Genomic DNA, 288,358 nt, shown 5'->3' with positions numbered 1-288,358 from the left:
CTGTCTCGCCCTTCCCTCTCTCGCCCTGCCTTCTCTCGCCCTCCACTCTCTCTCCCTCCCCTGTCTCGGCCTCCCCTCTCTCGCCCACCCCCTCTCTCCCTCATCTCTCTCTCCATCCCCACTCTCATCCTGCCTTCTTTCACCTTCCCTACTCTCTCGACCCCACTATCCCTCTCTCTATCTCGCATTCCCCCTCTCCCTCGGCCTCCCCATCTCTCTTTCTTCCATCTCTCTCACCCTCCCCTCTCTCTTCACCTCCCCACTCTCTCACCCGCCAATCTCTCCCACCCTCGCGTCTCTCGCCACACCCTCTCTCACCCTCATCTCTTTCACACTCCCCTCACTCGGACTCATCTCTTTCGCCCGCCCCTCTCTCGCCCTCCTCTCTTTCGCCCTCCCGTCTCCCATGCTGTCCTCTCCCTCCCCTCTCTCTTGCCCTCCTCTCTCTCCCTCCCCTCTATTGCCTTCTCCTGTCACTCGCCCTCCCGCTCTCTCTCGCCCTGCCCTCCCCCTCGCCCTGCCCTCTTTCTCTTCTCCTTCCCCTCTCTCATTGAGGCTCCTCTCTCTTGCCCTCCCCTCCCTCGCAACCTCCCCCTCTATCAATCCCCTCTCTGTTGCCCTCCCTAGACTCTCTCCCTCCCCACTCTCACTCTCCCCTCTCTTGCTCTCCCCTCTCTCCCTCCCCTGTCTCTCTCCCTCCCCCTCTGTCGCACTCCCGTCTCTCGCCCTCCCCTCTCATTCTCCCACTACTCTGTCTCATCCTCCCCTCTCTCGCGCTCCCCTCTCGCTCGCCCTCCCATCTCTCGCTCTCCCCTCGCTCACACTCTCACCTCTCCCTCAGCCTCCCCCTCTCTCTCACTCAGCCCCACTTGCCCCCTTCTCCCTCGCCCTCCAACTCTCTCGCCCTCACCACTCTCTCACACTCCCCTCTCCCGCGCTCCACTCTTACCCATCCTCCCCTCTCTCGCTCTCCCCTCTCTATTGTCTTCCCCCCTCTCTCGGCCTTCTCATCTCTCTCTCTTCCCTCCCTCTAGCCCTCCCCTCTCTCTTCACCTCCCCACTTTCTCGCCCGCAACTCTCTCATTCTCCCCTCTCTCGCACTCCCCTCTCGCGCACCCTCCCTTCTCTCGCCCTACCCATTCTCGCCCTCATCTCTTTCACCCTCCCCTATCGCCCTCATCTCTTTCTCCCTCCCGTCTCTCACCCTCCCCTGTCTTGCGCTCCCCTCTCCCTCCCCCTCTCTCTTGCCCTCCTCTCTCTCTCCCTCCGCTCACTTTCACCCTCCCCTCTCTCGCCCTCCCCTCTCTCTCGCCCTCTCCTCTCTCTTGGCCTCCACCGCTCTCTCTCGCCCTACCCTCTCCTCCCTCCCCTCTCTCACAACATCCCCTTTCTATCGACCACGCTCTCGCCCTCCTCTGTGTATCTCCCTCTCCCCTCTTTCGCGCTCCCCACTCTCCCACCCTCCCCTCTGCGCCTTCCGCTCTCTCACTCTTCCCTCATTCTCACCCTCCCCTCTCTGCCTCCCTACCTACTCTGTCACACTCCCCTCTCTCGCCCATCCCCTCCCCATCTCTTTCGCCCTCCCCACTCTCGACCACCAATCTCTCGCCCTCCATTTCTCCCCTCATTATTTTTGCCCTCCCCTCTTTCACCCTCCCCTCTCTCACCCTCCCCTCTCTCTCGCGTTTCCCTCACTCGCCCTACCCTCTCTTGCCCTCTCCTCTCACGCCGTCCTCTCTCTCTCTCGCCCTCCCCTCTCTCTCACCCTTCCCTCACTCTCGCTCTCCCCCCTCTCTCGCCCTTCCCTCTCTCTCACCTTCCCCTCTCTCACCTTTCCCCTCTCTCACCCTTCCCTCTCTCTCCTCTCCCCCTCTCTCGCCCTTCCCTTTCTCTCTCCTTCCCCTCTCTCTCCCTCCCCTCTCCCTCCCTTCCCACTGTCGCCCCATCCCCATCTCTTTCGTGCTCCTCCTCTCGCCCTCCAATCTCTCGACATTCCCTTTCTCCCCTCATCGTTTTTGCCCTCCCCTTTCTCGCCCACCCCTCTCTCGCTCTCCCCTCTCTTGCCCACACCTCTCTCTCCCGCCCCTCTCTCGCCCACCCACTTTATCCCTCACCTCTCCCCTCATCTCTCTCACCCTCCCCTCTCTCTTCCCACTCCTCTCTCGCCCTCGCCTCTCTCTCGCCCTCCCCTCTCTCTCGGCCTCCACCATCTCTCTCACTCAGCGCCCTCTCTCTCACGCTCACCTCTCTGCCCTCCCCCTCTCTCCCTCCCCTCTCTCTGCCATTCCTCTCTCTCCCTCTTCTCTCACTCCTTTCCGTCTATCGCCCTCCCCTCTCTCCCGCCATCGCCTCTCTCTCGCCCTCCCGCCTCTCTTTCGCTCCCCTCTCTCCCTCCCCTCTCTCTCCCTCCCCACTCTCTCGCCCTTCCTTTTCTCTCACTCTCCCCTCTCTTGCCTTCGCCTCTCTCTCGAACTCCCCTCTCTTTCGCCTTCCCTTCTCTCACCCTCCCCTCTCTCCTGCTCATCTCTTTTGCCCTCCCGTCTCTCACCCTCCCGTCTCTCTCCCTCCCCCTCTCGTCTACCGCCTCTCACCCACTCCCTCTCTACCTCATCTCTTTCACCCGCTCGTCGCTCGCCCTCCCCTCTCTCGTGGTCCCCTGACTCCCCCTCATCGCTTTCACCCTCTACTCTCTGGCCCTCCCCTCTCTCGCCCTCCCCTCACTCGCCCTCCCCCTCTTGTCCATCCCTCTCTCCCCTCCCCTCTCTTGCCCGCCCCTCACTCCCCATCATCTCTTTTGCCCTCCCCTCTCTCGCCCTCACCTCTTTCGGCCTCCCCTCTCTTGCTCTCGCCTCATTCGCCCACATCTCTCTCGCCTTCCCCTCTCATGCCTTCCCATCTCTCGCCCTCCCGTCTCTCGCCCCTACTCTCTCTCGCTCTCCCCACTCTCTCGCGCTCGCCTCTGTCCCTCCACTCTCTCGCCCTCACCACTGTTCTCGCTCTCCCCGTCTCTCCCTCCTCTCTCTCTCAGTCCTCTCTCTCAGCATATACTTCTCTCTCTCGTGCACGCCCCCTCTTCTCTCTATCTCACTCCTTTTCTCCCTCCCTCCCTCTCGCTCTGTCTCTCTCCTTCTCTTTTTTTTCTCACCCTCTCTTAACCCCTCCCACTCGGTCTCGCTCTAAATCATCTCTCTCCCTCCACCCATCTCTCGACCCCCCCACCCCTCACACACCCCTCTCTCCTTAGTTCCCTTCCTCTCCCTCACCATCTCTCTCTCTCGGTCTCTCTTCCCTCTCTCTCTCACCTCCCTCTCTCTCGACCTTCTCTCTCTTCCCTCCTCTATCTCTCTCTTCCCATCTCGCTTTCTCTTGCCCCCATCTCTCATCCCCGCCTCTCTGTCGCCCCCTCACTCGCTCGCCCCCTCATTCTCTGTCTGTGCCTCTCTCTTTTTATGTCTCTCTCTCTCTGCTCCCCGATCTCCCTTGTCCCTTTGTCTCTCTCCTCGTCCCTCTCTCTCTGTGTCTTTCTCTCTCTTGCCCCCTCGTCCCTCTCTTAGTGTCAGTCTTTCTGTCGCCCACACTCTCTCTCGCCCCTCGCTCTCATTATCTCCTCCCATGTCTTTCTGTCTCTCTCTCTCACCCCCTCACCGTATCTCTCTCTTCCCCTCACTCCCCTCTCTCTCCCCTCTCCTTCACTCTCTCTCCACCTTCTCTCACTCTCAATCCCCCTCCCTCGGTGTCTCTTTCTCCCCACCTCCCTCTGCTTCTCATTGACTGAATCTCTGTCCCTCCTGTCCCTCCCTCGCTCCTTCTCTGACACGTTCTGTCTCCCTGATCCTTTCCTTTCCCTCTGACCCAGAGTCTGTGGCTGGGTTTGGTGGTGAGGCTGTGTGTGAGGGGTGGGGGTGAGATGTTGGAGGAGAGAAGCGGGGAAAATAGGGTAGAGACGGAATTGCGGGAGGGAAACAGAGACGACATGAGAGAGAGGGGGGGAGGGAGAGAGGGAAGAATAGTGGCAGGTGAAGTAACCGGACTGGGGGTCTGTGAGAGAGAGGAGGATAAAGGAGAGTGTTGAAAGAGAAAGTGTGCTGAAAGAGAGAGAGGGAGAGAATTGATGCGAAAGAGTAGGGGAGAGGAAATGGGAAGCCAGGTTAGAGTGGGGGGTACAGAGGGAGTTAAACCCAGCTCCTCTTCCCTGAGGACCAGGACTTGGGGCTGAGTCTGTCTCTCTCTAGCTCAGCTTCTCCAACACAAAGACACACAACAACATCGGTCACTCTGCAACTCGGCACGCTTTAATCAACATTTTTATTGTTTACAAATGGAAGTGATGGATACAGTCAGTGGGATGATGCCTTTTCACACTGGCTCCTGAGTTGTGAGAAACATTGAAATGTTTCCCTGTAACCCCCCTGTGGGATAAGGATGGACAAACCAGCGGTCCCCTCAGACTGTTACCATAGCGACAGGCTGCTCCATCGCTGAAACACTGAACTGAAATGAGAACATTCAGAATGGACTGATTAATGAGGGAATTTGATGGATGAATGGATTTGGGTGAAGGGATATTTCAGCATATTGTTCAGGTGCTGCCTGAACTTAGTCTGGGTCACGGCATAAATCGCGGTGTTTGTGCAGCAACTGAGGAGCTGCAGCATGAAGCCCAATTCCTGCACAAAGGGATCGAGATACACAGACTGATACCCAATATCATCCATCCGGTACCATACAGAATACACCATTACCATTGACCATAAAAGGATGAAATTGGCCGAGATAACAAACAGTAAAATGATGGATTTTTTTCGGTTCCTCATTTCAGTGTCAGACTGAGCGTCCCCATTGGTGTGAGCGCGGAGTCTCCTGCGGGCTCTGCTGGTCACTAAAATGTGTCTGACAGTGAGAACATTGAGCAGCAGAATCAGGAGAAATGGGACACACGGGGTTAGAATGTGGTGGAGGAACTCGATTGTGACCCAGACTTTGGACCATCGAACAGCGTCTGTTACATAACAAAACCAGGGGGTGTTTAGCAGCCGATACCGAGCCATGAGCATAAAATACCAGAAAATGTTCTTTAAACAGCTCAGCACAGTCACTGCTCCCAGAACCACAGCCGCCGTTTTCTCACTGCAATATTTACTTTTCAGCTTCTGGCAACAAATGGCCACAAACCGATCAAAGGTGAAAGTGACGGTGAACCAGACAGAGCAGTCAGCGGCTGCATAAAGCAGGACGGCGTGGATATTACACACGGGGACAGAGTACAGGAAAAGAAACTGTTCCCGAAAAACAATGGGAATGTGTCTCAGGATCAGGTCGAGGATAATGACCAGGAGATCCGCCGCTGCCATGGCCCCCAGGTAACGTCTGACACATGGAGACAATCCACAATCTTTATAAAGCAGGACGTAGATGGTCACTACGTTAACTGTGAGGAAGGAAAACAAACCCATTATCCATCAGCCTGGAGGTAAAGAGACCCGTTTGATTGGGGACCCATTGAGATTTTCAAATGTGTCCCTGTATTCAGGGATTTATTAAAATAATTGGAGCAGGAATAACAAATGGGAATGTCTGAAATATTGACAAACCACCAGAAACCCTCCCTCGGCAAACACACAGAGACATATCCATAAGGACAGATGGTTTCTGGAACATTCCCACACACTCGATCACTCGGGAGCAGACACAAGTCACTCCTTCCCAGTTCTTAATACGGAGTGTGGAAACATTGCTGTCCTGAAGGATTCTCTCCCCGTTTCCTGAAGGAAAACAGAGTTTCGGAATTTCTGTATTTTGGTCTAAATTGTGGTCGATCCTGTGACGTGGAGAAATGTAAACGCAGGGAAAACGTATTCACTGCTTTAACTGCCTGAGAGTCCTTCGGAACAGTGTCACCTTCTCCCCGGAACGGGATCTCTTCCCTCGGGATCTTATTGTTTGTTCAATTCACTGACGTCCGGCCGTTCACAAATAATGTCAGGGACAGAACGTTCCGGGGAATGTCAGTTTTCGAATGTCGGGAAAAGAACGTTCTGGGGAATGACAGGTGTAGAATGTTGGGGCCAGAACGTTCCGGGGAGCTCCTTTACCTGTCCAAAACCTTCCACCCCTATCCACTCTACCAACATTATGTACTGTGCAAAGGCTACATTTCTGTCCAGCACGGGGAGCTGTGCAGACCACAGCAGGACACTAATGTGTGAACCTGAAACAAATATCTCTCCAGCATGGGGAGCTGCACAGACCACATCATTTAATTATCTATAAACCTCACCCAGATCGTCTGACCAGCACAGCGAACTGTGCAGTGATCACTGGTGAATTAATCTGTAAACCAGGAACATTTACCCTCTCAGCATGTAGATCTGTGTACACCACCCTAATGCATTGATCTGTAAACCAGGAGCAGTTATCCTCCCAGCTTGTCGGACGGTGTACACCACCCCAGTGCATTGCTGAGTAACTCTGTGTTAGATCACTGCCCAGCGTGGGGAAGCTCGCAGTCCATGCTGGAAGTGACAGGATGTAGAGTTCCCACCCATTTTCAGCTCCATGACTCCATTGTGCAATGACAAGAGGTTGTTGTGGGTGTGAACATCACTGCCAAAGAGAGATTGCGGGAGAATCAGTTGAAGTATCACTACATGGGAAGGGTTTGGGTTATAGTCAGAGAGGGGGAGACTAAGAGACAATGTCATGGAAGGATGTGTTCCCAGGTTGCAGAGTGCAGAAATGTAGACACTTCGATAGCATCCTGTAACATGAGCCTGCCTTTCCAGGAAAAATGGGAAAAAGTGGATTGTCTGTATGAAACTGAGCTAGTTTCCTGGTGCTACCTTATCGAGTGCACCTCATTAACTACCCCCCTTCCACCCCATGGTGTCCCTCTCATTCAATGCCAGCCTGATTCTCCCACCCACCATGGCTGGGGGTACTCACCATCGCTCGTACGTCCTTGGATATTCCATGATCCCTGACCCTGGGGCCATCGTTAAAAGGCCAATGGGCGCACGGTTGAACTTTTTCAGTAAGGAGCTGCCCTGCACAGGTTACCACGAGCATGGCAGATAAGGGGCAATTACATCATGGTTTCTCGACCGGGGCACGGAGTTCCTGCTGGATGGGCGAGTACAGAGGGAGATAATTCCCTTCCCCGAGGGGGCCACACCACCAGACCCTCAGAGCATGGTCTGAGCTCACCACCTGGATCAGTGCAGTATCTGCGGTCTGAAGAAATGTCCAGCAATACAGGACAAGCATCAAAAGCCATCCCCGCTCTGTCAGGATATCGGTCACCGTATTCGCTCTGCTCCCTCACACTCACTGTATACTTGTTAGAGCACGTACCCCGGAATAAGGCGCATGCTCCATCCCTCTCAGTATTGCGTGCAGCACCTTCCCCCTCTCTCTCTCTCTTTATCTCTCTCTCTGTCACCCCGTGCACTTTACCCCCCACATAAATTCGACTGCATGGATACAACACTGTCGACAGACTCCCTCTGAAAACCTCACCATTTTCCATTTTCCCCACCTACACCAGCACTAACAGCAGGGCCACCCATCTCCACCATCCCTCCCTTCCTTTCTCCTATTCCAGGAGACACAGCCTGGAAATTGGACAGCAAGGGCCAAGCCGGGTGGTGGAGTGCCCGATATCCGTTCCCCCCCCCGCCCTTCCCCTGCCATGTGGGGAGGATCCTGGTCGGAGCCAGAGAGGACAGGGACACCTCGTGTGGAGATTCTGAAGCATCCACGCCCCACCATCCGAGTAAGGAGTAATGTTCAGTGAAGGGCAATTCTCACTTTAAACCCACTGGCAGTTCCATTTCCCCGGCACAACTCAGAAGCCGCGGCCCTGATGTGATCACCCTTTTCCGTTGAGCTGGTACAAATGGAATCCCCACAGTCGCGGTGGGCAGGAGAATGGGCCCGCAACACATCATCACCACCACCACCCAGGAAGGGAGCACGGAGGCTCCCTCCTACACCTCGTCCTGTAAACAGCTCAGATGCTTAAACTAATCTGTGATAGTTTCAGCGCACTCCCTTGTCCTGACATCTTCAATAATCTGTGCTCATATACACCCAGCGCCCTCTCCACCTGCACCCCCTGTATAACGGTACATCCTGTTTTATATTGTCGATCATTGTCTTTCCTACCAAAGTGCATCACCCTCACACAGCTCTGCATTGATCCACATTCGCCTTACACCTGAACACGACACCAACGTGTGATTGCCCTGTTAGAGTTCCATACTGTTCTCCATAGACTTTACAAGTCTTCCAAGTTTGGTGCCTTCTACAAACATTGAGATTGTCATAGCATCACCGTCGCCATACAACAACTGATATCCTGCCCCACACTCAGGAGTGTGAGGTAGTGAAATACTGATATATTCTCACGGATGAAGTTGAATAATGACACGCTGTCAATGGAACAACAAAAATCCTGACACACACCAGACGGAGAGAATGAAATATTGACAAACCACAGAGCAAAAGAAATATGGATATTCATCAGGGTATAATGTGATGAATTTGAAAGCGTGTACTGTACTGTATCTTTAAGAGAGGGTGAATCCTGTTCTGATCTGAGAGCTAACAAGCACCTGTGATATGAGAGGTTGGCAGACCCAGACAAAATATATTGCTATAGACTGGAGTCGGGTAATAAGTGGTTAAGAGAAAGGGGATCTCAGAGTTGTGAATAGTTAATGTAAAATGTTCACTTTCAGAGTTAAAAAATAAATTGATGTTTTTATTTGAACAGTGGAATTTGGGAGTTCTCTGCCAATCATATTTTAACAGTTTACAAGGCGAATTGAGCATTTCTTTATGTTTAGTTTAAATTCGCTGATGAGCTTCACACAGTGTCCTAACAATTGCTGTGTATCTAACTGTGTGTCTCTGTCTGGGACAGTGCTCGCAGTCTCTGTGGTGCTTAACCTGATGCAATACCACCCTCCACTGGCCTCCGTATGCCACTGCAAGGCGTTGGCAGAGGGTGATAACCAACAGAGATGCAGACAGTGATGGGGAGGGAGAGGACAGCTGCTCACAGTACCATCCAAATGAATGTCTTACCCATGTACTGATCTAAATGCATTTTAAACATTGTAACTGTCCCCACTCTCACCACTTCCTCAGTAAGTTCATTTCACACACAAGCCAGCTTCTTTCTCAAATAATTACCTCTCATGACTTTTGTAAATCTTTTTCCTTGCACCTTAAAATATCCCTCAGTTTTGAATCCCATCTCGAGGAAAAAGACATCAGCACTTCAGCTTCTCTGTTGCCCTTATGATTATATAAACCTCTGGAAAGTTGCCCCTTAATGTCATCATCTCCATTGAAAAATGTCCCAGCCTATCCAGCCTCTCCTTATAGCTCACTCCCTCCAATCCCAGCAACATCCAGGTTAATCTGTGCTCAACCCTCTCCAGCTTGATAATATTAATGTCAATAATATTGAAGTGAAGAGTCAAGGAATTTTCTAAGGGTAGGGGTGACCAAAACTAGAGGACATAGATTTAAGGTGAGAGGATGAACATTTAAAAGTGACCTAAGGGGCAGCTTTTTCACACAGAGGGTTGTGTGCCTATGGAATGAGCGGGCAGGGTGACCAGACTGGACATAGTGTTGCAGAAGAGGTCTCACCAGTGTCCTGTACAACCTCAACATGACGTCCCAATTCCGATACTAAAAGGTCTGACCAGTGAAGACAAGTGTTTTAAACATCTCCTGAACCACACTATCTATATGAGATGCAAATTTTAAAGAATTACACCTGGCAGCCTAGGTCTCTGTTCTACAACACTGCCAAAGGCCCTTGTACAGGTCTTGCTCTTGTTTGATTTACCAAATCCAATACCTCACATTTATCCAAACTGAACTCCATCTGGCACCCCTCAGCCCAGTGTGTGATATTACTGCTACCTCACCTTCCCCCTTCAATTTTAAAATACCCTCTCCCTCTGCAGGAGGCCTGCACACTCCAGCTTTTATTTTCAGAATGACCCGGAGCTTAGTTTGCCTTGTGTGGTTAGAGGGAAGAGGGACAGGTTGCAGACACAGTTAGGTGTGGAGGAGAGGCTGGACAGTAATCATTTAATGGTTTTTGGAAGAGGACAGTCACACATGAGAGTTGGCGAATACTGATCCGTGTTTTGGGGCCAGAAATTATTGTCTTTCTCCGTCTCTGGTATTCAGTAATAAATATCTATTTGAGACACTTCATTGTGTACAGTGACTCTGCAGGATTTCTTTACCTAATATTGAAGACGATAGATAACAGAATTTAAAGACGTTCATAGTTAATTTCCATGTCACAGCACGTGCACTCAATATCCTGCACTTGAGACAAATATTTTGCATCTGTTTAACAATACAAAGGTTTTTGTAATTCAGTAATGGTAACCTGATTATAATAAATCTAACCGAGCTGAAAATGGGCACTGAAAAATGACCCAAAATCTGGGTATGGTAGTGCAGTGAGTAATGTCCCTACCTCTGAGCCAGAGCTCTGGATTTGATTCCTGAACATGTGTAATAGTGTTCCAAGCTTTGGACTAGAAGTTCTGAATTCAAGTCCTGCCTGTTGCAGAGGTATGTCACGGCATGTTGTAACAGGCTGATGAGCAAACACACAGGAGAATAATGTTACAGCTTTATGGGTATTGACCAGTGATGCTAGTATCCCTACCTCCAAGCACAAAGGCTGATGTGTAAATCCCACAGAAGTGTCTCATGATACATTTGAGCAAACTGATTAAAATTGATTTACAAATGTGATTTGATGGAGAAGGTAGAGGCGTCAGTATTGCATTTGCGAATTTAGGCCCCGAATGACTGAAAGTGCAGCCATTCGTGTTGATTGGAGTAACATTCCGTAGCAGTAGGTGTTTATAAAATCAGAATGATCATGGATAGGGTGAGTAGTCAGGGGTTTTCCCCACGTCAGGGGCGCCCACATCTAGAGGGCATTGGTTGAAATTGAGAGGGGAAAGGTTTTGATGAGGTCGAATGAGCATCTTTTCATGTAGAGGGTGGTGTGCGTATGGAATGAGCTGCCAGAGGAAGTGGTGGAGGCTGGTAAAACTATGATATGTAAAGCTCACCTGGATGCTGACAGATCTGTCGAGCTTTTCCAGCAATTTCTGTAACACAAGTATTCTGAATAGATTAAACATTTTATTGTTTTAATGACGCAGGGACATATAAACATATCTTCAAATCGACCAAGACCATTTTCTGCTAAATTATGGCTCTGTGTATGACAGCAGCAATGATGCACCTACATTGAATAGGGAATGTGATGGAGACATAGTTTGGACAATGCACAAGGAGACCTCACATGATACAGACAGGGAGACGATGACATTACTGTGTGATTCAACTCAGAGTGGGAAAAAATGTCATCTGCCAGAGAAGGAACGGCCTATTTCACTCTCTCTCCTTCATTATTCCTCATCACAGCAATATGTGCGACCTGAAAAGAACCTCTGCAGTCATTGTTACCATTTTTATAGAATGCCCGCAGTGTGGAAACAGACAGTTCAGCCCAAAATGTCCATACCAACCTTCCAAAGCCCGCTCCCTTACATTTAACCCGACCGATGCACCTAACCTAGAAACCTCTTACCAGCACAGCTTTGGACTGTGGGAGGAAACTGGAGCAACTATTAGAAGTGGAGACTGTGCAAACTCCACACAAATAGTCACCCGAGTCTGGAATCGAACCCAAGTCACTGGTGCTCTGAGGCAGCAGTGTGAACCACTGAGCCACTGTGCTACCCTTTGGGTGATCCTTGACCAGAATTCTTTTGAATCTCCTCCCTGCCTAATGCAAATGGAATTCAGCCAAATCCAACTGTTGCCGGATGAAATCCCATTGCTAGCAGCTTGTGTGAGTGGAATATATTCAGAAGCCAAATCTCCCAATTTTTCCTTATTTCACGAGTTACACTAATATCTGGACAAAGTTCTTTCAACTTGAAATTGCAGAGATTTTGTACATTGATTTTATGTGTGTGCGCGGACGCGCCAGTGTTTTTAGAAAGGTAAATATTGATTAGATTCCCCACCGTGTGGAAACAGGCCCATCAGCCCAACAAGTCTACACTGACCCTCCGAAGAGCAACACACCCAGACCCATTCCGCTACATTTCCCCCTTCACATAACACTGTGGACAATTTAGCATGGCCAATTCACCTAACCTGTACATTTTTGGAGGACCCGGAGGAAACCCACGCAAACACGAGAAGAATGTGCAAACTTCACACAGACAGTTGCCTGAGGTGGGAATTGACCACCTGAGCTGTGAGTCAGTAGTGCTAACCACTGTGCCACCGTGCCGCCCATTATGTATTATATATTTGCAATACCCAAACGAATTGGCATTCATCTTTCCATCATAGTTTGAGTAACATTGCTCTGGATCACAAACGTGTTGTTTAGCAGATTAAAGAAACTAACCTGACTTGTTCCTAAAACTGACCCTGACCCAGTCTGAGAACGATATCATCGGCCATATCACCGACCTGGTTACATTTAACATTTGTTGTGAGCAGTGGAGGAGTGGGACTCGAAAAGGAAGCAGTGACCCAAAAAGCCGGAGAACTATACACAGATGAGCCTGATGTCAGTGGTGGGTAAATTGGAGCGGATGATTACGGACAGGATTTACATACATTTGGGAAGGCAAGGGCTGATCCGCGTAGACAACGTGGCTTTCTGCATGGGAAATCATGTCTCATTATTTTGATTGAGTTTTATGAAGAAGTGACAAAGAAGATTGATGACTGCAGTTTGGTAGACATTGTCCACATGGACCTCAGTAAGGTCCATTGTCCACATGGACCACACATCATTCCAATTGGTAAGGTTTGGTCACATGGGATACAGAGGAAGGTAGTCACAATTGGCTTGAAGGAAGTGGGGTAATTTTCAGACTGGAGGCATGTGAGCAGCAGTGTGCTGTAAGAATCAGTACTGAGTTCACTGCATTTCATCATTTATATCAAGGCTTTGGATATGTATATCGGAGGCATTGTTAGTAAGTTTACAGATGATGGTGGAATTGTGGAAAATCTCAGAATACAACGAAACCACAATGAGAGAAGGAGAGACAGTTGAAGTTTAATTGAGATAAATACTAGGTTTTGTATTTTGCGAAGGCAAATCAGGGCGGAAATTATACGTTTAATGGTAAGCTCCTGGGGAGTGTTGTGGATCAAAGGGACCGAGGGCTGCAGCTACATTGTTCCGTGAAAGTGGAGTCGCAGGTGGAAAGAGTGGTGCAGAACACATTTGATACATTTGCCTTAATCAGTCGGAGCATTGAGCAAAGGAGTTGTGGTGGCATGTTGCATCTGTACAGGATGTTGGTGAGGCCACTTTAAGAATACTGCGTACAACTCGGTTTTCTGCTGAAATGACTTACAAGGATGTTCCAGGACTGGAGGTTTGAGCTTTAGGGAGAGGTTGATTAGTTTGTGGTGCTTTCTCCTGGAGTGTAAGAGGTTGAGGGGTGACATTATAGAGATTTATAAAACCATCCGCGGCATGGATACCCTGAACAGCCACGTTCTGCTCCCTCGAATAGGGGAGTCCAGACAAGACAACACAAGTTGAAGGGGAGAGGGCGAATGATTTAGAAGGGACCGAAGGAAAATGTTTCACACAGAGACTGGTGTGTGTACAAAAGGTGCTGTCAGAGGAAGTGGTGAAGGCGCATTTAAAAAGTATCTGAAAGAGGAGGTATATTGGCCAAATAATAGCAAATGGAAATTTCAGTCATCTAGCTCCACGATCACTCTTGAGAAGAGAAATCCTGACATTCAAGATCACCTGTTTGAAGAAAACTCTTGCTGCTCATCTATCATGGCCTATTGATGTGAACAAAAGAGGCTGACACAAGGGTTCAGGTAAAAATGACTGGAAATGATATCAAGGCAGTGGTTAACTTCTGTTGACATCAAGGAAATGAACAAAATTGGACTTAATGGGAATCAGAGTAAAATCTCCAGTGTTTGGAGATAAACATGGCTCAAAGGGAGATGTTCATTATCTCCGTCCGAAGCCAACTCTATGGGAGATCCTCAGGGTAGCTTCCTCTTCATAAACATCTTCAGCTACTTCATCAATGTCTCCCCACCCACCATAAGATCAGAAGTGGGGATGGTCACTGACGATTCCACAATGTTCAGAATATTTTGTCCCAGTCAGCTCCTGAACCAGCCTGTGTCCATGTGCAACAAGACCCAGACTCAGTTGAGGCTTGTGATGTTGTAGTGCATGTAACAACACTTCCTGACACTGCACATTGCCACAGGCACTCGGGCGGCACATTGGCACAGTGGTCAGCACTGCTGCCTCACAGTGCCAGAGACCCGGGTTCAATTCTCCGCCTCAGGCGACTGACTGTGTGGAGTTTGCACATTCTCCCCGTGTCTACGTGGGTTTCCTCCGGGTGCATTGGCCATGAATTGTCCATGCTAAAGAGGTGAATTGGCCATGCTAAATTGTCCGTAGTGTTAGGTTAAGGGGTAAATGTAGGGGGATGTGTCTGGGTGGGTTGCTCTTCGGAGGGTCGGTGTGGACTTGATGGGCCGAAGGGCCTGTTTCCACACTGTAAGCAAACTAATCCAAAAATGAGTTCATTCAGCACCTTATAGGAATATGAGGAAGCCATTCAGCGCATTGATACGACTGGAGAAGAACAGGGACAGCCCATTCACTGCCTCCAGCTCAGGAAAAGAAGGAATCTTGTGTGATGGACCACACCAAAGCCCCTCAAAAATATTTGAAGGCGGTAGCGTAGATTCCAATGTTCTAGGAGAAAGTGAGGACTGGAGATCAGAGCTGAAACTGTGTTGGTCGAAATGCGCAGCAGGTCAGGCAGCATCCAAGGAACAGGAGAATCGGCGTTTTGGGATTGAGCCCGACGTTTCGGGCATGAGAAACGACGATTCTCCTGCTCCTTGGATGCTGCCTGACCTGCTGCGCTTTTCTACCAACACATTTTCAGCTAGATTCTAATGTTTTCTTATTTTTAAGGAAATGTAAACTGTCTGTTCGAGATGCAATGTGACTGGTCAAACTACTCGGTGTGAAGAAAAACACCATTTATTTAAACACGGAAAATGAAATGAAACCAAAGAAAGAGGAATCTAGAATAATGTAATTCAGTTGGACAAGTTAACAGAATAATAGATCTAGGAACTATTACTAATGAACTGTTCCAATAAGTGGAAAATCCCTTAAACACAGCCCCTGTCAAAAAGGATTATTCAGACTAAGATTGTCACAATCATTTCTCCAATCCAGGAATTAAAAACAGCATCAAGAGAAAATTCAGAGAGATTAGCAGCCAGGAGATAGTCACTGAAGCTTCCAACCCTGTGGAGACCGCAATAATTTTTGATGTTACTGAGAAAGCAAAACCAGAGATCCTTATTTGTGACAGCTGGCCACACCCATTCAGACTGCATTAAAATAAACACAAGGCCTCCTTAGCTGTCTACTCAAGTGCTCTTAACTAGCCAGCTTGGTAACGATCATTCGATCTCTTTCTGAAAAGAAACCAGAACTAAATAACCTCTTAAAGCTGCAGCATCATCACACTTGTTAGAACATCGAGCTATCAAACAGGAACCAGGGGTAACCCAGTCAGGTCCTTGGCCTGTCCAATCGGGCGAGGGAGAAGCTATTCAATCCCTTGAGTCACTTTCACAGGAACAAGAGGAAGCCGTTCAGCCCCTTGAGTCACTTGCAAGGAACAGTAGGAGGCCATTACTCCTCAACACACTTACACAGGGACAGAATAAGGGAATTGATGTTGATTCCTGATTAATGGTTTATGCCCAAAACGTCGATTCCTCTTCTTCTCGAATGCTGCCTGACCTGCTGTGTTTTTCTAGCAAACCACCCTCTACTCTGATCTCCAGCATGGGCAGTCCTCACTGTCTGCTAATTGATGCTCTAACATGATGAACAAGTTGAGCAGAGGCTGCACAGACAGACTGTTTCACGTTGTTCCTCGTAGCTCCGTTGCTCGTGATACACACGTGGGTCTTTCATGAGGTTTTCTAGTGTTGAGGATTATGGCCGCTGTTTAGGATTGTGAACAACATGGCGTTCAGTTCGGGTTCACACACGGATTGCACAATAACTGGGCAGAATTAATGAAGGCATTTTAAGTATTAGGTAAGCCACGTTAGTCTGATGAATGGACTCTGTATGTTCAAATAATGCTGATCTTGTTCATGTTGATCTTGTCTAGTGCAGTGCAATCTGTATGCCTTACTATGTCCAAATCTATTTCCACCCTATAATCTGGCCGTGCTCACTATGATCTGCCTCCACTGCTCATGAATAAAGATTTTTCCCTATACTAAGGGACACATGATAGTAAATCAAACCATTCAATTTTGGGTAAAGTATGGCATTTCTCACCCTATCAATGTCTTTTTTGGAAATAAGTGATCGCTGTTACTCCTCATGTTTCAGCATCACCATTTCTTCTTCTCTCACAGCTCTATAGATTAAACACTCAGCTTCTTCACTCTGTCCTCATGTTACCATCGCCCGTGACCGTAGTAAGGAGAGCATTCCTTACACAGGTGATCAAATCTGTAGAGAATGCCCCAAATATTCTCTCAGCATGGCTCAACAACAGCAGGAAGATGGCATTACTTATATACTCGAATCATCTTTCAATGAAGGACAGCATTCCATTGTCTGCACCGATTACTTACACAGGGTTTGATTTGGAGCAGAAAGCATAGACTTGTGAGTGGGCGATCATTCTTCTCAAATTTGTTAGTGTTCTTTCATGAAGTGACCAGGAGCTTTGACGATGATTCAGTGGTAGACGTCGTCTCCATGGATTTCAGTAAGGCCTTTGATAAGGTTCCACAAGGCAGGCTGCTCTGGAAGGTTACATCACGTAGAATGCTGGGGGAGCTGGCCAATTGGAAACACATTTGGCGTGATGGTAGGAAGCAGAGGGTTATTTGGAAGGATTCTTGTCAGACCAGAGGCTGTGTCCATTGCTGTTTGTTATCCATGATTTGGTTGAGAATGTACAAGGCATGATTAGGAAGTTTGCAGATGACACGAAAATAAGTGGTATCTTGATCAGTGAGGAAGTTTAACAGAAATTGCAGTAGGACCTTAATCAGGTCAGGAAGTGGGCCAAAAAATGGCAAATGGAATTTAATATAGAAGTGTGAGGTCTTGCATTTTAGAAACTCAAATCAAGGTAGGATTTTCATGGTGAATGGGAGGGCCTGAAGGGGTGTAGTGGGCAGAACAAACCTTGGCATTCAGGTGCACGGTTCTCTGAGAGTAGAGTCACAGCTGGACAGGGCAGTGAAGAAGGCTTTTGGCACACTGACGTTTATCAGGCAGGACACTGAGTACAGAAGTTGGGAATTTATGTTGCAATCACACCGGACATTGATAAGGCCGCACTTGGAATATTGTGTTCAGTTTTTGTCACGATGTTTTAGGGATAATGTTATGAAATTAGAAAGCGTGCAGAAGAAATTTACAAGGACGTTGCCAGGACCCAATGGTCTTAGTTATAGGGAGAGCTTAGAAAAGCACGGACCTTTTCTTTAGAGTGTAGGAGACTGAGGAGACCTTATAGAGCTGTAAACGATCACGAGGGGTGTGGATAGGGTTAATGCTCTCAGTCTTTTTCCAAGGTGTCGAGAATCAAGGATTAGAGCGGAACAGTTTCAGGTTAGAGGGGAAGGAATAAAAGGGAACCTGAGGTGCCACTTCTTTACACAGAGGATAGTATGTGGATGAGCTGCCAGCAGATTTCGTTGAAGGTGGTGCATTAACAACATTTCAAAAGCATTTGGGTAAATATGTGGATCGGAAAGAACTAGAAGGATACAGACCAACTGCAGGGAAATGCAGTTAATTATTAATTAAAACCAAACGCCCAGAAAAGCTCGCCTCAACTTGTAATCTGTTAAAATGTGAGTGACATAAATCTCCTACATTCCACTATTTGAACAAAAAATTAACAAGTTAGTATCTTATCTTTAATAGTGAATACTAAACAACAACTATTCACAAATACAAACCCCTATTTTCTTAACTACATACTATCTGAAACTCACTCTGTAAAAATATTAAACATTACAATCTCAAGACCACACAATCAATATCTTCCCCGCTGAGTACACTCTTCCAGCTGCTGATCTCCCTGGGTCATGTATATTTTGTCCTGCAAGTAGGTTTTACGCGAACATGTATCTTTGATAGAGAGTGTTTGAGATGGCCAGTTAGCACTCCTGCTCTACAGCAATTACTCTGCTGTTGGATGGCAGTGGCTCTCCCTCTAGTTTTCAAAATTCTGGGTTTATATACTTCCCATAATACAATAATTCTTATAATTTGATTGCTTTCCAGGTGTCCAAACAATAATATTCAAATCCCGTTGGCTTCTGGTATCGTGAGCGTTATTTAACCTCTTTGGTTATGTTTGAATTGCTGTCAAAACAGCAACCATAGCTCAGGTATCCATTTCCCAGCTACTTGTGGCATGTGGAACAGCCTGACACCTTTAGCTGGCATCCGTGGCTGTACTTGCTATTCAGCAAAATCCGCGCTGTCTTAAAGTGACCAGATATGCTTTCGGCTTCATAACACCGCCCCCCTTCAGAAAATAGAATGAACCAGTAGAATGAAAAGATGGTTTCATTCCTTTCCCTCTAATTCTTAACCCCATCATTACGTAATACAAATGTATTAATCTCAGTTATACCATTCACATTAATTCTACATACATACATAACACTGGAATAAGTCAAATCTTATCTACATTATTTCCTTTAAATCCTCGACAACACATCTGCTCTCTGTTACCACAGCATGTAAATTTTGTACGTTTGAAGTTGGTAACATAAGACTTCAAGGAAATAGTCTCATATTATTTAAATATTCCAAAAAATGCGAGAGGATTGTTGTTGTTGAACACAACCGTCTCTGACAGTGTGTTTGTCAGAAAACATTAAAATGTTGTCAGGCCAGTACCAAACTCAATCATTCCTTTTCAATAATGGAGATTTTATTTGATTTTTTTTCTGGTGGATGTTGAGTTTTTTCGACAAGTAGCTAATTGGCCATTCAATTCCATTATCATCTTTCTGCATCAATACATCTTGGACCACTATATCACGAGCATCAAAGACAATTTTCAAAGGGATTCAAAATATGTGGTGTGGCAAAAACTGGTGTGGTGATGAATCCTGCTTTAAAATTCTCAAATGCCTGCTGGCATTGTTCTGTCCACCACAATTCTGTGTTCTTCTTTAGTGCATCCATCAGTGGTGCCAATACGGTATAGAAGTTTGCAACAGACTTCTGGTAGAAACCACTCAGTTTCAAAAACCGAAGCACCTCTTTCTTCGAGGATGGTCGTGGAAATTCCTCAAAGCCCTTCATCTTTGTGTTCCATGGGATCAACCTTCCATGTCCAATGTAATGTCCCAAGAAAGTCACCTCTGCCTTCGCGAATTCTCTTCTTTAAGTTTATTAACACGTTTGCTTCTTGTAATCGTTCAACATGCTCTGGCAACTGTAACGTGAGCTTTCAATCACTTGCTAAAGATCACTACATCATACAAATAAACTACACAATTTGTACATCTGGCCGCAACTTTGTTCCTGTGTTTTAAATGTTGCTGGTGCATTATTCATTCACATGACATACTCAATAATGTTTTTTTTGTCATATCCGATATCTTTACCAGATAGTTTAACTGACTCAATTTATTTTTAATTTGAAAGGGGCCACTATGCCTGGCTTTGAAGGGATTACCTGCGAAGCCCACAGCGAATAAAGAAAGCTACCAACTCCTCACCTCCCTTTTTACCTTAACACCCTATAACGGAATTGAGTCTGGAAATCTGATAGACACATCCATTATGGTCAGCAAATATTGGTTTCCATTTTTATTTTCGAAAGGGGAGCTACACAATTAATCATAACCCATGTGAAAGGTTCTTCAAATGCAGTAATTGCCAACAAAGGTGTTGATTTTATTATTGCCGGTGACGTACCGGCAATATGACATGTATGACATGTACATCAATAATGAACCACGTCCTTGTGCATTCCAGGCGACTAGAAATGCTTCTGTACCTTAACTTGAGTCTTCCGTCCACCTCGGTGATCTCCTGCAATTAATTCATGTATTACCCATAACACTGTATGCTACCATTAACATGATCTGGTGAACTTCGGCCTATTTCCCTTCTGCACTAACCTGTTGAGGTGTCCATTTTAAATTTAGGATTCTATATTTAAGTTAATAACGTTCGACAGTATATTCGGATTCATTTTCTGAGTGTGTGTATATGTGTTTGATCATTATATCTGTTGTAAATCCATTATCCTTTTAGGACTAAACCCCTCTGCCTGATCCTCTGCCTGTTCAGGTTTTTCCTGCACCGTTACATCAAACAGAGTGTCTGTTAACTGAGCATCAACTCTTTTGTCTTTTTCTTTCGTTTTACTTTCCTGCTGTAACTTATTACAGTTGAAGTCTGTTAGTACACATTCTGGAAAATATCCTAGGTATTTTTCTTTTAACTCCCCAGTTCCCTAGTTTTCCTTTGACTTCTCTACCACAAGTGGTGTCTCTCCCCCTTGGATCCTGTTAAATCCTTCCCAAGAACAAACTGTATTCCTGGAACAGACACTCTGTCACTCACTTTCACTGTTACTTCCCCAAACTTGATTTGGCACTCCAACCTCATGTTACACAAGGGAATGTTTAATTGCTGTCCCCATTCCACAAATTATCACTCTCTTGAGTAACATGTCAGAAAGAGTGAAAATACTTCCATCTCTTACTATTAGAAGCTGAGAGAAAATGAGGACTGCAGATGCTGGAGATCAGAGTAGAAAAGTGTGGGGATAGAAAAGCACATCACGTCAGGCAGCTTCCGAGGAGCAGGAGAATCGACATTTCAGGCACGAGTCCTTCATCAGGAAAGTGGGTTGTAAGGGACGGGGGAAGGGTTTGAGAAATATACAGGACGGTGGGGGTGGAGCTGGGTGGTAGGTAGATAGGTAGGCAATACGTGGATGCAGGTGGGGGGTGATGGTAATTGGCCGGAGAGGAGGGTGATAGGACAGCTGGAACCCTCAAACTATACAACATCAACATCAAATTCACCAATTTCCAAATCTATGTTGAACTTAGCACCTCTTGCAGTGTCTTAATTGTCCATATTCATTCCCACTTATCCACTCCACCCTCCCCTCCGACATATCACTATCACTCCCACCTACAATTTTCTATCGTCCTCCCTGTGAACTTCCCCCCAGCCCAACTCCTACCCTCCTATTTATCTTGCAGCCCCCTTGGCTTCCAGTCACATTCCTGACGATGGGTTTATGCCTGATATGTCGATTGTCCTGCTTTTCAGATGCTGCCTGATTTGTTATGTTTTTCCAGTGCCCCAATTTTCAACTTTTACAGGCTGAGCAGATTCCGCACCCCACAAAATTATAACTTCTTGCCCTACTCCCCCTGTTCTTATCCACAGAGGCAAATGTTTTGTACAGATCAGGCACTGACTCCCCAACCAGCCCCTCCGTCGGCTGTACACTCTCCTGCAGCTCCTCGGCTATAGTTGGGGTCTCCTTTACCAGTTTCACTAATGCCACTGGCTTAAGCTATTTTACCACATCTTCTAAAGTGTCCTCCTTCAATGCCCAGCACTGTGTGTCCGAACTCACTGCAATGAAAGCACCTTTTCCCAGTGCCCTTCTTAAACCATTGGCATTGTAATTACCTGAGGCCTTTCACCACCATTCAACCCTTTTGGTCTTCTTTTTTCACCTGTGGCAACCTATTGCCAGTGTGCTCTACCGTTTCTTTTGTAGTGTAGGATCTCCCCCTCTCTCAATTTCTATCCCTTACAGGATGAAAATACTCCCAAAAGCTAAATTTCATCTCATGTACTAATGCACGTTTACCTGCCATTTCTGCCGCTCTTCTCAGTTCTTGAACTTTCTGTTCATTCACATGAATTCTTATCATCTCTGGAAGGCAGTCTTTAAACTCCTCCAGCAGAATAATCTCCCTTCGAGCCTCACAGGTCTTATCCAGTTTTAACGCTAGCTCCAATTCTCAAAATGACTGTGTTTAATTCTTTCAAACGCAACATATGTCTGACCTGGTTCCATCTCTATATTTCTAAACCTCTGCCTACATGCTTCTAGTACCAATGCACAACCACACAAAATAGCCAGTTTAATATCTGCATAATTTCTTGACCCCTCATCTGATAGCGCTGCACATACTTCACTAGCTGTGTCAACCAGCTAAGTCTGGAGGAGCATTACCCATAAGTTCACTGGATGCACCAAATGCAGAGCCATTTTTTTTTTCAAATTAACTTAAAACAGATTTTGGCATTTTTCTCACCGAAATATGGCAATGTCTTAACATAGCTGAATACACCACTATGTTCTGCCTTAATCTCTATCATATTAATTTAACTTTCTTTTCTAATTCCCAAATTCTGAATTTCGAATTCACTCTTTTTCCTTTCTTTCCCTTTCTCTTTGTTCTCTCTCTGTTTCCATCCGTTTTTTCACCTTCTAACTCCAGTTGCCATATTTACAATTTCAGTTTTTTTCTAAATCTACTGCACTTGTCTGTTTCTCTGATGCTCCAAAGTGCTTGACCAAGTTCATTACAATTTCAGCTTTCCTTTTGTCCCTGGATAAATCTAATTCCAAACTATTTGCTAATTCTAAAAATATTCCTTATTCTATCTTTCTGAACTTCCATGGCAAATTTGGGAACCTCTTCAGTAACGTTAAAATCCATTTCCCTCATTTTTAATTTAACCAACCACAAGTTAACAAAATTAAACGAATTTTCCCATAGTTTTATTTGAAGATCAATGTCACTAATTGCCGTGTGTTGAAATTTGCTGGGACCTTTCGAACCCCAAATCTGTCTAAATCTGTCCAAATTCCATACGGCAATGCTGCAGACTGTTATGACATCAATGTAGAATCCCTCTGTTTATTAAAACCACACACCCAGAAAAGCTCACCTCACTTCGTAATCTGTTAAAACGTGGGTGACAGAGAAATCCTAAATTCCACTAATAAATGGAAAATGACAATTTATATGTATGCAAGTAAGCTCGCTGAAGCCCTGGTGGTATGTCCCGCCTCGCTATTTATAGCTCTAGTTTTCTTAAAGTGAGTGATGTCATTTAAGGTTTTTCTAACAAGAGAATGTAGATAGGATCTAAATTGATGTGGTTATTGAAAGACTTCAGGTTAGAATGCTATTCCTTTAAGTAGGTTCATGCGTGTCTTATCATGTGTGTGTTTTGCCCCAGTCAAAGTGGTGCCCTTTGAAAAATAACGCATATGATGTATAAAATTTATAAAAGATGAAAACATTATTTGCTGCTCCTCTAAAGTGATATGTTCTCTTCTCTCAGAGTTTCCTCCTTTTCTGTAATTCTCTACTCTAATCTATCATTCTTATCAGGATGTGTGTTATAAATTCTTGCTTCTGATATCCCAACTTATTTCAGTTAATCCCCTTTTTACCAGGAATTATATATATTGGCCTGCTGGGCTCTTTCCAAAGCTAGTGCCCGTCAGATTATTTGAGATAAATATTCTGGCATTAGACCCAGCATTCGAACATATTACTCTGTTTTACATGCACTGTACAAAGGACCGCAGCACACAGGAATTGGCAAAAACATTGAGGGGTGTGCATCTACTTCTTTCAACAAACTAGTTTACTCATTTCTCACATTTCCCCATCTACATCCTGTCAATGATTCTCCCTTTGTATCTAGTTAAGAAAATTACCAAGTATTCTTTGCGTCCCTACTCTCAAAACTCCTTCTTTCGGTTTATATCTATTGGTCTCGTCTCGATGTAATATTATTATAATTGAGCAATGTAACTACAAAGACATGTCGGAGGAGCTGGCCAGAGTTAGTAGGAAGGGGAGCCGAGCAGAAAAGACCATGGAGCAACAATGGCAGGAGTTTCTGTCGATAATTCGGAAGATAATAAAATTCATCCCAGAGGAGATGAAACATATTCATGGGAGGACAAGGCAGCCATGAGTGATAAGGCATCAAACCAAAAGAGGAAACATACAATGTGGTGAGATGATTGGGAATCCAGAGAGTTCATTGGCTCTGAAACTACATAAGACTGGCATCACTGAAAGAACAAAGCTCTTAATCATGGTCTGGGAGAAAAAGAGAGGCAATGACATTCACATTAAACAAAGAAGATGGTATTGCTCAATGCAAAAAAAACATGCAGATGAATTAAACGATTGAATCCATATCAGTTAATTGGTTTTGCAGAATGTATCAGATTGGAAGCATGACCCGGGAGAGACCCTCAGCAGAATGAGAGTATGAAAATGGAAGTATTTCCACATCAGAAACCAGAGTAGGTCACTGAGTACAGGACTTATGGGTGAACGGGTCTCGATGTGATCGAAGGGACAGACAGCAGAATTGCATTTCAGATATTGCAGCTCAAAACTGCGTTTTTATTTCGTGCTGTAGGCCACAGCAGCAGGAGAAGCAGAATAGCAGTCAACCACAATCTGTAACATTTTGACTAGGATAATCTCCTCAGTCTGCCATTACCATCAATACGATCTATGACTCAGTGACGTGTGTGGGTGAACATGTCAGGGTCAGAACCACGTGAACCTAACCCTGAGTCAAACACATTAAAGCAACTACACTTGACCAACATATGTGATCGAAGCTCCGCAGTCCTGTCACATTCAGTTATAAATGGTGATGGACGATTAAACTAATAACTGGAGGAAAGAGATCTACAAATATCCCCATCCTAAATAATCGAGCATCCCTGTACATCAGTGTAAAAAAAACAGAATGTGGTATCTGCACCATCCTCAGCCAGAAGTGTGGAGTTGGTGATCCACCTCACCCTCGCCATGATGCCCACAGAATCAGTTTGCCAGTCTTCAACTAATTCGATTCACTGCACATGACATGAAGAAACAGCTGAACATAGTAGATACGACAAAGGCAATGGGCCCTGACACCATTGCTGCAATAGGAATGAAGATTTGTGCTGCATAATAAGAAGTGTCCCTGTGGAAGCCATTTCATACCAGCTCCAACTCTGACATCTCTGGCAATGTGGATAATTACTAAACTATGTTCAATCCCCTAAGAGGAAAATAATTACAAACTGACCATTTATCACACCTTCAGTCTCATCACGACAGTCAATTTGGAGGGATGTATTTTTGACAGAGCTGTCATGCACAGAAATAACCTGCTCAGTGTGGTTTCCGATAGATCCCCATGTGGAGACAGTGCTCTTGTGGAAATGTCACTGGATTACTAATCCAGACAAGGCTCATACTCTGGAATTTTTAAAAAAATTGACAAAATATTAAGATGCAAAATCTGGTGTCAGCAATAGTGACATTGATGCTAATGACGATTGTACACAGCAATTTCTTTCCCCAATGTACTTTCAGGAAGTGAATCTCCCGTGCTTTCCTGGTCTGGCCTAAACCTGACTGCAGACACACAGAGATGTGATAAAACTTTTCAATGGTCTCTGAATCAGCCAAACAAACAATTCCGATGTCTAAAAAGATAAACCCAGACAGAACACACGACAACTGCCTCGATATCGGAAAAAGGGAACGGGAAACACAGTCCTGCAGAACCCTCCTTCCTGATATCTGAGAGGTTGTGACCGCATTTACAGACCTTTCCCACAGACTGCACAGAAACACCGGGAAAGGAGTAGGTTATGCAACGCATTGAGCCTTCCCCATCCTAGTTCATGATCAAACATCTCCTCAATGCATTTATCCCACACAATGAATATATCCCTTAATGTGATTAACTTTGGGAAGATATAAAATAGGAAGTGCAGTAGTCTTTTTGGTCCATCGAGTTTGCTACCCAATTCAAAATAATAATGGCTGGCCGTTTATTTCCACACCGTATTCCTGCTGGCTCCCATCCCTTTACTGTCTCAAAATCCTTATTTATATTCAGTGTTTTGGCTTCCAGCTTCGAGGGCATTCCCCAGGTTCACCAGTCGTTGAGTGCAGACATTTATTGTGATCTCAATGCAGAATGGCCTGTCTGTATCTAATACTGTGTTCCCTTGATTTAGACACCACAGCCGGGGGAATTACCATCCCTGCTTCCAATGTGTCTCACCCTGTCAGAGTTTTATATATCTCACTGAGATCTCCACCCATTTTCCTAAAGCCCATGGAATACAGGCCCAGTCGCCCCAACCTCTGCTCCCACAACAAACCTGTCATCCTAGAGGTCGGTCTGGTCATCTTTCGCTGCTGTCCTTCAACGTCAGGTTTGCCCTTTATTAGGTACAGAGACCAAAACTGCACACAATATTGCACAATGTTCGAGATGGGGACTCACCAAGGCCCTGTACAGATGCAGTATGACACCCTTACTCCTGGATTCAAATCACCCTGAAATGAAGGTCAGCACATTATTGATCTTCCTAACTGCTTTCTGTTCCTGCAATATTGCTTTCAGTGACTGGTCTACAGGGAGATCCAGATCCTTTCCAATGATACAGCTCCTCACCTGGTGGGTCCATGTACACTGGGCAGTGTGCCAGTGTCATTCCCAGTATTGATTTCTGGGTTCAGAACTCACTGCACTGCAGGGTCCTCGATGGGCTGCTCAGAAGAAAACAACAATAAGGAGCATATGTCTCTTTGTAGATCAACATGTTTCAAAGAATCCATTTCCAAACTATAGGCTTCCAGTCTATTGTTCCCACCAAAGGGAAACACCTTCACCTCTACCCACATTGCTCTCCATCTGCAGCGTATTTGCCCATTCACTCCACTTGTCTTAGTCACCTTGAAGTTTTTCTGCAACCTCCTCACCCACTCACAGTCCAACATCCTTTAGTTCTGTCAGCGGGCTGGGATATATTGTATTTGATTCACGCAACCAAATGTTTAATGGGTATTGTGAACATCTGGGGCCCGAGCACCGATCCCTATGATACCTAAGCAATATTCGTCTGTTAATTGTTTTAAAAATAATATTTATTTCGTGAATCTGGGTGAGACTGGCTGGGCCAGCATTTATTGCCTGTCCCTGGTTGCACTTGAGAAAGTGGTGGTGAGCTGTCTTGTTGAACCGCTGCAGTCCACTGTGGATTCACTGATGGTAACTCTATTGATTGCCAAGGGGCAGTGGTTAGATTGTATTTTAGTGGTGATGGCAAGGGTCTGGTATTTGTGTGGCCTGAATATTACTTGCCACTTGCCAGCCTGGACACTGTCCTGATCTTGTCGTATTTGAACATGGACTGCTTCAGTATCTGAGGTGTCACAAGTTTTGCTGAACATTGTGCAATCATTGGCGAACATCCTACGTCTGATCTTAAAATGGAGGGAAGGTCATTGACGAAGCAGCCCTGAAGATGTTTGGGCCGAGGCTACTGCCCGAGGGACTCCAACAGACTTGTCCTGGAGCTGGGCTGACTGAACTTTATTCACGATGACGATCTTCCCACGTGTCAGGTACGATTCTAACCAGCGGGGAGTTTGCCCCTGATACCCATTGTTTCCAGTTTTGCTAAGGTGCCTTGATGCCACACTTGGTCAAAGGCAGCCTTGTTTTGACGGGCTGTCACTCTCACCCCACCTCTAGAATTCAGCTCGTTTGTGCATGTTTGGACCAAGGTAGGACAAAAAAAGAGTTGTTTTCTCTGGTTTGCTGCCCGTGCAACGTGCTAGTAAGGTGAGGAAGAGGGAGAGAAAGGAGTTGAACACGTGGCTACAGGGATGCTGCAGGAGGGAGGCTTTGGAATTTTGGATAATTGGAGCTCTTTCTGGGGTAGGTGGGACCTCTACAAGCAGGATGGTCTTCATCTATACTGGGTGGGAAATTCGCTAAAGCTATTAAGGTGGATTTAAACTAATACAGCAGGGGAATGGGAACCAAAATTGTAGGACAGATACAGTAGAGGAAGAGAGTAGGGAGTTACAAAATCATTTACCCGACATTGGCAAGCGTGAACCTGGTTTGAAGTGTGCATACTTCTATGCAAGGAGCATCTGTAATAAAGCTGGTGAACCGGCAGCGTGGGTTGGTACCTGGCACTTCGATGTTGTGTTCTTACGGAGACATGGACAGAGTAGCGAATGAATCGCTGTTGCAGGTTCTGGGATTCAGATGTTTCAGTAAGAACAGAGAAGATGTCAAAAAAGGGAGAGGTGTGGCATTGTTGATCAGGGACAATATTCCATTTGTAGAAAGGATGTTTGGGGACTCGTTAACTGAGGTAGTATGGGCTGAGGTTAGAATCAGGAAAGAAGAGAAGTCACCATGCTGGGAGTTTTCTATATGTCTCCGAATAGTCCCAGAGATGTAGAGAAAAGGATAGCAAAGATGATGCTCGATAGGAGTGAGAGAGGCAGGTAGTTGTCAGTGGGGTCTTCCACTATCCAAATATTGACTGGGAGCACGACAGTATGAGTACTATAGATGGGTCAGTTTTTGTCCAGTGTGAGCAGGAGGGCTTCCTGACACAGTATGTAGACAGGCCTACAAGGGGCGAAGCCACTATACATTTAGTCCTGGGTAACGAGCCTGGCCTGGTGTTAGATTTGGAAGTGGTGAGCACTTTGGAGACAGCGATCACAATTCTGTCCGGTTTACTTTAGTGATGGAAAGGGATAGGTGTACTCCACCGAGCAAGAGTTACAGCTGGGGGAAGGGAAAATACGATGCAATTAGGAAAGATTTGGGAAGCGTAGAATGGGGAAGGAAACTGCAGGGGGTGTGCACATTAAAAATATAGAGCTTATTCAAGGAAATTCTCCAGTGTATCCTATATAGGTATGTTCCTATCAGGCAAGGAGTAAGATATAGAACGTGTGAGCCGCTTTTCACTAAGGAAGTGGGATCCCTGGTCAAGAAGAAGAAGAAGGCTTATGTTAGGACAAAATGTGAAACTCAGTTAGGGGGCTTGAGGGTTACAAGGAAGTCAGGAAAGTCCTAAAAAGAGAGCTCTGAAGAGCCAGGAGGAGACATGAGACGTTGTTGGCGGAGTTGGTCAGGGTTAACCCTAAGGCTTTCCATAGGTATGTCAGGAATAAAAAATGACGAGAGTTAAATTAGGGCCAATCAAGGATAATAGTGGGAAGTTTGTGTAGAGTCAGAGGAGATACGTGAAGCACTAACTAAATAATTTTCCACAGTGTTCGCTATGGAAAATGAAAATGTTGGCGTGGGTGATACAAAGATACTTGCATCTAGACTAGAAGAGATTGAGGTTCACAAGGAAGAGGTACTTGAAATACTGCAGAGTGTGAAAGTAGACAAGTCCCCTGGGCCGGATGGGATCTATCCTAGGTTCCTCTGGGAAGCAAGGGAAGTGATTGCTGAGCCTTTGGCATTGATCTTCAAATCATCATTGCCTACAGGAATAGTGCCTGAGGACTGGAAAATAGCAAATGTGGTTCACTTGTTCAAAAAGGTTAGTAGAGACAACCCTGGTAATTGCAGACCAGTGAGTCTGACTTCAGTTGTTGGTAAAGTGTTGGAAAAGGTAATAAGAGATAGGATTTATAACCATCTAAAAAAAGAATAATCTGATCAGGGACAGTCAGCACGATTTTGTGAAGGGTAGGTCGTGCCTAACGAAACTTATTAAGTTTTTTGACAAAGTACCAAATAGGTAGATGAGAGTAAACTTGTTGATTTGGTGTATATGGATTTCAGCAAGACGTTCAATAAGGTTCCCCACAGTAGGTTAGTATACAATATGCAGAGAAATGGGATTGTGGGAGACATAGCAGTTTGGATCAGTAATTGGCTTGCTGAAAGAAAACAGATGGTTGAAGTTGATGGAACATGTTCATCTTGGTGTCCAGGTATTAGTGGCATACCGCAAGGGTCAGTGTTGCTTCCATTGCTGTTCGTCATTTTTATAAGTGACATGGATGAGGGCTTAGAAGGGTGGGTTAGTAAATTTGCGGACGATACGAAGGTCGGTGGAGTTGTGGATAGTGACGAAGGATGCAGTAGCTTGCAGAGAGACATAGATAGGATGCAGAGCTAAGCTGAGAGGTAGAAAATGGAGTTCAATGTAGACAAGTGTGAGGTGATACACTTTGGACAGAGTAATCGGAATGCAAAATACTGGGCTAATGGCAAGATTCTTGGGAGTGCAGATGAGCAGAGAGATCTCGGTGTCCATGTACACAGATCCCATCAAGTTGCCACCCAGATTGACAGGGTTGTTAAGAATGCATACAATGTTTTGGCTTTTATTAATAGAGGGATTGAGATTCGGAATCAGGAGGTTATGCTGGAGCCATACAAAGTTCTAGTACGGCCACACCTGGAGTATTGTGTACAGTTCTGGTCACCACATTTATAAGAAGGATGTGGAAGCTTTGGAAAGGGTGCAGAAGAGATTTACTAGGATGTTGCCTGGTATAGAAGGAATGTCTTACGAGGAAAGGCTGAGGGCCTTGAGGTTGTTCTCGTTAGAGAGAAGAAGGTGCGATGTGACTTAAAAGAGACATACAAGATAATCAGAGGGTTAGATAGGGTGGACAGGGAGAGCATTTTTCCAAGTATGGGGACTGCAAACACGCGGGCATAGAACTTTAAAGTGAGGGGAGATAGGTATAAGACAGATATCAGAGGTATTTTCTTTACTCAGAGTGCAGTAAGGGTACGGAATGCTTTGCCTGAAATGGTAGTAGATTCGCCAAGTTTAAGTGCATTTAAGTCGTCATTGGACAGGCATATTGACGTACATGGAATAGTGTAGGTGGGATGGGCTTCAGATTAATATGACAGAGCGGCACAACATCGAGGGCCGAAGGGCCTGACTGCGCTATAATGTTCTGTGTTCTACATGTTCTATGTAATGAAATCAGGAGCTGAGTCACCCTGGTGGAGCCTAAGGTGAGTGTCATTGACCAGGTTATTGCTGAGCAGGTGCTGCTTGAAAGCACTGACACCTTCCATCACTTTACTGTTGGTTGGTAATTGGCCGGATTGGATTTGGTCTGTTTTTTATGTATAGGAGATACTTGGGTAATTTTGCACGTAATCGGGTAAATGTTGTTGTAACGAGATTTGAACAGCTTAGTTAGGGCAGTGACAAGTTCTGCAGCACATGTTTTCAGTACTATTGCCAGAATGTTGTCAGGGTACGTACCCTCTGGGGTATCCATTGTCTCCAACTGAATATTACTATTGCGTGGAGTGAATCAAATTGTCTGATGAGTGGTAACTGAATTGCTGAGGACGACTGGAGGAGGCTGAGGTGGATCATCCACTCAGCACTTCTGCCTGAAGAGTATTGCGAATGCATTAACGTTATCTTTTGCACTGAGGTGCTGGGCACTTCCATCATTAAGGATGGGGATACTTGCGAAATCGCCTCCTCCAATGACTTTTTAATTGTCCATAACTATTCTCAACTAGAAGTGGAAGGACTGCAGAGCTTAGATCTGATCCTTTGCTTGTGAGATCACTTAGCTCTGTCTATGACTTACTGCTTATGCTGTTTGGTGCACATGCAGTCCTGTTTGGTGGCTTCATCAGTCTGACACGTCATTTTCAGGTATGCCCGGTTCTGCTTCTGCCCTCCTGCACACTCCATTGAACTAAGGTTGATCCATTGCCTTTATGGTAATTGTTGTGATGGGGATATGCCAGACCATGAGGTTGTGCTGGAGTACAGTTCTGCTGCAATTGATGACTCACAAAACGCTATGGAAACCCAGATTTGAGCTGCTAGATCTGTTCGAGGTCTGACCCATTTACCACGGTGATAGTGCCACCCAAAATTATGTAGGTTATTCTCAATGTGCAGGTGTGACTTTGTCTCCACAAGGACTATGCGGTGGTCACTCTGACCCAATACTGTCATGGACGGACACTTCTGCAACTGGCAGATTAGTGAGGCTGTGGTCAAATATGTCTTTTCCCTCTTGTTGGGTCCTTCACCACCTACCGCAGACCGAGTCGAGATGTTATATCATTTAGGACCCAACCAGCACAATCAGTAATTCAGCTGCCGAACCACTCTTTTTGTGGACATTGAAATCCCCCACCAAGAGTATATTTTGTGCCATTGCCACCCTCAGTGCTTCCTCCAAGTGTTGGTCAGCTTGGAGGAGTACTGACTTATCAGTTGAGAGAGGCTGCTACATGGTAATCGCAAGGAGGCTTCCTTTCCCATGTGTAAACTAACGCCATGAGACTTTATGGGATACAGAGACATTGTTGAGGACTCTCAGAGCAATTCCCTTCCAACTGTATCCCACTGTGCCACCATTTCTGCTGTGTTTGTCCTGCAGGTGAGACAGGAGATATCCAGGGACGGTGATGGGGTGTCTGGGATATAGTCATACTCACAGAATCATACCTTACAGACAATATCAGGCTGTTGCTTCACGAGTCTTTTTATTTCTATTCACTGTTTCCTGCCAGGTCTCCCATTCTAGAAGCATGTCTATGCATTCCCTCCAATCCAGTGGATTTGATGTTGCAAACTAGGCTTGGAGATTTACCAAAATCTTTCTGAAAATCCACGTTTTTTACATCCATTGCTTCTCTCTCACTTGTCTCCCAGTCCATTTCTGAAACATAATTCCCATTTCAAACATCTATGTTAGTGTTGTCTATGACCATTACTTTCGGACCCAATAATTTCTCCCAAACCATTTACTTACTCTGTTCTATTTTCCACATAATATTTCGTTTTCAGCACCAGACTTGGTTTTCCTGGTATTGTCAGAAAGTTCTGTGAAGACAGAGCTAAAGTAGTGGATTCATAGGTTTGAAATTTCCCTGTTTCCCATTCTCCATTCTCTGGTTTCAAACTGGAAGGAACCTGCACTGTTCTTTTTTTTCAAATTTCTCATATTCACATAATTTGACAAGCTATAACAGTTCTCTCTTATAGCTTTTGTGAACATTATGTTCAGAAACCCATCAGTTCCTGTCACAAGCTGCTCAATAATTGACCTTCCACACCATACACTCACAGGAGCATAGTCTCTGTGCCAACAGAAATACAGCATTGTCTATATTAGATCCCCTTTCCAACACCAGGCCCATAGCCTGGAATGTTATGACACTTCCAAGTGTTCGTCCAAGTACTTTTATCGGTGAAGAGGTTACCCGTGATAACTCCGCTCTCAGGAGGTACATTCCAGACTCCAACACCCTCTGGGTGAAATCAAAGTACAATTTTACTCCTCTCTGAACCTCACACCTTTCACTTTAAAAGTGTACTCCCTTGTTCTTGACCCACTGACTAAAAGGAATAGCTTCTGTTGATCCACCCTGTCCATGCTCCTCGTTATCTTATCGTTCTGAATCACATCCCCCTCGGCACCTCCGTCCAAAGTAAATAACTCGGGATTATCCAGCCTCTCCTCACAGTTGATATGCTCCATCCCAGGGAACATCCTGGTGAATCTCCTCTGCAACCCCTCCAGTACAATCACATCCTTCCTGTAATGTGGCTCCCAGAACTACATACAGTACTCCATCATGGACTAAAAAAAGCTATGTATAGCACTTATAATCTACTCCCTTATTAATAAACGCTACACCCAAGGTTCAATTCCTAAATTTTCCATTACCCTGTTCAGTTACAGTCAGAGATGTGTGGAGAAACACCCTTTGAGCTTCTAGAGCACTGCCAATCATTGTGTACACTCCATGTCTGATTCCTCCTTCCAAAGTACATCACCTCATATTTATCAGGATCACATTCCATCTGCCATTGATCTGCCCATGTCATCATTCCACTTGCATCTTCCTGTAAAATCAGACCTTCCTCCTCACTGCCATCCACCCGGCCAATCTTTGTTTCAAACACAAACATACTTATCACAACTCCCACACCTCCACCCACCCCCCCCCCAGATTCACATCTATTCCATTTATGAATGCTACATATAATAAGGGTTACAGCACTGATCCCTGTGGTACACCAGGGGACACTGATCTCCAGTCACACAAACAGCCTTCTCCGAACACCCTCTGTCTCCTGACACTAAGACAATTTTCGGTGTAACTTGTCAAGTTTTCCTTGATATTGTGAGATTTTATTATTTTTTTTCACTTTCCCATGTGAAATTTTGTCAAAGGCCTTGCTGCAAAACTAAATAAGCAACCTCTTCAAACTAATTCAATCACATCAATTAGATGTGACTTCTGTTTGATAAAGTCATGATGATTGTTCCTGATCAAGCCTTGCCATTCTGATTGGCGTTCAATTTTCTTCTTCCCTATTTTCTCCAGTAGTTTCCTGAATAGTGATCTAATACTCGCTCGTCTGTAGTTACCTGTCTATCTCTACCACCCTTACTGTGAAGTGGAATCATATTAGCTGTTCTCCAGTCCTCTGGTACCTCCCCTTTGGTCAGAGTCTAATTAAAATTTCGAGTCAGGGTCTTTCCTCTCTTGACTCCAACAGTATCCAGACCTGCGGATTGGTCCAATTTTATATCAGACCATGCCTCAAAGCCCTGCTCGTATTTTACATCGATCTCTTCAAGAGCTTTCCACTCCATCTTCTCGAATTCTGTACCTGCATCCTCCTTCTCCCAAGTAAAACAGCTGTCTTGGTCTCCTGTAACAAATTATTAATGTTTTCCGGGTTGACACACTGATTGCTCCTTTGGTTTTGAATTGGCACTAACTGTTTGTTGATTATTCTGTTCTACTTGTACGTGTAGAATATCGTGGGATTCGCCCTAATCTCCCCTGCTTGCGCCTTCTCCATGTCCCTCTGTTATTCTCTCTCCTCTATGTTTCTAAGTTTCTCAGGTTCACTACAATCGCCTTTCATCTTTTGAAACTCGAGATCACAGGCTGAATTTCCCCATCAGACAATCTTGCCAATTTAGGGATTAATCTGGAGAATACCTTTTGCAGTTCCTCTGTAGTCAGTATATTCGATCTTAAATTGGGACTCCAAACGGTACACAATACTCTAAATTTAGTCTCAGCAACACTCTATGCAGCTGGCGCACGACACCTTCTATATTCCAATTGCATTCACATGAATGGAAACCTATTTTTAGTTTCCAATTTGCATGTGTTCTTCCCAACTACATTCATTTTAACTTTTCTTATAATATTAGTATGAGAGTTCTTGAAAACGATCCTCCTGAATATCCAATTATACGTTATCCATTAGCTCCTCAATTCCTACAAGAATCATCTTCAAACCATTCCAAAAAAATGTTTGCTACTTATGGTTTTCGTTTCATCGATGCATTATCACACTCTCCAGTTTTGTCATTATCTTCTATATATCCAGTGACACGTTCTTGGTAATCGAGCCCAAAAGACACCCGACCTCGGATTACAAGTTACTGGTCTGTAGTTTACCACTTTCCATCGCCATCCTTTCTTAAACTGTTGGATATTATTTATAACCTTTGCCTAATCCAGATTGGCTAAATATCTTTCGGCAATGTATTGGAAAATAACATGTAAATCTGAGATGCAATCAATATGTCTATTGCTGCTTCCTCTGAAATTCTTGTATGAAGTACATCTAGTCTGTCAGATTTATAAATACTCAATCCAGCTTTCTTTTAAAAGATGACCTCAACATTGATAAAAATGATATCAGATTTTACTTACATAAGTTCCATGGTCATTTGGTATTTCTGGGAGAATTTCTGGATATTCTGCCTTGATGATAGACACTAAGAAACTGTTTATTTCCCCTGTGATTTCTCTGTTCTCTGCAATAAATTACTCTGTCTGCACACCCACTGTTCCACTTTTGACCTTGTTTTTACTTTTGTTTCATACAGTGATGTACTTTTTTTTAGCAGTCTTTATGTTTTTCTTTTGTTTGCATGCTTTTTCTCTTTTTGATTTTCTTTCTCAGTTTCTTGGTCATCACTTGCTGGGTCCTACATTTCTCTGAATCCTCTGGCTTACTACAACACTTAGCATTTTTCTAAGCTGCTTCCTTTGATCTAATAGATAGTTGAAGGTGAGGCTGAAACGGTTAAGTCGGAAAGGAGGGTGGACCAGATAGATGGGAAGGAAGATGAACACAGAGCAATGTTCAAAAGGGGGAAGGTGCTGAGTTGGAAGATTGGACTCGGATAAGGTGGAGTTACGGGAAATGGGGAAACTGGTGAAATCTACATTAATCCCCTGTGGTTGTAGGGTCCCAAGGTTGAAGGGGAGCCTTTCTTCATCCATGCTTCGGGTGGATAGGGTTTGGCGATGGTAGGGGCCCAGGACTCTCATGTCCTTGGCAGAGTGGAAAGGGGAGTTAAAGTGTTCAGCCACAAGGCGGTGGATTTGGTCAATGTGGCCGTCCCAGATATGTTCTCTGAAATTATCCACCTGCCTCGCCAATGTAGAGAAGACCACACTGTATTTAATGGATGCAGTAGATGAGGCGTTCTGTCTCCCTTCATCACCTATCACTTGCAACCCCACCTTCATCTACCTATCGCATTCCTAGCTACCTCCCTCCCTTCTCATTTATCTCTCAGTTCCCTTGACCCATAAGCCTAATTTCTGATGAAGGGTTTATGCCCGTAACGTCAAGTCTCTTGCTCCTAGTATGCTGCCTGACTGTGCTTTTCCAGCACCACACTCTTCGAACTCTGATGTCCAGCATCTGTAGTCCCCAATTTCTCCCACACCTTCAGGGCTTGCATGATTCAGACTATAACGGTTACTTCAAATAAAAAAAAACTAGCGTGTACTCAAACAGCATAAAAGAAAACCAATGCATTGTGGTAACTGTTCCCAAAAAGTCCTTTATAGCAAAGTTTTCAATTAATTCTTCTGATCATCCAACACCAATTCCTAAATAACCTGACAAAATGTTAATGCAAGCCATCTCACACATGCTATTAAAATTCAATTTTACCCAGCATTAGCATTCAGTTGGGTTAACACAGCTTTGATATAATTTAAACAGTACATTAATACTGCAGTTGCCATAAACGTATATATTTCATTTTCCTGTTTTATAACTTAGCCAATATTTGTATTGCAGCTTTAACTTTGATATATAACTCCCATCAATGTTTCCTTCTTACTGTTTTTACGCTCCTCCTAACAAGATTCTGTAGAATCTGAGTGACGTGGGCTTTGGGGAGATTAATCGTAGAGATCATCTCACCACATCTTTTATGATCTTCTTAAGCATCATTGTGACATTTTCTCCAGACCTCCCGTTATGGTAGCGGAGTAGAGAAAGACAATGGTCTTTCAACAATGCTCTGTATTTCCCGCAGAAAGTTGAGACTGCTCTAACCTGGGTGGGAATCTTACAGCAGGCTGGTAAAGTGTTGTTGCTGCTGCACAGGATATTAGTGAGATCACATCTGGAGTAGTGTGCGCAGATTTAGTCTCTTCAATGAAGAAAGAATGTTTTTATATTGGAAGCAGCTCAGAAATGTTCCCCTCAACTGATGCCTGCAATGAAGCTGCTAGATTATAACGAAAGTATGATCAGGTTGATGCTATAGCCATTGGAGTTTACAAAAATGAAAGAAGATCATCCTGCTGTTGTACAAAATGGAAGGAGTCAACAACTGAAGCGAATTACACAGATAATGGAGGAATCCATTCCGTTCTCCAGCCTGTTACGCAAGAACAAAAGAAGGATATTCAGGCCTTTTACCGTGTTATCCCAAAATAGGGCGAGGCTGTTCAGCCCCTGGAGCGTGATGTATATTTACAGGGGGAGGCCAATCAGCCCCTCGAATCGATAACACTGGAACCAGAGAAGGCCATGCGCCACCAGTATCCTGCTACACAGCAACAGGATCAGTCCATTCAACCACCTCAAGTCTGAAATTGAAAGCGGTCATACAGTGACTCGAGATTTGTTACACTGGGATAACAGGAGTCTAGTCAGACCCACCGAGCCTGTTGCAAGGGAATTGGATAAGGATAAAAACTATCTGAGACTTTTTTCATGAGAACGGAGGAGGCAATTCAGACACATGGCTGTTGTATGGGAACAAGAGAAGACCAATCGCTCCCTTGGTCCCAACTCTGGGATACATGAGGAGACCGTTCAGTATCTTCACCTATTATGGCGGAATATGAGAAGACCCATCAGTTCTCTAAATGTTACACGGCAACAGGAAGATTCCATCATCCCCCACCCCTCTAATGCATCAATAGGAGAAGGTCATTCTGGCCTTGGAGACGACAACATGAGAACACCAGAAAGACGTCATCCCATCGATTTTGTACAACAGCAGGATGATGCGTCCATTCATCCACACATGACTCTTACACAGCAATTAGAGCAGACCTCTTAAAAACGTGTGCCCAATAAACAGGAATTCAAAGAAAACGTGAAGGTTTTCAAAAAGGGAGAACTTATAATAACTGAATACATTAGGGAGCAAAATGTAACAATAAACTATTGTAATTTAAGGCAAATTATGAGAATCCATTTTTGAGGACATTTGCAAAGTTAAACCACAATCCATCAGACTCAACACGGTTTTACAATGGATAAGGCATGATTGAAGTGTTTGCTTGAGTTGCTTAAAGATGTTACAAACAAGGTAGATAGTGGGAATCCTAGAGATGGAATATATCTGGTCTTCTGAAGAATTCAGATATGTTGCTTCTCTGAAGAGTGAGTGGTAAGATCAGACAGCATGGGTTAAGGAGCAATTTAGTAGCATGGATGGAAGATTGGTTAACCAACAAAATGCAGTCAGATGGAATACATGTGTGATTTTCTTTTGGAAAATGAAATTTGTGGTTGCCATAGCTTTCAGTTGTCATGCCTCAATGATTTGTGATCGATATTATTACTCAGTTGACGGGATAGAAAATACTACTGCTGCATTTTCAGATGACGCTAACATTGGTGGGAACTTACTTCGGACTGGTGATGCAAGTGATTTTAAAACTATATGGATAGGTTGGGTGTATGGGCAAACATTTTGCAATGAAAATTAAAGTGGATAAATGTGGGGTTATTCAAATTCCCCTGCGTAATAGAAAGGCAAACTATTATCTAAATGGAGAGAAACGTCACAGTGCTGAGGTGCAGAGGGCTATGGGCGCCTGCCTGCATATCACAGAAAACTTGTATGTGGGTACTTCAAGTAATGAGAAATGCAAGCATAAGTTCAGTGTTTATTTGTAAAAGGATAGAGTAGAAAGGTAGGGAGTGTTGCTATAGCTATGCAAGGCATTAGTGAAACTGCAACTGGAGTACAGTTTGGGTGTCCTGTGGATTGAGGTATTTGAATTGGAGGCAATTCAGAAGAGCTTCATTAGATTGAAGTCTGTAAAATGCGAAACGTAATTGCAAGTGTAGATGTGGAGTGGATATTTTTTCATGAGCCGCAATCTCCAACAAGCGACTAGAGTTTTAAGATGGAGAGATGGCAGGAATGTGGAACAGAGGCCACGATGACATCATCCATGATTGTATTCAATGGCGGAGCACGTTCGAGGGGTTGGATTCCTGACTGATTCTTCTCGTTCATATTCAGCTTTTCGACTGTATTACACAGTAAGGGGGGAGGACTATGTATCAAACAGGAATCAGGCACGCTGGATAAATCAGTCTTAAACAGTTTGACAGTATGTCACCAGTGGAGTCACACAGTGACCAGTGCGGGGATCTCAACTATTTACAATCTATATCAATGATCTGGAGGATGGAACATATATACAGATGCTGAGTTTGGTCATGTTGCTGTGATAATCAAGAGATTAAATTATCAAGAGAGGGTGGACGGTCTACAGTTAGATACAGAGAGGTAAAGGCAATGGAAAATAATTTGGCTGGTGCAATATAACATGATATAACCTTTAATTTCTTTAATAGGAATAATGGAAGCAGTATGTTACTGAAATGGAGACGGATGACAGGACTTAATAAGACTGTGTACTGGGGGGTGCACTCAGACCCGTTCAGACATGGGAGGTTTTGTCCATTCCTGGTCGTCTGCTCCCAGACACTCGAAGTGACCCCATTGCGCTCCGTACACATGGAATGTTTTGTAGTGTTTAGTTGGTGATGGGGATGCTGTTTTCAAACATGTATCAAGGGGACGGCCTTTATCCAAGATACATTCATTCGTTTCTACATGGAGACCCGATGACGATGGGAATGGCTGCGTGCTTGTGAACGAAGAGGCTGTGGCAGCTGTCAGGACAGGGGTATTCACCAATATGATGTACTGTGATGGGCACGCTGTAACATTAATATGGAGAGAGCTCCTTCAAATCTTCTACCTCTCCCCATTGACATGGGTACTCTGCAGATGCCATGTACACCAACGGAAATCCCACTATGCTGGATAGACCCGGCAGCTCCCTGCTGAGGGAGAAACAATGTATTTACGTCATCCACCATATATATCCTCCGTCACTGAATGGTTACATTGATGGCAACATACTGAGAGATGATGGATATGTCATCCAGTCCTGTTTGGGAAGTTCCAGAAAATAGAATCTGAATGAAACTATGGCCCATACAGCCATGGGAAGCACCGTCCTTTCCCTGGTGTGAAGCTGCAGGACGTGTTAAAGGAGGTGACGCCACTCTGTGACCAGCTCCTTGTTCACTCAGTGTCCCTTCACACTCTGCTCCTGGGTTAAGTGTAGCTTGCGAAGCTGTTCTTGGAAAACCCGGGGTGGATCCAGCAGATACCTTTCCCCACACACACTAACTTCGTGGTTTCAGAGCTTCCCCTCTCTGCAGCCTCTGCTCCATTTGTTGTTCATGTTACAGGCCCAGATGTTGTAACTACAGTCTCCATGCTCCATCCAGAGTTGGGTCGCCAAATCCTCAGGTCTCCTTGAATGCCTGAGGCAGCTCACAAAGCAACCTCCAGCAAACCATCCCCAGCTCCTCCACTAGCATTTAAGTAGCAGGAGTCAGTCAGAAGCCCCTCGGCAACAAATGTTGTGGACATACCAGTTCCCACAAAATACTTTAAGAAGGCCGCTTAGACCCAAACCTTTCGTTATTTTAAAAATAGATGTGAACTGTGCGTTCCAGGTATGTTGTGACTGGTCAAACCCGTCGACAGTGAGCAAAATATAATCTATTCAAATACTTTAGTTAAAATACATTCAAAGAAAAGAACATTTCGGGATGGATTTTATGTTGGAACACTTACACAACTAATAGATATCGTACCTTCTTGGTATTCACTGCCTAGCACCAAGATAAATTCAAATACAAATCCTTACATGCAGTTTTCTGATCCAGGAAAAATCATCATCACCAGAGATCTCAGAGAGAAAAGCAGCTGGGGATCATTTATTGACACTTCCAACCATTCTGGGACCCAGAGCAGCTTCTGAATGCTGCAGCTAAAAACAAAATGAGAAAACCTGGTCTGGGAGAGCTGGTCACTGCCCTTTAAATGTTATCACCGTTTTAATAAAACCTAAAGGCTTTCTCAATTATTTAGTTAAACTGCTTTCAGACAGCAGTTCTGCACCTCTGTTTTTAAAACCCCTCTTCAGTGATAGTATATTCACAACTCCACCTTCAATAAAATGATGCATCAATGTACAAAAATGAATCCATTTTAGACCTCCCAAGCATCCTCTATTAGTAGATTGCAATGCATATGTATTACAAATGCTCACAACTAGATTCGATTTCAATCAGTTAACTCCTGCCACAGAATGCATTTGTCTTTCTTCATCCAAGTCTCACAACGTGTCAAAACGTAGGTTTTCTCGCCCTGTCACGTTTATAATTTCAAATTGAATGACAGAATTAATAAGCTCAATCGAAACAGACTGGTATTTTTCTCCCTACATTTCTCCATAAACTTTAAGGGGTCACGATCAGTGATAAAGATTTGTCTCACGTATGTTATTTGCAATTTAAAAGCTGAAATGTTGTAACGCCAACACCAAGCCCAAGGCCTCCTTCCCCATTGTGGAATAAATCTGTTGATGTTTCCACCGAACATTCCAACCACGCGTTACATAACGGAGTACTTCTCATCTCTCCAATACTCCCTCTGAATGACATGTCTCCTCATGTCTCAGCATAAGAGAATTACATCCTTCTGTACCACTTAATGCTGTATCCTCTTTATCTGCTATTCCTAGCCTATGCCAGTAGACCTTATTTTCACAGATATATGTTTAAAGAAGATCTCGCACATTCTTCTCAATTCCTCACAGAAACCTAACTTTGATTTCTGAACCAAATCATCAGCAGCAGCCATTTCAGCTTCTAATCTTGGCATTTTATCTCTCTGTTTTTCCACACCGAGTTCACAGGACTGCAGGAGGTAACTTGTTGAACTTCTCCAAAATAAGAATCGCCTTAAGTGTGTGAAATATTTGCTCTGTTTTTAATACCCTTTCCCACCTTTCAAAATCACTTTGTTTGTATCTTTCAAACTCAATGCTTTTCTAGATTTACAAAACACTATCTGTTGGCTTCTGGTACAACCTCATATACACTTCAAATGGCTTTCTTCACAGCCTCATACTCCCCAAATACCTCCTCCGATAAGGGATGCAAATACCTATCAGCTTTGTTTGGATCAACGAAATCCGCATATTCTCTGGACACTGCATTTGTTTAGCCACTTTCTCAAATAAAACTAAAAAGAATCCCCCATCCTTCTCATCAAAATTAGATAATGCCTGGATTTATTTAAACAGATCCCCAGCAGGCCTTTGCCTACTATAAGGTTGCTCATCCTCACTATCCTCCTTACCCAGCCTACAGTCTACCTACATCTCCGCCTTATATGTCAACTTTCCTCTCTAATTACTTACTTTTGAAGTTGAACTTCTCTGCTTTTCTTTTGTCTTTTTCTCTCTTTCTTCGTCAATTCCTTTTCTTTTATTTCTACTTTTCATCATAATTCAAACTGTTTCAATTCCTTCCCATGTCCAAGGTGCGTCACTTGAAATTGAATTCTTGACATTGCTAAAGAGTCTCATGGCGGTTTCACCAAATATAATTGCTGAGTTATAGCTGTAATTATCTCTCATTTTCTCACAGACACACGCAATCCCACTCCAGCCTGTCTGCCAATTCCTAAAGCTTTGCCTTCATTTCGTTTCGTGAAAACCCCAACTCCATTTCTTCCACACCCAGAGAACACTTCGTGACTGAAAGAATCTTTGTAAACAAAACACTGTTTAAACTAACCGAATTCAACATCGGGAACAAATGACGTTAACAACTACCATATGCGATCTTCGAACCCAATAGCCTCCTGGTGCCTATTCTCCAGTGTCTGCATGAGCTTATTCTGGATGCTCTGGTTTCCTCCCAAAATCCAAAGATGTGCATGGCAGGGTAATTGGTCATGCTAAATTGTTCATAGATTTCGGGGATGCTTGGGAATGGTGCCTTAGTCGGGGTAAATGTGTAATAGTAGGGGAGAGGAATGGGTCTGGGTAGGTTAATTCTTGCAGGGTCGATGTGGACTTGTTGGGTCGAATGGCCTGTTTGCACAATGTAGGGATTGTAATTCTAAACCAAATTTGGTATTATCGAATTAGAACCAGGCAAGAATCCCCAGTTTGTTATAGATTAACGAGACTGCCTCAAAGTATATTAAGAAGATAGTCTGGATACCAACCTTTTCTTATTTTAAAGGTAGATGTGAGTTGGGTGTTCCTGATGTGATGCTACTAATCAATCCACTCAGTATTAAGCAAAACACAATATATTTAAACACTCGAATGAAAATCCATACAAAATTAATTAGAATAAATTAACTATTGGAAACCTTAACCAAATAATGGTTCTACAGATGAACTGGTCCAATATGCTAACAGCCCTTAAACACACCCCTCAGCAAAAAGGAACATTCAGACATACATTCTTGCGTACAGCTCTCCAATCCAGGGGGAAAGAGCATCAAGTGAGGTTTCAGAAAGAATAGCATCTAGTGATAATTTTCAAACATCTGGGACCCCAAGCACCTGGTAACTGTTACATCTACAAGGAAAAAAAAAGCTAAAAAGACTGATGTGTGCCAACTGGCCATTGTTACTATCATTCATTAAAACCCTAAAAGCCTCGTATGTTCTTTACTTGAACCGTTTTTAGTAGGCAGTTTGGCCTATAAGACCTCTTAATTTAAAAATGAGAAAATAAACTTTTGTTTCAAAGATGACGGCATTGTCAGGTAATTTAGATGTCTGGTCCTTTACTCAATGGGCTTCCTCGTGTTACTGATCGCAAGGTCACCTGAGGGACAAAAACAGGTATAGACCAAGTTACAAGGATGCGTCTCATAACTTCTGAAACACCACTATCCATGGACCATCACATGAGACACACCGGGAAGTGAATATCAGCCTGGCACACACCATTTCATTGATTCTGAGCTACACAATGTCAGCACTCGATACACTCAGGAACCAAAACCCAAGGCCAGAGAAAGATATAGACGGACAGAGAGATTCACATTAAAGACAGAAACAGACAGTTAATTAACTGAGAAGATGTTGTGGAAATATGGGGAATCAGACAGGGCAGTGGGACTAACTGGAGAAGTGAGACCTTCGAGAGTAACCATACAAGAATGAGAACATTGAATAAATGCCCTGTCAAATCAGCTGGAATGGTTTGTTACATCAAATTCTCAATCTGCTTCAAAGACCAACCACAAACAACATAAACTGGGACAAGTTGACAGCCCAGCATGGAGAGCTGTGCAGAGCATGCTTGTGTGTTGCTCAGTAAACTGCACTATCTGCCCAGCATGAAGAGTATTGCAAACTTTACTATCATATACTAACATCAGATTACTGTCTACAATGGGAAGGTTTGGTCTGTGTGTGTGCGTGTGTGTGAGTTCATCAGAGACTGAGTGTGTGTGTGTGTGTGTGTGCGCGATTCGAATGGTTGAATGTGAAACTCATTGTTTGAGAAGGAACGCGGATGGATGAAATTATTTTAAATACAAACAACTGGCAGGCTTTTTGTTAATCAACAGAGAGAGAACGAGAGAAGTTTCATGGACAGATGAGGGAAAGTGTTTGAGAATGTTAAAATAAAGGCATTGCCAGACACAATAGCGATATACATCCGCGTGCATATGAATGACAGATGGATGGGAGTTTGGTGTGAGTTCGAGTCAGGTTTGCTTCGGCAGGTTGAAGCCGGGAGTGTCAGCAGCAGATTATTAACTTCATTAAGACGGTACTTCAGAGCTCAAGGTTCAAACAGCAGATGGAATAAACCAGTGAGATATATTTTGGAGTGGTGAGTATTTCAAGTTAGAAATAGTAAGGGAATGGTATCAAGAATGAGCTCATAGTCAAAGGGATCTCCCACAGTTGTGACATGTCTTCTTCAGCATTAGATATTGGCCAGGGATTGGATGTAAGGGAATGGAATTTGGAACCAGAACAGTAGCCAGTGACCACTATGCTCTTAATATTTAAATAATAAAGGCAATGAAACAATGCATTGTGGTTCTCTGCTGAAACTGAGTAGGTCAACATAGAGACCCATGACTAACACTGCCAGAGCAGAGAGGGAGACAGTAATTGAACACATTCATTGGTGAAATTTGTCGTAGTCTGTAGAGTGAATACCTGGATTCCGAGTTTCAACAGGAGCAATAATAGTGGCAAGAAGTGTAGACTATATGAAAGAACAGTCATACAGTCATAACTGGTTTATAGAAAACAAAATCTGGACAGTGACACTCACCAGGAACACCAACGATAGCCAGGGATAATAAAAGTATTGAATAATGAGAAGAGCGTAATAGGTTTGCGTTGATAATGACAACCAATCAAATGCAGAAAGATACCAAACATAATCGGATAAGCTCCTGTCTATTGTTGAAACATTCCAGTCTAATGTTCTCAGATTCTGATCCATTGTTAGAACATTCCGGTCTAATGTTCTGAGATTATGATTTCCCCACTCCCCACCGCCCCCCCCACCCCCCGGATCTGCTGATCCCTGTCAGTGCTGTCGGAGATGCCCCCACTCATGTTATGGGTTCACGCATTGAAAGGAGCCAATTTATCATGCAACGATGGAAACCCTCCACTGGGATAATTAGAATCCATGGAGATTGACATTAATCGCAATGACTGAACTAATAGGCTCAGTGAACCAGTTCCATACATCACTTTTCATTTACTGGTTTTGGATGGAATGGATGAGGGTTGCTGAGGGATGGACCATAAATCTTTCAATCATTTTAATCTTTTTTTTCCCTTGTATATGAGAGTATTAACAGAACACTGCAGGGGTCTATATATGTTCCACTCTGTTTATGAAAGGGCGCAGTTATAAAATAACAGATCGGTTGCATAAAAAAGTCGGGTGGGAAAGTTTCAAGATAGCTGAACACAAAGTACGATACTTATTGACCAGTGTGAGGCTACTCCTGGTTTAATGCCCTGTTGTCAAATCCTTTCATAACCTTGAGACAGAGCATTGAGACTGCTGCTCAGGAACAGGCCGAAGCAATTCTGTCCCTCTGGGCCTCTTAACGGAGGGATAAGAGAAAGCCATTCAGCCCAAATTAGCCTGTTGCTACTGGAAAAGGTGGAAAGCTGGAATATTGACACATTTTGCCAACAGAATCATTCACAACAAAGAGATGTGTTGCTGCAGCTGTATGAAGTGTTCCTGAGAGGGCTACTGGAGTAAATAGTGTTGCTTGTGTTTCTGTAACTGAGAAGGGATGGACTTTCGCTAGATACAGTGTACCGGCTGCTCGTAGTCTCTGGGTTGCTGTGTCAATTGATGTCTCGGGTCTGTTACACAGGGACAGGAGGAGGCCATGAAGACTCTCGAATGTGTTACAGAGGAACAGGAGGAGACCATTAAACTTTGTGTCTATTTCAGAGGGACAGGAGGAGGCCATTCGACCCCTCGAATCTATTACAGAGAGATAGGAGGAGGTCATTCAGCCTCTTCAGTCTCTTACAGAGGGACAGGAGGAGCCTATTCAGCCACTCGAGCCTGTTACAGAGGGGCAGGAAGTGTTTATTTAACTTCCAAATCTGTTATGCATAACTATTTGTTATTAACTAGTCGTGGAATAGTAAAGATCTGATGTAAAGATTAATGTTCTAACTTTGAATACGGCCAATTTTGAAAATGTTGGCCAGTCCTGTGAAAGGCTGAGTTGGATACCCTATTCACTGATGAAGGGAATGGTTGGAAAATTCAAGACCATCAAAACTTGGTTTCAGTGTCCAGAGCCAACATATTCCTATTAGTGAGGTCGGCAAGGCTGGTGGGTGCAGGGAGTGCTGAATGGCAAGATATATTAATGCTCTGGTCAAGGTAAGGAAGGAGTCATATGTCAGGGAAACAGCTGAAACCAAGTGAATCCCGAGAGGAGTAAAAGGGCAGTAAGTGCATAGTCACCGGGAAGTCGGGCCAGAAAAATGTGGACATGAGATGGCTTTAGAAATAGGGTTAACGAGGCATTGAAGCAATTCCTCATATCCCTTAATGGCAAAAGATTAACGAGGGAGAGAATCGAGCACGTTAAAGATCAGTAAGGCTACCTACGTGTGGAACCACAGGAGATGGGAGGGATATAAAACAAGTATTTCTCCTCAGTATTTAATGTAGAGGAGGTTACAAGAGCGAGAGAATGAAGAAATATATAGTCATATATTGAAAAGTATCTATATTACAAGGAGATGTTGGACATTTAAAAACATATCAAGGTGAACAAATCCCTGGGACCTGATCAGTTGTATCCCAGAAGTTTGTGGGAATCTAGGAAAGTGATTGCTGATAGATTTGTATCATTGGTGTCCACATGTGATGTGTCAAAAGACTGAAGGGCTGCTACATTGTGTCATTATTTATGAAAGTAAGGAGAAAAGCAGGTAACTATAGTTCGGTGAGCATGACGTCAATGGTGACTAAATTGTTGGGGGGATTTTGAGGGAAAGGGTGTATATGCATTTGGAAAGACAAGGACTGAAGACGGCTTTGTACATTGGAGATCACGTCTCACTGACTCGGTGGAATGTTTTGAGGAAGTGATGAAGATGATTGATGAAGGCAGATCAGTGGATGTTTTCTTTATGGAATACAGTAAGAAAACAAAAATGTTCTACAAGGTAGACTGGTTAACAAGGTCAGACTGCCTGGGATCCACTGTGAGCTCGGCATTTAGATCCAAAATTTTCTTGAGTATTGGAGATAGGGCGTGACAATGGACATTTTTCACTGAACTTGGAGACCTGTGACCAGTGACGTGTCGCAAAGATCAATAGTGGGTCCGCTGCCCTTTCTTATTTATACAAATCATTTGCACTTGAGAATATGAAGTACAGTCAGTACGTTTTTTGATAAGTCGAAATTTGGTTGTGTATTCGACAGTGAAGAATGATATCTCAGAATGTAATGGGACATTGATTAGGTGAGCCGAGGAGTGGCAGATGGAGTTTATTTTAGATAAATGTGAGCTGTTTGAATTTTGGCAAGAAAAATCAAGGCAAAACATAGAGGTAGGATCATGCCGAAAGTTGCCAATCAAGGAGAACTCCATAGAAATTATAGAATCCCTATAGTGAGGAAACAGGCTATTCGGCCCATCGAGGCCACACTGACCCTCTAAACCGTATCCCACTAGATAAACCCCTATCATATCCCTCTGTTCCTGCTTTTCCCATGGCTAATCCAGCTCGCCTCCACATCCCGGGGTACTATGCGAAACATAGCATGGCCAATCTACCCTTACATCTTTATACTGTAGGAGGAAAACATAGCGCCCGGAGGAAACTCGCACAGACACGGGGAGAATGTACGAACTCCACACAGCCAGTCATTCAAGGATGGAATTAAATCCAGATCGCTGCCCTGTGAGGCACCTTGTGGTAGAGGTTCTCAATTCCTTGAAAGTGCCGTCACAGGTCGGCAGAGTAGTGAAGAAGGCACTTGGTGTTCTTCCCTTTATTGGTGCGTGATTTGTGTCTAAGCATTTGCATGAAATGTTGCACCTGTACTGGACATTGGTTTGGCCAGTTTTGTAATACTGCCTTTAATTCTGTTATCCCTGTTGTCGGAAAGATGTTGTCAAACTTGAAAGGGTGCGGAAGAGATTCAAAAGAATGCTGCAGTTATTGGAGAGTTAGTGTTACAGGGAGCGTTTGAATAGGTAGGGACTATGTTCAAGTATTGAGACGGAGGGGGGGGGACCTTAAAGAGGTTTATAAAATCATGAGGGTCATAGGTAAGGTAAACAGCCGAAGTCTTTTCCCAGGATAGACGAGTCCAAAATTAGAAGACAAAGGTTTAAGGTGAGAGGAGAAAGATTTAAAAGGGTACATGTGTGACAACATTTTCACAAAGAGACTGCTGTGTGTATGGATTGAACAGCCAAAAGATTTAGTGGAGGCAGGTATTTAAAAGGCAATTGGATGGATACATGCATGGGAAGTGTTTAGAGGGAGACAGGCCAACTGCTGGCAAGGGCGACGAGATTAAGTTAGGATACTTGGTCGGTATTGATGACCAGGCCGAAGGATCTTTTTCCATGCTGTACATATCTGAGACTCCATTGACGCTTGACTGTTTAACATGGGAACAGGAGGAGGCTATTCAGTTTCTGAATTCTGCCTGTCAGTTTATTTGCTCAATTACTGACAGTCAAATGCACAAATAAATCATTCAGATTTTCACAGTTTTACAGAAAAAGAAGAAAGGTTTTTAGTCAGGAAAAGCCGTAAAGAATGTGCAGAGGCCTTTCAGGTCCTCAACTCCATTCCACAGGAGCAGAAGGTTAGACAGAACTATTGCAGCCTGTTACTCCAGAGCAGGAGGAGGACATCTATTTTCTCAAATGTTCAATTAGGAGGCAGTCACTCAGCTGCTGAAGACTGGGACACAGGAGCAGGAGGCAATCGCTCAACTGCTCGAGACTGGGACACAGGAACAGGAGGCAATCGCTCAACTGCTCGAGACTGGGACACAGGAACAGGAGGGAGTCATTCAACTGCTCGAGAGCGGGACACAGGAACAGGAGGCAGTCATTCAACTGTAGGAAATTGAGGCGGTTTTATGGAAGTGTATATTTTATCAAATCATGAGAGGTGTGCATAGGGATGAATACTTCAATTTTTTTTGCAAGCTGAGGGAATCGAAGACGAGCGGACATCTGTTAATGTTTGGAGAGGAAAATAATAAAAACGAACCTGAGGGTCAACTTTTTTATACAGTGTGTGGTACGCATATGGACTGAGTTTCCAGTGGAAGTGGTTGAAGCGAGTACAATAACAACATTGAAAAGGCATTTGGACAAATACACAGATAGGAAAGGATTACATGGATATAGAGCAACAGCAGGGAAATGGCAGGTTGGAAGAAAAGGGGCAATTACACCATGGTTTGTTGATGGAGCACGGTGGGCATATTGGATGGGCTAGTGCAGAGGGGGAATATTCCCATCCCACAGGGAACCACACCACCAGACCCACCGATCATGGTCTGAGTTCACCGCCCAGCTCAGTGCAGTATGTGAGTTCTGAAGAAATGTCCAGCAATACAGGACAAGCATCAATAACCTTCCCAGCTCTGTCAGGATAAGTATCACTGTATTTTCTCTGCTCCCTCACACTCACTGTCTATCTGTGATAGCATCTACCCCCGAACAAGGCTCAAGGTCCTCCACTCTCACTAATGCATGCAACACCTTCTCTCTCTCTCTCTCTCTCTCTCTATCTATCTATCTATCTATCGATCGATCGATCTCTCGCCTTTGCAATACCTCCCACACAGTGAAAGAATATTCTGGAGAATGCCGATTATGGAATGTTCCAGATAATGTTATAAAGAATTCCCAGTTTCAGGAAAATGGCAGTGTCCCAGTGTGTAACACATAAGAGGAAGGAGTCGAGAAATACTTTTTTCAAACCACACACTATTCAAACCATGTGAGGCCATTCAGCCCTTCAAACTTGCTATAGCATTTAATAAGGTTCTTGCTAACCTGATGGTTTCCTCAGCTCCTTGTTACGGGAACTTTCAGTCATTCAATCCCCTGGGTTCCTGTCACTGACCGGACAGCACTCAGGCATTTTTACACCGGTTTTTTCAAGTGCCTGTTTGAGGGCATTTCCCATGGGGATGGACACGTCTGACAATATATTCCATTATCTTTATACTTTCATTCAAAGGTCAGCATGCTTTACACAGACCAAACAAAAATATACACTTATTTTATGGTTATAGATATCCAATCACACTTGTTAATTCTGGTAATTTCACTTGACTCACCTTAATGATATTAAACCAAAAACAACTTCTAAAGATGTCTTGTTAGAAAATACAATTTCGTTTTTGCCCTCAGGCGTTATCTTGACCGTTATCTGAATTGTACCATTCTCCTTGTTATGAAAGTTTCTCTTACCCTTTGTCTGTGACTGTTTCTGTCTGTAACTTACACAGTCTCCCACTCAGTTGGCCTGACGGCAGGTTTGTGATGTAGAGGGAGGCCAAAAGCGCAGGTTCAGATCCCCACGCTGACACAGGTTACCATGAAGGTGACGCTCTCTCAACCTCACCCCATCACCCGAGATGTGGTGATCCTCAGGATAAACCAAAATGAGTGCTCTGTCTAATGAGAGTTCTTTGGGGCTGTATTCTATCAATGTTAGCATTTTTAATTTTGAAAAATATTTTATTGAAAAAGAATTTTTTAATATTATGATAAACCAATAACTAAACAACTCAAATCGCTGAAAAAAACATCCAATTCCATGTACATACAAAACAAGTTAAAACACTACACAGACAGAAGAAAAACAAATCTAAACAATAAATAATGAATAAATAATACAGCTCAGCATAACAAAACGATAGCTCTCGTTCATCAAGAGCATTAACTAATGCATATCTTTTTGTTCATAGTTCTTCGTCCCTGGATATTAGATTCATTAGACAATATCGTCATGGCTATATAAAAGCCCTTCTTAGAGTCGTAAATAAGCCTGTATCGTGGTAATCCAAAAAGGGCTGCCATGTCTTATATAAATCTCTGTTTTTTGGTGCACCATACTGGTGAGAAAGTCCAAAGGGATATTCTCCATCAAAGCTTATGATGACCTAACAGACCCGGGGGAGGGGGGGGGGGGGGTGGGGTTCAGACATCCAACACAACAGAATATATTTCCTCAAACGGAAAGTACGGAAAGTAAGAATGTAATTTTGTTTCCCATGTTTATCTGTGGAAACTACCCTGGGCAGGCCCAGGAAAACAGAAACCAATTCTATCACCAATTCAGTCCACAATACCTACTCTATCACACCTAACACCATGCTCCAATATAGATGAAGCCTGCAGCGCGGCCACAGGCAATTTCTAAGAGTGCCTGCAGTTATTCTGCATTTAGGACATGCAGAAGATAATCCCACGTTACATTTTGAGAGACAACTTGGGGTCAGATAGACCCTACAGAGAATTTTAAACTGCATAGAATGGGTCCTATTACAGACCAACATACTTCGAGCATTTTCACAAATATCCTCCCATGTCTCCGAGGTGTTCTGAACCCCTAGCTCTCTCTCGCAGGCATCACAAAGGTGTACAGTCTCGTCTGAAGGGACACTCTCCAACTAATGGTAAAGGGTACTGAAGGAGAGTGTATTCGAAGCAAGAGGCAGCCTCTTCCCTCTATCGGATCTGTAAGAGCCTGTTAAAAGTGTGTGTGTGTGTGTTTTTTAATCAAATATCTGATCTGGAAAAAATACAGAAGAGGTTTCTACTACGTAGTCCTTGCAAGGTTTTTGATCAAATGATATTATTGTTTCTCCAACAAATAACACGTGGTGGTTCAGTGGTTAGCACTGCTGCCTCACAGCAACAAGACCTCCCCTAGGCATGGCCTCCAACTTTGTAAAATTCAGCTTAAAGCACGAAAAGGCGACAAGCAAATTAATGCATTGCATCACGTGAGCTACCGAAATTGCGGGATTTGACAAAAACATAAGACCATTTGCATACAACATAATTTTCTGTGACTTCTATCCCACGTCCGGGGCAGGTATGTTGGGTAATATTCCCAACTGTGCAGGATGCCACTGAATCTAAGACTGTTGCAGGGTTGGGGAAGCGATCAACCCTCGTGTGCCATTTCTGCGGGTTAAAGAAGAAAATAAAATCCCTACTTGTGAGGTAGATCTGCCTCCAGACATCCACCAGCTCTAGTTCTGCACACAAATCCACTAATTGTTTACATAATAACGAGGGTATTGGGGGACCTTTGGACATTCTGTCAACTGTGGGCCATAAGACTCTCATAAACTCCTTCTACTATAATATGCCATGATGCAAGGTAAATAATTTGGGAAATTCATCTACCAGGAGTTTAACAGGATGGCAATAAACATTCAAAATACTGTATTAATTCCCATAGTTCAAGGCTTTGAGGATTAGGATCCTTCCATAGGTGCTTAATATTATCTAATAATTTAAATGGAAGATTCTTCCCATCCATTATGATATTCCCCACTCTTAGTATTAAAATATGAGAAATAAACCCGATCAAACCCGCCCTGCTGTAATGTCAAATGTTTCTTGTCATCAAAGTGCATCTCCTGCAATTAGACAACATCCACCCTCTCTTTTTTAAGACGAGAAATTATATTTTCCCTCTTGACTGGCAGATGGTTCCCCTTAATGTTCCAGATACACCATTTAAGCACATCATTATCCATAACACACTGCAGCAACATTTGGACTCGAGAGAATTTCATATCGAATTACACATCGCTGAGCATTAATGACAAAAGACACATCGAGCCTTAAATCTGTACAAACTAAAACTACTGCAACTAACAAGTTCTCAAAACTTTCCAAAGCTAAAAACATCAAAAAGAACGAAGCAAAATCCAAAGTGCCAATGACAATTGATAGGGTTTTCACCCCGACTTTTAACCCCCACCCCCCCCCACCCCCGCCCAATGAGGACGCTTACATATCCCAAAACTATCTTCTGCCCGCTTCTAAAATGGCATCCAGGGCAATTAATAAAAATTAATAGGTGGACAAATAGTCATCACAACCACATTTGTACCTCATTCCAGCTTGAGCCACACCCCAGACACAAGCAAAGAAAGAGAAAAAGAGTAATAATAGTATGAAAATGTTAAAAGTGAGTACTCTACCCATCCCCGACTATAATTTAACACTAGTTAATACCAGAAAAAATCCAACAAAATTTCTCTAAGAGAGAAAAATGCTTATCTCAACATCCAGCTTGCTTTGAAAATGTCCACAAAGTTTTTGCTTTCTCTGGAGAGTCAGATGATTTCATTGATCCATTCAAAGCAAGACGAATGTTGGGTACCTTAAGGAATACTGAATCTTGAGTTCCTTTACTTTCTCTTGACATCATCACAATATTTTCTTTTCTGAATCACCGTCGCTGAAAAGTCCCGAAAAAGACATAATCCTGGAGCTCTCGTGAATTAAAGCCATTGGAATACACACTGAACTTCCATCAGTCTTTGTTTATCCACATAACTATGTAACCGCACAAGGACAGGGTGAAGACGTTGGTCTGAGTCTGATCTCTGCGCTGTAACCCGATGAACTGTCTCACTCTTCACCCATGCCTCTTCAGCTTTGAAGTGAAGGAATTGCGAATTTCTCCAAAGAAAACTCACTGGCTGACCACCTGGCGTCTAGTCCAGCAGACCGACGATGTGAGCATTCTTCATCCTGCCCCTGTTCACGAGCTGGTAATCTTGTTCAGTTAAGGTACGTACCAGTATTTCAAGGGCGACGCTTCTCCAGAGAAGAATCGATCATAGTCTCTGTCACTGCAGTTCGGCGCTTTACATTGTCTGTTCTGTTTCCAAGGCTGTCTAGTTGCTGCTCATGTGTTTGGAGCAAGGGTGAGAGCGGCTCTAGCCTCCTGCTGAACTTTTGTTCGATCATGGCTTCAATCATTTCACATAACTTGGTGAACTCATTGACCAAGGCTTGGTGAGTAACTGGATTTCTCGAACGAGGAGAGTAGGTTGCAGCGGCGGCCTCAGGCATGCTCCATGCTTCTGACAGGTGCACCACTTGTTGGGACTTACTCGATCCTTTCCCGTATTTTCACATTTCCACTTGACAAACCTGGATTAGTAAAGATTCTATCGCTCTTTTTAGTCTTGGATTTTAGGTAACAGGCTGGGATGGGGTGGGTTAGAGAAGCACTTTGCCTGTGCTGTGATGCAGACCCCAGGAAAACAGACCTCCCAGATTTCCGCCAACATTTCCGCACATTCCTGCCAATTCCTAACAATCCTCAACTCCGTTGTTATTTATGAAAATTTTGTCAGTGCCTCAAAACTATTCAATATCTCTGCCTCTAGTGATCTGTGGGGAATAGAGTTACAAAGACCGACAACACCGTGAAAACAAAAATAAAACACAAGCTCTGAGTGTGAGATTAATGTTTCTTTGTCTCCTTATCTGAGGAAGGATATAATTACATTGGAAGCAGTTCAGAAATGTTTCATTTCACAGATTCCAGGAATGAGAGTGTTATATTCTGAAGGCTTTAACAGGTTACTCGTGGAATGAGAGGTCATCTTATTGAAAAATGCAAGACGTAGAGGAGAGTGGATCAGATAGATACCCACTGGGTATAGTCCAAATTTATTGTCATTTTTATAGAACATCTTCAGTGTGGAAGCAGGATATCCCATCCATTAAGTCCACACTGACCCTCCGAACAGCATCCCCCTGGACCTGCCTCCCTCTTCCCTAACCATGTAACCCTGCATTCCCATGACTAACCCACCTAACCTACACATCCCTGGGCACTACGGGCAATTTAGCATGGCCAATCTACCCTACGTTGCTTTTGTTTGGACTGTGGGAGGAAATTGGAGCATTGTGAGGAAACCCACACAGATATCTGCATAGAAAATGCTCAAACTCCACACAGAGTGTCGACCGAGTTTGGAATTGAACCCAGGTCCTTGGTGATGGGTGGTAGCAGTGCATGCATATCCATTAGTTCTATTAGTTAATTGTGGCTGACTAAAGAAATCTGCCTGACTTGTTCCTGTCACTGAACCTGACCCAGTCTGAGACCTTTATGATCGGCCACATCACCAACCTGGTTACATTTAAAATTTGTTGGGAGCAGTTGTGGAGTGGGACTAGAAAAAGAAACAGTGACACCCTCTAATCTCAATCAGAGCAGGAATTAGGAGAATTTCACCAACTGGGATTTCATTCAAGCAGGAATTCTCTTTCCCAGAAGTTTGGAATGGCTGAATATTTATATTATATTGAGCTTGGCTTCATCTGATTTCACACAGAGAGGTGAATCATGGATAATGGTGCATGGAGAGAAAAGTGTAGCTGGAACCCAAATGAGATGAGCCACAACATTATTTACTGTTGGACTAGTGTCAAAGGGCCGAATGGCCCACTCTTGTTCCTCATCCCTGTCTTGTGATGTTCTATTCATCCCTTCAGACCTATACACAAGGGCAGATCGAGGCCAATCCGATGGTTAGATGTAGTTTCGGTAATATACTTGGAAAATCCAGGCATTGTCAGGAACCGACCCCTACACCCAATCCCTCTTTCCATGCTTCCTATCTCTGTTACTTCTGCTCCAGATGTGGGTCATGTTACAGACCCAGAATCGCTGGGAATATAGACACAAAACCCACCCAGGTTTAACTCAAACAACTCCTCTGCTCTCCCTGAATGCAACATTGTGCAACACAACTTCCAGGAAAATACCCAGTTACTTTCAAAAAGCATAACGTGTGAAATGAATACATAGGAACAAGAGTAGGCCAATCGGCTCCTCATTTAATAAGGACATGGCTGATCTAGTCCAGGTCTCAACTCCACTTTTTTGCCGTCTCCTACATACCTCCACACCTCTCTGTGTTAGGGATTACCAGACATTTACTATATTCTGAGAGAAGACCGCGCTTTGCATCTCAGATTGATATCCATATTCCTTATTCGGTACCGATATCCTTGAGTGCGACACTCTGCCCAGGAATGAAAACAACTTCGCAATATCTACCTTCTCAAGCCCGCACTCTACCTTGTATATTTCAGCAATATCACTCTTCATTCATTTTACCCCCAATGAATAATCACCTCACCATTATAGCGATTCTCAATAACTGAAGCCTGCGCTCTATCTTGTATTTTTCAGCAATATCACTCTTCATTCATTTAACCCCCAATGAATAATCACCTCACCATTATAGAGAATCTCAATAACTCAACCTTTTCATCCCAGGAAGCCACCTAATGTTCCAACCTAGTTCCTGGCTGCATCAGCATGCTGACGTTATGTTTCATACACAGGAAGACTCTAATCGCTTTGTACAGTTCATTTTCTGTAAGTCCTCTCCATCAAATAACAGCCTGCCTTTTGATTCTCAGTGTCATCCACAAACTCGGGTGTGTATTTCAATGAGCTCCCTCCTTCAGGCTGTCAGTATAGATAGTAAATAACTGATGCCATCGACCTGATATGTATGGTACTCCAGCAGATACACGTTTATCATAAAGAACCATGAATCCTGTTTCTCCGATTTCTATGTCAACCAATCATCATCCCATGTTAATACATTATCCGTCATTCTTCGAGCTGCTGGCTTGAGTAAGATCTTTTATTTTGTAATACCCTGTGGAATATCTCTGGAATGCCTCTTGTCTACCAGATCCCCTCTATCAAGTCCGCTTGGTACATTTTCAGGCATCTCCAGAAATACTTTGCATGATCTTACAGGCCAAAATATAATTTCCCTTTCACAAAATCACACTGACTCTGCGGGAAGCTTTCCTCAATGTCATGCTGGCCAGGTTTTCCAAACTAAACTATCCCTGTCTTCTTTCATTTGGTCCATATGCCTCTTAGTGTTTCCCATTCATATGTTTGTTCAAATGAGCTTTAAATGTTGCAGTTGAACATGGATCTGCCACTCTTCCTCTGGCAGCTCATTCCATACCCACACCATCCTCTGTGTAAAAACATTGCCCCTTCGTCCCTTTTCAATCTTCCCCCTTTCACCTTAAACCTTTCACTTCTCTGGTTGAACTCTCCCGACCTGTGGAAAAACCCTTGGATATTCACCCGATCCATACCTCTCATAACTTCATAAACTTCTATAATGTCGCCGATAACCTTCTCCTCTCCATCTGATACTAACTTCAATAACAAGCATTTAAAGACAAGTGCTGCAAATTTGAAACTGTATTAAACATGACATTAAAACAATACACAGCCCATCCTTCATACTGTTGTTTGTCTTTCCCCATATTACAATACTGAGGCAGCATGAAACGCTTATGAGTGCCAATAAGAAGTCACGCACCTGAATTTATTTGTCTAAAGGGGGTGATGATCTCGACAATGAAAACATGTCTATGGCCAGATCTATATAATACCATATATCCCACAATCCCCCTCCTGGCCACCCTGTGGCCTTGTGTGCTTGTGTCTACCTTATCTTGCTCTCAATTTCCCCCAGTCACATCTTAATTTCAACCCGTTTTACATTATCTTCTTTTATCTTTTGCCACACCCTCGTTTCCCTGTCACCCATTCCCCATCTCTGGCAAGGGATTAAAAGCATATTTTCCAAACATTTTCAGTTCTGTAGAAGTGTCACACTAGACTTGAAACACAAATTCTGTTTCTCTCTCTCTGCAGATGCTGATAGACCTGCTGAGTTTCTCCAGAAATGAATAGGGGCACGGAACAAATTGTCAATTAAGCAAATAACGATCTATACTGGAAATAAAAATACCAAAAATTGCTGGAGAAACTGAGAGCTTTGTAGAAGGTTCACTGGACCTGAAAGTTTATATCTGCATTCAGTCCAGAAAATGCTGCAACATCTTCAGCAATTTCTGTTTTTGAACAATTTCCAACGGCTTATGTCAAAGATGCTCAAACATCCTGTTCAACATGGAGCGCCATACACTGGGAATTGAACGATAACGTATGGTGACAAGTTCCTTGACTCTCAAACTGCATAAGGCTGGCATCTCTGACATGGCAGAGCTCTGAATCATGGTCAGGGAGAAAAACAAAAGGAAACACATTCACTTCAAATACAGAATATGTCATTACTGAAAAGAAAAGATTCAGATTAGTGCCTTTAATTGATTGAGTTAAAGTAACAAATTGGAGGCGTGACACCAAGGAAAGACTTGCAGCAGAATGAGAATATGAAAATGGAAGTATTTCTGCATCAGAAACCAGAGAAGGTCACTGAGTACAGGGCTGATGGGTGAATCGGTCTCGGTGTGAACTGGGGGACAGTCAGTGGAATTGAATTGTAGATATTGCAGCTTAAACTGGGTTATCATCTGATGCTGTCGATCACAGCAGCAGCAGAAGCAGAACTGTATTCAATGACAATCTGTCACCTTTCCCTCAGGATAATCCCTCAAGCAGATCTATGGTTCAGTGACGCGTGTTAGTGAAGATGCCAGGGTCAATACCATGTGTATCTTTACCTGATGACAACCCATTAAAGTTACTGCACTTGACTGGTTACATTCGAAACAGCAGAACTAACATCTGGTACAGCGGCATAAATGATCCCATGACTAACAAATCAGATCTAAGCTCTGTCATCCTGCCAAATCCAAGCATAAATGTCGATGGACCATGAAACAACTTACTGCAGGAGAGGACTCCACAATTATGCCCATCCTAAATAATGGAACAGTCCTGTACATCAGTGTAAAAGTGAAGTATGTGGTGTCTGCACTATCCTGAACCAGACATGCTGAGTGGATGATCCAAGTCACCCTATCATGATGCCCACAGATTCACAGATGAAAGTCTTTAACATATTAGTTTCTCTGCAGGTGACATGAAGAAACAGCTGAACACAGTAGATACGACATGGCCCTGACACCATTCCTGCAGCCGGGCTGAATACTTGTGTTGTACAACAAGCCGTGTAACTGGGGAAGCTGTTTCAGTCCAGCTCCAACTCTCACATCTCCCTGGCAATGTGGAAAATTTCTCGGCTATGTCCGGTTCCCTAACAGCGGAATAAATACAATCTGACCAATTACCACCCCATCATTCCTATCACGACAGTCAAATTGGTGGGAATTCTTTTTTTAACAGAGTTGTCAAGCAGCACATAAATAACCAGCTCAGTGTGGTTCCCGATAGGTCCCCATGTGGAGATGGTGCTGTTGTGGAATGGAGATTGGATTACTAATACAGACCAGACTAATGCTTGGGCAGCTGGTGGAATAATAAAAACAATTATTAACAGATCAAGATCTAAAATTTGGTATCAGTAACAGTGATCTTGTGTCCAATGTTGATTGTAAACATCGATCTCCTTCCCCAATGTACTTTCAGGAAGTGAAGCTCCTTTGGTTTCCTGGTCTATCCTAAAAGTGACTCCAGACACAAAGACATGTGATACACTCTTCAATGGTCCCTGAAACGGCCAAGAAAGGCATTCAGTTGCATCAACTACTCCAAGCTCTTAAAGGGTATACCGGGAGAGAACACCTGGCCCCAACCTTGGTGTTGGAAAAGGGAACGGAAAAATAGTCCTGTTGACCCTGCAAAGACCTCCTTCCTAACTTCTGACGGTTTGTGACAACATTTACAGAGCTTTCCTACAGCCTGCACAGGAACATCGGGAAATGAGTACAGCAAACAACATATTGAGCGTTCCCTGTGCTAGTAGGTGGCCAAACATCTCCTTCATGCAGTTTTACCCATACAATATTCGTATGCCTTAATATGTTTAAACATTGTGAAATATAATTGAGAACTGCTGTAGTCCCTTCAGCCCATCAATTTTGCTCCTCCATTCAATATACAGGCAGTTCTCAGATAATGCGTGTTGATTAAATACAATTTGCCTGTAGTGTGAGTCTTGAACCGTTTTCTATAAAGTGAACTCCTGTTCACTGTGGTGCAATTCCATGCCTGGAACCAGCTGAACAGCAAAATCCAGGAATGCAATCCGCTGTGGAAGCCTTGAAACTGAGCCTGAAACGGGAAATTGTAGTCTTCATTTTGAAAGAAATTTATTTCAAACTGTGGGGAGAATCTTGAGGAGAATTGGAATTTCCCCATCGGCATCACGTGGTCTGTCAGCCCCATGCGCTTTCTGGTGAAGAGTGTGGTGAAAGGTTTACTGCTGTGGTTAGGCACTGGAGTGCTAAAGTGTTCCATTTAGATGACAGTTTCATTAAAATATGTGATTTAAAGATGTATTTTAAACTGTGCTAGTGCTTGTGTCAGACTAAATTTAATTTTTGATTTGACTGATACTTTTGGGGGATCATCCCTTACCTTCTTTTCCCCATAGACCTCATTATTGATATTGCGTGTTTTTCTACAACACGATGATGCACAGGAACACAGCTCCTGAGTTATTGGAGAACAACCTGGACTGATAGCTGATCTATCCTCACACGATCCTCCTGCTCTCTCCCTATCACTATAGTTTCCCGAAATCCTTATTTATATTCAGCGTCTTGGTTTCCACAGCCTGATCTTGGAAAGAGTACCCTTGGTTCGCCAGTCTCTGAGTGCAGACATTTATTCTCATCTCAATGCAAAGTGGCCTGTCTGTACCTAATACTGTGGCCCCTTATTTTAGACATCAAAGCCAGGGAATTACCATCCCAGCTTCCAATCTTTCTCGCCCTGTCAGACTTTTGTATATTTCACTGTGATCAACACTCATTTTCCTAAACGGCATGAAATACAAGCCCAGTCGCCTCAAGCTCTGCTCCAACAACAAGCCTGTCATCCAGAGATCAGTCTGGTCATCCTTCACTGCACTCCCTCAATGTCCGGTTTGTCCTTTATTGGGTAAGAAGACCAAAACTGCACACAATACTGTACAATGTTCGAGATGGGGTCTTACAAAGGCCCTGTACAGCTGCAGTAAGATACTCTTACTCCTGTACTCAATAGCCTTGAAATGAAAGTGAATACACCATTTATCTGCCTACCTGCTTACTGGTCCTGCAATATTGCATTCAGTGACTCGTGTGCAAGGAGAACTAAATTCCTTCCAATGTTACAGCTTCCCACTTGCTGGCTCTATATACACTGGTCAGCGTGCCAATGCCATTCCCAGTATTGACTTCTGGCTTCAGAACTCACTGCCTTACATGGGCTCAGAGGGCTGCACAGAAATAAACAAAAATGCAGCTTATGTTCCTTTATAGAGCAACATTTTTCAAACACTCCCTTTTCAAATGAGAGGCTACTATTCTGTTTTTCACATCAAAGTACACAACATCTCATCTCTCCCATTGCTCTCCACCTGCCCCGTATTTTCCCAGTAATTCCATTTGTCTCAGTCACCTTGGAGCTTTTTTGCATCTTTCTCACCCACTCGCAAGCTGACATCGTTTAGTGCTGTCAGCAGACTTGGGAAGATTGCATTTGAGCCCCTCATCCAAATATATGATGTGTATTGGGATTAGCTGGGGCCCAAGCCACGATCCTTGCTATATCCTCATAGCCTTCCATTTAAAAAAATATATTATTTTATTCCTACTCAGTGTTTCCTGCCAGCTCTCCCATTCTAAAACCGTGACCATATATTAGCCCCAGTCCCCCAGGATTCGAATTCACGCAATAGGCTAGGGGCTTTATCAAAACTCTTTCTGAGATGACACTCATATTGCATAGACAGCTTCTCCATACGTTTGCTAAAAATCACTTTCTCAAATATGATTCCCATTTCATGAATCTCTGTTGACTTTGTCTATGTCCATTAATTTCAGTCCAATACTTTCTCTAAACTGTTTAGTTGCTAAATTCATTATATTCACTTTTTCTCACCAGACTAAACTTCCCTAGCATTGCTGGGAAGTTTTCTTTTTGTTTTCCTTTCTTCTGTGAAGGATCATTAAAGTATTTGCTCCATAGTTCTGTATTTCCCTGACTTCAATTATCTGGTATCAGACTTTAAGGATGCTGCACCTTTTTTTCTTTATTTTGCCGTTAACATATTTTCACAAAATATTACAAGTTATCTCTTATAAGCTATGTTAAGATATTCTTCAGAACCCTATCAATTTCCATATTAAGCTACTCAATGATTGACCTTCAATAGCCATACAATCACAGACGCAAAGACTCTGTACTATCAGAAATACAGCACGGTCTACATTAGTCCCACTTTCCGACACAGGACGCATAGCTGCGAATCTGATGGCATTTCAAATGCACAACCCTGCATTTTCGAATGGTTTTGAGGTTGCCATGACAACCCTCTCAAGAAGTGCATTCCAAACCCCAACGCCCTATGCGTGAAAATGAATCCTCAAATCCTCACTAAATCGCAAAACCTTTCCTAAAAAAGTGTGGCCTTTTGACTAAAAGGAACAGCTGTTGTCTATCTACCCTGTCCACGTCCCTCATAATCTTATCCTTCTGTTTCACGTGCCCCTCAGCCTTCTCTGTTCCAAACTAAACAACCCGAGCTTATCCAGCTTCTCTCCATAGCTAATATGCTCCATCCCAGGGAACATCCTGTTGAGTCTCCTTTGCACCCCGTCCAGTGCAATCACATCCTTCCTGTAATGAGGTTCTCAGACCGACACACAGTATTCCATCTTGCCCTCACCAAAGTTACGCACAGCTCTTATAATCTATGTTTCGATGAATAAAGGCTATGTTTACAGTGCCCTCTGCTTTCTCAAATTGTGTATTAACTTATCCAGTACATTGAGGGATATGTGGATAAGCACCCTCTGAGCTTCCTAGTGTGCTACCATTCATTGAGTACTACTCTGTCTGGTTCCTTCTTCCAAAGTGCATCACCTCATATTTATCAGGGTTACATTTCATCTGCCATTGTTCTGACAATCTGACCATTCCATCTATATCTTCCTGTAACACAAGGCCTTCCTCCTCCCTGACAACCACCCGGCCAATCTCTGTATTAAACAGAAACTTACTTATCACACCCCGACCCCACCCCTCGTCCATATTCACAGCTGCATCATTTATGAATACCACAAATAATAAAGTTAAAAATCATGCAACATCAGCTTATAGTCTAACAGATTCATTCAGAGGCACTAGCTTTGGAAGCGCTGATTCTTCATAAGGTGGTTGTGCGCTTTGATGAAGAAGCAGCATTTCAAAAGCTAGTGCCGCCAAATAAACCTGTTGGACTATAACCTGGTGCTATGCGATTTTTACCTGTGTCAGCTCCAGTCCAACACTGGCACCTCGGAATCACAAATAATAAGGGACACAGCACTGATCCCCGTGGTGCATCATTGGACACTGGTCTCCAGTCACACAAACAGCCTTCTACCACCCCCTTTGGCTCCTACCACTAAAGTTGATTTGGGTGCAACTTGGCAAGTCACTAATGCGTCCTACCTGTTCCCTGTTTATTCTGTTCCACTGGACACACTTGTAGGTTACCTGGGGATTCTCCTTAATCTTGGCATGCCAGCAGGTTTCCATGCCCCTGTGTTAGGCAGTCCCCTCCAAGTGAAGAATTTCGTCCTTATTGCAGTCTTAAATGGTCTATCCCTTATTCTGCCAATATTCGCCCTGAATGTGGATTAGACAGCCAGAGAATCATCTTGTTATTTTCCAACTTGTCGTATGTTTTGTGAATTTTCTAAATATCACTGTGACTCACCTCTCATTCTTTGAAACTCATGAGAACACAGGCCAAGTTTCCTCATCAGGCAACCTCACCCTCTGAGGGATTAATCTGGAGAATGTCCATTGCTCTTCCTCTGTGGTCAATATATTCTTTCTCAGATTTGGTCACCAAAACTGCACTCAGTATTCCAGGTACAGTACTCACCAACATGCTGTTAAACTGCTTCAACATGTCTTTACATCTATATTCTGACTCCTTTAAAGGAAGTCAATCTAAACTGTATCTTACCACTTGCATATATTCCTCCAAATACCCTTCACATTCATTGCATTTGCGAACTCACCATGTGAGTTCCTATTGAAAGCCTTGTGATAATCTAAAATATACCAATTCTACTGGTACCCCAACTTCAATCAATTCCAAAGTTTGTCAAGTGTGATTTCCCTTTCAGAAATGCCTATTGATTCTCTCCAGTGTTGCTGTTAATGTCTAAGTATCCAATATCACATCCTATATGATAGATCCCAACAGTTTCCCGACAAATCTCAAGTTAATTTGTCTGCAGTTCTCCACACTATCTCTTCTTGCCTTTGTAGATGTTTGGATCCCTACTATTCATCTATTGTGCTTAGATCACTTTTACTAATGTACATTTATCTACAACGGCTTCCAGACTCTGCAGAATGCACAGGAAAATAGAACACAGTCATCGACAGTGCAATTAATACTTCTATTAGTGATTTATTTCTGATGATTTTGGTATGAAGTACATCTGGTTTGTCAAGCGCAACAATGCTCAATTCAGCTGCATGTTCAATACTGCCTTGTTCCTGATATAAATTGACTTTATGTCTTCAGTTCCACAAGTCCTATATGATCACTTCGTATTTCTGGTGATTTTTTGGATCTTCCTCCATTAAGACAGATGCAAAGTAACTGGTTATTGGCTTGGCCAATAACCCTGTTATCCGCAATAAATTCGTTTCTCCCAATTGCAAATTTCCACATTTGTCTATTTTTTCCCCTTTGAAATACAAATCATAGATTTATGCAGTCTTTGTGTTCCTATTTGTTCGCATGCATGTTTGCAGTTTGATTTCCTTAACAACTTCATGACCCTCCTTTCCTGGATCATAAATTTCTGAGAATTCTCAGGATTCCATAATGTCTGAACTTCTTCTGAAGTCACTTCCTGTGGTCAATATACTCTTTAATTTGTTATGTTAATTATCGTTAAGTCACTTTCTAACTCTTTGGTGTTTTTAACTGAAATAAATCGATATAAATTTCGGACTTTGCAGTATTTCTATAAATCTCATGGTCCTGACTAGATATATTCAGGAACAATTCAGGAGGACAGAGAAGAAATAGCGGGAGCCCTGGTTGATACTTTTGTATCATGGGTAGCCATCGGGTGAGGTCCCGGAGGACTGGAGCGTAGTGAATGCTGTACCCTTATTCAAGAAGGGCTATTAAGAAAAACCTGAGAACCATAGACTAGTAAACTTAAAAAATGCAGCAGATAAGTTACTTGAGAAGATTCTGAGAGAGAAGATATACATGCATTTGGAAAAGCAGGGTGTGATTATGAGCAGCCAGCACGGCTTTATGCATGGGGGATCATGGCTCAAACAATTATTAGCATGCTTTGATGAAGTGACCAGTAACTTTGACAAGGGCATGGTGGTATATGTAGTCTATATGGATATTAATATGGCCTTCAGTAAGGTCCACATGGTACGCTGCTCTGGTAGTTTACATCACATGGAATTGAGGAGGAGCTGGTAAATCAGTTCCAAAATTTGCTTGATGGTAGGAAACAAATGATAATAGTGGAAGGATGCTCATCGGACTGGAGGCCTGTGACGAGTGGAATGCCTCAAGCGTCGATTCTGGGATCATTACTATTTGTTTTATGCATGTATATAATATATAGATACATATTACACATATCTATGATTTAGATGAGAATGTGCAGGCATGATTTGTAAGTTTCAAGGTGACACTAAAATAGGATGTATCGTGGACAGTGAGCAAGCTTTTCAGAAATTTCAGAAATTACAGCAGTGCCTTCATCAAGCGCAGAAGTGGGCCGAGAAGTGTCAAATGGAGTTTAATACAGGTAAGTGTAAGTTCTTGCATTTTAGAAAGTCAAATCGAGGTAGGAGTTTCATGGTGAATGGCAGGGCCTTAAGGAGTGTAGTGGAACAAAGCGACCTTGGCATTCAGGTGCACGTTTCTCTGAAAGTGGTGTCACAGGTAGATAGGGCAGTAAAAAAGGCGTTTGGCACACTGGCCTTCATCAGTCAGAGCAATGAGTGTTGAAGTTAGGGAGTTATGTCGCAGTTATACAGGATGCTGGTTGAGGCCACACTGGTAGAGTTATGCTCAGTTTTGTTCACTTTGCTATAGGAAGGATGTTATTAAATTGGAAAAGGATGTTGCCAAGGTCTGAATGATCTGAGTAATAGGGAGAGATTGGACAAGCTAGGACTTTTTATTTTAGAGACTGAGGGGGATCTGATAGTAGTGCACAAGGTCATGGGAGGCAAGGATAGAGTGAATGAATTATTTTTTTTCCCAGGATTGGACAATCACGGACTAGATGACATCAATTTAAGGTCAGAGGGGAAAGAGTAAAATGGAACCTGGGGGACAATTTATTTTACACACAAGATGGTATGCTTATAGAATGAGCTGCCAACAGATGTGGTTGAGGCGGGTACATTCACAAAATTTAAAATGCATTTGGACAAATACATGGATAGGAAAAGATTAGAAGGATATGGGGCAAGGGCTGGGAAATAGAGTTAGTGTGAATGGGCATTTTGTTCAGAATGTACCAGTTTGGGCCGAAGGGCCTGTCTCCGTTCTGTATAACACTATGACGCTCACAATCATTGCTTCTCCCACCGAATGTGATATTGTACTACCCCAATTCACTGGAGTGAACTTGACCCTCTACCCTCTGGGCTTCCATGATGTTTGACCAGAATGTTCACACATTCCACATTGAATACAGACACCTTGTAAAATGCAACATTTTCATGTCACTATTCCTCAAAAGCAGCTTCAGAGCAAGGTAATTAATTAGTCCTCCTGACCACACAACACCACATCTGGAATAAGCTGCTCTCTAGTTTGGTTCACAACATACTCTTCAACCTACCTGATAGACACTTATGGATTCTTTTTGACACAACACTAGCAGTCACTTATTTAACGCAGTTTCGATGTAACTTGATCATCCTGTATTACTACAGCATCCACAATTATTTGTTACTCATTCACCAGATGAGGGTGTCGCTGGATAACCAGCATCTATTGCCTATGCCAGAGGGCAGTTCAGCGTCAACAGCGTTGATGTAGTCATATGCAGGGCAGACTTGGTAAGGACAGCAGTTTTCTTCCCTGAAGGACATCAGTGAACCAGATACGTTTTTCCAACAATCAACAATGGATTCCTGTTCATTATAAACCTTGATTCCAGATACTTATTGAATTCAAATTCCACCATCTGCCATGGCAGGATGTGAATCCAGGTCTCCAAAACATTACCTGGGTCTCTGAGTTAAGAGCCCAACGATAATATCACTACGTCATTGCTTCCCCTTGCATATACTTGCACACCTAATTTTGAGAACAAATGATGCAAAATATTTGCACGACAGTTTTGGTTTCGATATATAACACACCAATGTTTGCTTCTCCTTGGCTTGTAAGATCAACTATACTGTGGAATGATACTCTGATACTGTGGAATTGAGGTGTTATTAGTAATAGACTTGGACAAGATGGTCGGGGGGGCTCACCTCAATGCTGAGATGATCTGAAGAATTGGTCAGCAATACAGGACAAGCATCACTATTCCTCCCTCACCCGCATTTTGCCAGGATAAGTGTCACTGTATTTTATCTGCTCCCTCACACTCATTGTATATCTGTTATAGCACCTACCCCCAAACAAGGCTTACACTCTATCTCCACATAAGTCTCAAGCACGACCACTCTCACAATTGAATTCAGCACCTTCCCTCCCCCACTTTTTCTGTCACTGACGCAATAGCCCCGCACACTAATAACACTGCATGGATACAGCACTGTGGTCAGACTCACGCCAGACACCTCACCCTTCCCCCTTCACCTATGCCAGCATTAATAGCAGGGACACCCACTCCCACCCTCACTCCGTCCCTCCTCTTCTCCCATTCCAATCGAAACAGGCTGGAGTAGGACGTAAAGGGCCAAGCCGGGTTTTGCAGTGCCTGATATACATTTCCTCACACCCCCTACCCTGACATGTGGGGAGGATCCTGGAAAGATCTGGAGAGGACCATGAGATCTTATGTGAAGATTCTGAAACATCCATGTCTCACCAACCCAGTAAGGAGCAGTGTTCACTGAAGAGCAATTCTCAATTTAAACCCACTGTCAGTCCCAATCTTATCTCACTCACAATAGAACAAATACCCCATTGCACAGAGATGCAGGCATTGAATTACACAGAAGTATTGGTAAATATCCCAAAATACTAGCATGCACAATGCATACAAAGGGATAGAAATGCACACACGTAGAAGCACACAAAGACATATGCAGTGACACATAAATAGACACAAACACAGATAGAAACACACAGACTGACAGACGTAGACATACAAATACACAGATAACAAGCACATGGACACAAGCACATATACCTATGACAAGGACATAGACACTAGTGTCATTAAGACATTTTTTTTTTATTTAGAAGGAGATAAAGGTTTCTAGGGAGAAGGTAGGAGAATAATGTTGGGGTACATATAAGAAGGTATTAAACGTCATATCTGTCTTGATGGGCCGAATGGCCTAATTCTGCTCCTTTTTTTAATGGCCATGTTGTGTTATGCCATCACGTATTCTCTTTCTGAAACAGCAGCAGAGGCTGGGTTTGATATATATTTGTTTGGAAAGAGTCAGTGGTATTGAAGGACCCAGTTGGAGGGCGGAATGGGTTATGTCAATTCCTAGTTATTGTATCCTTATATCTAAAAAGGGGCAGTGCTTTGACGTGAGGTTAACACAGTTTAAAATAACGGGTCCCACAATGAAATAAGGATGTCCCTTTTCCTTTAGTTTTGTGCTCTCTGTGTTGTCCTCATCCTCAGGGAGCAGTGAAGACTCAGTTATTGAAGGTATTCAGGGCTGAGCTCGATTGATCTTTACTGGACAGGAGCGTCAATGTTTATTGGGAACAGCCAAGAGACAGATGATCAGATACACTCGGAGCAGCCATGAACATTCTGAATGGTGCAGCCGAATGGCCAACTTCTGACCCGACCCCATGTGTTGTTCCCACAATCCACTCCTTGAGGCTGTTACAGTGATATACTCCTGCCCCTACCCCATGTGTTGTTCCCTCAATCCACCCTCGAGGATGTTACAGAGATATATTGCTGTCCCTACCCCATGTGTTGTTCTTTCAATCCACCCATCGATGCTGTTATACAGTTATACTGCTCACCCTACTCCATGTGTTTTTCCGTCAATCCACCCTCCCGGTAGTTACGCAGATATACTGTTGCCCCTACCCAATGTGTTGTTCTCTCAATCCATGCCTCAATGCGATTAGAGGGTAGAGGACCATCCCATTCAGCAGGACTGGATCGTTACAATGAGACGGGTGGAGACAATTCTGCCCCTCGAAGGAGCTACACAGGAACATAGAATGAAGTAATTCAGCTCGTTGAGTACACAATACAGCCAAGGAGGAGGCCATTCAGCCTGCCTAAACTGCTGCACAGGAATAGGGATGCTGTCGCTCAAAGGAAATAAACAGTGGAGAATAATTCATATTATTACAAAAGTGAAACTAGTTTTGCCTCAGAGATTACTGTGGGGTCAGAAATGATCAATAATCCATGTCAAATATCTGGATGAAGGGTCTGAATAGATCAAAACTTAGTTGCCTTGTAAATAAAGATGATCATTCAATATTTCTTTAAATGGAGGTAGTGAATCTGCAGTGTGATACAGACTGGGAAATTTATTGAGCAAACCTTCAGCAGAAATAATATAACGTGAGTTGTCTATTGTGGTAGGGAGGATAAAACAGCAGCAAACAATTTAAATGGAGAGAGATCTCAGAACTCTGTGATACAGATGTGTTTCATATTCCTGGCACATGAATCATATGATGTCTGTCTGCAGATGCAGCAAGTGATTTGGAAGGTAAGTGGAATGATGCTGTTTGTGGCAACGGGTATTAGGTTTAATCAGGAATGTTTTATTGCATCTATACGGACATTGCTGAGACCACATCAGATACACTGGGTGCAGTTTTGATCCTCTAAATTCAAAAAAAGATATAACTCCGTTCGAAGATTTTCAAATATGATTCCTTTTACTCATTCCTGAAATGAAGACCTTTTCTTATTGGAGTTGTCAGTTTAGGTCTTAGATGAGAAATCTTATTGAACCACAATTTTCAGAAAAGTGTATCAGCTGGATACATATTTTATCTTGTTAAGGAGACTAAAGTGAGAGAATAATTTTTATGTTTGAGATGTATTGATATTAACACAAACATTATGAAGATATCAACCCTTTTTAAAAAAAAATTACGCAGATACATGTCATCAAATTATAAAGCGGGCACTTTTTGTTTTTGCTCATGTGCACAACAACAGCAATGAGGCACCTGCGTATACTTCATTATCATCCATTCCAGAAAGTGGTCATGGAGATCGCACATGGTCCAGTTTGGTGTTCAGTTGACATTATTGTATTTTTCCACACAGAGAGGGAGAAAAATATTACTTGCTTCAGAAGCAGCAGCCAATAGGTCTCTCTCTCTCTTACTTTGTTTTGTCTGAAAACAAGGCGTGAGTGCAGAAAATCCCTGAGTATTTTTTACCACTAATGGAGGATTCCCGGAGTGGGGCCATTCGGCGCAGCCATTTCCGCGCATGCGATTTGGCGTAGCCTGTTTGGCGCAGCCCATTTTGCCGCAGACCCATTTAGGCGCAGAACCATTTCAGTGCAGCTCATATTTATTCCTTTTCAGGCTTAGTTAAAAGCATTAATGCAAGTACTAAAAATAATAATAAGGTTTATTCTCTTCAGTAAAAATGTTAAAAAGAAAAAATAAAAGAAATAAGTTAATTTTAAAAAATCTAAAATATAACGTTTTTTCAAAATTATGGACAATCCCTCATGAATACTGAACATCATTTCACTCATTAAATCTTCTTACTGGTGTTTGTATTCTAGCGTCTGCTTTTTAAATTTCAACATGCACTGCTACGAGATGCTCATAGTAAATGTCCCTTCCTCTCTGAACTTTTCGTAAACAGTCAATAAATTTCCAAATAACTGGATGTTCCACTCCAAGTTCGCATTCATCTCCTGTGGGCAGATTCTGCATGATTATTTGTTCTGCCCTCATTGTTTAAAGTTCTTTCATATAAATTCCACATTCCAACTGGGAAAAGCGGTGGACGACGACCATTTCCTCTGTGTAATCTTCTACCCAAATAGTTATCCTCGAACCAGTCCAGCATCGGATGCAGTTCATCTGGAAGCGCATCAGACAAATGTTCAATAGCTTCATGAATGTTTTCAATCAGAATAAATGAAATTCCAATTATCATTTAGCTCTGAAAGAAAACTATGAGTCAATGTTATACTTACACAAGTGTCGTCTTAACATTTTTACTAAAGGGAATAAACATTATTATTATTTTTATTGCATTGATTAATGCTTTTATCGAAGCCTGAAAAGGAATAAATATGAGCTGCACTGAAATAGTTCTGCGCCTAAATGGGTCTGCAGCAAAATGGGCTGCACCAAACAGACCGCACCAAACAGAATGAAGTATTCAGTAAATTACACAGCACAGGAGGACGCCATATAAACATCCCACGCAGTTATGCAGAAGCAGGGGCGCCCTGGGTAACAGTCAGGAAATACAGAGTGTAGATCGTTACTCATTTTGTGTTTAGAAAGCTGTAATGAGTGTAATTCTTCAGGGATCTGTGTGAGCTCATCAACAAAATACAATCTATACGAATGAACCGAATGAAGCGGATAGAGCTCAGTTTGTCATGCACCAGGATAGTCATTCAATAAGATGCTAAATGGAGACAGAGCGTCTCCAATGGGATACAGACAGGAGGAGGGAAGAGCATCTGCAATGGGATGTAGAAAGGGGGAGGGCAGAGAATCTGCAATGGGATACAGACAAGGGGGTAGGGCAGAGCATCTGCAATATGAGACAGGCAGGGGGAGGGCAGAGGGCCTGCAATAGGAGACAGGCAGGGGGAGGGCAGAGGGTCTGCAATGAGACACCGATTGGGAGAGGACAGATGTCTGCAATGGGATACAGATGGAGGAGGACAGGGCGTCCACAATGGGATATCGACGGGGAAGGACAGAGTGTCTGCAATGGATACAGATGGGGGAGGGCAAAGCATCTGCAATGGGATACAGGCAGGGGAGGCATAGCGTCTGGAATGGGGTACAGACAAGGGAGGGCAGAGCGTCTGCAATGGGATGCAGACGGTGGAGGGCAGACCGTGGGGAGTTGTTCTACAATGGGATGCAGACAGGGGAAGGGCCGAGCGTCAGCAATGGGAGACAGACTGGGGGAGGGATGCACGTCTGAAATGGGTTACAGACAGGGGGAGGGAACAGCGTCTGAAATGGGATACTCATGGGTGAGGGCACAGCATCTGTTATGGGATGCAGGCGGGGAGGCGGAGCATCTGTAATGTGATACAGATGGTGGAGGGCAGTGCTTCTGCAACGAGATCCAGACAGGGGAGCCAGAGCGTCTGCAATGTGATACAGACGGGGGAGAGCACTGTTTCTGCAATGGGATAAGACGGGGGGTGGTGGGGGGGGGGCAGAGTGTCTGCAATAGGATACAGACAGGGGAGGGGACAGCGTCTACAATGAGATACAGGCAGCAGGAGAGCAGAGCGTCTGCAATGGGCTAAAGAGAGGGGCTGGGCAGAGAGTCTGCAATGGGATACAGACAAGGGAAGGGCAGAGCGCTGCAATTGGGTACAGACTGAGGGAGGGATGCACGTCTGCAATTGGATACAGACAGTGGAAGGACTCTCTGCAGTGGGATACAGGTGAGGGGGACAGAGCATCTGCAATGGGCGACAGACGGGGAGGACAGATTATCTGCAATGGGATACACACGGGGGAGGGCAGAGCGACTGCAATGGTATTCAGACAGGGGGAGTGCAGAGCGTCTGCAATGGGATAGGGAGAGGAGGAGAGAAGAGAGAGCGTCTGCAATGGGATAGGGACAGGAGGAGGGCAGAGCGTCTGCAATGGGATAAAGACAAGGGGAGGGCCGAGCGTCTGCAATGGGATAAAGACAAGGGGAGGGCAGAGCGTCTGCAATGGGGTACAGACAGGGAGAGGGCAAAGCGTCTGCAATGGGATAAAGACAGGGGAGGGGAGAGCATCTACAATGGGATACAGACGACTGAGGGCAGTGCGTCTGTAATGGGATACGGACGGGGAAGGGCCGAGTGTCTGTAATGGGATACAGACAGCCGAGGCAGACCGAGGGCAGTGCGTCGATAATGGGATACAGACAGGGGAAGGGCAGGGCGTCTGCAACGGGATACAGATGGGTGAGGGCAGAGCGTCTGCTATTGGATACAGACAGAGAGGCAGATCTTCCGCAATGGGATACAGATGAGGAGGACAGTACTTCTGCAGTGGAATACAGACAGGGGAGGCAGAGCGTCTGCAATGGGATACTGACAGGGGTAGGGCAGTGCTTCAGCAATGGATACAGACAGGGGAAGGCAAAGCTTCTGCAATGGGATACAGACAGGGGAAGGCAAGGCGTCTGCAATGGGATACAGACAGGGGGAGGGCAGAGCGTCTGCAAGGGGATACAGACAGGGTTAGGGCAGTGCTTCAGCAATGGGATACAGACAGGGGAAGGCAAAGCGTCTGCAATGGGATACAGACAGGGGAAGGGCAGGGCGTCTGCAATGGGATACTGATGGTTGAGGGCAGAGCGTCTGCTATTGGATACAGACGGAGAGGCAGAACATCGGCAATTGGATACAGACGGGGAGGGCAGAACGTCTGCAATGGGACACAGACTGGGGGAGAGCACAGCAACAAGCAATGGCATAGAGACAGAGGATGGCTGTGAGCAAAGCTTCAGCAGAAAAAATGTAGTACAATATATATATGATGGAAATTTTCGGTTTTGGGGAAAAGACAAAAGAGCCGAAATTTATTTGAATGCAGGGAGAATGCAGAACTCAGTGGTACAGAGGGATGTGTGTGTCTTCGTACATGAATCACATCAAATTACTCTGAAGATGTTGCAAGTGATTTGGAAGTTAAATGTAGTGATTCTGTTTCGTGCAAGGGGTGTTGGGTATGATCTTAGCGATGTTTTCTGCATCAGTACAGGGCATTGCTGAGATTACATCCGTTGTTTTATGTGCAATTATAACCGTCTAAACTGAAAAAAAAACAAAATTGCTTTCGAAACGTTTTAAAGTTGTTTCTCTTTATTCTCTCTTGGGATGAAGCCATTACGTTATAAAGAATTAACAGTTCAGCCTGAGAATGCGGGATGTTTTATTGACCATATAAGGTCCTGAGAAGGGAGAAGTTGGTGAATAGCGGATGGATATTTCTTATTGTGTGGGAGAATAAAACTGGGGAAATATTTTAAGAATACGTCAGGTTCAAAGGAAAGGTCATTGGACAGAAAACTTGAATTATGAATTCTCTTCCTACATGCTGACAGACAGACCTAGCTTTTCCAGAAATTACTGTACATGTTTAAGAATATTCATTTTAACACAGATATTGTGAAGACATGAAACGCTTATTTTTACATTATGTAAGCACATATTAACACATCTTTAAAACAAGTATGACCATTTGTTTTTAATGAATTGATTCTGCAATAACACACTGACCTGGAGTCGAGAATGTGATGGAGTCATATAGTTCAGACAATGTTCAAGAAGAGCTCACAAAGTCCAGTGTGGGACTGATAACGTTACTGATTTAACTTACAGACTGAAAATGTAGCCGCTCTGTGCAGGAACATTCTATTGCTCCCTTTCTGTTTCCCTGTCGCTCATCACAGCAATGTGTGGGAATAAAAAAAAACAGTCGTCTTTCCCACAAATGGGGCATTCCTGATGAGGATTCATTGGAATCTCCCCATTGCCTGAAGCAAAACAATTCAGCCAAATTCAACTGTTTCATGAAGAAATCTAATTGTCAGAAGGTTGTGCAAGAATAATAAGCAGAATAACTACAGAAATAATTATCCGACCAGAGAGTGAGGGGAACAGACAGGCTGCAAATGGGAATCCTGAATGGTGTGTAGCCTCCCACATGTCAGGGTCCAGGATGTCTCAGAACAGCTGCAGAACGTTCTCACCGAGGGTTGTGGGGTGGGGGAGGGCAAAAGCAGCCAGAGGTCATTGTGCCCATTGGTACAAAGGACAGCGTGACACAGGTAGAAACACTGATGACATCCTGCGGAGTGATTGTGCAGAGTTAGGAAAAAGGATAAAAGACAGGACCATGGCAGTGGTAATATCCAGTTTGCTTCCAGTCCTCCGTGCTCGTGAGGGTAAGAACAGGAGGATATGGTAGATGAAGGGGTGGCTAAAGAATTGGTGCGGGGGGGGCAGAGATTTTGGAATTACTTGGATCTTTTGTGGGGCAAGGTGAAGTGTTCAGGAAGGATGGGTTGTACCTGAATTGGAAGGGGACTAATATCCTGACAGGCAGGTTTACAACTGCTGCAAGGGAGGGTTTCAACTAGATTGGCTGGGGTTCGGGAGGGGTGGGTTCCTCAGCAGCAGGGAGGAAAGTACGAGGCTGGAAGGAGATAAAGTAATCAGAAACAGTAAAGTGAAGACACAGGTCAGGCCAGACAACGACAGGGAGCACGGAATGCCTGCTGGATTAAATTGTACCGCTTTCAATGCAAGGTGGCTGAAAGGTACGGCCGATGAACTCAAGGAATGGATCGGTACGTGGGACTGAGATATTATAGCCATTACATATACCTGGCTAAGGGAGGAACAGCACTGGCAGCTGAACGTACCAGGATACAGGCGCTTTATGCGGGACAGAGATGGTGGAAAGAGGAGACGGGGAGTTTCATTTTTTGATGAAGGCGAGAATCACAGCAGTAATTAGAGATAAAATAATTGATGGATCATCCTGTGAGGATTTGCCTGGGGAGCTAAGAAATAAGAAGTGAATGGTGATATTATTTGGATTGTACTATAGGCCGCCAAATAGTAAACGAGGAATTAGGGGAAAACAAATATGTAGACAGACTGGGGAGACTTGCAGGCCCAATAGTAGGAGATTTTAATTTTCCTAGCATCGACTGGGAATGACATAGAATTAAGGACTGAGATGGGGTCTAACTATTAAGTGTGTTCAGAATAGCTTCCTCACGCAGTAAGTAGAGAGTGCAACTCGGGAAGGTACAAAACTTGACCTGCTCTAAGATCGAGAGCAGGACAGGTGACTGAGGTGACAGTGGGGGAGCACTCTGGGACCAGTGACCATAGTTCTATTAATTTTTATATAGTTATGGAGAAGGACAAAACTCCACATGTTCAAGTTCAAAGTTGGGGCAAGGCGAATTTTGATGGAATTAGACAGGAGCTTGTAGGGGTTGCTTGGAGGAGTTTGTTTGTAGGCGAAGGGACCACCTGCAAGTGGGAGGCCTTTAAAAGTGAAATGTCTACAGTTCAAGGTCTATATGTTACTGTGAGGGTAAAAGGCAAGGTTAGTAGTAAGAGGGAACCTCAGATGTCAGGAGATATTGAGGCTTTGACCGGCAAAAAGGAGGCCTGGCTCAGGTCCAGTCAGCTGGGTTCGAGGGAATACCTGGAGGTGTACAGGGGATACAGTCGTTTACTGAAGAAGGAAATCAGGAGGGTGAAAAGCGGGCACAAGATAGCAATGGCTGAGAAGATTAGGGTGAATCCAAATAGGTTCTTTAAGTATATTAAAGTAAAAAGAATAACCAAATGAGAATATGACTCGTCAATTTCCAAAGTGGACATGCATGTCTAGAACCGTAGGAGATTTGTTAGATTCTCAATGAATATTTCTCCTCTGCCTTTACCGTGGAGAAATACATGAATACTTGGGAGATTAACAAAGCTCGTAGTGTTATCTTGGGGTTAGTCAATATTACAGGAGAAGACATGTTGGATGCATTAGAATGTATGAAGGTGGATAAATCTCCTGGTCCGAAACAGATGCATCTAAGAACACTGCAAGAGGCTACAGAAGGAACTACAGGGTCTTCGTTGATATTTTTGCATCATCGTTACCTAAAGTTTAGGTTCCAGAATATTGGAGATTAGCAAATGTTGTGCCAATATGTAAGAAGGGAGGCAAAGAAAAATCTGTGATCTATAGACCAGGAAAGCTAACATCTGTGGTAGGTAGGTTACTTGAGAAGACTCTGAGGGATGAGATATACATGCATTTGGAAAGATAAGGTTTGTTTAGAAATAGTTTTTTTGACAGATTCCCTACAGTATGGAAACTGGCCATTTGGCCCAACAAGACCACAACGACATTCCAAACAGTACCCCACCCAGTCCCATTCCCCCACCCTATATTTGGCCCTGACGAATGCACATAACACTGTGGGTAACTTAGCATTGTCAATTCACCTGACCTATACATCTTTGGATTGTGGAAGGAAAATGGAGCACCCAGAGGAAACACACACAGTGAGAATGTGCAAACTCCACACAGAGAGTCACCCGAAGCTGGAAACAAACCCGGATCCATGGCACTGTGAGGCAGCAGTCCTATCCACTGAATGACCATACCACCCTTGCTTTGTTCAACAAAGCTCAATGACACAAGTACAAAATCTATTTTGTCCTTCACGTTCTAATAAAACATACCATGGATAATTTGTTCTCCACTGAAAATGTCGTCTTATTCTTATTATGATTTATTATTTTGTCATTGTTAATTATAATATTTATTATTAATAGTCGTTTTACGACTGGAAAGATTGCATGGCTTTGTGAGTGGGAGATCATGCCTCTCAAATTTGTTGGAGTTCATTGATGAAGTGACCAGGAATGTTGATGAGGGTAGGGCGGTAGACGTAGTCTTTATGGTTTTCAGTAAGGCCTTTGACAAGGTTACCATTGATAGGCTGGTTTGGAAGGTTAGAATCGCATGGAATCCAGAGGGAGCTGGCAAATTGGATACACAATTGGCTTCATGGTAGTAATCAGAGGGTAATAGTGGAAGGATGCTTTCGGACTGGACGCCTGTGTCACATGAAGTGCCTCAGGGGTCGCTGCTGGGCCCATTGCTGTTTGTTGCCTCTATTAATGACATTCTTGCGAATGTGCAAGGCATGATTAGGAAACTTGAGGACGACACTAAAACAGGATGTATCGTGGACAGTGAGGAAGTATATCAGAAATTGCAGCAGGACCTTGATCAAACTGGAGAAGTGGGCCGAGGAATATTTTGGCAAAGTTAGATCAAGGTCGGACTTACATGGTGATTGGTAGGACCCTAAGGAGTGTCGTTGAGCAGAGGGACCATGGAGTTTAGGTCCACCGCTCTCTGAAAGTGGGGTCATAGTTAGACATGGCAGTGAAGAAGGCTTTTGCCACACGAGCATTCATCGGTCAGGACATGGAGGAGAGCAGTTGGGAAGTTATATTTCAGTTTTACAGGATGTTGGTGAGGCTGCACAAAAAGTGCTCTGTTCAGTTTTAGTCACATTGCAATCGGAAGGATGTTTTTAATTTGGAATGTGTGCAGACGGAATTTGCAAAAATGTTGCCAGGACTCAACAGTATGAATTATAGGGAGAGATTGGACAAGCGAGGACTTTTTTTCTTTAGAGAATAGGAGACTGAGAGGGATCTAACAGAAGTTTACATGGAGAGGGTGAATGGGTCCAGCCATTTTTTTCCTAGAGTTGGGGAATCGAGGAGGAGAGGGCATCAGTTTAAGGTGAGAGGGGAAAGAATAAAAGGGAAACTGATGGAAACTGTTTTACACAGAGAGTGGTACACCAAGGGGATGAGCTGCCAACGGAAGTGGTTGAAGCATTTATATTAACGATATGTTAACGGGCATTTGCGCAAGTACATGGACAGGAAAGGACGAGCCTGCTATGGATCAAGTGCTGGGAAATGAGGTTAGTGCAGTTGGATATTTGGGTCAGCATGGACGAGTTTGGGCCAAGGGGCCTCTCTGCCTCTCTCCATGTTGCAGGACTTGACGACTCTACAAATAGAGCATTATTTGGGTCAAACTCACATTTTTCCTTTCAGACATGAGTTTGAATCATATTTTTACAATGATCTTTCAAATTAACTTTGCAGATATTTTGCTTTTCAGTTTGTTGTTGTGCGTGTGTGTGTGTGTGTTTCTCAGTATTTTTCAAAGGGAAATATCAATGTACATATTTGCAATATCTTCTCGTCATTCCTCTTTCCATCATAGTTTAAGCAACTTTGTTTTGGTCACAGACGTGTTTTTTTTAGCAGATTAAAGAAATCTGCCTGACTTGTTCCTAACACTGACCCTGACCCTGAGAACGATATCATTGGCCATATCTCCAAACTAGTTTTATTATTTTTTGTGGCCAGTGGAGGAGTGGGACTAGAAAAGGGAGCAGCAAGCCAAAAAAAAAGGGAACTATCGACTTAAACGTCAGTGTCGAGGAGGGGATTCGTTGGAGGGGATTCTGAGGGATAGGATTTACACCTATTTAGAAAGATAACGACTGATTAGGGATCGTCAGTATGGATTTTGTGTGATGGAAATCATGTCCAATTCATGTGATTGAGTATTATGCAGAGGTGTCAAAGAATATTGAAGAAGACACTATGTTGTACGTTGTTTACACAGACTTCAGCAAGGCATTTAATAAGGTTCCCCATCGGAGACAGATAACTAAATTAAGTTATATGTAATCTAGGAAAAGCTAACAAATTGGATACAAAATTGAATTGAAGGCATTGGATTGTTTTCCAGACTGATGACCTGTGGCCAGCGGTGTGTTGAAAGAATCAGTGCTGAGCTCACTGCTTTTCATCACGGATATAAACAACTTTGATGTGATTATCGGCGGCATGGTTATTAAGTTTACGGATACCATCACCAAACTGGAGCAGTGGCCAGTGAAGAAGATTATCTCAGAATATAACGGGATCCTTGACCATCAACGAGCCAACGACTGGCAGGTGGAGTTTAATTATATATTTGTGAGGTTTTGCCCTGGGGAATGTTGCAACTGATAGCCAACACACCATACGCCTTCTTAACAACCCGATCAACTTGGGTAGCAACTTTGAGGGATTTGTGGACACGGATCCCAAGATCCCTGCTCCTCCACACTGCCAAGAATCCTGCCTTTGACCATGTATTCAGCATTCACATTCGAGCTTGCAAGGTGAATCACTTCAGTGTGAACTCCATCTGCCACTTCTCAGCCCAGCTCTGCATCCTATTAATGTCCCGTTGCAACCTACAATAGCCCTCCAAATTCTGTACCACTCCAACCACCTTTGTGTCATCGGCAGACTGATTAGCCCACTCTTCAACTCTCATATCCAAGTCATTTATAAAAGTAACAAAGAGCAAAGGTCCGAGGACTTATCCCTGCGGGTCACCACTGGTCCCTTTCGGTGATCTAGCTCCCTTAACTCTCTGTGTAAGAGAATTCCTGACATTCACTACCCATCTGATTGAAGAAAATGTTCTCTGCTTCTGCACCATGACTTACTGATAGGAACAAAAGAGGGAACACAGGGGCTCAGATAAAAGAAACTAGCCCTGAACTCAAGCCAGTATTTGACTGAGGATGACATCTTGGAACCTGAACAAAATCATACTTTCTGAGAATTAATTGTGACCTCTGCACTGTTTGGAGTCATTCACGGCACAAGGGAAGCTGATTATCATTGCTGGGCATCAATCATCTCAGCGGTGGGACACATCTGCAGGAGATCGTCAGTGTAGCTTCCTCAAGCCAGGCATCTCCAGTTTGTCATCATAGAATCTCTACAGTGTGGAAAGAGGCTACTCAGCACATTGAGTCCAAACTGAGCAGATTAGGTTCCCTACGGTGTGAAAACAGGCCCTTCGGCCAACCAGTCCACATCGACCCTCCGAAGAATAACCCACCCAGACATATTTCTCTCTGACTGATGCACCGAACATAATGTACACTTTAGCATGGCCAATTCACCTGACCTCTGCACATCACTCATGGCAACCATAAACCATCAGGATTCCTTTTCTTATTTTATTGATAACCTTTGGTAAAGAAACATAACATATTTGGCCTGTTTGATCTGAGTGACACCTCAGATCCACAACAATGTGGTTGGCTCCATATTGCCTTGACAAATGGTCGCGTGGTCAAGGGCAGTTAGGATGAACAACAAACGCATAACTTGCCAGTGATGCTGGCATCCCGCGACAAAACAACATTAAAGGTGAAATAACCAAGGAAATGTGGATGCTGGTGATCTGAAATAAAATTCTTCACTGCCTGAAAGAATGTGAGAGAATCTCAGCAGGTATGGCAGTCTGTCAGAAGAAACACAATTAACCTTTCGAGTTCAGTGGGCCTATCAAAACTGAATGTAACTGAGAAATAATATTATTGTATCAGGGATGGTTGGAAGCGTGAGCAGGAAGAAACATGAGCACACTCATGCAGACAAGTGGGGAATGTGGAAACTTCACACAGACCGTTGTCCAAGGCTGGAATTTAACCTGGGACCATGGAGCTGGGGTGGGGTGGGGCGGGGGGGGGGCTTGGCGTGGCGGGGCAGGGGTGAAGGGGGAGGGCATTCACTGAAGTTTACAAATTTTCAGAACAACTTGTCCCTCTTCAGCTCTTGAAACAGTTTGTGACCATGTGCAACAAGACGTGGACAACATTGAAGATCGTGCTGTTAAAGTCTGGGTAACGTTTATGTAACAGCACTGTACATTTACACAGAAAAAGGGGTTCGTTTAGCACGTCAGTCTGGTTTCACAATAATGTGGGGAAGCCATTCATCCCATCAAAACTACTGAGCAAGAAGAGGGATAGACCATTCAGTCCTCCTGCCTATTGCATAGGAAAACTCTCTCCCACACGTGACGTACATGGGATCAGAAAGAGACATTTCACACCCGGAATCGATTACAAAGGAACAGGAAGATATTAATCAGCTTGCCAAACCACTAACATAGTACAAGGAAGGTGTAAGAAATGCTCCAACATCCCAAACAAATGGAGCAGGGGCTGCACAGACAGACTTCTCCAAATTGATACACATGGCTTCATTACTCATGGTACATATGTGTTACTTTAACATGGTTTTCTGGAAGTCGGAATGAAGCTAACTTTTTCTAGCCATTCTCCAAATTATTTTCCATCTCCAAGAAGGCAGACCCATGGTCTCCGTGGAGGTCAGAAGCCATTGGGGAATAACGAACTGTTTCAGAATGAAGGTATTTTGTCTGCTGACAGGATTGTGTACAAAGTGACATTCAATGCAGTGTCACACAGTAACTGTGCATTAAAGTGTTCAGAGCTGATTCAGAGCCTGTACCTCTCTGTCAATCGACATGGGGGCTCTTCAGATGCACATAAACTGTCGTGAATCAAACATCCAATGAAAAGTATGAAATGTTCACCCTATTAAGCTGTTTGGGACATAATGAGTTTCTGTCCATACCCATCAAGCTTTAACTTCTTATTCTCTCACAGCGCTACAGATTAAACATAGTTACTGCACTCTCTCCTCATGGTAACATCATGCAAGTGTTTAGTCTGGTCAAACTACGTTGCACTCTCTCAGTGACAAAGGGATCATTACTTATAAAACAGACCAAATCTTTACACAATGCACCAAATACTCTCTTAACAAAACACGATCAGTGGGAAAGATATCCTAACTTTGTTACTTCAATCATTTTGCATGAACAGACACATATCATTTACTTCCTGCCGCTGTATGAATTGTGTCAGTGACTTATGACCAAGGACATCCAGGTCCTTTTCAACAAAAGCACACGCCAACCTCTCTACCATTTAATAAATATAAATGTACATGATGATATTTGTTGTTCACATCTGAATCATTTTTATATCTTGTGAACAGCTGTTGCCCAAACACTGATCCTGCTGCCAACCATAAAGCCTTCAGTCCAGATTAAAACCAGTATTCTTCTCGTATCTCCATTACCCAATTTTTAATCCATGTGGTATATATTCCACCCCTTCCTACCCATGGACTCTAACATTCCACGTTCACCTGTATTCAAACATGTGAAACGTCTTCTAAAAATACAAATACTCCACTCCCATTGGTTCTCAACTGTCGATGTCACAACGGACAATGTCCACAAACAGGTTTATCAAAGGTCATTTCCCTTTCCTGAATTTCGGTCGAATGTACCAAATAATATCATTATTCCCCAAGTTTCTAGTTGTCACGTTCCTTCTCAAAGGTTCCAATATTTTTTCTCACAGCTGACTTCAAGCTATTTAGTTTTCTGTTTTCCCTCTCTATCCTATTTTAAATGTTTAAGTTTACAAGAGTTGGATTCCAGTCTGCAGCATCCTTTCCAGAATCTAACTAGTTTTGAAGAATAAACAGTAATTATTTCATTAGCTCTGTTCTCATCTCAATCACTCTGGGATGTCGCTCATCCGATGCAGCAACTTATGAAACTTCAACCCAATTAGATTTTCAATAACATACTCTTCATTAATTCTGATCTCCTGCAGTTTCCCATTTTTTCCAGTCCCCAATATTTCTGGAAGTTAGTTTCTGTACCTTCCTCTGTGGAGAGGGAACCAATGCATTTCTCTCAGCAGGCAGATGGCTTCAGTCAGCTCGTGAATACATTGGAGGACTGCACTCCAAAGATGGTGGATATATTACCCACTGCTGCCTGCAAAGTTTCACAATCAATCCTGTTTAATTCATCGTGAGTGTCAGCACAGTCCTGTCCCTGGCATGAGACTACAGGTTATAATGAAGGAGGGGATACAGCTCAGTGACAACCTCAATGGGTGCACCTGAGACAAATGTTCCTGGAAATTCCAGAGAGTATAGTACAGTGCCCTGCTCCTCCCTGTTTACACAGCTTCCCTTCTTTGTATTCGCAGCTCCATTTGTTTACCATGGACCCGGACACACTGTAAATGCAGTATTCAGAGTGGGGTCCCCAGATCCTCGGGGTTGCCTGAATGAACCCAGTAGCTGACATCATAATCCTGAGAACACCATCCACAGAGCCTCCACTGACTTTCTAGATGACAGCAGCAAGTCAATTCCCCACACCCACAGTGCATCCATTCAGTGTTGAAAATGCATCGGTCTCCTCAGTTTCGCTTCGTGGCTGAGAAAGCTCTTACATCTCCAGGCAGTCTCATAGTAACAATTCCTCTCTCCAAAAAAGCAGTTGACAATGGAACATTACGTTTCTCTATATCTCAGGGACTATATGTATTGCTGATGGGGTTGATCACCACACTCAGAGACGAGAGATAGAGGAACATTACTCATGGTAAGCAGGGAAATCCCGTAATAAATATGATATTCAGGAATATGTGAAAATCGGAATTGTTAGAATAACTTCCCATTCTGTTTTCCTTCCAGTCCATCTACAGCAATCATTTTGCTTGCTTTTCCTTTCTCTCTCTCTCTCTCTCTCTCTTTCTCTCGCTCTTGCTGGACGTCATCCACTCAACACAAAAGTCCCGCTAACCCTTCCAACCATCCCTGGTATAATAATATTATTTCTCAGTTGCAATCAGTTTTGATAGGTTCACTGAACTCGAAACACGATTTGTGTTTCTTCTAACAGACTGGCATACCTGCTGAGATTCTCCAACATTCTTTCAGACGGTGGAGAATTTTATTTCAGATCGCCAGCATCCGCATTTCCTTGGTTATTTCACCTTTAATGTTGTTGTTTCGCGGGATGCCAGCATCACTGGCAAGGGCAGCATTTGTTGTCCATCCTAACTGCCCTTGACCACGCGGCCATTTCTCATTTCAATACGGAGTCATTCAGATTGTTGTGGGTCTGAGGTGACACTTAGTTCAGACAGGGCAAAAATGTTAGGTTTCTTTATCAAAGGTTATCAATAAAATAAGAAAAGAAATCCTGATGGTTTATGGTTGCCATGAGTGAAATTAGGTTTCATTCCAATTTTTGTCATTGGAATTTAAATTTAGTCTTCGACTGTGGTAAGATTTCAGGCAATGCTTTTAGAGTCATAACCCGTGCCTCCGAGTTACACAGCCAGTGACAATATTACTCTGTTTAAGAGTGTCTGTTGTGAAGTAACTGTAGAGATAAGAACAAGTTTGTGGTCAAACTATTTGTAACTGGAAGAGATGTCAGAAGAGAATTGGAGCTATAAAATCTGAAATTAACGAAGGGGTAGGTGATGGCGAAGTCAGCAACATAACTCAGGCAGAGCTGGAGATTGGGGATATTATGAAGATGGGTGTTGGCAGGTTTGATCACAGAGAGAATATGGAGACATAAAACAGATCACGGTAAAAAGGGACTCAAGGTTCCCAAGAGTCTTGTTCCTTCTCAGATGTTTATGAGTAAGTAGTTTGGAAATGCCTAACAAGGAAGTAGCGTTTGTGACTAAAAGTTTATGTATTTGTTAAACATAATCAACCAGAATAGCAATAACTTTCAGCTTCATTTATAGAATCGACACAGATAGACTTACCAGGAACACCAACAATAGCGAGGATGGGATAGTACCCAGCTTGAATAATCATTAGTACGGCTCGTATCCGCAACGCTAACCATAGCCAATCCTGAGAAAGCCAAGAAAGACCCCAGGATAAAATCCTGTCCATTATTGGAACATTCCAGTCTAATGCTCTCAGATTCTTATCCATTGTTGGAACATTCCAGTCTAATGTTCTCAAATTCAAATCCATTGGTGGAACATTCAAATGTTCTCAGGTTCTGATTTCTCTCTCTTTCTCTGTAGCTGCTGATCCCAATCTTGTTGAGTTTGACTATGCCCCAAATACTATGGCATAACAAGTTGAACGAAGTCCCTAATTATAGAAGAGGGAAATCCTCCAGTGACCCTGTTATGTCCAAGGAGATTGATATTAATCACAGTCACTGAACAAACAGCTGAAGTTAACCCATTTCACGGCAACTCTGATATATCACAATAATACTTGGTGAGAGTGGGATTTTGACATCGCAGATTATTGGTCTAATGGCATATCTCCAGTTGTAAACATAGAGGTGAGGGAGCCAGATAATTCTTTCTCTTCACAAGCTCAATGATTCTGCTGTATTTTGGCAGTGTAGGAATTGCTGCGCTCCCGAGGCCATCTGTGTCTGATCACCAGGCCTTCTGCATCTTTTCGTTTTATTTATTTATGTTTAACGTTGAATTTTGTCTGTCCAGCATTTAACGCTGAGGTGGGTTTATCCATTTTTGAGAGACACCTACAGAGCCATAGACGATGTCGGTATAGTCCATTCCTTGTGTTCCTGCAGCCGCAGCCTGATCCTGTGGAGTGATGGTCAAAGTCTCACAGAACCAGGATTCTTAGTTTTACCTTTCGCCAGTTATTGCTGGGGTCTCAGCAGGGTTGGAAGGCAGGAAATCTTTCCCGGGTGCTTCACACTCTCTCTGTGATTTCTCTCGGAACTGCTTTTTGATGTTCTTTCCTCCTGGATTGGAGAATTGCATGTGAGACAATCTGTTTCCTGCATTTGTCTTTTGACATTTGTGTGCTTATTGGACGATACTATATTGGAGCAGTTACTGTATAGCTGTTAAATAAATTATTATTCTGCTAAGTTTTCCAACAGAATTAAGTTGTTGCAAGTTCCTCTTCCTTTTGTTGTCTTTTGTTGACACTGTTCGAATAAATTATGTTTTGCTTAATGTCGAATATTTTGACCAAGTAAATTCTATCTCAAACACAGCACCTCACATTTACTAGCGGAATGGGGCGAGATGGAGTAGTGATAATCATGTCAGGAATTATATCGGATAATCAATCCATCTCTCAGATCCAGCCCGGACATGTATGAGCCCAGATGAGATACCTGCTAAGCATGAAGCACTGCGTAGACCAGGCTAGTGTACAGCTCAGCAATCCGTCCAGGATCGAACACTGTTTAGAGTTCACCAGTTCACCACTTACCTGTCCAACAGTGCACTGATCTATAAATTTGGACGAGATGATCTGATCAGCACAGGGCGCTGTGCATAACACACAAAGGCATTGTTCTATACACAAGGACAGGATATCTGTGCAGTATGGGGAGCTGTGCAGTGAATAGCAGTGGATTTACCCATTAATCTGGAGCAGTTACCTTCCCAGTATACACAGCTGTGTACACCAATCACTGCATTGCTGAGAAACACTGTGTTAGATCACTGTTCAGCGTGGGAAAACTTGCAGCTCATGCTAGACGTGACAGGATGTGCAGATCCCCTCCATTTACAGCTCCATATCTACATTGTGGCATGACAGAGGAGTGCTGTGGGTGTGAAACTCACTGCCAGAGAGAGATGGCGGGGGAATCAGTTTAAATACCAACAAATGGCAGGAGCTTGGCTAAAAGCGAGGGGGAGATTGAGAGAGACTTTCACAGAAGGATCTGATGGTAGGTTTAGAAATTGTGAAATGAAAACATTTCGATAGCATCTTGCAACATAGGCCACTGTTTCCAGGAATGATGGGTGAGCAGGATATTGGTGTAATTTAAGATGATGGATAGTATTGGAAAATCATTTGTCCTGCTGGTTTGTAACTGGGAGTAGGATCAGCAGAGTCTTCGATTCATTGGGCTGAATCGAACAATAATTTGTCTCAGTGCCATTTTCATTTAGTGTGACAGAAGGAATGTCTGCACGAGGCAGAGCTAGTTTCCGAGGGTTATCTTATCGAACTCACCTCATTAACTATCCACCCCATGTTGCCCCTCTCATTCAATGTCAGCCCAATTCTCCCACCCATCATGGCTGGAGATACACACCATCTCCCGGATGCCCCTGGATATTCAGTGATCCCTGGCACTGCTGCCATCATTAAAAGGCCAAAGGGCACACGGTTGAGCTTTCTCAGTTTGGAGCTGCCCTGCATAGTTTACCCGAGCATAGCAGATAAGGGGCAATTAAACCACAGCTTGTCGACAGGGGCATGGAGGTCCAGGTGAATGGTCTAGTACAGGGGAGGACCATTCTCTTCCCAGAGGGAGCCGAACCACGAGATCCACCAATCATGGTTTGAGGACACCACCCAGTACAGTGCAGTACCTGCGGTCTGGAGAAAAGTCCAACAATACAGGAAAAACATCGATAACCTTCCCCGCTCTGTCAGGATAAGGGTTACCATATTCTCTCTACTCTCTCACACTCAATGTATATCTGTCAGCGCCTTCCCCAGAATAAGGCTCCATCACTCTCACCACTGCAAAGCTGGACCTTCTCTCTCTCTCTCACCTGCGCAATATCCCCACATGGTTATAAAATGTTCTTATGAGTGCTGTTTCTAGAATTCTCTGGATGATGTCGTTTGTACAATGTTCCAGATAATTTTCAAAATAATTCAACATTTGCAAAATGTTCATCCCCTAGTATATAACGCATCAGAGGAAGAAGCAGAGTTTTCCTTTTTTAAAAAATCACTCAGGATGAATGAGGCCATTATGCCACTCACATATGCTCCACTATTCAGGCAAAGGGAGCACCTAAATGCTTGAATTCTCATTCTCTTCTTGAAGACAGGTGCCACATTGGAGTTTTGCCAGTTTCACTGGAACACTCCTGAGGGTGATGGAAAATTTCACACAGTGCCACAAGTCACTCTGTAACCACTTCTATTAGAACAAGCTATGAATTGCTGATGAGCTGTTTACCCTTGGTCTTTTATGTTTGAGAAAAGCCTTGTTCGCTTTGTTAGAGACAGTGCAAAACTTTCATCTGACTACAATTTTGTTTATAATATTGAAACTCTTTTCGTGCCTTCCCCGGTGAGGAACGATGTAAAATACTGTTTTGAATTCTCTGCCTGTTCCCTGAAACCAAATCCCCAGTCACTTCCTCCAGGTGTCTCGGATATTCTTTCCTGCCTTTATTCCAAGGGCCGCACACGCATAATGAACGTTTTTTATTCGATATGGGAAAACTCTTGCGGTTACATTCTTTTCATATTTCTTGTCAGTTTTGGAATGATTTTCTTTGTATTTTGTTTTATACAATTTGCTTCTGGTTCCAAAAGTAAACGTTCCAAATTTGGCGACGCTAGAGCTCATCAATCTGAATTCTTTAGTTTGTGATTTATTAGTATCGTTCACATCCTTTCTGCATCATGGGTGGTTCATCTTCACATCATCATATCACCTTATTTTGACCAGAGTCAATAATTACTGAGCGTTATTAAGCAGTACCTGCGTAGACGTACCCACCCCACCCCCCACATACACATCTGCTGACCTTCACCTCTGTCTATTCACACTCCATATTTGACCAGGTATATGACATAAATCTGCATTTGAAATGCCTGACTCTTTTGAATCATTCTGTGGGAACCTCCATATATGGGCTTCCGGAAGACCTCTCATATGGTACCACGGAGGAGGCTGCAGAGTAAGATAAGGACAGATGGAGTCAGAGGCCAGGTACTTGCTTGGATAAAAGGCTGGCTGTCTGGCAGGATGCAGAGTGAGGATAAAATTGTCCCTCTCAGTACGACAGCCAGTGACTAGCAGTTTTCGACAAGAGTCAATGTTGGGACCACAACATTTCACTTTAGAGGTTATTGATCTGAGTGGCGGGGCAGAAGGCATTCTGGCGACGTTTGCAGATGAAGCAAAGATAGGTGGAGGGGCATGTAGTATTGAGGAGGCAGGGAGCCTACAGAAAGATTTCGGCAGTTTAGGAGAATGGGGAAAGGAGTAGCAGATGGGATACAATGTGGGAGAGTGTGAGATCATGCACTTTGGTATGAAGAATACAGGCATGGACTATTTACTAAATGGGAAAAAAATCAGAAATCTGAGTAACAACGTGACTTGGGATTCTAAGCGCAGGAATCGCCTTAGAAAAACTTACAGGTTGAGTCATTAGTTTCGAAGGCATGTTGTCATTCATCTTGAGAGGAGTAGGATATAATGGTGGGGATTATGAGGCTTTCGAAGGCTCTGGTAAGACCACATTTCCAGTATTTTGTTCCTCATACCTCTGGAAGGATGCATTACCCTGGGTGTGTGTCAAGAGAAGGTTCACCAGAAATGAAAAACTTAACACATGAGGAACGTTGTAGAACTCTGAGTTTATACTCGAAGAAGATTAGAAGGATGAGGGGGGATCCAATTGAAACTTACAGAATACTGAATGACCTGGATACAGACAAAATTGGGAGGACATTTGCACTGGCAGGAGGACACAGGCTTAGACGAAAGGGAAAACCCATTAGAACGGAGATAAGACGAAATATCTTTAGCGAGAGAGTGGTGAAATTGTGGAATTCCTTACCACAGAAGGTTGTGGAAACCAGATCATTTGGCACCAACGATATAGCCAGGAAAGGGACTGAGGATCTGAAAAGTTACTACAGAGAGTTAGTTTGGAAGCTGAAGACCAAGACGAGTAGAGTAGTGATCTCAGGTTTGCTACCAGTGCCACGAGCTAGTGAGATGAGGAACAGTCAGTGAATGCAGCCTTACACGTGGCTGCGAGGCTGGAGCAGGAGGGAAGGCTTCAGATTCCGAGACCATGGGATATCTTCTGAGTAAGGTGGGACCTGCACATGTAGGACGTGTTGCACCTGAACTGGATGGGCCCAAATGTCCTGATTGGGAGGTTTGCTTGTGTGATTCTGGCGGGTTCAAACTAGTTTAGCAGGGGGTAGGAATCAGACCACATGTCTGAGAGGGGGTTAGTTGCACATCAGACAGTGACAGGGTATATTGAATCTATCAGGAAGGTTTTGCACGCGATAAAGCAAAGGGATCAGTTAAAGTGCAACTGCTTTAATGCAAGGAATGTCCAAAATAAGAGTGATGAACTTAGAGCATGGATCAGTACTTGGGGCTACGATGTCGTGACCATAACAGAGAGATAGGTTTCACAGGGGCAGGGATGGTTGCTTGATATTCCAACGTTTAGAACATTTAAAAATGTTTCGGGGCGGCACGGTGGCACATTGGTTAGAACCGCTGCCTCACAGTGCCAGAGACGAGGGTTCAATTACCACCTCAGGGAACTGTCTGTGTGGAATTGGCAAATTTTCCCGTGGGTTTCCTCCGGGTGCTCCGGTTTCCTCCCATAATCCAAAAATGTGTAGATGAGGTGAATTGTGTTAGATTAAGGGGTAAATGAAGGGGAATGGCTCTGGGTGTGTTGCACTATGGGGGGTTGGAGTGGACTTGTTGGGCCGAAGGGCTTGTTTCCACACTGTAAGTAATCTAATCTAATCTAAAAAAGAACAGGGTAGGTGGAAAATGAGGAGGGGGTGTAGCATTGCTAATCAGAGAGTGCGTCACAGCTACAGAAACGAAGGTTGTTGAGGAAGGATTGTCTGCTGAGTCAGTATGGGTCCAAGTTAGGAACAGCAAGAGAAGATTCACCGCATTTAGGGCTTTTCTACAGACCACCTGATAGCAGTAGAGAGATTGAAGAGCTCATAGGCGGGCAGATTCTGGAAAAATACAATAGTAACAGGGCTGTTGTTATGGGTGATTTCAACTTTCCCAATAGCGACTGGAACCTCCAAAGTGCAGATGGTGTGGATGAAGTCGTTTTTGTCACATGTGTTCAGGAGGGTTTCCTTGCTCAAAGGGTAGATAGACCGATGAGGGGAGAGGCCACTTTGGATTTGGTGCTCGGCAACGAGCCAGGACAGGTGTCAGAACTCACTGTGGGAGAGCACTTTGATGAAAGTGATCACAAATGCCTCACATAGCATAGCCTGGGAGAATGAAAGGAGCAGTTTCCAAAGGGAAGATATTTCATTGGGGAAAAGGAAATTATGATGCTATCAGACAGGAGTTGGGAAGTACAGACTGGGAGCAATTGTCCCACAGAAAGGGCACAGCAGACATGTGGAGACTGGTTAAGGAGCAGTTGTTGCGAGTGATATACAAATTTATTCCTCTGAGACAGGTAAGAAGGGGTAAGATTAAGGAACCTTGGATGATGCGAACAGAGGAACATCTCGTCAAAAGGAATGAAGCAGGCTGCTTACATAAGGTGGAGGAAGCAAGGATCGCGCACAGCGTTAGAGTTTTTCAGGCTTGCTAGAAAGACCCCAGAAATGGACTGAGGCGAGCCATGGTGGGAACGAAAAAGGCTTGGCAAGAAGGAGTCGCATTGGAGGATTGGAAGCAGTTGAATGTTGTTCCTCATTTCAAGAAAGGTAATTGGGATATCCCTGGCAATTAGAGGGCAGTCAGTCTTACGTCTGTGGTCAGCAAAGTTTGGAAATCCAAAGGCATTTTCTTCATACGTGAGGAACAAGGGAATAACCAGGGAGAAGATAGGGCCAATCAGGGATAGCGTAGGGAACTTATGCGTGGAGTCTGAGTAGATAGGGGAAGCTCTAAATGAGTTTTTTGCTTCGATTTGCAACAAGGAAAGGGAACTTGTTGTAAATAAAAATTTAGAGGAGCTGGGCCAGATCAGTCTTGACCAGATCAAGATTGATGAAGTTGATGTGCTAGCAATTCTGGAAAACATTCAGATGGATAAGTCCCCAGGGCCAGAGCAGATTTATCCGAGACTACTCCGGGAAGCAAGAAAGGAGGTCGCGAAGCCACTGGCGAGGATATTTGCCTCCTCACTCTCCACGGGAGTCGTACCGGAGGATTGGAAGGAGGGGAATGTTGTTCCTTATTTCAAGAAGGGTAATATGGAAATCCCTGGCAATTAGAGACCAGTCAGTCTTATGTCTGTGGTCAGCAAAGTTTGGAAAAATTCTGAGGGATAGGATTTATGACTATTTGGCAAAGCATTGTGTGATTAAAAACAGTCAGTATGGCTTTGTGAGGGGCAGGTCATGCCTCAAAAATCTTATTGAGTTCTTTAAGGAGGTGTCAAGTCCGGTCGACAATGATTGAGCAGTGGATGTGGTGCATGCGGACTTCAGCGAGGCATTTGATAGGGTCCCCCATGCAAGGCTAATTCATAAAGTCAGGAAGTATGGGATAGCGGGAGATTTGGCTATCTGGATTCAGAATTGGCTGGCTGGCAGTTGTTGTAGATGGAAAGTATTCTGCTTGGATGCCTGTGTTGAGTGGGATCCCACAGGGCAGTTTTCTTGGGCCTCTGTTCTTTGTAGGTTTTATAAATGACTTGGATGTTGAGGTTGTGGGGTGGATTAATAAATTTGCTGATGACACAACGGTTGGAGGTGTCATCAATAGTATAGAGGGCTTCAATAAGCTGCAGCGCGACACAGAGAGAATGCAGAGCTGGGCTGAGAAATGGCAGATGGAGTTCAACCTGGATAAATGCGAAGTGATGCATTTTGGAAGATCAAATTCGACTCCAGCATATAGCATTAAATACAGGATTCTTGGCAGTCTGGAGGAATAGAGGGATTTGGGTGTGCAAGTCCATAGATTCCTCAAATTTGCCACCCAAGTGGATAGTGTGTCAAGAAAGCATATGCTGTTTTGGCTCTCATTAACAGGGGGACCGAGTTTAAGAGCCGTGAAGTTTTATAGGAAAGTTACAGAGGATTTGGAGAGTGTACAAAGAAGTTTTACCAGGATGCTGCCTGGACTGGAGGGCTTGCTTTATGAAGAACGGTTGAACAAGCTTGAACATTTCTCTTTGGAGACAAGGAGTAGAGAGGAGAGCTGATCAAGATCTACAAAATAATGAGAGGAACGGATAGAATCAATACCCACAGACTTTTCCCAGGGCAGGATTGACTAGTAAGAGAAGTCACAGTTTCATGGTATTAGGAGGAATGTCTAAGGGAGACGTCAGAGGTAGGTTCTTTACGCAGAGAGTTGTGAATGCATGGAATGCGTTGCCAGCTCTGGTGGTGGAAGCAGAGTCATTGGGGACATTTAAGCGACTGCTGAACATGCACATGGATAGCAGTGAGTTGAGGGATGTGTAGGTTAAGCTATTATATTTTACATTAGGATTAATTCTCGGCACAACATCGTGGGCCAAAGGGCCTGTTCTGTGCTGTACTTTTCTATGTTCAATGTTCTATTTAGTTTCGTTAAAACAGAGCCAGATAAGTTCTTGATTGACAAGGGAATCAAAGGTTACTGAGAGGAAGCAGGGAAATGGGGTAGAAAATCTATCAGTCCTGATCGAATGGTAGAGCATACTTGATGGTCCGAATGGCTTCACTTCTGCTCGTATATGCTTGTGGCCTTATATTATTTCGGTCCTGGATGGCACGGTGGCTCAGTGGTTTGCACTGCTGCCTCATAGCATCAGAAAACTGGGTTCGATTTCCGCTGGATGCACGAGTTTCCTGCCACAGTTCAAAGTTGTGCAGATTAGATGAACTGGCCATGCTGAATTACCGATCGTGTTCAGGGATGTTGAGGTTAGGTGCAATAGTCAAAGGTCTATGTATAGTATTAGGGTACAGAATGGGATTGGTTCACATACTCTTTGCAGGGTCAGTATAGACCCGTTTGGCTGAAGGGTCTATTTCCACACCGTAGGGATTCGAAGAAGTCTGCTGCAATGTTCAAATGAAGCACAACCCAAGCTCGGTTAACACCTCACTTTACACTTTGATACATTACAGTCTGTAGGAGTTATTATTCAATTCCATAAATTCACAGCATGAACCCATTCTGGCTGTTCTCCATTTTCCGTACCGTCTTCCTCCTGGGATCCCTAAGATCGTGTCTTGTTTATGTTGCATTCAACAGAGAAAATCAATTTGTAATATTTGCACATTAATTTACACCCATTAGAAATCTGTGTTTCTTTCACCACAATTTAAGGCCCATTTGTCTTTCACACTGGGCCTCCAAACACTCTTTCCCACCTTTGTCAAGATAACAAAACGATCACTTTCCAATCATTTACACTTCTGAAGAAGATTTACTCTGGACTTGAAACATTAACATTGTTTCTCTGTCTCTGCAGATGTTGCCAGACCCACTGAGTTCCTTCAAAAATGAAAAGTTACAGAACACATTTTCCGTATAGCAAAGTTCATTGGATACAGGAAATCTGAAACAAAAACAAAAATTGTTAGACTTACTGGGTACTTTGACGAACAGTCACAGAACCCGAAAGATTAACTCTCCTTTCACTCCACAAATGCTGACAGAGTCTTCAGCAATTTCTATTTTTAAACAAGTTTCAAACATGTGTGTCAAAGCTGCTCACATGCCCTGTCCAACACAGAGCGCCATACACCGGGAAGGGAATGAGAACGCAAGGTATACAAATTCGTTTGTTCTGAAACTCCATAAGGCTGTCATCACCGACACAACAGAGCTCTTAATCATGGTCATGGAAAGAAACAGAGGGAAACACATTCGCTTTAAACAGAAGATGGCATTACTGGAGGGAGAAAGATTCAGATGAAAGCAATAAATGCTTTTGAGGAATGTGACAAATTGGAGGCAAGGCATCATGAAGATACCCTAACAGAATGAGAATTAAATAAAAGGAAGCGTTCCCACATCAGAAACGGGGATAGGGCACTGTGTACAGGGGAGAAGGGTGACCGGGTCCCCATGTGAATGAGGACAGGCAGCAGAATTGTATTGCAGATATTGAAGCTCAAACCGGACAATCATTTGATGCTGCACATGATAGCAGTTGCAGTAGCAGCAGCAGCAATAGAATTATATTCAACCACAATATAATCTCTCAGTCTACCATTACCATGAAGCCGATCTCCGGTTCAGTGATGAGTGTGGGTGAACATGCCACTGTCAGAACCATCTGTCTCTAAACCTGATGACAATCCATTCAAGCTATCGCACTTACTGCTTATATTAATAAACAGCAGAACTGACATCTGCTAGAGAGGGCGCCAAAACCCCAAGACTGTGACCATTTCTTTTAAAACCAGCTATGAATTACTGCTGGCCTGTCTACTCTTACTCTTATCTGTTAGAAAAATCCTTGTTCCTTTTGTTGATATGGTTCAAGAAATTCCCTCCTATTACCATTTGGTTTACATCATTGAAATACTCACTGTGCCTTCCCCTGTGAGGAAAGATGTAAAACATGAGTGTATATTATCTGTCTGCTCCCTGTAGCCACTCTTCAGTCAAACCCTCCAATTATCCTCAATATACTTTCCTGACTTAATTTCTACCTAAGGTCACACACTCATCTTGAACATTTTTTCGATGCTCGGAAAAGCTCTTGCTGCTTGTTTTTGTATTTCTTGCCAATTTACTACATCATGTCTTTTCTCCCCTTTTCCTCGCTTTCTCGATACATACAGTCATATAGCACACAAACAGACCCTTTGGTCCAACGTGTCCACGCTGGCCAGGTTTTCCAAATTAAGCTAATCCCATCTGAATGTATTTGTCCATATGTCTCTACACTTTTCCCATTCATATGTTTGTCCTAATGAGTTTAAAATGTTGTCGCTGTACTTGCATCTCAAACTCTTCCTCTGACAGCTCATTCCATATACACACATCACCCTCTGTGTGAAAATATTGACCCTTCGTCAATATTTTCAAATCTTCCTTCATTCGCCTTCAACCTATGTCTTCAATGGTTGAACACCCCACCCCCCCACCCCCACCCCCGCCCATCCCGTGGAAAAGACCTTGGCTATTCACTCAATCCATACATCTCATGGTTTAATAAACTTACACAATATCATCCTTCAACCTACTACACACTCTCTGACACGAACTTTACGATCAAGCATTTAAACATAAGCACTGCAGATTTGAAACAGTATTCAAATGACTGATAAATAACACTCAGCCCAAGCTTCATACTGTGATTTGTTTTTATTCATGTTACAATACAAAGGCTGCAGGAATCTCCTCCGAGTACCAATAAGAGGTCAAACACCTGAATTGCTTTGTCCAAATGGGGTGATGATCTCTACAGTGAAAGCGCATCACTGGCCTGAACCACATAAGAAGGTGAATTCTTGTACCACACTGTCAGCCTTTAGCAGAGTGAGATGAAGGCTGAGTATACTTGTTGAAATTTAGATCACAGTGTGAATTCAGTGCAAAAGGGGAGAGGTGTTTTCAATAAGGTTTACTCCAAGAAGGAAACTTTCCAGAATGAGATGTGAGTGGAAGGTGTAAACCAGCATGAATGGAGAGGCCGAGTCACACTGAGACCAGAGGCCAATTGGCAGCACAAAATGCAGCTTGATTTTACTGCAGAATAGGTAGGCTTGATCAAAGAGTTTCATGTGAAGTGGGTAGCGACCGTAATGTGAGAGAATGTACTCTGTAATTGGAGAGGGTGAAACTGGAATCAGGAAGGGAGACGAACAGGGAAGAGGATGGAACAGCAATAGCAGGGTTTTCTGGGGTGTGGGGTAAATCAGGAAGCACAGCTGAAATTCTTGCCTAACATCTACTTATGGTCTCTGAAATAAACATTATAAATCTGGCCCTCCACTAATGCTCATCAATCGTATCCTTGAGAGATTTTGTCAACCATGGGTGGTTCACCTTCTTATCGAGTTCTTCTTTTTGAACAGAAACAATAATTACTGAGCGCTTTAGGATATCTGTTGAATTTCAGTTCAAGTATACTCACTGACCTTCCTCTTCAGACCAGATGTGATGCAGAAATCCACAATTTAGATGCCTGGTTCTTTTCAATCATTCAGTTGGAACTTCTGCATGTGGTTGAACACAAGATCAGCGGAGGATGACTCCATTCTCCAAGTTTCTCCATCTCTGTTTTTTCTGCTTGATGATGCCACATTCCTGTGAGCTGCGTCTAAAGTGACCTTCGTTTCCTTCAAACCAGAAATCCCATAACTCTGGTGGACAGGGCATTCAGCTGTGACTGTCCCATATCCCGCGGTGTTGCCCTCAATCCGTCCCCCCATCCCAGAACAATGATAGTTTCCTCCTTATCCACACTTCCTCCTGCACTAGAATCCACATTCACATAATCATCTTACGCCATTTTCAACCATCTCCAGCAGGACAGCACCATCAAATACATCTTTCCCTCCCACCTACTGTCAGTATTTCACAGGGACCGTTCCCTCTGTGTCACCCTCCATCACCCCAAATACTTCCCCACTTCCCCATGGCACCATCCCATGCAATTGCAGAAGCTGCAACACTTGTCCATTAACCTCTTCCCTCCTCACTGTACAAGGCCCCAAACGTATCTTCCAGGTGAAGCAACATTTCACTTGTAAACATTCAATCTAGTCTCCTGTCATTGTTACTCACAATGCAGTCTCTCTATATTGGCGAGACCAAACAGAGATTGCTTTGAGGAACACTCCCACTCTGTCTGTAGAAATAACCCTGACCTTCTAATTGCTTCCTATTTCAATAACCTATCTTGGTCTAATGCTAACATTTCGACCCTGGGCTGCTGCAATGTTCTAAGGAAGCAAAAACCAAGCTCGAGTAACAACTCACTTTACATTTTCCTACGTTACAGCCTGGAGGGGTTAATGTACAAATTCATAACTTCACAGCCTGACCCAATTATTACTGTTCTCCAGTTTCTGTACATTCTCCCTCACTATAACGTTGTGTGGTTGTATCTTCTTTATCGTTCACTCAATACAGAAAACCCCTTTTCCCCATTCTAATCTTAATTTAAAGCTATTTCACATGATCGCCTCGTTCAACACTATTAAAAGCATGTTTATCTTTTGCCACATCCTCTTTTACCTGTCAACACGCTCCCCACATCTGTCAAGGGATTATAAAGCTCATTTTCCAATCCTTTTTAGTTCTGAAGAAGGGTCATACTGGACTTGAAATGCTAACTCTGTTTCTCTGTCTCTGCAGATGATACCAGACCTGTTAAGTTTCTCTAGAAATGAATAGGCTCAGAACAAGTTTTCAATTAAACGAACAACTATGGATACTGGAAATGAATGTGCAAAAAATTGCTGGAGAAAATGGGAGCTTTGAGGAAGGGTCACTGGCCCTGAAAGATTAACTCTTCTTGCACTCCACAAGATGCTGCCAGACCTGCTGAGTTTCGTCAGCAATTTCTGTTTTTGAACAAGTTCCATGGACGTGTGTTAAAGCTGCTCAAACGCCCTGTCTAACACGCGATGCCATGCATTGCGAAGTGACCGATAATGCAAGGTGCACAGATTCCTTGAGCTGAAACTGCCCAAGACTGGCATCACTGACACTGCAGAGCTCTTAATAATGTTCATGGAGCGAAACAGAGGGGAACACATTCACATCAAACACAGAAGATGGCATTGGGGGAATGGAAAATATTCAGATGCATATGTTAATGGGTTTCAGTAAAGTAACAAATTGAAAGCGTGACACCAGGCAGAGACCCTGAGCAGAATGAGATAGAAAACGGGAAGTGCTACCACATCAGAAGTATTACCATTCCTGAAGAAGGGCTCATGCCCGAAACGGCGATTCTCCTGCTCCTTGGAAGTTGCCTGACCTGTTGCGCTTTTCCAGCAACACATTTTCAGCTCTGATAGCCAGCATCTGCAGTCCTCAATTTCTTCTCCTTACCACATCAGAGACCAGGTGAAGACACTGAGTACAGGGCTGATGAGTGACTGGACCTTGGTGTGAACTGGTGGATATTCAGTCGAATTGAACTGAACATATTGGAGCTCAAAGTAGGCATTCGTGTGGTGCGGTAGAATCACAGCTGCAGCAGAATTGTATTCGACTACAATCTGGAACATTTTCGCCAGGATAATCCCTCAGCCTACCATTACCATCAAGCTGGTTCAGCGACGAGTGTGGGTGAACATGATAGGGTCGGAACCATGTGTACCTAAACCTGATGACAACCCATTAAAGCTACCGCACTTGACTGGTTACGTACGAAACAGCAGAACCATCATCTGATACAGAGGGCAAAATGATGCCAAGACGAACTGGTCAGATCAAAGTTCTGTAGTGCTGCCACATCCAGACATAAATGTCGATGGACTATTAAACAACTCACTGGAGGAGAGGACTCCATAAATACCGCCATCCTAAATAACGGGACAGCCATGTTCATCAGTGTAAAATACATGGTTGTATTATCTGCACTGTCCTCATCCAGAAGTGTAGAGTTAATGATCCACCTCACCCTCGACATGCTGCCCGCAAAATCACAGATGCCAGTTTTTAACCAATCTGAATCACTGTATGTGACATGAAGAAACAGCTGAAAATAGTAGATACATCAAAGGCAATGCACCTTGACACCATTCCTGCAATAGGACTGAAGACTTGTGCTGCACAACAAGACATATCCCTGGGGAGGCTGTTTCATTCCAACTCCAACTCTGACATCTCCCTAGCAATGTGGATAATTACTCAATTATGTCCAATCCCATAACAAGGGAATAACTACAGTCTGACCATTTACCACACCCTGAGTCCCATTGCGATAGTCACACTGATGGGAGTTCTTTTTGAGAGAGCTGTCAAGCAACACAGAAATAATGAGGTCAGTGTAGTTTCAGTTAGGTCCCCATGTGGAGATGGTGCTATTGTGGAAATATCACTGGTTTACTAATCCAGACCAGTCTAATGCTCTGGCAGCTTGTGGAATTTGTAATTAATAAAATATCGAGATGTAAATCCTGGAGTCAATAATAGTGACCTTGAAGCCAATGTTAACTGTAAACACCAATTTCCTTCCTTAATGTATTTTCAGGAAGTGTATCTCCCCTGCTTTCCTGGTCTGGCCGAAATCTGACTCCAGACACACAGACATGTGATAGACTCTTCAATGGTCTCCGAAACAGCCAAGCAAGACACTCTATTGTATCAAACTGCTCTGAGGTCTTAAAGAATAAAACCATACAGATCACCCGGCATGAGCCTCAGTGTTGGATCGCGAAACACTATCCTATTGACCCTGCAGAGATCTCCTTCTTAACATCTGAGAGCTAGTGGCAACATTTACAGAGCTTTCCCACAGACTGCACAGAAACTTAGGGACAGGAGTAGGTCATTCAACATACTGATTATCCTCCATTCTAACTCATGGTGAAAATCTCCTCAATTCAGTCTTCCCCACACAGTGTTCATATCCTTTAGTATGTTAAAACATCGGAACATGTAAAATAGGAACTACTGTATTCGCTTTGGTCCATCACTTTTGATCCTCCATTTAATACACAGGCAGTTATCCAGGAAAGGTGTGTTTATGAAGCGCAATTTCGCTGCAAAACAATTAGTGAATAGTGCCCCTTTCTTTATAAAGCGAGCTCCCGTTCACTGTTATGGGAAACCATCTCTGGCCCCAGCTGAACAGCAAATCCCAGCCTCAGGATGCCTCTGTTTACCAAATGCACCCTCAGTGTATTCAGCTAAAGCAGGAATGTAATCCCCTCTGCAAGCCTTGAGACTGAGCTTGAGTGTGGAATTGTTAGTCTACATTTAGAAGGAAATTAATTTCAAACCGGGAGGGGAATATCTTGGAGAGAACTGGAATTCCGCATCGACATCACGTGGTCAGTCAGCTCGCGCGCTTTCTGGTGAAGATCTTGGTGAAAGGTACAGTGCTCTAGTCAGTGGCTGTAGTGTTAAAGTGTGACATTTACTGCACTAACTTATTACAATATACGGTTTAAGGATGTAGGTAGCCTGTGCTATTCTTTGCAGGCACAGGGAGAATGTGCAAACGCCACATAAACAGTAACTCGAGACTGAAATTAAACCCAGATCTCTCGTGCTTGGAGGCAGCAGTGCTAACCACTGAGCTACCTACTGTGGGCAACGCAACTTGCCTGCACAATATCACACTCGAAATGTGGCAGAAAAGCAGGGAGATTCCGTAAGTCACCAAACTTGTCATTGAGCAACAGGAGGAGGACATTGAGATCTTGAGCGGCTTGGTCAGGAACAGGCGCTGGGCATGCAAGCCATCGAATTTATAGTTTAGGAACATCAGCAGGACATTCAGCCCATCGTGTATGTAAAGCAGGAACAGAGTGAGTCTAATCAGCCACCCAAGCCCCTCACACAGCAATTGGAGCGGATTTTTTTCAGCCTCATGCCTATTTCACAGAAATTGAAACGGATTGTCGAGGTTATGGAAAGGGAAGAACTTAGGATAACCAACTTCACTCGGGAATGGAAAGGGATGAGCAAACGATTGGGACGGAAGACAAAGTGTTCAAATCTGTTATTAAGGAATTAACAACAGGAGACTTTGAAAGTCAAACCACAATACATCAAAGTCGACATGATTTTATTGAGGATAAATCATGTTTGAATGATTTTCCTAATGTTTTTTAATTAATAAGTGTGACAAAAAATTTGAATAACGGGGATCCGGAAGATGTATTATATCTGGACTTCAAAAAGGCAATGCATAACATGCTTGACAAAAAATTAATATGCAAGACAAGGGCACACGGGGTTAGGACAATTTATTTGCGTGGAGAGAAAATTGGCTTATCAATAAAAAAAATGATATGGAGGTGCTGGCTTTGGACTGGTATTGAGTAAGGTCAATAATCGCATGGCACCAGGTTTTGGTCTGTGGGTTTATTTGAAAACACAAGCTTTCATTGTCCTGCTCCTTCGTCAAGTGCTAGAGAGAAAAGACCTTAGGCACAAAATGTATAAGGAAAAGATGAAAGGATTGTACAACACATGCACATGAATTGAACACATCTAAGATGGCAGCTAAAGCTTTAATCAGTTAGAATGGCGATGCAGGTTTTGATTGATGAATATACAAATCCAAGAGTTCCTTTCAAGTCCTGCCTGGAGATACCTTCAGGTATTATCGATGTAAAGGAGGTGACCCCTCCAGTCAGACAACGTATTTTCGGCATGCGATCTTGTTTGGAGTCTTTATATGTCTTCACCTGGAATCAGTTTGGGTGTACTTCCAAAGCAGGAGTTTATAATTATATCGCATTGACTGACTGTCTACAAATTGTATATTTTTTTGAGAAAATAGAATGCATCTGGAAATACAAAGCGGCAAATGAAAATGCATCTTCCCACAAGTTTGAGATGTCTCTGTTTATATTTATTCAACGCTGAGTTAGTTAAATATGGGACAGAGAAGTGATTCTTGGATAATGACACACAGAGAGGAAAGTGGAGCTGAGACCACAACCTGATCAGCCACAATCATAGTCCCTGGTAGAGAAGGCTCAAAGTGTCTAATGACCCACTTCTGCTCCTCAGTCCCATGTTTCTGTGTTCCATCAAACCTGCTAGACAGGAGCAATTACTCCTATCACAGAAACAGAGGAGACCATTCAGCCCCTCAAAACTATCAAACCCAGTCTGTGCTGGTTTGGATAGTGTAATTGGAAAATCCAGGCTGGGGTATGAAAGAGGCTCCTCATCACTCCTACCTGAGCTTCCCCTTTCTGCAAAGTGTGCTTCATTTGTTGGTCAAGTTGTAGACCCATTTTCACTGTGAATACAGCCCCAATTCCTCACCCAGTGATGGTCCAGACAGTCTGGTAACATTCAGTCACAGAGCTTTCAGGAAAATAACAGCTTCTACTTTATAATAATAGAATGTGAGAACGCCACAAACTGGAATATGTCATTCATCCTCACGCCACCCACCCCCTACCCCCCCCACCCCCCCACCCCACCCCCCGCAAGGAGGTCTTCACCGACAATAAGATCATAAGGTCTGATATCCCCTTTCATGTCCAATTCTTCACAGCCGTAAACTCTGACTGGTTCAAAAGCAATCTCTGCCCCCACACTGTGACCTATTGATATGAGCAAAAGACGTGAACACTAGCGCTCAGGGAAGAGTGACTGGCCCTGTCATCAAGGCATCATTTAACTAACGGCGGTCTCAAGGAGACTGAGCAGGATTGCACTTAATGGGAATGAGTTGTAAACTTCCCTGGTTAGCGTGATTTAAAGCATAAAGCACAATGAGTTTGGTTTGTGGACAAAACTCCGTGCAGTCCTGGGTATATCTGCAAAAGATCCTCAAGGTAGCTTCATCATCACAAACATCATCATAAATGTCTTGCCCACACCATAAGATTAGAAATGGGTGTGTTCACTGAACATCTCACAATATTCAGGAACAATGCCCCCTTTCAGCTCCTGAACTCGTCTGTGTCTATGTGCAACAAGACCTGGACATCATTCAGGCTTGTTCTTTTGGAAGTATCGGTAAAATTCATGTAACAGTGCTGCTGGACACGGCACATTTCCACAGTTAAAGGGAGGAGATTATTCAGCGCCTCACGCTAGCTTCACAGGAATATGAGGAAGTCATTCAGCTCAATGAAATTATTGCAGAAGTGTAGAGATAGCCCATTTCATGCCTCCAACCAATTACACAGGAATTGAAGGGGTCACGTGCAATGGACGACATCAGAGCTTCTCAAAAGTATTTGAAGGCGTATTAATAATTAAGTGTTCTGATACAGTAATATCCCATAAACATGTACTTGGCAAAAAGGAAAGATCAGACACAGATTCTCAGATGCAGTTCTCAAATCGAGGAGGGAAAACAAATCAAGTGACATCTACCAGAGGGGCAGCCGGGAAGGAAAGCAGTGAGTATATAAATCAGGAAGGCGGCTAAACCCGAGATTCTACACCTGTAAGTACCTCCGACCCACCCTCCTCCTCTAACCTCTTTAACTACACTGTTTTTTTTAAGGTAAAGATTTTCTATTTCTTTACCAGTGACTGGTTAAAACTTTACTTTTTTTGTGTGTATATATATATATATATATATATATATATAAATTATTTTTTAGGGAAAGACTATAGCAGAGAGGTATCAGAAAGTATTCTAACTCAAACTTGTACAAAGTAACTAAGTAATTAATTAACTGAGCAGAGATGGCTGGGCGGGTGATGTGCTGTAGCTGTATGATCTGGGAGCTGGCTGATCCCATTGTGAATGGCAGTGACCACATCTGCAGGAAGTGTTGGTTGCTGGAAGAACTCCGGATCAGAGTTGATGATCTTGAATCTGAGCTTCAAACATTGCAGAACGTCCGGGAGGAGGAGAGTTACCTGGACGCTTTGTTTCAGGAGGCAGTCACACCTGGGAGATTAAGCAATTCACATTCAGCTAGTGATCAGGCTCATCAGAGTGTGACTGCAAGTGAGGCAGGTAGGGGGAACCTGAGTTCAGGAGTGGAGGAGCCTCAGCCCTTGACCTTATCCAACAGGTACGAGATTCGTGCTCCCTGTTCGGATGAGGAAAAGGGCTCTGGACAGGATGAGCCAACTGACCAAGGCACCATGTTGCAGAAGGCCATTCAAGAGGGGGGAGTTAATAGACAAGTAGTGGTTATAGGGGATTCTATAATTAGGGGGACAGATGGTATCCCTTGCAAGCCGGATCGGGAGTCTCGCATGGTGTATTGCCTGCCCGGTGCCAGGGTGCGGGACATCTCTGACCGGCTTGAAAGGGTATTGGAGCGGGAGGGGGAGGATCCAGTTGTTGTGGTCCACGTTGGTACTAACGACATAGACAAAACTAGGGTGGAGGACCTGTTTGGGGATTACGAAGCACTCGGCAGGAAATTGAAGCACAAATCCTCAAGGGTCATAATCTCCGGATTACTGTCCGAACCACGTGCCAATTGGCATAGTAGCAAGTAAACACATGGCTAAGGGATTGGTGTGTGAAAGAGAGTTTCCACTTCATGGGGCATTGGCATCAGTTTTGGAACAGGGGGGATCTGTACCGTTGGGACGGTCTCCACCTGAACCGATCAGGTACCAATGTTCTAGCGAAGAGGATAAACAGGGTGGTCAGTAGGACTTTAAACGTCTGACTTGGGGGGAAGGGAAAGTGAAAGCGACAGGGAGTATGGCGTTAAATGGAAAGATAAGCAGCAGGATAGCATGTGTCCAGGCGGATTTAAAATTGAGGCAGACTGGGAATGCAGAAAAAAGCAAGGGTAACTTGGGACATCATATGACTTCCAATATCTCTAATGATAAGAAAGTTCGCATTAAGGCACTTTACCTGAATGCTCGTAGCATTCATAACAAAGCAGATCAACTAATGGCACAGATCGTAGTGAGTGATTATGATGTGGTAAGCAGCGCAGAGAGTTGGTTACAGGGGGGTCAGGACTGGCAGTTAAACCTCCAAGGATTTTCAACTTATCGAAAAGACAGGGAGGTGGGCAGAGGGGGTGGTGTTGCCTTGTTAGTTAAGAACAAAATTAAATCTATGGCACTGAATTACTTAGCGTCAGATGAATTGGAGTCTGTGTGGGTGGAACTGAGGAACCACAAAGGCATAAAGAAAAATAATTGGAGTTGTATACAGATGTCCTAACAGTGGTCCGGACGAGGGAAGCAACATGTACTGGGAAATAGCGAAGGCATGTCAGAAAGTCAAGGTCACAGTGATCATGGGAGATTTCAACATGCAGTTGGACTGGTTAAATAATGTTGTCAGTGGATCCAAAGAAAGGGAATTCATGGAATGCTTACAGGATGGCTTTTTAGAACAGCTTGTCATGGAGCCCACAAGGGAGCAGGCTATTCTGGACCAAGTGCTTTGCAATGAACCAGACTTTATAAAAGATCTCAAAATAAGGGAACCCTTAGGAAGCAGCGATCATAATATGGTAGAGTTCTTTCTGGAGTTTGAAAGAGAGAAGGCAAAATCGGATGTAATTTTGTTACAGTTAAATAAAGGTAATTATGAGGGCATGAGAGAGGAACTGACAAAAATAGACTGGAAGCAGAGGCTCGTGGGGAAGACAGTAGAGCAAAAATGGCTGGGGTTTGTGGGTATAATTGAGGACACTGTACAGAGTTCATCCCCAAGAAAAGAAAGATTATCCAGGGAGGGAATAGACAGCCATGGCTGACAAAGGAAGTCAGGAAATGTCTTAAAGAAAAAGAGAGATCCTATAAAGTGGCCAAGAGCAGTGGAAAATCAGAAGATTGGGAAGGCTACAAAAACAAACAGAGGATAACAAAGAGAGTAATAAGAAAGGAGAGAATCAAATATCAAGTTAGGCTTGCCATTAATATTAGAAATGATCGTAAAAGTTTCTTTCAATACATATAAAACAAAGGACAGGCAAAAGTAGACATTGGGCCACTTCAAACTGATGCTGGGAGCCTAGTGATGGGAGGTAAGGAAATAGCAGGAGAACTTAACAAGTACTTTGCGTCAGGTTTCACAGTGGAAGACATGAGTAATATCCCAACAATTAAAGGAAGTCAGGGGGCTGAGTTGAGTATGTTTGCCATTACAAAAGAGATAGTGCTAGAAAAGCTAAAATGTCTTAAAATTGATAAATCTCCGGGCCCCGATGGGATACATCCTAGCGTTCTGAGGGAGGTGGCTGAGGAAATAGCGGAGGCATTGGTTGAGATCTTTCAAGAGTCACTGGAGTCAGGGAAAATCCGGGATGATTGGAAGATCGCTGTTGTAACCCCATTGGTCAAGAAAGGATCAAGACAAAAGATGGAAAATTATAAGCCAATAAGCCTAACCTCGTTTGTTGGTAAAATTCTAGAATCCATCATTAAGGATGCGGTTTCTAAATTCTTAGAAGAGCAGAGTCTGATTAGAAAAAGTCAACATGGATTTAATATGGTGAGGTCAAGCATGACAAACCTGTTGGTATTCTTTGAAGAGGTGGCAAGTAGGTTAGGCCAGGGAAACCCAGTGGATGTGGTCTATCTAGACTTCCAAAAGGCCTTTGATAAGGTGCCACACGGGAGGCTGCTGAGCAAGGTGAGGACCCATGGTGTTCGAGGTGAGCTACTGGGATGGATTGAGGATTGGCTGTCTGACAGAACGCAGAGAGTTGGGATAAAAGGTTCTTTTTCAGAATGGCAGCCGGTGACGAGTGGTGCCCGCAGGGTTCAGTGTTGGGGCCACAGCTGTTTGCATTATATATTAATTATCTGGATGAAGGGACTAGGGGCATTCTAGCGAAGTTTGCAGATGATACGAAGTTAGGTGGACAGGCAGGTAGTACTGAGGAAGTGGGGAGGCTGCAGAAGGATCTAGACAGTTTTGGAGAGTGGTCCAGGAAATGGCTGATGGAATTCAACGTGAACGAATGCGAGGTCTTGCACTTTGGCAGAAAGAATAAAAACACAGAGTACTTTCTAAACGGTGAGAAAATTCGTAAAGCCAAAGTACAAAGAGATCTGGGAGTGCTAGTCGAGGATTCTCTAAAGGTCAAAATGTAGGTTGAGTCCGTGATTAAGAAAGCGAATGCAATGTTGTCACTTATCTCCAGAGGGTTGGAAAATAAAAGCACTGTTGTGCTACTGAGACTTTATAAAGCTCTTGTTAGGCCCCATTTGCAGTACTGTGTCCAGTTTTGATCCCCACACCTCAGGAAGGACATACTGGCACTGGAACGTGTCCAGCGGAGATTCACATGGATGATCCCTGGAATGGCAGGTCTAACATATGAGGAAAAGCTGAGGATTCTGGGATTGTGTTCATTGGAATTTAGAAGATTAAGGAGAGACTAAATAGAGACGTACAAGATAATACATGGCTTGGAAAGGGTGTACGCTAGGAAATTGTTTCCGTTATTTGAGGAGACTAGGACCCGTGGACACAGCCTTAGAATTAGAGGGGGTAAATTCAGATCAGAAATGCGGAGACATTTCTTCAGCCAGAGAGAGGTGGGCCTGTAGAATTCATTGCCGCAGAGTGCAGTGGAGGCTGGGACGCTTAATGTCTTCAAGGCAGAGATTGATAGATTCTTGTTGACTCGAGGAATTAAGGGCTACGGGGAGAATGCAAGTAAGTGGAGTTGAAATGCCCATATGCCATGATTGAATGGTGGAGTGGACTCGATTGGCCGAATGGCCTTACTTCCACTCCTCTGTCTTGTGTTTTCAGGTGAAAATTTAGAGAGAGTTGCAACCAGCAGACTTCCACTGAAGCTTCCAACTCTGTGGAGACTCCAATAGCTTATGATGTTACTGAGAAACCAAAACACTTCCTGTAATGTTGCTGCCAGAACTGCACACAGTATTCTATCTATGTCGTAACCAATGGCATGTTTAACTCACATTATGTCGCCTCGATGAATAACCACTATGCCTCCAGTCCCGTGTCATTTCTTAACGGGCTATTTCACTGTCCAATCACATTCACGGATGTGTGGATAAACACCCTCTGACGTCCCTAGTGCTCTGTTATTCATTGAATTCTCCCCTGTCTGGTTCCTTCTTACAAAGGGCATCACCTCATATTTATCAGGGGTCCATTCCATCTGCCACTGATCTGACCACTCCACCTGTATCTTCCTGAAACATAAGGCCTTATTCCTCACTGCCAATCACCTGGCCAAACTTTGCGTCAAACGCAATTACTTATTACTCTCAGCCCCCACTCCCACCACCTCCACATTCACATTTACATCATTTATGAATACCACAAATAATTTGATGCACTGCACTGCTCGCTGTGGTACACCACCAGACACTAGTCTATCTCTACCACCTTTCCAATATCTTGGGAACACATATCTGTTCTCCAATCCTCTACCACCTCCCTTGTGTGGTCAGATTCGAGTGAAATATTTAGGTCAGGACATTTCCTCTCGTCTCCAACAACATCCCGATGCAACTCATCTGGACTGTACATCATCCAAAACCATCAATCCCAACTTGCATCTTATATCAAACAGTTCGAGAGCTTCCCAGACCATCTTCTTGAATTATGTACCTGCATCTTCCTTCTCCCAATTAAAACAGAAGTGAAGCTCTCATGTCACAGTCTATCAATGTTCCCCAGTTTCGCATACTGATTATCCATTTGCTTTCGAAATGGGTCCTATTTTTTCCCCTGATTATTCTGTTCAGCTTGATGTTTTTGTAGAACATCTTGGGTTCCCACTAACTTTGCCTGCTGCACTTCTCCATGCCCCTGTATTAGTCAGTCTCCTGTGGGTGAATTTTCTACGTTTCTCTGAGATCACCTCTCATTCTTTGAAACAGCACAGAACACAAATTTAATCTCATCCACGCTGCATGCAATCTGTGCAGATTGCCTTTACTTCGATAATCCAATGTCCGTTAACTGAAGGCCAACTTCACTTTTACCTTTCCATTTGCAAAAGTCACCCCTGAACTACGTTGGTGCAATTTTATTTACTATTCACTTTCTGAACTCTGAAACATCCACCTGAATATCTAAATATATCATCCAATATTTTCCATTGTCTCCCCTTCAAGAAACATCTTCAAACCATTTCAAGAAAAGTTTGTTAACAGTGACTGTTCGTGTGAGATCCAAGATGGCGGTGATCCAGTCGGTCTGCCCTGCTGAGCTCTGCACCAGAACCCAGACAAAATGATGAATTCACCATCTCTTTCTTCCCTATTGTGGTAAAATCGTTCATTTTTGATCCCCAGTATTCCTCTATGCCATTTTAAGTGAGTAAGGAAAATGACTAAGGGAAAATGACAACGAGGATCACAATGAGCAGGGCACTGAAACAATGGATCCGCCCGCGGCTGTGATTTCGGCCTCTGTGAACGCCCCAAGGAAATTATTTGTGGAACAGATCCGGGTCTCGGAGTGCACGAGCCTGTGAGGGAAGATTGAATCAGCAATAGAGGAGACCAGAACCATGGTGGAAATGATCTCAACCAAGCTACAGAAGCATGACCAGGAGATCCAGCGTCTCAGGCCACACATCGAGGAGGCAGAAGAGGGGACCGCGGCTTTGGAAACCATGGCAGAATCATCAGCTGGTCCGGTTCAAGCCCGGGAATGTTAGTGACAGGCCTGCGATGACCTCGAAAATTGGAGCCGTCAGAAGAACATCAGCTTGGTTGGGCTGCAGGAAAGGGGAACAAGAAAGCCAGCTCATCAGCTTCTTGGAACAATGGCTCACACAATTTTTGAAGCAGAAAGTCAAGGCAGACTGGGTGCGGGTCAAGCGGGCCCACCGTGTTACAGTATGCAGGCCCAGATCGGACCAGCATCCCTGCCTGGTCCGAGTGCAACTCCAGCACGATAGAGCAAAACAGGTGCTGGAAGCTTCTTGTGTGCTGCGGAAGGATGCATAGGTTCTGATCTACAAAGGATCACGAATTTCCTTTTATTTTCCAAAAGCTTTCTACCGCTGTGATCCGCAAGAGGCAAGCCTTTATAAAGCAAAACGGGGGCTGAGGGACATGAACATTCTGGACTTGGTAAGATATCCAGCAATATTCAATAGACATGGTGGGTCTGTGTTTAATTTTGACTCACGAGAAAACGCAAAGGACTTCCGGTACACATTAAAATAGATTGTTGGTTCAAATAATATGGAAAAATGTGTTCCCTTAGCTTTCTCTGGGGTTTGCCTCGTTTAACTCGTTTTGGGTTGTTTTTAGTATGTGGAGGTCCCATTTTTCCTTTTACCTTTTACTCTCTCCTCCTTTCTTCTTCCCCTCCCATATCCTTTGTTTTTTTCTATCATTTGCTTTTCGTTTCTCTCTATTAGTACGGAATGGGAACGGGGCTTCGGGGATTGGGGTGGTTACATTTTATTCATCAGGACTGCGTCGGGTCAAAGTATGGATGGGAAAGGTTTGAATGCCCACTTTTAATTTTCTTGTTGTAAGCCTCATGTAACGTTTTCTTAACTTTGTTTTGTATGGGTTGGTAGTGGCTTCAGCTAGTTGGAGCCATGGGGGATTAGTGGGTTGTATGAGCGTCCCCTGTGGGCAAGGGGGAAAGTCCCTGCTTATTTGTGTTCTATGTTGGTTCATGGTATAAGTAGCCGTTAGAAGTTTTGATTTGGTTGTTTTTGTCGTTATATTTTCAAGTTTATACGAACTGTTTACAGCTTTCACTCGGCACACTATAAATGGGTTTCTTCTCCCAGTGGGTCATGGGCAGCTTCGGATGGTTACGGCTAACCGCACATTTAAATGGTGCACCTGGAATGTTAAAGGGAGCCAACCCCTGATTAAGAGAAAAAAATATACGTTCAAGCCATAAAAAGGAGATGGTTCATGTGGCCTTGCTGCAAAAAACACATCTGACTGATCTGGACCATTTAAAGTTACAGCAGGGAAGGTTCAGCCGGGTGTTTTTTCATCCTTTATTTCAACAAGTTGAGGAGTAGCTACACTCATTCATAAGAAACTTCCACTTCAGTTGTTTGTACAAATTAAGAATGAATGTATGTGGTCTCTGATACTTAAAGTTTTAATACATGGAGAGGATTATGGGACCTTGATTAATATTGCCCCCAGCACACCCCCTCAAATTTCAAATAGATCCGCTCTTCTGGTTGATGATCCTTGGGGCACGTCGTACAATTAAGGGGAGACTTTAACTGACGTATGAACCCCGAGGTGGAGAGGATGTCGAGGGGTCTCGCGGGGATTTCCTCGCCACCCAGGCAGCTGGTGAACTTGAACAGGTAGCTGGGTGGGTGGATGTGTGAGATGTCTTCACCCTGAAGATGGGACTTCACCTTTTTTTCGAACCCACAGAAGTGCTATACTGGGATTGAAATGTTGTTTGCCCCATTGGTCTTTTTAAATTCGGTGCTGTCCTATAGAATTGGGAACATAGCCATTTCTGATCATATGGCAATGTACATGGAGGTCAAGGATAGTGGTGATGGGACAGGCTCACGGCACTGGCACGTGGATCCTTTCCTCCTGAAGGATAGCAAATACATTGAGTATTTTTGGGGGAATGTAATTTTATTTGGAACATTAACTTGTGTACGACCAGTAATCCGACAGTGGTCTGGGAGACTGCCAAAGTCTATACAAGGGATGTGATAATTTCTTACTCGGCCACTCAGTAGCGGTAGAAGGGGGAGCAGCAGTGTAAGCTTCAGGTTCGGCTGAAGAGAGCTCAGCCACCATATCTTGTCAGACCGTCTATAATTTAATTGCAGCAGAGTCCAGCCCTCTGGACTGCTCTGAATGTTGCACTCGCCCAGACAGCAAACTGAGAGATTTCCTTTGCGAAACAGAAGTTATTCGATCATGTTGATAACCAGGTAGATATTAGGCGCACTTGGCCAGAAAGAAGATTGCTGCTATTAACACCCGCGAGCCCAAAAAGATTAATGCAGCGTTCAGGATGTTCTACGCTGGGTTGTTCCAGTCACCGGGCTGGGCGGGCTGATTGGCGGCGATGGAGGCCTTTATGAAGTTCTTGGACCTCCCAGGTGTAAGTTCAGAGCAGGCATCTCTTTAGAATGCCCTTCTGACAATCCGAGAGAAACAGGAGACAGTGAGGCAGCTCCAGAGTGGTAAAGCCTACGACCCAGATGGATTTTCGGAGTGAGATTTGAAGGAGTTCATAGACATGCTGGCTGGGCCAATGTTGGATATGCACAATTATTTGTACAATCAGGACTGCCTCCCATCCTCTCTGAGAGAAGAAAATATTTATCTTATTCTCAAGAGAGGGAAAGTCCCAGTGGATTGCACTTTGTATATGCTTATATCATTATTAAACGTGAACTTTAAAATTTTGTCGAAAATGATGGCTCTGAAGGTCCATTGTGAAAGAGGACCATTTTTATCAGCGGACGTATGTCCTCTGATAATATTAGAAGAGTGCTAAATATGGTTCCAGTGTGCCAGCAAGGTTCGATTCCAGTCTCTGTAGTCTCCCTGGATGCAGAGAAAGCATTTGACTGGATGGAGTAGATGTGGAAATGTTATGTCCTTGAATGGTTTGGTCTTGGAGGGGTCTTTGCCAGGTGGGTGGCAGTGTTATATAGTGAACCGAAAGCAGCGGATTTCACGAATGGCATAAATTCTAACAATTTTAGTTTTGACAGTGGCAAAGTTGCCCCCTTTCACTGTTACCATTTACATTAATGATTGAGCCGTTGGCAGAAGCGATCCGGAGGGACACCAATATCACTGCCATGGAGGTAGGATCAGGAAGGCATAAGATCACCCTTTAAGCAAATGCCGTTCCTCTCTTTCTAACTAACCTAATGATATCTGTGTCCTGTTTAATACGAATGATTAATTTATTTGGAACTTGCTCAGGGTATAATATCAATTTTATGAAATCGGAGGCCATCCCTGTTGGGGGTCTTGTGAGAGTACCCGAACTTAGGGGTGGAATCTGATTCACTTCCAGATCGTCACAAAAAGGTTTCTTGCATTTAGGCATTTTCATCAACCAAGCCTTCGATCAGTTATATAAAGCTAACTTCGTGCAGTTGCTAGAGAAGATAAGACAGGATCTTCCAATATCCTGTTTAGGTTAGCTCTGGTTAAAATGAATGTCCTTCCTTGTTTATGAGCTCTGATTGAAATGCATTTCCTTCTTTGTTTATGATACCCCATGCCAATGCTCCGTTTGACGCTGCCCACGAAGGCGCTACGGAGGCTTAACAGTTGGCTTTGATCTTTCATCTGGCGTCACAGATGGCCTCCTTTTAAGCTGGACAAATTACAGCTTGCACAGTGAATGGGGGCGTGTCGATTAAGAAATACCAACTAAGTTCATTGCTATCCGATGTGGCTGATTGGGCTTGTCAGGACCCATGGGCAATTTGGCTGGACATCGAGGCCTTCCAGGCAAAATATTCCCTCGTTAATCTGTCGTTCATGGACAAGATGAGGACTGTTATGGAGAATTGCAGAAACTGATTGGCTTGAACACAGTGAAAGCATGGAGAATGATGTGACAAGTTGAGGGCAATTTACAAAACAAAAACTTCAGCTTTCACTCTCATTGGAGAATTGGTATGACTCAAGCCGGGATTGATGGATTCTGGCTTTAGGCTCTGGGAGTCCAAAGGAGTTTCCAGTTTGGGAGAATGTTTTGACTGGGAGGTCATGATGGATTTTGAGCAGCTGAGCCAGGAATATGAGGTATCTGGGAGTGACATGTTTTGTTAATTTCAGCTTCAGGACTTTATACTGAAAAAAACTACATTAATGGTTAGTCTCTGTAAGTCAGATATAGAGACGAGAGTGCTTCAGAGTACGGGCACTCTCTCGGTCAGTGCTTTCTGTCATTTATTAGGAGGTAGTGTCTCTAAGGATATTGACCCTGTTACACCCTGGAACAGGAAGAGGCTATTCAGCCCCTGGAGCCTGATATGCCGTTGCAGGGGAGGCCAGTCAGCTCCTCGAATCGATAACACTGGGCAGAGAGTAGGCCATTCAGTACCAGAGCCCTGTTATGCAGCAATTGGATCAGTCATTTTAGCCTCCTCACATCTGTAACATAGTAACTGGAAGAGGCCACACATTGATTGGAGATTGTGGCACTTGGATACTAGGAGGACATTCAGTCCGATCGAGCCTGTTGCACAGGAGTTGGAGAAGAATGCAAACTATAAGATTAGATTCCTTACAGTGTGGAAACAGGCCCTTCGGCCCAACAAGTCCACACCGACCCGCCAGCCCCCCATACCCCTAACCTAACACTACAGGCAATTTAGCATGGCCAATTCACCTGACCTGCACATCTTTGGACTGTGGGAGGAAACCGGAGCACCCGGAGGAAACCCACGCAGACACGGGGAGAATGCGCACACTCCACACAGTCAGTCGCCTGAGGCGGGAATTGAACCTGGGTTTCTGGCGCTGTGAGGCAGCAGTGCTAACCACTGTGCCACCGTGCCGCCCTCAAGATGTCTTATGGGAAAGGAGGAAAAAGTTTACCTCACGTGTCTGGTGTATGGGAACAGAAGAAGGCCAATCATTCCCTCAGTTTTATATCAGGGATGAAGGAGGAGACCGTTCAATATCTCCAGAATGTGATGCAGGAGTATGAGTAGGGTATTTCAGCCCCTCAAACTGTTACACGGCAACAGGAAGATTGCATAAGCCCTCACGATTCTTACGCATCAACAGGAGGAGGACAGGCAGACCATTTGAGATGGTGATGTGGAACACCAGAAAGACATCAGCCCATCGATGTTGTGCAGAAGGAAGAGAATGAGTCCATTCAGCGACTCCGACCTCTTACAGAGCAATCAGAGCAGGTCATTTCACGCCATGTGCCAGTTATCCAGGATTGGAGCAAACAAAGAGATTATAGAGCGGTAAGAATTTAGAAATATCACGTTCGCGATGGAATATAGAGTAGTGCAAAATCTGTTGAAATTTAAGAAATATTGGTAAAGTCGATTATTCAGGAATTAATGACAAGAAATTTGAAAAGTCAAACCACAATCGATCAGAATCAACATAATTTTACAAAGATGAATTGTGTTTCAATTATTTGCTTGAGGTTTTTCAAGATGTGATAAGTAATCTGGATAATGGGGATCCTAGAGATGAAATATTTGGATTTCTGGAAGGCATTGAATAGCTGTGCACAAATCATAAATCTGCAGAATAAAATCGCTTATGAATAAAAGTAATTTTTCAGCTTGGATACAGGCTTCGTGAAGCAATAAAATGCAGTGAGATGGAAAAAAATGTGGGTCACTTTCTGTTTGGCAAAATTCAACATTTAGAAAACCATATGTCTTGGTCCCCAGGCCCCAGCTATTTACAATCTATAAGGTAAAATCAATAACTGCAGATGCTGGAAACCAAATTCTGGATTAGTGGTGCTGGAAGAGCACAGCAGTTCAGGCAGCATCCAACGAGCAGCGAAATCCATTTAATCTATAATTTTACGTAGTTGAGAGGATAGAACACAATATAACCCAATTATCAGATGGCACTAACTCAGGTGAGTAATTGCAATGAAGATGCAAGAAATTAGAAAATGTATATGGATAGGTTGGGCCAATATTTGACAGAAGAAACTGAACAACGAAAAGTATGAGTGTATCCGTTTGTATCAGTGTAACAGAAAGGCAAATTATTATGCAAATGGAGAGATTCTTCAGAATGATTCGGTTCAGAGGGATCTGGCTGGCCTCGTCCATAATGCAGAACACTCAGATGTAGGTACAGCAGATAATGAGAAAGGCAAGTGCAACTTTGGCATTTATTTCTAAAACAATGGATTATAAAGGGAGGGAGGTGTGAGATTGACTGTACTGTGTGCAGTTTTAGTGTGCTGACTGCAGGAGGGATACATTTGCCATGGAGGCAGTTCAGAAGCAGAATACTAGATTGATTCCAGAGATGAGGAGATTCTCATCTGAAGAGAGATTGAGCAGTTCAGGCCAACACTGTCTGGAGGTTAGAAAAAATGAGAGGAGATGTCAGAGGTCTGGACGATGTTAAAGAAGATTGGCAATGTAGATGTAAAGTGGATATTTCCTCATGTGGGACAATCTCGAATGATCCTAAAACCGTCGTTTTAGGATGAGGTGGGGGAGAATTAAAAGCAGGGGGAGGACAACCTACTTCTCTCACAGGGTTGGGAATCTGTGTAATTCACTGCCCCAGAGTGCAGTAGGTGCTGGGATATTGCGTAACAGAAGCAATATGGAAAGCGGACAGGAACGTGGAATTGAGTCCGCAATGACATCAGTTTTCTTTGTATTTAATGTCGGAACAGGCCTGAGGGGCTGGATTGCCGACTGATGCTCCTCGTTCTTATTCAGCCCTTCGAATGTGTTACACGTAATTGGGGGAGGACCGGTTATCAGACGGGAACTCGGCACTCCGGATAAATCAGTCTTAATCAGTTTGACAGAACGTCACCAGTGGAGTCACACAGTGACCAGTGCAGGGTCCACAGCTCTTTACAATCTGTATCAATGATTATGAGGAGTGGGACAAATGTACTGTAACTAAATTTGCCATTTAAACTAAGATAAACAGGAAACTAAATTAGCAACGGAAGGGGGAGAGTCTGTAATTGAATATGGACAGTGAAAGCCAATGGATGAAAGTTTAGCAAATGGGATTTAAGGTAATATATAGTCTGTCATTTTCTTTAGGAAGAATGGCAGGTGGTATGTTACTGAAACGGAGAAAGACTCCAGGACTTAGTGATACAGTGTGTACTTGAGGGTTCATTCTGACCCTATCAGACACGGGAAGTGTTGCTCCATCTCCCTGATGTTCCCAGGGACCCCATTGCTCTCAATCGCCATATATATCCTCCGACTTCAAATGGTGATGTTGACGTCGACATATTGGGAGATGATCGAGCTGTCACCCACTCCTGCCTGGAACATTCCGAATCAGAGAAGCTGAATGAAACAGTGACCCTAACAGCCACTGGCAGCACCGTCCTCCACCTGGTGTGAATCTGCAGGTCGTATTGAAGGAGGTGACACCGCTCTGTGACCAGCTCCTTGTTCAATCAGGGTCCACTCACACTTTGCTCCTGTGTTAAATGTAACTTGGGAAGCTGTTCCTGGATAACCCGGTGTGGATACAGGAGATCCCTTTCCCCACACACACTCACTCCGTGGTTTCAGATCTTCCACTCTGTGCAGCCTCTGCTCCATTTGTTGTTCATCTTACCGACACAGATGTTGAAACGACAGTCCCTCTGCTCCATGCAGAGTTGGGTCACCAAATCCTCAGGTCTCTCTGAATGTCTGAGCCAGGTCACAGCACAACCTCGAGCAAACCATCCCCAGCACTTCCACTCACTTTTCAATAACAGGAGTCAGTTAGCAGCCCTTCAGCCAGAGGTTAGATGCCTGGTCCTCAATAATTATACTCCAGGATTTTCCTCGTGTTACTGACCACACAAGCAACTGAGAAGAACAAGCACAGGTGTTCAGTGGGCACACACAGACCAAGGTTCAAAGGCGAGGCTAAAGCTGCTGGAACCCCTGTCCATCATAGAGCACCACATGGGGCATACGTGGAAGTGAACAACAGCCCAGCACACACACACCCCTGCCCATGGAGCACCACATGGGACACACCTCGAAGTGAACAGCAGCCAATCACATATACCCCTGGCCATGGGGTACCACGTGGGACACACGGAAAGTGAACAACAGCCCAGCACACACACACACACCTGTCCATGGAGCACCACATGGGACACAACAGGAGGTGAACATCAGCCCAATACATACACACATCCCTGTCCATGCAGTACCACATGGGGCACACCGGGAAGTGAGCAACAGCCCAGCACACACACCCCCGTCCATTGGGCACCACATGGGACATACCGGGAAGTGAGCAACAGTCAAACATACGCACGACTGTCCATGAAAAACCACATGGGGCACACTAGGAAGTCTGCAAAAGCCCAGCACACACACACACACACACACCTTTCCATGGAGCACCACGTGGGACACACTGGGAAGTGAGCAACAGACAAATACACACACACACCAGTCCATGGAATACCACATGGGGCACACCGGGCAGTGATCAGCAGACAAAGACATAAAGTCCTGCCAATGGAGCAGTACATCGGACATACCGGGAAGTGAACAGCAGCCAATCACATATACCCCTGGCCATGGGGTACCACGTGGGACACACGGAAAGTGAACAACAGCCCAGCACACACACACACACCTGTCCATGGAGCACCACATGGGACACAACAGGAGGTGAACATCAGCCCAATACATACACACATCCCTGTCCATGCAGTACCACATGGGGCACACCGGGAAGTGAGCAACAGCCCAGCACACACACCCCCGTCCATTGGGCACCACATGGGACATACCGGGAAGTGAGCAACAGTCAAACATACGCACGACTGTCCATGAAAAACCACATGGGGCACACTAGGAAGTCTGCAAAAGCCCAGCACACACACACACACACACACCTTTCCATGGAGCACCACGTGGGACACACTGGGAAGTGAGCAACAGACAAATACACACACACACCAGTCCATGGAATACCACATGGGGCACACCGGGCAGTGATCAGCAGACAAAGACATAGAGTCCTGCCAATGGAGCAGTACATCGGACATACCGGGAAGTGAACAACAGACAAACACATACACCCCTGTCCATGGAATACCACATGGGACACACCAGGAAGTGAGCAACTGACAAACACATACACTGCTGTCCATGGAATACCACATGGGACATATTGGGAAGTGAACAACAGCAGAGCACACACGCACTGCTGTCCATGGAGCACCACATGGGGCACACTGGGAAGTGAACAGCAGCAGAGCACACACACACTCCTGTCCATGGAGCACCACATGGGACACACCACGAAGTGAACAGCCTGGCACGCACCATTTTATTGTTTCTGAACTTCACAATGCCAGCTCTCAATACACGAGTGAGCCAAATGTGACCCACAGCTGGGATGTACAGTATAGCACGAGCTATACATTTTTCACATTGTTTCTGAGCTTCATGATGATTTCCCCAGTATTCCAGGAATATAAGCACCAACGGCCAGGTTAAGGTACAGAAGGACGGATAGTCATGTTATAATTGGATGATTACTTGATTGACAAGTTCAGTAAACGTGGCTCTTCTCAGTAAAATGGGATTAACTAGATGAGTAGTACTTTCGAAGATCAAATGACAAAAATATGAATATAAAGTAAATGTGCTGACAAATCACTTAATATCCACATTACACAATCAGACACCATAATCCAGATGATTTATCTGTGCAGCATGTAGCAGTTTCAGACCAGGCAAGTGTACTGCTCAGTGCAACCCAGCAATCTGTGCAGACCACACCAGTCCATAACTACCCTTCCAGCACTGGGAGCTATGCAGTGAACAGCAGTGAATTGCTGTGAAAACCAGGAGCAGTTACCCTCCCAGACTGTAGATCTCTGTAAACCATCCCAGTGCATTGATGTTTAAAGCTGGAGCAGTTACTCTCCCAGCATGAAGAGCAGTGTATGACACTCCAGGGCATAGATCAGTAAACCAGGAGTAGTTACCCTCCCAGCATGTAGAGCAGTGTACACCACCTCAGTGCATTGATCTGTAAACATGGAACAGTTGCCCTCCCAGCATGTAGGGCTGTGTAGATTGCCCCAGTGCATTGTTCAGTAACATTGCATTATATCACTGCCCAGCGTGGTGAAACTTGCAGTCCATGCTGGAAATGACAGGACGTGCACCACCCATCTATTTACAGCTCCATATCTCCATTGTGTTGATGGATGCAGAATAATCTCAACAGGAAGGAGGAAGATGACTTTAGGTTAAGTAGGCAAGGATCCGACAGGGCCCGAGAGGGTTACAAGGTAGTCGGGAAGGATGTGAAGAATAATCTCAGGAGAGCGAGAAGCGGGCATGAAAAAGACTTGGTGAGTAAGATTAAGGCAAATCTTAAGACGTTCTACACTTATGTGAGGAACAAGATGATGGCCTGAGTGAGGGTAGGGCTCATCAGGATAGTGGAGGGAACTTGCACCAGGAGTCGGAGGAGGTAGGGAATGTTCTTAATGAATGCCTTGCTTCAGTATTCAGTACTGAGAGAGACATTCACGTTTTTGTGTCCACCGTGAAAAAGGCTGATACGCGAGAACAGGAGGATGTGCCTAAAACTATGAGAAACACAAGGATAGATAAATCTTCTTGGCTAGATGAGATATAACCTAGGATACCACAGGACGTGAGAGAAGAGGTTGCTGTGTGTTTTGCGAAGATCTTTGTGTCTTCACTGTCCACTGGACAGTGGACAAATGTTATTCCCTTGTTCAGGAAAGGGAATAGGGATAATCTTGGGAATTAGAGGTCAGTCAGTCTAACGCCAGTAATGGGCAAAGTATTGGTGAGGATTTGAGAGTCATTATTTATGATTACTTGGACAACCATAGTTTGATTAGAGGCAGTCAGCATGCCTTTGTGAGGAGTAGGTTTGCCTTATAAGTCTTATTGATTTTTTTGAGGATGTGAAAAAGACACATTGATTAAGATAGAGCAGTGGACTTGGTGTATTTGTATTTTTGAAAATCATTTGATAAAATTCCCAATGGTAGATTCATTCAGAAAATAAGGAGGCGTGGGATACAGGGAAATCTGGCTATCTGGATATAGAATTGGATGGTCCATAAAAGACAGAGGGTAGTAGTAGATAGAAAGTACTCAGGCTGGAACTCGGTGACCAGGGGTGTTCTGCAGGGTACGGTTCTGGGAACTCTGCTCTTTGTGATTTTTATAAGATAGTTGACTTGGGAATTGGGAGGGTGGGTTAGTAAGCTTGCCGATGACACGGAGGTTGGTGGAGTTGTGGATAGTGTGGAAGGTTGTTGTACGTTGCAACGAGACGTTGATAGAACAGAGCTGATGAGTGGAAGATCGAGTTAAATCTGAAAAAGTATGAAGTCATTCACTTTGGAAGGTAAACTTTGCATGCAGAGAACAGGGTTAAAGGCAGGATTCTTGGCAGTGTTAAGGAACAGAGGGTTCTTGGGTTGCTTGTCCATAGATCCACAAAGTTGCCACCCAGGTTGATGTGCTTGTTGAGAAGGCGCAAGGTGTGTTGGCTTTCACAAGCCGGGGAACTGGGTTTCAGAGCTGTGAGGTTGTGCTGCAGCTCTATGATGTTGAGTGCTCTTCTGCATTGAGAGCTTGCAAGCACCTGTCATATGACTAGCTAGTCCTGTCAGAGTGTACTGGAAAATTGAAAATATGTAACGTTTGGCTGTGAAACAGATACCTTGAGTTTTGGTTGTTCTTTTGACAACTTTTCATATTCAAGTAATCTGTTTAAATTATGCTTCAGGATAATAAACCCAATAAATATTGAATTTACTGTTTTGTCAACATTGAACCAATGAGATGATTTGATTTTGAGGGGATAAAGAGGTAAGCATTATGTAAGTTAGACCAAGAGTAAACTGCCATCGACAGAGACTGCCATGTAAAACACTCTCTGTTAAAGTTGGGTTTTTTTTGCATGAAACCTCCTTGCAGTAAAATACAGAAGACGACCCAGTGAGATCAATAGCTGAAGGAAGGAGGACATTGGAGATGAAAGCCGGTTCCTGGTTTTGAAATTAAATTGATGTAATTTTAATTTAGTTTTTTGTTAAAATGGGAACAGTATATTTTTATAGAGGTGGGGACAGATAACAAACCGTTCAGAAAAAGGGAGCTGAGGCACTGGAAAATGACGCTGGAGAGAGAGTAGTGTGGAAAAAATAATAGATGAGAAACTGAACAATTATTTCACGTCAGATTTCACGGCGGATGAAATGAATAATATCCCAAATATTCAAGAGAGTGAGGAGGCAGAACGGACTGGGAGAAATTGCTCAAAAACTAAATGGATAAATAAACGAGGTGGAGGCAATAATAGTGATCTTTTAATTCTAAAATCAGGGAGGATCCCAGAAGATGAGAAAAATGCGAACGTGACACCCTGTTCTTTTAGTAGATATTTTTATTGAAAACAGAAGATTTTTGAAATATTTTGCAAAATTTCAAAATAGTACAAACTAGTGTATTCTGCTTTAGAATATAATAACAACCGCAATACAGAATTTGTAAAAAAAATCTATTAATCCATTCTACAAATTATCAAAACATGGAACAGGATATCCTGCATTATTAACAATAGACGAAAAGAGAAAAGAAAATAAACAAATAAATAAATACCTACATACATATTCAAAATAAATTTACATTAAGTCATACTAGAACCCGTAGTTATATGGGATTCCTCCTCCCACGAGCCCCCTAACCAGCCAGAATCATCCCCACAGCTGAGCAAAGGCCCTGAACAATGTGGCTGATATATCTGTGTCAATGTAGTTCAAAAAGGGCTGCTATGTTGTATAAAATAATTACGTTTTTGGTGCATCATATTCATAAGGAAATCAAGGGGGATATATTTCATGACTATCCTGTGCCAATTTGAAGCTCCTGTGGGCCCTTCTGATATCCAATTCGATAAAATATCTTTCCTCGAAAAAAAGGAAAGGATAGTGAATAATTTCCTCCCGTGTATTTCCCAAAAAGGGTGAATTTGGGGAGCCCAAAAGTAGAGACACTGGGTCCAACACAATTTCCATAACCAAAATCTTTGCCAAGGCATTCGCTACGCTGTCCCACTACCTGCAGATCTTATGGCAGGTCCACAGACAATGCGTGAGATTACCAACTACTATTTTGAGTATAGGACACATTGGAGATGCTCCTTCCTTGAACTTTGCAAGTCACTCAGGTGCCATCTGAGCCCTATGAAGTATCTTCAATTGGATAGACTGAGTTCTGTAACAGATAGAGATCTTCCTGGCGTTTTCCCAGATGCCCTCCCACACGTCTAAGGAAATTTACATCCCCAATTCTTGACTCTAGGTTTTGTATCACCATTCCATGCCCTTCGATACCTTATTAAATAGTTAGTGGTAGAGAGTACTGACCACGGGCGGACCGATCGGCCAAAGCACTCTCCTTTGCCTATCCGATTTATAAGGAATAATTATCAGTACGGTATTCTTTTGTTAAAAGTCTCTTATTTGAAAATATTCAAAAAGATCTTTGCTATGCAGCCCAAACTTCTGACGCAGCTGTTTGAAGGACATCATGACCTCCCCATCGAAAAGATCTCCCAAACAGGAGATACCCTTGCACGCCCAGGTTCTGAATACAGCATCACTCAGCCCTGGCTGGAATCCCAACGTTCCCACTATAGGAGTATAAAGGAGGTTTTTATGTAGTTTACCCTCATCCTGTCCCATTATCCTCCAGGCTTTGATTGTATTTAATACAACATAATGTTTACAGTGATCTGTAATAACTCTCATGTTGTCCATAAATAGGGATATTTTGCTAGCGAGGCTTCAATATGTAACCAGATTGATTGTGGTTCATAAGAGACCCAATCAGCTACGAAGGATAATAGAGAGTTCAATTGGTACCTCCTAAAATCCGGAAAAACCAACCCATCCCTTACGTGTGGAAGTTGTACCTTTTCTAATTTAATAAGGGGCCTTCTATGAATCCACGTAAACCAGCCAAGCGATCTGTAAAGCTTCTCGGCAGCATCAAGGGGAGCATTCTCATAGCGTATAACAGGCGAGGTAGGATATTCATGTTGAACAAAGCTATACAACCTAGCCAGGATATCGGGGGATCTTCCCAGCTTTGAAAGTCTTTTCATATTTTCTCAAATAAATGTGTATAATTGGCTTTATATAGCTGACCGAATTGCGGAGTATTAAAAATACCAAAGTAAAGAAAAGCTCCCAGTGACCACCGAAAGGGGAAACGGGATCCATCCGTAAAATTGGATATACTGGCAAGAGCTCCCAGCAATATGGCCTCCGATTTCATTAAATTGATTTTATAACCTGAGAACGTTCCAAATAATTTGACCACTTGAATTAAGCAGGGCACAGTTTTCAATGGATCATTTAACAAAAGGAGGACACCATCTGCATAGAGAGTAATTTTGTCCTTACCTGATTTAATCTTCGGAACCATTGCATTAGGATCGGCTCATATAGCTTCCGCCAACAGCTCAATCACTAGCGTAAATAATAATGGTGAGAGGGGGCATTCCTGTCGACAACCTCTCCCAACTCTAACGCTATCCGAATATAAACCGCTGCTTTGGGATCATTATATAATACTGTACCCCATTTAGTAAAGACCTCTCCAACACCAAACCATTCCAGTGCTTAAAAGGGATGTGGCTATTCTACCCAATCAAATGCCTTCTCTCCCTTTAGCGAGACAAATAACCCCCGTATCGCTCTCTGCTGGCGGGCTTGTACCATATTTAAGACTCTTCTAACGTTATTAGTTGATCTGCGACCCTTTATAAACTCCGTCTGGTGCCCTTTTACAACGAATGGTAAAACCCTCTACAGTCTTAATGCCAACATTTTTGTGAGAACTCTAAAATCCACATTCAACAAGGATATGGGTCTGTATGAAGAGCAGTGATCTTGGGCCTTTCCCTTCTTAAGAATGAGAGAAATATTTGCCATTTTGAGTGCGAGCAGCAGCGGAGATAAGACGAAGCCGGAACTCTGAAGCTAAGGTAAGACAGTTTTTTTAAAAATCACATGTCGGTAGCGGACAGCGGTGTTTTCCCTTTCACAGAAGGAGCGGGAGCAGCGGGGGAAGTGACAAGGACCAGAGGGGCAGCCGGGAAAGAACCAAGGATTATTATTTTCCTGGCAAGGAACCAAGGTATTAGTTAAAGTGTGTTTGCTTTAACGCAAGGAGTATCAGGAATAAAAGTGACCATCTTAGAGAATGGATCAGTACTTGGTGCGATGATGTTGTGGCCATAACAGAGACATGAGTCTCTCAGGAGCAGGAATGGTTGCTGGATATTCCAGGGTTTAGAGCAGTTAAAAAGTATAGGGAGGGGGGAAAAGAGGAGGGGGTGTAGCACGACTAGTCAGAGAGGGTATCACAGCTACAGAAGCTTACATTCTCAAGGAACATCTGCCTAACTAGTCAATATGGGTGGAAATTAGGAACAACAAGGGAGCAGTCACCTCTTTAGGGGTTTACTACAGGCCCCCAATAGCAGCAGGGAGATGGAAGAAAGCATTGATCGGCAGATTTTGGAAAAGTGTGGACGTAGTCGGTTTGTTGTCATTGGTGACTTTAAATTTCCTAATAATGTTTGGAACCGCCTTCGAGCAGAAGATTTGAATGGAGCTGTTTTTGTAAGGTGTATTCAGGAGGGTTTCCTAACTCAGTACGTTGACAGGGCGACGAGGGGAGAGGCCATTCTAGACTTGGTGTTCGGCAATGAGCCGGGGCAGATATCAGATCTTGTGGTGGGAGAGCATTTTGGTGATAGTGACCACAACTGCCTCACATTCTACATAGCTATGGAGAAGGAGAGGATTAGGCAAAATGGGAGGATAACTAAGTGGGGAAGAGGAAACTATGATGCGATTAGACATGAGTTAGGAAGCAAGGACTGGAGCAATTGTTCTATGGTGAAGGCACTATAGACATGTGGAGACTGTTTAAGGACAGTTGTTGTAAGTGATGAATAAATATGTCCCTCTGAGACAGGCAAAAGTGGTAAGATAAAGGAACCTTGGATGACGAGAGCGGTGGAGCTTCTCGTCAAAAGGAAAAAGGTAGCTCACATAAGGTGGAGGAAGCTCGGGTAAAGTTCAGCTCTACAGGAATACTGGCAGGCATGGAAGGAGCTTAAAAATGGTCCGAGGAGAGCCAGGATGGGGCACGAGAAAGGCTTGGCAGAACGGATTATGGACAACACAAAGGCATTTTACACTTATGTGAGGAATAAGAGAACGATCAAAGAAAGAGTAGGCCCAATCAGGGATGGCATAGGGAATTTGTGTGTGGAGTCTGAGGAGATAGGGGAAGCCCTCAATGAGTTTTCTGCTTTTGTCTTTTCCAAAGAAACGAACTTTGGAGTGAATGAAAACTTTGAAGAGCAGGTAGGCATGCTGAAATGGATAGAGATAGACGAAGCTGATGTGCTGAAAATTTTGTCAAACATTAAGATTGACAAGTCGCCAGGCCTGGACCAGATTTGTCCTCAGCTGCTTTGGGAAACGAAAAATGCAATTGTTTCGCCACTTGCGAAGATCTTTTCATCCTCGCTCTCGACTGGAGTCGTACCTGAGGACTGGAGAGAGGCAAATGTAATTCCTCTATTCAAGTAAGGAAATATTGAAATCCCTGGCAATTACAGACCAGTGATTCTCACGTCTGTCGTCTGCAAGGTGTTAGAAAGGATTCTGAGGGATAGGACTTATGACCATCTAGAAGAGCATGGCTTTATTATATGCAGTCAACACGGCTTTGTGAGGGGCAGGTCATGCGTCAAACACTTATCCAGTTCTTTGAGGATGTGACTAGAAAAGTTGATGAGGGTCGAGCTGCGGATGTGGTGTATATGGGCTTGAGCAAGGCATTTGATAAGGTTCCCAATGGTAGGCTCATTCAGAAGGTCAGGAGGAATGGGATTCAGGGGACGTAGTTGTTTGGATACAGAATGGGCTTTCCAACATAAGACAGCGAGTGTTATAGAAGGAATATACTCTGTCTGGATGTCTGTGGTGAGGGGTTTTCCACAGGGCTCTGTCCTTGGGCCTCTATTGTTTGTAATTTTTATTCATGATTTGCATGAGGGGATTGAAGGTTGGGTCAGCAAGTTTGCAGACGACACAAAGGTTGGCGGTGTCGTTGACAGTATGAAGGGGTGTTGTCGGCTGCATCGGGACTTTGACAGGGTGCAGAGATGGGCTGAGAGTTGGCAGGTGGAGTTCAACCTGGATAAATGTGAGGTGATGATTTTGGAAGGTCGAATTTAAACCTGAGTACAGGATTAAGGTAGGATTCTTGGTAGTGTGGAGGAACAGAGGGATCTCGGGGTGCTGGTACATAGATCCGTTAAAATGGCCACCCAAGTGGACAGGGTTTTTCAGAAAGCATATGGTGTTTTGGCTTCCATTAACAGGGGTATTGAGTTTAAGAGACGTGAGATCTTGTTGCAGCTCTATAAAACGTTGGTTAGACCGCACTTGGAACACTGCGTCCAGTTCTGGTCGCCATATTATAGGAAAGATGTGGATGCTTTTCAGCGGGTTCAGAGGAGGTTTACCAGGATGCTGCCTGGACTGGAGGGCTTATCTTATGAGGAGAGGTTGACTGAGCTCGGGCTTCTTTCATTGGAGAAAAGGAGGAGAAGAGGGGACCTAATTGAGGTAAACAAGGTAATGAGAGGCTTAGATAGAGTCGATAGCCAGACACTATTTCCCAGGGCAGAAATGACTAATACGAGGGGTCATAGTTTTATGCTGGTTGGAGGAAAGTATAGACGGGATGTCAGAGGCGGGTTCTTACACAGAGAGTTGTGAGAACATGGAATGCGTTGCCAGCAGCAGTTGTGGAGGCAGGGTCATTGGGTACATTGAAGAGACTCCTCGACATACATATGGTCAGAGACATTTGAGGGTGCATACATGAGGAACAGTGGTCGGCACAACATCGTGGGCTGAAGGGCCTGTTCTGTGCTGTACTGTTCTAGGTTCTATGTTCTAGAAGGCGAGAGGCAGTCCTGAATATGTGAATCATTACATAAATTTAAAAGTGGCCCGGCCAATTCCCCAATCAATTCTTTTTTGAACTCAGCCTTGAATCAATCGAGTCCGGGCGCTTTGCCACTCTGGAGCTGCCTTACCGCCTCCTGTCGTTCCTGGGTTGTCAGGGGGCATTCAAGAACAACACCTGCTCCAAGGTTAGGCCTGGGAGGGCCAGAGCATTTTTTTTTAAAAAGACTCTATCTTCCTCGTTCTATCCTCACAGCTCTTTGACCTATACAATTAAAAACAAAATTTTCTAAAGGCTGCATTGCTCATTTCACGATCACAAGTCAGGGTACCAGTACTCTTTCTAATAGACATAATGGCTTGGGAGCCTCTTTCTTTCTGGTAAGGTATGCTAGATACCTGCCAGGCTTGTCACCGTATTCAAATAATCTCTGTTTCGTAAATAATATCTCCCTCTTTGCTTTTTGAGTAAGTGTAGTATTCAATGTTACCCTAAGGCTGTGATCCCCTGTAGTTTAGTAATGGAGGGTCTATCAACACGCTTTGTCTCACCCGCCTTCAGGCGAGCCTCGAGCAGACGCTGTTGTTGTACCTTTTGTCTTTTCAGGGTGGCAGAATATGAGATAACCAAACCTCTCACATCGGCCTTACCAGTCTCCCACATCAACGAAGCTTTACTGGCCGTGTTTGAGTTGATATCCCAGAAGGTTTTAAATTCCTGCCAGAAATATTTTATGAATTTACTATCCATCAGTTGGAAAGTGCCCATACGCCCATCTTGGGAACCTATATCATCATCACTAGTCTTAACCTCCATATATACTGCGGCATGGTCGGAAATAGTTATATTACCTACTTTGCAAAACAACATTGAGTTCAAAAGGGACGAGGGAACAGACACATATTGATTCTGGTATGGCACTTGTGTGGGTTAGAATTAAAAGAAAAGTCTCTACCCTGAGGGCGAAGACACGTCCACACACCCACCAGCGCTAACTCCCCACTCAGATCCGCCAACTGCCTAGATCTCATAGATATGCCCACAGATCTCTTAGGTATTCTGTCCACCCCTGGGTCGATGATTCAATTAAAATCTCCCCCTATAGCTGTGTGGCGCACCCCACGAGCTTGGAGATCACTTCCATTACAAATTTAAATGGTGCACCGGCGGACAATCGAGATTCAAAATCCCATATTCCTCCCCATATATTAGGGCTTTAATGAATATATATCATCCAGATTCATCTTTTAGCTAGCTTAGCATTTGGAAGGGAAGATTCTTCCCAGTAAGACTGGCAACTCTCCTACTTTTTGAGCTGAAATATGAAAAGAACACCTGGCCAAATCCACCCTGTTGCAGCTTCGAATGCTCATCAGTTAGATGTGTCTCCTCTAGAAGGGTGACATCCAGCCTTACTTTTTTTAAGACTTGATAATATCTTTTTCCTTTTCATTGGTGAGTGGCTCCCCTTGACAATCCAGATGCACCACCTAAACCAATGATTAGCCATGATAGTCCAAGCAAGCCCGAGAGCCCCCAGGATGGAGATCCCCGCCCAAAAGACATTGAATAAAATCCAAAAATGATTCACACATAAAACTCTCTTTAAAACAGCTGAATCAAAACAACTAAGAACTATTCCTAAAAACAAATAACATAAAACATATTTAAAAGGAGACTTTCTCCCTTGTTCACAGGGGGCACGACTACCTTCCAATAATCCCTCCATAACATCACCCAGCCAGAGGCATGCCCTCGGCCCAGGCATTACAAAGTAGAATAAATAAATTCCAACATCTATTAAGACAGAAGTTAAAGGTGGGCGACCCCCCACACCAATGCCTCGATACACTTCGCAAAACAACACAAGATGAAAATATATATAATTACAAAATTACAATCCCAGCAAGTAAAAAGCAACCAAATTTAAAAAAAAAACACTCAGAAATGTCCCCCAATAATCAAATAGTACGAGCTATAGATAAGAGTCCATAGAAATGATAAAGAACTAGCACTCCCCCTCCCTCACCACCACGGAAAGATAGAGAAGAGTAAAAAGGAAGAAAGGAGGAGGAATAAAATCCTGTCTGCATTCTTCAGCATGTCGATGAGCACAGAGACTTTGGTCAAGGTTCGGTTCTACTTCCCAGCATACTTTAATTATTGTTCATTTTTGTAACAAGTTACTACTGTCCATCGTAAGATTATTATTTCAGGTGGCCCGTCTGGTAAGAAAGGCAAATGCAGTGATGACATTTCTTTTGAGATGACTTCAATATTACAGCAGGAATGGATTTTCGCGGCTCTATAAGACTCTGGTCAGACCACATTTGGTGTATTGTGTACCTTTTGGGCCCCGTAACCCAGGGAAAACGTACCATCCCTGAGCGTGTTCAGAGGAACTTTATAAGAATGGTCCCAGGAATGAAAAGCTCAACATATGAAGTCTCTGTTTCTATACTCGCTGCAGTTTATAAGGACGAAGGGGGATCTAATAGAACCATACAGAATACTGGTTGCCTGGTCAGAGTAGATGATTCCACTGTTAGGACAGAAAGGACTCAAGGACATAGCCTGAGAGTCAAGAGAATATCTTTAGAATGGAGATAAGGAGAAACGTCTTCAGCCTGAGCGTTGTGAATCTATGGGAGAATGGCAGTTTCCTTCTCTAAATGACATCAGTGAACCAGGTGAGGTTTTCATGGCAATCGATTCATAACCACCTTCCGCACCTTAATTCCAGATTTGAATTCAAGCTCCGCCACTTGCTGTGGCAGGATTTGCACCCAAGATCACTCGAAATTTATCTGGTTTTATTACATAAGAATTCAGTGATATTACCACAAGGCCACTGACTTGCCCAATCCTCCACAGTGTGACTAACGTGTGCAATAAGATATGCACTGTCATTTGCCTTCATGTTATCCCTGACTTCCTTATCAAGATATGGATGATTTTTCTCCCTTATGCAATTCATCTTTAGTCTTTAGTATCTCCATGCGTATTGCCAATTTCTTCAGGTGTCCTGCCTTTGACTGTTTTTTTTTTTCTTCCCCAGTCCACCACAGCCAACCCGTTCCTTAGGCGAGTATAATTATCATTGACAAACACTAAAAATCTCATCTATGACTCAGTCTTCACTCTTTCAATCTGAATGTGAAACTCCAGGAAGTTGTGGTTACTCCTTCCAAGACAAAGCTCATCCACCAATCCTTCCTTGTTACAGTGTGGAAACAGGTCCTTCGGCCCAACAAGTCCACACCAACCCTCCGAAGAGTAATCCACCCATTCCCCTCTGAGTAATGTACCTAACTCTATGGGCAATTTAGCATGGTCAATTCACCTGACCTGCACATCTTTGGACTGTGAGAGGAAGCCCACTCAGAGAGGGGGAGCATGTGCAAACTACATGCGGACAGTGTCCCGAGGCTGGAATCGAACCTGGGACCCTCGCGCTGTGCTAACTACTGAGCCACCATGCCGTGCCATTCTCTGGTTTGTTCTATGATGTCCTGCTCTCAGAAATAATCTCTCAGATACTCTATGAATCTTTATTCAAGGATGTCAATGTCAAGTTGATTAATTGAGCCAATTTGCATGTTCAAACCAACCATAGTTACTGTTCTGCGCTTGTTACAATCCCTCACTCCTTACTACCTCAGAAGTACTTTGGGGGTCAGTGGCTGAAAATTCCTCTTCCCAAGAGGTTCCTTCTCTTGCTTTTTATTTGCACTGAGACGGTAAGATATACAAGCCCCCAAGTCTGGATGGGATCAACCATAGGTTACTGATGGACGTGATTGTGGAAATAACTGGGGCTTTAACAAATATCTTTGCAGGATGATTGAACATGGGTGAGGTCCCGGAGGATTGGAGAATTGCTAACATTGTCCCCTTGTTTAAGAAGGGTAGCGGGATAATCCAGGTACTTGTAGATCCGCCAGCCTGACATCAGTGGTAGTGAAGCTGCTGGAGAAGATACTGAGGGACTTGAGTAAGGCGTTTTATTAGGTTCCCCATGTTCGGCTGATGAAGAAGGTGAAGTCGCATTGGGTCCAGAGTGTTCTATCTAGATGGATAGTGAACTGGCTGGCCAACAGGAGACAGAGAGGAGGAGTGGAAGGGGTTGTCTCAAATTGGAGACCTATGACCAGTGGGGTGCAACAGCGATCTGTGCTTCGACCACTGTAGTTTGTGATATATATCAATGATTTGGAAGAAGATATCGGTTGCCTGATTAGCAAGTTTGCAGATGACACCAAGATAGTTGGAGTAGCAGATAGTGAAGGGGACGGTCAGAAAATACAGCAGTGTATAGATAGATTGGAGAGATGGGCACAGAAATGGCAGGTGGAGTTCAATCTGTGCAAATGCTCGCATGCATTTTGACAGACCCAGTTCAAGAGTGAACTATACAGTAAACAGAAAACTCCTGGGGAAAATTGACGTACAACGAGATCTGGGTGCTCAGGTCCATTGTTTCCTGAAGATGCCAATACAGGTCAGTAAAGTGGTCATAGTGGCATATGGCATGCTTTCCTTCATTGGATCAGGTGTTGAGTACATGCGTTTGCAGGTCATTTTACTGTTGCATAGGACTTTGGTTTGGCCCCATTTGGAATACTGCATGTAGGTCTGGTCACCACATTACCAAAAGAATGTGGATGCTTTGAATGGGGAACAGAGTAGGTTCACGAGGATGCTGCCTGGAATGGAGGGTGCTGGTTATGAAGAAAGATTGAGTAGATTAGGACTATTTTCATTACAACGACGAAGGTTGAGATCTAAAAAATCAAGACAGATATAAACAGGTGGATAGCAAGAAGATTTTTCCCCAGATTTTTGAACTCAATTACAACGGGTCATGAGTTCACAGTTAGAGGGGAAAGGTTTAGGGCAGATATATTTGGTAAATTCTTTACACATAGGGCGGGGGCAGCCTGGAAAGTGTGGCCAGCAGAGTTGGTAGGGGCAGGAACGATAGCGTTATCTAAGATGTATTTAGACAGAAACATGAATGGGCAGGAAGCAAAGGGATACAGACCCTGAGAAAATAGGTGGCAGGTTTAGAAAATAGGAGAATCTGGATCAGCACAGGCTAGGAGGGCCGAAGGGTCTGTTCCTGAGTTGGAATGTTATTTGTTCTTTATCATTCATTCTAAAAACATCAAGTTTTCAACTTATTGTATGCTACAATTTAATAATATAAACGATTTATTTATTTAATAGTGCATGTCAAATTATTGTCATTTCTAAATTACAGTCACAGGGTCAAAAAGATGTACAGCATGGAAACTGACCCTTCGGTCGAACTTGTCTACGCCGACCAGATATCCCAACCCAATCTATTTCCACCTGCCAGCACTCAGCCCATATCCCTCTAAACACTTTCTATTCACATACCCATCCAGACGCCATCTAAATGTTGTAAATGTACTTACCACCAACACCACTTCCTCTGGCAGCTCATTACACACATGTACAACCCTCTGTGTGAAAAGCTTGCCCCTTACAACTCTTTTACATTTTTTCTCATCCCAACCGAAACCTATGCCCTCTAGCTCTGGACTTCCCCACCCCAGAGGAAGGACTTTGTCTATTTACCCTATCCACGCCCGTCATCATTTTATAAACCTCTATAAGGTCACCCTCAGTCTGCAACATTCCAGGGAAAACAGCCCCAGACTTTTCAACCTCCAGCAATAGCTCAAACCCTCCAACCTTGTCAATATGCATGTAAATCTTTTCTGAACTCTTTCAAGTTTCACCTGATCTATCAGGTCCACGGGACTTTTCCATCTTTATGCATTTCAAGACATCCAGTACTTCTTCCTCTGTAATATGGACATTTTTCAAGATGTCACCACCTATTTCTCCGTATATCTACATCTTTCATGTCCTTCTCCCGAGTAAACACTGATACAAGATACAAAATAGTTTCTCTCCCATCTCCTGTGGCTTGACACAAAGTCACCTTGCTGATATTTGGGAGCTCTATTCTCTCCCTATTTATCCTTTTGTTCTCAATGTATTTGTAATATTCTTTTGGATTCTCATTAACTCTATTTTACAAAGCTAACACATGTCCCCTTTTTGCCTTCCTGATTTCCCTCTTTAATATACTCCTCCTGCATTGGTTATGGAGAGAGATAGGTGCGCACAACAAGGAAGTTTTTACAATTGGGGGAAGGGAAATTACGATGCTGTAAGACAGGATTTGAGGAGCATACGTTGGGAGCATAGGCTGTCAGGGAAGGATGTGGTGGAAATGTGGAACTTTTTCAAGGAGCAGATACGACGTGTCCTTGATATATATGTACCGATCAGGCAGGAAAGAAATGGTCGTGTGAGGGAGCCTTGGTTGACGAGGGAGGTTGAATGTCTAGTAAAGAGGAAGAAGGAGGCTTACATAAGGTTGAGGAAACAAGGTTCAGACAGAGCAGTGGAGGGATACAGGATAGCCAGAAGGGACCTGAAGAAAGGGATTAGGAGAGCTAAGAGAGGGCATGAAAAATCCCTGGCAGATAGGATCAAGGATAACCCCAAGGCATTCTATGCGTATGTGAGAAACCTGAGAATGACGAGAACGAGGGTAGGTCCGATCAAGGACAGTGGTGGGAGACTGCGTATTGAGTCGGAAGAGATAGGAGAGGTCTTGAACAAGTACTTCTCTTCAGTATGTACGAACGAGACGGACTGTATTGTTGAAGTGGAGAGTGTGAAACGGACTGATAAGCCAGAAGTGATACCTGTGAGGAAGGAAGATGTGTTGGACATTTTGAACAACTTGAGGATAGACAAGTCCCCCGGGCCTGACGGGATATATCCTAGGATTATGTGGGAAGCAAGAGAGGAAATTGCAGTACCGTTGGCAATGATCTTCTCGTCTTCACTGGCAACTGGGGTGGTACCAGGGGACTGGAGAGTAGCGAATGTTGTGCCCCTGTTCAAAAAAGGGAATAGGGATAACCCCGGGAATTACAGGCCATTTAGTCTTACTTCTGTGGTAGGCAAAGTAATGGAAAGGGTACTGAGGGATAGGATTTACGAGTATCTGGAAAGACACTGCTTGATAAGGGACAGCCAGCACGGATTTGTGAAGGGTAGGTCTTGCCTTACAAGTCTTATTGAATTCTTCGAGGAGGTGACCAAGCATGTGGATGAGGGTAGAGCAGTGGATGTAGTGTACATGGATTTTAGTAAGGCATTTGATAAGGTTCCCCATGGTAGGCTTATGCGGAAAGTCAGGAGGCATGGGATAGAGGGAAATTTGGCCAATTGGATAGAAAACTGGCTAACCGGTCGAAGTCAGAGAGTGGTGGTAGATGGTAAATATTCAGCATGGAGTCCAGTTACAAGTGGAGTTCCGCAGGGATCAGTTCTGGGTCCTCTGCTGTTTGTAATTTTTATTAATGACTTAGATGAGGGAGTCGAAGGGTGGGTCAGTAAATTTGCAGATGATACAAAGATAGGTGGAGTTGTGGACAGTGAGGAGGGCTGTTGTCGGCTGCAGAGGGACTTAGATATGATGCAGAGCTGGGCTGAGGAGTGGCAGATGGAGTTCAACCCTGCCAAGTGTGAGGTTGTCCATTTTGGAAGAACAAATAAGAATGCGGAATACAGGGTTAATGGTAGGGTTCTTGGTCAGGTGAAGGAACAGAGGGATCTTGGGGTCTATGAACATAGATCTTTGAAGGTTGCCACTCAGGTGGATAGAGTTTGTAAGAAGGCCTATGGAGTATTATCGTTCATTAGCAGAGGGATTGGATTCAAGAGTCGTTAGGTGATGTTGCAGCTGTACAGGACTTTGGTTAGGCCACATTTGGAGTACTGTGTGCAGTTCTGGTCGCCTCACTTTAGGAAAGATGTGGAAGCTTTGGAGAGGGTGCAGAGAAGATTTACCAGGATGTTGCCTGGAATGGAGAGTAGGTCGTATGAGGATAGGTTGAGAGTTCTCGGCCTTTTCTCGTTGGAACGGCGAAGGATGAGGGGTGACTTGATAGAGGTTTATAAGATGATCAGAGGAATAGGTAGAGTAGACAGTCAGAAAATTTTTCCGCGGGTACAACAGAGTGTTACAAGGGGACATAAATTTAAGGTGAAGGGTGGAAGGTATAGGGGAGATGTCAGGGGTGGGTTCTTTACCCAGAGAGTGGTGGGGGCATGGAATGCCCCTCCCGTGGGAGTGGTAGAGTCAGATTCATTGGCGACCTTTAAGCGGCATTTGGATAGGTACATGGGTGGGTGCTTAATCTAGGATAGAAGTTCGGCACAACATCGTGGGCCGGAGGGCCTGTTCTGTGCTGTATTGTTCTATGTTCTATGTTCTATTTATACTCTTCTAAAGATTCATTCGATCTATGCTGCCTGTAACTGTCATATACTTCCTTCATATTCATAACTACACCCTCAATCTCTTTAGACATTCAAAACTCTCTGTACCTTCCAGCCTTTCCTTTCAACCTAACAAGAATATATTGTCTTTGGACTCTGGCTATCTAATTTCTGAAGGCTTCCCATTTTCTAGCCATCCGCCTACCTGCGAACATTTGCTGCCACCAGTTTTTGAAAGATCTTGCGGAATACCGTCAAAATTGACGTTTATCCAATTCAGAACTTCAACTTTTAGATCTGGTATATCCTTTTTCCATTATTAATTTAAAACTAACAGAATTGTTGGCAAATAGCTGTAGATCACACATTTAAGGTGAGAAATTAAATTGATTGGTTATAATTAAATGTGTAAGAGTTATAATTCTATTTGACTGTAAAATCATTTGCTGACTCTTGAATATTCAATCAGTCAGAGGTCAACCATTTTGCAATTGATAGAGCGACAATGGATGCATTTGAATACTGAGATTCAATGGGTAATTGCGATCACCAAAATAGTCAGACAGCATATTCTTCTTCAGTACAAAACAAAATATAATTCTTTACTTTTGTATCATAAAAGGTTATTCGGTTTTTATATTTTAATTCCATCAAATAGAATTAATTTAATTATTTTCAGAGATGATGCAGTTATTGTTCAGTTGAATAATTGTAGCTCATATTATTATTATTGGCCAATGCACAAACAAGGCAAACTCCTGATCATTGGTCTGGTCAGTCAACCCATCACTTTGCATCATGACCGACATTAAAAGTGGATTTCAAAGGGTGAATTCGGTACAGTGCTACTAGACCTCACAGCTGCCTGTGGCACTGAGTGAGACATTTGCCTGCTCCTGAATATGTCTAGAGAGTTTCCAACTTGGTCAGGGCGATCATTCAACACATTCCCTAACAGAGAATCACTTGCGATCCGCCTTGAGCAGGAGGAAAAAAGCCAACAGGCTATCATTACTCCCAGTGTAGGTATCAATGCTGTCTAAATTAGATACCAACGATTGACCAGGAATCAGGTCTAACAAATTCATCTTCAGTCAGAGCCTGGCCCATGGAGCAGATGTATGGACACGGAGTGTCAGAATCACACCGCACAAAATTACTTATGGTGATGACATCTGGCATGTCCCCCAGACTCCATGCATCTGCCCCCTGGACGAGACACTGGATGAAAACGTTCACAATTGACAGTCCATTGCAGCATCTTGTGTCTCACAGTAAACCCTCTGAAACTATATCCAATAAATGTACCTTCATATTAACCAGTATCAAAATAAAATTGTACTTGTTTGTGGATGGTCAGATACTAATTGATAGGACACCCAACAGAATGCTTCTGAAGAAACCAGGAGCAAACAGCAAGCCAATAATCATTATAATAACGGAACTTGATGGATTTTGTCTGGTCTAAGTAACCACGCATATTGTGCTGGCACATAGGTGAATGGAACAATGCACATCAAAACTTGAAGTTTTGGTCTAACGCCCGAACCCAGCTTCCTGACCTCAAAGACATCACACCCTCGCACACCTCACTCCCTCACACGCCTCACTCCCTCAAATAATCACCAACTGATGAGAATCCACAAACTGAGTGAATCTAGGAACACAGAACAGTACAGCACAGTAAGAGCCCTTCAGCCCTTAATGTTTTGCCGGCCTTTATCCTACACTTAGATCAGGCTAACCTACATGACTTTCAATGCATTAACTTTCATGTGCCTATCCAAGAGTCACCTTAATATCCCTAATATCTCTGACTCTCCTACCATCACTGGCGGTGAATTTCACCCACACACCACTCTCTGAATAAAGAAACTATCTCTGACATCTCTTCTACACCTTCCTCCAATCACCTTAAAGTTATTCCCCTTGTTGCTGGCCAATTCTGCACTGGGAAAAGGCTCTGGCTATCCACTCTATGTCTCTCAACATCTTGTACGCCTCTGTCAAGTCACCTGTCATCTTTCTTCGCTCCAGTGAGAAAAGCCCTAGCTCTCCCAACAATTCTTCCTAAGACATGTCCTCCAGTCCTGGCAGCAACCTGGTAGATCTGCTCTGCACACTCACTGAGACTGAGACTGAGACTTCCACATGTGAGTCCGAGCAGCAGCGGAGGTAAGACAAACCCGAAAGATTGCAGCTAAGGAAACGATGATGCGGTTAGACATGAGTTAGGAAGCACGGACTGGGAGCAATTGTTCCATGGTAAAGGCACTATAAACATGCGGAGACTGTTTAAGGAACACTAGTTGCAATGATGAATAAATATGTTCCTCTGAGACAGGCAAGAAGGAGTAAGATAAATGAACCTTGTATGACGAGAGCGGTGGAGCTTCTCGTCAAAAGGAAAAAGGTAGCTTACGTAAGGTGGAGGAAGCTAGGGTCAAGCTCAGCTCTCGATGATTACAGGCAGGCGAGGAAGGAGCTTAAAAATGGTCTGAGGAGAGCCAGGATGGGGCACGGGAAAGGCTTGGCAGAACGGATTAGGGAGAACAAAAAGGCATTTTACACTTATGCGTGGGGAAGAAGAGAATTTTCAAAGAAAGAGTAGGGCTGATCAGGGATAGCATGGGGAACATGTGTGTGGAGTCTGAGGAGGTAGGGGGAGCCCTCAATGAGTTTTTTGCTTCTGTCGTTTCGAAAGAAACAAGCTTTGTACTGAATGAAACCTTTGAAGAACAGGTGTGAATGCTGTAATGGATAGAGATTGAGAAAGCTGATGTGCTGAAGGTTTTATCAAACATTAAGATTGACAAGTCGCCTGGCCAGACCAGATTTGCCCTCGGCTGTTTTGTGAAGTGAGAAATGTGATTGTTTCACCAATTGCGAAGATCTTACCATCCTCGCTCTCCACTGGAGTCATACCTGAGGACTGGAGAGAGGCAAATGTACTTCCTCTCTTCAAGAAAGGAAATAGGGAAATCGCTGGCAATTACAGACCAGTCGTATCACAGCTGTCGTCTCCAAGGTGTTAGAAAGGATTCTGTGGGATAGGATTTATGACCACCTGGAAGAGCATGGATTGATTAAATATAGTCAGCACGGTTTTGTGAGGAGCAGTCATGCCTTAAAAATCTTATCGAGTTCTTTGAGGATGTGACGAGAAATGTTGATGAGGGTCGAGATGTGAATGTGGTATATATAGACTTCAGCAAGGCATTTGATAAGGTTCCCCATGGTAGCCTCATTCAGAAGGTCAGGAGGAATGGGATACAGGGGAACTTAGTTGTCTGGATACAGAATTGGCTGGCCAACAGAAGACAACGAGTGGTAGTAGAAGGAAAATTTTCTGCCTGGAAGTCAGTGGTGAGTGGTGTTCCACAGGGCTCTTTCCTTGGGCCTCTACTGTTTGTAATTTTTATTAATGAATGTATGAGAGGATTGAAGAATGTGTCAACAAGTTTGCAGACGATACAAAGATTGGAGGTGTCGTTTAACATATAGAGGGCTGTTGTAAGATGCAGCGGGACATTGACTGGATGCAAAGATGGGCTGAGAGTTGGCATATGGAGTTCAACCTGGATAAATGTGAGGTGATGCATTTTGGAAAGTCGAATATGAAACCTGACTACAGGATTAAGGATAGCATTCTTGGCAGTGTGGAGCAACAGAGAGATCTTGGTGTGCAGGTACATAGATCCCTTAAAATGGCCACCCAAGTGGACCGGGTTGTTATGATAGCACATGGTGCTTTGGCTTTCATGAACAGGGAGATTGAGTTTAAGAGTCGTGAGATCTTGTTGCAGCTCTATAAAACTTTGGTTAGACTGCACTTGGAATACTGCGTCCAGTTATGGTCGTCCTATTATAGGAAAGATGTGGATGCTTTGGAGAGGGTTCAGAGGAGATTTACCTCCAGCCTGGACTGGAGGACCTATCTTGTAAAGAGAAGTTGACGGAGCTCGGACTTTTTTCATTGGTGAAAAGGAGGAGGAGAGGGGACCTAATTGAGGTATACAAGAAAATGGGAGGCAAAGATAGAATCGATAGCCAGAGACTATTTCCCAGGGCAGAAATGGCTAACACGAGGAGTCATAGTTTTAAGCTGGTTGGAGGAAAGTATAGAGGGGATGTCAGAGGCGGGTTCTTTACACAGAGAGTTGTGAGAACATGGAATGCGTTGCCAGCAGCAGTTGTGGAAGCAAGTTTATTGGGGACATTTAAGAGACTGCTGGACATGCATATGGTCACAGAAATTTGAGGGTGCACACATGAGGATCAGTGGTCGGCACAACATCGTGGGATGAAGGGCCTGTTCTGTGCTGTCCTGTTCTATGTTCTGTGAAGCAGCCAGAATTTAACACAATATTCCAAGTGTGGATGGACCACAGCTTTATAGAGTTAAGCATTAACCTCACGGCTCTGAAACACAATACCCCTGTTAATGAAAGCCAACACACTCTATACCTTCTTAACAACCCTGCAAACATGGGTGGCAACTTTGTGGGATCCATGGACATGGAGCCAATATCCCTCTCTCACTCCACACTGCCAAGAATTCGATCTTTAATCCTGCATTGTGTATGCAAATACAACCTTCTAAAATAAATCGCTTCACAATTTTTAAGGTCGAACTGTATCTGCCACTTATCAACCCAGCTCTGCATCCTGCCAATGTCCTCTTGTAACCTATACCAACTCTACATACTATCTACAACTCCCCCACCCTCATGTCATCAGCAAGCGTATTAAGCCACCAACCCACTACCTCATGAAAGTCATCTATAAAATACACAAAGCGCACAGGTCCCAGAGCCAATCCCTATGGACACCCCTGTCAACTGACCTCGAGGCTGAATACTTTCCATCTGCTATGACTCTCTGTCTTCTATGGTCCTGCCAAATCCATATCCAGACAGTCAGATTTCCCTGTGTCCCATGCCTCCTTACCTTCTGAATGCGCTTATAATGGGGAACCTTATCAAACGCCTTGCTAACATTCTTGTTCACCACATCGAACTGGTCGACCATCATCAACGGGTTTTTTCACATCTTCAAAGAACTCAATAAGGTTTCTGAGTGATGACCTGCTGCTGACAAAGCCATGCTGAATACCTCTAATGAAACTATTGTTTTCTAAGTAATTGTAAATCTTGCCTCTCAGAATCATCTCTAATAATTTGCCCACGACCGATATAAGACTGACAGTTCTGTCATTCCCGTGGTTATCCTTATTCCCTTTCCTGAACAGGGGAATAACATTTGCCATCTATCAATCATCTGGCAATACTCCACTGGACAATGAGGACGCAATGGTTATCGCCAAAGGCACACCAATCTCTCCCATCACTTCCTGGAATAACCTCGGGTATACCCCATCTGACCCAGGTTATTTACCTATCCTTATGTTTGTACTTCGATCAGTCTGCACCTCCCTTCAACTTTTCTATTCCATGTCCAACCAACTGATTCACCGCTTTCCATTTCAATGCTATATACAGTGCTGCCTGCCTGAGTAAGTACGGTTCCCAACGTACTGTGAATCACAGAATGAAAAAAGAAGGAATGCATCAACGCCTTCCTGATGAAGGGCTGATGCCCAAAACATCAACACTCCTCGAACGCCGCCTGACCTGCTGTGCTTTTCCAGCTCCACACTTTTGACTCTGATCTCTATCAACTGCAGTCCTCACTTTCTCCATTACTGAGGGCAGTCCCCTCTGCACACTGAGCGGGGAATTAACCATCAAAATCTCATTGTATGTGGAGCTTACTGCTCAGTTCTGGAAAGTTGCATTTAATGAATACGTTTTTTTAAAAAAAAAAGTAATTACAGTTCCACATTCAGTGCCAGAGTTACAATTTTGGTTCATGGTTTGAGCCGCCTTATAAGAAATAGTGAATCACTGAAGAACTCCAAAGTACAGACTATTCCACGTGTTATGTTCCAGCTTACGTCAATGCTGGGAATATTATCAGACAGACTGATGTGGTGAAGGAATGAAATAACATGTGGAAGTGTGACATTTTGCCATCACAGAGACGTGTTTGAGGGAGGTCCGGGCCAACAACTCATTATTCTGCTACACTGTAAAATATGGGCAGGACAGGAGAGGGTGTTGAAGAGGAGCTGCTGTTGTATAATTAATTAAGGAGTCAGTTACAGCAGTAAGGAGGGACATTATCTTGGAAGAGTCTTCAAATGAGGGCTTATCGGCCAAGGTTAGGATCACAAACTTGACAGAACACACTGCTGGGGATATATGATAGAGCCTCAGAAAGATGAAAACACAGGAGCAGATATATAACCAATTCACTGAGGTGTCTAAGAATGAAAGGCTGAATATGTTAGAGATAGGGAAGCAAGGCTGGAGATGTTATCGAGATAGGAAAGCAAGGCTGGAGATGGCCGAGAGATAGCATAGCCTGTGCATGCTCGAACAGGTTAGTGAGATATTTTTAAATTCAATCACAGGATATAAGGAGAAGTGTAGCAGCTGGAAGGTATAGAGATAGGGAGGAATGTAGGGGCTAGCAGAATTTTCAGTCATAGATGGGTCTGGAGTATGAGATAAAAATTGTGGAGAGACGGAGGGTCACTGAGACACAGATGGAATTAGCGGCTGGAGAAGATGACAAAGAAAGATACAGATATTCACGTAGATAGTTTAAAAATTGAATTGAGCAATGTCTTAATAGAGAAAATATTCTAGAAATATTTGGTATTGAGGGGGCACTGGGAGGAACTGAAGGAGTGAGACCTTGGGTTGTCCAATCACAAGAGAAATAGAGTCAGTGTCATACAGCACAGGACAGTCCCTTCGGTTGACAGCGACATAAATAAAAAGCCCTGCAAACCCTGGAAACCACTCCTTCCTAACGTCTGGGGGCAAGGGCTAGATTTGGGAGAGGTGTCCTATAGACTGCTCAAGCAACAATGTGACATAACAAAACCAGACGGTGTCAGATCAAACACTGACACGGAAGCCTCCTGCTGACTCCCCTCCCTCAGCCTCACGGGATCAGATCAAACACTGACACAGAAACCTCCTGCTGATTCCCCTCCTTCAGCCTCACGGTGTCAGATCAAGCACTGATGCAGAAACTCTTGCTGTCTCCCCTCCCTCAGCCTCACTGTGTTAGATCAAACACTGACACGGAAACCTCCTGCTGACTCCCCTCCCTCAGCCTCACGGTGTCAGATCAAACACTGACATGGAAATCTCCTGCAGACTCCCTTCTCTCAGCTGATGGATCAGTGTCCTTCCACAATAAACAACACTTGGAGGACGCACTGAGAGTGTGACCGAGCTGGAGAATGTATACTGGGTGGACCATTTGAAACCTCAGCAAGAAGGGATCAGCAACAGCATTGCTGATCGAGATGGTCGGGTCCAAAAGGACATAGCTGAGAGACTGAGTCTGCACCGGGGCAGGGGGGAGCGACTGACAGGGAGAAACATACTTGACCTCATCTTCACCAACCTTCTGGCTGCAGACACATTGATGACCATATTGGGAATGGTTATTATCACACACAGTATTCCTGGAGACAAGTCCCACATTTATGTGTGTGTGTGTGTGTATACACCAACACATCTATGCACACGCGCGGGAGATATTATCCCCCTGCTAAACGGGACAGATTTCGAAGAGGTCTAGAACTCAGAAGCGGTCAGTGTGAGGCGATTCGAGTCATTACCAACAGCAGCAGAATTGTACTCCAGAACAATTTTCACTCTCACTGCCTGGCATATGCTCCACGTTAACCAGGGGATAAACCCTTGTTCAGTGGAGCATACAGGAGGGCTGGCCAAGAGCAGCACCAGCTACACCTCACAATGAGGTGACGTTACCCTGCAGGACCACTTACTCATCAAATAGCATAAACAGCCAGTGACAGACAGATCTAACCAACAAATCAGACCTAATCTCTGCAATCCTGTCACATGCAATCAGTGTGAATTGTGTGGTCAATCAAACAATTCACTGGAGGAGAAGCATCCACAAATATCACCTTCCTCAGTGATGGAAGGGACCAGCACAACAACAGAAAACATTCACAAACAATGTTCAGACAGAAGTGCCGATGGGATTATCTACTTTAGTCTCCTCAAGATAGCAGTTGTCAGCTAATTCGATTCATTTTTGTTTGGTATCTCCAAGTGGCTGGAGGGATGGGATGATGCAAAAGCGGTGGGCCCTGAGAACATTCCATTCAATGTGTTCCTGCAGGGATAATGCACTGGGACCTACATGACAATGTGCTAAACTATCCGGGCGGGTCCTGTACACACACAGACAAAACATCAGACAATCAATGACTGCCCATTGCTCTAATCCCTGTCACTAATAAAGGGTTGGAAGATGCCACCGACAGTGTGATCAAACAGCACTGCCTCAGCACCAACCTGTTCACTGAAGCTCAGTTTGGGCCCCTGCCAGGGCCACTCATCCCTTGGGCTCATTGAAGCCTTGGCTTAACGATGTACAACAAGAAAATACACAGGTGAGGCAACAGTGACTGCACTTTTAACATTATTATAACTGCATTTTACCAAGTGTCGTATCCAGGATCAACGGCAAAACTGGAGTAAATAGGAATCGTCTGCAATGGCTGAGATTATGCTTGGCACAAACGACGGTGGTTGGAGTTGGTGGAGAGCAGCCATCTCAGCTCAAGGACAGCTCTGCAGCAGTTCTCCAGGGGAGGGGTTTCTAGGTAAGCCTGTCAATCAGAAGTGGAAAGGTAATGCACTATTCCCCTATAGGATGACAGGGTTGCTCTCTCGATGGCCAGAGACGACTGGTAGTAGTTCAACTGATGCCTCAAGTAAGGGAGAGGTTGGGTAGGACTGACCTTTAGTCACCCCAGTAATTGAACACACACTGTTGCATTAATATCTATCTGTCCAACTGATTAAGCTAACCAAGTCCTCACTCAGCTCCTTGTGGTAGATACTGTAATATTATCCCATTCAGATATGTTGTGTGGAGTAGGTGGAACTGGAAGAGACAGGGACAATATCAGTGAGCTGTAAGTGAGCTGTAAGAGTATTCTCTGCCCTAGGCCCAATCATAAATGACCATCCCGACAGTGAATCTTCACAAGTGGGGATGTTTGCCATTGATATTTGCCAATGTTCAATGCCATTCATGATTTACTCAGATACTGAAGCAGTCCTTGTCTAACTGCAACAACACCTGGAAAAATGCAGGTGTGAAATTAATAGTGACAATAACATTTCCATTACACATATGCCAGCCAACGATTACCTCTAACAATAGAAAATTGAACTGTATGCACTAACTTTCAATGCCAACACCATCAATGAACACCAAACTAGCAATATCCTGGGGATTACCGTTAACCTGAACTGGACTGACCATGTGATTTCACTACCCATTCCCTGTGAAGGGCTTATGCTAAAACATGGACTCTCCTGTACCTCAGATGTGGCCTGACCTGTTATGCTTTACGTATGTAAATTAATTGGCCATACGAATATGTCAGGGGCTAGATATCATGCAGAAATAACTCACTTCATGACCACCGAAAGCCGTACCCCATCGATAAGACACATGTTGAATATGTGTGCGATGTAATACCCCCCGCATTTCCTTGGGTGAGTGCAGCTTCACCCCTCATCCACTGACAGTCAGTAGTAACAATTCCTGCCATCTACACGTGCTCTGCAGAAATTTACCAAGATTCCTTACAACGTACCTCTGATCCCGCGACCATCAAGAAGGATAAGGGAAGCAGATACCTGCGACCCCCACCATGTTCGCGTTCTGTTCCAAGCCATCCACAATCCTGATTGGTAAGTATTCTGCTGTTCCTTCAGTGTTACTGTTTCAAGGTCCCTCCCGAATGTTATTGTAAGTCTAACTACAACATATGGACTCCAATGGTTCAGTGCGGCAGCTCACCACCACCTTCTCAAGGGCAACAAGGGATGGACAATAAATATTTACCCAATCATATTCTATGAATAAATAAAAATGAAAAATATTGTCCAAACATGCCCAATGCTAGACACTATGCTTTGGGTTTTGTGAGCGCAGGCTGGTTGGCTTCAGTGCTTAACTTGCTTGTTGTGAATAGCTTAAGGGTTAATCTGTGATTCTCTCAGAGGCATGGCCTACATACCGACCATTACACAGACTATGATATTCACACACAACATTATCTGTGCTCTGAGATAGATATAAACAATTCACAATGTATTCATATCTGACTAACATGTTTAAACACAGTGATATTGTTAACACAAAAATTATTACGGTTGAATATTACCATTGACAAAGTGAACACTGCCGATGCTGAAGATCAGAGTAAAAATAGTGGTTCTGAAAAAAGCACAGTCATTCAGGAAGCATCTGAGTAGCAGGAGAGTCGACTATGAGTTCACAACATTAATACAAAGGAAAATAATTGCAAATTTTAAAGTTCTTGCACTTAATAATAATGTGGTCTTGGATGTGGGAATGAGAGTCATCATTTCAATGTTCATTACTGTGAGTTTGGCACTGTTTTTATCATATTGCTGTTATAAACGTGAACGGAAGAAATGGGTGAATTTTGTGTTTCTTCGACAATCTAAATGTTGGTATTATGAAAGGATGTCGGATCTTAAGTAAAGAGACTTTGCTGTTAAAGGTTAGAACAATGTGGCAAACATGTAAACAGAAGTTTCCAGCTCAAATCATAAACAAGGACGTTGGGCTGGGATCATACTGGCCATTAATGGAGCTGCACAATTCTGTTTGGACACTGACATTCTGGAGCTAACCTACACTGGATATTGCTTATGAGGGATTCAACGTAAGATGCCATGTGCTGCAGGAGTCCATCACCTTTATAGCACCTTCATTCACGATCGGGTCCAAGGTGCAGAATTACAGAGTTTAGGCACACACCAGAAGAAATATACTTGCAAGACATGGTTGTTTACAGGTCGTTGTTAGAAATATTGAACTGCGTCTGGAGCAGCGCCATGTGCTAGTCCATTGACCAGTCTGCCCCACACACACCTCCCTGTTGTTCAGGTATGTCTGTAACCAATCGATTGTGAGGGATTCTATGAGTAACTGTCTATCTCCAGTTTGGAAGCGCTCTGGACAGATTTTGGAAATGGCCAGTGTTTTGGAGGTCATGGTGAGGGCCAGTAACAATGTGTCTGAATTCAGGCTTTTCCTCAAAGTCATTTCCAGCAACTTTGCTGCCTGCAAGATGCTGTGTTCACTGATCTGAACATCAATTGGCTGTTTACTACAGTCACTGAATTGTGCAATAGTTAGGTGTGCGCTCTGGTATTTCAATTATTGTTCACTTCAATTGTTTTCAACTGAAAAACATTGATGTTTGATTGATTTTAAAATATGTAAGAAATAAAGTGATATTAACTCTTCATTATACAAAATATAAAATTGCCTTGTTGCATCTTTCCCAGAGACTAATCAAGCAACAATCAGATATTGTCTGGAAAGCAAGATTATGTGAACAGGACGATGTCCCAGGATACATCCGCACTCTCTCTGGTCGATTATGTCCCACTGAAAGGACACAGCCATGCAGAAGAGGGCAGGTCCTTGGTATATCGTCAGTATAGAGCAGCATGGTGGCTCAGTGGTTAGCACTGCTGCCTCACAGCACCAGGGATCCAGGTTCGATTCCAGTCTTGGGCAACTGCCTGTGTGGAGTTTAAACATTCTCCACGTGTCTGCGTGGGTTTCATCCCACAGTCCAAATATGTGCAGCTTAGATGAATTGGGCCATGGTGGTGGGTTGCTTTTGGAGGGTTAGTGTGGACTGGTTGGACCGAAATGTTTACCCCCACATTGTAGGGAATCTATTCTAATCATAGTGCTCAGCATTGATGCTGGATCCTGTGACTGCTAGACTGCTCTACAGCAGGTTTTGAGGGAATCCTATAATCGACCACATCGTAACCTTTCTGCCTGCTGTAGATACACCCGTCCATTTCATATGTATCGGAAAGAATGGTCACTGCATAGTCCTTATAGGGAGCAAGGGCTAGCTTCACATTTTCCAGACCCTCCACACAATGATATGTACTAAATGGTACAGACTTTAAACAGGTTAAGCAACGAATGACGATGCATCCATGAGGTACAATGGCCCATTGGCGGCGGCAGCAGCAACATATTCTGTAAAACTCATACTGTCTGCAACTTCCTGGACCGTCATACCTCCCACTATACAGTAAACATCACGGCTCAACATGCCTCCCACTGTACAGTAACCAACACGACCCGACATACCTCCCACTGTACAGTAACCAACACGACCCGACATACCTCCCACTGTACAGTAACCATCACACCCCGACATACCTCCCACTGTACAGTAACCAACTCGACCCGACATACCTCCCACTGTACAGTAACCATCACACCCCGACATATCTCCCACTGTACAGTAACCATCACACCCCGACATACCTCCCACTGTACAGTAACTATCACAGCCCGACATACCTCCCACTGTCGAGTAACCATCACACCCCGACATACCTCCCACTGTACAGTAACCATCACGGCCCGACATACCTCCCACTGTACAGTAACAATCACGGCCCGACATACCTCCCACTGTAGAGTAACCATCATACCCCGACATATCTCCCACTGTAGAGTAACCATCACGGCCCGATATACCTCCCTCTATACAGTAACAATCACGGCCCGACATACCTCCCACTGTAGAGTAACCATCACGGCCCGACATACCTCCCACTGTACAGTAACCATCACGGCCCGACATACCTCCCACTGTAGAGTAACCATCACACCCCGACATACCTCCCACTGTACAGTAACCATCACACCCCGACATATCTCCCACTGTACAGTAACCATCACACCCCGACATATCTCCCACTGTACAGTAACCATCACGGCCCGACATACCTCCCACTGTACAGTAACCATCACACCCCGACATATCTCCCACTGTACAGTAACCATCACACCCCGACATATCTCCCACTGTACAGTAACCATCACGGCCCGACATACCTCCCACTGTACAGTGATCGTCACGGCCTGACATACCTCCCTCTGTACAGTAACCGTCAAGGCCCAATGTACCTCCCAGTCTAAGGGTGCCCTCAAAAGCGGCATGGTGGCTCAGTGTTTAGCACTACTCCCTCACAGCGCCAAGGTCCACGGTTTATTTCTGGCCTTGGGTAACTAACTGTGTGGAGTGTGCACATTTCCCCCGTGTCTGCATGGGTTTCCTACCACAGTCCAAAGATGTACAGGTCAGGTGAATTGGCCACATTAAATTGCTAAGTGTTTTTGTCAAAGGGAAATTAGTGTGTGTGGGTTACTCTCCGGAGGGTTGATGTGGACTGGTTTGGCCGAAGGACCTGTTTCCACACTGTAAGGAATCTAACCTATTCTGTAAGTTTCAAGTCAGGAATATGATGGAATAATCACTTGTCTGAATGAGTGCAGCTCCAACAGTACTCTAGTATGAACTTACTAGGAACCGGCAACACAGTTGTGTGGGGAAGATCATGTCTCACATACAGGACTGAATATTTTGTGGAAGTGACAAAATTGATTGATGAGGGCATGGGGCTGGATATTGACCGTTTGGATGTTAGCAAGGCCTTTGATATGGTTCCTTATGGCAGGCTCATACAGAAATTGAAGTGAAATGCCATTAGCGGTCAGTTAGTGAGATGGACAGAGAACTGCTTGGTCTGAGAAGACAGATTAGTGATGGAACAGTGTTTTTTGTGAGTGGAGATCGATAAATAGATTGGCGCAGGTGCAGATTGTGAGGATGATTGCCAGAGAATACAGCAGCATATAGGTCAAATGCAGACTTGGATAGAGAAAACACAGATGCTACATTATCTGGTCAGTTGTTACGTGATGCATTTTAGAAGGGCTAATGCAGGAGAGAAGTATAAAATGGATGGAACAACTACTGATTGCATCAACATCCGAAGGGATGTTGATGTACAGATGCACGGTTCCCTGAAAGTGGCAACACGGGTGGATAGGGTGATCAAGAAGACTGATGGCAAACTTGCAGACAGGCATCGGAGCATGTAGTATGAAAATTAGCAGGTCATATTGCATCTGTAGAGAAACTTATTTCGAGGTACATTAAGAATATTGTGTACAGTACTGGTTGCCACAGGATGTTGAAGTGTTGGAGAGGGTATGGAAAAGTTTTACCAGCATGTTGTCTGGTTAGCAGCGTATTAGCCAGAAAGAGTAATTGAACACACATGGTTTGTGTGCACCTGGGCATATTGGCTACGGGGATACCTGATAGATATTTACAAAAAAATCAGAGGCATAGATAGAAGGACAGTTAGAAGCTTCCCACCGTCACCCCCGCCCCCCCCCCCCCCCAAGAGTAGGAATTTCAATTACTCAGAACCGTCGGTTTTAGGTAAAAGGGATAAAGTTCAGGAGATGTGATACGTAAGGTTTTTTTTGCTGTTCCAGACAGAATGTGAAAGTGCCTGGAATGCACTGATAGAGGGGAAGAAGCCAATATAGCAAGGTTAAAGAGGGATTTTGCCGCAAGTATGAGTAAGTCGGGAATAGAATGACATAGAAGGTATCGGAGCAAAAACTTTTGTGGTAACTTTAGAAAGGCATCATGTGTCAGTGCGGGATTGCTGGGCTGAAGGGCCTGTTCCTTTACTGGACTGCTCTTTAAGTCAAGATTTGAGCGCGGGAGAGGCGAGATGCTCACTGAATGATTCCTGATGATCAACAGCCACATTATTGTGGATCCACCACTCACCAACTTGCAGCTTCATATCCTCCCCCACTGTGTGGAAACTCAATATGGAGAATTTGACATGAAAGTCAGACCTGGTACCTGGTGACTCCATCTCGTTGCTCACTCCTGCAGACTTCTATCCTGGACACCAACGACTCGGGGACACTGCACAGACAGAAGCTGCATGTACACACCAACCAATGATGGCATCTGATACATGCCAGCCTCACCATGCCATCCCATCACATCTCCGATCCACTAACAGTACGCTTCAGTACTTCAATGCTACAGCTCAGAGTGCACTGACAACGCTCATTGCAATGCTGCTGCAAGGACACTGTGCTCAGGGACACACACCCAGCTCAGGTACTGTACCTCTTGGCTGCTCACTTCATTGTTTGTACACACTCACGTTGAACTGACTTGAATGCTCACAGGATTTTTGTCTTGCCTTACCCTGCCTTTAGCAGCGTTTCCCCTCAGCTAGAGCTACCAGTCTCACACGTCAGCTGTGTTGTCTTGGTGTTTAGCAGGGACACAAAAGCAGGGAGCTGGGTATCATTGTCCACAGTCAGTCACGTGCCCAGCACAGTGAGTCAGGGAGAGTCTCAGATCCCAGTCCGGGAACTTGGACACGGTCAGTCAGCCTCTCGTGGTTGTTAGGGTCAGGATCCTTCCCCCGTGAGGGGGTGAGGAGATGAGTGTTATGCTGCCCCATATCTCTCTTCGCTCTTTGTGCCCTAGTGTGGGATGGTTCCTTCTGGAATGTGAGAATTACCAAGAAGGTTTAGGGAAATGGAAGTGGTTGGTACAGCTGTTAGTGCTGGGACAGCTAGGGGAAAGGTGTCACTGAGTGAGTGAGTGGGCAGCACAGATTTCGCTGCTCGTTGGATTCTGCCTGACCAGCTGTGCTCTTCCAGCACCACTAATCCAGTATTTGGTTTCCAGCATCTGCAGTTATTGTTTTTACCAGCACAGACACCAGGGAGAGTTGGGCAGAGGGGCAGAGAAGAGATTAGAGAGACTGAGAGAACGTGCTGCATTCAGTGAGAGTGGGAGAACATGAGCCTTGGTGGGAGGTGGATGCAGTAACGTTGAGAGTGAGAGTGTAGTCACAAAGTGCAGATGGTGGCACTTACGCTGGTGGAGGGGAGAAAGTCACTGACCTCCTTCCTATACTGCTAGATATTCACCCAGAAGGCTGGCACATCACTGACCGAAGGGTTCAACCTCGGACCAAGCTGGAAGGGTCTGATGTCATAGCTTCCCTTGCCATCCCTGGAGAAATATAATGTCCTTCTCATGCACCATGTCATACACCAGGACCAGCGGCTTGGCCACAAAGTGGGGCCCCAGTTTTACCCCCTCTGCTATGTCCAGGCCAGTTTCGGCTTCACAATCCAACAGTAAAATGACTTTTTAAAGATGGCTCCTGGAAACAGGGAGGCTGGTGGGTATAAGGAAGATTGGGGATGGTATCATGAGAAAATGCAATTCAACTTTTGGAGAGAAACACTCCATGACACCCGATTAAAATGAGACTTGACCAATTCATAAGATGGGTGAGGCCTCTGCCTGTCTGAATCAAAATAGGGATGAAATATTGGGAGCAACAAACTTGGAGCGGAGATTATACAGGAGTTTCAATTTCTTAAAAAGGGGTAACACAATGCTCCAGACTGTTAAAAGGAGCCGGGGAAAATCCCCTGCCTTATTGTTACCTATATTGTCCAATGCTCACTGGATGCAGGGATGGTGCCGGAGGCCTGGAGAATGGCTAACACCGCAGCTTTGTTTAATGTGGAGCAAGGTACTGACAGAATAGGTCGAGGCTGGAATTCTGAGACAGTGGATAAACGGTCACTGAGGAAGTCCCAGGGACTCCAGGAGAGTCAGTCTGGATTTGTTCAAGGAAGATCGTGTGTAATTAATCTCACTGTGTCGGTTTGAGGCAGTAACCTGCAACTGCATGTGACTTACTTGGATTTGACAAGAGATCCCATGGCAGACTCTTTAAAAACAGAAACTATGGGGTCCAGGTGAATGAAGCAAACACCCCAGAGAAGTGCAAGGCAAGGCATTTGGGGACATCAACAATAGAGAGGAATGGACAATAAATAAGAATATGGTCAGTGTGGGCAGATAAATGAAGGAAGCTGGACAGATCAATAACCTTGTTAATGCAGCAAATAGCATTATTTCCTGTGTCAGCCAAAATACAGAATTTCAGAGCAGGATGCTTATGTTGGAACTGTATAAAAAATGAGTTCAGTCAGAGCTTGGGCACTGTGCACAGTTCTGGTCACCCCATCACATGGAAGAATGGAATTGGACTGGAGAGGGTACAGAGGAGATTCGTTACCCTGTGACAGTGGAAGTTCAGTTATTGGGAAAGATAGGGGAATGGAGAATGCGGAGAGGAGGTTTGATTGGGGTGCACATATTGTCAAGAGCCTGGGTAGAAAGCGAGAGAACATCTTGCTCCTGTTGTAGAATTGCGCTACCAGCGGTGAATATTAAATGTAATTAGTTGAAATAATAGCGAAGTGCTGAGGAAGGTTGTTATTTCACCCAGAGTATGGTTGAGATCTGGTAGTCACACCTGGAAGTGGAGTAGAGGTAGAAACTCTCAAACCATTTTAAAAAGGTGCCGGGAGCTGCACTTGAAGGCCTATCGTCTCTGGGGAGACAGAACTCGAGCTTCAAAAATAACATTACATCTTGTCCAATGTAGACAGTGTGCAGAGTGATTTCCTCTATACTGTACTATTTTATGAAGTTTTCAAGGGTTACCAATATCTGACAGGATCAATACGCAGGAATGAGGGGAGAAAACAGGGAGGAGCAGTGTGTGAAGTGATTATCATCACAATACGACTGATCCCAATCTTTATACACAGTGTACTTCACCGTGTTAGCCTTTTTATCCTTCCTGTGTAAATGGTAAACCCCTTTGATATATCCAGTTCTGAGTCGTTGTCACACTGCAGCCACGTCTCCATAATGACAGCTCCATCCGACCTGGTTCGTGATGTTTAAAGCTACCATTTCATTGGGCTTGTTAAAACGTTAGGAAGGAATTCAGGGATGGCAGCAAGTGCAAAGTCCAGGATAGCTGTAGGGCCCAGAGGCGGTTACAGAGATAGGAAAGTGTGTCAAGGTTATGGGATATTACAGGGATATGGGTGGTTCTCGAGGCTGAAGAAGATTACAAAGACAAGAATAGTTTTAGGTTTTGCTTGAAGTGAAAATGGAACTGGAGCAGCCAGATCAATATTATGGCTACAAGAGCCTTCTGGAGAGAAACCTTCCCTGACACCTGATAAAAACACTACCTGGACAATTTAGCACATGATTTATTTCTCTTTATCTCTCGGCTCCAGAAATAAAAATTCTGTCCACTGGGCCTACAAACTGCCCGTCTCTGCAATATCCTTCATGCTCCATGACCCTTCCCACGTTTGTAAACCCACTAGTTTCTAGAAACATTCCTATTTGTGTAAAGGTCTACATGCCTTATGAAGCTCTTTGCTTCGAAACCCCCTTCCTCTTTATGGAGAACGTCACACACAAACGGCAGACCGAGTCTTTGGAACCAGTTAATGATTAGTAAGAGACATTCTGGGTGGAGAACATTGAGATCGAGAATTTGTAGAAAACAGGAAAACAAGCTTGTATTGGTCCTGCAGTAGATTGATAACAGCAGTGTCGACTGAAAGGGAAAGGACTGTCCTTGGGGAAATTTACAAAGACAGCATTGGAGAAACTGGAGGAGGTTTCAGAGACTAGGGGATTAGTAGGAGCTACTGTACGTTAGAGATACGTGGAGTGTCTTTACAGTGATTGGAGGTAAGTCAGGTAAACCTCATTAATACGTGTTCTCTGATTGGGACTGTTAACCTGCTCTAATCAGGGAATCCTGGCTCAGAAATAAACGGAAGCATCAGGGGCTCTGTTCACCTTAGGAGCCGGCTCTGAGCTACTGTGGGTCAGTGCCATGGATCATGCATGCAGAAATAAAAGATGATTTGGTAACAGGATACCAGCGTCTATTGAGTTATTTCAGTTTTAACATCTGGTAGATATTACAGAGAAAGTAATATCTAATCTCTGAGAGAGATCTCTGGTGGAATTTCCAGAGATCAGGACGGGTTTAGAATCTGGAGGTTACAGAGACAGTGAGCTGTGTCGGGGCTGACGGTGGTTACAGAATCAGGAGCATGGTCGGGACTAGAGGATGTTACACAGCTGGTTAGGCATATATATTAGGTTACACAACAGGGAAAATTGTAGGAACTGGAACAAAGAAAAGAGATGGGCATGGTTGTCAGTGCTGGATAATGTTGGAGATATAATGAACACTGTAGTGGTTGGGGTTTATGGAGATACTGAAATCTGTCTGGGCAGGAGGCGATTAGTAACGCTGATTGTTGTATGGACTGGAGGAGAATGCAAAGATTAAGTTTCTATGGATCAGAGTAGTTGAATAGAATTGGAGAGCTGTAAAGAATGGAGAAATATTTTATAGAGAGGAAAGGTTATCGGGGCTGGAGGAGATTCCAGGGAAAGAATGTTTATATGGCCTGTATGAGTTACAGAGATAAGGAGGGCGACATTGGTTGAAGGAGATTGCAGAGATTAGAATGTATAATACAGGATCGACGAGGTTACAAAGACGGGATATTTATGAATTTGGAGGACTCTCAACACATCACACTGAATGACACAGACGCCTTTTGGCACAGAAGGGTGTCATATGGCCGATCATGGCGACAACAGCTCTTCAACTGATCTCTTTGCTGAGTAATTATCTCCTCCTTCATTCCCATCCTCGCATTTGTTTGGTATCAAACATCATACAATCGCCTCCTGAATGTTTCAGTCAAACATGCAGCGAAAATGCATCTAAGTGCATCTTAACTAAATGTGGAGATCTTTTTCCAGGTATAAATCTGCTTTTTAATTTTGATGCAGCCTTACTCCATCTTTTAACACACTCATTATGAGGGGCCCACAGGAGGATTCTGGGACAGCTCTATGGTAGCTCTCAGTTTTCCCATACTTCCCCTCTGCTCTGTCAGGTCCCTTTGAAGCTCCAGCATTCCTCGTGGCTCCCAATTCGATTCTCTATCTGACACGAATTCTATTGTTCTTCACTGTCACCGAGGGAGCATTGGGGTTATTTATCCTGCCGTTCCTATTTGAGGGGCCATTCCTCGACTGGACCCAAGCAATCTCCTCTTTGCAGGGAGCCGATGGTTCAGCTTGTCATTTTCTAACCAAATTGTTGTTCCTGTCAAACTTTCCCATCTTCATTCTTGCCCCATTGAAGGCTGCGCTCAGTCAACTAAACTTTCTCACTCTCAATTATTGTATATCATTCTCTACCATCGTCCTGAACTTTACTATAAAATGATCGCTGAGCCCCAAATTCTTCCCCTACTGGCACTGGATCCACTTGCCGCACCTTTTCCCAAGGACCAGGTCCAACAGTACATGCTGCCTTGAGCTGGACACATACTCCTGCAATAAGCTCTCCTCCATGAAATCTAGGAATACTCGTCCCTCGTGACCTTACAACACCAATAACGCAGTTAATATCTGGATAAATTACGTTTCGCAGTGTAACTAATCTGTAGTATTGTCATGGCTCTCAAATGCGCCTGCATATTTATTCTCTCCATCATTTCTTTGGTTGCTGGCCGACAGTCTGTACCGCACAGTGTCATTATCAACTTTTTGTTCTGTAGCTCCAGCCAAATTAATTCTGTCCTTGGACGGATCATCTTTCTCTTGGACTCCTTAATTAATGCTAATCTAAACCAGTACTCCTCCTTTCATCCTTTCCCTTCGCTTCAATCATTTTGGAATTCTTTATCCCCATCAATATTTAACACCCAGTCCTGCCAATCCTTGAGACAGGTTTCCACATACCAATCTGCATCTGTAACTCCGGACACTCCGAGTATTCATGTCCATGCAGAGGACCTTAGATGAAGGCTTTCTTTCTTTCTTCATCTACTTGTTGTTGTAAATTAGTACCAACTGTATCTCCCAGTATTTTGAGAATCCTGGTAGCCTCCTCTACTCTTCCTTTTTGGATCCTAAGCACAGGCGAAGTTATTTTCAATCCCTCCCAAACACCCCATAAGAAATCCAGTCCAAATTCTGTCACGTTAGCCCATCCACCTTGCACGATTGCTACCTTTCTCAGATCCAGTTCCAATGTATCAGGAATCTGAAGCCCTTTCTGCTGCACAATCGTTCCAGTCAAATACTCATCTACCTAAAATTCCAAGATCTGTTCTCACTTGCACTGGGAGTATTCCAGGGATTGCTATATTTGAGTTCCCGCTTGCTAACCATCCACTGAGGTAGCTAAATTCTGACTCCAGACCACTTCACCCTTCCTACCCAGGTCATTCCTACCAACATGGACCTGACCTTGGACTGCTCACTGTACCCCAGACGAATGTCGTGCAAACATCGTGACATTTTTAACCCAACTATCCTGGAATTGCAGACACACTGACATCTTCTTCAATTTCCTGAACCCCCTATGCCTATTGCTCCTCCTTCCTTGTCCCTCCCCTCTGTATAATCAGGCTGCTTGTGGGGCCACAGACATGGTTCTGACTGCACTCCCCTGAGCAGCCAGCACTTTCATCAGGTTCCAAACTGGGAAACTGAATTGGGAGAGTAATATCAGGGCATTCCTGGATTCCCTACCTGTTTCTCTTCGATTGCACAGTGCCCCATTCCCTTCCTTATTCTAGGCTGCCACGTCTGCAGGGTGATTTGTTCTGTGTGTGTGCTTTCCCCTAACTCTCAGCACCTCAGTGTCTCTAGTCACTGCCTGAGCTCCAAGACCCCGTGTCCATCTCGGACACGAGCAGTGGCTATGACTTCACATTGTAACAGAACACATTTTCCATCTGGCAAATATGTCTTGCCATGTCTTAAAATGCACCATGTCTGGAGTAACTTAATTAATTATTTAGAATGAAGTTAACAATCAGAAAATAACAATATGGTTAAGTCTCTAATTCAACTGTGGCTTACTGACGGTAATTTATTATATTGGCTCAGAATTTCACATCTCCCTCTTATTTCTGAGTTCAATCCTTACTTTAGAAGTTGAAAAATTAAATTTGCTAACTTACAGCCATTAACTAACAGTCGCTAATAACGATGTATTATCTGTCAATGAACTTACAGCCTTTTCTGTGATGGCACTTGCACTTTTTCCAAACTCAGTGCAGTCAGGTTCCAGCAGCAGAAAGTTATCTCTGCGCCTCCCAGGTACGTGTAATCCTCCAACTCCCAGTCCACTCTGCTCCCTCACAGGGTCACCGTATCTGAGACTCCCAGGTACGTGTAATCCACAAGCTCTCACTCCACTCTGCTCCCTCACAGGGTCACCGTCTTTCTATGACTCCCAGGTATGGCTAGGCCTCGATCCTCAGTGCTGATTTATATTCTCCACCTTTGGTGCCTCTGTAAGTCCCAGGTGTGCGTGAGCCTCATGTTCCTGCTCCAAGTGGCTCCCTCATATGGTCACTCCCTCTGTGACTCAGTGCTGATCTCGAGCCTCCTGCTCTTCTGCTTCTCCGAGTTATGGGCGGCACGGTGGCACAGTGGCACAGTGGTTAGCACTGGTGCCTCACAGCACCAGAGATCCGGGTTCAATTCCCGCCTCAGGCGACTAACTGTGTGGAGTTTGCACGTTCTCCCCGTGTCTGCGTGGGTTTCCTCCGGGTGCTCCGGTTTCCTCCCACAGACCAAAGATGTTCAGGTCAGGTGAATTGGCCATGCTAAATTGCCCCTAGTGTTAGGAAAGGGGTAAATGTAGGGGTATGGGTGGGTTGCGCTTCGGCGGGGCAGTGTGGACTTGTTGGGCCGAAGGGCCTGTTTCCACACTGTAAGTAATCTAATCTAATCTAAATGTCCAAGTCTCGGTATGTCATGACCCTCGCTGCTGATTTATATTCCCCCGCTCTGTGCTGCACTCTCTCAGGTTCTTTATGACTTTGTGACTCCCAGGTAATGGTAGGCCTCAAGCCTCAGCTGAGTTTTACAACATCCCATTTCACGCTGCTCTCTTACAGGATCGTTGTTATGCCTGGAAGACAGTGGAAAAAAGGAGGATTAGACAGAGCAGAGGGTGTTACAGTGATCGAGCAAGCTATATGGGATGGAACAGGTTATCTGGGGAGCTAGGCAGACCTGCACCAACTCAAGAACGTTACTGAAAGTTACAGCGAGTGTTGCAGACACTGAAGAAGGCAAAGGAAATAAAGAGATGGTGGTTTGTTCATGATGGAGCTTTTTAGAGCCTAAAGGGCTTTTTCTGTGCTGCTTACAGAGCTGTGTAGACATCAACAAATGCAAATTGAGAGCCAGCAATTGTTATATGGTACTGGAGACTGTTGGATGTTACAGAGTTAGAAGACTTGCAGTAAGTGGAGGGGATATAAACTTTTGGAGCACTGGTGATGTTCAATGTGCCTCAGGACATGACGAGGTGCAGAGATTGGGAGCATTCCAAATAGTGGGATTGTACGGGCTGGAAGTCCTGAGATGGATAAGGAGTAAGAAAAGTGCCAATTTAGCACACGCAACCATTGTAATTACAGAGATAAAAGGAACGGAACCTGTGCTGTCATTGATTACAGTTATATGGAGAGTTACAGGTTATCACTGATGATGTCACTTCGACAGGGGATGAAACGTCTGCAACACAAATTCCCATCTCGGCGCACAGATCCACAACAACGAGGACCCGAGCTACAAATCTTCACCCAAACTTTGAACACATCCGGGCGAGAGACGCTAAGACAAGCCAGGAAATGGGAATCCTGTACCAACCGCCTAAGCGTCACATATGAACAATTCCGGTTCCTGCACGAATACCGAAAGAATCGAATCCTTCCACCATGTGTCAGATACAGACCACCAGTCAACAACCCACAAGCCAGGGACACAGCCAGACAGTACGGAGTCAGGATGATCCAGGGAATGATTATAGACGCACACAACAGACTACACAAATACAGACAAGAAATCGCGCGCCAAAAATCGTTAATTTTAAAAACCACCAATCAGGAATGGACCCGGACCATATAACTTGGCATTACCATAGGACAGAACAGGACCACACACCGCAAAAAAAGGCACTAAAAGGAAAAAAAAATGGCCAAACTAACACACAACAGAGAGGACACCACAACACATGCGTGGGTTAGAAACCTCTCCCACAGACAGCTCACAGACACGGAAAGAACAATACTGGCCAAGCGACTCAACTCCAACCACAGGGACGCCAAGGCAGCACACTTCCTCGCAGCACTAGAATGCACACTCTGGAACAATGGACTGACAGAAGAGACACAACAAACAGTGAGACAAAGTATCGTAGCGCTGATAACAAGGAAAAGACAAACACATTACCTCAACACCAAGGTGAGGGAAGCACTAAAATCACTAAGAAACGATAAGAACATAATCATACTACCAGCAGACAAAGGCAGAATGACAGTTATCCTGGACAAAGCAGAGTACTTCCAAAACGCGCAACAACTACTTGCAGATACCAACACCTACCAAAAGAGAGAGTTTGACCCCACCCCACAGCTCACCAATAGGATAAACAACACGCTGAGGAACCGACAAAAAAACGGACAGATAACCAGGTTTGACCTCCAGAGAATGAAAACTGAAAGCAACAACACCCCCAGAATCTATGGACTACCTAGAGTGCACAAACCAGACATCCCACGCAGACCCATTGTATCGCTACCAGGGACACGATCACACCTTCCGCCTTCCGCAAAGTCCGTTCCCTCCTCGACTACCTGGTCAGGTCCACACCCCGCTACGACCCACCCTCCCATTCTGGCACTTTCCCCTGCCACCGCAGGAACAGTAAAACCTGTGCCCACACCTCCTCCCTCACCTCTATCCAAGGCCCTAAAGGAGCCTTCCACATCCATCAAAGGTTTACCTGCACATCCACGAATATCATTTATTGTATCCGTTGCTTCCGATGTGGTTTCCTCTACATTGGGGAGACTGGGCGCTTCTTAGCAGAGCGCTTTAGGGAACATCTCCGAGACACCCACACCAATCAACCAAACCGCCCCGTGGCCCAATATTTCAACTCCCCCTCCCACTCTGCTGAGGACATGGAGGTCCTGGGCCTCCTTCACAGCCGCTCCCTCACCACCAGACGCCTGCAGGAAGAACGCCTCATCTTCCGCCTCGGAACACTTCAACCCCAGGGCATCAATGTGGACTTCAACAGCTTCCTCATTTCCCCTTCCCCCACCTCATCCTAGTTTCAAACTTCCAGCTCAGCACACTCTCCTTGACTGGTCCGGAAATGTCGAACCTGCCTATTTCCTTTTCCTCCTATCCACTCCACTCTCTCCTCCTTGACCTATCACCTTCATCTCCTCCCCCACTCACCCATTGTACTCTATGCTACTCTCTCCCCACCCCCACCCTCCATGCTTCAGGCTCACTGCCTTTATTCCTGATGAAGGGCTTTTGCCCAAAACGTCGATTTCGCTGCTCGTTGGATGCTGCCTGAACTGCTGTGCTCTTCCAGCACCACTGATCCAGTATATACGATCACACAAACTGGCTAAAAAACTACAGCAGAAACTGAAACACCTGATCAGCGGATCCAGACACTCGATACAGTCAACACAGGAATTCTTGGACATCATCAGAAATATACACATAGACAAGGAAGCAACTATGGTCTCACTCGATATTCACCTCTATCAACAAAACCCTAGCCAGAGAAACAATAGCCAACCTGCTGGACATATTGATCAGACAACAAGACGGGGAACCTATCAACAAAGACAGCATACTCAAACTACTGGAACTGTGCCTTACAACACACTTCACATTCAATAACCAAATATATGAACAAATCAACGGCACACCCATGGGCTCACCCATCTCTGGAATCATAGCAGAAGCAGTAATGCAAAGGTTAGAACAAACAGTCTTACCACAACTTCAACTCAAACTCTGGGTCAGATACGTGGATGACACCTTTGTAATAATTAAAAACACAGAAATAGAGAACACACACCAGATCATCAACGCCACACTCACAGGAATCGGATTCACTAGAGAGGAAGAAAAGGACAACCAACTCCCATTCCTAGACGTGATGGTACAGAGAACACCGAACGGACAATTCACCAAAAGGGTTTACAGGAAAGCCACACACACAGACCAAGTCCTAAACTACGAAAGCAACCACCCCAACACACACAAAAGAAGTTGCATCAAGACACTGTTCAAAAGGGCCACAACATACTGCAATACACCAGAACTGCAAAAAGGAAGAAGAACACCTATACAATGTATTCGCCAAAAACTGTGACCCCCGCAATTTTATCAACAGATGCGTGAGGGAAAGACAACGGAATGAGGACATGTCACAACCCAAAGGACTAGCCCCACTACCATACACCAGGAGCATTTCTGAACTGACAGACAGACTACTGCGACCACTAGGACTCATAACAACACACAAACCAACAGCCACTCTCAGATAACAACTCATCAGTATGAAGGATCCGATACTCAGCATGATCAAAACCAATGTAGTGTACAAAATCCCATGCAAGAACTGCACAAAACACTGCATAAGGCAAAAAGGACGACAGCTAACGATCTGCATCCATGAACACCAACTAGCCACGAAACAAAACGACCAGCTATCCTTAGTAGCCACACACTCAATGACGAGCAACATGAATTCGACTGGGACAACACTACTATTATAGGATAAGACAAACAGAACAGCCAGGGAATTCCTAGAGGCATGGCACTTATCCACTAATTCACTCAACAAGCACATCGACCTCGACCCAATATATTGGCCACTGCAGCAAGAGCTACAACGGACTACCAGAAGTGGCTGATACAAATCACTATAAATGCCGGAGGACACATCACAGAAGCGCTTCACAGGAGGCTCCCAAGCACTGAGGATGTCACCTAGACAGGGACGAAATGTCTGCAACACAAATTCCCAGCTCGGCGAACAGAACCACAAAAACGAGCACCCCAGCTACAAATCTTCTCCCTAAATTTGGAGAGTTACAGAAGCTTAATGGGTGACAAATTTGCAAAGGGAGTTATTGTAGGTGATCAGTTGTTTAAACAAGAATAAAGAAATTTTAGAGATGTCAGGCACAGATGGGAATGGAGGAGGTGAGATATTGTGAGGAACTATAAGAGTTATAAATCGGGGAGGATGTCAGATATAAAAGGAAGAGATGCATTCTCTTGATACATTTACAGACATGAGGAATGTCGTAGCGCCTGCTGGAGGGTATACAGATAACAACATTTCAAACAGCTGGTTCAGGTGCTCAGGAAGGCAGCTCACTACCACCTTCTCAGGGACAACCCCGAATCAACAATACATGCTAGCTCAGCCAACTAAACTCATGTTCATGAATGAATGAAGGAATAAAAGATCTAAAAGCAACACTGAGGTCACTCAGGAAGGCAATTTCAACAGCCATTCACAAACCTGGAACCACTATATCCTGGAAGGACAGGAGTTCCAGGTGCACGGGAACACTTGAATTTCCAAGGTGTCCTCCAAGTCACGCTCCATCCTCCCAGCGCTGTGTCTGTCCCTACACCCAAACGTCTGCAGTGCATCAGGAAGGCAGTTCACCACCACCTTCTCCAGGGAATTACTAATGGGAAGGTAATGGCGAAACTCTGCTGTTTACAGCCAGACAGAAAAATAAATCCAGCAGTGTGTATGAAATGAAATTTCTATTCCTCAGAACACACATGCTTAGCATGGATAGAGGATTCGTCTGATTGGCACAAGACAGCCAATGTGAAGAAAGGGGTCTTTTTCACGATGTCAACTGGTGATGAGCGGAGATCCGCAGGGGTCAATATTGGGACTACACTCTACACGTTATTCATTCAGAGTCTGGGCAATAGATGTGAAGGGGTCCGAGAAATGGGTTTCCAATAAATATCACAGGGATGAATTTGTGTCATGTGAGGAGCAGGTGAAGTCACTGGGACTGTACTTGATGAAGTTTCTGAGGCAGCGGCAGAATCTCATTCAACTTACAGAATACGGAGGGTCCTGGATGGAGTGGATGTGGGCAAGATGTTTCCATGAGCAGGAGAGACTAGCGGCCAAGGGCGCAGTATCAGCGTGAAGGGACGATCCTTTAGAATAGAGATATGGAGGAATTTATTCAGCCCGAAGGTGATGGTTCTGTGGAACTCACTGCCTCAGGGGGGATGTGGAGGTGAGTAATTCAGTGCATTTAACTCAGAGATAGATAGGTTCTTGGTGAATAAGGAGATCAAGGGTTACAGGAATTAGGCGAGAGAATTGGGTTGAAAAACAATTCAACCAGAATCGAATGGTGTCGCAGACTCGATGGACCGAATGGCCGAGTTCCACCCAAATATGATAGTTTTATGGACGGTCCTCATTCCATGGGTTTCAAAGTGTGCAATTATCATTTCTGGCTTATTATTTACCATACATTCCAGCACTTTCCTGATTATTACTGTCACCTCTTGATTCCAGAACGACTGCATAAAGTTACACCACAGAGTCACTTGGGAATCCTTGTGTATGGATCTCAAAAAGGTGGTATACAGGGTCATCAGGTCATAGAGAAGGCAAATGGAATGCTGGGATGAACTCCAAAGGGAATGGAGAATAAAACAGGGAAGGTTTGTAGCAACTACAGAGGCCTTCATTAAAACCACACTGAGAATACTGTGAACAGATTTGGTCCCCTATCTAGGGGAAAGTATTCTTGCATTGGAGGCAGTCCTGATAAGATTTACCAGACTGATCCTCAGATTTGCGGGATAATGATGAGAAAAAATTGAGAAGGTTGAACTTGATCTTATTATAAATTCGAAAACGAGGCAAATTTATTGATAACTGAAGATTCCTATGTTCTTGCAGGTTCGGTACTGATATGTTGGTCCCCCTGAGCAAGGATCTGTAACCGGAGATAAAGGGGAATACAGGCACTAGGAACGCTTAAGAAAAAAGCTAATTTGTAGAGGCTGGGGGATGTTACAGGTTTCGGTGATTTGAAATCACTGTTGGTGGTAAGAAATCAGATCGGTTGTCGGGCTGAAAGATGTCATGGAGAGGTATAGGGAAATCAGTCCGGAAGGAGTTACATTGATATTGGTTCTAGAGATTACACAGGTAGAGGTGCCAGTTGGAGTTACAGGAGATACAGAAACTGGAAGGGTTGTGGGGAATGGATGTTACACAGATATGGGTGATAGTTGTATCTGCAACATTTTATAGAGAGAGGGAGGATTGGAGGGATTGAGATTACACAGAGGGGTGGTAGTTAGAGCTGCAGGATTTCATAGAGAAAGGGAGGATTGGACTGACGGGAGATAACACAGATATGGATGGCAGTTGGAGCAGTGGGACTTACAGAAATAGGGACGGTTGTAGGGACTGGACAGTACACAGGTAGGGATGGTAGTTGGAGCTGCAGGAGTTTATAGAGATGTCAGAATTGTTGGTGCTGGGGACTACAGTGACATGGACAATAGTTGGAGCTGCAGGAGTGAGTGAGATAGGGAGGGTTGAAGGGGCTGGATGAGTGTACACAGCCATGGAGAATTGTAGCGATTGGATGGGCCAGAGATGCTGAGGGTGATAGAGCTGCAGGAGTTCAGAGAGCTAGTGAGGACTGTGAAGGCAGGTTTGCAACACTCCCATCAGTTCCGCAGATGTGAGGTGCTGTTCTGGAGGAGCTTCCAGAAATCAACAGGGTTGCAGATACTGGAAGATATTACAAAAGACAGTGAGCTGTAGGATTTGAGGAGGTTACAGCGACAGGATGCACTGAGGAGGATGAAACATGCAGCAGCGGATCAATAGGATAAAGTAAGAACTGCAGATGCTGGAGACCAGAGTTGAAAAATGCGGTCCTGGAACACAGCAGGCCAGGCAGCATCCGAGGAGCAGGAGAAGCGACTTTTCGGGCATAAGCGGATGCTGCGTTTTTCCAGCACCACATTTCTCAAATCAGCAGGGATCAATAACCTTCTCAGATTAGAATACATTACAGTATGGAAACAGGCCCTTCGGCCCAACAAGTCCACACCGACCCGCCACCCACCCATACCCCTAACGGGCAATTTAACATGGCCAATTCACCTTGTCTGCACATCTTTGGACTGTGGGAGGAAACCGGAGCACCCGGAGGAAACCCACGCATACACGGGGAGAATGTGCAAACTCCACACAGCCAGTCGCCTGAGGCGGGAATTGAACCTGGGTCTCTGGCGGTGTGAGGCAGCAGTGCCAACCACTGTGCCACCGTGCCGCCCTTATATTCGTTCGGATGATTGGAAGCTGTGGAGATAAAGAACGAGAATCGCAGGAACTGAAGAATATCACAGAGATGGAGAGTAACATATGTGCTAGAGGTGTTAGAACATGAGCTGTATTCAATGGAGTCAGGGAAGATACAGGCTGATCTGAAGGGACTACTGGTGATAAAAAGGTTAGTAAGGTTTCTCAGTGTTGGATGGGGGCAGGTTACACAGACCGAGAGTGTTTTTTGGAATGGTGTTATTTAGAGATTAAGAGAGTTGCACAGAATTGAGGACAAACAGGGATACTTAATGGTGTAGTAAATGAAGACATCTGTTGTTGTCGGATCCTGAGATTCTGGAAAGTATATGGACCGGAAAGTTCTACCAGACTTACAGTGGCAGGAGCAGCAATAGAACCTGGAGACACTAACACAGTTAGGGTACATTGCACACACTGGAGAAGGTTTCTGCTTTCGGGATGGTTGTCGGGGAGGGTAACATTTACACAGATAGGAGAGTAAGAGCTGGAGAAGGTTATGAAGATGATAAAATGGATGGACAGACTAGAGGAGCTTACATTGACAGGATGGGTGAAAGTGATGGGAGGATGTTACAGAGATAGTGAGTCTTGTAGGAACTGGATTGAGAGAGTCACAAGCATTGGAGTGGGTTCCACAGCTCGGGAGTGCTGCAGGGACCTGAGAGGATTGCGCAGACAGGGATGATTGTAAGATCTCCACATTTTCAGAAGTTTTCAGGACTGGAAGAAGTTGAAAAGACAAGGAGAGATATTGGAGCTGTGAGAGTTCACAGAGACTCGAAGGTTTTGGACTGTTTATGGATAAAGGGATTATTTTTAGCGACATTAATATGGAACACAGAAGGAGAATTTAGATTAGATGCCCCACACCATGGAAACAGGCACTTCAGCCGAACAAGTCCACACAATAACCTACCCAGACCCATCTCCCTCTGATTAATGCAACTAACTCTGTGGGCAACTTAGAATAGCCAATTCACCTGACCTGCACATCTTTGGACTGTGGGAGGAAATATGGAGCACCCTGAGGAATCCCACGCAGACACAGAGAGAATGTGCAAACTCCACCTAATGCTGGAATCGAACCTCTGTCTCTGGTGCTGTGAGCACCATTACTCACCACTGAGCCAGCGTGCTGCCCCAAATTGCAGAATTACACAAGAGAGTGTGTTTGAGGTGCTGGGAGGGATGTAGGGAATGGAGAAGCAAACAGTGTTGTGGAATGCTATTGCGGCTGGAAAAGGATCTGGAGGTGTTTATCTGGATAAGGAGCTCGGTAGGGATGGGAGATGATTACAGAGGTCATGTGGTGCTATAGGCCAGGAGGCAGGCGTGTGATCTGGCCTGCAGAAGGTTACAGTCATATCATGTTCTCTTGGGGCTTGAGGAAGGTACACAGATGGGTATTTTGGTCCGGGCAAGATGACTTTATAGAGACAGGGTGGACTGTAGGTATTGTACAAAACTACAGAAATAGGGATCATTGTACTGAGTGCAGGATAAGATTATTGAGATTGGACATGCTTCGGAGATTCCGGTGTTGGACTGGGGTGCACAATGTTAAAAATCACACAACACCAGGTTATAGTCCAACAGGTTTAATTGGAAGCACACTAGCTTCCGAAAGCTAGTGTGCTTCCAAATAAACCTGTTGGACTATAACCTGGTGTTGTGTGTTTTTTGAGATTGGACATGTTATCGAGACGGGAGCAATTTACAAATATGGAGAGACGTCAACATTGGAGGAGGTTTCAAATATGCAGCAGGATTATGGGAGGGGTGGAGGTTACAGAAATAGGAAAGTTTCTGGGGATTACAAGCATTCAAGATGCTTCTGTAGATGAGTTGGGCCAAAAGGTATGTTTCCTTGCTGTATGACACTATCACATGACAAGTGACAGTGAGAGAGGAGGAGCAGAGTACAGAAAAGACCCAGGTTTTAATACTAAATCCTTGAGAGAGGCCTGCTTTCCCCTCTGTTGAACAGATGCTCGCTAAGACAGCACAGGCCATGGATGAATAACTGTGAACTCCCGATGTTGTGTCAGGAAGGCTCAGTACAGTAGAGTAGAAAGTAATCCTCCCACTTGAAGGTGGGGATTGAGCCTGGGACCATCGTGCTCTATGTTCACTCTTCAATACTGTACCTATGACATGTTATCTAGACCAAAGTTCCATCCCTTAAATACACTCTGCTCTGATCACTGTGAGTGATCTTACCTCGCTGCAGGATTTATTGAAGGCTCCAGATCTCACTCTCCATCGCTCTGGCTGACCAACCGTCTTCAATGAGATGATAGACGAGACAGGAGTTGGGAATTCTGCTGAGTCAGGAATATATTGAGTACCTACAGGAGACAGAGAAATAGACAGATTGGAAAATCAGACTGATGCAGTGAGGGTTACACATGGAGAATGATACTGAGTCCCACAGAGATCTGGAAAATCCCAATCTCCATCCTTGGCCTGTGCTGCTGCGTCTCTCTGGAGTGGAGAAGTCTGTTGGTTCAGGAACTGGAGTAGCTGCAAAAGCTGCAATCACCAGCAACAATTAGACCCACACAGTGACAGATACCACATGGAGAGAGACTGTGTGATATCACCAGAGTGCAGGAAGTTATCAGGATCAAAGCACAATCAGGACGAAGGGGGTTGATTCATGGTGCACTGGGATGAGCACTCAGGGATGAGGGAGGATACAGTGGGCCAGGCAATGGCCTAGTATTACTCTCACCAGACTGTTCATCCAGAATTTAATGCCGGTGTCAGGGATACACATCTGACTACTTAATATCCTATAAAGAAGGAAATCTGTTATCGGCTGCTGTTCTAGCCTGCATATGAACCCAGACCTAGAGTAATGGTATTGGCTCTCAACTGCCCTCTGAAATGGTCTGGCAATCCACTCAGTTCTTGGGCAGTGGAGGTTGGCATGAACTGCTGAACAGCTGAAGAAAGCAACATCCTGTGAGTGCATGAAAAACAAAACTGCTGGGACCAGTGTCCTTTCTAATCATGTAGGTCGGTTTATGGACAGGGCTGTAAACTGACAGAGAGGATGCAGGGACACGTTTCATGTGAAAGAAGCTTTCCAAATCCAAAGAGCAAATGTGAAGCCTCAGAACAGCATGGGGATGTGGCTGAGGACAAGCAGAAAGGAACAGGAAGGGACAGAGTTGAACTAAAAATGTGCATCACCGTATAGGACTGTAATCATAAATTGTGGGAAAACGTAAATTATATTTTCTTTGGAATTGCCAAAGTATCTGCAATAAGGTAATAGACCTAATGGCAAAGTCCAAGGGAATGTTGCTGAACAAAGGGACCTTGGAATGCAGGTTCATTGCTTCTTGAAAGTGAAGTCGCAGGTAGGTAGGAGAGTGAAGAAGGTGTTAGATATGCTTTCCTTCATTGGTCAGATCATTGAGTATGAGAGTTTGGAGGTCATGTTTCAGCTGTACAGGCCATTCGTTAAGCCACTTTTGGAATATTCATGCAATTCTGGTCCTTTTCCTATTGGAATAATGTTCTGCCTGAGATTTGTAAGGTTGTTTACTGTTGAATATGTATGTTCCACCTTTTGTTCACCCTGCAATCACGTCTCCCTGCTGACTAAATCTCATTGATCTCTATGTCACAAGTCTATGATGAAAAGTAGTGGACCCAGCACCAATCTTTGTGGCACACCATCGGCCTCCAGTGTGAAAAACAACCCTCCTCAACCAACTTGTGTTTTCTACCTTCGAGACAGTTCTGTATCCAATCGGTTAAGTTTCCCTGTATTCCATGAGTTCTAACCTTGCGAACCGATCTTCCATGAGGAACCTTTTCAATACCTCACTGAAGTCCGTACAGATCGCATCCAATGATCTGCCCCATCAATCCTTTTTGTTACTTCTTCAAAAAACGCAATCAATTTCTTGAGATGTGATTTCCCACACGCAAAGTCATGCTGACTATCCCTAGTCACTCCTTGCCTTTCTGAATACATGTAAATCCTATCTCGTAGGATTCCCTTCAACAATTTACCAACTACTGATGTCAGGCTCACTGGTCTACAGTTCGCTAGCTTTCACTTCCCAACTGTCTTAAATGGTGGCTTCACGTTAGCCAACCTGCAAACTTCCAGCACCTCACCTGTGATGGTCGATGATGCAAGTTTATCAGCAAGGGGTCCATTAATCACGTCTCTAGCTTCCCACAGAGTTCCAAGGTACACCTGATCAGATCCTTGGGATTTATCCGCTTTTATGCTTTTCAAGACATCCAGCACCTCCTCCTCTTTAATATGGACGTTTTTCAAGATGTCACCATCTGTTCCCCCACATTCTGTATCATCCATTTCCTTCGTGACTGAAAACACTGATGTAAAACAGTTGTTTACTATCACCCCTACTCCTGCGGCTGCACACAAAGGCTGCCTTGCAGATCTTTGGGGTGCCCTATTTTCCCCCTACTTACCCTCTTGTACTTTATGATTTATATAAACCCTTTGGATCCTTAACCCTATTTGCCCAAGCTATCTTGTGTCCCCTTTTAACCCTCCTGATTTCCCTTTATATACACTCCTCCTTGCTTTATAGTCTGAGGATTCCCTTGACTTCTCGTGTCTATATCTGACAAATGCTTCCTTCTCTTTCTTAACCAAAACCTTCGTTCTGTAGTCATCCAGCATTCCCTACACCCACCAGCATTTCCTTCCACCCTAACTGGAATACTGTACACTGTCTCTGGAAAGGCTTTATCTCGTTTTTGAAGGCTTCCCATCTTCCAATGATGAAGGTTTCATTCCCTCAAAATGCAAACTCCCCAATTTCTGCATCTCACAAAACTGTCACCTGAAAATAATGAAAAAATGAAGAACATTCTAAACGGAGGCTTCGATGAGGTGAGCTCTGATCAGTCCTGTAGATCTGGAGGTCACTGTCTGCACGGTGAGTGCTTTATCCCAGCGTAGCACCAGGTCACTGTGATGCACACAGACAGAATGGGCAAATATATTCCCAACTGAATTCACATTTCCCAGCCTGGAAATCTGAAGTTGCGCACAGACATTCTGGTAAATTTCTCCAAAAATATTCATCAAGATCGGCCCAATCGTCTAATCAAAAACAAATCATCCATTCACACTAAAAAAATCCTTCACGTCCCACGACCATTCTCGGTTCCATCCAGCTGGTTATATGAATACCGCGACCTCTAACCACCTGCAGGATCCCCCTCCCTTCCGACATTTGTACCACCCTCCATGTTCTGCAGCCATTCCTACCTCCGTAACATGGCCGGGACTCGACAACTCTTCCTTCCTATTCAATCTTCCCCAGAACGACACTGGAGGATGGTGGTGTGTACAGAGTTAGGGAGGGATATCAGGACAGGGGGATTTTGCAGCTATTACTAATATTGAAGTGACTAAATTTGATAATTTTCAGTATTCACACCAATAAAGGAGATTACAGAGCTAAGGAGGATTGTAGGGACAGGACGACCTTTCACAGTTTATGAGTTTTGTGAGGACTGGAGGAAGGTACCAAAATAGTGAGGGTTTAAGTTTGAAGTATTCTGTTGAAATTCTCTACTGAGTTAAAGGTATTCTTGGTAGTGTGGAGTAACAGAATAATCTTGGGTTCCACGTTCATAGATCCTTCAAACGTGCCAGCCAAGTTGATAGGGGTGGTAAGAAGGCGTGTGCTAGCTTTCATTAGCAGGAGGATTGAGTTTAAGACCTGTGAAGTTATGCTGCAGCTCCATACAGCCCTGGTTAGTCCACTCTTGGGATATTGTGTTATGTTCTGGTCGCCTCATTATAGGAAAGATGTGGAAGCTGTGGAGAGGGTGCAGAAGAGATTTATCAGGAGGATTTCTGGATTGGAGGGCCGGTCTAATGAAGAAATGTTGAGGAAGCCAGGGCTTTTCTCATTGCAATGAAAAGGGATGAGAGCTGGCTTGATAGATGTGTACGAGATGATGAGAGGCTAACATAGTTGATGGCTAGAGAATGTTCCCATTGTGAAAATGGCTGAAGCAAGGGGGCCTAATTTTAAGGCAATTGGAGAAAGGTTTATGGGAGATGTCAGAGGTAGGTACTTTACACAGAGAGTGGTGAGTATGTGGAATGCACTGCCAGCGTTAGTGACAGAGATAGTTACATTAGGGACATTTAATTAATTTTTGGAAAAATACAAGGATTATAGTAAAATGAATTTCTCAAAATGGAGACCTGTGCCCTGTGGTGTACCACGGGGATCCGTGTTTGGTCCATGTTGTTTGTGATATATATAAATGATTTGGAGGAAAATATCAGTTGCCTGATTAGCACGTTTGCAGATGACACTAAGATTGGTGCAGTCGTAGATAGTGATGGGGACAGTCAGAGAATACAGCAGTGTATAGATCGATTGGAGCGATGGGCAGAGAAATGGCAGATGGGGAGTTCAATCCAGGCAAATGCGAGGTGGTGCCTTTCAGAATATCCAATTCAATAGCAAATTAAATGGAAAAGTCATGGAGAAAATTGACGTACAGAGAGATCTGGGTATTCAGGTCCATTGTTCCTTGAAGGTGGCAACGCAGGCCAGTAAAGTGGTTAAGACGGCATACAGCATGCTTTTCTTCATTGGGCGGGCTCTCGAGTAAAAGAGTTGGCAGGTCATGTTAACAGTTGTATTGGAATTTGGTTCGGGCACATTTGAAATGTTACATACAGTTCTGATCACCATATTACCAAAAGGAATTGGATGCTTTGGAGAGGGTGCAGAGGAAGTTCACTCAGATTTTGTCTAGTATGGAAGGGGCTCACTATAAAGAGAGGTTGAATAGATTCGGATTAATTTTATTGGAAAGCCAAAGGTTGACTGGCGACCAGACTGATGTCGACAAATTCATGGGATGTATAGACAGGGTGGATAGCAAGAGGCTTTTTTTCCCCAGAGTGCAGAACGCAGTTACTGGGGGTCACAAGCTCTAAGTTAGAGGGGCAAGGTTTAGAGCAGATATACGTGAAACCTTCTTCATGCAGAAGGTGGTGGTTGGAGTGATTGGAGCCTGGAACGCGTTGCCAGCGGAGGACATACAGGCGGGAATGATAACGTCATTTAAGATGTATCTGGACAGATGCATGAATGGGCAGGGAGCAAAAGAATACCGATCCTTACAAAATAAGCAGCAGGTTTCGACAGATGATCTGGATCAGCACAGGCTTGGAGGGCCGAAGGGACTGTTCCTGTGCTGGAATGTTCTTTTATCTTTTCTTCTTTGAATGGTCTGCAAGTTAGTTTGATCTTAGAGTAGGATTATCAAGGGCTGAACGGCCTGTACTGTGCTGTACTGTTCTGTGTTCTAAATAGGGAGGGTCAGAATGGCAGGAAGTCTGGAGAGGATGGGATCTGAATGAATTGATACAATTAGGAAGTTTGCTCAGAGTGCCAGATGTAACAGAAACACCAATGGTCTGATCTGGAACAGATGACCCAGACTGGGAGGACTGTGGGGACTGGAGGTGTTTCACAGGGAATGTGGACCATATAGCCACGGGGTGTTAAAGAAATGTGGAGAGATGTAGGTCCTACAGGAGTTCATGGAGATGGGGAGGTTGGGAGGGATGGAACAGTTTACACAGATAAGGATGTTGGTAAGATGGAGTGGTTTGCACAGATAGGAGTGTTTTCGGTGAATGGAGAAGTTTAGAGAAACAGTTGGGTGTATAGACTGGAGGACCAAACAGTGATGTGGAGGGTATTCATGGATGATGTTTATAGATACAGGAAGGTTTAGGTTCTGCAGATTAGTTAGATACGGACGGTATGGAGTCTGACAGATTTTCCAGAAAGGCAGTAATTTTGGTGAGAGACAGTTTCACAGATAAGGGAGCATTAGTAACCTCCTCCAGAACGGTCAAAGTGGGTAGGGTTGTCGGGGAGAGTGACATTTACATAGATAGAAGTATAAGTGCTTGAGAAGGTTATGGAGATGAGTAGTGGATTAAGAGACTGGAGGAGATTATATTAATAGTGGGGTGCTAGTGATGGGAGGATGTTACACAGATAGTGAATCTTATAGGAACTGAAAGTCACATGATTTGGGGTGGGCTCTAGAGGTAGGGAGTGCTGGTGGGACCTGAGAGGCCTTTTGGGTCTCCCCAGATTGATCGTGTCTTTAGGACTGTAAGAGGTTACATAGATACGGAAACATTAAAGACAATGTGTGCCTTCCTCTTTTTCCTGAACAGAGTGACGACAGCTCTCATCGGCAAGGGATTCCTAAACCTGCTAGCCTTTCCCTTCACACTAACAGGGACATACTGGATTCTTGAGATCACACTTTTAAAAGCCTCCCATTTGCCAGTTATTCCCTTTCATTTGAACAGACTGATCCAATCGATTTTAGTCATGATTTGGATGTGCCTGATTGGACGGCGGTGGGCAAAGTTAATAATTACACAATACCAGGTTATAGTCCAGCAGGTTTATTTGCAAGCACTAGCTTTCGAAGTACTGCTTCTTCATCAAGTGGATGTGGAGCACAATCCAAAGGCACCGATTGATCAATCTCAAACAAAAAGAGAAACAGAACATAGACAGCAAGCTCAGCAGGTCTGGCAGCATCTGTGAAGAGAAATCAAAGTTAATTTTTCAGGTTCAGTGACCCTACTCAATCTTTTTTCCCAATGATTAAATGTGTGTATATAAAATGTAGTTCGCTTTATCACATTTAATATTATCCTTTTAGTTCACATTGTCATTCAGCATTGTATCGTCCAAACATTGGCTGTTTCCTTGTTATGCATTAGATTTATTTCTGTCTGTCAGAAAGAGGGATGATGACTGGGGAATCTCATTGTACTCCCCTTGCTGTCTCCACAGCCAGTGCTACATTCCGCCCTATCTCCCAGCCAATATAATGTTCATTCGAAACTGACTCATTAATTCATAAGTCTTAATGAATACATTCATTGTAATTATCACTTTTGGTATTGTACTGAGGCCAAAATGCATAAAAAATACGGTTTACAGCAAATAAAACTGCATTTAGAAGTCTGCCAATTTATATAAATAAATGTCTGAACCATATTCTGTATGGAAGTCCCAAAGTTGCCTTTTTAGAGCAGTGAGAGGAACATTCGGAGAAGTCCACACTTCCTGTCTATGTTCAGGGCAATTGTGTCCAGTGGCAGTTGTTCCCTAGCGTTTGTTCCCGCGGAGGAGAGATCAGCACAGTAACAACACCCTGATTGTGTTTCTTTTGGAGGTTGGAGGGATTTTTGGAGAGATGGTTACAGCACAATAAACGGACAACAGAGCAGAATCATGTAGCCTACGAAAAGAAAATATTCTTATTCTCCCTCACAACTGAATTCACAAGAACAATTAATGATGGGAGCTGTGGCCAATAATCAGCAATGTCAACCTGTAGTCCAGTCCAGATATATTGTGAACGAATGTGCTGTGTTGAAAGCTATATTGCTCCGACTGTGATTGATGTAAGTCTCCGTGCAATGCAACTGTGTCACTGGAGGAGCTTCATTCAGTGCGTTATCCCACTGTAGTAAAAGCTCCAACAGTAACAGAGATCAATAGCTGCTTAGATCTGAATCGGAGAAGAGCGGACTGGAACATTACAACAATGGAGAGGTTTTCCTTGAGTCTTTTCAAGATTTCCCCCTATCGGATATCAGGTGTACTGATGATTATTCTTGGGCGAGGTGGAGGGTGTGCTACTAATCTGTTCTCACTATTGTTGGTTTTCTCTATCTCTGTCCATTCATTAATCCCATAAACAAGTGTAAACTTCGTTGCAATTTCGGTTATCTATATTTGTCAGAGAAAGAAACTATTGTCTTCAGTTTCAATTGCAGTCTCCAATCATTACCATGAATTGCAGACCACTCCCTCACAAACATCAGCAAACAAAACTGTGCACAACCTCGAGATCCCTTTTTGCCCTGAACTGATTTATGTCTCGTGTTCTCTCTGTCATCAAACCTGTCCACTCCCAGCTCCTAATATTCCCAATCTCCATCTCTGTGTCAGTATTGTTGCTGAACAAACCATTGGCTGCCCGTTGGTAAAATTTAGACTTAATGTTTCAAGCTCTCTTCTGACCACTTTTCCAATTACAAATATTTCAATAACAAAATTGCTCTTGTCTCGGACGTTACTTCATGATTAGGACAATGTATGAATGTAGGAATGTCGCTGGATGTAATTCAGGGGCAAAGCTTATTAAACAAAAGATATTGTTTCAACTGAATTGTTTCAAGTCCTACCACAGCTGATGACAGAACTTAAATAAAAATGATAAGAATTGGAATAAAAGTGAATTTCACGAAAAACAAACATAAAAGCAACATTTTGTCTGAAAACCTTCATCTTTCACTGATCTCCTTCGGTAAAGAAATCTTATGTTATGACCCGGTCTGGGTTAATTGTGACTTGAGACCCATGACAATCGTGTAGAGGGAGAGAGAGGGGGAGGGGGGCTCATTTTTATACCTTGTGAACAGCTATTGCTCAAACACTGATCCATCTGCCACCCATCAATCCTTCAGTCCAGGGAAAAACACTACTCTTCTGGTATCCCCATTACCTAATTTTTAATCTTTGTGGTATATATGCCACCCATAACTACACATTCCCCACTCACCCGTACTCAACCATGTCAAACGTATGCTGAAAATTCAAATACACCACTCCAACTGGTTTTCTATTGTCGATGTCACAACGGACAATGTCCACAAACCCCAGCAGGTTTATCAAAGATTATTTCCCTTTCCTGAATGTAGGCAGACTCTACCAAATGATATCATTATTCACCAAGTGTTAATTAGTCACCTTCTTTTAAAAGGCTACAAGTATTTTTTTCCTCACAGTTGGCTGACTTCAAGCAATCCAGTACCTAATTTCCTGTTTTCCCTCTCCATCCTGTTTGAAATATTTATTTTCACAACAGCTGATTTCCAGTCTGTAGGATCCTTTCCAGAATCCAAGCAGCTTGAAAAATAATAAATAATTATTTTACGAGCTCTGTTGTCACCTTCTCAATACGCTTGGAAGGAGTTCGTCAGGTGCATCACCTTACAATCTTGCAGTTCAATGAGACTTTCAAAGATATACTTTGTATTAATTCTAATTTCCTGCAGTTCCTCTTTTACACCAGCCACTTTTTTTTCCTAGTTTGTTTCGGTATCTTTCTCTGTGGAGACAAAACTAAAGCGTTCCTCTCAGCAGGCAGATGGTTTCTGTCAGCTAGTAATACATCGGAGGAAAGCACTCCGGAGATGGTGGATATGTCAAGCACCCCTGCCTTTAATGTTCCAGAAACAATCCAGTTCACTTTATGGTGAGTGTCAGGACAGACATGACCCTGATGTGAGGCTACAGGTTATACTGAAGGAGGGGACACAGCTCAGTGATTACCTCATATTTTAAACAAGCTGGTTTCACACTTTACACTTGAAATGAGTCCAGCATAGACTAAATTTTCCTCGAAATCGTAGGGAGGATAGTGCAGTGCCCTGCTCCTCGCTGTTTACACAGCTTCCCTTCTGTGTAGTCTCTGCTCCATTTGTTTTCCATGGAGCCAGACACTCTGTAAATGCAGTATCCAGAGTGAGGTCACCAGACCGTCGGGCCTCCCTGAATGACCTCAGCAGCTGACAATACAAACCTAAGAAAAGTGTCCACAGACCCTCCACTGACTTTCCAAGGACAGGAGAAAGGCAATTTCCCACACACAAGGTGCACCCATTCAGTGTTGAAAACGCCTCCATCTCCTTAGTTTCTCTTCCTGGCTGAGAAAGACGTTACAACTCTGCACAGTCGCACAGTAACAGTTCCTCTGTCTAACGCAGTTGACAATGGAACATTGCGTTTGTCTGTATCTCAGCAACTATAAGGGCCAGCACCAGTATTGCCAATGGAGTAGATCATCACACTCAGAGAAGAACGTCAGAGGGAACCTAACTCACTTTAAACAGACATCCTAAATAGACGTGATATTCAGGGATTTCGGAAAAGGGGAAACGTTAGAATAACTTCCCATTCTATCTTCCTTTCAGTTCATCATCAGCAATCCCTTTGCTCGCTTTTCCTTTTTCTCTCTCTTTCAGTCCATTTCTCCATCCATTCAATTCAAACCTTGCTCCACCTCTCCCTCCAACTCAACCATCCCTGATACCAGGATAAATAATATTATTTCCCAGTTGCTGTCCGTTGTGAAGCAGGGTCACTGGACTCGTCAGATTATCTTTGTTTCTCCTCACAGAGGCTACCATACCTGTTGAGAATCCCCAACACTTTCAGACGCTGGAGAATTTTATTTCAGAACTCCAGCATCCACAGTTCCTTGGTGTATTACACCTTTAATGTTGTTGTTTCCCGGCATGTCAGCATCACTGGCAGGGGCAGCATTTGTTGTCAAGACAATATGGAGCCAACCACATTGTTGTAATCCGGAGGAAAAACTTAGTCCAGACTGGGCAATAATGTTAACTTTCTTTACCAAAGGCTTTAAGTGAAAAATAAAGTAAATTCTGATGGTTTCTGTTTTACATGAGTGGAATTAGGTTTCATTCCAACTTTTGTCATTCGAATTTAAGCCCTGTTTTCCGCTGTGGTAGGATTTTAAACACTGCCTTTGGAGTCATAGCTTGTGCCTCTGAATTACCCGTCCAGTTGCACTGTCACTCTGAAACAGAGTCCTTATTCCATAGTCAATCTTCCCCATGCCTTAGTCCCTGTCAGAGAAAGATGGCGGGGGAATCAGTTTAAGTACCAACAAGCAAAAGTATTTTGGGAAAAAAGAGAAAAGATGATTGAGAAAAAACACGTGAAATCACAGGTTTCAGAATGCTGAAATGAAGGTATTTCGACAGTATCCTGCAACATGAGCCAGTATTCCCAGGAATGATGGATGAACGGGATGCTGGTGTCTTTTCAAATGATGGAAAGTATTGGCTGAACATTTGTTCTGCAGCTGTGTAACTGGGAGTGGGGTCAGCAGAGTCTTCGACTCACTGGGCTGAATCTAACAATGATTTGTCTCAGTGACATTTTCATTGACTGTGACAGAGGCTGAGCTAGTTTCCTGGTGCTATCTTATCTAACTTACCTCATTAACGACCCATCGCACAATGTTGTCCCTCTCATTCAATGCCAGCCCGATTATCCCACCCATCCTGGATGGAGGTACTTGCCAAGGCCCGGATACCCCTGGGTATTTCGTGATCCCAGGTACTGGTGTCATCTTGAAAAGGCCAATGGACAAACAGTTGAGTTTTCTCAGTTTGGAGTTGCCTTGCACAGTTTACCCCAAGCAGGGCAGAGAAACAGGCAATTACATCACGATTTTTCAACAGGTGTATGGAGGTACTGGTGAATGGGGCTAGTACAGATGGGGACCTTTCTCTTCCCATAGCAGGCTGCATAATCAGACCCACCGAGCATGGTCTGAACTCACCACTCAGCTCACTGCAGTATCTGCGGTCTGAGGGAATGTCAGGCAATACAGGACAAACAGCAATAACCTTCCCCAATCTGCCAGGATAAGGGTCACCATTTTATCTCCCCTCCCTCACACTTACGGAACTGCTCAAACAAGGCTTGTGCTCCATCTCTCTTACTACTGCATGCAATACCTTTCCACCCCTGTCTCTCTCTCTCTCTGTCACCTTTGCTATACTGCCACATGGTGATAGAATATCCTGCAGGGGGCTGAATCTGGAATGTACCAGATAATGCTCCAAATAATTCGTATTTTCAGGAAAATGTCAATGCCCTAGTAGGTACACAGAAGGGGAAGGAGTAGAGATGCATGCTTCACAAATAACATACAGTCCAAATCCATCATGAGGCCATTCATCCCTTCAAACTTGCTTTAGCATTTAAAAAGATTGCGGCTGATCAGGTGGTTTTCACAGCTCCATGTTACTGGAACTTTCAGTCATTCAACTCCCTGGGTTCCTGTCACTGAGCAGACGAGACTTGAGGTACTTTTACCTCGGTTAAATTCAAGTGCCTTTTTGAGTGCATTTCCCATGGGAATGGAGTCTCCTTACAATATATTCCATCAGCTTTATGCTTCTATGTAATGATAAGTACATTTTACGCAGACCAATCAATATATGCACTTATTTTATGGTTATTGACATCCAATCACACTTAGTAAATCTATTTATTTTACTTGTCTCGCATTATTCTATTCAGCCAAAGACAACTTCGAAACAATTGTCTCGTTTTAAGTTACAGTTTCGATCAGAGAACGTTTTTATCCTCAGCTGTTATCTTGACCGTTATCTGAATTGTACCTTTTTCCTTGTTATGAAAGTTTCTCTTGCCCTTTGTCTGTGACTGCTTCTGTCTGTAACAGTTACACAGCCCCCACTCAGTTGGCTGGACACCTGGTTTGTGTATGTGGAGGGAGGCGAACAGCGCAGGTTCAATTCTCCACACTGTCAGAGGTTACCATGAAGGGGACGCTCTCTCATCCTCACCCTGTCTCTGGGGTGTGCACATCCTCAGTTTAAACCACTACGAGTGGTCTGTCTCAAATGATAGAGCAGCCCCATGTTCAATTGGAATTCTATTCTATCACTGTTATCATTTTAAAATTTACCTATGTTATCATTTCGGTTTGCATTATGGTCCTTGATGTTTTGGAGCAGTGTGGTTTTGTACCACTGTCAGCATTTCCCCCACACTGCACTTTCCTGCCCATTCCCCGATAATCTTTCATTCAGTTGTTATTTATAACCTTCTGGCCGTACCTCAAAAAATATTCAATATCTCTGCCTCCAATGCTGTTCCGGGAAGTGAGTTCCAAAGACATCCAACACTGAGAAGCAAAAATTAACCTCATCTGTGTGTAAGATGTTTTTTGTCACCTTACCGGAGAAAGAATATTATTACATTGGAAGCAGTTCAGAGATGTTTCACGTCACTTATTCCACGGATGAAGGGCTTATATTATAGAACACAGAACATAACCATAGAACAGGCCCTTCAGCCCACGATGTTGTGCCGACCATTGATCCTCATGTATGCACCCTCAAATTTCCGTGACAATATGCATGTCCAGCAGTCTCTGGAGGCTTTAACAGGTTACTCTTGGGATGAGCGGTGATCTTATTGAAACATACAAGACTATGAGGGGAGTGGAGCAGATCGATATCCACTGGGTGTTTGCATAGTCGAAACTTGCTGCCATTGTCAGAGAACATCGACAATATGGAAACAGGACATTCTGCCCATCAAGTCCACACCGACCCATCGAACAGCATCCCATCCAGACCTGTCCCCCTACCCACTCCATGTAATCCTGCACGTCCCACCTAACCTACACATCCCTGGGCAATGTGAGAGATTTATCATGACCAATCCACTCTCAGCTGCACATCTTTGGACTGTGGGAGGAAAGTGGAGCAATGGGAGGAAAGCCAAACAGACACGTGGAAAATGTTGGGAAGTTGTTTTTGCTTTGTTATCTTCTGTGAAGACAGAATGAAGTAGTTGTTTCATAGTTCTGCCATTTCACTGTTCTCCATTCTCCATTCTCTGGTTTAAGATGTAATAAGCTGCGATTGCTTTATCTTACCTTTCACATTGGCATATCTTAAGAAGCTATTACAGTTCACGCATATAACGCTCATTGATATACTCTTCAGAAAAGCATGAATTTCTGTCTTAAACAGTTTAATGATGAGCATATATTTTGAGGAGCGTTTGCTCAGCTCCATAGCAAGAAGGAAAGGTATTCGTGTTGTAATTGGATAATTACTTAATGGACAATAAGTTGCAGAAACACGGGGTTTGACAGCTGAATGCGCCGAGCTGATCCAGTGATAGCTCTATCAGGAATTATATCGGATACATAATCCAATTCACAGATCCAGTCCAGACACATATAAGACCAGATGATATACCTGTTCTGCACAGAGCACTGTGCAGACGAGTACCAATCAGCAATCTGTCCAGGATAGAATACTGTGCAGCTCTCACTAATCCATCTGTCCAACCTAGGGAGCAGTACAGACACACGGTCTGTCCAGCATGGGGCGACATGCAACCCACGCCAGTGTCTTGCTCTATGAACATTGACAATGCATCTGTTCAGTATGGGGAGCTGTGCAGTGAATAGCAGTGAATTTACTTGTAATCATGGAGCAGTTGCCCTCCCAGCATGTAGGACTGTATACACCACCCCAGTACATTGCTCAGTAACACTGTGTTAGATCACTGCCCAGTGTGGGGAAACTTGCAGCCCATGCTGGAAATGACAGGATGTGCAACTCCCATCCATTTATAGTTCCATATCTCCGTTGTACCATGACAAAGAGTGCCATGGGTGTGCAACTCACTGCCAGAGAGATGGTCAGGAAAACAGTTTAAATACCAAAAATCTGAAGGACTTTGGGAAAACGAGAAATGAAGATTGAGAGACAATTTCATGGAAGATCAGAGGTTTCAGATTATTGAAGTGAAGATATTTCAAAGGCATCTTGCAATGTGAGCCAATATTCCCAGGAATGATGGGTGAACGGGATATCGGTCTGAGTTCAGATTACAGAGGGTTTTACATGAGGATTTATTCTTCAGCTTTGTAACTGAGAGTGGGGTCAGAAGAGTCTTCGACTCATTAGGCTGAATCTAACGATAATTTACCACCAGTCACTCTGTAACCACTTATTTTAAAACCAACAATGAATTACTGCTGACCTGCCTACTCTTAGCCTTATCTGCCTGTTAAAAACCTTGTGCTTTTGGTGAGAGGCAGTTCAAGAACTTCCCGCCTATTGCTATTTTGATTATATCATTGAAATACTTATAGGCCCCCCGCTGTGAGAAGTGATGTACAATACTAGTGTGAATTATCTGCCTGTTTCCTGTAGCCAGTTCCCCAGTCACACCCTCCAAATATCCTCAATATACTCTCCTGCCTTTCTTTCACCCAAAGATCACACACTCATCTTGAACGATTTTATCTAATATATATTCGGAAAAGCTCATACTGTTTGTTTTTATATTTCTTGCCAATTTTCCTACATCACATCTTTTCTTCCCATTCCCTCGCTTTTTAGATTCATACAGTCATATAGCCCTCAAACAGATCTTTTGGTCCATCTTGTCCAGGTTTTCCAAACTAAACTAGTCCCATCTGATTGCATTTGGCCCATATGCCTCTAAACTTTTCCCATTCATATGTCTGCCCTAATGTATTTTAAATGTTGTCACTGTACTTGCTTCTACCACTCTTCCTCTTCCATAAGCACACCACCCTCTGTGAGAAAAAGTTGCCCCTTAGTCCCTTTTAAACCTTCCCCCTTTCATCTTAAAGTTATGCCATCTATGTTTGAACTCCCCATGCCTTATAAAAGACCTCTTCTATTCACCCTATTCTTGCCTCCCATGTTTTCATAAACTTCTATAATGTCACCGCTCAACCACGTAAACTCCATCTGATACTAACTTCACGGTAAACACTGCACATTTGAAACAATATTCAAAATGACATGTAACCAATTCTCAGCCCAAATTTCATACTGTGATTTGTTTTTCTTCATATTACATACTAAGGCAGCATGAAACTCTTACTAGTGCCAATAAGAAGACAAACAAATGAATTCATTTGTCTAAAGGGGGTGATGATCTCTACAGTGAAAATATATCTCTGGCCAGATCTATATAATATCACATGGTCAAAGTTCTCCCTCCTGGTCTCCCTATGATCTTGTGTGATTGTGTTTTCTTTACCTTTCACTCAATAGAGAGAATTTCTTTTGCCCATTCACATCTTAACTTAAATCAATTCACATCATTCACCGCTGCTAAAGGACCGTTTAACTTTTGCCACTCCCTCCTATCCCGGTCACCCATCCCTTACCTCTGGCGAGGGATTAAAAAGACAATTTTCCAATCCATTTCAGTTCTGAAGACGTGTTACGCTGGACTTGAGACGCTGACACTGTTTTTCTATCTCTGCAGATGCTGCCAGATCCTCTGAGTTTCTTCAGAAATGAATCGGTGCAGCACAAATTTTCAATTATGACTGGAAGTGGCAGGCCTGCAAACTTAGGACTGATCTGTTAGTCTTGGGATCATTTCGCCCTCTCTATCAGATGTTAGACCTGCTGTTTAGAATGTAACCAGTCAAGTGAGGTAGCTTTAATGGGTTGTCATCAGGTTGAACTACACATGGATTTCAATTTCAATTCCAAATACATATGGATATTGGAAATGAAAATATAAAAATTGCTGGAGAAACTGGGAGCTTTGTAGAAGGGTCACTCCACAAGATGCTGCCAGACCTGCTTAGTTTCTTCAGCAATATCTGTTTTTGAACAAGTTCCACAGACGTGTGTCAAAGCTGCTCAAAATCCCTTTCCTACAAGAAGCGCTGTACACTGGGAAGTGAACGATACCACAAGGTGCACAAATTCCTTGGTTCCATAACTGCATAAGGCTGGCATCACTGACACTACAGAGCTCTTAATCATATTCAGGGAGAGAAACAGAGGGAAACATATTCACTTCAAACATAGAAGATGGCATAACGGGAAAGGAAAAAATTCAGATAAATATGTTAAATATTTCAATAATGTAACAAATTGGAGGCGTATTACCACGAAGAGATCCTCAGCAGAATAAGAATATGAAACTGGAAGTGTTACAACATCAGAAACCAGGTCAGGTCACCTAATACAGGGCTGATGGGTGAACGGGGCTCGGTGTGAACTGGGGCACAGTCATTAGAATTGAAATCCAGATACTGCAGCTCAAACTGGGCATTTATGTCATGCTGTAGATCGCAGCAGCAGCAGCAGAAGCAGAACTGCATTCAAACACAATCCGTAACTTTTTTTCCCGGGATAATCCCTCAGAGTACCACTACCATCAAACCGATCCACGGTTCAGTGATGAGTGTGGGTGAACATGCTGGGGTCAGAACCATGTGTACCTAAATCTATTGACAACCCATTAAAGCTACCGCACTTGATTGGTTGCATTTCAAACAGCAGAACTAACATCTGATAGAGAGGGTGAAATGATCCCAAGATGAACTGATCAGATCGCAGCTCTGCAGTCCTGCCACATCCAGGAAGAAATGTCGATGCACTACTAAACAAAGCACTGAAGAGAGAGGGCGCCATAAATATCCCCATCCTAAATAATGGACCAGCCCTGCACATCACTGTAAAAGTCAAGGATGTAGCATCTGCACCATCCTCAACCAGAAGTGTTGAGTGGATGATCCACCTCGCTCTCATCATGATGCCCACAGAATCCCAGATGCCAAATTTTAACCAATTTGATTTGCTGCCCGTGAGATGAAGATACAGCTGAACACAGTAGATTATGACAAAGGCAATGGGCCCCGACACCATTCCTGCAATAGGACTGAAGACTTGTGCTGCACAACAAGCCGTGTCCCTGGGGAAGCTGTTTCATTCCAGCTCCAACTCTGACATCTCCCTGGCAATGAGGAAAATTACTCAACCATGTCCAGTCCCTGAATAGGAGAATCATTACAATCTGACCAATTACCACACCCTCAGTCCCATCACGACAGTCAAATTGGTGGGAGTTCTTTCTGACAGAGCTGTCAAGCAGCACAGAAATGACCTGCTCAGTGTGGTTTCCAATAGGTTCGCATGTGGAGATGGTGCTGTTGTGGAAATGTCACTGGATTACTGATCCAGACCAGGCTAATGCTCTGGCAGCTGGTGGAAGTTAAGAACAATTTATAAAATATCGAGATCTAAACTCTGGTGTCAGTAACAGTGACCAAGAAGCAAATGTCGTTTGTAAACATCAATTTCTTTCCCCAGTGTACTTTCAGGAAGTGCATTTCCCGTGCTTTCATGGTCTGGCCTAAAAGTGACTCCAGACGCACAGACGTGTGATAAACTCTTCAATGGGCTCTGAAACAAACAAGCAAGACACTCAATTGTATCAACTGCTCTGAGGACATAAAGGCTAGAACACCTATCACCAGCGTCAGTATTGGAAAAGGGAATGGGAAACATAGTCCTGTACACCCTGCATAGATTTCCTTCCTAACATCTGAGAGCTTGTGACAACACTTACAGACCTTTCCCACAGACTGCACAGAAACATCGGGAATAGAGTAGGGCATTCAACACATTGAGCCTCCCCCATTCTAGTTCATGGCTGAAAATTTCATCAATACACGTTTCCCACTTTATGTGCATATCCTTTATTGGGATTACTGTCAGGAAATGTAAACTGCATTCGTCATTGGTCCTTTGACGTTGCTCCTCTAGTAACGTTCTCCTATAATGCGTGTTTATTCAACGTGCTGTGGCTGCAGTCCACGGGCTTTAGAAAATGAGTAGAGATCTTAGTGAAATATATAAAACATTGACAGGGTTAGATAGATTGGAAGCAGGGATGATAATTCCCCTGGCTGGGACGTCTAAAACAAGGGCCCACAGTATTAGGTACAGCCTAACCACTCTGCATTGCGAAGAGAATAAATATCTGCACTCAAAGACTGGTAAACGTGCTGTGGCTGTAACCCGATTAGTGAATTGAGGACCTTTCTTTATAAAGCGAGCTCCCGTTCACTGTGACACGATTCCATCTCTGGCACCAGCTGAACAGTAAATCTCAGCCTCAGTATCCTCTGTCTTCAAAATGCACCCTCAGTGTTTTCAGCTAAAACAGTCGACCCAAACTCAGCTCCCACAACAAGCCTGTCATCCCAGAAATCAGTCTGGTCATCCTTCACTGCTCTCCGTCAATATCTGATCTGTCCTTTATTGACAAAGGAGACCAACACTGCACATAATACTGCACAATGTTCGAGATGGGGTCTCACCAATGGCCTGTACAGCTGCAGTAAGACACCCTTACTCCTGGACTCAAATCCCCCGGAAATAAAGGTCAACACAACATTTACCTTCCTAACTGCTTTCTGGTCCTGCAATATTGCTTTCAGTGACTGGTGTACTGGGAGATTCAGATCCTTTTCAATGTTACAGCTACTCACTTGGTGTGTCTGTGTATACTGCTCAGCGTGTCAATGCCATTCCCAGTATTGACTTCTAGATTCACTACTCACTGTCCTGTATAGACCTCAGCGGTCTGCACAGCAGGAAACAAAAAAAGAGCATGAGTCCCTCTAAAGAGTAACATTTTCCAACCTTTTCAAATGATAGGCTGCCATTCTCTTTTTCACATCAAAGGTCACAATGTCACATCTACCCACATTGATCTCCGTCTACCACGTATTTGCCCATTTACTCCACTTGTCTTAGTCACCTTGGAACTTTTTTAACATCCTGCTCACCCACTCAAAATACGACATCAGTTAGTGCCATCAACAACTGGGAAATATTGAATTTGATTCCCTCTAGCAAAAGTTTGATATTTATTGGGAATACCTTGGGTCCAGGCGCCCATTGCTGCTATAACCCCCAAGCCTTCATTCTAAACAAAATGCTCTATTCCTGCTCACTGTTTCCTGTCAGATCTCCCATTCTAAAACCATGACCATATATTAGTCCCAGTCCCTTAAGATTACAATTTGCATATTTGCTAATCGTATTGCTTCTCCATAGTTTTGCTAATAGTCACTTTCTCAAACATGATTCTCATTTGATAAATCTCTGTTGACTTTGACTATGTCCATTACTTTCAATCCTAATAATTTCTTTAAATCGTTCATTTGCTAATTTCATTCTATTCCCTTTTTTCTCACCAGATTAAAGTTTCCTAGTATTGCTGGGAAAAATTCTTTTTTGTTTTGTTTTGTTTTCTTCCATGAAGTCATAACTGAAGCATTTGATTCATAGTTCTACTCTTGCCCTGTTCTCCATTCTCTCTTCTCTGGTTTCAAACTGTAAAGAAACTGCACATTTTCCCTTAGTTTTACATTGACTTACTTTTTGAAGCTGGTTCCAGTTCACTCTTATAACTGTTGTGAATATACTGTTTCAAAACTCATCAAGTACTGTCATTAGCTGCTCAATGATTTACCTACCACAGCCATACGATCACAGGAGCATAGACCCTATACGGTCAGAAATGCAGCGCGATCTACATTAGTCCCACTCCCCTACACGTGACCCATGGCCGGGAATGTTATGACTCTTCAAAAGCTCATCCAAGTAGTCTCTAACATCTATGAGTTTACCCGGGACAACTCCCCTCTCAGGAAGTACATTCCAGACTCCAATATACTTTGGGCGAAGAATAATTCTCAAATCCTCTCTAATCCCCAAATCCTTCACTTTAAAAATATTGCTCCCTTGTTCTTGGTCCTCTGACTAAAAGGGAAAGCTGCTGTCTATCCACGTGGTCCATGCACCTCATAATTGTATCCTTCTAAATCGTGTTCCACTCAGCTTTCTCTGCTCCAAAGTAAACAAGCCGAGGTTATCCAGCCTCTCTCTATATCTGATATGCTCCAACCCAGGAAACATCCTGGGGAATCTCCTCTGCATCCCTTCCAGTGCAATCACATCCTTCCTGTAATGCGTTTCCCAGAACTACACACAGTATTCTATCTTGCCTAGCCAAAGTTCCACATAGTTCTTATATCTATGTCTCGATGAACAAAGACTGTGTTTACAGGACCGTATGTTTCATCAAATTGTGCATTACCCTGTTCAATCACATTCAGGGATGTGTGGAGAAGCTCTCTCTGAACTTACCAGTGTTCTGCCACTCATTGAGTGCTCCACTGTCTGGTTCCTTCTTGCAAAGTGCATCACCACATATTTCTCAGGGTTGCATTCCATCTGCCATTGATCTGACCATCTGACCATTTTATCTCTATCTTCCTGAAACATAAGGCCTTCCTCCTCACTGCCAACCAACGGCCAATCTTTGTATCAAATACAAACTTACTTATCACTCTCCCCCCAACATCCTCCATATTCACAGATACACCATTTATGAATACCATAAATGATAAGTTTAAAAATCACACAACACCAGGTCATAGTCCAACATGTTTACTTGGAGACACTAGCTTTTGAAGCGCTGCTTCTTCATCAGGTAGCTCTGCGCTTTGAAAGCTTACATCTCCGAATAAATCTGTTGGACTATAATCTAGTGTGTGACTTTTAACTTTTTCCACCCCAGTCCAGCACCAGCACCTCCGAATCACAAATAAAAAGGGACGCAGCACTGATCCCTATGCTACACCATTGGACACTGCCCTCCAGTCACACAAACAGCCTTCTACCACCACCATCTCTCTCTTAACACTAAGTTAATTTGGATTCACTAAGTGAATTTGGCAAGTCACTAATGAGCCCTACCTATCCCCTGGTTATTCTTTTCTGCTTGCTACACTTGCAGAATATCTGGGGAATCTCCCTAATCTTGCTGTGCCAGCAGGTTTCCATGCCGCTGTAAGTCAGTCCCCTGCAAGTGAAGCATTTCCTTCTTATTGAAATCTTAAATGGCCTATCCCTTGTCCTAACATTACTTGCCTTAAATGTAGTGTATAAGCTTAAAAATGTGTTGCTGGAAAATCGCAGCAGGTCAGGCAGCATCAAAGGAGCAGGAGAATGGTGGTTTTGTGTGTGTGTGTGTGTGTGTGTGTGTGTGTGTGTGTGTGTGTGTGTGTGTGTGTGTGTGTGTGTGTGTGTGTGTGTGTGTGTGTGTCTGTGTCGGTCCCAGGCTGTGTGTGTATGGGACTGAAGCAAAAGCCCTTCTTCAGGACTTATGCCCGAAACGTAGGTTCTCCTGCTCCTTTGATGCTGCCTGACCTGCTGCGACTTTCCAGCAACACATGTTTAAGCCCTGATCTCCAGCATCTGCGGTCCTCACTTTCTCCTCCTTAAATGTAGTGTAGACAGCCAGAGATACATCCTGTTTATTTCCACCTTGTATTATGTTTATTGAATTTTCTAAATTTCACATCTATCACCTTTCATTCTTTGAAACTGTAAAGAACGCAGGCCAAGTTTCCTCATCAGATAATCTGGCCATCTCAGAGATGAATCTGGAGAATGTGCATAGAACTTCCTCTGTTGTCAGTATATTCTTTCTCATATTGGGCCACCAACACTGTACACAATACTCGAAGGTATAGTCTCAGCAACACGCTGTGAAACTGTTTCAACATGCCCTTCCATCTATATTCTGATTCCCTTAAGTGAAGGCGAGCCTGACATTAACTTTCTATTTACGTATCTTCCTCCAATTACCCTTCAAACAATTCCGAAGTTTATCCAGGATGTTTTCCCTTCCAGAAAAGCGTACTGATTCTCTCCAATGTTGTTATTAATTTCTAAATATCCAATATTGCATCCTATGTAATAGATTCCAACAATTTCCCTACATATATCAAGTTCATTGGCCTACACTTCTCCACAGTATCTCTTCTTCCCTTTGTAGATTCTTGTATCCATCCCATTCACCTAACATGCTTGGATCACATTTATTAACTTCCATTTGTCTACAATGGCTCCCGGCTTATGCAGCATGCGCAGGCAAATAAAACATAGTCATTGACAGTGCAATTAATACTTCTATTGCTGATTTCTTTCTGACATTTTGATATGAATTACATCTGTTTCATCAGACGGACCAACGTTCAATCCAGCTACATTTTCAAGTACTACCCGGTTCCTGACATGACTTTCTGTCTTTTGTTCCACAAGGCCTGTCCGATCACTTGGTATTACTGGGTGATTTTCTGGATCTTCCTTCAGGAAGACATATGCAAAGTAACTGGTTATTTTCTTGGCCATTTATCTGTTCTTCACAATAACCTTTCCTCTCCCAATTATAACTTTCCACATTTGACCTTGCTTTTGTTTTGTTTCCTTTGAAATATACATCATAGATTGATGCAATTTTTGTGTTCCTGTTTGTTAGCATGCATGTTCTCGTTATGATTTCCTTATCAGCTTCATGGCACTCCGTTTCTGGATCGTTAATTTCTGAGAATTCTCAGGTTTCCACAATATCTGGAATTCTTCTGAAGTCACTTCCTTTGATTAATATAATTTTTAGTTTGTTATATTAACAATCATTAAGTCATCATCTCACTCTTTGGTGTTTGTACCTTAAAGAAAGAGACGTTTTTGTCAGACTTTGCGGTATTTCTATAAATCTCCTGGTCCAGACCAGATAGATCAAAGAATATTTCAGGAGAACAGAGAAGAAATTGCGGGGGACCTGGCTGATACTTGTGCATCATCGCTGGCCAGGAGTGAGGTCCCAAAGTGCAGGACGGTAGCGAATACTGTACCCTAATTCAAGAAGTGTTACAAAGAAAAACCTGGGAACCATAGACCAGTAAGCCTAATATCTGCAATAGGGAAGTTACTTGAGAAGATTCTGACAGATAAGATACACATGCATTTGGAAAGACAGGGTTTGATTAGGAACAGTCAGCATGGCTTTGTGCATGGGAGATCATGACTCACAGACTTGTTGGAGGGCTTTATTAAGTGACCAGCAACGTTGACGAGTGCAGGGTGGTATACACAGTTTCTATGGATTTGAGTAATGCCTGCAATAAGGTTCCACATGGTGCGCTCCTCTGGCAGGATAGATCGCATGGAATTGAGGGCAAGCTGGCAAATCAGATACAAAATTGGCTTGATGGTAGGAAGCAGAGGGTGATACGAGAAGGATGCTTGTCAGACTGGAAGCATGTCACTAGTGGAATGTCTTAGGGGTCAGTGCTGGGATCATTACTGTTTGTTATCTGTATAATGATCTCAATTAGAATGTTCAAGGCATGATCAGTAAGATGGCAGATGACACTAAAATATGCGGGATATTGGACAGTGTGGAAAGTTATCACAAATCGCAGCAGGACCTTGATCAACTGGGGACATGGACCGAGAAATATCAAATGGAGATTAATATACATTAATGTGAGGTCTTGCATTTTGGAAGGACAAAAAGAGGTCGGAGTTTCATGGTGAATGGTTGGGCCTTAAAAGGAACCTGGAGTTTAGGTGCACGGCTCTCTGAAGGTGAAAATATAGTTAGGCGGGGCAGTGAAGAAGGCTTTTTGCCCACTGGCCTTGATCAGTCCGAGCATTGAGTAAATAATTTGGGAATTATGCTGCAGTTATGTAGGACGCTGGTGAGACCATACTTGTAGAGTTATGTTCAGTTTTGTTCACTTTGCTAAGGGAAGGATGTTATTAAACTGGAAAGAGTGCAGAAGGAATTTACAAGGATGTTGCCAAGGACTCAGTGGTCTGAGTTATAAGGAGAGGTTGGACAAGTGAGTAATCTTTATTTTAGAGTATATGACTCTGAGGGGCGGTCTTTTCGAAAAGTATAAGATCATGGAAGGCATGAATAGAGTGAATGCACTCAATCATTTATCCAGGGTTGGGTAATTACGGACTGGAGGGCATTAGTTTCAGATCAGAGGGGAAAGATTAAAAGGGAACCCGAGGAGCATTATTTTTTTACTTACATATTGAATGAGCTGCCAGCAGAAATTGGTGGGGTGGGTACATTAACAACATTTGAACAAATACATGGATGGGAAAGGATTAGAAGGAGACGGGTCAATGGCAGTGAAATTGGGTTCATTGTGAACGGACATTTTGGTCAGAATGGGCCAGTTTGGGTCGAAGGGCCTGTGTCTGTGCTGTAGGACTCTATGACTCTAACAACCATTGTTTGTTTTCCACTGAATGTTACACTGTACTTTTCCAATTCACTGGAGCTAACTTGACCCTCAAGCCTCCAGGCTTCCATGATCTTTAATGCTGCTCCTTTTTTCCATGCTTGTGAGGTGTTATGCTATCACTTATTCTCTCCTGAGACAGCAGTAGAGGCTAGGTTTGATACATATTTGGTTGGAAAGACTCAGTCGGAACGTGAGACAGATTTGGAGGATGGAATGGTTTATGGCTATTCCTAGTTATTGTATCGTTATGTCTGAAAAGAGGTGATGATTTGATGTTACGTTATTACAGTTTTATAATAACAGGTCCACAATGAAATAAGATGTGCCTTTCGCTTTCGTGTTGTACTATCTGTGGTGTCCTCATCCTCAGGAAGCAGTGAAGACTCAGTTATTGAAGATATTCAAGGCTGAGCAAGACTGATCTTTGCTGGACAGGAGAGACAGGAGATGGATGTTCAGACACATTCGGATCAGAAATGAGCATTCTGAATGGTGCCGCCAAATGGCCAACGACGGCCCCTACCCCATGTGTTGTTCCCTCGATCCACCCCTCAAGGCTGTTACAGAGATATACCGCTGTCCCTAACCCATGTGTAGTTCCCTCAAACCACCCTCGAGGCTGTTGCAGAGATATAATGCTGTCGCTGCCCCATGTTTTGTTCCCTCAACCTATCTTCGATGCTGTTACAGAGATATACTGCTGGCCCTCCCCCGTGTGTTGTTCCCTCAATCCTACCTCGAGGCTGTTTCAGAGATATACTGCTGCCCCTACTCCGTGTGTTGTTCTCTCAATCCATCCTTGATGCTGTTACAGAGTCGGGGGCCATTCCAATCAGCCACACAGGCTTGTTACAATGAGACGGGAGGAGACCATCCTGCCCTTTTAAGGGCATACACAAGAATATGGAATGAAGTAATTCAGCTCGTTGAGTACATTGCACAGCCGAGGAGGAGGCCATTCAAACCGCCTGAGCTGCTACACAGGAACAGGAAAGTGGTCAGTAACAGGAAACAGAGAGTAGAGATAAATGTTCATTTTCAGTTTGCAAAACTGTAAGTTATGTCATGCCTCAGAGATCACTATAGTGTCATCAATGATCAATAATCTAAATCAAAAAAATCTGGAGGAAGGGACTGAATAGTTCGAAATTCCATTAGTTCGGACACCAAGGTGATCATTCAAATGTCATCAAATGGAGGTTAGTGAGCAAACCATCAACAAAAATAAAATAACGTGAGATGTCTTTTTTTGGAAGGAAGGACAAAATAATGGCAATTAATTAAAATGGAGAGTGATTACAGGACTCTGTGATACAAGCGGTTTCCATCTTCCTGAGACATAGATTATATGAGGTCAGTCTGCAGTTTTGGAAGTGGTTTGGAAGGTCTTTGGAATGAAGCTGTTTCTGGCAAAATTATCGGGTTGAATAAGGAATCTTTTATTGCATCTGAATGGGGCATTGCTGAGACCACATCGGGTACACTGTGTGCAGTTTTGGTCCCCTAAACTAAAGAAAACTATGTAGTTCTTTTCGAAGATTTTCAAAGATATTTCTCTTTACGTATTCCTGGAATGAAGGCCTTTTGGAATGGGCGATTATCATTTTCGATTTTCCTGCTTCTCGGATGCTGCCGAGCCTGCTGTGCTTTTCTATCACTGATTTCCAGCATCTGCAGACCTCACTTTCGCCGACAAATCTCATTGATCCATACATTGTTTGCTGCAACGTATATCAGCTGGATACATATTTTCTCTTAAGGAGACTGAAACTGGACAATAAATTTTAAGAATAAGATGTATTGATATTAACAAACATATTATAAAGACATCGACCAATATTTACAAATTACGCAGACGTAGTCATCAAATTATAAAGTAGGGATTTTTTTGCCAATGAATTGCACTGCATACAACAACAACAATGATGTCCTTGCATATCATCCATTATCATCCATTCCAGACAATGTTCAAGGAGATCGCACATGGTCCAGTTTGATGTTCAGTTGACATTATTGTAAGGTTTAACACAGAGAGGGAGAAAAGTGTTCCCTGTCTGAGAAGCAGCAGCCGATTGATCCTTCTCTCGTAATTTGTTCCTCCCAAAAGCAAAGCGTGAGACCATAAAATCCCTGAGTTATCTTTATCACTTGTGAAGGATTCCTGGTGAGGATTCATTGGAGTCTCTCCACTGCCTGAATCAAAGGGAATTCAGCCAAATCTAACTGCTCCAGAAAGAAATCCCACAACCAGCAGCTTGTGTGAGCAGAATAACTTCAAAGGCAGAATAACGTTTGGGATACTCTGTCATTTTACCATTTGTTACGAGGTCAGTTTTCTGTGTCTCACGTTTTTCCAGAAAATGACCCAGTCTGGGCCCTAAGTCATTGGTCATATCACTAAACTGGTTCCATTTAAAATTTGTTGTAACCAGTGGAGGAGTGGGACTGGAAAAGGAAACAGTAACCCTCCGACATTGTTCAGAACATAAATGAAACATTCTCAAAGGGCTGTTCAAGTGGAACTTCCATTCCCTCGAAGTTTGCGGTGCCTGGATGTTTGTATTTATTCAAAATTGTCTTTGTGAAACATTTGACAGATAATTGAATATCGGAAAATGGTATACAGACAGCAGAGGGCTGCTGAGATCACAATCAGATCTTAGTGCATGGTGAAGCAGTGACAAAGTTGTTAATGGGCCACTCCTCCTCCTTAGTCCTATGTTCCTGTGATGCATTCATCCCCTCAAAGCTCTTGCACAGGAGCAGATGGAGGCTACTTGCTCTAAATACCTAGTCAATAGTAACACAGAATTTAATTCAGTCCCTCAAGACTGTTGCACACAGTTTGGTGTGGGCTGGAAAATGTGATTGGCGAATCCAGGCTGGGTTCGAAAGATGCCTCTGACCTCTTTGCAGAGTATCTCCTCTCTGCAACTTGTACTTCATTTGTTGGCCATGTTGTGGACTTAGATTCACTGTGAAGACAGCTTCTATACCTCACGCAGAAATGATTCACAAAATACTTTGCAACATTAAATTACGTTCAGGAAAATTACAACCAATAACTTTGCAATTACAGAATATGAGAACATAAGGAACAGGATGCGATTATTTGGGCGATCTAGCCATTTTATATGATCATGTTCCCATTAACTCCTCTTAAATGCCCAATTCTTCACACCCTTCAGATCTCTGACAGGTCAAATATCCATCTACCTCCTCCTGAAATACTTTCAGTGATCTGCCCCCCCCCCCCCCACCTCCCCCCCCCCCCCCCCCCCCCGCCAACTCTCTAGCCCAGATAATCCATGATGGTCATTAACCTCTCTGAGAGGAAATGACTCTCTACACATACACCGTCACCTATTGATATGAACAAGAGGTGAACACAGGGGCTCAGGAAAGAGGGAATGGGCTTGATATCAAGGCAGTATTGGACTGAGGATGACATCAGGACCACCTACTTATTTGAGCTTAACCTCCCCACTGGTCGGGGTCTTTTAGAGCACAAAGCAAGTTGTTTGTGGTTGGTGACCGACAATCCTCTCAGTCCCGGGACATCTCTTCAGGAGATCCTCAGGTTAGCTTCCTCAGCACAAACATCTTCAGAAGCTCCACCAATGACTACACCCCCCACCCCATCATAAGATCAGTAGTGGAGATGGTCTCTGAAGATTACACAATGTTCAGAACATTTTGTCCCCCCTCAGCTCCTGAACCAGTCTGTGTTATGTACAGCAAGACCTGGACACCATTCAGGTTTGTGCTGTTAAAGTGTCAGTAACATTCATGTAACAGGATGGCCAGGCACTCTACATTTCCACAATTAAAAGAGGAGCTCATTCAGCATCTCAAGCTGGTTACACACGAATATGTGGAATCCATTCAGCCTATCGAAACTACTGAACAAGAAGAGGGACAGCCCATTCAATTCTCATGCCTGTTACACAGGAAGCAAGGGGGTCTGGCCAGCACATCAAGCTGTTAAACAGGAACAGGCAGAGCCCAATCAGATCCTCAAACCTGTTCCATAGCATTAGAAGGAGGACATTCAGCCCCTCGAGACATTTATACAGGAATAAGAAGGTATCATTGATGCTCCAACATGACAAATCAATGGAGCAGAGACTGCACGCATGGACGGCTCACAATGTTCCTCGTGGCTCCATTGCCTGTGGAGCACATGACACTTTAACATGGTTTGCTGGCAGTGAGGAAGGAAGCCAAATGTTTTGTATCAAGTCTCAAAGAGTTATCTTCCATCTCCGACAAGACAGACCCATGTTCTCCATGGAGGTCAGAAGCTGTGGGAATAGTTAACTGTTTAAAATGAAGGCATTATGTCTGCTGGCGGGATTGTGGATAACGAGACTTTCAGTGCAGGATCACACACCAAATTCACTGTGTTACTGTGGGGAGAGTTTATTCAAAGACTGGCACTCTGTCTCTCTCATGCGACGTTGGGAGTGGGTTTGGGGCGGGGTGAATATTCTCAGAGGCTCTTACACTATCGGCAATCATGGAAGCAGAGCTAAATATGAAGCCATAGAATTTATCACTGTATCAGTGTTTATTTAGACATTGAGTGAGTGACAGTCCCTCTCCCTCAAGGTTCAATGCAATCGCCTCTCATTCTCTCACAACGTCAGAGATGAATCTTCACTCACTCATTATAGCACCATCATCCCAGGGATTAGTTTGGTGAAACTCAATTGAACTCTCTCTGTGGCAATCATTCCTTATAAATGCGAGAAAACCAGTCCACAATACCACAAAGACCGCCTCAACGAAACTCTCAGGGTTGATCACAACATTTCTTTATCCTCACTTTGATATCTCCGTTTTTTTCCTGTGCCATTAAAAAAAGCATTCATACACTCTGCACTGCGACTGAGATGGATTTTGGAAGTTCCTTACATCTGTCTGTCAGCATCAATAAAGCCAGCACCAGAGGTGCCAGTGGAAATGAACATCATGCCCGAGGAGACACTAGGAAAGAACTTACTTTAAATAAGGAATGGTCACCTACCTCATTGGAAATGAGCTGAAAGAATATGGGATACAGGCAGAGGAAGGAACTATCTTTTCTTTTGTTCTTCCCTCACGGTATGCTTGCAGCCCTGGTCAGGCCAGCATGTTATGCCGATCTTGCACTGAGGGGCTGGTTCAGCTGTTCCACAGGACAATAAAGAGTAAACCACATTGTTGTGGGTTTGCAGTCACACAGAGACCTGATCAGGGAAGGATGACCCATTCCTTTTCTCTAAAGGACATGGGGCAAGCAGATGGGCTTTTTACAATTAATGATGATGGTTTCATTTCAATGTCACCCAATTCCCTTTATGTGATATCAACAGATCACTATTCCATGGATCGAGATTATGAGTCAATGACTTGAGCACCATGCACTATCTTCTCGTCTGACAAATTCTGTGCAGAGAACAAGAGAAACATCCCAAGTGCAAATATTTTGTAATGGACACCACCACTCTGTCTCCTGCCATTACACAGATATACACAGAAACACACCACACAAACCTACACCACTACCACCCTACCTCCTGCAATTAATAAGACCTATCCAGAAACACACACACATAAACCTCCACCACCACACTGTCTCCTGCCATTAAACAGTTGTACAAAGAAACACACACACAATTCTCGATCAACAGCCTGTCACCTGCCATTAAACAGATATACACGGAACCAAACACACACATACCTGTACTACCACCCTGTCTCCTGCTCTTATACAGATATACACAAGAACACAGACACACACAACTCTCCATAAACACTCTGTCTCCTGTCATTAAACAGATATACACGGAAACACACACACACACGCAATCATCAGCAACACTATCTCCTGCCATTATACAGATACACACACAACACTCCACGACCACGCTGTGTCCTCCATTAAACAGATATACACAGAAAAAAAATCACACACAAAGCCCTCCATAGCCAACCAGTCTCCTGCCATTAAAGAGGAATTCACAGAAATGCATGCATATCAGCCCTCCACCACTACCCTGCCTCCTGTCATTATTCAAATATACAGAGAAAAACAAACATACTCTCACACACAAATACACACATACACACGCACACAAACAAACACACACATACACACACATACACCCACAAAATATCTTCACCATCACCCTGTCTCCTGCCATGAAACGGAAATACACAGAAACATACAAAGACAATTCTCCACCAATGCCCTGTCTCCTGCCATTAAACAGATGTACACAGAAACAGACATAGACAGCCCTCCACCACCACCCTGCCTTCTGCCATTAAACAGATATATCCAGAAACACACACACAACATGCCACCACCAACCTCTTTCTTGACATTAAACAGATATATACAGAAACACACACACAATCCTCTAACACAATGCTGTATCCTGCCATTAAACATATATACACAGAAGCACACACATATCACCCTCCACCAACACCCTGTCTCCTGCCATTAAACAGATATACACAGAAACACACACACACCACCGTCCAACATTACCCTGTCATCTTCTATTGAAGAGGTATGCACAGAAACACACACAACTCTCCACGACTGCCCCATATCCTAGCCTGAAACAGATATGCACAGAATACAGACACATAACCCTGCCTCTTGCCTTTAAGCAGGTATATAGAGAAACACACACACATTCAGACACACAGACACACACACACAAACACACCCTCACCCACACAGCCCTCCACTACCACCCTGTCTTCTGCCATTATACAGATATACACAGAAACACAAACACGCAGAACTATCCACCACAACCCTGTCTATTACATTTAAACAAATATACACAGAAACACACTCATAACACTCCACGGCCATCCTGTTGTCTGCCATTAAACAGATATACACAGTAACACATAAACACAACACTCGACCACCACCCTGTCTCCTGCCAGTATAGATACATACGGAAACATACAAACACACACAAACTCTAACGCCACCCAGTCTCCTGCCCTTAAACAGATATACACAGAAACACACACTCAACCCTCTACCACGTACACACCACCGTCCACCAACACCCTGTCACCTGTCATGAAACTGTACCTCCACCACTACACTGTCTAATGCCATTACACAGATATAGGCAGAAACAACCATGCATCCCCCCACCACGACGCTGTCTCCTGCCATTAAACAGGTATACACAGAAACACACACGCACCACCGTCTACCAATCCCTGTCACCTGCCATTAAACACATATACAGAGAAACCCACATACCACCCTCCACCACCGCCCTGTCCCCGACCATTAAAAGATATGCACAAAATAAACTGATACACAATCCTGCCTCCTGCCATTAAACAGACATACAGAGAAAAAAAAACACACACACACACACAAAAGAAAACGTTCGGCCGCCACCTTGTCTCCTGCCATTCAACAGATATACACAGAAACACAAAAAACACTCCAACACTACCCTGTCCACTGCCATTAAACAGACATACACAGAAACACACACACACAACACTCCACCAGATCCTGTCACCGTTCATTAAACAGATATTCACAGAAATATACACACAGCACTCCACCACCACTCTGTCTCCTGCCATTGAACACATATAAACAGATATGAACACTGACAACCCTCCACAATCACTCTGTCTCCTTGCATTAAATAGATTTACACAGAAAGACATTCTCACAACCCTCTACCACCACCCTGTCTCCTACACTTAAACAGATATACACAGGAACACACACAAACAATCCACCATCACTACCCTATCTCCTGCCATTAAACAGATACACACAAACACACACACACCACCGTCCACCACTACCCTACCTTCTGCCATTAAATAGATATACAAAGAAAAACACACATACACACATACAGACACACATATACACACGCATACAACCACAAAACCCGCCATCAACACCCTGTCTCCTGTCATTAAACTGATATACACAGAAACACACAGAGACAATCCCCCTCCACCATCCTGTCTCCGACCATTAAGCAGAAACCCTCAGAAACACGCACACACCACCATACAACACCAAACGGTCTCCAGTCATTAAACAGGTATACACAGAAACACACACACAACACCCTCCTGCCAATACCCTGTCACCTTCTATTGAATAGATATGCACTGAAACACACACACACATAAACCTCCACCACCAACATTTCTACAGCCATTAAAAAGATATACACATACACATCCAGATACAATACTCCACCACCACCCTGTCTCCTGCCATTAAACAGATACGTACAGAAACACACACACATCCCTCCACCACCCCCTATCTCCTGTCGTTATACAGATATACACAAAAAACGCACACACCACCGCCCACAATCGCCTGTCACCTGCCATTAAACAGATACGAATAGAAACACACACACAGCACTCCACCACCATTAAAGAGATATAAACAGAAATACACACTGACAGCCCTCCACAATCACGCTGTCTCCTGTCATTGATAGAAATACAGAGAAACACCCACGCATCCCTCCACCACACCGCTTCCTGCCATTATGCAGATATACACAGAAACACGTAGACACACCCTCCACCACCACACTGTCTCCTGCCATTAAACAGATATACACAGAAACACACAAAGACAATCCTCAACCAATAACCTGTATCCAGCCTTTAAAAAAGATATACACAGAAATAAGCAGAGACAACCCTCCTCCACCACTCTGGCTCCTGCAATTAAACAGATATCCACTGAAACACCCACACACTCCACTCTACAACACAACCCTGTTTCCTGCCATTAAACAGATACACACAGAAGCACATACACATCCCTCCACCATCACCCTGTTTCCTGGTATTAAACAGATATACACATAAGCACACACACACCAACCTCCACCAATAACCTGTCACCTTCTATTGAACATATATGCACAGAATCACACACACACACAAACCTCCACCAACTTCCTTCCTCCTGCCAATAAACAGATATATACCGAAACACACACACAACAACAATCCACTACCACCTTCTTTCTTGTCATGAAACAGATATACAAAGAAACCCACACACCACCTTCCACCACCGCCCTGTCTCCTACTATTAAACAGATATGCACAAAATAAACTGACACTCAACCCTGCCTCCTACCATTAAACAGACATACAGAGAAATACGCACACACAACGCTCCAGCACCATGTTGTCTCCTGCCATTACAGAGATATACATAGAAAGACAAAAAACACTTCAACACTACCCTGTCTACTGACAATAAACAGATATACACAGAAACACACACACACACAACCCACCACCCGATCCTGTCTCCTTTCATTATACAGATATTCACAGAAATACACACACACAGCACTCTACCACCACCCCGTCTCCTGCCATTGAACACATATAAACAGATATACACACTGACAACCCTCCACAATCACTCTGTCTCCTGGCATTAAACATATATACACAGAAAGACATACTCACAAACCTCTACCACCACCCTGTCTCCTACACTTAAACAGATATACACAGGAACACACACAAACAATCCACCATCACTACCCTATCTCCTGCCATTAAACAGAAACACACAGGAACAATCCTCCTCCACGATCCTGTCTCCGACCATTAAGCAGAAACACACGGAAACACGCACACACCACCATACAACACTAAATGGTCTCCCGTCATTAAACAGATATATACAGAAACGCACACACAACACCCTCCACCAATACACTGTCACCTTCTATTGAACAGGTATGCACAGAAACACACACACTCACACACAAACCTCCGCCAGCACCATTTCTGCAGCCATTAAAAATATATACACGTACACATCCACATGCAATCCTCCACCACCACCCTGTCTCCTGCCATTAAACAGATACGCACAGAAACGCACACACACATCCCTCCATCACCCCATCTCCTGTCATTAAACAGATATACACAGAAACATGCACATACCACCGCCCAAAATACCCTGTCACCTGCCATTAAACAAATATGAACAGAAACACGCATGCACAGCCCACCATCACAACCCTGTCTCCTGTCATTGAAGAGATATAAACAGAAATACACACTGACAGCCCTCCACAAGCACGCTGTCTCCTGTCATTGATAGAAATACAAAGAAATACACACGCATCCCTTCACCATACCGCTGTCTCCTGCCATTATGCAGATATACACAGAAACATGTAGACACACCCTCCACCACCACCCTGTCTCCTGCCTTTAAACAGATATACACAGAAACACACACACAAACCTCCACCACGATACTGCCTCCTGCCATTAAACAGATATACAGAGAAAAACACATACACACGCACACACCCACAAAACCCTTCACCACCACCCTGTCTCCTGCCATAAAGCAGATATACACAGAAACACACAAAGACAATCCTCAACCAATAACCTGTATCCTGCCTTTAATCAGATATACACAGAAACAAACAGAGACAATCCTCTTCCATCACCCTGTCTCCTGCCATTAAACAGACATACACAGAAACACACACACATCCCTCCATCATCACTCTGTTTCCTGGTATTAAACAGACATACACATAAACACACACACATACACACACACACACACCAACCTCCACCAATACCCTGTCACCTTCTATTGAACATATATGCACAGAAACACACACACAAACCTCCACCAACTCCCTTCCTCCTGCCATTAAACAGATATACACAGAAACACACACAACACTCCACCACCACCCTCTTTCTTGTCATCCAACAGATACACACAGAAATTCACACATCCACAATCCTCGAACACCACCCTGTTTCATGCCATTAAACAGATATACACAGAAACACACACACCACCCTACACCACCACCCTGTCTCCAGCAATGAAACCGATATACACACACACCACCCTCCACCAATACCCTGTCATCTTCTATTGAATAGATATGCTCAGGAACGCAAACACACACAAACCTCCTCCACCACCCTTTCTCCTGCCTGTAAACAGATATACACGGAAAAACACACACACATGCAATCGTCCAGCAACACTGTATCTCCTGCCATTATACAGATACACACACAACACGCCACCACCACCCTGTGTCCTCCATTAAACAGATATACACAGAAATAATCGCACACAAAGCCCTCCATAACCAACCCGGCTTCTGTCATTAAAGAGGAATTCACAGAAACACATACATACCAGCCTCCACCACTACCTTGCCTCCTGCCATTATACAAATATACAGAGAAAAACACACGTACTCACACACACAACCAGACACAAACACACGCATACACAAGCAGACACCCACAAAAACCTCCACCATCACGCTGTCTCCTGCCATGAAACGTATTTACACAAAAACACACAAAGACAATCCTCCACCAACCCCCTGTCTCCTGTCATTAAACAGATATAAACAGAAACCGACATCGACAGCCCTCCACCACTCCGTTTTCTGCCATTAAACATATATACGGAAACACACACACAACACTCCACCAACACCCTGTCTAGTGCCATTAAACAGATATACACAGAAATACACACACACACACCTCCCTCCACCAGTACCCTGTCATCTTCTATTGAACAGATATGCACAGAGGGACGCACACACAAACCTCCTCCACCACCCTTCCTTCTGCCACTAAACGGATATACACAGAAACATCCACGCAAATCCCTCCAACAACACCCCATCGCCTGCTATTAAACAGGGGTATGCTCAGAAACAAACACAACTGTCCACCACTACCCTGTATCCTAGCCTTAAACAGAATTGCGCAGAATACGCAGACACATACAACACCCTGCCTTTTGCCATTAAGCAGGTGCCGAGAATTACACACACACACACACACACAGCCATCCACTACCAGTCTCCTGTCATTAAACAGGTATACACATAAGCACACACACACACACACACACACGGAACCCTCCACCACCACCCTGTCTCCCGCCATTAAAACGATATGCACAGAATACAGACACATAACTGCCTCCTGCCAATCAACACATATACAGCGAAGCACACACACCACCTTCTACCACCGCCCTGTCTCCTAGCATTATACAGTATGCACAAAATACAGTGACACACAATCCTGCTTCCTGCCATTAAACAGATATACAAAGAAAAACAAACACACACACGCACACCCAAAAACACAAAACCCTCCGTCTCCACCTTGTCTCCTGCCATTAAACAGGTATACTCACAAACACACAAAACACTCCAACACTACCCTGTCTACTGCCATTAAACAGATATACACAGAAACGCACACACACCACCCTATACCCGACCCATGTCTTCTTTCATTATACAGATATTCACAGAAACACTCGCACAGCACTCCACCACCACCCTGTCTCCTGCCATCGAACAGATATAAACAGAAATAGACAGTGACAACCCTCCACAATCACTCTGTCTCCTGACATTGAACAGATATAAACAGAAACATACATGCATCCCTCCACCACAATGCAGTCTCCTGCCATTTTTCAGATATGCACAGAAACACGCAGACACAACCCTCCACTACCCCCTGTCTCCTACCATTAAACAGATGTACCCAGAAACACACACACATCCCTCCACCATACCCTGTCTACTGCCATTAAACAGTTATGCACAGAAACACACGACACACAACCCTCCAACAACACCCTGTCTCCTAATATTAAACAGATATTCCCAGAAACACACACACAAACCTCAACCAATTCCTTTTCTCCTGCCATTAAACAGATATACACAGAAACAGCCACATGCAACACTCCACGACCAACCTGTTTCCTGTCATTAAACAGTTATGCACAGAAACACATAGCACACAACACTCCACCACCACCCTGTTTCTTGTCAAAAAACAGATATACACAGAAATACTAACACACAATCCTCTAATACAACCCTGTCTCCTGCCATTAAACAGATATACGCAGAAACACACACACAAACCTCCACCACAATACTGCCTCCTGCCATTAATTAGATATACAGAGAAAAACACACATCCACACGCACACGCCTACAAAACCCTTCAACACCACCATGTCTCCTGCCATTAAACGGATATACGCAGAAACCCGCACACACCAACCTACAACACAACCCTGTCTCATGCCATTAAACAGATATACACAGAAACAAACCTACAACACTTCACCACCACCCTGTCTCCTGATATTAAACAGATATACACATTAACACACACACACCAACCTCCACCAATACCCTGTCACCTTCTATTGAGCAGATACACACAGAAACACACACAAACACAAACCTCCACCAACACCCTTTCTCCTGCAATTAAACAGATATACACAGAAACACCCACACACAACACTCCATCACCGCCCTGTCACCTGTCATTAAAGAGTTATGCACAGAAACACCCCACACATAACCCTCCAACAACACCCTGTCGCCTGTCATTAAGCAGATATGCACAGAAACACACACACAACCTTCCACCGCTACCCTGCCTCTAATCAGTAAACAGATATGCACAAAATACACAGACACAAAACCCTGCCTCCTGCCATTAAACAGATGTACAGAGAAACACACACAAACACACACACAAACACGCACAAACACACACACACAGCCTTAAACTACGAGTTTGTTTCAGCCTTTAAACAGGTATACACAGAAACTAACAGACTACCTTCCACCATTACATTATCTCCTGCCATTAAACAGACATACACAGAAACAAACATTCAGAACTATCCACCATAACCCTGTCTCTTGCCATTAAACAGATATACACATAAACACACACCAACATCCACCAATACCCTGTCACCTTCTATTGAATAGATATACACAGAAACAAACAGAGACAATCCTCTTCCATCACCCTGTGTCCTGCCATTAAACAGATATACACAGAAACACCCACACACAACACTCCACCACCACCGTGTCTCATGTTATAGAAGAGTTATGCACAAAAACACACCACTCAACTCTCCAACAACATTCTGTCGCCTGTCATTAAGCAGATATGCACAAAAACACACACACAACCCTCCACCACCACCCCGCCTCTTATCATGAAACAGATACGCACAGAATACACAGATACATAACCCTGCCTCCTGCCATTAAACAGATGTACAGAGAAAAACACATAAACACACCCATACAGCCTTCGACTACCACCCTGTCTCCTGCCTTTAAACAGGTATGCATAGAAACAAATAGAGACAACCTTCCACAATCACACTGTCTCCTGCCATTAAACAGATATACACAGAAATAAACATGCAAAACTATCCACCACAACCCGGTCTCTTGCCATTTAACAGCTATGCACAGAAATACACATACAGCCCTCCACCACCATCCTGCCTCCTCCTGTTAAACAGATATGCAAAGAGTACACACATAACCCTGTCTCCTGCCATTAAACAGATATGCACAGAAACACACACGCAGAATCATCCACCACAACCCTGTCTCTTGCATTTGAACAGATATACAGAGAAACACACACGCACCGCTCTACCACCACCCTGTCTCCTGCCATGTACAGATACACACAGAAACACACACAACACTCCACAACCACCCCGTCTCCTGCCATTAAACAGATATACACAGAAACACCCACACACAACACTCCACCACCACCCTGTCTCCTGCCATTAAACAGATATACAAGGAACCACACAGAGACAAGCCTCCTCCACCACCCTGTCTCCTGTCATTAAACAGATATACACAGAAACACACAGAGGTAACCCTCCACCAACATCCTTTCTCCTGCCCTTAAATAGATATACTCTGAATCGCCACACACAACCCTCCACCACCACCCTCTTTCCTGTCATTAAACAGTTATGCAAAGAAACACACACACACCACCCTCCAACAACACGCTTCCTCCTACGATTAAACAGATATGCACGGAATACACAGACACATAGATGTACAGAGAAACACACACACACAGACACACACAAACACACACTCAGCCTTCCAATAAAACCCTGTCTCCTTTCTTTAAACAGATATACACAGAAATACACACAAAACTCCACGACAACCCTGTCTTCTGCCATTAAACAGATATACACAGAAACACACACACACACAACCCTCTACCATCACTCTGTCTCCTGCCAGTGTACAGATACACAATAAAACACACACAACACTTCACAACCACTACGTCTCCTGTCATGAAACAGATATGCACAGAAACATGCATACACAAACTTCTGCCACCACCCTTTCTCCTCACATTAAAAATATATATACACAGAAGCACGAACACACAACCCTTCAACAGCACCCTGCCTCATGCCATTAAACAGGTACACAGGGAAACACAAACAGACACACACACCCACACAGCCCTCCGATACCACCTATTTCCTGCCCTTAAACAGATATACACAGAGACAACCATCCACTATCACACTGTCACCTGCCATTAAACAGATACACACAGAAAAAAAACAGCAGAACTATCCACCACAACCCTGTCTCTTGCCTTTAAACAGATATACACAGAAACACACACAACACACCACGACCACACTGTCTCCTGCCATTAAACTGACATACACAGAAACATACACGCACAACCCTCTTCCACTACCCTGTCTCTTGCCAGTATACAGATACACACAACACTCCACAACCATCCTGTCTTCTGGCATTAAACAGATACACACAGAAACACATACACACACACACAGCCCTCCACCATCAGTCTGCATCCTGCCATTGAACAGATATGCACAGAAACACACGCACAAACAACCATCCAGCACCACCCTGTCTCCTGCCATTATACAGTTACATTCAGAAACACACACAGGCAACCGTACATGATCATCCTACATCCTGCCATTAAACAGATATACACAGAAACCTACACCACCACCCTGTCTCCTGTCAGTAAACAGATATGCAAAGAATACACAGACACATAACCCTGCCTCCTGCCATTAAACAGGTGTACAGAGAAACACACACATGCAGACACACACAAACACAGCCTTCCACTACCACCCTGTCTCCTGCCTTTAAACAGATATGCACAGAAGCTAACAGAGACAACCCTCTACCATCACACTGTCTCCTGCCATTAAACAGATATACACAGAAACCCACACGCAGAACCGTCCACCACAACCCTGTTTCTGTCCTTTAAACAGTTATACACAGAAACACACACAACACCCCACGACCACACTGTCTCTGGCCATTACATCAATATACACATAAGCATACACACACAACCCTCTACCACCACCCTGTCTCCTGCCAGTATATAGACACAAACACACACACACACAAAGAACACTCCACATCCATCCCGTCTCCTGTCATTAAACAGATATACGCAGAAACACGCACCACGTCCACCATCACCCTCTTCCTTGTCATTAAACGGATATACAGAAGCACACACACACAAATCTTTAACACCACCCTGTCTCCTGTCCTTAAACAGAAATACACAGAAACACACGCACATACCCCTCCACCACCACCCTGTCTCCCGTAATTAAGCAGATATGCACAGAAAAATCCACACACAACCCTCCACCACCACCCTGTCTGCTACCATTAAACAGATATGCACAGAATAAATAGACACATGACCCTCCCTCCTGCCATTAAGCAGATATACAGAGAAACACACACACACACATTCACACACACAGACACAGACACACAGACAGACACACAGACTCTCACTCTCTCACACACACACACAGCACTCCACTACCAAACTGTCTCCTGCCTTTCAACAGATATACACAGAAACTAACAGAAACAACCCTTCATTATCACACTGTCCCCTGCCATTAGACAGGTATGCACAGAAATAAACCACGCAGAACTATCCACCACAACCCTGTCTCTTCCTTTTAAACAGATATACACATAAACACACACCACTCTCCACCACCACCCTCTTTTTTTGTCATTTAACGGATATGCGCAGAAACACAAACACGCACAACCCTCCACGATCACCCTGTCTTCTGCCATTAAACAGATATGCACAGAAACACCAACAAACATCCCTCCACCACTACGCTGTCTCCTGCCATTATGCAGATATACATAGAAACAGGCAGACACAAGCGTCCACCACCACCCTGTCTCCTACCATTCAACAGATATGTACAGACACGCAACCTGCCTCTTGCCATTACACAGATATACAGAGAAACGTGCGCGCACATACACATTCACACACATACACAACCCAGCTCCAGTAACTGTCTTCTGCCTTTAAACAGATACACATAGAAAAACTCACTCTGAAAAATCCACCACAACCCTGTCTCTTGCCTTTAAATAGATATACACAGAATCATACACAACACTGTACAACCGCCCTGTCTCCTGCAATTAAACAGACATGCACAGAAACACACACAGTTTTTCACCACCACCTTGTCTCCTGCCATTAAGTAGATACACGCCGAAACACACACATAACCCTCCACCACCACCCTCTCTCCTGCCACTAAACAGATATGCAAAGAAACACACTCACAACCGTCCACCGCCATCCTGTCTACTGCTATTAAACAAATATGTACAGAACGACACACACCACCCTCCACGACCACCCTGCGTCCTGTCATTAAATAGAGATACACAGAAACACACGCACACAATCCACCACCACTCTGTATCCTGCCATTAAGCAGACTTCCACAGAAACTCACTCACAACCCTCCACCACCATCCTGTCTACTGTTATTAACCAATAATACAGAAACACATTCACAGCACCCTCCATGACCGTCCTGCCGCCTGTCATTAAACAAAGATACACAAAAACACACACAATTCTACACCAACATCCTGTGTACTGCGAATAAGCAGATACACATACATGCAGGAAATAGAGACAGTCATGTCTTTAAGACAGAGGTAGATAATGTTTGATTAGACCATGGATCAAGAGTTGTAGTGAGAAGGCGGGAATTGTGTTGAGGAACATGTCAGGCAGCACTAAACAGCAAAGTAGGCTTGATGGGGCAAATGGCCTGATTTCAATTTCCCTTGCTGTATGGCCTTCTGATGGCAGGAATATTAGCCCAAGGGTGCAATGGAGGCTGTATTTGATAAATACTTTGATGAACCGTCAATGGGACTGTGGGATAGGTTTGAGGGGCTGAAAGGTCTTCGTCTTTTCCGATTTGCAGTGCCCTTATTTCTGAAAAGAGGCGGTGAGTTGCGATAAGGTTGTTCCTTTATCCTTAGGACTGTGTGATCTATGGCACTGTCATTCCCCAGGAACAGTGAATACTGGATCATTGAAGATATTCAAGGCTGACCTTGATTGATCTTTGTTGAACAGAGGAGTCAATTTTAATTGGGAACAGACAGGAAAGGGGATGGTCAGGTACAATCAGACTAGCCATGATGTATCTAAACTGAGCAGCAGGCTGGAGGAGCCGAATGGCCAACTGCTACTCCTATCCCACATGTTGTTCTCCCAATTCACCCCTCGAGGCTGTTACAGAGAGAGAGAGAGAGAGAGGAGATCCCATTCAGCCAGTCAGAATTGTTACAGTGAGACAGGAGGAAACCATTCTGCCCCTCTATGGAGTTGCACAGGAATATAATACAGTCATTCAGCCCATTGACTAAATTACGCTGCACAGGAAAAGGCCACACAATCTTTCTGGTCAGTTACGTAGAAACAGGGGAGCGAGCTAGCCGGAAATACAGAGTAGAGATAATCACTTGTTTTCAGCTTGGAAAGCTGTAACTAGTGGAATTATTCGGGATCAGTGTGAGATTATCAACAGTTTACAATCTCGGTTAATGCCTTGGATAAAGAGGCTGAATGTACTGGAGCTCAGTTTGCTCATACACCAGGATAAACATTCAATAATTTGTCAAGTGGAAGCAGAGCATCTGCAATGGGATATTGACAGGAGGAGGACAGTGAGTATACCTGGGGCAAAAAAGATCACGACAATGAGTTGACCGGAACGTTGTATTTTGGGGAAACGACAAAACAGCAGTAAATTATTTAAATGGAGAGAGAATGCAGAACTTGGTGATACAGAGGGATTTGTGTGTCTTCGTGCATGAATCGCATCAAGTTACTCTGAAGATGTAGCAAGTGATTTGGATGGTAAATGGAATGATGCTGCTTTGTGCAATGGGTATCGGGTTGAGCGTTGTTTTTTTCTGCATCAGTACAAGGCATTGCTGAAACCACGTCTGATGAACTGTTTGAGGTTATGATCCCCAAAACTGAAAACAAAAAGTTAATTTGCTTTCAAACTTTTCAAAGATGTTTCTCCTTACTCGACCTTGGGTTGAAGGCACTACTTTATGAAGGATTAACAGTTTAGGCCTGAGAATAACAGATGTTTTGTTGACCAAATAAGATCATTAGGAGAGTGTAGCTGCTGAATACCGAATGGATATTTCGTCTTGTGTGGGACAATATAACTGGGGAAGTAATTTAAGAACATGACAGGTTCAAAGTAAAGGTCATTGGAACGAAAAAGTCAACTCTGATTTCTCTTCAAACATTCTGCGATGCCTGCTGAGTTGTCCAGCAATTTCTGTATTTGTTTAAGAATAGGACGCATTCATTTTAACACAGATATTGTGAAGACATTAAACGTTTTAGGTTTATATTACACAGCTATTATAAGCACATCTTCAAATCAATTGGGCCTTTTTTTTGTTAATGATATGGGTCTGTGTACCAGAGCAGTAATGACACGCCTACAGGGAGCAGGGAATGTGATGGAGTCATATAGTTCAGACAATGTTCAAGGAGAGCTCACATGGCTCAGTTTGGAAGGTGATTCAACTTAGAGAGGGAAAAATGTAATCTATCTGAGAAGGGACAATCTATTGCTCGCTTTCTCTTTCCCTGTCCCGCATCACAGTAATGTGAGCGAGCTAAAAAAAAGCCCATTCTTCTTTCCCACTCATGTAGGATTTCTGAAGAAGATTCATTGGAATCACACAACTGCCAGAAGGAAAGAGGATTCAAACAAATCCAACTGTTCCAGGAAAGAATCCCATTGTCATAAACTTTTGTGAGCAGAGTAACTTCAGAAGTTATTATTCAGACTCGATATTGATAGGGACAGACAGGAGATTCTGTGACTGCAAATGGGAGTCCAGGATGGTGTGTAGACTCCTACATGTCAGTGTCCAGGGTGTCTCAGAGCATCTGCAGAGCGTTCTCAAGGGGAGGGGGGGGGCAGCCATTGTGCACGTTAGTACAAATGACATAAGGAGAAATAGTGATGAGGTCCTGCAGAGGAATTATAAAGAGCTCGGAAAAAAGGATATGAGGCAGAACCATGACAGTGGTTTACTTCCAGTGTTACGTGCGAGTGAGTGTAAGAAAAGGACGTTATGGCAGATGAACGCACGGCTAAAGAATTGATGCAAGGAGCAGAGATTTAGTTTTTTAGATTACTATGAACTTTTATGGGGAAGAGGTGACCTATTCAAGGAGGACGGGTTGGACCTGAACTGGCAGTTTTGCTAGTCTTGCAAGGGAGGGCTTAACTAGATTGACTGGGGTGGGGGACAGCCTAGGAATTTCAACAGTGAGGCATGTGCGAGCCTGGAAGGAGATACAGTAATCAAAAACAGAAAAATGAAGAGACAGGTCAGGATGGAAGATGACAGAGAGCAAGGAATGCCTATTAAATTAAATTGCATTTGTTTCAATGCAAGAGGGCTAAAAGGCAAGACCAATGAACTGAGGGTGTGGATAGCTATGTGGGGTTGGGATATTATCGCTAGTACAAAAACATGGCTCAGGGAGGGACACGACTGTCAGCTTAATGCACCAGCGTACAGGGGTGGAAAGGGTTGAGGGGGAGTTTCATTTTTGATTAAGGCGAGTTTCACAGCAGTAATCAGAGATAAAATAACTGAAGAACCATCCAGTGAGGCTTTGTGGGTGGAGCTAAGAAATAATTCTCTGGATGATGTCATTTGTACAATGTTCCAGATAATTTTCAAATTAATTCACAACTTCAGCAAAATGCTCGTCTCCAAAGTGTAACACATCATCAGAAGAAGCAGAGTTTTTTTTTAAATCATTCAGGATGAAAGTGCGTCATAAGGCCATTAAGCCTCTCAAATATGCTCCACTATTCAGACAAAGGGAGCACCGAAACACGAGAAGATACACTCTCGACTTGAAGACAGGCGCCACATTGGAGGTTCTCAGGTTTTGCTGGAAAACTCCTGCCATCCTGGGAGTTATGGAATATTTCACACAGTGCCACCAGTCACTCTGTAACTACTTCTGTTAAAATCAGCTTTGAATTGCTGATAACCTGTTTACCCTTGGCCTTATCTGTTTGAGAAAAGCCTTGTTTGTTTTATTGGAGACAGTGCAAGAACTTTCATCTGACTACAGTTTTGTTTATGTTATTAAAACTCTTTAAGACTTCCCCCGTGAGGAACGAGGTAAAATAATGTTTTAAATTCTCTGTCTGTTCCCTGAAACCAAATCCCCAGTCACATCCTCCAGGTATCCCACATATTCTTTCGTGCCTTTCTTCCAAGGTTCACACACACATCATGAACGTTTTGTATTCGATATGGGGAAACTCTTGCGGTTACTTTTTTTTTCATGTTTCTTGCCAGTTTTGGAATATTTGTCTTGGTATTTTGCTTTATACAATCTGGTTCTGTTTCCAACAATAAGTGTCCCAGTGCTGGCCGACGCTAGTTTAAATTCTTTAGTTTGTGATTGATTAGTATCCTTCACAGCCTTTGTGCATTTCTGGGTGGTTCATCTTCACATCTTCATATCACCTTCTTTTTGAGCAGAGTCAATCATTTCTGAGCATTATGAAGTATCTGCCTAAATGTCTCCCCCACACATCTACTGACCTTCACCTGGGTTTATTTTCAAATTCAGTTTCAGACAATATATAAGACATAAATCTGCAATTGAAATGTTTGGCTGTTTTCAATCATTCAGGGGGAACCTCCGTATGTGGCTGAACATAGGGTCAGCTGTGAGTGACTCCATTCTCCCAGTTTCTCTGGTTCTGTCATTTCTGTTTGATGAAGCCACATGCCAGTGGGAAGCTTCCTACATGTCATCCTTTATTCTCTATCGAGAAATCCCCTCACTCTGCTGGACTGAAACTTCAACTGTGACTTTCGCATCTCCCTCACTTCGGCCCTCACTCTGTCCCCTCCTTCCCAGAACTATGATGGATCTTGCCTTGTCCTCACATTCTACTACACTCGAATCCACATTCACAGAATCACCTCCGCCATTTCCACCACATCCAGCAGGACAGCTCCATCAAACACATCTTCCCCACCAAACTATTATCAGCATTTCACAGGGACCATTCCCTCTGTGACACCCTCCATTACCCCAAACACTCCCCCTCCCCCCCATGGCACCTCACCACGAAATTACAGAAGCTGCAACATTTGCCCATTCACCTCTTCCCTCCCCACTGTCCAAGGCCCCAATCACACCTTCCATATTGAAGCAGCATTTCACTTGTACACTTTCAATTCTGTCCCCTGTAATTGCTGTTCACAATGCAGTCTCCTTTACATTAGTGAGCCAAACGGAAACTGCTTTGAGGAACATCTCCACTCTGTCGGTAGTAATGACCCTGTTCTTTTGATTGCTCCCCATTTCAATAAACTACATTGCTCTCAAGCTAATGAGAATTATTTGAAGAAGGAAACAAGCAGGTTAGATCAAGGAGAGCCAATGGGAGTTATCTATGTGGACTTGCAGAAGGCCTCTGATAAGGTACTGCACAGGAGGCTGCAGAGTAAGATAAGGGCCCATGGTGTTAGCGGCCAGGTATTAACATGGATGAAGATTGGCTGTTTGGCAGAAAACAGAGAGTGGGGATAAAATGGTCCTTCTCAGGATGGCAGCCGGTGACTAGTATTGTTTCACAAGGATCAGTGGTGGGACCAAAACGTTTCATTTTATAGGTTAATGATCTGGGTGGGGGAACAGAGGGCATTCTGCAGATCATGCCAAGATATGTGGAGGGGCATGTGGTATTGAGGAGGCAGGGAGCCTTCAGGAAGATTTTGACAGTTTAGGAGAGTGGGAAAATGAGTGGTAGATGAAATATAATGTGGGAGAGTGTGAGGTCATGCACTTTGTTATGAAGAATACAGGCATGGACGATTTGCTAAATGGGAAGAAAACTCAGAAATCTGAAGTGTATTGGGACTTGGGATGCCAAGTCCAGGATTCGCCGAAGATAAACTTGCAGGTTTAGTCAGTACATAAGAGGGCTAATATGAAGTTGTCATTCATCCCGAGAGAACTAGAATATAGCGGTGGGGATTCGGCGGTTTTCTAAGGCTCTGATCAGACCACATTTCCAGTATTTAGTGCCTAATTCCTCAGGAAGGATACATTGGCCTTGGTCTGTGTCTACAGGAAGTTCACGAGAATGATTCCAGAAATGAAAAGCTTAACACATGAGGAAAGTTTGAGGAATCTGTGTTTATACTTAATGAAGATTAGAAGGATGAGGGGGATATAATTGAAACTCACAGAATACTGAAGAGCCTGGACACAGAGGACATTGGGAGGATGTTTGCACTGGCAGGAGAGACAAGGACCTGAGGGCACAGGCTTCGAACAAAGGGAAGATCCTTTCAAACAGAGATAAGATGAAACTTCTTTAAACAGATAGTGGTGAAACTGTGGTATTCCTTACCACAGAAAGCTGTGGAAACCTGATCATTTAGTATATTTTAAACAGAGACAGGTAAGTTCTTGATTGCCAAGGGGATCAAAGGTTACTGAGAGAATGCAGGGAAATGAGGTTGAAAATCGATCAGTCATGATCGAATGTTGGAGCTGACTTGATGGGCTGAATGGCCTAATTTCTGCTCCTAAAGTCTTGTGGAATAAACTGTTGTAGTTCTGGGTGGTGCAGTGGCTCAGTGGTTAGCACCGCTGCCTCATAACACCAGGGCCGTGGGTTTGATTACAGCCTCGGGTGACTGCCTGCGTGGAGTTTGTACATTCTATCCATATCTGTGTGGACTTCCTCTGAATGCTCACAGCTCAAACATGTGCAGCTTAGCTGAAATGGCCATGCTAAATTCCCCTTGAATTATATTCAACTACAATCTGTAACTTTTCCCCTGGGATAATCCCTCAGTCTCCCATTACCATGAAGCCAATCTATGGTTCATTGACAAGTATGGGTGACATGCCAGGGTCAGAACCATTTGTACTTAAACCTGATAACAACTCATTAAATCTACTGCACTTACTACTTACATTATCAAACAACAGAACTAACATCTGCTAGAGAGGGCACAATGATCCCAAGACAGTGACCACTTCTTTTAAAACCAACTCAGAATTGCTGCTGACCGGCCTCCCCTTTCCCTTATCTGTTTGTTAGAAACGTTGTTCCTTTTGTTAGAGACAGTTCAAGAACTTCCCTCCTTTTACCATTTTGTTTATATAATTGAAATACTTACAGTGCCTTCACCTGTGTGGAATGATGTAAAACACGGGTATAAATTATCTGCCTGTTTCCTGTAGCCAGTTCCCCAGTCACACCCTCCAAATGTCCTCAATATACATTCCTGACTTCATTTCTACCTAAGGTCACACACTCATCTTGAACTTTTTTTTTATAAACGCGAAAAAGTGTGTGATGCTTGTTTTTGTATTTCCTGCCAATTTGATTGCATCACATCTTTTCTTCCTTCTTCCTCGCTTTTTAAATTCATGCAGCCATATCGTGCACATACAGACCCTTTGCTTCAACCTGTCCACGCTGGCCCGGTTTTCCAAACTAAACTAGTCCCATCTGCTTGCAGTTGCCCCATATGCCTATAAACGTTTGCCATTCATATGTTTGTACTAATGTCTTTGAAATGTTGTAGCTGCACTTGCATCTTCCACTCTTCGTCTGCAGCTCATTCCATACGTACATCACCCTCTGTGTGAAAACGTTGCCCCTGCGTCCCTTTTGAATTTCCTCCCTTCCATCTTAACGCTATGTTCTCTATGTTTTAACTCTCCTATCCTGTGGAAAAGACCTTGGTTACTCACCCTTATCCATTACTCTCATGATTTAATAAGCTTCTATAATGTCACCCCTCAAACCCCGACACTCCATCTGACACTAGCTTCAAGAACAAACATTTTAAGATAAGCACTGCAAATTTGAAAATGTATTCAAAATGACATGTAAATAATACTCAGCCCAAACTTCATACTGTGATTTTTTTTTCTCTCCATATTTCAACACTAAGGCAGCATGCAACCTTTGCTAGTACCAGTAAGAAGTCAAACACCTGAATTCCTTTGTCAAAAGGGGCTGGCGATCTCGAAAGAGAAAACGTATCTCTGGTCAGATCCGTGTAAAAAAGGGAGAACCAATGCTACACGGTCAGTGTGCAGTTGCCTTGAGCAGAGCGAGATGAAGGCGCAGTACACTTTTGGAAATTTGCAGCAAAGTGTGAATTCAGGGCAAAGGGGAAGAGGTGCTTTCAATAACGTTTCCAAGAAAGTTTTCACCAAGAAGGAAACATTCCGGAATGAGATGTGAGTGGGGGGTATACAACAGCAAGAATGGAGAGGCGGAGCCACACTGGGACCAGAGGCAAAATAGCAGCACAAAACGCAGCTTGATGCTAGTGCAGGGAAGGTAGACTCGATCAAAGAGCTTCAAGTGAAGTGGGGAGGGGCCATAATGTAAGAGAATGTGCTCTGTAATTGGAGAGGGAGAACCTGGAATCAGGAAGGGGAGACGAGCAGGGAAGAGGATGGAACAGCAATGGCAGAGGATTCTGGGGTGAATTCAGGAAGCACAGCTGAAAGTTATGCCCAACATCTGCTTCTGGTCCCTGAAATAAACATCCTAAATCTGGCCCTACGCTAACACTCATCAAATTGTGATTGAGAAGCGTCCTTGACAGCTTTTGACAACATTGCGTGATTCATATTCATATCAAGTCCTTCTTTTTGAACAAAAACAATAATTGCTGAGTATTATGGGATATCTGCTTGAACGTCTGCCCATGTACACCCACTGACCTTCCTCTCGGTCTACTTGAACATCTCACTTCAGACCAGATGTGAGACAGAAACCACAATTTAGGTGTCGGGTTATTTTCAGGGGGAATTCTGCATGTGGATGAACACATGATTAGCAGAGGCTGACTCCATTCTCCCAGTTTCTCTATCTCTGTTGTTTCCATTTGATGATGCAACATTCCAATAAGCTGCCCCTGACGTGACCTATTTTTCCTTCAAACCAGAATTCCCCTAAATACAGTGGATAGGGCCTTCAACTGTGACTGTCCCATCTCCCGCTCTGTCGCCTTCACCCCGTTTACCCCCCTTCCCTTGTACTCTTTCAATTCAGTCTCTTCTCATTGCTGCTCACAATGCAATCTCCTTTACACTGGGAAGACCAAACAGAGACTGCTTTGAGGAATACTCCCACTCTGACCTTCTCATTGCTTCCCATTTCAATAACCTAACTTGCTCTCATGCTATCATTTCAGTCCTGGGCTACTGCAATGTTCGAATGAAGCACAACCCAAGCTCGAGGAACACCTCACTTTACGCTTTGGTACGTTACAGCCCATTGGTGTTAATATTTGATCCCATAACTTCACAGCCTAAACCCCACTATGGCCTTATTCAATTTTTCATATATTCACCATCCTGGTTTCCCGATGACCTTGTGTGGTTGTGTCTTCTTTATCTTGCACTCAATCGAGAGAATCCGTTTGCCCCATTCACATAAAAATTTAAATCCTTTTTACATCATCTTCTCGTAAAAGCCCGTTTATCTTTTGCCACGCCCTCTTTTCCCCATCAACCATCCCCCACCTCTGGCATGGAATTATAATGCCAATTTTCCAATCCTTTTCAGGTCTGAAGAAGTGTCACACTGGACGTGAAACGCTAACTCTGTTTCTCTGTCTCTGCAGATGCTGCCACACGTGCTGAGTTTCTCCAGAAATGAATATGCACAGAACAAATTTCCATTAACAAATAATTATGGATACTGTAAGTAAAAGTACAAATATTTCTGGAGAAACTGGGAGCTTTGTAGAAGTGTCACCGGACCTGAAAGATTAACTCTGCTCTCACTCCACAAGATGCTTAGTTTCTTCAGCAATTTCTGATTTTGACGTGTGTCAAAGCTACCCAAACGCCCTGTCCAACACGGAGCGCCATATACCAGAAAGTGAACGATAACACGAGGTGGGGACCCATTCATTTGTTCTGAACTACAAAAGCCTGGCATCGCTGACTCTACAGAGCTCTTAGTCATGGTCAGGGAGAGAAACAGAGGGAAACACATTCATATCAAACAAAGATGATGACATTACGGGAATGGAAAAGATGCAGATGATTATGTTAAAGACTTTGAGTAATGTAACAAGTTGGAGGCGAGACACCAGAGAGAGACCTAACAGAATGTGAATATGGAAATGGAAGTATTGCCGCATCAGAAACCAGGTTAGGTCACTCAGTACAGGGCTGATGGGTGAATGGGCATTGGTGTGAATTAGGAATCAGTCAGTCGAATTGAAATGCAGATATTTCAGCTCAAACTGGACATTCATGTGATGATGTAGATCAAAGTAGCAGTAAAAGAAGCAGAATTGTGTTCAATCACCATCTGTACCTTTATTACTGAGATAATCCCTCAGCCTATCATTACCATCAAGCCGATCTATGGTTCAGTGACAAGCGTGGGTTGACATGCCAGAGTCAGAACCATGTGTACCTAAACATAATGACAACCCATTAAAGCTACCGCACTTATGTTGTTGCATTCCAAAAAGCAGAACTAACACCTGATAGAGAGGTTGAAATTATCCCAAGACCAACAGATGAGTTCTAAGATCTGTCGTCCTGCCACATCCAATTATAAAGGTCAATGCACTATTAAACAACTCACTGGAGGAGATTACTCCACAAATATCCCAATCCAAAATAATGGAACAGCCGTGTACATCAGTGTAAAAAATAAGAATGTAGTATCTGCACCATCCTCAGCCAGAGGTGTTGATTCAAAGATCCACCTCACCCTCTTCATGATGCCCAGAGAATCACAGATGCCAGTCTTCATCCAATTCGATTGATTGCAAGTGAAATGAAGAAACAGCTGAACACAGCAGATATGGCTAAGGCAATGAGCCCTGACACCATTCCTGCAATAGGACTGAAGACATTTGTTGCACAACAAGCCGTGTCCCTGGCGAAGATGTTTCATTCCAGCTCCAACTCTGATATTTTCCTGGCAATATGGAAAATTACTCAGCAATATTCTGTCCCCTAAGAGAGGAATAATTACAAACTGACCATTTACCATGCGCTCAGTCCCGTCGCTATAGTGAAATTGGTAGGAGTTCTTTTTGACAGAGCTATCAAGCAGCACAGAAATAAATTGCTCAGTGTGATTTCTGACAGGTCCCCATTTGGAGATGGTGCTGTAGTGGAAATGTCACTGGATTACTTATCCAGACCAGGCTAATTATCTGGAAGCTGGTGGAAGTTAAAAACAATTAATAAAACATCAGTGTCTAAAATCTGGTGTCAGTAACAGTGACCATGAGGCCAATGTCGATTGTAAACACCAACTGCCTTCCCCAAAGTACTTTCAGGAAGTGAATCTCCCCTGCTTTCCTGGTCTAGCCTAAAAATGACTCCAGACACACAGACATGTGATAAACTCTTCAATGTTCTCTGAATCGGCCAAGCAAGACACTCAATTGTATCAAATTGCTCCAAGGTCTTAATGGATAAAACCGGACAGAACACCAGCCCTTGATATCGGAAAAGGGAATAGAAAACATAGTCCTGTTGACCCTGCAGAGGCCTCCTTCGTAACATCTGACAGCTTGCGACAGTATTTACAAAGCTTTCCCACAGACTGCACAAAAACATCCGGAATGAAGTAGGTCATTCAACACATTAAGCCTTTCCCATTCTAGTTAATGGAGAGAATCTCCTCAATGCAGTTTTCCATGTTCAGTGTTCATATCCCTTAGGATGATTAAATATAGGGACATATAATTTTTTTTTAAAATTGCTGTAATCCTTCAGTCCATCAATTTTGCTCCTCCGTTCAAGATAAGGCAGTTCTCCAATAACGCGTGTTTATCAAACACGACTTTATTGTACACGATTCGTGAATTGTGCAACTTCTCTTATAAAGTGAGCTCACGATCACTGGGACACGATATCTTCCCTGGCACCAGCTGAACAGCAAATCCCAGCCTCAGGATCCTCTGACTGCAAAATGCATCCTCAGTGCGTTCAGCTAAAACAGGAATGTAATCTGCTCTGCAGGCGTTGAACCTGAGCCTGAAATTGGGAATTGCAGTCAACATTGAGAAGGAACTTTATTTTAAACTGGGGGAGAAACTTGATGCGAACTGGAATTCCGCGTCGGCATCATGTGGTCAGTCAGCTAGCGCACTTTCTGGTGAAGAGTTTGGTGAAAAGTGTAGGGCTGTAGTCAGTTGTTGTTGCGTGGAAGTGTTACATTTACTGCATTATTACATTAAAATACATCATTTGAAGATTGACGTACACTGTGCTATCGTTTGTGTTAGGCTGACCTATTTTTGTTTTGATTTTTCCTGATATTATTGGGGCTTCGCCTATTATCCTCTTTTCCTCCATAGGTCCTATTATTTATATTGCACCGTTTTCTATAATACAGTGTTCCACAGGAATGCAGCTGCTGCATTATCGGAGAACCACTTGAAATGATCGCTGATACCCGCCTCAGGCAACTGTCTGTGCGGAGTTTGCACATTATCCACGTGTCTGGGTGGGTTTCCGCTGGGTACTCCAGTTTCCTCCCACAGTCCAAAGATGTGCAGGTTAGATGAATTGGCCATGCTAAATCACACATAGTGTTAGGTGAAGTGGTAAATGTAGGGGAATGGGTCTGGGTGGGTTGCTTTTCGGAGGGTCGGTGTGGACTTGTTGGACGAAAGGACCTGTTTCCATACTGTAAGCAATCTAATCTAATCTAATACCCTATCTCCACAACATTCTCCTGCACTCCCCCATCCCTTTCTTGTCTTGAAATCCTTATTTATATTCAGTGCCTTAACTTCCACAGCCTTATGTGTTAGACAATTCCCCAGGTTCACCAGTGTCTGAGTGCAGACATTTATTCTCACCTCAGTGCAGAGTGGCCTGCCTGCACATAATATTGTGGGCCCTTGTTTTAGACGTCCAATCCAGGGGAATTATCATCCCTGCTTCCAATCTATCTCACCATCTCAGAGGTTTATATATTTCACTGAGATCTCCACCCATTTTCCTAAATCCCATGGGGTACAGGTCCAGTCAATCAACTCTGCTCCAAAACAAGCCTGTCAACTCAGAGATCAGTCTGGTCATCCTTCACTGCACTTCCTCAATGTCAGGTTTGTCATGAGGTAAGGAGACCAAAACTGAACACAACACAGCACAATGTTCGAGATGGGGTCTCATCAATGCCCTGTACAGCTGCAATAAGTGACCCTTACTCGTGGACTCAAATCCCCTTGAAATGAAGGGCAACACACTTTCTACCTTCCTAACTGCATTCAGCATCCAAAATCAAACAACCACAGAAGCATAGACTCTATACCGTCATAAAAAGCAGCACGATTTACATTTGTTCCACTTTCTTACATGAAATCCGAAGCCATAAATGTTATGATACTTCAAGTGCTGGCCCAACTACTTTTTAATGGCTGTGAGGTTACCCGTCACAACTACCCTCTCAGGGTGTTTACTCCTGACTCCAACACCATCTGGGTGAAAATCAATCCTCAAATCCTCTACCAACCTCAAACCCTTCATTTCAAAGGTGTGCTCCCTTGTTCTTGGCTCTCTGACTAAAGGAAAAGCTGCTGTCTATCCACCCTGTCCACGCTACTCATAATTTTATCCTTCTGAATCACATCCCACTCAGCCTCTCTGCTCCAAAGTAAACAACCCGAGCTTATCCAGCCTCTCTCCATAGCTGATATGCTCCATCCCAGGGAACATCCTGGTGAATCTCCTCTACATCCCTTCCAGTACCATCACGTCCTCCCTGTAATGTGGCTCCCAGAATGGCACACATTATTCCATCTTGGCCTCACCAAAGTCCTGTATTCACTTTAATAATCTATATCTCGATGAGTAAACACCATGCTTACTATCTCTAGTGCCTTCTTAACTGACCTATTAACCTGCCTAGTGACATTCAGGGATGTGTGGAGAAGCAGTCCCTGAGCTTCCTAGTGTGCTATTATTCATTGAGTTCTCCCCTGCCTGGTTCCTTCGTCCAAAGTGCATCGCTTCATATTTATCAGGGAAACATTCCAACTGCCATTTATCTGACCATCTGACCATTTCATCTGTATCTTCCTGAAACATAAGGCCTTTCTTCTTACTGCCAAACACCCGGACAATCTTTGTATCAAACACAAACTTACTTATCATACTCACCTCACCCCCATTTATATCTACATCATTTATAAATACCACAAATAATATGGGATACAGCAGTGATTCTTGTGGTGCATCAGGGAACACTTGTCTGAAGTCACACAAATACCTTTCTCCCACCACCCTCTGTCTCCTGCCACTAAGATAATTTGAATGCCAGTGACTGAGTTACCCTTGATACTATGAGATTGTACATTCTTTATCATTTTCGCCCATGGCGCTTTATTAAAGGCCTGAAAAACCATATAAATAACCTCTTCAAAGTAAACGTCAATAAAATTCGTTCGGTATGACTTCCCTCTGATGACTTCATGCTGACTATCCCTGATCAAATATTGCCGCTGTACATGAAAATCAGTTTTCTCCTGCCCTATTTTCCCCAGTAGTTTCCCTGACACTGATCTGATGTTGATGTACAGTTCCCTGGTCTATCTCCACTTGCCTTCCTGTAAAGGGTGCACTCCATTCCTCTGGCCCCTCTCCTTTGACCAGAATCTACTGAAACACCTGGGTCAGGGCCTTTCCTCCCTTCTCTCCAAGAGCAGCCTGTAATACAACTCATCCAGACCTGGGGACTTGTTCAATTTTATACCAGCCAAAACCATCAATTCCTGCTCACATTTTATATCAATCTGCTCAAGAGCTTCCCAGTCCATTTTCTCATTTTCTGTATGGGCCTCCTCCTTCTCCCAAGTAAAACACATGTGAAGTTCTCAAATCACAATTTATCAATGTCCTCCAGCTTCACACACAGATTGCCCCCTTAGTTTCTAATGGACCATGATTGTTCCCTGGTTATTATGTTCTGCATGATGTCCTTGTGAAATATCTTGAAATTCTCGCTAAACTTGGTCGTACTTGTCAATGCCCCTATTTTCTTCAATCCCCTCTGTTTCAATATTTTTAAGCTTCACTGGGATCGCCTTTATTCTCTGAAACTGTAGAGAACACAGGCTGGGTTTCCTCAGCAGACAATCGTGTCATCTGAAGGATTAATCTGACGAATGTCCATTCAGTATTCAGCATGTTTTACTTAAATCAGGACATCAAAACTGTACACAATACTCCAGATACAGACTCACCAAAACTCTGTGCGACTGGTGCAGAACGTCTTTGCTTTTAGTCAGAGCAAATTACTCCAGAAGCTGGAATCAGTACTGAAACCAACACATGCTGGAGATCACAGTGCGTCAGAAAGCATCCGTGGAGAGAGAGCATGGAGCTCTGCATCGTATATACAGTGATTCCTTTTAACGCAGGCAAACCTCATCTTTACTTTCTCTCATTCGCTTATGTTCCTCCCATTACCCACTGCTTATTTTTCGGCTAACGTACCATATCAATTCTTTAAAAATCCTTCTGAATATCCAACTATACCACATCCACTCGTTCTCTGTCATTTATATCTATAAGGGATAACTTCAAGCAAGAAGCTTGTAAATGTTGACTTCTTTTTCAGATATCTAGAATCATTCTCTTCATGTTTGCTATAACATTCTAAGCATCCGAAATCACATTCTTTACCATAAAGTCCAGCAGATTCCTTACTGTGAGTGACAAGTTAACTGATCTGTAGCTCTCCACTCTCCCTCTTCTTCCCTTCTTAAATTATTGGAATGCATTTGTAACCTTCCAAATTGAATATGGAAAATCACAGTGATTCCCAATGCAATGAACTGTTTATTGCTGCTTTCTCTGAAATTTTGGTATGACGTAATCTGATCCGGCAGACATATCAATGCTCAATCCAATGTTTTGCAATAGTAGCTCATCACCGAAATGAATGTTTTTAGTTTTTATTTATACAAGTCCACAGTCACTTGGTATATCTGGGAGAATTTCTGGATCTTCCTCCATGAAGACAGACATAAAGTAACTGTTAAGTTTCCTATCCTTTTTCTGTTCTCTCCAACAAATTATCCTGGTGACACATTCACTATTCTACATTTCACCTTGCTTTTATTTTCCCCTTTCAAATATTCATAGAGGGTTTTTTTCCGTCAAGCTTTTTATTTCTGGTTAGTTTGCATTCTTGTTCTCTTTTTGGTTTACTGAACACATTGTTAGTCCTCTTTTGTTGTGTCCAAAATTTCAGAGAATTCACGATATTTGGCAAGTTTCTGAGGCACTTCCTTTGATCGAATGCAATTTTTAACATCTTTTGTTAACCATCGTTGAATCACCTTTCACTTTTGCTATTTACACCTTGGAGGGATATATGAATATTGTCCGCCTTACAGTGTTTCTGTAATTAACAGACATTGCCTGCCTTCCCTTAAATATTTTTGATGTACTTTTCAAATTCAGTGAAGCCAACTTATTCCTCATAAGTTCATGTGTTACATGGTTCCGGAATTTAAGAAAAAAAGACTGCTTTGTATTTAGACGTCATGTAAATTTCAATGTATTAAGGTCATTACTCCCAAAACCTCCTTTACACCAAAGTTTTCAATTATCTCTTCTGATCACACAGCAATTCCAAAATCTCCTGATCTCTAGCTCGGTGCTCAGCATACTGTTAAAGCAACGCATCTCATGCATGCTCAAGATTCAGATGTAACTTGAAGCTGTCCATTATTACTGCAGTTCCCACAAGACTGAGGATCTAATTTCCTGTTTTATATTATACTCAACAATTGTATCACAAATTTGACTTTGATATATAACTCCCACCAATATTTGCTTCTCCTTGCTGTTTCTAATCTCCACCTTATCAGATTCTGTGGAATCTGAGTGACATGGGCTCTGGGGAGCTGAATGGTAGATTCATGCGAGATGTTTGGCGACACATATCTCAACATTAATATTATCTCATCATATCTTACCCGTTCTTCTCAAGCGTACTGTAACATTTTCTCCAGATTTCACGTTATGCTGTGGAGCAGAGAAGCATAATGATCTTTCAGCAATGCTGTGTTTTCCCCCAGACAGCTGAGACTGTTCTAACTTGGGTGGGAACCTTACAGCAGGCTGGTAACGTGTTGTTGTTGCTGTACATGGTCTTAGAGAGATCACATCTGGAGTAGTGTGTACAGATTTAATCTCCTCACTGAGGAAAGGATTTTGGAATTAACTCAGATATTGTTCCCTCAACTAATTTCTGCAATGAGGTGTTAATCATAAAGTCCCCACAGCGTGGAAGCAGGCCGCTTGACTCATCGGCTCCACACAGATCCTCTGAAGACCATCCCATCCAAACCCAACCCATCCTCCCTCCCCATCCAACCAATCCCTGTAACCTGGCATTTTCTATGATTGATGCACTTAGCCTACACATCCCCCGACATTATGGATAACTTAGCATGGTCAATCCACTTAATCTGCACATCTTGGCATTATGGGAAAAAGCTGGAGAAACCAGCGGAAAACAACACAGACACGGGGAGAATGTGCAAACTCCACACTGTCACCTAAGGCTGGAATTGCACCTGGATCACTGGTGCTGTGAGGCAGCAGTGATAACCACTGAGTTATCCAGTGTGTGCAACACAACCTGCCTGCACAATTTAGCCCTCGAAATGTGACATAACAACAGGGTGTTTTCATAAGTCGCTCAACCTGGCGTTGAGCAACAGGAGGAGGACATTGAGATCTTGAACGGCTTGATCAGGAACTAGAGCAGGACATGCAAGCCTTCAAGACAATAACGTTGGAACACCAGGAGGACATTCAGCCCATTGACGCTATAATGTTGGAACACTAGGAGGGCATTCAACCCATCGAGACCATAATTTAGGAACACCAGGAGGACATTCAGCCCATTGAGACTATAATGTAGGAACACCAGAAGGACATACAGCCCATTGAGACTATAATGTAGGAACACAAGGAGGACATTCAGCCCATCGAGACCATAATGTAGGAACACCAGGAGGACATTCAGCCCATCGAGACCATAATTTAGGAACACCAGGATGGCATTCAGCCCATTGAGACTATAATGTAGGAACACCAGGAGGACATTCAGCCCATCGAGACTATAATTTAGGAAAACCAGGAGGACATTTAGCCCATCGATACCATAATGTAGGAACACGAGGAGGACGTTCAGCCCATCGAGACTATAATGTTGGAACACCAGGAGGACATTCAGCCCATCGAGACTGCAACATAGGAACACCAGGAGGACATTCAGCCCATCAAGACTATAATGTAGGAACACCACAAGGACATTCGGACCATCGAGTGGGTAAACCAGGAACGGAATGAGTCCATGAAGACACTCACGTCCTTCACACCACAACTGGAGCAGATCTATTACAGCTTTGTGCCTGTTATACAGGAATTGAAAGCGAATGTAGAGGTTATATAAAGGAAATAATTTCAAATAATCAGCTTCACGAGGGAATGGAAAGGAATGGGCAAACTATTCGGATTGAAGACAAATTGTTAGAATCTATTATTGCAGAATTCATAACAGGAGATTTTAAACGTCAAACCATAATCCATCACAGTCAACATGATTTTATGAAGGATAAGTCTTCTTTGAATGATTTGACAAACTTTCTTTTAATAAAAAATGACAAACAAGGTGGACAAAGGGAATGCTATAGATGTATTATATCTAGACTTCCATGTTGTATAATGTGTCACACAAAAGATAAATAAGCAAGACAAGAGCACATGGGGTTAGGAAAAGTTTCTTTTCTAGCAGAGAGGATGGGCTAACCAATAAAAGCCATGATATGGAGAGGGAAGAAGCCATTCCTTCTCTATGTGCTGTGAATGATGTGGAATTTAGAAGTTTCTTGCATCTCTATGTCAGCATCAAAAAAGCCAGCACCAGAGATGCCTGCCCAGATGAATCTCACTCTCTGGAGATGCTCAGCCAGAAAGAATTCACCCGAAACAGGGAGTGGTCAGCTGCCTGACTAGAAATAAGCTGTAAATATATGGAGAACAGGAGGTGGAAGGGAGCTCTCATTGCTTTTGTTCTTCCCTCACACGAGGTGTGCAGCCTTGGTCAGGCCAGAATGTGATGCTGATCTTGAACTGAGTCGCTGGTGCAGCTATTCCACAGGACAGTAAAGAGTAAAACACATTGCTGTGGGTTTACAGTTACACAGAGACCTGACCAGGGAAGGATGACCCATTGCTCTTTCTCTAAAGGACATGAGGCAAGCAGATGGGCTTTTTCTCACAAAAGATGACGGTTTCATTTCAATACCCCAATATATTTCATGAGATATCTGTGCTTCTAGATTATGAGTCAATGACTTGACCACCATACACTCCTGTGGTCTGTGTGATGTGTGTGTTGCCATTCCCAGCGAACAGTGAAGACTACATCATTGAAGATATTCAAGGCTGAACTTATCTTTGACGGATTTAACAGTCAATGTTTATTGGGAACAGACAGGAAAAGGGGTGGTCAACTGCAAACAGACCAGTCATGATGTTTCTAAATTGAGCAGAAGACTGGAGGCGCCCATTGGCTAACTGCCCCTCCTATCCTACATGCTGTTCTCCCAATTCCTCCCTTGAGGCTGTTACAGACAGAAAGATTGACCGCATTCAGAAGACAGTGTTTTTATAATGCAGCAGGAGGAGGCCAATTTCCCGCTCAATGGAGTTACACAGAAATAGAATGCAGTCTTGTTGCCTACTTACTAAATTATACCATTAGGAGGAGATGCTACAGCCTTTCTGGGCAACGACACAGGAACAGGAGCGCCCTGGTTTGCCAGCCTGAAATACAGTGTAGAGATAATATCTCTTTTTCAGAATGGAAAGTTGTAACTAGTGGAATTCCTCAGATTTCAGTGTGAGTTTATCAACATTTTACAATCTGGATTAATGATTTGGATGAAGGGGCAGAGAGTTTTAGAAAAAGCTGTCAAGTGGAGACAGAGCTTCTGTAATGGGATACAGACAGGGTGAGGTTAGAACGTCTGCGTCTACAGACAGGGGGAGGCAGAGCATCTACAATGAGATACAGACAGGGGGAGAGCAGAAAGTCTGCAGTGGGATACAGACAGGGGGAGGGGAGAACATCGGCACTGTGATTCAGACAGGGGGAGGGCAGCACATCTGCAATGGGATACGGACAGCGGGAGGGCAGAGCGTTTGCAATGGAATACAGATAGGGGAGGCAGAGAGTTTCCAATGGGATACAGACAGGGGCAAGGCAGAATGTCTACAATGGGATACAGACAGGGGGACGGTAGAGCATAGGCATTGGGATACAAACAGTGGAGGGCAGAGCGTCTACAATTCGATACAGACAGGGGCAGGGAAGGGTGTCTGCAGTGGGATACAGAAAGGGGAGGGCAGAGCATCGGCATTGGGATATAGACGGGGAAGGACAGAATATCTGCATTGGGATGCAGGCAGGGGGAAGCAGTAAGTAAACCTTCACCACAAAACAATGCAATTTGAATGATGGAAACTTTGTGTTTTGAGGTCGGGTAAGACAACATTTAATTATTTAAATGAAGAGAGATTGCAGAACTTTGTCATACAGAAGGATTTGTTTTTCCTAGTTCACGAATCACATCAAGTTAGTCTGAAGATGCAGCAAGTGATTTCGAAGGTAAACTGAATGTTGCTTTTTTGCAAAGGGTATTGTGTTTGATGTTAGGAATGTTTTTATTCTGCATCTATACAGGTCAGTGCTGATAACACACTTGATGTTTTCTGTGTAATTATAATTCCTTAAACTGAAAATAAATCGCAATGGCTCTCGAAGCTTTTCAAAGATGTTCTTCTTTTCTTGTTCTTAGGATGAAGGCATCATGCATTGAATAATTAACAGTTTAGGACTGAGAATGGGAGATGATCTTATTGAGCATAGAAGATCACAAGAAGAGTGTAGCTTGGGAATACCTGATGAATATTTCATCTAGAATGGGAGAATGTAACTGGGGAAGTAGTGTATGAATAAGACTGATTCTGAGGAAAGTCACCAGATCAGAAACGTTAACCCTGACTTGTGGTCTTAGATGCTGTCAGACCTCCAGAGCTTTTCCAGAAATATCTGTATTTGTTTAATTTTGTATGCATTCATTTTAACGCAGGTACTGTGAAGGCATTAAGTGTTTCATTTTTAAAATTACACTGGCACAAATGAACATATATCTTCAAATCAGCTAGGACCAATTCTTGCGAAGGAAATGGCAGGGAATGACAGAATATAGTTTCGGAAATATTCAAGGATATCTCATATGGTCCAGGTTGGGGCTGGATAACATTATTGCGTGATTCAACTCAGAGAAGGAAACAAATATAACATTTCTGAGGTGGAATTACCTATTGCTTCCTCTCTCTTTCCTTGTTACTCCTCCCAGCAAAGTGTGCCACCTAATAAAACCATCAGTTATCTTTTCCACTCATGGAGGATGTGGGAGGAAAGGGCCACCACTAGAGTCCCTGCTGACTTTGCCTGCGCGAAGTGTACCTAACTCCAGTTCTTCACATATCATATTCAGGAACTGGAGCTGGAGCTGGATGAACTTCAGATCATTTGGGAGGATGAGGGATGATAGATAGGAGCTATAGGAAGGTAGTCACACCTCAGTTACAGGATATAGGTGGCTAGGTGACTGTTAGGAGAGGGAACTGGAATAGGCAGAGAGTGCAGGGCTACCCTGTGGTCGTTTCCCTCAAAAACAAGTATACCATTTTGGATACTATTGGGGGATGGGACCAACCAGGGGAAAGCAATAGTGGCCATCTCTCTGACACTGTGCCTCAGAAGGGAATGGGGGAGAATAGGAGAGTGACAGTAGTAGGAGATTCAATAGTGAGAGGCACTGAGAGGTGATTCTGTGGTCGTGAACGAGACTCCCGGATTGTATATTGTCTCCTGAGTGCCAGAGTCAGGGATGTCGCAGATTCAGTCTACAGGATTCTTCAGGAGAATGGAGAACAATCAGATGTCGTGGTACACATCGGTATCAATGAGACATGTCGGGAAAGGGAGGAGGACCTGAAAAGTGAATAGAGGAGGTTAGCTTGGAAACTAAAAGGCAGGACAAGCAGGGTAGTAATCTCAGGATTGCTACTGGTACCACCTCCTACTGAGGCAGGAACAGAGAGAGCGAGTGCAGCTGAACACGTGGCTACAAGGCAGGTGTAGGAGGGAGGGTTTTTGATGTGTGTGTCATTGAGATACCTTCTGGGGAAAGTGGGATCTGTACAAGAAGGATGTAATGTACCTAAACTGGATGGAAACCATTAACATGGGCTGGAGGATTGCGAGAGATCTTTGGGAGGGCTTAAACAATTTTGGAAGTTGGTTGGGAACCTGAGGTACGGATCACATGATGGAGTAGGTAGTGATCAGTTGACACAGAGCGCAAAGAGTCTGTGAGGAAGGGTAGAGACTTGATAGGGCAAAGGTGCAGTCAGTGTGACGGGTTAAAGTGTTTCTATTTTAATGAGGACAGCACGAAACAGACTGATATGTTAGAACCCGTTGATGTTAAAAAAGAGGATGTGCTGAAGATTTTGAAAAACGTAAGGATAGATAAATCCTCTGGCCCAAATCAGATATACCCTGTATTACTACAGGAAGTGACGCAAGAGATTGGCGTGTCTTTGGTGATGATCATTTTGCCCTCACTGTCCACTGGTGTCGTTCCAGAGGATTGCAGGTTGGCAAACGTTATTCCCTTATTCCATTTTCATGCCAGTCAGTCTTAGGTCGGTGATGGGCAAATAATTGGAGAGTATTCTGCGAGGCAGGATTTATGACTATTTGGAAAATAATAGTTGGATGAGAGTCAGCAAGCGGCAGGTCATGACTCATGTACCTTACTGAATTCTTTGAGAATGTGACAAAACAGGTTGATGAAGGTAGAGCAGGGAATGTGGTGTACAAGGATTTGAGCAAGACGTTTGATTAGACTAGATTCCGTCCATTGTGTAAACAGGTCCTTCGGCCCAACAAATCCACACCGACCCTCCGAAGAGTAACTTACCCAGACACATGCCCCTCACACTACGGGCAATTTAACATGACCAATTCACCTGGCCTGCACATCTTTGGACTGTGGGCGGAAACTGGACTACCCGGAGGAAACCTGCACAGATACGGGGAGAATGTGCAAACACGATACAGACAGTCGCCCGAGACAGGAACCGAACCCGGGTCCATGGCGCTGTGAGGCAACAGTGCTAACCACTGAGCTACTGTGCCACCCCTAGTCGGCTCATGGTAGGCTCATTCAGAAAGTAAGGAGGAATGGGATACAGGGAAGATTTCTGCATGGATACAGGATTTGCTGGCCCATAGAAGACAGAAGGTGGTGATAGATGGAATATATTCAGCCTGGAATTAATGACCAGTGGTGTTCAGCAGGGATCAGTTCAGGGAACTATACTCTTTGTGATTTTCATAAGTGACTTAGATGTGGAAATTGAAGGGTGAGTTAGTAAGTTTGCCGATGACACGAAGGTTGGTAGAGTTGTGCACAGCGTGGAGGGCTGTTGTAGGTTACAACGGGACATTGACAGGATGCAGAACTGCGCTGGCAAATAGCAAATGGAATCCAACCGTGAAAGTGCCAAGTTATTTACTTTGGAATGTCGAATTGGAATACAGAATACAGGGTTAAAGGCAGGATGCTTGGCAGTGTGGAGGAGCAGAGGGATCTTGGAGTCCATGTCCATAGATCGTTCAAAGTTGTGACACAGGTTGATAGGGTTGTTAAGAAGGCATGTAGAGTGTTGGCTTTCACGAGCAGGGGGATTGAGTTTAAGAGCCGCATGGTTACGCTGCAGGACTATAGAGTTCTGGTTAGACAACACTTGGTGTATTAAGTTCTGATTGCCTCATTATAGGAAGAATGTGGAAGCTTTAGAGACCGTGCAGAGGAGATTTATCACCATGCTGCCAGGACTGGAGGGCATGTCTTATGAAGAAAAGTTGAGGGAGCTCGGGATTTTCTGTTTGGAGTGATTGAGGATGAGAGATGACTTGATAGATGGCCTGCTTGCACCTAACAATATGACCCCATGTTTTAGACATCCCAGCCAGGGGAATTATCATCGCTGCTTCCAATCGGTTTCGCCCTGTCAGAGTTTTATATATTTCACTGAGATCTCCATTCATTTTCCTAAATCTTTTGGTTACAGGCCCAGTCGCCCCAAACTCTGCTCCCACAACAAATCTGTCATCCCGGAGATCAGTCTGGTCATCCTCCACTGCTCTCCATCAATGTAAGGTTCGTCCTTTATTGAGTAAGGAGACCAAAACTGCACACAATACTGCACAATATTACAAGATGCAGTCTCACCAAGGCCCTGTACATTTGCAGTAGGACACACTTACTCCTGGTCTCAACCCCCCCCCCCCACCCCCCGAAATGAAGGTCAACACACCATTTATCTTCCCAACTTCTTTTTGTTCCTGGAATATTGCTTTCAGTGACTGGTGTGCAGAGAGATCCAGGTCCTTTTCAAAGTTACAGCAATCCCCGTGGTGGATCTGTGTACACTGGTCAGCGTGCCAATGCTATTCCCAGTATTGACTTCTGGCTTCAGAAATCACTGCCTGCATGGACCTCGGATACCTGAGCAGAAGAAAACAAATAATGGAGCAGAAGTCCCTTTATGGGTCAACATTTTTCAACCAATACCTTTTCAAATGGTAGGCTCATGTTCTATTTTTCTCACAAAGTGCACAACGTCACATCTACCCACATTACTCTTCATCTGCCACAATTTTGTTCATACATTCCACTTGTCTCAATCAACTTGGAGGGTTTTTTAGATTGTCTTCATAGAACAATTCCAAAAGAGCTTGATCTCGAACTCAGTTCTCACCATCCGGTTAAAGCAGACCATCTCACACAGGCTCATGAAATCGGTTTTCCCAGTATTACCATTCACGTTGGTTAACACAGTTTAGATGCAACTTGAATCTGTCTATTTTACTGCAATACTCACCAAACTTGTATGTTTGTATGTCTAATTTCATGTTTTAGAACGTACCCAACATCTGTATTGCAGCTTTGACTTTGATATATAACTCCCATCTTCTCCTTGGTGTTTCTAAGCTCCACCGTAGCAAATTCTGTGGAAGGTGAGCCACGTGGGCGCTGGGAAGATAAATGATTGATTCAGGAAGTTAACTGGTGAGGCTAATGTACCCCATGAGATCATCTTGTCACACCTTACCTGTTCTTCTTAAGTGTCACTGTGATATTTTCACGAGATCTCCAATAATGCTGGTCGAAAAGTGAAGGAGAATTGTCTATCAGCAATGCAACGTATTCTCCCAGAGAGCTGAGACTGTTCTAAGCTGGGTGGGAACCTCGCAGCAGGTTGGTAAAGCTGTACATGTTCTTAGTGAGGTCATATCTGGTGTAGTGTTTACAGATTTAGTCGCCTCACTGTGGAAAGGATATCGTTACACTGGAAGCAGCTCAGAGATGGTTCTCTCATCTGATTTCAGCAATGAATGTATTAGCTTATAATGAAAGGATGCTCAGGTTGGTCCAATGCCCATTGGGGTTCACAAGAATGGAAAATGAGTTCATTTTTACATAGAAAACTGGAAGGAGTCAGCAACAGAGGCCAATTACACAGCAAATGGAGGAATCCACTCCGATTCTCCATCCTGATTCACAGGTACAGCAGAAGGATATTCAGGCCTTCGACCCTGTTACACCAGAACAGGATGAGATTGTTCAGCCCCTAGAGCCTGATATACAGTTACAGTAGGAGGTCAATCAGCTCATCGTGTCTACAACACTGGGCCTAGAGGAGGCCATGCAGCACCATTAGCCTGTTACACAGCAACAGGATAAGTGCATTCAGCCTCCTCGAGTCTGTAAAACTGGATCTGGAAGAGATCCTACAGTGACTAGAGATTGGTACACTGGGATAACAGGAGGCCATTCAACCCCATCGAGTATGTTGCACGGGAATTGGAGAAGGATGCAAACTTTATCAGACTTCTTATTGGAAAGGAGGAAGAAGTTCACCTTACGTGTTGGAGTTTGGGAACAGGAGACTAAATACTCCCTTGGTCCCATTTCAGGGATGCGGGAGTAGACCATTTAGCAACTCCAGCCTGTTATGGAGGAATATGAGGAGACAACTTCAGCCCTTCAAACTATTACATACTACCAGGATGATTGCATCAGCCCTCCAGCCTCTTAGACATTAAGAGTAGGCCATCGACATAATGATGTAGGAACACCATAAAGACATCAGGCCATCGATTTTCTACACAGTGAAGAGAGTTAGTCCAATCAGCGAACCATACCTCTTAAAGAGCAATCAGACCTGGTCATATGAAGCCATTTGCGAGTCATACAGGATTGGAGGAACGCAGAGACTATAGAGAGGTAAGAATTGAAAATTACCACCTCCACGATGGAATAAAATGTATTGAGAAAACTCTTTGAATTTAAGAAAGATTCTTCGAATCTATTATTCAGTAATTAATGGCAGGATGTTTGCAAAGTCAAACCATTATCCATCAGAGTTAACATAATTTTGGGAAGGATAAATCATGTTTCAATTATTTGCTCGAGTTCATTAAAGATGTAACAAGTGAGCTGGATATGTCGAATTTGGACTTCCAGAAGGCATTGAATAAAGTGTGCAAAAAGATAAATCTGGAGAATAAGACCACATGATTAGCTTGGAGATCAGATTGGTGAACCAGCAAAATGCAGTGAGGTAGAATAAATGGGCCATTTTCTGTTTGGCAAAATGCAAATTTCAGTCCCTAGGCCCCAACAATTGGCAATCTATACTATTACATATTTGCGGCGATAGACATGCTAGAACCAAATTTTCAAGTGAAACTAACATAGGTGTGAAATTGCAATGAAGATGTAATAAATTTTGAAATGGACATGGATAGTTTGGGCCAACATTTGACAGATGAAACTGAACAGCAGAAAGTATGTGTCTATCCATTTTTGTCAGTGCAACAGATAGGCAACTTATTCTTCAAATAGAGAGAATAACGTCAGAGTGTTTAGGTTAAGAGGGATCTGGGTGTCCTCATACATGTCACAGAAATGTTAGATGAAGGTACAGCAGGACATGAGAAAGGCAAGTGCAGTGTTGGCATTTATTTATAAGAGAACAGTTTATAAAAGGAGGGAGGTGTTGCTGCAAAAATGCAAGGCACATTTCTGAGATCGCAACTGGAGTATTCTGCACAGTTTTGGTGCCCTGACTGCAGGAAGAGTGTAGCTGCCATGGAGGCAGTTCAGAAGTGGTTTACAATTTGATTCCACAGATGAGGAATTTGTCCTCTGAAGAGAGATTGAGCAGTTCGGGCTGATACTGTCCGGAGTTCAGAAGAATGAGAAGAGATGTCACTGAGATCTGGAAGATGCTAAACGTAATTGAAAATATTGTTGTGAATTAGATATTTTCTCAAGTGACAAATCCACAACAAGAGATCAGAGTATTAGGATAAGGCACAGCAGACCAAAAACAGGGGTAAGGAAACTATATCAATGATTAGGAGCAGTGGTACAAATGTTCTGTCACTAAGTTTGGCGATGAGACTAAGATAAGCAGGACATTAATTTATGAAGAGACGGTGGAGAATCTGCAAATGTATATTCACAGGTAAATTTAGTGGATCATTGTTAGACCAGACGAATTTAACATAACATATAGCTGTATTTATTTTCCAAGAAGAATGGTAGACAGCATACGACCAAAATAGAGAGAGATTACAGGATTTAGTGACACCGTATATACTGGAGGGTTCACTCTGACCCATTCAGACATGGGGAGAGCTGCTCCATCTCCCTGATGGTCTATTACTTGATGTTCCCAGGGCCCCATTGCTCTCATTCATCATATATATCATCTGTTGAAGAATTATGATATTGATGTTGACATGCTAGGCGATGATGGATACATCACCCAATACTGCCTGGAAAGCTCCGAATCATAGAAGTTGAATGAAACAGTGACTCTTACAGCTTCTGGCAGCACCGTCCTCCCTCTGGTGTGACATTGCAGGTCATGTTGAAGGAGGTGACACCGCTCTGTGACCAGCTCTTGTTCAGTCAGAGTCCCCTCACACTCTTCTCCTGGGTTAAGTGCAGCTTGGGAAGCTGTTATTGGGAAACCCGGGGTTCATACAGCAGACCCCCTTCCCCAGACACACTCACTGTGTGGTTTCTGAGCTTCCCCTCTCCGCAGCCTCTGCTCCATTTGGTGTTCATATTGCAGACCCAGATGCTGTAACTACAGTCCCCATGCTCCATACAGAGTTGGGTCACCAAATCCTCAGTTCTCCCTGAATGTCTGAGGCAGCTCACAGCACAATCTCCAGGAAACCATCCTCAGCCCCTCCACTAACTTTTCAATAACAGGTGTCAGTCACAAGCCCCTCAACTACAAATGTTTGGCCCAGACAAGACCACTCAAAATATTTTAAGAAGGCAGCCTAGTCCATAACATTTCTTTATTTTAACCGTAGATGTGAAGTGTGTGTTCCAGACGTGTTGTGACTGATCAACACATTCAACGTTAAACAAAATGTGATCCATTCAAACGCAATCAAAGAGCAGAACAATTTAGTATAGCTTCTTTACTGGAACAATGCACTAACAATAGATACACTACATTTTACTAATTAACTGTGCTAGCAAAAAAGGTAATTTCAAACACAGAATCTTACGTGCAGTTCTCCAATCTAGGAGGAAGCAACTTCAAGAGAGTTTTCAGGGAGAATGGGAGCTAGGAAGCATGCATTGAAATTTCCAACCCTTCTGGAACACCAATCAGTTTCAGAATGTTTCAGCGAAAATCAAAACGAGCAAACCTGATCTGAGAGAGCTGGCCGTTGCCCTTCCATTGTTACCAGCATTTTAATAAAACCTAAAGTAACCTCGGTTACATACTTAGCCATTTTCTGTTGGCAGTTCGGCATCTCTGCCTTTAAGACTTCTCTTCAAAAAAAAACAAGGAAAAGTAACCTTTTCACAATGACAGTGTCTTCACACCTCCCCCTTTGACAAAATAAACCATCAATACACAACGGCAGCTTCATTTTAAACCCATTATTCTTACACTGTTAGTTGACTATAATACGTATTTATGACATTGACACTAAGCATAAAGGAGAAAGTGAGGACTGCAGATGCTGGAGATCAAAGCTGAAAAATGTGTTGCTGGAAAAGTGCAGCAGGTCAGGCAGCAACCAAGGAACAGGAGAATCGACGTTTCGGGCATAAGGGCTTATACCTTGCCCAAAACGTCGATTGTCCTGCTCCTTGGATGCTGCCTGACCCGCTGCACTTTTCCAGCAACACATTTTTCAGCAGTTACACTAAGCATGCAAACATTCACAACTCCATTCGATATCAGTCAGTTTCCTCCTGCCACAGAAAGCCTCTTTCTTTCTTCATTCAAGTCTCGACAACTTGTCAGCAAGTATGGTTTCTCGTCCTGTCACCTGTATAATTGGCAGCAATAATAACCTTTATCTGAACAGACTGGAAGTTTTCTCCCGAATTTTCTCCAAAAACGTTTAGGTGTTATAATCAGTTTATCGATTTGTCTAAGGCACGTTATTTGCAAGTTAAATGCTGAAATGTTGCAACATCAAAACCAAGTTCAAGGCCTCCTTCCCAATTGTGAAATATTTCTGTTGATGGTTTCATTGGACACCCCAGCCATACGTTACATCATGGAGCAAATCTCATCTCTCCAATAGTCCTTCTGAATGACATGTCTCCTCATGTCTCAGCATCAAGGATTTATATGCCGCTGTAACACTTAATGCTGGAACCACTTTACCTGCTACGCCTGGTCTATGCCAGTATACCTTATTCTCACATGTATATGTTTTTCAAAGATCTCGCACATTTTTTCTCTATGCCTCACGGAAACCAAACTTTGAGTTATGGGCCAACTGATAATCATCAGCCATTTCAGCTTCTAATCTTGCTATTGTGTAACTCTGTGCTCTTCCACAAGAGTTCTCACGACTGCAGGATGTGAATTTCTGAACTCCTCCAAAGTAAGAAACACTCTAACAGTGTCATAGGTTGCTCTGTTTTTACTACCCTTATTCACCTTTCAAAATTACCGTGTTTGATTCTTTCAACTACGATGTACATTTAATCAGGGACCCTTTTTTAGATTCCTAAAACGCTGTCAGTAGGCTTCTGGCACAAGCTCATATGCACTTCAGATGACTTTCTTCAACTCCTCATACTGGCCAGATACCTCTTCCGATAGGAATGCACATACCTCACTCCATATATCTACCAGCTTTGTTTGGATCAACTAATATCACATGGTCACTGGCCACCGCATTGGTTTAGCCACTTTCTCAAATGAAATTAAAAGGACTTCTACATCCTTCTATTCAAGTGTAGACAATGCGTGGATGTAATTTAACAGATCCCCTTCAGACCTTAGGCTACCATAGGTTGTTCATCCTGACTATCTTCATCATTCAGCCTACTGTCTACCTTCATCTCCACCCTTCTAAATCGGCTTTCCTCTCTAATTGCACACTTTTGACGTTGAAACTCTCTCTGTTTCTGCTTTGCTTCTTTCTTATTCTGCCTTTCTTTTTCCTCTCCTTTTCTTTCAATTCTACTTCTAATCATATTTCAAACTGTTTCAATCCCTTTTCGTGTTCAAGCTGCCTCATCTGCAATTGAATTCTAACATTTCCAAAGACTCTGATGGCATTTCCACCAAAATTAAATTGCCAAGCTATAGCTGTAATTATCTCTCCTTTTCTCACAAACACAACTCCAGCTAGTCTGCCAATTCTAACAGATTTGCCTTGCTTACCTTTTGTAAAATCTCCAGCTTCACTTCTTCCAGACCCATCCGAATTCAACACCTGGAACAAAAGACTCTTAACAAAGCGCCGCCTTTGAGCCCAACAATCTCCCTGTGCAAATTCTCCCCCTCCCCACGTGGGTTTTCCCTGGGTGCTCAGTTTTTCTCCAACAGCCCAAATATGTGCAGGTTAGGTGAATTGGCCATGTTACAGTGCCTGCACTGTTCAGGGATGTGTAGATTAAGTACATTAGTCAGGGGTAAATATTGAGTAATAGGGTAAGGGAATGGTTCTGTATGGTTTACTATTCAAAGGGTTGGTGTAAACCTTTTAGGCCAAATGGCCTGTTTCCACACTGTAGTGATTCTAATCCTGAATCCCATTTAGAATTGCTGATTTCGAGCCAGGCAAGAGTCCACAGTTTGCTATGGACCAGACCAGACTGCCTTAAAATAGTTTAAGATGGTAGCTTGGACGTCAACCTTGTTTATAGCAAATGTAGATGTGAAATGGGCGGTCCAGATGTGATGCAGCTGGTCAAACCAGTCAACTTTAAGCAAAACACAATTGATTTAAACTGTCTAATAAAAACACATATGTAAAGAAGAGGTGTATAGAATAACTTAACTAGAGTATAGAATAACTTAACTACTGGAAATCTTAAAAGACTAACAGATACAGTACCTTCGACTAATGAACTGTTCCAAAATGCGATCATCCCAAAAACCCATCCCTTGGCAAAAAGACACATCCAAGGCCATTACAGGAGGGAACAGCTTCAAGACAGATTTCAGAGAGAATAGCAGCTGGGTATCGTTTACTGAAGCACCAAACCCTGCTCCCACCCCAGGCACCTGGTCATTGTGACAGCTCAGAAAAACTGGAAAACCTAGCCTTTGCGAGCTGGCCATTGTTATCACTATTTATATTTTTAAAAATGCCAAACGCCTACTACGTTATTTACTTCAGCTGTTTGCAGGAGATAGTTCGGCCTTTAAGATCTACCTTCAAAGGAAAGGAGTAAATAATCTGCTTAAAAGTGACAGCATTGTCAGAGTTGTAAGATGCCTGGTCCTTTACAATAATACTCAAGCGGCTTCCTCGAGTTACTGACCACACGATCAACTCAAAGGGACAAACACAGATGCCAGACGTTTCGTGGACAGGCACAGATAAAGTTTCAAAGACATGAGTCAAAGCTGCTGAAACCCTTATCTTACATGGAGCACCACATGGAGCACACCCCGAAGTGAATAACAGCCCGATACACACACCCATTCCCAACATGGAGCAGCACATGGGACACACAGGAAAGCGAGCAACAGCCCGACATACACTCCCCTGAACATGGAACACCTATTGGGACACACAAGGAAACCCGACAAGCACAGCCCTGTCAATGGAGAACCACATTGGACACACTGGAAAGTGAACAACAACACGACACACACTCCCCTGTCCATGGAACACCACATAGGAAACACCGGAAAGTGAACAGCAACCCGACACATACTCCCCTGTTCATGGAACACCATATGGGACACATCAGGAAGTGAACAACAGCCCGACACACACAGACGTTTCCATGGAGAAACACATTGGACATACCGGGAAGTGAAGATCAGCCTGACACACAATTTCAATGTTTTCGAGCTTCACAGTACCAGCACTCGATACACTAGGGAGCCAGAAATCCAAGCCACAGAAAGGTACAGAGGGACAGAGAGATTCACAGTAAAGACAGAAACAGACAATTAATTAACTGAGAACATGTTGTGGAAATATGGAGACAAAGACGAAGGATTGAACCCTTAGAGAGCAAAATTACAAGAATGAGAACATTGAATAAAGGTATTTGCAAATGAACTGAAATGGTTTGTTTCATGAAATTCTGAATCTGCTCCACAGAACACTTCAAACAACATGAACTGGGACAAGATGACAGACCAGCATGTCGAGCTGTGCAGGCCATGCTAGTGTATTGCTCAGTAAACTGGATTATCTGCCCAGCATGGGGAGTATTGCAAACCTTTACTATCACATGGGAACGATACACAGATCAAATACACACAGCTGGGGAACGTTTCTATCTCCATTGGACGAGTATTGTGTGTGTGTGTGTGTGTGTGTGTGTGGTGGGGGACGTGCACTTGGGGTGGTTGAATGTGAACATCATTGCTTGAGAGAAAATACACTGGAAGGAAACCAGGTTAAATATAAACAACTGTAAGAGTTTGGATAATCGATACAGAGAGACGAAGGGAAGTTTCATGGATAGATGAGTTAAAGTGCTTAATAATATTAAAATAAGGGCATTGCTAGACACAATAGCGATATAGATCAGCGTGCACAGGAATGTCAGATGGATGGAATTTTGGTCTGAGTTCGAATAGATTTGTTCCTGCAGCTTTCAATCCGAGAGATTCAGCAGGGGATTGTTGTCATCATTAAGTCTGCATTTCGCAGCTCAAGGTTCAAACAGCAGATGGGTTAAGCCAATGAAGTACATTCTGGAGCAGTGAGTAGTTAAAGTAAATAATGGTCAGGGCATGGTGTCAGGAATCAGCACATGGCCAAAGGGATCACCAAACTTGTGATTCGTCTCTTTCAAACACCGCCCGCAAGTTCCTTTCCAAGCCACTCACCACCCTGACTTGGAAATATACCGGTGTTCCTTCACAATCGTTGGGGCAAAATTCTGGAATTCCCTCCCTAACGGCATTGTGGGTCAACCCACAGCAAGTGGATTGCAGCGATTCAATAAGGCAGCTCACAACTACCTTCTCAAGGGTAACTAGGATTAGGCTATTAATGCTGGCCAGCCATCGATGCCCAAGTCCCATAAATGAATAAAAAGAAAGATGTTGGTCAGGGATGGGATGGAGTCCCAGGATAAAAATGGAGTCTGTAAACATAATACAGGACAATGATCTCCACGCTCCCAATATTTAAATGACAAGGACAGGGAGACAATGGTTCACATCTGAAACTGAGTAGGTCAACAGAGAGACGCATGAGGAACACTGCCAGAAGCACAGAGGGAGACAGTAATTGAACAAGATCCCTGATGCAGTTAGTAGTGGTCGGTGCAGTCAATATCTGAATACAGAGTCTCACCATGAACAATAATAGTCACACGAAGTGAAGACTATATGAAAGAACAGTAACACAGTCATAACTGCTTTCTAGAAAATGATAGCTGGACTGTGAGACTTACCAGGGGACACCAGCGATAGACAGGAAAGGATAATAAAAATATTGAATAATGCGAAGAGCATAATAGATCCGCCATGATAATGGCAACCAATTATAATATATCGACAGGGTTGAAACATCATTGGATAAACCCCTATCCATTGTTGGAACATTCCAGTGTAATGTTCTCAGGTTATGATCTCTCCTCCCATTCTCCATATGGAGCCGCTGATCCCTGTTCGTGCTGTCGATGATGCTCCCGCTCATACTATGGGACAACACATTGAACGGTGCCCATTATCATTAAAAGATGGCAACTCTCCACTGGGATAATTAGAATCCATGGAGACTGACATTAATCACAGTGACCGAACAAACAGACTGAGTTAACCCCTTACTTACATAGCATTTCATATCGTAATAAAAGGGAATATTTACTCAATCTCGATGGAATGGATGAGGCTTACTGACGGATGGACTATAAATATGCCTTTTTAAAAATTTTTCCTTGTACATGGGAGTATTGCCAGAGAACTGCAGGGTTGTATATGTCCTACTCTGTTTATAAAGGACACAGAGATAAAATAACAGAACAGCTGCATAAGGAGTCTGATGGGGAATTTTCTGGATACATTAATGCAAGAGAAAAAGTGAGGATTGCAGATGCTAGAGGTCAGAGTCCAGAATGTGGTGCTGGAAAAGCACAGCAGGTCAGGTAGCATCAGAAGAGCATTGACATTTCTTGTGTAAGCCCTTCATCAGGAATGAGGCTTGTGGCCCAAGGGAACTGAGAGACAAATGGGAAGGGGATGGAGTTGGGAAAGGTAGCTGATAATGTGATAGGTAGATGAAGGAAGGGCTGGAGATGATATGTCGGAGAGGAGGGTGGGGCAGATAGATGGGAAGAAAGTTTGACAGGTGGGATAGCGCGGCGCTGAGTTGGAAGGTTGGAACTGGGAGAAGTTGGAGGGTGGGGAAATGAGAAAACTTGTGAAATCCACATTGATCCTATGTGGTTGCAGGGTCCTAAGGCAGAAAATGAGACTTTCTTCCTCCAGGCGTCGGGCGGTTAAGGTTTGGTGGTGGAGGAGGCCAAGAACCTACATGTCCATGGCGGGGTGGGAGGGGGAGTTAAAATGTTCAGCCACGGGGTGGTGGGGTTGGTTAGTGCGGGTGTCCCGGAGATGTTCTCTGAAGTGTTCCTCACATTGTCGTCCGGTCGCCCCAATGTCGAGGAGAGATCAGGAGCAACGGGTAGTGTAGGCAACGTGTGTGGAAGTGCATGTAAAACTCCGAAGAATGTGGAAGGATTCTTTGGGGTTTCAGACAGAGGTGAGGGGGAGGTGAGGGTGCAGTTTTTCTAATTCTTTCGGTGGCAGTGGAAGGTGCCAGGAGTGTAGGGTGGGTTGTTGGATGGCGTGGACCTGACAAAGGAGTCATGCCGGTAATGTTCTTTATGGAACGTAGATCAGGGTAGGCAGGGAAATATATCCCGGATGGTGGAGTCTGTTTGTACGTGGCACAAATGGGGGAGGATAATGCATTGCATGTGGAGATTTTATGGGATGGAAGGTGAGGAACAGGATGTTCTTTTCCTCTTGAGTTTGGAGGGGTGAATGTTAAACGCAGAGGTAAGGGAATTGGATAAGATGCTCTGGATTGCATCGTTGACCATGTGGCAAGGGAAATTACTGTCTTTGAAGAAGGAAGTCGTCTGGGATTTACACTGCGTTAAGAGTGTGGTCCTGTAAAAACACAACTTGCCAGGCAGCGTCTGAGGAGCAGGAAAATTCGGCGTTTTGGGCAAAAGTCCTTCATCAGGAATAGCACTTTTGCCCGAAACATTGATTCCCTACTTCTTGGATGCTGCCTGGCCTGATATGCTTTTCAAGCACCACACTCTCGACTCTAATCTCCCCCATTTGCAATACTCACTTGCGCCTACACACTAGGTTCAGCCAGTTCTGTAATACTGTCTTTAGTTTTGATCTCACTGCTGTAGGAAAAATGTTGTTAAACTAGAACGCGTGCAGAAAAGATTTCAAAGTATATTGACAGTGTTGGGTAGGGTGGTGGTGGCGAGTGATGCTGAGCCACACAGAGAGTATGAATGGGCTGGGTCTATATTCCCTGGAGCGTTGTTTCTGAGGAGTGACCTTACTGAGGTTTATCGTGGTTAATCCTGATGCTCCAGGGTGAGCTATGTCAAAGGACAGGGAAATAGACAGGACAATTATTCACGTTAAAACTGGACAATTACTCATTGACAACATGTTGCCGAATGATGGAGGTAGACTGAAGAATGGGACTGGCCGGAGGAGTCAGAATTTGGAGGGTCCAATCACATGAATGAGAACAAAAATAAAGGCATTGCCATATCAACTGAGAGGATTAGTGAAATCACATTCTCCATCCACCTCAGCGAACCAGAGCAGAACACCATACACCCAGGGGAGATATCTGTTTGGCATGGAGCACTGCGTAGAACAGGCTGGTGTACTGCTGAACATCACCCTGCAATCAGTCCAGAGCGGAACACTGTGCGCACTATAACAATGCATTGATCTATAAACCCAGATGAGATATGTGTTCAGCAGGGAGCACTGTGCAGACCAGGCTGGTGTACTGTGCAATGCAACCACAATTTACCCAGAGTGGGAAGGTTTGCAGACCACAGCAGTGCATTGATGTATAAACCCAGATGAGACATTAGGCCAGGGTGTGGAACTGTGTCCATCACCATAGTACAATGCTCAGTAACACTGTGTTAGATCACTGCCCAGTGTGGGGAAACTTTCAGACCATGCTGGAAGTGACAGGATGGACAACTCCCCTCCATTTACAGCTCAATATCTCCATTGTATCATGTCACAGGGGTGCTGTGGGTGTGAACATCACTGCCAAGGAGAGATGGCGGGGGAATCAGTTTAAGAATCAACAAATGGGAGGGGTTTGGGGAATATACAGAGAGAGCGAGATTGAGAGACAATGTCATGGAAAGATGTGTTCCCAGGATCCAGAATGCTGAAATGAAGACATTTTGACGGTATCCTGCAACATGAGCCAATGTTTCCAGGAATGATGGGTGAGTGGGATATTGGTGTGAGTTCAGATGATGGAGAGTAGTGGATGAGCATTTGTTCTGCTGCTTTGTAAACTGTGAGTAATGTCAGCAGAACTTTCGACACATTGGGCTTCATCTCACAATAATTCGTCAGAGTGACATTTTCATTGAGTATGACAAAAGGATTGTCTGTATGAGACTGAGATAGTTTCCTGTTCCTATCTCAACATTAACGATCTACCACACCCCATGGTATCCCTCTCATTCAATGCCAGCTCGATTTTCGTTCATGGGTGGAGGTACTCACTAATGCCCGCATGACCCTAAATATTCCGTGATCCCTGGCACTGGTGCCATCTTCAAAAGGCAAATGGGCACATGGTTGAAGCTTCTCCGTTTGGGGCCGCCCTGCACAGTTTACCCCGAGCATGGCAGATAACGGGCAATTACACATCGGTTTGTTAACAGAGACACGGAAGGCCTGCTGAAATGGGCTAGTACAGAGGAGGACCATTCTCTCCCCAGAGTGGGCCACACTACCAGACTCACCGAGCATGGTCTGAGCACACCACCCATCTCAGTGCAGTATCTGCTGTCTGAAGAAATGTCCAGCAATACAGGACAAGCATCAATAACATTCCCCACTCTGTCAGGGTAAGGGTCACCATCCTCTCTCTGCTCCCTCACACTCATTGTATATCTGTTATAGCACCGACTCCCGAACAAGGCTCCTGCTCCACCAGTCTCACAACTGCATGCAGTCTCCCTTTCTCTCTCTCCCTCCACTTTACCCCCCAGACCAATAACACCGCTTAGATAAAACACCAGCACTAATAGCAAGGCCATCTACTCCCACCCCTTCCCACCCCCCTTTCTTCCATTCCAGGCGAAACAACTTTAAAAGGACAGAAAGGGCATAGGCGGGAGTGGCTTATGTGTAGTGCCTGGTATCCATTCTGTCACCCCCACACGCCATGTGGGGAGGACTCTGGTAGGAGCCAGAGAGGACCAGGACGCCTCGTGTGGAGATTCTGAAACATCCACGTCCCACCAATCGAGTAAGGAGCAATGTTCAGTGAAGAGCAATTCTCACTTTAAACCCACTGGCAGTTCTATTTACCCCGACGCAACATAGAAGTCGTGGCCCTTATGCCATCTCCCTTTTGTGTTGAGCTGGTACAAATGGAATCCCCACAGTCTTGGTGGGCAGAAGGGTGGTCTCACAACACATTGTCAACACCACCTCCCACGAAGGGAGCATGGAGGCTCCCTCCTCCACCTCCTCCTGTAAACAGTTCAGATATTGATAGTAATCTGTGATATTTTCTGCTCTCCCCATTTGTCCTGACATCTTCAATAATCTGTGCTCATATACACGCAATGCCCTCTGCTCCAATACCCCTTTATATTAGTACAGAATGTATTATATTGATTTCAGAGTTATTCCTACCAAGGGGCATCACCTCACACTTCTTTGCATTGATCCTGATCTGCCATAAACCTGAAAACTACACCAATGTATCACTGTCCTGCTGGAGTTCCACGCTGATCTCCAATCACTGTATAATTCATCCAGGTTTGGTATCTGCAAACATTGAATTGTCCTACAGTCACACTCCACAAAGAAATACTGACTCACTCACTATTGTGAACAAGTGCAATACTAACACACTCCCTGAGGACAGACTTAAATGCTGACGCACACCAGACGGAGTAAGTGAAATATTGACAAGGTCACAGTGGAGCAAGAGAACTACTGACAGACACTCCATGTCTGTATGTGTTTCTGTGTATTAGTGAGTGTCGCTATGACTCTGTATTAGAACATAGAACATAGAACATAGAACAATACAGCACAGAACAGGCCCTTCGGCCCACGATGTTGTGCCGAACTTCTATCCTAGATTAAGCACCCATCCATGTACCTATCCAAATGCCGCTTAAAGGTCGCCAATGAATCTGACTCTACCACTCCCACGGGCAGCGCATTCCATGCCCCCACCACTCTCTGGGTGAAGAACCCACCCCTGACATCTCCCCTATACCTTCCACCCTTCACCTTAAATTTATGTCCCCTTGTAACACTCTGTTGTACCCGGGGAAAAAGTTTCTGACTGTCTACTCTATCTATTCCTCTGATCATCTTATAAACCTCTATCAAGTCACCCCTCATCCTTCGCCGTTCCAACGAGAAAAGGCCGAGAACTCTCAACCTATCCTCGTATGACCTACTCTCCATTCCAGGCAACATCCTGGTAAATCTTCTCTGCACCCTCTCCAAAGCTTCCACATCTTTCCTAAAGTGAGGCGACCAGAACTGCACACAGTACTCCAAATGTGGCCTAACCAAAGTCCTGTACAGCTGCAACATCACCTCACGACTCTTGAATTCAATCCCTCTGCTAATGAACGATAATACTCCATAGGCCTTCTTACAAACTCTATCCACCTGAGTGGCAACCTTCAAAGATCTATGTACATAGACCCCAAGATCCCTCTGTTCCTCCACCTGACCAAGAACCCTACCATTAACCCTGTATTCCGCATTCTTATTTGTTCTTCCAAAATGGACAACTTCACACTTGGCAGGGTTGAACTCCATCTGCCACTCCTCAGCCCAGCTCTGCATCATATCTAAGTCCCTCTGCAGCCGACAACAGCCCTCCTCACTGTCCACAACTCCACCTATCTTTGTATCATCTGCAAATTTACTGACCCACCCTTCGACTCCCTCATCTAAGTCATTAATAAAAATTACAAACAGCAGAGGGCCCAGAACTGATCCCTGCGGAACTCCACTTGTAACTGGACTCCATGCTGAATATTTACCATCTACCACCACTCTCTGACTTCGACCGGTTAGCCAGTTTTCTATCCAATTGGCCAAATTTCCCTCTATCCCATGCCTCCTGACTTTCCGCATAAGCCTACCATGGGGAACCTTATCAAATGCCTTACTAAAATCCATGTACACTACATCCACTGCTCTACCCTCATCCACATGCTTGGTCACCTCCTCGAAGAATTCAATAAGACTTGTAAGGCAAGACCTACCCTTCACAAATCCGTGCTGGCTGTCCCTAATCAAGCAGTGCCGTTCCAGATACTCGTAAATCCTATCCCTCAGTACCCTTTCCATTACTTTGCCTACCACAGAAGTAAGACTAACTGGCCTGTAATTCCCGGGGTTATCCCTATTCCCTTTTTTGAACAGGGGCACAACATTCGCTACTCTCCAGTCCCCTGGTACCACCCCCGTTGCCAGTGAAGACGAGAAGATCATTGCCAACGGTACTGCAATTTCCTCTCTTGCTTCCCACATAATCCTAGGATATATCCCGTCAGGCCCGGGGGACTTGTCTATCCTCAAGTTGTTCAAAATGTCCAACACATCTTCCTTCCTAACAGATATCTCTTCTAGCTTATCAGTCCGTTTCACACTCTCCTCTTCAACAATACAGTCCCTCTCGTTCGTAAATACTGAAGAGAAGTACTTGTTCAAGACCTCTCCTATCTCTTCCGACTCAATACACAGTCTCCCACCACTGTCCTTGATCGGACCTACCCTCGTTCTCGTCATTCTCAGGTTTCTCACATACGCATAGAATGCCTTGGGGTTATCCTTGATCCTATCCGCCAGGGATTTTTCATGCCCTCTCTTAGCTCTCCTAATCCCTTTCTTCAGGTCCCTTCTGGCTATCCTGTATCCCTCCACTGCTCTGTCTGAACCTTGTTTCCTCAACCTTATGTAAGCCTCCTTCTTCCTCTTTACTAGACATTCAACCTCCCTCGTCAACCAAGGCTCCCTCACACGACCATTTCTTTCCTGCCTGATCGGTACATACATATCAAGGATACGTCGTATCTGCTCCTTGAAAAAGTCCCACATTTCCACCACATCCTTCCCTGACAGCCTATGCTCCCAACGTATGCTCCTCAAATCCTGTCTTACAGCATCGTAATTTCCCTTCCCCCAATTGTAAAAACTTCCTTGTTGTGCGCACCTATCCCTCTCCATAACCAAGGTGAAAGTGACAGAATTGTGGTCGCCATCACCAAAATGTTCACCCACTAACAAGCCCACCACTTGTCCCGGTTCGTTACCGAGTACCAAATCCAATATGGCCTCCCCTCTGGTTGGACAATCTACATACTGCGTTAGAAAAGCTTCCTGGACACACTGCACAAACACCGCCCCATCCAATCTACTTGATCTAAAGAGCTTCCAATCAATATTTGGGAAGTTGAAGTCGCCCATGACTACGACCCTGTGGCTTCTGCACCTTTCCAAAATCTGTTTCCCAATCTGTTTCTCCACATCTTTGCTGCTATTGGGGGGCCTATAATAAACACCCAACAAGGTGACTGCACCTTTCCTATTTCTGACTTCAGCCCATACTACCTCCAGAGGCAGATCTCCCTCAAACTTCCTTTCTGCAGCCGTTATACCATTTCTAATTAGCAATGCCACCCCCCCTCCTTTTTTACCACCCTCCCTAATCTTACTGAAACATCTATTAATGTGTGTCTGTCTGTGTGCGTCAGTGTGAGGCTAGTCTGCAGTCTCTATGGTGCTTACAGTGCTATAGTATCCCCCTGATACGAGATCTGAGGAAGGGTCCTTTCACTTCTGTCCACAGATGCTGTCAGACCGGCTGAGCTTTCATTTGCTGTCAGTCTCTGCTGGCTTCCCCACACCACTGCACAGGTGGGAGTGGAGGGAGAAAATCATCAGGGATTCAATTTGGGAAGGACAGAGGAAGGGCAGCAGCTCACAGCACCATTCAAACACAGGCAGACATACACACACACACACACACACACAAACACACATACACAGAGGCACAGACACACAAACACACACGCACACACCCACTCACAGAAACAGGCATACATAGACGCAGTCAAAAACAGATACATACAAAGATGGGCACATACTCACAGAAACAAAGACACATGCAGACAAACATACAGCTGCACAAAGATACACACACACACATATTCACAAAAACCCCACACCTACACAGACACAACCATACAAACACACACACATCCAGATGCACAGTGACACACAGACGCACAAACAGGTACACGGAGACGTACATATACCGTCTGACATACTCACGCACACTCGTGTTCCTCAGCCCTACATTTTGATGTTCCATTCAGCCCTCGGACCTGATGCATAGGGGCAGATCGAGGCCACCCCGATGATTGGATGTAGTTTCAGAAATGTACTTGGAAAATCCAGGCTGGGGTCAGGAAGTGAACCCCCACCCCAATCCTTCTTTCCAGGATTTCCCTCTCTATAACTTCTGCTCGAGATGTGGGTCAGACCCAGATTCGCAGGGAATGCAACTCCCATACCCCACATAGAGTAAACTCAAAAAATCCTCTGCTCTCCTTGAATGCAACATTGTACAACACAACTTCTAAATAACCAAATACTTTCCAAAAGCTTAACATGAGAACATAAGAAGTGGGAACAGGAATAGGATATTTGACCCCTCGATCCTGCACAGACATTAAATAAGAGCATGACTAATCTAACTCCAGGGCTCAACTCCACTTTCCTGGTAACCCCTTGCTTCCCTCAACTTGCTGATATGTGAAATGCCACTCCACCCAGTCTGAAAATAAATTCAGTGTCTGTTGGATGCTGCCTGATGGTTGTTCTTTTTCAGCACTACACTGTTTCAACACAGACACACATACACACACCCATACTCACAGCCACCCCACACCCAGAGACACATGCTTACCCAGATGCAGACAGACACGCAGGCACACAGACACACAGAGACGTACACACGTCGATCGACACACACACACGCACACACACAAAAACACACAGCCACAGTCTTCACCACATTCGTCATTTACCCTCCCCCACCTTATTCCAGATCCAACCCTCCAACTCGGCACCTCTTTATTGAATGGTACAACATGTTCGTCTTCCTTCCCACCTATCCACTCCACCTTCCGCTCTAAACTATCACCTTCACCCCACCTTCATTTAACAATCGTCTTCCCAGCTACTTTCCCCCCAGCCCCCTTCCATTTATCCTTCAGCCCCCTTGCCCCACAAGCCTCATTCCTAATGAAGGGATTATGCTCGATATTTCGACTCTCCTGCTCCTTGGATGCTGCTTGAACAGTTGAGCTTCTTCAGGACCACACTCTTTCATCACAGACGCATGCACACAAGCACAGAGACACAGAAACACACACAGACAGACACAGACACACATACTGACACACGCACAAACACACAGTCAGCCACACTTCCAACCCACGAAAACATCGACACTCTCCCTCCACACACACACAGACACCCACACTCCCCACACACAAGCACACACACAGGCACACACAGACATGCACACACATGGACAGACATACTCAAACAGTCACATACACACCCACACTCCCCACACATGCACACATACGCTAACAAAGACACACACACACAGATGTACATAGACACACAGGCACGCACACACACAACAAGGGCACACACTAACACAGAGACACACAAAGACATGCATACACACGCAGATGCACATTCATACACAGCTGCACACTCATAGGCATACAAACACGTAGACACACACAGAGGTACACACACACACACACACACACATTGACGCACGCAAACACACACACATTCATTTGGTACAATGCAATGTTTAGTGATTTACCCTTACACATAATCTTACATGAAAGAAAGGATTGAAAAGTCCTAAAACACATCAGCAAAGCATGGCATTGTATCACTTTCAGCAAAAGAGGGAGAGACAGATGGAGAGGGTGGGGAGGAAGGGACGCTTTGAATGCTATGGAATGATTCACCCTAAAACAGAACAGTTCCCATTGCACACAGATGCAGAAATAGAGATGCAAACATTCATACACACTCTAATGCAGAACACACAGAGAGACAGATACACATATATACACATATAGAGACACACAACTCGGCAAGCAGGGACAGAAACATGCAAATACATACTTGTACATACAAACACACATGGAACCATAGAGTTATACAGAGGGATTGAAGACAGACATATCAGCCAATACACTCAATTCTAACGATCATCTCAAACTCAACTAGTTCCACGTTTCTGCGTGTGGACCATAATTTTCCAAACCTTCTCTTATTCCTGTACTTAATAAAATGTCTTTTAACCGTTGTAACTTTACCCACATCTATCACTTCTGAGGACGTTCATGCCGTACATGAACAAAACGATGTGTTATCACAATGCACTTAATAGATCCTGATCAGGTACACACAGGAACTCTGTGAGAAGCTCGAGAAGTGATTGCTTGAAATCTTGATAAGATGTTCTTATCATCAATAGCCACAGGTGAGGTGCTGGAATACATGAGACTGACTAAACGTGGTGCCATTATTAAACAAACTGGCAAGGAAAAACCAGGGAACAATAGACAAATAAGCCTGACATGGGTGGGGCAAGTTGCTGGAGAGAATCCTAACGACAGGATTTACATATATTTGGAAAGACAAGGACTGATAAAGGAAAATCAACATGGCTTTGTGCATGTCTCACAAAGTGGATTTGTTTTTCTTGAAGAAGTACCAAAAAGCATTGATGGGGAAGAGCAGTGGACATGATCTGTATTGGCTTCAGGAAGGCATTCGACAAGGTTCCCCATGAAAGACTTGTTAGCAAGGTGTGATCTCGTGGAATACAAGGATAACTAGCCATTTGGATACAGAAGTGGCTCAAAGATCGCAGTGAAGGGTTTTTTCAACTGGAGGCCCGTGACCAGTGGTGTGCCAAAAAGATTGGGGCTGGTTCCACTGCTGTTCTTCATTTACATAAATTATTTGGATGTCAACACAGGATGTATGGTTAGTAAGTTCATATTTGACACCAAAATTGAAGGTGCAGAAGACAGAGAATATGATTACCTCAGATTATAACGGGATGTTGATCAGATGTACCAATGAGCTGATGAGTTGCAGATGGAGTTTAATTTAGGTAAATGTGAAATGTTGCATTTTGGAAAGGAAAATCAAAGCTTGGCTTATACATTTAATGTTAAGTCCCTGGGGAGTGTTGCTAAACAAAGAGACCTTGGAGAGCAGGTTCATAGTACTTTAAAAGTGGCGTTGCAGATATATAGGATAGTGAAGAAGGTGTTTGATATGCTTGTCGGTGTTGGACAGTGCATTGAATGTAGGAGTTGGAAGGCCATATTGCGGCTGAGCAGGACATTGGTTAGGCCACTATTGAATACTTCGTGCAATTACGGTCTCGCTCTTCGAGGAAGGATGTGTGAAACCTGAAAGGATTCAGAAAAGATTTATAAAGATATTGCCAGAGTTGAATGTTTTGAGATTTATGGAGAGGCTGATAATGCCAAGGTTATTTTCCCTGGAGCATCAGCGGTTGAGAGATAATCATAGAGGTTTCTATACTCACAAGTGGAATGGATAGTGTCAATAGTCAATGTCTTTTCCCCGGGGTTGCACACTCGAAATCTCGAGGACATAGGTTGAAAGTCAGAGGCGAAAGACTTAAAAGGGATCTAAGGGGCAACGTTTTCAAAGAGAGGGTGCTTCATATGTAATGAGCTGCCAGAGGAAGTTGTGCAGGCTGGGACAATTACAACATTAAAAAGGCATCTGGTTAGGCACATGAATAAGAAGTGTTTAGGGGGATATGGGCCAAATGCTGGCAAATGGAACTACATTAATGTCGGACATCTGTTTGGCAGGGACAAGTTCGGTAGAGAATGGGTATCTCTATGACACTATGTCTTCTGTAAACCTTTCTCCTGTCATATTAAAATTACCCCCAGTCTCGAAATTCACCACCCTAAGGAAAGGACACCTTCCATTCAACATTATCTATACCCCTCATTGTTTTATAAACCTCTATAAGTTTGATAAGCTCTCAAGCTTCCAAGCTGCAGTGGAAAAGGTCCTTGTCCATCGAGCCTGTCCTTATAACGTAAACACTCCATTCCCAGCAATAGTCTGGTAAATCTTTTCTGAACCCTCTCCAATTTAATAATAAACTCAATGTAACTGGGTGACCAGAACTACACAGAACTTCAGGAGAGACCTCACGAATGTCCAGCGCAACCTGAAGATAATGTTCCAGCTCCTGTTCTAAAAGGTCTGAGCAATGAAGGCCAGCAAGCCAAACGCCTTCATAAGCACCCTGCCTACACATGATGCAAACTCCAAAGAAATATACCAGAACCCTAGATTTCTCCGTTCTAAAACACGACCACTGGCCCGATATTTAATTGTAGATGTCCTTTCCTTGTTTGTTTTATCAAATTGCGGTACATTGTATTTACTGAAATTAAGCTCCATCTGCCACTTCTCAGCCCTGTGAATGATAGTACTGGGAGAGAAAGGCTGGACAGTAATCAGCTGCCTTGGATTCCTTTGTGGTTTTAAGAAGAGGGCAATCACACATTAGAGGTAAAAACAATGACTGCAGATGCTGGAAACCAGATTCTGGATTAGTGGTGCTGGAAGAGCACAGCAGTTCAGGCAGCATCCAAGTAGCTTCGAAATCGACGTTTTGGGCAAAAGCCCTTCATCAGGAATAAAGGCAGTGAGCCTGAAGCGTGGAGAGATAAGCTAGAGGAGGGTGGGGGTGGGCAGAATGTAGCGTAGAGTACAATGGGTAAGTGGGGGAGGGGATGAAAGTGATAGGTCAAGGAGGAGAGGGTGGAGTGGAGAGGTGGAAAATAATATAGGCAGGTAGGACAATTCCGAACAAGTCATGGGGACAGTTACTGAGCTGGAAGTTTAGAACTAGGGTGAGGTGGGGGAAGAGGAAATGAGGAAACTGTTGAAGTCCACATTGATGCCTTGGGGTTGAAGTGTTCCGAGGCGGAAGATGAGGCATTCTTCCTCCAGGCGTCTGGTGGTGAGGGAGCGGCGGTGAAGGAGGCCCAGGATCTCCATGTCTTCGGCAGAGTGGGAGGGGGAGTGGAAATTTTGGGCCACGGGGCGGTGTGGTTGATTGTTGCGGGTGTCCCGGAGATGTTCCCTAAAGCGCTCTGCGAGGAGGCGCCCAGACTCCTCAATGTAGAGGAGACCTCATCGGGAGCAACGGATACAATAAATGATATTATTGGATGTGCAAGTAAAACTTTGATGGATGTGGAAGGCTCCTTTAGGGCCTTGGGTAGAGTTGAGGGAGGAGGTGTGGGCGCAGGTTTTACAGTTCCTGCGGTGGCAGCGGAAAGTGCCAGGTATGGAGGGTGGGTTGTTTGGGGGCGTGGACCTGTCCAGGTAGTCGCAGAGAGAACGGTCTTTGCGGAAGGGGAAAGGGGTGGGGAGGGAAATATATCCCTGTAGTGGGGTCTGTTTGGAGGTGGCGGAAATGTCGGCGGATGATTTGGTTGATGTGAATGTTTGTAGGGTGGAAGGTGTGCACAAGGGGCGTTCTGTCCTTGTTACAGTTGGAGGGGTGCGGTCTGAGGGCGGAAGTGCGGGATGTAGACGAGATGCATTGGAGGGCATCTTTAACCACGTGGGAAGGGAATTTGCAGTCTCTAAAGAAGGAGGCCATCTGGTGTGTTCTGTGGTGGAACTGGTCCTCCTGGGAGCAGATCCGGCGGAGGCGGAGGAATTGGGAATACGGATGGCATTTTTGCAAGAGGTAGGGTAGGAAAAGGTGTAATCCAGGTAGCTGTGGGAGTCGGTGGGTTTGTAAAAAAAGTCAGTGTCAAGTCGGTCGTCATTAATGGAGATGGAGAGGTCCAGGAAAGGGAGGGAGGTGTCAGAGATGGTCCAGGTAAATTTAAGGTCAGGGTGGAATGTGTTGGTGAAGTTGATGAATTGCTCAACCTCCTCGCGGGAGCACGAGGTGGCGCCAATGCAGTCATCAGTGTAGCGGAGGAAGAGGTGGGGAGTGGTGCCGGTGTAATTACGGAAGATCAACTGCTCTACGTAGCCAACAAAGAGACAGGCATAGCTGGGGCCCATACGTGTGCCAATGGCTACCCCTTTGGTCTGGAGGAAGTGGGAGAATTCAAAGGAGAAATTGTTAAGGGTGAGGACCAGTTCGGCCAAACGAATGAGAGTGTCGGTGGAAGGGTACTGTTGGGAACATCTGGAGAGGAAAGAATGGAGGGCTTGGAGGCCCTGATCATGGCGGATGGAGGTGTAGAGGGATTGGATATCCATGCTGAAGATGAGGCGTTGGGGGCCAGGGAAATGGAAGTCTTGGACGAGGTGGAGGGCGTGGGTGGTGTCTCGAACGTATGTGGGGAGTTCCTGGACTGGGGGGATTGGACAGTGTCGAGGTAGGTAGAGATGAGTTCAGTGGGGCAGGAGCATGCTGAGACAATGGGTCGGCCAGGGTGGTCAGGCTTGTGGATCTTGGGGAGGAGGTAGAACCGGGCAGTGCGGGGTTCCTGGACTATGATGTTGGAAGCTGAAGGTGGGAGATCTCCTGAGGTGATGAGGTTCTGTATGGTCTGGGAGATGATGGTTTGGTGATGGGGGGTGGGGTCATGGTCGAGGGGGCAGTAGGAAGAGGTGTCCTCGAGTTGACGTTTGGCTTCAGCGGTGTAGAGGTCAGTGCGCCAGACTACCACTGCGCCCCCTTTATCCGCTGGCTTGATGGTGAGGTTGGGATTGGAGCAGAGGGATTGGAGGGCTGCGCATTGTGAGGGTGAGAGGTTGGAGTGGGGGAGGGAGGTAGACAGGTTAAGGCCGTTAATGTCCCGGCGGCAGTTAGAAATGAAGAGGTCGAGAGCAGGTAATAGGCCAGCGCAGGGTGTCCGGGTGGATGCAGTGTGTTGGAGGTGGGTGAAGGGGTCCTCGGAAGGTGGGCAGGAGTCCTGATTGTGAAAGTAAGCTCGGAGGCGGAGGCAACGGAGGAATTGTTCGACATCACGGCGTGTATTAAATTCATTGATGCGTGGACGGAGGGGGATGAAGGTGAGTCCTTTGCTGAGGACTGATCATTCGTCCTCAGTGAGGGGGAGGTCTGGAGGAATGGTGAAAACTCGGCAGGGCTGGGAGCTGGGAACTGGTGTGGGTGTGGAGCTGGGAGTGGGGGCAGAACCTGTAACTGGAGTGGGTGTGCTGTTGGGGGGAATTGGGGTGGAGTCTTGAGCAGGGGTAGTGTTCCCTTTGGGGTTCAGGGGGGTGGGGATAGTGACAGTGGGGTCTGTGGGGGGCATGTCAGCAGAATGCAGGTGAGTGGTGCTGGTGGGGGCGGAAGTGGTGGTGACCACGGCAGTAGGGGTGGCGGGAGTCACTGAGCACGTGGCATCAGCGATGATGTGAAGGGCAGAAGTGGTGTCAGGTGTGATGCATGAGGAATTGTGAGGGGTGGAAGTGGTTGTTGGAGTGGCCATGATGGGGGCAGAAGTGACATCATCAATCAGCGTGGGGGTGGTAGCTGCATCAGCCGCATAGCTAATAGTGGAATAGGTTCCGAGGCCAGGGGAATCTTCTGGAATGTTTGAGGAGCGCTGGTTATGGAGGTGGGTGTATAAAAGTTTGTTGTACTTACAGTTTTTGATGTTTGAGATGGAATTGAAATCCTGTTTGTTGAGGGTATGAATTCTCCTGAGGATGTAGCACAGAGTGGGTCCTTTGCAATTCTGAGAGGATGTGGCCCTCAGCTGAGGCAGGGCTGACTGGAGAGAGGTTAGGTGCCGCGCCATTGCTGCAAACGTGGAGTGGAGGATCTTGAAGGAGAACTGTTGCTGGTGTTTTTGAATCTGTAGTCTGTACTGTTTGTCCTGTTCGGGTCCAAACTCTACTGGTTTAAAGGTGGTCCGGAGTCCGTGTGGGATGAGTTGGTTACAGAGGCAGGCACTGAGGAAGCGAATGTGGCTGAGGTAGCGAGTTTGTTTCACGTCATGGTTGAAGAGCTTCAGGGCAGAGGAAATGACCTGGGAGTTGCACTGGGAGAGGGACTCCCTGAGATTCTTGTAGAGAGAGGAGGAAAACTTCTTCAAGGCAGGCATCCTTGCAAGAGGATTCGCAGTAGGGTTAAAATCAACGAAGTAAAAACAATGACTGCAGATGCTGGAAACCAGATTCTGGATTAGTGGTGCTGGAAGAGCACAGCAGTTCAGGCAGCATCCAAGTAGCTTCGAAATCGACGTTTCGGGCAAAAGCCCTTCATCAGGAATAAAGGCAGTGAGCCTGAAGCGTGGAGAGATAAGCTAGAGGAGGGTGGGGGTGGGCAGAAAGTAGCGTAGAGTACAATGGGTGAGTGGGGGAGGGGATGAAGGTGATAGGTCAAGGAGGAGAGGGTGGAGTGGATAGGTGGAAAAGAATATAGGCAGTTAGGACAAGTCCGGACAAGTCAAGGGGACAGTTACTGAGCTGGAAGTTTAGAACTAGGGTGAGGTGGGGGAAGAGGAAATGAGGAAACTGTTGAAGTCCACATTGATGCCCTGGGGTTGAAGTGTTCCGAGGCTGAAGATGAGGCATTCTTCCTCCAGGCGTCTGGTGGCGAGGGAACGGCGGTGAAGGAGGCCCAGGACCTCCATGACCTTGGCAGAGTGGGAGGGGGATTTGAAATGTTGGGCCACGGGGCGGTGTGGTAAGGCTGCACTGAGTGTTGCTTGGCTCAATGAGAGTGTTTTGGATTTGGGTGTAAACAGAGTGAGGTGAGACAGGGAGAAGGTGAAGCTGAAACACCGTTTTAGTTCAGGCCGTTCAGAAATTCACAGTCCCAATTGGAACAGCCAGTTTTTAAGTGATACCTGCGGAGTATTAGTTAACAGTTTTTAAAATACTTTTCCTGAGGGCAGTTGAGAGTTAACCACATTGCTGTGGGTCTGGAGTCACATGTAGGCCAGACCAGGTGAGGAAGACCGTTTCCTTCCCTACAGGACATTAGTGAACCAGATGGGTTTTCTAACAATCAACAATAGTTTCATCGTCATCATTCGCCTTTTCACTCTAGATTGTATTGAATTCCGATGCTGCCGTCAGCCATGTTGGGATTCTAACCCAAATCCTCGGAACATTGCACATATCACTCATCTGGCAGGAATACCATTAAGCCATTGCCTCCCTTTTTAGCAATGTTTAAAAGAAAGTTCCATCATTCTACGTGTACAATGTGAGATAAAATACTGCAACGTCCATGTGTCAGCCTCTCCAAAAGGTCAATCAACAGAAATTTGTTTGGGGGCGAAATATTTCACTTTTTTGGGCCAGTTTATTAAACAAAAATGAATCTAAATAAAAATCTTAAGCCACAGACAAGTAGTTTCTGAAGCCGGAGGGGGATTACAGAGACAGGGAGGGTTGTGGGGCCAGAGGGGGATTGCTGTCCAAACATCACTGTGGTGTACATGGACTGCAGCATTTCAGGGAGGCGGTTAACCACCACTTTCTCCAAGACAAGTAAAGGTGGCCAATAAATACTGGTCTGGGCAGCAAAGGCAACCCCCAGTGAATAAAACCAAGCAGTGACTTCTCTGAGCTGACTTGCTGTGAATTTAAAAACCTCTCTGGAAATGGAGTGGGCAGAGAAGAGAAACAGAGACATTTCACAGCTGCCCTCAGAGAGACCTCACCCTTGGAAGTACTCAGAGCCGGGGATCAGCTCAGTGAGTTTCAGTCTCTTCAAATATCAATCTTAGTCAGTTTTATTCTATTAAATCTACAGTAGTGAGTAAGGTGAGGATTTCTTTTTAATGTCTTAGGGTCTCTTGATTAAATGTTTAAGATATGAAACGTAAGCATTAAGTTATTCTCGGGCAGTATTTTTTGAGCAGTTAGACTGTGCCTTTGTCTTGGTCTGTAGATTGTTAAGGCGGAGAGATGGCCTGTTGCAGAGTGGCGTGCTGTTCCTGTCGGATGTGGGAGATTAGGGAGACTTTCAATGATCCTGATGATTGTCTGCAGCAAGTGTGATTGCAAATCCTATTGGAACGCATGGATTGGTGGAGGAGTGATTAAAGGCCGTGAGGAATTGTCAGGAGCCAGGGGGTGTGATAGGTGGCAGTGTAAGGAATGCAGGATACTGCAGATACAGTCAGGTAGATGGGTTAGCTCCAGGAAAGCTAGGAGGGGTAGGTCGGTACTGCAGGAGTGTCCTGTGGCTATCGCCATCTCGGACAAGTATACTGTTTTGGAAAATGTAGGTGGTAATAGACTTTCAGGGGAAAATAGCACTGACAGTCAAGTTACTGGTACTGAGACTGGCTTCTAACATAATGTGAGATATATCCAGTTCCACACGATCGATGGTGAAAGGGGACTCTCTAATCAGAGGCACAGTCTGCCATTTCTGCAGCTGACAGTGAGACATCAGAATGGGTGGTGCTGCCCTGGTACCAGTGTCAAGGATGTCTCACAGAGGGAGAAGAATATTCTCAAAAGGGAAAATAAGTAGTAGGAAGTCATTGTACATTGGTACCAATGGCATATGAAGGGGAAAGATTGGGGTCCTGACGAGCAGGGAGATTTGCTAGTGCCACTCGGGAGGCATTAAACCAGTGAGGGAGTCGGGGTAATCCTAAAGAGATAGTGAGCAAAGAGGTGAGCCTGAGGCTGGTAGTGTTCACGGGTTAGACTGTCAAGGCAGGCAAGAGGTGCGACGGACCAGTCGCACTGCATTTATTTCAGTGCAAGAGACCTGGCAGGTCAGGCAGGTGGGCTCGGGGTATGGTTTTGAACATGACAGCAATATTACAGCAATTACAGAGGCATCACTCAGGGATGGATAGGACTAGCAGCTTAATATTCCAGGGTATAGATGGGATAGCAAGGATAGAAAGGGGCCAACAGAGCAGGGAGAGAGGTGTTTTTGATTAGGGAGAACATTATGGCTGGGCTTCGGGAGAACATTCCTGGGAGTACATCCAGGCAAGTTACTTGGTTGGTACTGAGCAATAAGAAAGGGATGACGATCTTACTGGGATTGTATTATAGATTCTCTCCCAATCGTCAGCGGGGAATTGAGACACAATTTTACCAGGAGACCTCAGTTATCTGTAAGAATAATATGGATGCAATGATAAGGGGTTTTAACTTTGCCAACATGGCCTCGGAGTGCTTTAGTGTTAAGGCCTTGGATGGAAAGGTATTTGTTCAGTGTGTACAAGAACATTTCTGATTCAGATTGTAGGATGTACGTACTAGAGAAGGAACAAAACCTGGCCTGTTATCTTTATTCATTCACAGGATGAGGCTGTCACTGGCTCGGCCAGCATTTATTGCTGCGTTTACTCAGAGGGCAGTTAAGACACAACCACGTTGCTCTAGGTCTGGAGTCCCATGCAGACCAGACCAGGTAAGGATGGCATTTTCCTTCCCGAAAGGTCATGAGTGAACCACATTGGTTTTTCCAACAATTGACAATGGATTCCTTGTCGTCACTAGATTAGTTTTTCCAGATATTTGTTGAATTCACGTACCAAAATCTGCCGTGATGGGATTCAAATCCGGGTCCCCAGAACGTTATCTGGGTCTCTGGATTAACTGTCTAGCGATAATTTCACTCCGTCATCACTGCCTCTTAGGAGATGAGGCAGGGTGAGTGACCGAGGTATCAGTGGGGCAGCGCATCAGCACCAAAGATCCCACAGTATTGTGGCTCAGTGGTTCGCGCTGCTTACTCAGCACCAGGGACCTGGGTTGGATTCCAGCCTCGGGCAACTGTCTGTGTTCAAGTTGGCACATTCTCCCCAGTGTCTGTAAGGGTTTCCTTCGGGTGTTCCAGTTTCCTCCCACAGTCCAAAGATGTGTAGGTTAGTTGGATGAAACATGTTAAATTTCCCATAGTGTCTAGATGCAGTATGAGGTTTTGGGATGTGCAGGCAAATCTCTGCCTGATGTGAAAAGATCCTTTTGGGGTCTTGGACAGAGGTCAGAGGGAGGTGTGGCCGCACTTTTTACATTCCCGTGGCGGTAAGGGAGGGTCAAGGGTGTGAAGCGAGTGTTGGTGGGAGGGTGTGGACCGAACAAGGAAGGCGCAGCGGGAATGGTCTCTGCGGAACACAGATAGGGGTTGGAGAGGGAAATATGTCTCTGGTGGTGGGGTCTGACTTTAGGTAGTAGAAATAACAGAGGTTAATGTGCTGTATCTGGAGATTAGTGGGGTGGAAGGTGAAGACCGCAGGGTTATATTCTTTATTGTGGCTGGATGGCTGGGGTAAAGGCGGAGGTGCAGGAAGTGAAGGGTATGTGTTGGAGGGCATTGTTGATCAAGTCAGAGGAAAATTACGGTCCGTGAAGTAGGCCTTTCTGGGATGTCCTGGAGTAGGATTCAAAGAGATTAAACAAATATATCACAGACAAAAGATTAAGTGGATCAGAGAATAAGACCCCTTAAAGGTCAACAATGCTGTCTATGGAACCACAGGGGGTGCGAAAGATATGCAAATATTTCATGTCATTTTTACTGGAGAAGTATATGGAAGCTCGAGAGTTTGGAGAAATAAACAGTGATAACTTGAAAAGTGTCCGTGTTACAGGGGAGGTGGTACTGGATGTCTTAAATCGCATCAAGGTGGATAAAGCCCTGGAACCTGATCAGGTGTATCGTGGAACTTTCTGGAAATCTAGGGAAGTGATTGTTGGGCCTCTCCTGAGGTAGTTTTATCGTTGATAGCGACAGGTGAGGTGCCATTATTTTGAAAAAGTGGTAAAGATAGGCCATGGAACAAGAGAACAGCGAGCCTGAAGTCAGTGGCAGGCAAATTGTTGGAAGAGATTCTGAGGGACAGGATATCCATCTATTTGGAAAGGTAAGGAATGACAGGGAGAGTCAATGTGGTTTTGTACATGCACAATGGTATCTCACTAACTTGAGTGAGTGTTTTGAAGTGACAAAGAAAATTGATTAGCCAGGCAGTGAACGTTGTTTATATGGACATTCAACAAGGTTCCACAAAGCAGACTGGTTAGCAGGGTTAGATAACATAGAATGCAGGGAGAGCATGCCATTACAAAACTGCCTTGAAGGTAGGAGACAGAGGATGATGATGGAGGGTTGCTTTGTGGACTGGAGGCCTGTGAGCAGCAATGTGCTGCAAGGATGGATATTGGGCCGTTAAATAAATGACTTGGATGTGAATATATGAGCTATGGTCAGTAGGTTCACAGAAGACACCAAAATTGGAAGTGTAGTGGACAGTGAAGAAGGTTAGTTCAGAATACAACAGGATCTTGACCAGATGGGCCATTGGAGCAAGGAATGGCAGACGGAGTTCAATTTAGATAAATGCGAGCTGTTGTATTTTGGAAAGGCAAATCAGGGCAGGACTTATACACTTAATGGTAAAGTCCTGGGGAACGTTGCTGAACAAAGGGACTTTGGAATACAAGTTCATAGTTCCTTGAAAGTAGAGTCACAGGTAGGCAGGGGAGTGAATGCAGCATTTGGTACGCTCCCCGTTACTAGTCAATGCATTGAATGCAGCTGTTGTGATGTCATATTGTGGCTGGACAGGGCACTGATTAAGGCCCTTCTGGAATTCTGTTTTCAGTTCCAATCTCCCTGTTCTTGGAATAATGTTGACAAACTTGAAAGGGTTCAGAAAACATTTGCAAGGACTTTGCCAGGATTGATCGGTTTGAGCTATTGGGAAAGGCTGAATAGGCTGGGATTATTTTCCCTGGAGGGTTGGAGACTGAGAGGTGATCTTATAAAATCATGAAGGGCATGGATAAGGTGAGCAGTCAGGGACTTTTCGGTGGGTCCAGAGCTAGAGGGTACAGGCTTAAGGTGAGAGGGAAAAGATTTAAAAGGGATCTAAGGGGCATCTTGTTCATGTTGAGGGCATTGCAAGTACGGAATGAACTGCCGGAGGAAGGGGTGGAGGCTAGTACAATTGCAGCATTTAAAAGGCATTTGATTGGGTACATGAAGAGGAAGGTTTTAGAGAGATCAGGGTGAACCGCTGGTAAATGGGACTCCATTAATGCTCTCCGTTATTGGTCAATGCATTGAATACAGAAGGTGGGACGCCATATTATGGCTGGACAGGACGTTGATTAATCCACTTCTGGAATTTTCAGTTTGAACTTCCCTGTTATGGGAAGGATGTTGTGAAACTTGAAAAGGTTTGGACAAGATTTACAAAAACGTTGCCAGGATTGGAGGATTTGGGCTACAGGGAAAGGCTGAATAGGCTGGGGCCTAATTTCTCTGGAGAGTCAAAGACTGAGAGGTAACTTCATGGAAATTTATAATATCACGAGGGGCATAGATAAGGTGAGCAGCCCGGGTCCTATTTCCTCAGGTTAGGTGGGTACAAAACTAGAGCACATGGGTTTACGTTGAGGGCAAAGATTTAAAACGGATCTATGTGGCAATGTTTTCAAGCTGAGTGTGGTGTGTGTATGGGAGGGGCTACCAGATGAGGTAGTGGAGGCTGATAACATCACAACATTTAAAAGGCTTCCAGTTGGGTATATGAATAGGAAGGGTTTTGATGGATACAGGTCAATAGATGGTAAATGGGATTCCATTAGTTTAGGATTCCTTGTTGGCACGGAAGAATTGGACCGAAGGTCTGTTTCTTTGATCTTAATAAATTAAGATGCATTCCTCTATTTTGTGGAGAGCTAGCTGAAGCACAGATAATTATCCTTGGAGCTGAGAAGGTGAAGCAGTGTTTCGATCTGGTGCAGATATGGTTCCAAGGTCTTGAATTTGCAGAAGAGAGAGGAATTGTTAACAATTTTTAGGAACTACTTTCAAGTAATTGGCAAATAATACAAGGTGAAAATATGAACACTATTTTACTCAGTAAGTTCTGAGCATCTGGAACAGTCTGAATGCCACAGATTCAGCAGGTATGCTGAAACAGACTTGGAATTTTACATTTCAAGGAAAGATTTGGGGGGGGCTATGGGCACATGGGAGGGGTATTGGAACAGATTTGCAGCATCTCCAGATGGAGAGAGTACAGACACAATGGGCTGAATAGCCCCCAGGCCCTGTGCTCTGTGATACTGCCCCATTCACTGTGAATGATGAAGCTCATCCCAGGGCAGAGAGAGGGATTAGCCCTCCACTCTCATCACAATGGGGCCCAGCTGATTGACGGCAGCTCCAGACAAATGGGAGGAGAGTCTGTGTGGTCCTGCAGCCAATGGGATTGCATGAGGGGTGTGGCCAGCAAGACAACACATATCCTTGAGCTGTGCAGGTGCAGTGTCACTCTTTGGGGTTGGGAGAGACAGCAGAGATTGGGATAGAGGCTGTTGGACCTGAATTATAAGCTCCCGGTAAATTAAAACCAAAAGAACCGCGGGAGATGTAAATGAGAAACAACAACCAGGAGGTTCTGGAAAAGCTCAGCAGGTCTGGCAGCATCTGTGAAGAGAAATCAGAGTTAAAGTTTAAGATCCAGTGTCCCTTCCACAGAACAGATGTTACTGAGAAAAAGTCAGTTTATGTGCAGAAGATAGTGTGGGGGGAACATAAAAGGAGTAAAGGATAGGTGGGGATAGAGTGAGAAGAACGGTTGGATAAAGGAGTGGATAACGATCTGGCTGGGGGGGTGACTATCTGTTAATGGAGACTGTTAGTGGCTAACCATAGGTATTGTGTAATGGCAGGCTGTGAGAACAAGGCCTGGTGTGTGGGGTAGGGGGCTACGACATGAGGTTGTTAACCTATGGTTAGCCACTAACTGTCTCCATTGTAAGCTGTTGCCCACCTATATCACTCCATGATTGGAGTTGCCGAGGACACAAACCTTTGGAATATCCTCCCTAACTCCCTCTCTCCGCCTTAAAGCTGTATCTAAAAATCTTTCTCTTTAATCAATGTTTCCATCATTCGTGAAGTATTTTAGGAGATTTGTCAATGTGAAAGGCTCCATACAATGCAGGTAGTTGTTGTTATTGTCTTACATCAGGAGAAACCGGGATGAGCCCTCTCTCTGAGACCTGATGAACAACAGCAAAAGCAGGAAGCACTGAGCATGCTCCAGCCCACAATGGGCCACGGATTATTGATGTCAGCGCAAGACCAATAAGAGTGGGGGAAAGGAGGCGAGAGGTGCTCGTTGGTCCTTCAACCAATTGGAGTGAATGAGGGGCGGGACTATACTCAACCAATTGATAAACTTCACTGACAGCATAGTGTGGCCAAGGCATTGGAAATGTGTGAAGGTGAAGGGCAGGGGAAAGGAAAGATATATTGACCAGGAAGAGAAGGAAATTTTCACGGTATGGGATGAGAGGTTTTACAGAACTTAGTGCACATTGTAAAACACAAATTTGAAAATCCCAAATTCTGCACCATTTTCCCTCCCTATAATGCATTTTGCACTCCCTGAAATACCAACTGTGTGTTTCTCCCTCCACAGCTACCAGTGATCAGTGCCAAGCCCCATTGCCTGTGGAGAAGGTGATGTTTGACTTCCTTGTATAGCTGCAGTTCGTGTGGTGAAGGTGCTCCCACAATGTGTTTGGGTAAGAGCTGTTATAGATTATTCACTCAGCGACAGTGAAGAGTTGACAATGTGTCTACAAATCAACGACAGTTTGTTTTTTTTTATCATGTTTATAATTCCACAGAAATACTACTGAGAGCTTCTGACATAAGGCCACAGATGGGGGTATTAGGTCAGGTGATCAAAAGAATTGCCAAATAAACAGGTTTTCAGGAATATCTTAAAGGAGGAAAGCAGGTCTGAGGGGGTTAGGGTGGGAATTCCAGACCGTGTTGCCTTGGCAACAGTGGAAACAGCCAGACAGGTGAAGCAGTGAATAAACACATCTTTGGGAGTCTGAAAGAAAATGAGTTGTCGGGGTCTCACAGGTTGAGTGGTGCAGGGAGACAGGGATGTTCACAGCCTGGAATTTCATCAAGGGAGAGAATTTTAAATTGTTGCTTGTTCATAGGAGCCTTTTTATGGATCAACAAGTTTTGGTACAAGTGAGCACTTGGGCAGTAGGGTTTTAGTTAATCTTTAGATTACATGTAAGTTGAATGTGGGAGGCTGGCCAGGAGTGTGTTTGGATAATGAAGTCTGGAGATAACACAGGGACAAGTATTTCAGTAAATGGGCTGAGACTAGGGTAGAGTTGGGTGATGTCACTAATGTAGGAACAGTGCTTTTGGAGTTGGGCTGCTCCTCCTCCTCATCACTCCCCCTCCCCAATTAACAGATATTGTTCCTTGTTCTATCTGTCTGTCTTTTCTGGTTATGTCCTTCTCTCCCATTCTGCTACAAACTAATATTTGACCCCACCGTTGTTGGAAAAACCTGCTCCATCCCGACTCTCCCTTTCCTTTCTGAATTCCTTGTATATTGTGTCCCTTTAGGATCTCTCCTTGGTCCCTCCTGTTTCTCACCGAAATACTGCCAGGAGGGGACATCATCCAAATGCACCGTGTTAGGTTTCACATGTACACTGACAATGCCCAGCTCTCCCTCCCCATCATCCCTCTTCATTACTCAGTTATCAAACTGCTCATCACACTCCCATTACGCGATTGGCTGCAATTTCCTGCAACAGAACGTTGCAATGGTTCAACCCATTGCCTTCAGTTGCTATTACAAATTACTTTCCCTTACTGCTGAGCCCCTCCCTCTCCCTGGGAAGTATCTGAGGCAGAACCACACTCTTCACAATATTGTTGTCATATCTGACCCCAAGGTGACCTTCTGATCAGACATCTACGCAATCACAAACACCAGGAATTCCAATCTCTTAAAATGTTGCTTGTCTCCACCTCACCCCAGCTCCATTGCTACTGAAATCCCTGACCTGTGTCGGTGTTGCCTTAAACTTGACGAATCCAAAACAGAACCCGTGATTCCACGACTATCCCAAAATTGTTTCCAGACTCCCTCATGATGGGAAACATCCTCTCAGTGTTTACCCTGTCAAACTCCTTAAGAATCCTACATGTTACAATGAGATCCCCTCTCATTCTTCCCAAATCCAGTGAGTAGAATCCCAACTTCTTCAGCCTTTTCTTAAAAGATAGTCCCTGCAAACCAGGGATCATCCCAGTCAATCTTCTGTGAAATGCCTCTGATGGAATGATGTATTTCCTTAAATAAAGGGACCAAAACTTCTGTCATTACTCCAGATGTGGTCTCGCTTGCACTTTAAAATGTTACTCTCAGGTATATACTCCAACCAACTCCCTTTAAACTTGCACAGATGTTAGAAATGCTCAGCAGGTCATGCAACATCTGTGAAGAAAAATCAGTTAAAGTTTTGGGTCTGGTCACCCTTCCTCAGATACGTTAACTCTAATTTCTTTTCACAGATGCTGCTAGACCTGCTGAGCTTTTCCAGAAACTTCTGTTTCTCTTCCTGGTTTACAGCATCTTCAGTTGGTTCGGTTTTCATATCCTTTAAACTTGCCATTTCTCCTCTAGAATTTATTCATTTCCACCTTGGAAAAAACATTCACATTTGTTTGGTCTCCCCTACCCTGGGAAAAAAGAAACCATGACTAGTCACCCTATCAGTGCTGCTCATAATTTTATAAAGTTCGATAAAGCCACCTAAAGTGTAGAGTGTTGCAGGGAAATAGCCTCAGCCTATTCAGCCTCTCCCTATGGTTCAAATGTTCCAATACTGGCAACACCCTGGAAAAACTTTTCTGAACTCTTGCAAGTTTCCCAACATCTTTCCTGTAACAGGGAGATTGGAATTGAAAGCAGTCTGGGCATTCCAAAAGTGGACGAGCCAATAAACTGTACAACCGAACCATGATCTCCCAACTCCTATCCTCAATGCACTGCCCAATAACAGCGAACATACCGCACACCATCTTCACCGACCTGTCTACCTTCAAACACACTTTCAAGGAACTATCAACCCACACTGCATGGTCTGTTTGTCTGTCAACACTTCCCAGGAACTTGTCACTAAGAGGTTGAGTCCTATTCTGGTAACATCTTTCTGAAATCGGGGAGACCACAATTGAATGCAATATTCTAAAACTGGCCTCAGCAATGCCCTACTCAGCCACAACGTGACCTCCTAATCCCTTTACTCAGTGACAGAATTCCTACAGTGTGGAAGCAGGCCTTTCGGCCCATGAGACCATACCAACCATCGGAATAGCATTCCACCCTAACTCTGTAACCTAAAATTACCAAAGCTAATCCAGCTAACCTGCATGGCTTTGGATTTGTGGGAGGAAATTAAGAGCACCCAGAGGAAGCCCACGCAGACACACAGGGAGAATGTGCAAACACCACACAGACAGTGGAATCGAATCGAATCAGCACATTCCATTCAATGTTAGTGTCCTTAATGCCACGTCCAGCACCTGATCTCCTTGAAACTCTACTTTCCAAGAACTATACAGTTGTTCTGAGCCCTTCAGAGGGAATTAGGGTCAGGAGGAGAAAACAGGAAGAGGGTTGAGTTTTAGATCTATAAAATTATTCTCCATCTTTCTCCCCCCTCCCATCTCCCATGCTCTGTCTGTCTCATCCCCCCCCCCCGCCCCCCGTCGCCCTGTCTCCTCCGCCCCCCCTCCCCCTCCCGGTCTGTTCCCCCTTTCTGTCAGCCGTTCCCCCTGTCTGTTCCCCTCCTCTCTAATCCCACTTTCTGTCCCCACCCGTCTCTGTTTCCCCCTCTCTGTTTCCCCCCTCTCTTTCCCCACCCATTTCGGTCCCACCCCCTGTCTGCCTACCCTCCCTCCCCGTCCCCTAGTTCTGTACTCCCCCACTGCAGGGCAAATATCTTGTCTATTTACCATATCCATGCCCAGCCTGATTTTAAAAATCTCTTTCAGGTCACCATTCAGCCTCTGACGCTCCAAGGAAAACAGTCTATCCAACCCTGGCAACATGCTATAATTCTTTTCTGATCTGTTTTAAATTTTAAGAACATCCATCTGATAGGAAGGAGAACAGGATTATATGGAATATTGATTCAGCAACTTTTGCAATGTCCTGTACAGCCGCAATATGACCTCCCAACCCCTATACTCAATGCTCTGACCAATAAAGACAAGCAGACCAACTGCCGCCTTCACTATTCTATCTACTTGCTACTCTACTGTCAAGGAACTATGACCCTGCACTCCAAGGACACTTTGTTTAGCGGCACTCCCCAGGAACTTAGCATTAACTGTATAAGTCCTGCTAAAGTTTTCTTTTCCAAAATGCAACAGCTCGCATTTTTCTAAACTGAACTCCTCAGTCCATTCACCCATCTGATCCAGATCTTCTTGTACTCTGAGGTAATCTTTTTCACTGTCTACTACACCTCCCATTTTGGTGTCATCTGCAAACTTACTTACAATACCTCTTATGTTCACATCCAAATCATGGATATAAATGGCGAAAAGTAGTGGATCCAGCACAGATCCTTGTGAGACTCCACTGGTCACAGGCCTCCAGCCTGAAAAGCACCCTCTGCCTTCGACCTTCGGGCCAGTTCTGTACTCCATGCGATCTAACCTTGCTGACCAGTCTCCCATGAGGAACCTTGTCAAACACGTTACTGAAGTCCATGTAGATCATGTCTCCATGGTCTGACCTCAGCAATCCTCTTTGTTACTTCTTCAAAAAAACTGATTCAAATTCATGAGATATGATTTCCCATGCACAAAGCTGTTATTAGTATCCCGAATTTAACTCTGTACATTGGGGTCTGCGTTGCCCAGTTATTGGTGTTAATATTCTGGATGAAGTTCAAGTACACCAGCATTTTGTCAGTGAGTCTGTATTGAGTCTTGTTAATGTCACCAACACAGGTGAGTTCCTTTTGAATGGCAGTCCCTGTATCCCTTGCCCACCAGGAAATAGTGGAAGTGTCCTTACCTCTGGACTAGGAGGATGAGGCTCAGAGTTGAGTGGCAGCATCTTTGAAGAGGCTGATTAGTAAACCTGCCCAAGCCACTAGGCCGTGCTGTCTCCCAGCTGTCCCTGTCTGAGCCTCCAAACAGAATCTTCCTGTAGTTTCTCTCCTGTCAGACTCTCCCATTGCTCAGTTTGTCCAGGATCCCCTCCTGCTGCTGCACTGCTCCTGTCCCTCACTGACCTGTCCATCCCCCAGTGTCCTCCACATTCGTTCACTGTTCACAATCCCATTGTCCCTGTCCTCCCGCCACGCCCCCTCCACTCTATAGAGACGGCTCAGTGGTTAGCACTGCTGCCTCACAGCACCAGGTACCTGGGTTCAATTCCGGCCACGGGCGACTGTCTGTGTGGAGATTGCACATTCTCCCCGTGTCTAAGCGGGTTTCCTTCGGGTGCTCCGGTTTCCTCCCACAATCCAAAGATGTGCAGGGCAGGAGAATTGGTCATTCTGAATTGCCCATAGTATTAGTTACATTAGTAAAGGGGAATGTGTCGGTATGGACTTGTTTGTCCGAAGGGCCTGTTTCCATACTGTAGGGATTCTGATATATTGGGCAGCAGCTGCTGTCAATCACTGGACTCCTGTATGATCGGGAGTAAGTGCTGTAGGAGGGGAGACCAGTGCACGGGCGAAGGGCTGGCCAACTGTGGGAGTATGCGCAGTATAGGTCAGTGCCTGGGAAGGAGGCTGTGGGTCTGAGGGACTAATCTATCATTAGCAGCTTCATCCCTCTGGGAGCAGGACCCAGAGGAATGGCCCCTTTCTTGCTACCCTGACATGTGATCAGACTATCAGAGGTGCAGCATTTTGCAGAAAGTTATCAGAATTCTTTTGTGAAGATTCAGGGTTGTTATGGAAAGTGACAAGGATGGGCCTGCTATTAGAATTCTAATTTGGCTCATTTTAGTCAGATGGGTCTTGGCCAGTGTGTGCAGGAAGCAGTGTATGCAGGATGGTTCTCATCAGGAGCTAGGAAACTGAATTCGAAGAGAGAGTGTGTGAGAACTGGGTGTGGAGGAAAGGAGTGGGGGGATTGGTTTGGATTTCAGTTCACAGAAGAGAGAAATTGTGAGACTGAGGTTTAAAGCTTTTGGGGGAAACAAGGAAACTACAGTTTAATACTACAATTGTCTTATGAATTTCCATCCTGTATTAACAATGTAACTTGTGTGCTCTGTTGTATGGTACTGAAAGAGTGGATGAGAAATTCAAATTGAACTTCATGTTCAGATCTGATAGTTACTTGTTCCGTGTTGATCTGAATATCATTGACCTTTTCATCTGGAAGGAACGGTGTGCATTCTGTCAGTGGGCGAATATTTCAAATGTCAGTGTGACTGGAAAAGTACTGAGACACAGCCAAGTCCATGTCAGCATGGTGAGTGTGGAGAGAGGTTTCATTTGTTTTTGAAAGTCTGGAAAATCATGGCACATTTCCCAGGAACAATTAAGCCACAACTTTGCTTTGTAGAAGGACAAGTCTTTAATTAAGCATGCAACCAGAAAGACACAAGGATACCTGCACCATGGGAAACACTATGAAAACGGGATTGTTGTAAAGGAGTTCATTCTCGATCATGGATTGTAATCCATTGGCGTAGTCATGTCGGTTCCAGCGCTGTGGGGAAATACTGGAAATATGATGAATGTAATGTAGGTTTCAGTTATTAAACTGTAAAAAGTGCAGAACAATTTACAAGGATGTTGCCAGGGCTCAGGGGTCTGAGTTATAGGGAGAGGTTGGACAAGTGAGGATTTTATGTTTAGAGCAGAGGAAACTGAGGGCGTTCTTTTTTAGAAGTGTATAAGACCATGAGAGGCATGGATAAGGTGAATGCACTCAGTCTTTTTCCCAGGAAATCAAGGATTGGACGGCTTAATTGGATCAGTTTAAGGTTAGAGGAGAAAGAATAAAAGGGAAGCTGAGGGGCAACTGTTTTACACAGAGGGTGGTATGTATATGGAATGAGCTGCCAGTGGAAGTGGTTCAGGCAGGAACACTCTCAACAGGTAAAAGGCATTTGGACAAATACATGGATAGGAAAGGGTCAGAAGCAAATGGGCCAAGTGCAGAAAAATGGGGTTAACGTGGATGGACATTCTGGTCGGCATGGGCCAGTTTGGGCAAAAGGGACTGTCTCTGCTGTTGGATTCTACAACTCTAAGTGCACTTGCTATTTCTCCCACTAACTCTGGTATCCTAGGATGTATTCCATCAGGGCAATGAGACTCGTGTACCTTTAGCTCCATTAGCATATCCAGTTCTAACTCTTTCACGATAATGTTTATTATCTAGGTCCTCACCCTCCTTAGTGTCCTTATCTATTACTGCCATAATCTTCGTATCCTCCATTGTGAAGACTGACTGCTGTGTACTCATATTCCTGAACCCTGCTGGATAGGAATAAACTGGCACAGAACTCTGAGAGGTCTTCTTTGAGTCTTTATTGATGAAACATGGCAGTTACATGGATAGTTTACATGCAAAACACCTCCAGGAAGCATCAGGTAACTCCCCACCTGTCCGATGTACAGCTCCCATTCTTATACCTTTGTGGTTTGGGACTTTGAATAGAGACTGTCTCTCAGTATTATCTCCATGGCAACGGCAGTTAGAAAGTCTAGTTCAGTTCAGCACTTTGTGGTTAAACCACACACCCCTCCCCCACGCCCCCGTGGCTTCCTCAAGTATGTGACAGGCACTTCAGTTTCAGTGGGGTATCTATCAGGATTCTGATGTGGAGGAGTTGGTGTTGGGGTGGACAAATTTTAAAAACCACACCACCAGGTTATATTCCAACAGGATCATTTGGAAGTACAAGCTTTTGGAGTGTGCTGTGATTTTTATTTTGATCAGGATTATCACTACGGTAACAGTTAAGTGTTTCAACAGAGGCCTTATGTTTCCCACACAATAGGTTCCCCTCAAGCAGTGTAAACTGCTATTCTGGCCTTGGGGATAGTTACTCATCACTTTTCTTCACCCAATCCCATCTCGCTTTCTATTGGTCTTTAAAGTTTTTCTAATCTCCTAGTTTCTCCTTGGTCTTTGCCAATTTGTATGCTTTCTATTTCAGTTTGATAGACTCCCTTATTTCCTTAGTCACACAAGGCAGATCATTCCTTTTCCTACAGTCCTTCCTTTTCCCTGATAGGTAATTTTGCTGAGCACTTCAAAAAATTGCATTGATATTCTCGCACTGTCCGTCAACTTTCCCACCATAAAGTCTTTGTTTCCAGTCTACATTAGCCAACACCTGCCTCATCCTATTGTTAGTCTCCTTTGATTTAAGCACTGGATCTTGGGATTGGATCTAATCTTCCATCTTTCTATCTGTGTTCTAAGTTCAACCAGACTTATCAGATGTTTCCTGGGTGTTTTGGATTTCATTGTCAGTGACCTTGGCTTTGTAATAAAGTACAAAATAGATATTCACAACAGAGTATTCTGGATGGTGTTAATGTACTACACATGTCTAAAACCATAAATCACAGTCTCCCCTTAGTTTAAAATTGCAAAATTAAAATTTATGTGCCTGAAATGTTTGAATGAAGCTGTTTCCAATAACAAAAATCAGTAAATTCACATTGACTTCTTCATCTTTAAGACTGCAAAAATATCAAATACTTTCCAGGAATTTAGAACCAGCAGAATTAGTTAATTTGGTTGCATGGGAACTCGAAGTGAATAAACAGCAGATAATGTGAATTAATCATTCAATATGAATAATCTTCTGAAGACAACATCCCTTCTTTGCAAAAATGCTCAGCTTCGAAAAATTTAAAATGCATTGTCATTGTTTAATGAAACAATACAGAAATGTTCATTCTTTTTCATTTGACTTAACAAAACGCAGGAATTTTACATGATTTTGTGTCATGAAAAATACTTAAATCTTATGATGATTAGAAACACAGTAAATGTTCGCATCAAAGTGAAATATATTTAACTGAATTTAATTATGTTTCCACGGGTAAAATAAGAATTAATATAAACAATGAATGAGAGATTGCACACTATATTAGTTATTCATGTAAAGAGTCGTAATTCCATATTCACAGCACGTACTGGATTGAATAATTATTAGGTACGAGAAACGAATGAATTATAAAATTCGATCAATGAATTTAGAAATAATGAGAAATTTCGTTTTGATATGTGACTGCGGAATATGTGCAAACAAACAGGAATTATTGCAATGAAAAGTAATTGCAGGTCTGTGAATTTAAAGTCTGTGATTGCGGAGATCATTCAAATAAGCAAACATTAGACATTCATAATTAATGTTGGATAGGAAGTCCTTGGATCCATTGTGGGAAACTTGACCTTAAAATAAAGTTTCATACTGCAGTGTTGGTACTCAGAAACAATTGGTTAAATTAAAATGTGAGTCTCACTTTACTTGTTCAAAACACTTTCTTAAATAATTGCGCAATTATTATCATGACAATGACTTGATAATGTTGTTATATGAGCAATTAAAATGATTCAATATTTCAAAAATACTTTGCTGTTATGTTGATTGGATATTTATTAAAATTGGTAAATTGTGGAATAAAATATAATAACTACCTTAATGAATTGAAGAAAAAATGAGCCATTCAGTGATTACAGAAAAAACTTTTCTTTCTTTACTAAAAAATGAAGGGAACACAAGAAATATGAATTTGTATCAATTGGTTTTTTCAAAGAGACCTGTTATTTTAATTGAGATGATTAATATTATGATCAGAGTTCAGACATTTGTGTCAGAATTTGGAAGAAAGTTCATAGATAATGAAAGTGAGCATGAAAGTGAACAAATGATGCAGTCAATGACATTTGGTACATAAAGGAATTATAATAATTGTTCATTATTGTACAGTGAATAATGTTGGAATAGAAAAGACAAAAAGAATCAACATGTTCAAAACAGTTCTTTCTTACAATTAAATGAAACCAATAATCATTTTGCAGAGCGTGTGATTTTGAAAAAAAAGTCATTTAATGTGTTATATAAATTGAAAAGTACTTCCATTTTGCAAAAATGGAGATTTTCCCAAATTCAAAATTTAGGTTTGCTGAATTATACAACAAAAATGGTTATAATTTGAAATATCTCTTGACACAAATTTAAAATAAGTAAACTTAAAGATTTTTAGAATGACAAGCATTTGTTGTTTGCATGATTGTATTACAGTCAATATAAGTAATAAAGTCGAAGCATTGTTTTAAGCAACATAAATCATCTTTAACTACTGAACTGAAATAGAAGATGTCAATTGCACTTATTGTATGGAATAGTAAGCAATTGTTTACTGTTATCATAGGTATCAGGAGCAATAAGTTACTTCCTCAGGTTATTCTACTGAACAAGAATCAGATAATGATGGAAGTCTTTCTGTTGCTTTATGTGTATTGTTTAGTGTGAACATTAACTTGAGATATTTGCATGAATTAGGAATATATTGATAATTGGGTGTGAATGATCTGATTTAAAATCAGACAGTTTTTGATTTTTTTCGAGGATTGCTGAGTGAAACGTTCTTAAACCACCATGCAATCAACGGGATAAGTGAGAGATATGCAAATTGAACTTTCAAATGAACGCACCCTGATATTTTAACACCATTTCAATATCACATTCAATATAAATAGATAACTGGAAAGCTAAAAGCAAATCTCACACAACTCATAAACTGACCAATAATTAAAAATTGATAAATAGTAGCAAGTGGTATTTGTTTATTTTACTGAGAATTTATAGCACTGGAGCACAAAAGTCTGTGCTGTTTTAACTAAGATCTACAGAAAAACAGAAAATGAATGACTCTCATGACTTTGTATATTTCAGCTTTATGACTGTAACATTCTCAAATATTTTCTGAGGAATCTTGATTGAGTTGAATTAGATACATTTTGCTATGAGTGACCAGAAGAAAGTATATAGCAGATACTGTGACTATTGTAATGGATGATGATACCTTCAAATAATCTACTGATATTGTGATTGGATATACAGTATTTGTCAGCATCGAAATAAATTATAATCAAATCAATTCAAAGATGTTTCCAAGTTTAAAATAAATGCAATATTCACAATGATTGAGAGATTGTACATTGCAATGTCCTTGCAGTATTTATTGTACAGAAGCATAATTCCACATTTGTATCCCTTATTGGATTGCACAATTATTAGATATAAGATATATTAGCAACAAAGGGATTTTTAAAAATATATATTCGTGAATTTGAGAATAATGAGATATCTCATCTTGATATTAGACTGAGTAATATGTAGAAATGAAGAGTAATATTGCAGGGAAAAGGAATTGGAGCTCTCTGAATTTCAAAGGCTGAGATAATCGTTACATTTCACCTGAGCAAAAATCAGACATTTACAAAGAATTTTGCAAGGGATATTATTGGTCGTTTGGTATGTGCATGGGCCTGAACAAATAGGTATTAATATAGTAGCATTGCCAATAAGCCATAATGAATGACATTTTTAAAACAACACTGCATTTTTACCAAGTCTATGTTAAATTGCTGTGCAATTATTGTAATTGATAATTGCTTTTGGAATCCTGACAGATGAATTGACTTAATACTTTGAAAACACTTTGCTCTGATATTGATTGGATATTCATTAAGATTAAGGAACTGAAAATTAAAGCATAAAACTTAGCTGGATGATGTGAAAAAAATCGTTCCGCAGCAATTGAAGAAAAAGATTTTGTTTAAAATTGCAGGCAATGCAAGATTTATATGGTTCCAATAGTTTTCTTGAAGAGTCATATCAATTTTGTTGATGTAATTTTTACCACAATAAATGTTATGATATTTATTTCAGAATTAGGAGGAAAAGAATTAGGCTGTGAAAGTGACTATTATTGTGAACAGAATACAGGGTCACTGACATTTGATACAGAAAGAAATTCTCATAATTGTGTGATTATTGTTCACTGACATCTAATATGGGAGAAAAAGGAGAATTGTCAACATTTTCAAGCATTTTTTTTCATATAATGATTTAAAAATAAAAATCATTTTGGAGGGCAGTTTGTTTGAAAAAAGGAAACAGTCATTTCATATGACATTTGAGCTGAAGACACGTTCCCGTTTCCCCCGTTGTAGTCTTTACAATAATTTAAAAGTTAGTGTTGGTTGAACGAAAGAACAAATGGATAGAATCGAAATGTTTTCTTGTACACCAAAACAAGTAAATGTAAAGCAATTTTATCATGAAAATTATATCGCTCTGAATATAATAATTTCACAATAAATGTTTGTATTGAATTGAAATCTCATCATAGCTGTAGAATTGTTTTCACCTGGCAGCGAATGAGGACTCAGGAGGCAATCTGAGCTCAGGCATGTGGAAGATGTTTAATCATGCAGCAACCAGTTAATGAAGGGATCGTCCCCCGATGCCAATCTCGGAAGGGAGATCCATAACACACTGTAACATGTACAGTAAAAAGCAGCATTTTTATGGACTTTCTGCATCACAATGGCCACATGCAATGTGATTACAGCCCTTCCCTCCTCATCTAGCCACCCAGTTGAAACACACAATCGCAGATGGGCATTCTAATGGACATCCCGAGATTCCTTTGGGATCTTTCCATGCATCTTATTGACTTAGATTCAAAAGTTAAACCTGAACTCGCTCGTGTAACTCAGGATACCTTATCAGTTGAGACATTTCGAGTTCTGCCATTCATTTAATTTTACTTTATCCAAGCCAATCACTACTCATATTGTTCACTGTCTTAATTATATATGTACAAAGAAATAGAAAAGACAGTTGATTTTAGCTTACTTGCATTAGTAATATGACTTGTGTTATAAAGTTTGTTATATTGTGTACAATTATACAGCTACTCTTTCTGTCTGGACATTAAAATTAATGAGCAGGCAACATCATACCGTGAAGTTAATTCCTAAAACTAGCTAACTTCAAATCCCAGTCTAAATGCTTTTCCATAATGTTTTTAGTAGGCATTGGTTACATATATCAAACCTATGTTGCAAATTTCCCCTATTATACTCAAGAATCTGTAATTAGAACCTATGTTTAATATTTTGAGTAACTGTAAAATAATAACTATATCTGACAAATGAACTCTTCTGTTGTTATGATAGCTGCTTAGTGAGTTAACTGGGCTGCACCCTGCAGCTGCTGTTTATTCATTTACTAGGACAATTATACTTTCATTTATGAAGATCAGGATTGGTCATTCGTCTGTATGTCGGCATGCTGTTATCAAGAAATGTCTGGAATGCTGTAGTCCTGGCGTTGGAGTAGGTCCATTGGTAGTGTGCTTTCTTTTAATTTAAGGCTGGAACAGAATGTTAGTCTAGTTTATCACCCCCTGACACCTTGTATTTTAGTTCTAAGGTAGGCTGCCTGTTTTTGATTGTCAGGCATTTTGTATGAGCCAATATGGACCATTCTATTACAGGTGGGGGCAGGCCATGCCCACAACAGTAAATCAACTAAGATTCAAGTATTGAAATAAAAATCACCATTCACTACCATTGGTTCCTGTACAATGCAATACGTTTACGTTACTGAGCCTGAATTTCACACTTAAAGCTAGATATACTGGATTTGATCAATTCTTCAATATTAGATATAAGCAACAATTCATATTAAAAACATTTCATAGCAAACTTAAAAATGATTAGAAATCTCATATAGCTGCTCGTCATGTGTAAAAATGAACAGCATTTATTGGAGTGTAAAATAATCAGACGTCTCTTAATATGTAAGTCCGAATATTAATCCAATGATTTCTGTGAACATTCATATGAGAAGGGAACAGATATTATCTGTGAGTATTGGATAGGGAATCATTAATTAGTTTGTGTTATCCTGGAATAAGAGAACTATTTTTTTTTTAACATTGACACTAAGAAATATTGGATTAAATTAAAATGTGAATTTGACGATGTTTGTTACAAAACCTAAACTGAATTACTATGTGATTTTTGGAATGGCAATGAATTGATAATTAATTTTAGAACTTTGGCAAAATAAATGATTCAATATTTCCAAATGGATTTGCTCTGATGTTGACTAGATATTTCTTCATCTGTCAGCTGAGAATGCAAATTCTGGCATGATGACAGGGAAAGACATTAGATATTCAGTGAACGTTGATCAGAAATGGTTTGTCATTCAAAATTCTCAGATCTTCAAGATTTCTATACTTGGTTTCTCTACCTTTCTTCTGGAGAAATATAATATATAATAACAACAAATTCTGCATTGTATTTAATTCATGCAATTTTTCATATCATCAATATTTAGACATTTGAGTCAGAATTATAATGAACATAAGTCAATAAGGAAGATTTATTTTCACAGAAGCGTGCAGTCAACAGCATTTATCAACGTATTTGTTTCAATATTGTCTCTGAATAAATGGTTAAATACGTTTAATGGGCATCTGTTGACAATGTAACGAACCACAATATCATTTTTATCATAATTTTTGGATTGGAAATCTATCAGAAAAAAAAATCCTATATTCAGGACTTGCTTCATCTCGATACATGTTACACGTAGTATCCTCAGGCATAAGTAATAAGGTGTTATCAATAATCTGGGAAAGATGAAGTGTGTAAATTATAATAAGATGTCTCTTACATATGTTTGGATCTGGTGAGACTGTGATGTTTGCTATGATTATTCATCCTGAGAACAATTAGGCACGTACAAAGTGTTTTTCACCGAACAATAATTGGGTGGTCTTGAAGACCATTACATGTACTTTGATTTCATTAATGTTGATAAGATTTCCATGATCGGGGAAATGTTTCACAACATTTTACCAAACTTCTGGATGCTAAGCATTCAATGGGTTTCGTGCAAACACCCTTCACTTGTCATCATTCTCAAGTGAGGTGTCTAATGTTCAGGCACTGACTGGAAGTCAAGGTGCCAGGAAGTCTGCTTCAACCTCTCCAAAACACAGCTCTTGGGCTGGTTGTAACAGGGTCTCCCGAACATTTGTGAGCTCTTTGACCGGGCTTTCCACTGTTTTCTGGAGCTGGTTACTTTGTCTACTGTTTCCTTTAGTTTGACCTTTTTAGCTCTGCTTTCCCCAACTGTAGGAATATTTACAATGTTCAATTATGGGCCACAGGTCACTTGACCTTAGTGGACAGATAAAATACGGTTCACCTATTGTTGTAATTACGAATTGAGAATGAATCTTTGCATTTTAACAAATAAAATGTTTCAATTTTATCAGTGGTTTACAATGACATTGATTAGATCGTCATTAAGAGAGATCAACTGGCAATTATAATCTATTTGCAGGATTATTGAATTGAAAAAGGATACAGACGTACAGAGATTTTTTTTGGAAGGCATTGCTTTTTCATTCTAATATCTTTGTTGTTCAAGAGGTCTATGTAGCTGTTCATTGGTTCTCTTGTCCAGATGCTAATTTATAATTCATATCGCTTTTATTATGCCCGGAGTTTTGAGATTTGTATCAGATTAAGAAGAAAACGAGGAGCTATTAAAATGAGAACTTGAGTGAGTAGAAAGCACAGTAAATTTAAATTACAGAGGAAACAGAGAGTATTTGCTCCAAATAAGCAAATATTTTTTCTGTCAAAAGTGTGGTGGTGGAAAAGCACAGCAGACCAGGCAGCATCCATAGAGCCGGAGATTCCTGATGAAGGCTTATGCCTGAAACATGGTTTCTCCTGCTCCTCAGATGCTGCCTGACATTCTGTGCTATTCCAGCACCACATTCTTGACTCTGATCTCCAGCATCTACTTTCCTCACTTTCTCCAAATATTTGTAATGGACATGAATTGAAAATGTTCGCCTCGGCAGTTGAACAAAACTAAATTTACACTTTTTTGTGCAATATTTGGACTGAAAATTGTTTGTGATCATGCAACACATTAGGACATATGAACACCTCTTCCTTTAGAATCCTTTGCCATTCATAATAAAGAATAACCACTGCTTTGAACAACCAGTATCGTGTGTAATTACTGAACTGAAATACCAGAGGAAAACTTCTGCATTTATTGGAGAGAATGATAACCAGATCCTTACTGTGGCAGTGGGGATTGATCTCAGGAACAATCAGATAGTTATTCTGATTATTCCACTGAACAGTAATTAGATGGTCATGAAGACCTTTGTATGGCCTCATGTTTAGTGTTTTGTGTGAGCAATGATTTCAATAATATTGAGATATTTTACAAGATTTAGGAACACTGATAATCAAGTGTTACAGGTATTAACTAAAGTCAACTTTTAAAAAGTTAGAATTGTTTAGAGAAACGCAATTTAACTATTGTAGAATCCCTGTTAGCACAGTGTGGTAACAGGTCATTTTATTGAAAAAAATGACCCTCCAAAGAATAACCCAGCCAAACACTTTCCCAACCATATTCCTCTAAATTTACTGCTGACTAATATACACATCCCTGAACACAATGTGCGATTTAGCATGGCCAGCTCACCTAACCTGCACGTCTTTGGATTGTGGGAGGAAACCACAGCAAAGTCAGATAGACTTGGAGAGAATGGGCAAAGTACTCAAAGACAGTTACCCCAGGATTGGATCAAACCGAGATCCCTAGCACTGTGAGGTAACATTGTTAATGACTGAGCCACTGTGCAACTATATGCAATAAGTAAAATCAGTGAGAGGTATGCAAAGACAAATTTCAAATAAACACCCCCCGCTATTGTCAAAGCACATAAAATTTACATTCAATACGAATAGATGAATGGAAAACAAAAAACTCCAACAACAACAACTGAATGAAAGATAATTAGAAATTTAATTTGATCAAATGTTATTCCAATAGAAAGATGAATTGCAATTTTTAATAACAAATGTAGGTAATTAGCTGACTAATGTATAATTGGAAGTGGCATATGTTTACTTTACAGACGAAGAAAGCGACTTGTTTTCTCTCCTTGTAACACGGCAGAATAACAATGTGAATGTCCGAAATGTTTGAATCAAGCTCTTTCGAACAAAAAACTAATCACTTACAATCACTTAGTCTTTTCACCTTTAAGACCACAACATTCTCAAATATTTTTCAGGAATTTGGAACCAGCAGAACTAGTTAATTTCTTTTCATGGGAACCCGAAGAAGAGAATAAACAGCAGATACTGTGAAGAAGTCATTCAATGCGAACATTCAACTGAAGACAACATTCCTTCTTTCTAAAAATGTTCAACTTTCAAAAATTCAAAATTTATTGTCATTGTTTAATGAAATAATAAAGAGATGCTGATGCTTTTTCATCGGATTTTGTTGCATGAAAAATGCTTAAGTCTTAAGTGTTAGCATTGAAGTGAAATATATTTACATTAATACAACTATGTTTCAACAGGTAAAATAAATATTGATTGTTACAATGAATGAGAGATTGTACACTGCAATGCATATGAAGAACTAACATGATTCAATATTTCAAAAGCACTTTGCTGTGATGTCGATTGAATATTTATTAAGATCAGTGAACTAAGGAATAAAACATAGTAGCTACCTTTACGTATTAAAGAAAAAATGAGAAATTCAGTAATTATTGAACAAAATTCTTTTCTGAACTCAAAAATATATGCAATATACAAATTGCGAATTTCTTTCCACTGTATTCCTTGTAGAGATGGTACGTTGATTAATATTATAATCAAAGTGTCAGAATTAGGAAGAGAATTAATAGATCATGAAAATGAGCATGAAAATAAACAAACAATGAAGTCACTGCTGGGTGGTAAATAAAGCGATTGTAATAATTGTGTCATTATTGTGCAATGATGAATAATATTGGAATTGAAACAACCAAAAATTCAACACTTCTTTTCTTACAATGCAATGAAAGCAATAATCATTTTGTAGCATGCGTGATTGGAAAAAGCAGTCTTTTAATAGGACATACAGTGAAGACTAACCTTTTTGCAAAACTGTAAGAAGTTCATAAATTCAAAATGTAGCGTGTGTTGAATTTGCAACAAAAATGGTTATAATTTGAATTGTCTCTTGCACACACACAACAGAAGAGGAGCTTAAAGATTGTTAGAATATTTTAAAAAAATGTTTCCAGTGTTATTGTATTACAGTCAATATCCATGATAAATTACAATTATTGGTTTAAACAACAAAAATTTTCATTAACGACTGAACTGAAATATTAGATATCAAATGCACTTACTGCATGGACTAGTAAACAAATGCTTACTGTTGTCATTAGTCTCAGGAACAATAAGATACTCAGGTTATTCCACTGAACAGTA

The sequence above is a fragment of the Chiloscyllium punctatum genome, chromosome 27, assembly GCF_047496795.1.
Source record: "Chiloscyllium punctatum isolate Juve2018m chromosome 27, sChiPun1.3, whole genome shotgun sequence".
Taxonomy (NCBI): domain Eukaryota; kingdom Metazoa; phylum Chordata; class Chondrichthyes; order Orectolobiformes; family Hemiscylliidae; genus Chiloscyllium; species Chiloscyllium punctatum.
Note: the sequence above shows the minus strand (reverse complement) of the source record.